The 288,358-nt window shown below is 42.2% G+C and overlaps 2 protein-coding genes across 11 annotated transcripts; one reads left to right on the forward strand and one right to left on the reverse strand.

Moving 5' to 3' along the window:
• Nucleotides 1–749: 749 nt before the first annotated feature.
• On the reverse strand, nt 750–223,015 carry rnf145a (ring finger protein 145a). Of its 10 annotated transcripts, none has more exons than XM_060927566.1 (13): nt 222,852–222,943; nt 156,998–157,056; nt 156,846–156,861; nt 152,835–153,037; nt 129,041–129,149; nt 123,631–123,722; nt 122,907–123,142; nt 117,378–117,553; nt 117,125–117,265; nt 86,895–87,077; nt 29,070–29,217; nt 20,704–21,060; nt 750–3,263 (listed from the first exon to the last, which is right to left on the reverse strand). In XM_060927566.1, exons 4-13 carry the CDS (start codon nt 153,016–153,018, stop codon nt 2,967–2,969), a joined length of 1,923 nt encoding a protein of 640 aa, XP_060783549.1. In that variant the 5' UTR covers nt 153,019–153,037; nt 156,846–156,861; nt 156,998–157,056; nt 222,852–222,943; the 3' UTR covers nt 750–2,966. The 10 variants fall into 10 exon arrangements, 7 of the variants coding, with proteins under 7 accessions (XP_060783549.1, XP_060783550.1, XP_060783544.1 ...); XM_060927567.1 differs by lacking the exon at nt 222,852–222,943 and adding an exon at nt 206,125–206,173; XR_009655215.1 differs by lacking the exons at nt 156,846–156,861; nt 156,998–157,056 and adding exons at nt 14,194–14,757; nt 15,149–15,612 and having other exon boundaries at nt 3,177–3,263; nt 222,852–223,015.
• A 30,562-nt stretch (nt 223,016–253,577) lies between these two features.
• On the forward strand, nt 253,578–254,630 carry LOC132890088 (craniofacial development protein 2-like). Its single transcript, XM_060926881.1, has one exon. It carries the CDS (start codon nt 253,578–253,580, stop codon nt 254,628–254,630), a length of 1,053 nt encoding a protein of 350 aa, XP_060782864.1.
• Nucleotides 254,631–288,358: the final 33,728 nt, after the last annotated feature.

The raw sequence follows: 288,358 nt of genomic DNA on the forward strand, positions 1-288,358 counted from the left end.
TTGCAATTCCAGCACAGACACTGGAATGAAATATTTGCCTTACATAGAGATGCTGATTTAAGAAAAAATTGAAGTGGTCTCTTAATTTTTTTTTCCCCCCCCAGAGCTGTATTTGGTGCTATGTGGTGAGCAAAAGCTGACTGGTGGGGAGGTGGGTCTGAGTGTGTATACAAAAATTGATGAGACAATACGACTATTTCTGTGGATTAGTCAAATTCAGATTAATATAATTTCAATCAGAGTAATGCTGTTCAATGTACATCTGAAGTGTAAACAAAATTTCCCCTCATCATGTCCAGAATATTCCATCTTCTACAGATGAGCTCAAGCACCAAAACAGTTTTCTGCATGTGTTGGCTGTTTAAAAAAAAAAAAAAAAAAAAAACAGCTTGTGACAAAAAAAGGATTTAAAGTTCTGTTTTATAAACAAACAAACAAACAAACAAACAAACAAATAAACACCCCCCCCCCAATTTAAGCATTAACTCCATTTGATTTTGGCATCAGCTGCCAAATTTTTGTTACATTTTCACCAAGGATTTTTTAAAAGTTATAATAGAGTAGTTCACCATTCGAAGACAGAATGCACCTCCTTGTGTCTGCGCATATATATATATATATATATATATATATATATATATATATATATATAAATAATTTGCTCACACGTGGCTTATAGTATCCACAAGGTGTTGCTGCAATTTCAAAACGCTTAAGAGATGCATAATGATGGCTGACCAAGAAAAAGGTTTCAGATGATAGGTTTTGATTTATTCTCACATTCATTGTCAAACCTCAGGCATATTTTATGAAGCTCAGTTGCAATCCAAACAGCAGTCAGCTTGCTCAGAACATCATTTCACATATTCATGTAGTGACATAGCAACAAAGAGAACAATCAGAATGATGCAAGGACCAGGCTCTTCATTCTCAGTTAAAGTGGCAAAATATGTCCGAAACATTCTTTTAAAAAATCCCCCCGTTTAAAAAAAAAATTCAATTCCTTTCCTTCCAAGTCATGTCCTTTTGAAGAAAGTCAAATTGCAAACTAATAAATAAAAGTGGCATTGCTTAGTTTGCTCATACATTGTTAAATGTATTCATGCTCACAAATGCAATAAATGCCAAATAATACTGATGAAAGGGAGTTTGTCATCACTGTCACCAGTTCACATCCATGGCCTTTAGCTTTTCCCACTTTGACCACACACTGAAGTCATTAAAGTGCTCATGAAAGCCTCAGCCACTTCACACAGCCTGGTGCTGTTTAATACTGTACTTTTGCATATCAAAACAGACAAAAAGTGTTTTACAAAGACATTTACATCATCATGTACGAACATATCTAGAACTTGTTTCAATGCACATACACACCAAAATATTTGGTACCTGACAAGACAACTTTGGAGCATTGCTTTTGTGTTACATTAGTGCAAATGCAGTGGCATACAAATACATACACACTTGTTATAGAGAGGATATTACACGGTGATGCAAAGATATGAAGCTTGTCTTTGGGTGGTGAACATGTTCGCTGCACTCACTCATGAAACATGTTCACCACTCGAAGATAAACTTTATATCTTCACACCACTGTGTAATATTCTTTTTATTATATGGACACATCCACAAAAAAAAATACATAAGTTAATCAAAAGAATTTTAATTTTTAACTGGTTCGCCATTTTGACAACGTGTCTCAAGTCAGTGGGAAAACATTAGAAGTGACATCGATATCCTAACGAGTGAAGATATTGGAAAATATGTTACTCAGGTCGGGGATGTAGTTCGCATGAAAAATACAAGTGGCGCATTTCCCAGTAAAATGCTCATGTCATTCTCATATATATATATATATATATATATATATATATATATATATATATATATAAAAAATGTGTGTGTGTGTGTATATTATATATACACACTTTAATTTCCTATCCACATTCACTGGATATGAGCAACTGCGTGCTCTGATTGGCTACCCTACTACTAGGCTATCCGCTTATATACCATGAGTAGAGAAACAAAATGGCAGAGTGTGTTGCTGAACCACCCAAGGACGAAATAACTTCTCAAAAATAACAGCCCCCCCCCCAAAAAAAGCAACAAAATATGGAATAAAAGTACTTGATGGTAAGAATGCAGCTTATTTTTCAAGAATTCTTATAGCATTTTTCACAAATTGGTACTGTCATTTCGCCGGTTTGTTTACATTGTAAGCGGAAATTATTTTGTCAGACATTTTGTATAAAAGTTTTAATTTATCGAATTTGCAAAAACTAAAAATGCTCCGTTTCATAAAATTCAGTGAATGTGGATATAATAAAACACTTATTCCACCCAATCTCGTCGTACATGGCTCATCAGCTCATGTACAACTTGATTTCATGGAATAACTGTTTTAAAAAATAATAATAAAAATTATATATATATATATATATATATATATATATATATATATATATATATACACACACACACACACACACAAAGAATACCATATGGCTACTGCTATTTATGGATGCTAAAAACGTGCTAGTGAATATGTATTGGGTGCACCAATGCACTGTCTAAGGGACACATGGTCACATTCAGGTTGGTAAGGTCTAGAAACTGTAGTCCTTGGATTGACAGTAGTTGTTCAGGTTTATAAGCTGATGTTTTTAAGTATTTGGGGTTAGGTGTTCAAGCATTCCTATTAGCAAAATGCCACTGCAGTAAACAGAAATGAAAGTTATAAAAGCAGCAACAGGCTTACAGATAAGTACAAAGGACATAATATGGAGCATTTGATTGTAAGAATGTCTGTTGGGCACAGGTCCTAAAGCTACCACATTACTAAATGCTGCTACCCACCAAATTCCATATTCAGAAATATCCCCCTCCTTTGGCCAGCATTTACACAATATGACATCAGAGGGGTGTGGCTCATTTTTGGTTGGAGAGCCTGGCAAGAGCAGCCATTAACCTGTGAAAGAGGACAGAGGAAGCTCAGTCTCAGCAGGAGTGTTGGCCTCCACTTTCCCTTCCTCACCATTTTCCACTTCAGCTGAGGTCGAGGCAGGCATGGGTGCCTCTGGCTGGGCCTCCTGGATAGTGACATCAGGTTGTGGCAGCACATCCAAACCTGCCTCCCGCTGTGCTGAACTCTTTAGCTGGCTGTGGCACAGAGGGCAGGCCTCCTGAACATACAGCCACTTCTTCAAACAGCCAGCATGGAAGAAGTGATTACATGGTGTGATGACAGCTGAAGTCATGTCCTAAAGGAAAAAGAGAAAAGTCAAAGTCATGGATTATTATTCCTTCAGCAACTACTGAGCTTAGTAGGATAAACAATAACAGTCATGACAGAGCATTGCAGAGCAACAGTTACAGTGGATAGAAAGTCTACACACCCCATTAAAATTGCAGGATTTTGTGATGTAAACAATGAAACCAAGATGAATGTCAGATCTTTTTCCACTTTAATGTGATTTAGCAACCAACAGAAAATGAAGTAAAAACTAAAAAAAAAAGGCATCCCTTGGTCAGAAAAATTCTAACAATTCTTGTAAAATGGCACCCTGCTCATCGACTTGGGCCTCCAAGCATGTTTGAAAAAGATGGATGAATGAATAAATAAAACGAAAAACAAAACCCGAGGCACTGCTGCATTAAGTATAAAAAGCCTTCATCACATACTGACTACATACCTACATGTTCTAACTACAGTCTTCATCCTGTCAAACAGCCAGAGGTGCACAAATTTAACAGGTACAGTAAAGAGAAAGGTGAGAGCAGTCACATGACTAGGTCCCCACCACTCAAGAGGTACAAAATAAGAGTCTATGCTTTTAACTCCCACCCACACACACCTTTAAGCATTAGTTTCTTGTTTGTGGTGAGAAAGCATGGGCACATGAGTATTTTTTGAAAAATCATCAATTCTCTGTACAGTGTTTTGCAATTATTATCTGAGTATATATCATTAGGGTAACTTCTTATTGTACTCTTACCTATTGTTCTCTGTATAACTGATCATGTGATTTAAATCCTCCCCCCCCAAACAAAAACCCATGGACTCTTATTTTGTTCCTCTCAAGTACTCACAAGGTGAGTATATCCAGAGGACACTCAGATGGAACCATACACTGCATGTATCTTATATATGGCCTATGGATAGAACCCAATCTATTTTTGAAGTGCATCAGACCACCTGCACATACCAAAAAAGTATCAACCAGAAATAAAAAAACAAAAAACTTTAATATCATTGTATAGTCGTTTGTAGACCATCTACAGTGAACAATTAAGTTTAACAATCCAGTTAAGTTACTAAATTTAATTATAGTAATTATCAAGAGTAAAGCATAGTAGTTCTAGCATCTAAAGTTACATGCTCAACTCATCAGCCACAACTGTTCATTTCTGCAGTTATCTAAACAGCCAATCATACAGTATAAAAACTCGTTGAGACAGCTCAAACGCTTCAGTTAATGTTCACATCGTACATTAAAATAGAGAAAGATGTGATCTCAGTGACTTTGACCATGGTGGTTGGTGCCAGACAGGCTGGTTTCAGAACACACACACACACACACACACATATATGAAATAATCCTGACTATGTTTGAGTAACAGTGAAATGAGCAGGCATGGGGAACACATTTACTTACTTATTTAGTTTATTATTTGCTCATTCTTTCATGTGAACGTTTATTCATTTAATTTAATTAATTATTATTTTTTTTAAACAAAAAGCTTGGAATTATTAAAAAAAAAACAACAAAAAAAACACCCCTGCCCAAAAATGTAAAATAAATTAATTTATTAATTACCACATTATATATGTAATGCTTAAATGACAATATAATATTTTAACATTTTAAACACTATTTCATTGTTTTTTGGTAAAAAATGAATGCCATGTGACCTCATCAGCTGGATTTAGCAGCTACTAATGCCTATATCGGGGACACGCATTGCAAAGAAGCTCTTTGTCCTCTTGCTCTTTAGACCCTTTCTGACGAGGGAGTTTGGGAAAACCATGTACAGAGACAACGTTCGTTACTGAAGAGAGTGTCTCAACTCTCTCTTTAGCCTTCAAGGGCAACGTTATTGGGAAACCTACCCCAGAACAGCAGGCAAAATCGTAAAACAGCGAAACGGGCAATAGGTCGAGCAAGGCACAAACAAGCTATCGTCGACTAGGCAGAATCAAAGACGAGAAACAGGAAATCAGGGATCAGGAAACCAAAGAAGGAAATAAGGCTTGGTAATGTGTCAATAATGCAACTCAATACTTCGCAAAATAAGTGTTTTCACAGTTTTTATATAGTGGCACTGATTGCACCTTAATCCTGTGCAGGTGCGAGTCACTGACGGCGCATGTGTGAGAGTCCGCTTGGCACGCGCGTGCTGTCTGGAGCGTGCCTGAGAGTGTATCTGATGCACACGCCAAGGTGCACAGATGTGACATTCTTGCACTAAATTAGTACAAGATATAATATTAATGTAGATATAAATTAGGGCTGTCGAAGTTAACGCGATAATGCGTTAACGCGATCCCAATTTATCGCGATTAAAAAAAATAGTGCCGTTAACGCAAATTTTAATTTGGCCCTGCGAGTCACCCGTAGTTCCTGTTGAGGCTTGTCGCGCGCTGCTTCAATAAGAGTAAGTGTGAGTGATGGAGAAAGGTCTGTTAAACGGGAAGTTTCATTTCAAAAGTAGAGTGTAATTGAGCATAGACATATAAACATAGACGCCGCCTTCTGCGTAGAATCATACGTCATCCTCGCCGCCATATTGGATGTGACAAAGTGGAGATTCTTCAACCGTCTCTGGTATAGCGTCTAGACAGTAGCCGAGAATAAAGATGCCTCATTCATGTGCTGCGTTTAACTGTACCAACAGGTTTACCGTCCAAACGAGATCACATGGGATTACCTTTCACAGGTGAGACTGGAAAAATACTTTTCATTGTATTTGGTCATTATAACGTAATTTTACGAACAGATTTTCCTGACTTTGTGGCTAATATGAAGTCTCGCGCATAATAGCCGCTCGGTGAAACCTGTCTCCAAACAACGAAGTATTTCCTTCGTAACTACGCTGATAACACTTTGTGTTTTTGTCAAACATTGGAGCTTTGTATTCATTCTGAAGGTTTATTGTTATTAATATTGAATAAAAAGTAACTGGGATACATCATTATTAATTATCATTCAAATTTTAGGTAAATTATTTTAATTTGCATCTTATACGGATTTTATAAGGGAAATACGGATTTTGGAGGTTGGTTATACAGGTTTGATTGACCAAAGGTTGACATGTATGTTTATAACCATCACATTAAAAGTTATATATGTTGTTTTGATACCTGTTTGTTTCACAAATATATACGTGTGTCTCTTAATGGGTGTCTTAAAAGGCATCGGGTTAAATATTATTGTAGAAAGGGGCTTTATGAAGTTCAGTCCATTTACTTGCATTGGTTTACGGGGAAGATTTGCCACATCCAATATGGCGGACACTCTGACGTATCCCAGCACTGGGGCCACCAGCTCAATGCGGCGTCTACGTTTATATGTCTATGGTGATTGAGTTGGTTTTGGTATGCACTTATACTTTTGCAAAGTGAGATTTCAGTATGCTGTAGCACTGTGATATGACACTAAATGTCTTTATTGAAGTCCAACTGCAATTTATTTTTGTTTGCACAGCACTGTGAAGTCCTATAGGCTGTGACTGAATACAACTCCAGCACAATTGAAGTTTTATTTCATTTTTATTTTCTTTTGTCACACGTCTGAACTGAGACACAGTAGTATGTGACTACATGTTTTATATTTGAGACTACAGCTCCCTAATCCATCACAAAATCCAATTTTGTGTTTTGTATGTTCAGTACTAATGTGAGTGAATAAACTCCCTTACCATTTTCTCTTGTCCCAGCAGTTTATAACAAGTACTTTTAGCATAAAATGTGTTCACCATTTTAATTGTAACATTTCACTTTAAAAGCCTTATTCATTTACATAGATTTTAAAAAATGCGATTAATCGCGATTAACTATATGAAATTCTGAGATTAATCGCGATTAATTTTTTTAATCGTTTGACAGCCCTAATATAAATATATCTTATGCCAAATTATTATGGCATGTTACGAAAAATAAAGAAAAAATCTGAGTCCTCGTCTCCAATTTACAAGTCCGAATGCAGTTAATGCACGAGTCCAAGTCATCAGTGCTCAAGTCGAGTCACGAGTCCTTAAAATCAGGGCACGAGTCAGACTCGAATCAGAGTCCTGGACTTGTGTACTACAAGCCTGATGTAATTCCACTGGAAGCCATACATGTCCACACCATAAGATGATGCGATATACTTCAAATCATCATCAATTCCTTCCTTTCTCCATATACTTCTCTTCCCACCCTTTTGGTACAAGCTGACTGTTGTCATCAGCCCTTGGGATGCTATTCCAGAACTGTTCAGGTTTTTTTTTTTTAATGTTTTTGGCAAGCTCTAATCTGGTTCTCTCATTTTAGAGGCTTACCAGTAGTTTATATCTTGCTATAAACCTTCTGTATTTACTTGAGTGAAGTCTCCACTGCTGACTGAGAAATGCCTATCTCCTGGAGGGTGTTCTTGATCTATCCAACAGTTTTGAAGGGTTTTTCCTCCATCAGGAAAAGAAGAATTCTTCTGTCACCTGCCACAATTGTTTTTCATAGTCTTTCATCCCTTTCGCGGTTTCTGATTTCACCAGTGCATACTTTAAATTTTAATAACTTACTAAATAAATTATTTGGCCACACCTCATGTCACATCATAATCTCTCCGATGGGTTTGTCTGGATTTTTTCAACCTAATGATGACTTGCTTCACTGGCAGTGACCACCCTTTGGACTTCCTATTGCCCAATTGCTTTCGGTGCCTTAAAAAAAAAGGGGGGGGGGAGGGGAACCACATATAGAAAAGTGCTAGAATTCCTACACCAACTGGCACAAAGTCACTTGGCACTCTCCATTGCATAAGGTGCATTCTCACTGCTCATTTTGCACTACCTGTTTGTCCTTTTGACTTGCACTGGTTTATGTTTGTCAGGGGTTGTCAGGGGTTCAGGGGTTGAAATAACTGCTGGCCCGAAGCCAGCAGCTTTTTGGAAGGGCCAGCAGAAATTTTAAGTTGCCAGTCTATCTGGCCAATTGTTTTTTTTTTTATTGTGCAGGTACATGAAGCACCTTGATATAAATTTTTTGTGTATATACAGTGTTCAGCGTAAATGAGTACACCCCCTTTGAAAAGTAACATTTTAAACAATATCTCAATGAACACAATTTCCAAAATGTTGACAAGACAAAGTTTAATATAACATCTGTTTAACTTATAACGTGAAAGTAAGGTTAATAATATAACTTGGATTACACATTTTTTCAGTTTTTCTCAAATTAGGGTGGTGAAAAATGAGTACATCCCACAACAAAAACTACTACATCTAGTACTTTGTATGGCCTCCATGATTTTTAATGACCGCACCAAGTCTTCTAGGCATGGAATGAACAAGTTGGCGACATTTTGCAATATCAATCTTTTTCCATTCTTCAACAATGACCTCTTTTAGTGACTGGATGCTGGATGGAGAGTGATGCTCAACTTGTCTTCAGAATTCCCTAAAGAAAATAATTTCTTTACACCACAAAGGTGAAGGCTACAAGAAGATCAGCAAAGCTTTACTTATCAGTCAGAATACTGTAGCAAAAGTGGTACAAAAATTTAAGAAAGATGGAACTGCAACCATCTCACAGAGACGTCCAGGTCGTCCACAGAAGTTAACACCTCGACAGGAGCGTCTTCTGATGAGAAGGGTTGAAGAAAATCGGCATGCAAGTTCACTGCAGTTATCTAAAGTAGAAGAAAGCCAAACTGGGGTGACTATTTCCCGTGACACAATACGGCGTACACTGCAGAGGAATGGCATGCATGGATGCCGTCCACGAAAGAAGCCTCTCCTAAAGCCCAGGCACAAAAAAGCCCACCTAGAGTTTGCCAGGGCCCATGCTGACAAAGATGAAGACTACTGGGACTCTATACTCTGGAGTGATGAGACCAAGATAAATGTTTTTGGAACTGATGGCTTCAAAACCGTATGGTGCATGGTGCCTACAGTGAAACATGGTGGTGGCAGCATCCTTATGTGGGGCTGCATGAGTGCTGCTGGTGTTGGGGAGTTGCATTTCATTGATGGCATCATGAATTCAGATGTATTGCTCTATACTGAAAGAGAAGATCCTACCATCACTCCGTGCCCTTGGTCGTTGTGCACTTTTCCAACATGACTAAACACACATCTAAGGCCACTGTTGGATTTCTGAAGAAGAACAGGGTGAAAGTGATTCAGTGGCCAAGTATGTCTCCTGATCTGAACCCAGTCAAACACCTATGGGGAATTCTGAAGAGACAAGTTGAGCATCACTCTCCATCCAGTCACTAAAAACTTCACATTGTTGAAGAATGGAAAAAGCTTGATGTTGCAAAATGTCGCCAACTTGTTCATTCCATGCCTAGAAGACTTGGTGCTGTCATTAAAAATCATGGAGGCCATACAAAGTACTAGATGTCGTAGCTTTTGTTGTGGGGTATACTCATTTTTACACCACCCTAATTTGAGTAAAACTGAAAAAATATGTAATCTAAGTTATATTATTAACCTTACTTTCATGTTATAAGTTAAATGTTATATTAAACTTTGTCTTGTCAACATTTTGGAAATTGTGTTCATTGAGATATTGTTTAAAATGTTACTTTTCAAAGGGGGTGTACTCATTTACACTGAGCACTGTAGATGACATTATAGATGTACATCAACTACATTTATGAATGAGATTGCAAGAGAGCCAATCATGTTGAACATATTTATTACCATGCTTGGTGCATTTCATTTCCCGTTTTTGTCATCTCACCCATGATTGGTAGCCATGTATACTGCAAAATCACTATGAAGCTGTTAGCGACCATTTATTTATTTAACCCCCCCCTTTCTGGAGGAAAGGTAGACACAGTGCTGGAGGAAGTTTCTGGAGAGAAGGTAGTGTTGCGTGAATGGGCGATGGACTGATATAAGTGTGGGAAGAGGTTATTTGAAAGCAAGCTGGCAAACAGTTCCAAAACGTGAAGCAAAGAGCATAGCCATGGACAGGGAAAGATCAGGCGAGGCACAAACAGGACACACGAGGCAAGGCAAAACATGTTCATGAAAGCAAAGTTGAAACCAGAGTAGCAAAACAGTAATCAACGATTGGTAATGTCAAATACAAGGAAGAGATCGTATACTTGGCAAAGTTTGTGTGTGAGGATAGTCCGTATATGTACGAGCTGTGATTATGCTCCGATTAGGTGCATGGCAATTAGTCCTAATGAGCCCGAGCGCAGAACTGCACACGAATTTCAGTCTGAAGAGCACTGCTGCATGCTCAGAGCACCAACGCGCATGGACGGGACAGGTAGACACACATCAGGAAGGGCATCCAGTGTTTAAAAAACAGAACATTACCAATGATTTCAGACAAGTTATCACAATTACGTGCAGTCTCTACATGATGTGGCTAAAATATGTTATAATATATTCTACTCAGCTAGTTCATTTAAACTCTATGATGTGATTTAAGTACTGTAAATCTACCGATTCTCTGGATCAGCAGAAATGGCTGAAGTGCACTTGGGCAAGGCACCTAACCCCCAACTGCTCCCCAGGTTGCTCTGGGTATGTTGTATGTCGCTCTGGATAGGAGCGTCTGCTAAATGCTGCTAATGTTATGTACTAATTCTAGTGTCCTTAAGTTTGAAGACTTTTGGAAAAGTTGCGAAACTTGCCTCATTAAAAAAAAAAAACCAACCCCCCACAGAATGGTGAAAAGCTGACGGGGGCCTTTCTGTGTCAAGTTTGCATGTTTTCCCCATGTCTGCATGGGTTTCCTCCCACTGTTCAAAAGCCATGCAGATCAGGAAAAATTACCCAGCCACTGGGGTTACACAAGCCAGGGCATACTTAGTGCCGGTCCCATGTCCAAATAGATTGGTGAGGGTTGCATCAGGAAGGGCATCTGGCGTTTAAATAAATAAATAAATAAATACTGTAGTTTATGTGATCTCCAAATTCTTTGCAAGTTTATATTTACAAAATGTTATTCTTAAATTGTTGCATGATTTGCCCACACAATCTGAGTGGTGAACCCCTCTCCGTCTTTACTTTTGAGAGACTCAGGACCTCTGGAATGCTGTATTTATACCCAATTATGTTACTGACCTGGTGTCAATTAATTTAATTAGTTGCAAGATGTTCCACCAGGTTAATTTATTTAAACACACACCATTACACTTTTCCACTCTTTTTTTTTTTTAAATATGTTGCTGGCATTAAATTCAAGGTAAGGCTTTATTTTTCAAAGAACAAAATTTCTCAGTTTCAACATGAGATATGTTGTCTTGATACTATTACAGGGATTAAAGCAAAAAAAAATCCTGAGCCTGAACTTTGTCAACACAGGCAAGAAACTAATATATATATATGTGTGTGTGTGTGTGTGTGTGTGTGTGTGCACGTGTTTTGGATTGTGTGTTTATTTTCAAGCCATACCAGGGGGTTTGTGGGGGCATGGGATCAGAGATTGCATGAATGGAAAATTAAATTTGACTTTTGAAAATCCAATACCAAAAACGGCCAGAAGATGGCAAAAGTGCATCTACTATATCTACCACCTGTATGTACCACATTTCTTTTGATATCCAGTTTTGGTGCTCAGCGTTGTCCTTAACAAGTAATAAATTAACCTACAGTCACAAGGTGAACTGTTACAAAGGTAGATGAAATTCAGTATGGCATTTAGAGAGCATTAAAAGTTTTAATAATTGAAATAATTTAACAATTTCACCATTTCAATAACTTTGAACATCAGTAGTAGAATGGCAAATTAAATACACAAATGTTATTTAAACCAATAGAACGTCGACCAGGGGTTGAGCAAGGGTGAATGACAGGTCGTGTTCTGCGAGGAAAGCACACACCCTTATTTTTAATTCGCACACTCGGTCAGTTATTGATGTTGGCACTGCAGCTGTTGCCGTAGCTCCCGGCAAGCGTGTGGTGTGTGGGACCGCACGGACAGCAGCTTGATGGCCAAGGTCTAATTCGTGTGTACGTAGCACCTTTTTGCCACTGGATCCGTAAATTATCTTCCTGGAACATAGCGTGCAGTAGCAAGCGCCTGGTATGCCCAACTTCTTGCACCAATTTCTAAATGGCTTGCCATCTCGCCCAGTCTCCTCCAGCCATGCCCAGCGCCATTTATTTTTAACACCTTTCTCTAGGGTCGTCACATCTGCCCCAGAGTTCACGAACTGCATTTTGCCCACGCCACCATGCAATTCCGTTTTCTCTCTCTCCCTCGCCCTTCTCTCCAACACAAAAGTTCATTTATTTTATTTTTTTTTTACTTTTTACCCTCTCTCCGTTGAATGGAGCCGTAACGGCGCGAGGTGACTTTCCGTGTCGATCTTCAGCACTGCACCGCATCGAAGCAAGGAAGAAATGAGAGGAGGGGGTAAAGGCTTTCCTTAGACCCGCCCCATTCTTCTTCTGATTGGCTAATACTGTCAGTTTCAGAGCGCTCCTTTACTACCATTGGCTGACAAACACAAGAGGGATTTCGACGGTCATTTTTTTTTTTTTTAATTGCCGTCAATATATTTTCGATTTATTATTTTTTTAAATCCACGGGCAATCACTACAAACCGGAAATCCGGCATGGTGCCGGAGAACTTTAATCCCTGCTATTATCAATTACACAGTGTTTCCATGATTTGCAAAATCACATTGTTTTTATTTACGTTTTACACAGCGTCCCAACTTTTTTTTGGAAACGGTTGTAATTTCAACTCCAAGATACTGTGGTAGATAGCGAAAATAATTTTGTTAATGTCCAAATATTTACAGACCTGATTGTATCAATTTCTGAGTTTGCACCATGTATATTGTAGCATGTTTTTTTTTAAATATAATGTAGCACGTTTTGTTCAAGGGATTCAGTTTCACCAGCCCCAGCAAATAAAGCACTACTTAACTGCTGAAGATTCATGTAGAGCTGATCCAGGTCAGATGTTTGTCCCCTTTGCACAATTCTCAGCCTAACATTTCTTAGTTTTGGTCACTAGATGGGGACATTTCATGTTTTTCTGTTTCTTTTTCCTCACAACTTTGTGTTCACCTGTTCTGCCTATTTAAACCTGTTTTGTTTCTCGTCCCTTGCTCAGTTTTGGGGTTCCTAGCCTTTTATGTTTAAAAGATTTGTTAAAATTACCTGCCTTTTTATGTGTTAACCTTTTCCTTGAATTTCTCTCTTGCTCTTTTTGTACTTGTCACTTGATTTTCTTGGATTTTGGTGGACGTTTGTTTTTCATTTGTTCTCTGAAAACGTATGTTCATGCCCACCTCAATTAATTAAGGATTTTTCCATTTTGTTCAATCACAAAACAAACCTGTTTTTGTTTATTGACTTTATCATCAAGTAAAATCCAAGTTTACTTGGCCTGATCTACAGGTCACTCAAATTTTTTTGTACAATATTATTTTTCGAATGAACTTTGTTTCCTGCATAAGAAACGCACGTTACATTTAACCACAATGACCCTGACCAAGACTGAGCATTTACCAAAGACGAACAAATAATAATGCCTTTCTGCTTACCCATCAACACCAATAAGATGCTAGACAAATGTTATGGAAATATAAAAAAAATGCATTCCTTGCTAAGCCAAAGCCTCCATTGTCAAATTCAGACCATGACAATTCCTCTTATTCCAACCTATAAAACTGTTTTTAAGAGTCACAAACCACAGACAAAGTCTATTTTTGTATGGTCACAAGACAATATAGAAACACTTAAGGGATCCTTTCTCTGTACATGTTGGGACATTGTACATGTTGGGACATTTTCCATGACCTGGGTATTGATGAGGCTGCTGAAACTATTACAGACTATATTAAATTCTGTGTGGACTGTGTAGTCACTAAAACTTAAATCACAGTATATCCCAATAATAAGCCTTAAATAACTAAGGAGATTAAACCTCTCGATTACGTTCATTATGTCTTATATTAGATATGGTTAGTTTTTTTTTTTATCAGACATCTAGTTTTAGGTTTATTTACCTGACATGTTTCGACGTACGTAACTGTCGTCTTCCTCAGAGTGTCACCGGATGTTGTTGGTGACGCATCTTGTCAGCTGATGTTTCCGAAGGCAACATCAACAGGTTTTCATATCACACGACGTCATATCTCTTTTCACCAGAACACCCACGGAAGCCACCATACAGGTAGTGCAAGACAGATTAAAAACAGACAGGACGCTCAGGAAACGCACAAACCTCACAGTACAAGACATCACTCAACTCCTTCAATTCATCGCCACATCCACATACTTTCAGTTTAGGAATACAATATGCAGACAAAAGGAAGGTTTTGCCATGGGAGACCCACTATCGGCCATCATGTGCGGCTTTTTCATGGAAGACCTGGAGCAGAAAGCACTCACTACAATACCGGCAGAATACAGACCAACACTCTGGAAACGTTACGTGGATGATATACTGGGAAAAAGTGAAGACGGAATACACTCAACAACTCACCAACCATCTCAACACCATAGACAATACTGGCAACATAAAATTCACACATGAAGAGGAAACGGAGCAGTCAATAGCATTTTTGGACCTAAAAATACAACACACAGAGAATGGGGACATCAAAATAAAAGTACACAGAAAACCCACACACACCGACCAATATTTAAACTGGACTTCCGAACACCCCATAATGTACAAATTATCAGTAGTCAGAACATTACATGAACGCGCAACAATAATCACAGATCCACAGGACAAAGAACAGGAGGAACAACACATACAACACACACTGAAGGCATGTCAATATCCACAGTGGGCAATATCCAAAGGGGAAGAACAGGTCAAGAACAACAAAACACAGAAGAAAGAGAAAAAACAAAGCAAAAAACAAGAACACAGGGGAGTAGTAACATTGTCATACATCAGAGGAATAACGGAACGCATCCAAAGAGTAATGAGGAAACACAACATCAACACACCTGTTAAACCACACACAACACTCCGTCAGATCCTGGTTCATCCCAAAGACAGAATACATCCGGAAAACAAATGCAACACCATATATGAGATTCCATGCCAATCATGCAATAAAACCTACATCGGAGAGACAGGGAGGAGCTTCACCACAAGGAAAAATGAACATAAGAAAGAGTGTGAAAAGGAGACAGCTACAAGACAAACCCGAACAATAAAAGGCACAACAGGAAAATTACAAGTCAGCCATAACAGACCACTGCAAAAGAGAAAATCACATTATGGACTGGGGGAATGCCAGAGTCATCTGCACAGAAGATAACAAACATCAGCGCTGGATCAGGGAGGCCATGGAGATCCGAAAGCGAAGCCCGAGGACCATCAACCGGGATGAGGGAACATACATGCTCTCCCATACCTGGAGTGCCATCTTGCAGGGGACGAACGGACAGCAGAAGACGTGACCAACCTGTCAAACCAGACAGGAAGGTCACACCTTCGGAAACATCAGCTGATAAGATGCGTCACCAACAACATCCGGTGACACTCTGAGGAAGACGACAGTTACGTACGTCGAAACATGTCAGGTAAACAAACCTAAAACTAGATGTCTGATCAAAAAGAAAAAAACTAACCATAAGGAGACTAAAGATCATATTAATCGTAAGAAATTGGCTTTTAGAGCTAACGATAGAGTGGGATTAAAAGTAGTACAGAAAGAGCTTAATCAAATGTTGACAGATGCACGTACAAAACAAAGATATTATTGAACAGAGTTTTACTTCTATGAATACTAAAAAGTTATGGGACTCTATGAACACTGCCACCAATATGACTACCTGTACCAAGCATCTCATAACTAGTAATGAGGTAGAAATGGCAAATGACCTTGATTTTTTTCTTAGGTTTGATAAGCAAGACTTTTCTCTAGAATGCAGTAATGCATTACAAACAATTAAAACTGTTGACCCTTGCTTAAGGCTGGTAGTCGGCCCCCTCAAAATTCAGTCATTGTTTAGTCTGGTGTGTAAAAGGAAATCTACAGGCCCTGATGGCATCTCAGCTAAAGACTTTTGCAGAAGAGCTTACTCTAGCCTGGTGCCCCATTTTTCAGCAGTCAGTAGATTTACATGTAGTCCCAGCCCTTTGGAAAAAATCTACTATTATTCCCATCCCAAAGAAACCCTGCCCTAAAGAAAACAATGATTATAGACCAGTGGCACTAACTTCAATTGTTATGAAATGTTTTGAAAAATATATGGTGTCACTGCTGCAAAAGGAGGTCACCTCTGTTCTAGACCTGCTTCAATTTGCCTATAGGCAAGGGAGAGGCACAGATGATGCTATTGCTGGCATTACTCATTTTGCTCTTAAACATCTACAGAATCCTGTGGCCTATGCACGTATCTTATTTATTGATTTTAGTTCTGCTTTTAATTCACTGCAACTCCACATACTGATGAACAAAATGAATCCTATGAATATAAGCCCTTTCATCATTAGATGGTTCCATTCTTTAACTAACAGACTTCAGAATGTAAGAATTAACACCACATTCTCAGACACCAAGTCTGTTAGCACAGGTGCACCTCAAGGTTGTGTCAGCTCACCAGTGCTTTTTACACTGTACACAAATCACTGCTCTCACAGCCATCCTGATAATTTTATCTTTAAATTTTCTGACACTGCAATCCTGAGCCTGCTGTACCAGGACATGGAGCATACTTTAAGGAGGTGCAATCTTTTGTTAAGTGGTGTGATGAAAATCACCTCACTATTAATGTTAGGAAAACAGAGGAAATGGTGTTGGATCCTAAGTTAATAGGGGACCATGCTCCACTTTGTATCCATGGTGTAAAAATCAGCCAAGTGAATTCATACAGGTATCTTGGTATCCACCTTGATAACCTTTTCAGTTGGCAAGTCCATGTTGACCACCTGTGTTCTCGCCTGCAGCAAAGATTGTACTTCTTGCACAGGCTCAGGGTGCTTGGTGTAACCCAAAAAGTAATGTTTTTATTTTATCAGTCTATCCTGGAAAGCATTCTTGGGTATGGTAACGTCTCAGTCCATTTGAAATCAAGAATTGCCCGTCTGTTACAGACAGCAATGAAAGTGATAGGGAGGTCTAAAAAGCTGCCTCTGCAGGCCATCTATGAGCAGTCTGTGCTTAGACATGCACAGAGAATTTTGTCTGATGAGTCCCATGTCCTCCACTCTGAATATGAACTTCTACCATCAGGCAAATGCTATAGAGTCCCCTACTACAGGCTTAACCGCTTCAAAAACTCATTTTTGCCAACTTCAGTCAGTGTTTTGAATGCTTCTAAGGCCAAAGGTGTTGTGCAATAGGGCTAAGGATGGTTCATCATGGTGGTTTTTGGTTGTGTATTTATACTCATGGTTCTGTGTGCGTGGGTGCATGTGTTGTATGTTTTTATGTTTACCTGCAGGTGTGTGTCTGTACATGTCTGTATGTGTATTGATATTTATTAGTGTGTATTTGTATATTGTCCTTAGTGTCTGTATGTATATTGTATTTATTAGTGTGTCTGTATATGTTATAGGACTGTGCGATGTCCCCTTAATTGGCATCGACGATGTTTACAGTGCCAACATCGTGATGGACGATCATATCGTGGGCGGGGGGAGGGGGATTTTAATACCACATTATTAAATAGCTATATTATTATTATTATTATTATTATTATTATTATTAAAATCATTAGATACTCATCCGAGGCTTTGGCACGTAAAGAAAAAAAAGCGCTAGGTGATGTGGAATATTTGGCCTTGATAACGGATATGTGGTCCAGCTGCAACATGATGCCCTACATGTCAGCTACCGTACATTATGTGGACCGAGAGTGGGCAATGCAGTCCAAATGCCTGCAGACGAGTTTCATGCCAGAGACACATTCAGTGGACAATTTAGAAGACGCACTGCGCGAGACACTTGCCGAATGGAAAATAGAGGAGAAAAAGATCGCCTGTATAACAACGGGGCGAATATTGTCACAGCCATCAGGCAATTGAGATGCCGTGGTTAAGTTGTTTTGGGCACAATTTGAACCTGGCCATAACCAATTCGCTTGCGCAACAGAGGGCCAGTACAGACCGAGTGTTTGGAGTTTGCCGAGCAGTCAATACTGCGTTTGCGCACAGCTGGCTTCGGAGAAATGAGCTGCGCAAAGCGCAGGTGGAAATGAACCTCCCCGAGCACTCACTGATCACGGTAAGATATTAATCTGCTCTAGCAATGAAAGACTAGTATTCAAACTATGAGAAGAAACTACACTTAAGCTATTACTCATTGTTTATTTACACCATATCAATTGAACATGCGTTTCGGCCTTTAGTGCGCACTTGAACGCGCTAATTTTTCCAATTTATTAGTGTTTGAATTATTGCACCAGCTTTTAAAATCATGATTTAATATTGTTTTTTGGGTTTTTTTTTTACTGTCTTTACATTTGTCAGAATCACCTTCATTCTTCCCTTTGGTTTGACATTATGGCTTAGAGTGGACCATTTTGTGTCTGAAAGTAGGCCTATTTACCAGATTAAAGTTATTTGACTTCTGCCGAAGTCTGCGCTTCACTGCCGTTTGGGGTGCAATATTTCCCGACTGAAGTCGTTAATAGTGGCTATTTGTTTGAACAACATGACAAATTTTACATTAAAAGTATAGTGTAGGCTAAAAAATGAAGTCAAAATTTATTATTAGTAGTATACTCTATTTGTGTAACCACATGTTATGTTCACTAGCACGTCCCTGCACCATAGCCTACGTGAACAAGCGGTAATAGGATATTACTTTATAATGATTTATATAATTATCTATTTATAATTATATGTTATATATTAAACAAAACTAACAAAAAACTAACTTTTTAGGTTAAATAGGCCCAGATGATACCGTATATGCATGATTATGACAGGAGGGGGCGTGGTATCACGATGGTGGCTCTCCATCGTGATGGACGACCACCATCGTCGATGGACGATGGCATCGTCTATCGGCACAGCCCTAATATGTTAGTATGTGTATTGTTCATTTATTTATTCTCCATGTAAGCAGCAATGAAGTCCAAGACGAATTTACCTTTGGGGACAATAAAGTGCATCTTATCTTATCCACACAAGCGTAAAAACATGCCCATGACTTTTTGTTTGGTTTTTGCAGGATCCCAGTTCTGATACACATCACTGTGCCGTACTGCTCATTAGAAAAATGTTTCTGGCCAGTGACATCAAGATGATTGTGTGAGGACTGTGCTTGATCAATGGTGTACAGCAGGGTTTCCCAAAGTGTGGTGCACGCACCCCTGGGGGTGCGCGAGCTGCCACTAGGGGGTGTGCAAGATAAAAAAATGTAATGGCGATTTTTAACTCTTCTTCTACGCCGTAACGGTTCTGCAGTAGTTTGTGGCTTCATTCATTCATTCATTCGCGATGCTCAACTGGTTGAAATCGGCAAAACTAAATGCGCCACCACAAATCAGGGATGAAGGAGGAGAAACCCCAACAGATAGGGAGGAATCGGGGGCAATTGGTGAGGAGGAGAGAAGAGAGGGAGACGGGATTGCAGTGGATGTGGGAGAAGAAATGCGGAGTGCAGGCAAAGAGACGGAGGAAAGGAGATTGCAGCAGGGTAAACGACGTGAAGATGAAAATCAGACAGGGAAAAAAAGAAGGAAATACGATGACAATTATCTGGGTCTGGGCTTCACTTGGATCGGCGACACACACTGTCCCAAACCACAGTGTGTAGTGTGCAGTGAAGTGCTAGCGAACAGCTGCCTGAAGCCCTCTTATCTGCGTCGCCACCTTCACACAAAGCATGCACACGCAAGTCAAAAACCACTTACATTTTTCAGAAATAAATTGGAGGAGTTACAAAACGGCCAAAAACAAATAGAGTTTCATTCATGTGGCTCTACAAAAGATGCATTAAGAGCGTCATATTTGGTCAGCTACAGAATAGCGAAGAAGGGGCTGCCTCACACACTTCCTGAAGACGTGTGTTTGGCAAACGATGTTTGTTATCATTTTAGCACGATTAAAGATGCTGCCTTTATAAGAAAGCGTGTGTTTTTTGAAACTGGGGAAGTGGGGGTGCGTCAACCTGGTTGGAGTATAGAAGGGGGTGCGCGGCCAAAAAAGTTTGGGAACCGCTGGTGTACAGTATTTCTAGCATCACCCAATATGACTGTTCAGCATGATGAGCAAGTTGGCAAGAGTAGTCAAATTCACCACAATATGTAGTTACAATACAGGTCACTTGTCAAATAAAGACCAACAAATTTGTGAGACTGCATTCTAGACTGTACTGCACTGCATGGTAAAATACACCATAAGACTGACAAAACATGGCATATTCAGGAGGAGGAAACAATGCTTTGGTCATGCCTTCACTAAACAAGTACCGTATTAAGTTTCTATTTTAATTGCATCTAGATCAATTCAGTTATCTTTCATAAGGCACCTAAAACATAATTTTTCCCAATACCATAATATTTCAGATATGAATTACTGACATAATTTCACACACTCTTACCTGATAGCAGATGGAGCAGATGTCATTGTGTTGCTGCAGCTGCTGTTCAGAGGCTGTAGGCAGGCTCTTGATCTTGTTGACGGCATCGCGGCGGAGTAAAAAGCTCTGCCAACCCAGCTGTGCTCGCAGCCACACGTTGTAGTAGGAGTGTACAAGGACGATGGTGGAGCCCATCACAGTCCATTCACCAAACACTGTCTCACAAACGCCGTATGCTACTACACACAGAGCCACCACAAACTCCAGCATCCGGTAGGTGCCATTCACGCAATAGATCACGTCATCCATGTTCTCCATTGGCACCTTGCGCAACTCCTCCACCATGAAGAGCACATAGATCAGCAATGTGCCCAACACCTTGGGAAACAAAAAGGAGAACAGATGGGAAGAGAGATTTAGAAACAAACTCCAAGTGTAATGTTGTGTACACTAAAGGAAATGCTGGCATTTATATCTGATCAATTGCACTTCCTCAAATTTAGGGCAGGATCATAGGGTGTTTATTAATCAAACATTAAATTGATTTAAAACTCCCTCATGACCAAGCTTAGATTTGAGATAGATAGTTGATTGTAAAAATGTGCATACACTGTATTACACTTACGCATGTAATCTGTCATGCCAAGTTCACAATACTGAACTGCAAGTTAAAATAAAGGTCATATTACAAACCCGATTCCAAAAAAAAAAAAAAACCCGTTAACTCAAGATTTTTTTTAGGTTCCTTAAACTACAACCCTGATTCCAAAAAAGTAGAGATGTGTAAAACAAATGAAATGAAAACAGAATGCAATGATTTGCAAATCCTTTCCAAACTATATCCAATTTAATGCAATAGAAAGACAAGATACTAAATGTTCAAACTGATAAACTTTGTTTTTTTGTAAATATACACTCATTCCTAATTTGATGCCTGCAACTTGTTCCAAAAAGGTTGGGACAGGGTCAATAAAAGACGGGGAGGGGGACACACACACCCACCCACACACACACCCCCGTTTGGAACATTCTACAAGTTAACTGGTAATTAGAAAGGCTCAGTCAGTCATTCACAAGAAAGGATGGCTTGAGGTTTACCACTTTGTGAAAAACTGCATGTACAAATAGTCCAACAGTTTAAGAACAATGTTTCTCAAAGTACAATTGCTAGGATTTAGGGATTTCACTAACGACAATCCATATCATCATCAAAAGATTCAGAGAATCCAGAGAAAACTTTGCATGAAGGGGCAAAGCTGAAAACAAACACTGAATGTCCGTGACCTTTGACCCTTCAGGTGATGATCATGGAGTCTCACGTCAAAGGCGACGCATGAGTACCCTGTGACATCTAGTGAAGAGTCCTCTTGTGGGAAAGCAATCCTTTCCTGGAATGGCAAACTTTGCTGCAAGTGCTGCAGGTATAGACCTTGTGCATGTGATGTCATGGTCACGTGATTATCTGTTTACACTGCCATATTGGGGATCACGCTTTCGCAAGTTTGTAAGTGATACCCGCTGTCGCGATGTCGTCTTCTGAAGTCTGCCTCTCGACTTATGCTGAATCCCTAGATGTCACAGCAAAAAAAAAAAATCGTTATAGAGATAAGATTGCTGTCTTAGGGGTCGACCCATATATCATTAGTAAGAGTGAAACCAAATCTGCACTTGATTGTTCAAGTAATGAGCTGCCAGACGTAAGTTACCCCGATGTATATCACTATCTAATCAACTTGTAAACTATTTCCTTTTGAGTATGGCACAGCTTTAGTGTTTCTAATATTAATTTTCAACTATTTAAATCAAATTTTGAGTAATTATATTTCATGTAATTGGATCATGAAATATAAAGCGAGTGTTTGTTTGGTTCCCAGTCAACACGTTTAACGGCAGCAATCCACTTCTTCCTCCGCTCTTGATCAGCAGGGAACCGGTAAAACGATAAACCCTTTGTGCTTTTTCTGTTAGAGCACCCTATTGCCACACAACAAGCCATTCTGACTGAAAATGTTAATCACTCTCCAAAAATGTCTGCGTGTGAAGTGAGCTGCGGCTTGATACCCAATATGGCGGATAAACAAACTTGACCTCTGACCTATGACGTAGGTGCACAAGGTCTATGTACAGCACTAGCATCTAGACAGGTGCTAGCACTGGCTTTCCTCCTGGCCCTTTTCTCATTAAGCCGCCTTGTCCTCTTTGTTTTGAATGCGTCAATACCCTTTTGGCATGTTTGCCGCCACTTCATACAATCGTAAGCGTTAGCATCCCAGGAGTCAGTATCGATGCTGCATGCCTTGAGATTATGTTTCAGTGTATCTTTATAACAGAGTCTTGGCCTTCCAATTGGTCTTGTTCTTTAATTGGGAATAAAACACAGCTTTGGGTATCCTGGTATCCTCCATTTTAACTAGGTGGCCTACCCAACACAACTGTGCCTTAATGATCTGACATTCCACGCTGGAGACACCACAGCGCTTGAGAACTTCAACATTAGAAACCTCGTCGTGCCATTTAATAGCACATATAGATCTCAGGCAGCACTGTTGAAATTGCTCCAGAAGCTGAATGTGGTGGCGGTAGGTTGTCCAGGTCTCACAGCCATATAGGAGCATAGTGAGAACTACTGTTTTCTACACATTGATCTTAGTTTGAAGCCGAGCACCATGTTCATCCCACAATCTGTCTCAGTGCACCAAATGAGCTACTACTTTTAGCCAGGCGCTGTGTGATTTCATCATCTAGAGTTGCTGAGCTTGATCTGATACTACCCAGATGGCAGAATTTCTTCGCTGACTTTAGATTGATTGTGACCACAGGGTTTACATGAGAGTCACCAGGAGCTGGCTGAAGCATGACCTTTGTCTTCTTAAGACTAATTGTCAGGCCAAATCTTTCTGATGCACGAGCAAACCTAGTTGTAATCAGCTAGATGTCCTCCAGGGTCTGGGCCACTAGAGCACAGTCATCTGCAAAAAGCAGGTCCCTAATCAGCATTGACGGTCTTTGTGCGACCCTGAAGATGTCTTAAGTTGAACAACCCACCATCATACCAAAACTGTATATAAACCCCTTTGTCTAAATCTCGGAATGCATCCAGTAGCATAAGAGAAAACACAATAGAGAACGGGGTTGGAGCCAGAACACAACCTTGTTTTGTTCCATTGGTGACAGGAAATGGGTCAGATGACTCTCCACATTCCTGAACTCTAGCCAGCATCCCCCTCATGAAAGGACTTTATAATCACCACAAACCTATCTGGGCAGCCAAGTTTCTGTAGGATTATCCAAAGGCCGTCATGGTTGATGGTATCGAATGCTTTAGTCAGATCAATGAACACCATGTAAGAGAGTCATGTTTTGTTCATGGCTTTTTTCCTGGATCTGCCTCATAGTAAATAGGTTTGCGGTCCCTCTGCCCTGCCTGAACCCACACTGGGATTCTGGATATATAGAGTCAACCAGGTGTTCAAATCAACCTATTAAGTAGAACCCGTGCCAGTATTTTCCCTGCGATGGAAAGAAGAGATATGCCTCTATGGTTGTCTCAGATGTTACGGCTGCCCTTTCGCTTGTATAAATGGCATCCATAGAGGCATCCTTGAAGTCTTGAGGAACTGCTCTCTTCTCCCATAACAGCGCAAATAGTTGGGTGAGTTTGCTCCACACAAGTACCACCATTTTTGTACATCTCAGCAAGAATACCATCCACACCAGGAGACTTCCCAGAAGAGGTCTGTTTGATGGCTCTCATTATTTCCTCCAGTGATGGAGGTACATCAAGCTCCTCTAGGATCTCCAGCTGGGGTATTGCGTCTAGTGCTTCTTTAGACATTGACAATGGATGGTTGAGAAGACTATTGAAATGCTCAGCCAAGTGGCTTAAAATTGCTAACTTTTCAGTGAGTAGTGTCATCCCATCTGATGAAAGGATAGGTGCACTACCACTGGATTTTGGGCCATAAACAGCCCTAAGGCCCTTGTTATGTTTGTCAGCAGCTTCCTGAAGCTCTCTAGCCTTGTTGTCCCACCTTTGACCCTTTATGACGCGTCTAGGAACACTTTGGAAAACTATTGTCTTTCATCTGGCGCAGTCTTTTTGGACAGCATGTTTTGTATTGAGGTATAGTGACCTCTTTTCAGCGGATGTTTTGTTGGAGATGTGGTCTTTGTGTGCGCTGTGTAATTTTTCTAGTAATTCCTAGATGTCCTGGTCACTTTCATTAAGTCAACCCTGATGCTTGCATTTAACAAAGCCCAGAGCGTCAGCACTAGCAGAGTAGGTGGCATCTCTAAATTGTTTCCACACTCCTTCTACATCCATTCCCTGGATGTCATTTGGTAGGCCTGTATTTTGGACATTTACCTTAAAGGACATACACAGAACCATGGCCTCATTTTTGTTTATAAATGCCTGGAGACCTCAAGAATGGCACAGGAATAGTTTTAAGCATTAGCAATAAATCTAATATAGTAATTTTTACGATTAAAGTGATTCATATAGGTGGCGGTCTGAGTGAATGATCTTGACGTCCGTAACCTCACAGCAGGAAGTCTATCAGTCTCCTCGCCATTTCCACTATACTAGAACAGAGCTGACTGCAACTCTGATCCTCATTTTGAGCTAATTTATTGCCATGCCATGTAGATGTGTTGCTGGTCAGTGCAGCAACACGAAAGAAGGTGGATTTACGTTGCATTCATGGCCCAAGAGTGTTCAAACTGCAAAGATTTGGATGCGTTTTGAGAGTAGTTCACGGGCACATTGGGCACCTACGAAGTGGTTTCTCCTCTGCTCTGCACATTTTACTGAAGACTCGTACGAAACCTCTGATCTGTTGGAGTGTTGGCTATAAGCCTATATTGAAAGAGGGTGCAGTACCAATAATTAAATAAAACTACAAGAAAAGGAAAATATTTATTTTAAAAAAGGAAACCAAGTTCAGTTGCACCAGTTCTCCCAGAGTGTGAGCCGAGGGTTGCTGGTAAAACCCGGGACGGAATGGGATGTGACATATTATCGCTCGGCCAGTGACCTCCCCGCGGTTGTTGCTAAAACCGGTGACGTACTGTCCCGGGTTTTAGTAATTGCCTGAGCCGCGCAGTAATGGTGGAGTACTCAGTATGGAGAAAATGGAGAATGAGTGGACCAGCTGTCTGATTTCTAAACTGGATATTGCTGCCATCTCACCCTTACATGGAAGAAGGGAATGAACGGAGAACTGAACGAACAGCTGAAAGTCAGATCGTTTCAAAACAACTGGCCACAAGATCAGCCTTCAAGAAGTGAGAACACAGACGGGTAAGCTCCGACTCTCATTTGGATACAAAACAACAAAAACACCACATTGTTTACCTGCATTTAGATCAATACATGTAACTTGTATTGTGTGTTTAAGTTACCGGTATAAGATTATTTAATTTGCTTCAGAATGTGATTGAGTCCATCTGATTATTTAATTAGCCTTTTACATTTTATCAGTGAAAATGCATGCATGTACATGTATGTTGCTTAAGTTATAACACCTATCCTGTTTTAATGGGTGTCAACCCACAATCAATGAAGTCAAATCAATCTTAGTTGAGCAAGTCGGTAACAGTATTTCTGACTTTCACCATAAATGTTTATTTATATGACTTTGGTCTATAGCTGTCAAAAGCCTTGGCCTTAAAACTGGTTACCGCTGTGATGTCACACACTCGGCTGGCTGGCTCAGCAGGGCAGCTCAAATGCCAACTTTACAGTCGATTTTACCTCTCAAAAATCTATTAATTTTATTCCCATTTATGCAGCATACAAGAGTCAAGGATGGAGATACTATCCACTCAAATGTATTTAAAAATAAAGGTTCTGTGCATCTCCTTTAAGCTTTTCTTGAATGGATGCTTTGGAGATACAGTACTTGAGATGTTTATCCTGGATGGTGGTTTATTCCTCCTGGTCTACTTCTTTGGAATTATCTGAAGGGACATTCTGCTCCTGACCAACCTGTGGTCGGGCCAGCACTCAGCACCACACATGGCTCGTGTAAGCATGACATCGCAGACATCTCTTTACATGCCTGATGACATAATCCAGTACGTCACTGCTTAGAGCAAGGGTGCATCCAGGTCGTTTTGTACTTATTAGGCTGTTGGAAGAAAGGTGTTAGAGATAGCCAAGCTGTGTTCACTGCATTTTCCAAGAAGAAGCTGACCATTTGAATTAATCTTCCCTATTCCATATTTACCAATCACATTCTTCCAAACATCTGACATGCATCCAACCTGGGCATTGAAGTCACCAAGGATTATTAATTAGTCATTTCTAGGTGTTTCTCTTGTGGCCTTGTCCAGTTCCTCGTAAAAGGCTTCTTTCACCTCATCTGTGTGGTTCATGTTAGGAGCATAGGCACCAAGTTTGGCTGCATGACAACCTCTGGATAGGCATATGCACATACTGATTAGTCTGTTGTTGATGTTTTTTTGGTAGTTTGTAGAGGCTCCTGGTGATAGATGTACCAATGGCAAATCCAACACCTCCAATCCTGGGCACGCCCACAGGTATGCCTACCCAATAGAAAGTATAACCAGCACCAGCCTCTTCTAGATTTGACTCACCAGACAGTCTAGTTTCACTAAGGGCTGCTATATCAATATTATACTTTCCCAGTGTTCTTGCTATGAGAGCTGTGCAATGCTCTAGTGTTTCATCATTGTCCAGAAGAGTCCAGACATTTCATGATGCAAAGTACTTCAGGTAGCGCTGCATTAAAAACCCAACATGATTGTATAAAGGATATTACTACATGGTCTTAGGAACACATTAGAAAACTATTGTTGGTAAAAACAGTGCATCACTGCATCTCTAAATGCAAAGCAAAATTCATCTCTCAACATCTGGAAATGCTGCCAATTTCTCTGGGCCTAAGCTCATTGGCAATGAACCAAAGCAAAGTGGAAAAGTGTGCTGTGGTCTGATGAGTCTAGATTCGAATTTGTTTTTGGAAATCATGTACATCATGTCCTCCGAAGTAAAAAGGAAAAGGACCATCCAGATTGCTTTCAGCACAAAGTTCAAAAGCCAGCATCTGTGATGGTATGGGGGTGTGTTAGTGTCCATGGCATGGGTAACTTTCACATTTGTGAAGGCATCTTTCAGCATTAATGGTACATACAAGGTTTGGAGCAACATATGCTGCCAACCAGACAACATATTTTCCAGAGATGTCCCTGCTTCTTCCAGGAATATGATGCAAAGGCACACTGTGCACATATTACAACAGTGTGGCTTTGTAGTGAAAGAGTGCAGGTGCTAAACTGGCCTGCCTGCCTCCCACTGAAAATGTGTGGTGCATTATGAAGTTCAAAATACGACAAAGGAGACCCTGGATTGTTGAGCAACTGAAGTAGTCTATCAAGAAAGAATGGGAATTAATTTCACTCTCAAAACTTCTACAATTAGTATCCTCATTTCCCAAATGCTGTTAAAAGAATTAGTGATGTAACACAGTGGTAAACATGCCCTTGTCCCAACTTTCTTGGAATGTGTTGCAGGCATCAAATTCAAAATGAGCGTACATTTAGAATAAACAAAGTTGATCAGTTTGAACATTAAATATCTTGTCTTTGTATTCAATAGAATACATGTAAACAAGGATTTGCAAATCATTGCATTCTGTTTTTATTGACATTTTACACAGCGTCCCAGTGTTTCTGGAAATGGGGTTGTACAATGAAAATAAAATAAAAAAGCAAGTTGAATTTGACATCTCCATCGATGCCTTCACCAACAAATCTCGTCTTTGTATGCCAGAACTACTCTCAAAATATACTTCAAACATGAAGGAAGCTATTGTAGGAAAACTCTTTCAAACATTTGACCTTGCTGAGACCTTGATGGATCAATCTGGATCAGTTTCAAAATCTAATCAGTTCCTCTGTTGGCTCCATATAAATCCTAAAACAAAAACATTCAACCACTTGTTCTTGAGATATCATGCTACGAAGAATCTTAAATCTCTGACAGATGAACAAACACAGCAAAAATGGGCTATGAGCTCCTGAAAATGAATGCTCAATATGACAAACAGGAAGGAAGCTACTGAAGAAAAACCATTTCAGACATTTGATGTTACTGTGACTGATACTGTCTAATACATTTATCATCTGGTTTCAATGATGAGTCAATATAAAACTAACAAACATTCAGACACTTAACATATCACACTAATGGGAATCTCAGACAGATGGACAAACTGAAAAAAATATCGTCTCCCTCAGTCAGTGGCAGAAGCAGAAAAAGTCCAAGCTCGTAGGTTTTTCATTTGATGCTGCAGTAAACTTACTTTTACACACATCAAATACCTATTAGTATGCGTGCACATAAAAGTGTATCCACAATCTACCTGCAAAGATGTAAGGATGCTGGAGGAGATGATGATGAGAAGCCAGAAATCCATGTGGAAGAACTGGCAGATCATGTAGGACATGTAAGCTGGGAATACGAGGAGAAACAGGCACAGACTGACTGCACGGAAGTGTTTCCACAAGCTCCTGCAAAAAATTTTCAAGTTGATGTTAGAGAAGAAAAAAAGAAAGTATTACAAATAAAATGACAGACAGGGAAATAAAAATAGTTGACGAGAAAAGTTGGTGCATTAAACTTAAGTGGTCTGGGGATTGATAAATGTATGTATCTACTAGGCTGGAGAACTTAAAAAAATAAATAAAAAATAAATTAAAAAATAAATAAATAAATAAATAAATAAATAAATAATAATAATAATAAAAAAAATATATATATATATATATATATATATATATATATATATATATATATATATATATTAGTGCTAGCATGAACAATAGCCAAGTAGTTTCCAAAACTAAAGGACTAATCAGATGGTTCACAGCAGCTTAGACAGCCAGAAGAAATCAGGGGCCCCCCGAGTTTTGAATTATTCCAGGCCTGCCAGGGTGATGTTACCAACCACACGATCTGGCAGAGTGTTCCAGGCTTGGACTGCTTGGTGGATAAAGCTTCTGTCCAATGTGTGAGTCCTGGCATCTGGAATGGCAAGGGCATGGACTGGAAGGGATGTTGATGTTTAGGTGACATGTTGTTTATTTGGTTTACTTGGAAGCATGGAGTGCAGGTCTGCTGGGCAATATCCATTGTGCATTTTGAATATCATTGATACTGCAGCAACGCTGCACCCATGAGCTAGGCTAGAAATGGAATACTTGGTTCTGGCTGTGACTTTGTCAACTTCTATGATTTTTAATGCCTTTTTTTGGATGGCACCAAGTTGCTTCAGGATAGTTGGGGCAGCATTTATCCAATATAGACATGCATGTTCCATGATGCTGCGGACTTGTGCATTGTACACTGTGGCTCTTCCCTTGGCGTCAAGACGTTTTGCAACCTCTCTTAATGCACCTAGTTTTTTTCCTATTCTGGAGGCAATGGTTGTTATATACTTTGACCAGGTGAGTTTACTGTCAACCGTCACACCCAGAATATTGATATCATCCTTTATGGCTATCAGAGAGTCACCTAGGTGCAGAATCAACCTAGATGGTGCTTGCTTCCTTGATATCATCATTGCTTTGCACTTTGATGGTTCAAATGTGACTTTCCAGCTGTCAGCCCAGTACTGTATTCTTTCAAAATCTTTATTGAGGCTGAGTTCAACAGCAGATCTGTCCTTTTGTGATAATATTGGTGCGTAAAGAGTGACATCATCTGCATAAACAAACTTCGTTATTACACACATCAGTAAAGTCATCAATAAATATTGAGAAAAGAAGTGGCCCTAAGACTGATCCTTGGAGCACAGAAGCATTGATGGAGGAATCTCTTGAGGCCTGGCCTGATAAGACTACAGCAACTGATCAATCACTGAGAGTTCTTTAACCAGGTATATAGCTTTCTGGAAACACCCTTAGAACTGAATTTGTCCAGGAGCCCTTTGTGTCATAATTGTCAAATGCTCCTTTGATGTCTCGTGTAATGAGACACACTTCTCCTTTATCCAATGTGTTACACCATTTCTGGGAGCGGATGGTTAGTAGATCTGCTGTACCGTAGCCAGGTTGAAAGCCAAACTGTCTGCTGGAAATGAGTTTGTTCTGGAGCAAGTACTTCTGCAAGTGATTGCTCACTGTAGCTTCCATGACTTTGCTGATGATACTTAGTAACGATATTATAACGATATAGTGGTTTGCAGGCTTAGCTTTGGAGTCCCTCTTATGTACAGGTATAACTGTTGCTCATTTCCATTCATTGGGAAATACTCCTTGTGAGAGGCATAGATGGAAGAGACGACTGAGGGGACTTGCAAGTTCAGTGCTGCATTCTTTGAGTATACGTGCTGGAATTTGATCGGGGCCAGTTGCTTTGTCAGGGGAGAGTTCTTTTAGTAGCCCTTTAATAGTCTTGGGCTTGAAGATGATGTTAGCAGTGGAGGTAGTTGTGTACAGTTCAAGATTTGGAGCATCTGCTTCTGCATCTGGAAGGTTACATTTCTCAGATAAAGTTCTGCAGAAGACTCCAGCTTTTTCACTTGCAGTGATACGAGTCTTATTCTCATGGACGATGACTGGTATATCAAAATGAGCTGCTCTTCCTGTAAGCGTGTTGACGATCCGCCACCATTTCTTACTACTGAGATTATTGTTGGTTAGATCTTTTAGCTTGATGTAAGCTTTTTTGGCTTCCTTTTTTACTTTGTTGTATATGCTTCTAGTTTTGGTAAATTTCTCTTTGTCAGATGTGGTATTGTTCTTTTTAAGTTGTTTGAATAACCTGCACTTTTTCCTTGCAGCTGTTCTGCACTTGTCGTAAACCAGGCTTTGTCGCCTGTTTTCCAGATCACTGTTTTGCTTGGAATGTACTGGTCCATAGCATCACAAGCAAGTGTTGCCAGGCAAAACAAACCTCGCCCAGTAGCACTTATGATGAATATGAAGGAAGATATCAGGGGGGAAAAAAAATAGGTAACCTATGGGTGCATGTGGCTACTGCTTATAAATAAAATTGTTTTCTGATACCATGTCCATACAGTAAATATAGCACATATATTTACTCTATGAGGAAGTAGCCACAAAAATGAAGCGTAATCCAAAAATGAACAATTTAAAAAAATCACAGAAGTTAAATATACCAAGTGTCTGTACTTTATATTATTCTACTCTTACTGCTTAGTTTTCGAAACTGAAACCTCCGAACCGAGGCTGACATACACATACTGTCACCATGACCGAAATTCATACCAAAGTCGGGCTGGAGCCGCCGACAGAAATGAAACCTAAGCGGAGCAATGTTGCAAGATAGAAGAGCTGAAGAAGAAATGGTTGGAATTTATCTTTGGAACACCACCAGCGAAGTATAATGCAACATTAGTACTGTGTTCTGATCATTTCAACCACAGTGACTTTTCAAACTTCGGTGCCTTCAGTAGTGGTTTTGCTTCGAGGTTGTTTTTAATACTTGGATCTGTACCGTCAAGACGATCGACCACCAGCTCACAAGGTGTAAGTAAAACATGAACTTTTTGTTCGAAGGTTTTTGTTACAAAATAGCATGTTCATATTCTCCACGTTAGCATGGTCACAAGCTAGGCCGGGATGAGAGTTTTCCGCTTTTTGGCGGATTTCCGCTTTTTCTGAGTAAAAAACGACCTTTTTATATTATGCCAAATCCGTTGAGAATTTTTTTTATTAATTTCGGGGGGTTGGGGTATGTTCCTTCATGCTGTTCAAACTTTATTAACTCCAACGATGTTTACACATTATTTGTAAGTCACCATCTTTAATCTCGTTTAAATCTCATTGAATGTGATGTAAAATTCGTGTTATCTACATTGTTATTGGTCAAAACATCGATGTCGAGACCATAACACCCAATCAAAACAGTTTTTACAAAGACACCCACATCTGCTTGTTCTGACCCACTGGAGGTAGCGTCACAGTGCTGTTAGCCAATCAGAGGTAACACGTTTACATGTCATGAATATTAATGAGTAAGAGCTGAAATCCTGTCATTCTCCCGCCACCCACTCCTCCACCAAACTAGAACAGCCTGAAACAGGAGAACCACAGCATTTTTTTTTTTCACCAAAACCGGCTCACAGGGCATTCATTCATACTAGAGACCACCGCACAATTAATGAAAAAACGATGCAATGAGACCTTTAAGGAAGTTAAACAACTACTGAAAGGCCAAGCAGATGTCCGTTATGGAGTCACATACCCTGCTAAGTTTTGCATTACCTACAACGGGACTAAGAAGGACTTTCTGGATCCAAAACAAGCGATGTCCTATGTCAAATCGAACATCATCAAGGGAAAGAAACCCACTACTAGTGATGACTGATAATTTGCCACAGGCTAACGTTAACTCCTCATCCCTGTATGTGGATGTTTTGGTGAGTGAAAGTAGCCACTTAGAATGATCACTAAAAGCAGGCAATTCTGCCTTCATTTTCTGCTGTTTTTTCTCTCTTCTTTTTGAATAGGATATGTTGGCTACAAGCAAAATGAAATTGGCACCTGAATGGACAAATGTTATATGCAAGTTTAGTGATATAAAGAAGCACTTTTTTTTACAATTTAAAAAAAAAAAATATGTGTGTATATATATATACACACACACACACACACATATACATATATATATATACATACATACACACACACATACACACACGTATTTATACACACACAAATAAAATACACGTGTGTGTGTGTATATATATATATATATATATATATATATATATATGTATATAATATATAATTTTTTTTATTGTGTGTACACACATACATACATGTATATATGTGTGTACACACACATACATAAAATAAAATGTGTGTATATATAATAATTTTTAGTGTATACACACACACATATATATATGTGTATACACTAAAAAAATTATATATTATATATACACACATTTTATTTTATGTATATATGTGTGTGTACACACACATTATATATACACATGTATGTATGTACACACAATAAAAAAATTATATATTATATATACATATATACACATACATATTTTATATATATATATATATATATATATATATATATATATATACACACATATATACACACACACACACACGTGTGTGTGTGTATATATATATATATATATAAAATACACGTGTGTGTGTGTGTGTATACACATACACACAGTCCCCTCCAAAAGTATTGGAACACAAGGTCAATTCCTTTGTTTTTTTTTGTACACTAAGGACATTTGGGTTTCAGATCAAAAGATGAATATGAGACAAAAGTTCAGAATTCCAGCTTTTATTTCATGGTATTTACATCTAGATGTGTTAAACAACTCAGGACAGAGCACCTTTTCTTTGAACCCACCCACTTTTCAAGCGAGCAAAAGTATTGGAACATGTGACTGATGGGTGTTTCTAGTTGCTCAGGTGTTGCCTTTTAGATTGATTGCTGAAACTTTAAATAGTTCTTGTTTTTGGCTTTGGGTTTCACCTGTGAAAACTGTATTTGCTGCTAAGCAAACATGAAGACCAGAGAGCTGTCAATGGGAGAAAAGCAAACCATTTTGAAGCTGAGAGAAGAGGGAAAATCGATCAGAGCTATTGCACAAACATTGGGCATAGCTAGTACAACAATTTGGAATGTACTGAAAAAGAAAGAAACTACTGGTGTACTGAGCAAACAACATCGAACAGGTCGGTCAAGGGTAACAACAGCAGTTGATGACAAACATTCAGTGCGTTTACATGCACATAGAGAAAATCGAATTTCTGCTGTTGCTCGACTGAAATCGAAGCTCTAAATGGCATGTAAACACCTTAGCTAGGCTGAAATTGAACCGAACTTGATTTCTCGCAATCGAGCTACACGACCTAGATTATGCGATTGTAGCCGAGCTACTTAGTGCATGTATACCCTATCGAGCTACGGAGTCGAGCCGCTTACTTCAGCGCTGCCCCTTCCGGAAGTGACGAGTGACGAGACCAAAAGCGGGAAAAATAACAGCCTCGGTCGGCATGACAACGGCATGAATCTTTTCTTTTTGTGGCATTGTTTGCACTGTTACAATTTAGCTCACTTATGCCGCTTTTCCACTACAAACGCGGCTGAGCCGTGCCGTGCTGAGTCGGGCTGAGTCGAGCTGAGCCGGGCTGTTGGAGTTGCATTTCGACTACAACCGCGCTGAACCGTGCTGGCTGGAAGTGGGTGGAGTTAGCGAAAGTGGGTGGACGTCACGTGATGTCGTTAAGCAGCGCAAACAGTGACATCAGTGAGCTTTTAAGCGGTAGTCTCACGACCCGGATAGTAAACAATAAACATGGAGGACATGGAGTCGTTAGTGTTGCTGGTCTTGGTGCTGTGGCTTGTTGTCACCGACAACGCCAACAGATACTGGCAAGAGCATATAGATGAGGCGAGGCGCATAAGGCTTCAGAAATTCTCGTAATTCGTAATTATTCTTCTTCCGGGTTTACGGTGTTTACAGATCCCAGCGTGCTCGCGGGGCATGTGAGGATACTCCTCCTCACCAATCAGTGCACAGGGGAGTGTCTGCTCACGCCCCCAGCCTCACTCGGCTCGGTTTGGCTCGCTTCAGCCCCACTCCAAAACGGTGCGAGTTTTAGGGGCTAAGCAGGGCTGAAGCGAGCCGAGTCGTGCTGTTTTTTGGTAGTCGAAACGCGAGCCGTGTCGGGCTGAAGTGAGCTGAAGCGAGCTGAAGTGAGCTGAAAAAGGGTAGTGGAAAAGGGCCATTACTGTATCACCAAATACATCTGTACAGCTGTTGCATAGCTGTGAATTGTGTACATAAACAAGTCATTGTATTTGTGTGTGTGTGTGTGTGTGTGTATATATATATATATATATATATATATATATATATATATATATATATATATATGTATGTGTGTGTGTGTCCAACATCTGAAGAATGTCAATAAAAACAAAACAACTGAACTTTTTCTGTGTTTATTAAGACAAGTTAAATTGTAAGCAAAAAAAAAAATTTTTTTGTAAGCAAAAAATGGACTTTAGAAAAATATTATTGTGCAAAATAAGTTGTCTTACAAAACAGTGGTCTGCGCCGGACAGTTTGTAGCCATACAGTCTGTTAGAGCAAGCCTAACAGCTTGAACATGGAACTGCCAGTGTTGCCAGACTGGGGGGTTTTAAGTGCATTTTGGCGGATTTGAACATGTTTTGGGCTGGAATACGTCAGCAGTATCTGGCAACACTATAGCTCTTCTTCATGACGACAACCGGAAGTGTACCAACACGATGGGGCGTGTAGCGCCACGTGTGGCTCGGGTGCACAATGCACCTTGCACAATAGCCCGATTTCACTTGTGCATGTAGGATTGGATTTCTCTGGCACCCTTGCTGGGACCCTTTGCTCGATTACCGACAGTAGCTCGATTTGGATGTGCATGTAAACGTACTGACTGTGAGAGCTGTGAAGAAACACCCAAAAACAACAGTCAGTGACATCACTGCCAAACTCCACAGGGCAGGGGTGAAGGTATCACAATCCACTGTTTGAAGAAGACTTCAAGAGAAGAAATATAGAGGCCATACCACAAGATGCAAAACACTCATCAGCAAAAAGAATCAGAAGGCTAGACTGGATTTTGCAAAGAAGTACAGAGATCAGCCACAAAAGTTTTGGGACAAAGTTTTATGGACTGATGAGACCAAGATTAACCTCTACCAAAGTGATGGAAAGGCCAAATTATGGAGAAAGAAAGGATCTGCTTATGATCCAAAACATACAAGCTCATCTGTGAAGCATGGTGGAGGTAATGTCATGGCTTGGGCTTGCATGGCTGCTTCTGGAACGGGCTCACTAGTCTTTATTGATGATGTAACTCATGATGGTAGTAGCAGAATAAATTCTGAAGTCTACAAAACCATTTTGTCTGGCAATTTACACAAAAATGCATCCAAACTAATTGGGAGAAGCTTCATCATGCAACAAGACAATGACCCAAAACACACTGCCAACACAACAAAGGACTTCATCAGGGGGAAAAAGTGGAAGGTCTTGGACTGGCCAAGTCAATCACCGGACCTTAACCCAATAGAGCATGCATTTTACCTCCTGAAGAGGAGACTGAAGGGAGAAACCCCCAGAAACAAACAACTGAAAGAGGCTGCAGTAAAGGCCTGGAACAGCATTTCAAATGAGAATGCAACAGCCTGGTGAAGTCAATGGGTCGCAGGCTCAATGCAGTTATTGCAAGTAAGGGTTATGCCACCAAATATTAAATGTTATTCACTTTAAGTTAATTTAATAATGTCTGTTCCAATACTTTTGCTCACTTGAAAAGTGGGTGGGTTCAAAGAAAAGGTGCTCTGTCCTGAGTTGTTTAACACATCTAGATGTAAATACCATGAAATAAAAGCTGGAATTCTGAACTTTTGTCTCATATTCATCTTTTGATCTGAAACCCAAATGTCTTCAGTGTACAAAAAAAAAAAAGGAATTGACCCTGCCGTTCCAATACTTTTGGAGGGGACTGTGTGTGTGTGTGTATATATATATATATATATATATATATATATATATATATATATATGTGTGTGTGTGTATACACAAAAAAAATTATACATACACACATTATATATATATATATATATATATATATATATATATATATATATATATATATATACACAACCCCGATTCCAAAAAAGTTGGGACAAAGTACAAATTGTAAATAAAAATGGAATGCAATGATGTGGTAGTTTCAAAATTCCATATTTTATTCAGAATAGAACATAGATGACATATCAAATGTTTAAACTGAGAAAATGTATCATTTAAAGAGAAAAATTAGGTGATTTTAAATTTCATGACAACAACACATCTCAAAAAAGTTGGGACAAGGCCATGTTTACCACTGTGAGACATCCCCTTTTCTCTTTACAACAGTCTGTAAACGTCTGGGGACTGAGGAGACAAGTTGCTCAAGTTTAGGGATAGGAATGTTAACCCATTCTTGTCTAATGTAGGATTCTAGTTGCTCAACTGTCTTAGGTCTTTTTTGTCGTATCTTCCGTTTTATGATGCGCCAAATGTTTTCTATGGGTGAAAGATCTGGACTGCAGGCTGGTCAGCTCAGTACCCGGACCCTTCTTCTACGCAGCTATGATGCTGTAATTGATGCAGTATGTGGTTTGGCATTGTCATGTTGGAAAATGCAAGGTTTCCCTGAAAGAGACGTCGTCTGGATGGGAGCACATGTTGCTCTAGAACCTGGATATAACTTTCAGCATTGATGGTGTCTTTCCAGATGTGTAAGCTGCCCATGCCACATGCACTAATGCAACCCCATACCATCAGAGATGCAGGCTTCTGAACTGAGCGCTGATAACAACTTGGGTCGTCCTTCTCCTCTTTAGTCCGAATGACACGGCGTCCCTGATTTCCATAAAGAACTTCAAATTTTGATTCGTCTGACCACAGAACGGTTTTCCACTTTGCCACTGTCCATTTTAAATGAGCCTTGGCCCAGAAAAGATGTCTGCGCTTCTGGATCATGTTTAGATACGGCTTCTTCTTTGAACTATAGAGTTTTAGCTGGCAACGGCGGATGGCACGGTGAATTGTGTTCACAGATAACGTTCTCTGGAAATATTCCTGAGCCCATTTTGTGATTTCCAATACAGAAGCATGCCTGTATATGATGCAGTGCTGTCTAAGGGCCCGAAGATCACGGGCACCCAGTGTGGTTTTCCGGCCTTGACCCTTACGCACAGAGATTCTTCCAGATTCTCTGAATCTTTTGATGATATTATGCACTGTAGATGATGATATGTTCAAACTCTTTGCAATTTTACACTGTCAAACTCCTTTCTGATATTGCTCCACTATTTGTCGGCGCAGAATTAGGGGGATTGGTGATCCTCTTCCCATCTTTACTTCTGAGAGCCGCTGCCACTCCAAGATGCTCTTTTTATACCCAGTCATGTTAATGACCTATTGCCAGTTGACCTAATGAGTTGCAATTTAGTCCTCCAGCTGTTCCTTTTTTGTACCTTTAACTTTTCCAGCCTCTTATTGCCCCTGTCCCAACTTTTTTGAGATGTGTTGCTGTCATGAAATTTCAAATGAGCCAATATTTGGCATGAAATTTCAAAATGTCTCACTTTCGACATTTGATATGTTGTCTATGTTCTATTGTGAATACAATATCAGTTTTTGAGATTTGTAAATTATTGCATTCCGTTTTTATTTACAATTTCTACTTTGTCCCAACTTTTTTGGAATCGGGGTTGTATATATATATATATATATATATACACACACACACTTTTTTTTTCTCAATTTTTAGCAGAGCACCCTATTCGAGCTGCAGTTTCCCCCAATACAAGCACAAATGTGTGGATACCACTATAAGGGGTTTAACCTTGTTCTGCTAATAGGTAACATGGGGTGGGATGTAACTGCACCTGACATTTCTCTTAGAGCTTTTTGTTTTGTTTTTTGGAGGATGTGTTTTTGCTTTGCTGATAGGTCCATGAATGAATCTGCACAAACTGTAAAATGGTTAATACACCATTGAGAGAAGATACAGGATGCCCAGTAAGTTTTGGGAGTTGGAACGCTAAATCTTTAAAATCACCCTGTCAAACTGAAAAAAAAAAGTACCGTCACATCTCAACCAGGGCGGCACGGTGGTGTAGTGGTTAGCGCTGTTGCCTCACAGCAAGAAGGTCCGGGTTCGAGCCCCGTGGCCGGCGAGGGCCTTTCTGTGCGGAGTTTGCATGTTCTCCCCGTGTCTGCGTGGGTTTCCTCCGGGTGCTCCGGTTTCCCCCCCAGTCCAAAGACATGCAGGTTAGGTTAACTGGTGACTCTAAATTGACCGTAGGTGTGAATGTGAGTGTGAATGGTTGGCTGTGTCTATGTGTCAGCCCTGTGATGACCTGGCGACTTGCCTAGGGTGTACCCCGCCTTTCGCCCGTAGTCAGTTGGGATAGGCTCCAGCTTGCCTGCGACCCTGTAGAACAGGATAAAGCGGCTACAGATAATGAGATGAGATGAGACATCTCAACCAATTTAATGTAGCAATAGCGTTTCTTCAAAAAATGCATTTGCATACCATTCTAGAATGAGAGGAAGGTGGATAGGCCAATTATATCACTCCAGTTTTCACAGTAAATCAAGGGGTACAGCCATCTTAAAACTAGACGGCCTTTTGATTTCATAAAATCTGTGAAATTAAGTTCCCTTTGGAATTTGGTCATTGTGATATGTATATTTCTATAATATCTCACAAAATATCAGGCCATTTTGTGGCTGGGAAGTTATTTAATTTGAGGGGATTCCCTAGCAAATAATGTGCATGTGAAATCACCTGCTTCGCACAGTCAAGCAGACAGAGGAAGCCCATGTGCGCATGTGCAGGTTTACCTTTGACTGCGCATTGACCCAGTTACATCATCGCTTAAAGGGCATATTCTGGACCAATTTTGTTTTTGTTTTTTAATATGAAAGTATGTCCCTTTACACACTCATCCAGAAGGGCAATTTTGCACAAGGCCATCTGTCTACAGCAGGAAAAAATAAAATAACAAAATCTGGAAAAATCCCAAGGGAGTCTGGAGCCAGATTCGTGACGTTATCTGAGAAAGCGGGAGCAGGCTGCGCAAGCTTTGCACGGTTTAAGTGCACAACCTGTGTAGACCAAGCACTCCCATTTCTCTCTCATTGTCTGGTCTTTTGGAAAACGATGAGTACTAATCCCATCAAGATTGGTGTTGCTACACCCTCCTACGTTACATCTATTAACGATTTTAATAATTACGTGATAACGTTGAAGAAATTTGCAGAAAACCACCAGGTCGTTTTCTCAAACAAACCAGCGCTGACATAGGATTCAGAAGGAGGCGTCCCGCACGCGATGTCATGAAAATCAATGTTTGCCGGGAAATTCAAATGGCAAGTTTTTTCAGAGGCGGACCAATTCGCCTCAAATGGCTTGATTTCAACTGAATTTTTCTGGTATTGCACAAGGTAAAAAAAATTGCAGAGAATGCAGAATGTTACAGATATTTGACCAAAGTTTAATATAAAATAGGAGAATTACATTGATCTTGCTCCTGAATTTACCCGTGATATGCCCTTTAAGGAACAGCTGATCACATCAAGGCCCTCGCTGATGCTGATATTTATTAGTTTGGTCTTGCGTTTCCTTTCCTTTGCAACATATCTTTTCTTCTCACTTTCAGTTACTGTAGTTGGTCTTCCACGTTTCATTCACACACTCACGTCCTCCATTTTTCTCTCCTGTTTCAAATTTGTATCCCACAACGCCTTGCGCAAATGGAGAAAGCCCACCATTCTTTTTATGACCTACACTTGAAAAATCTGAAAAGCAGTCTTGAATTGGGTCATGCTGAAGCAGGCAAAAATAGCAGAGAATTTTGGGCCACGTGGCCCTAAATTCATTAATTGTTCTATGGGGGGGGCTTAATAAAACTAGAAGTCTGTGATTCGAATTCAGTAGCTTTCTGTCCACTCAACAAAAATAACTGGGCGTCAGGGAAAATTCTTTTTATGACCTACACTTGAAAAATCTGAAAAGCAGTCTACCTTTAATTCATAAGAATATTCCACTGCCAATGTCGAAGGTAGAAGCCGATCGATCCAGGAGATATATTATAGTTACAAGCAGACTGTATGAAACTCCAGTTATTTTAGTTAACATATATGCACCCACTTGGGATCAGCATACTTTCTTTTCAATTTTCTTTTCTCCAGTTTATCAGATATGGACACACATTGCCTCATCTTAGCAGGAAATCTGAATTGTACTTTTTCCAATCTAGGCCACAGTTTATCCAGAATCACACCTCCAACTAGGGTAGCCCAGATTATGGAGTTATTTCTTTATACATGTTTTGGATGTTTGGTGTTTCTAAAACTCCATTTCCAGGTGTAATTGTTTCTTTTTTCATGTTCACAAGACATATTCGTGAATAGACTACTTTTTCATTGATAACCATTTTCTTCCTATTGTCAGCAAATGTGACCATCACAAAATAGTGATCTCTGACCACACTCCATTGTTGAGACTACAGATGCTGGTTTCACAAGCTTAAATAGTTTATGGCTTGCTGATGAATGCTTTGTTCAATTTATTTCATCTGAAATATCAACATTTCTACAATATAATAAAACACCAGACATGTCATCCTCAACTATATGGGAATCCATGAAAGCATATCTAAGGGGACAGATCATGTCATATTGTGCCCAACAGAAAGAGTGAAACAGCACACCTCAAGAAATTAATGGATGATATATTACATGTAGACACGATGCTTGCTCAAACCCCATCACCTGACCTATATAAGCAAAGATTGATACTTCAGATGGAATCAACTAAACATATAACAAACCTTCTCAATAAAACATGCCACAGAACTTATGAACATGGAGAGAAGATAGGCAGAATCCTTGCGCACCAGCTACGCCAAAAATCTGCAGCTCAGTGTATATGGGTCTGTCTCAGAAACTGGGTACTGTGGGGGTACCCCACTAAATATAATCAGTCAATAAACTATATAGTTTTGAATGGGGATGTTGGTTTTAATTTGAAATAAGATGATGAAAGAAATACAGATAAAACTAAATCTTTGATGTGAATACTCTTCAGAATTTGGCGAAAATTCTGCAAATTTGTGGAAAAATGGCGGCTTGATCTGGGACATGATAAATGGTTGACTACATCGCATTCCCTTAAAAAGGTTGTAGTCCACTGAAAAGTCTACAGTTATCACCAATTGTATTTTAAAGTTGTAACTTTATACACCTAAGGATTGGTGTGCTCACAGAATAATCATAATAAAACATCATGCAAAATATTTGATCACCGTTTTCCGCATACCCAAAACCAATACGATTGTGTGTTTTGATCTAAACGGAAAGCCTCAGGGTCAAGGTCACTACCTCACCAAAAGTAATACCTTAAAATCACTACGTCATATAAAAATTTAGTTATAAATCTGTGATTTTGTTTTTTAAAACGAAATCTGAAAGTTAGGTATAGAATATGTTTCTTACAGAATATGTTACAATGGTAGCTGGTCTTGTATGAATTTCTGAGCTATAAAATGAGTTGTGGTCCATTTTTTTACCGTAGCGTGTTATTTGTACCGTAGCGTGTCATTCCATTCTTCTGGATAGACTAGAAAATGTTGTGGGAGTTAAGGGAATGGCCCTCTCCTGGCTCAGGTCTTATCTAACTGATCGTTATCAGTATGTTGAAATAAATGGTGATATTTCTAGACGTACCGAGGTAAAGTTTGGTGTTCCACAAGGTTCTGTCTTGGGTCCACTGCTTTTTTCTCTATATATGTTACCTCTGGGCGATATTATTCGTAAACATTGTATTAGTTTCCACTGTTATGCTGATGACACACAGTTGTATGTCTCTGCAAAACCTGATGAGAGACACCAGCTTAATAAAATTGAGGAATGTGTTAAGGACATTAGACACTGGATGCTTATAAATTTCCTTCTGCTTAACTCTGACAAGACTGAAGTACTTGTGCTAGGACCACATACAGCTAGAAGTAAGTTTTCTGATTACACAGTAACTCTGGATGGCCTTTCTGTTTCTTCACATGCAGCAGTAAAAGACCTCGGAGTGATTATTGACCCCAGTCTTTCATTCGAAACTCACATTGATAACATCACCCGGATAGCTTTCTTTCATCTCAGAAATATTGCAAAGATAAGAAATTTAATGTCATTGCATGATGCAGAAAAACTAGTCCATGCTTTCGTTACCTCCAGGTTGGATTATTGTAATGCCTTACTGTCTGGATGTTCCAATAAGTGCATAAACAAGCTCCAGTTAGTTCAAAATGCAGCAGCAAGAGTCCTTACTAGAACTAGAAAATATGACCACATCACGCCTGTCTTATCCACACTGCATTGGCTCCCAATCAAATTTCATATTGATTATAAAATACTACTATTGACCTTTAAAGCACTAAATGGTCTCGCACCACAGTACCTGAATGAACTTCTGCTCCTCTATGACCCGCCACGCCTACTTAGATCAAAAGGTGCAGGCTATCTGCTGGTACCTCGTATAGTGAAGGCTACATCAGGGGGCAGAGCCTTTTCTTACAAAGCCCCACTGTTATGGAACAGCCTTCCAAGTAATGTTCGGGAATCAGACACAGTCTCAGCATTTAAGTCTAGGCTGAAAACATATCTGTTTAGTCAAGCCTTTTGTTAATGGTGTTTATGAGGTAAAGGAGTAGATCTGGAGGGTCCTCAGACATAGAGTGTTTTGGTAAACTGGGATGTATGGATGCTGTCAGTCCCCACTCGCTTGCTCACTCGAGTTTGTTGACGGTGTAGTGGCTGGCTGCTTTATGTCCCGGGGCTCCCTCATGCCTGTGTTACCTTCTGGCTCTCTCCTTTTAGTTATGCTGTCATAGTTAGTTGCCGGAGTCCCTGCTTGTACTCGGTGCAATATGTATACTGTTCCTACTTATTCAGGTGACATTGGGCATACCTAACCACCTGTGTTTTCTTTCTCTCCCCCCCACCCCAAATCTGTCCCTCTGAGTTACATGGAGTCGACAGGAAATCTTTTGGTGGAGACGGTGGGGACCTCGACTGGCTATCGTAGCCTGCAGGGAATCGGCCGTCAGACATTCTGTCGCATGTCCCAGACCCGGTGAAATGTAACTGAATTGTCTTGGCCAGGCCTAAGGGTCCCATCTGCATCTCATCATTGCTGAGCAGTGTGCTCCCATCACCCAATCAAGCATCCAGCCAGAGCAGGTCATGATATATTTTTTACCATATTAACATGCCATTGTGTGTTATGCCTGATGTAAAGACTCTCGTCTCTGCGAGCCTACCACACAGATTTAATACTTGTCATTTTTAGGGCATACCTAACAACGTGTTTTCTTTCTCTCTCTCTCTTCCCCCCCATCTGTCCCTCTGAGTTACATGTTGATCCTGGGATTGAGATGCTGGCCTCTTCTGCCCCTCGGACCTGCTTGATCCATCCTGGTGCCCTGTGTCTGGTCGGAGTTTTATCGCCCCACTCCTGTGAAGGACGGCCCCATGAGGACAGTTGAGGGTTATACCTGTTAAAACTGTTAATATTATAGTCAGGCTGTCTGTTGTTGCCCAAATGAGGATGGGTTCCCTTTTGAGTCTGGTTCCTCTCGAGGTTTCTTCCTCATGTCGTCTGAGGGAGTTTTTCCTTGCCACCGTCGCCACAGGCTTGCTAATTGGGGATAGATTAGGGATAAAATTAGCTCATGTTTTAAGTCGTTCAAATTCTGTAAAGCTGCTTTGCGACAATGTTTATTGTTAAAAGCGCTGTACAAATAAACTTGATTTGATTTGTGTGCGGGGAAGGACACACATTAACAATTTGCATGTGTAGAATGGAATTTTCCACTCCAACAGTTAGAAGTTGATCGTGCTTCCATTTGCGGTCTTTCTGTTCCATGAGTGATCTGTTCGGACGTTATCACTGAAAAGGTGAGTTTTGAAAGTTTTATTTTGTTTTAGTCTTGCAGTATAAGGCAATAGAATGTTTCTTTTTCATCTTACTTTCATACTTCGTAGTGTTTGCGTATTTTTGGCCAATATTTTGCAACCATGGTCAATTTAGATCAAACTTTTGATAGAATCTACGGCCAGTCATTTTGCCCCGCCCCCGCTTCATGCTCCGTCCAGTAATGATGTCCCATTGCTTGCGCACTGCAGCAGAGACCCGCGCAACCTTCAGCTGGTACAGTCGCTGTTCTTTTACCACCGCCGTTATTCTCATTCTTCCGGTGTGTTCTTGATTTTTCCATTGTGTCCTACTGTCCTATTTTGCCATATCAAATACCCAAAATGTATCATATTATTCATATTTAAGTGAATAATCAATTCAGTCATCATAACTTGGCATTTTTAACCCAAGCAATCAAAAAGAGGAATTTTATTCAATATTTTCACTCATTTGTGAAGGACGGGCTTTAATTCTTCATGATGTAGTTATTTTATATATAAATCAATTTTGCAAAAGCATTTGAATTGTAATCAAAAAAAATTTCCACAGTGGAGGCCAGATAAAGCAAGATACTGTCTTTATTCTTGTTAAACATGACAAAAGAAACATTGAGTGTTAGGTAAATGCAAAAAAAAAAGTAAAATTAGAAAATTTATTTTTTGACCATAATGTCCCAAATGCTCCCTTGGAAAATTTTGAAATTAGAGACTTCAAATGGTGCATTCTGGTGGCATCTAGGCTGATTTAGGCACAATTCAACATTATTAAATTTGTTGTTTATCATCTTGTCAAATATGCAAGGAGCAAAATTTAAAAGACAAAATTAGATTTGAAATTGTAGCATGCCTATTCATTTTCCAATTCCAGGATGCCAGGAACAGAATCAAGGTCAAACTCACGCAGCAGCGCCATCTAGCAAACATCACCGAGAACATGGTTTTATGTATGGTTGCGAATGGCAGTCAGTGCATGCAGCAAAAGCCTTTATTTTCACTTCTGGGTAATCTACCAGGATAATCTAGACCTACATGTTACAATATCTTCCTATTTCTATAGTTATTACTCATTTTCAGAGGGGAATAGGAGACAGAAAGTACTCTGCATTGTTCAATTTGTGTTGTTTTTTTTTTGGTATGCAAGTGACAACGCGGTGCTGATGTTGCACAGCATGGCAGAGCGTTGTTATATGCTGAGGATATGCTGATATATGACTGACCCCAGGACAAGTCTGCCAAAGATGCTTGATCTGTTGAACCTTTTTAGCAAGATATCAGGATATAAAATTAATATGCAGAAAAGTGAGCTTATGCCTATTGATCCCACTTGTCAGTTAACTACAATCCAGCCCCTACCGGTTAAAATATGCATGCATAAATTTAAATATTTAGGCATTTGGATAACCCGTAGGTTTAAAGATTTTTATGAAGCCAATTTCCTCCACTTTTAAATTGCTTAAAGAAATATTTAGATCGTTTGGAATCCCCTTTTTCTGTTACCGGGGGGGGGGAGAATAAATGTTGTCAAAATGAATGTTACACCTCGGTTCTTGTTTCTTTTTCAATGCATCCGCATCAAGTCTTTTCTCATAAATGTAGATAAACTTTTGTCTAGTTTTATTTGAAATGGGAAATTATCTGTGTATACATAAAGAAATTCTGCAATGACATCAACTACATGGTGGGCTTTCCCTACCCAATTTTCAATATTATTACTGGTCCGCAAACATTAAAAATACAAAATGTATTGGATTCATACTCCTGGGGATGAAGACCGTCCCAAGTGGCTACAGCTTGAGAGAGCATCCTGCAAACAAGTATCCTTGTGTGCACTAGCCTGTTCTAAAATACCTCTTTCAGAATCTATAACATACTGTTGTGAGGCAATCCTCAAAGATATGGATACAGTTTAGATTAGCCTTTTCTCTAATTGAGATGTCCAGAAATGCTTCTTTGGTGAGAAATGTTTGTACATGACTGATTATGCTTTTAGAATTTGGACTGAAAAGGGACTAAAGACAGTCAAAGATTTATATGTGGGTGGCACCTTTGTGTCTTTTGCACACTCAAACAGATTCCTCACTCGCTTTAAAAAAAAATAAAAAATATTTACAACTTCGCTGTTTTGTTTCTACCCACTCACTCTCTTTTCCATCACTACCGCCAGACTCCCTCATAGATAAATTACTAAAAATCCCCCCTTATCTCAGGGAGGCTGTTGGTACAGTGTACTCTCTCCTCAGTATGGATAATCTGAAACCATTAACAGTATTAAAACACAAGTGGGAGGAAAACGTGGATGCCGAAGTATCAGATGTACTATGGCAGGCCGCTCTCAATAACATACACTCATCTTTAATCCATCTATGACATACTATCACCCAACTTAAAGTTATTTACTAGGTCACACTGGCCAAAAACAAAGTTGGTTATGATTACACTTGATATTGACCCAGTATGTGACCGATGCAATACAGAGCCAGGTACTCTGTCGCATACGTTTTGGAGCTGCCCCAAGTTGTCAGTTTTTGGGATTAGTTTTTGCTCTTCTCTCTAAAGCTTTAGATATCGATGTTGATCAATCACCGGCTATTGCCATTTTTGGAGTAATACCACAAGAACTTTGTATAGGCAACAGAGGTAAAACAGTGATAGCATTTACAACTCTCCTAGCCAGATGTATTATCCTAATGAAATGGAAAGACAAGTCTCCACCTACATTTAAACATTAAGCCAAATGATGTTATGTACTAACACTTGAAGAAATTCTGTATTATATTACAGGGTAATAATCTTAAATTCTACTCTAATCTGACAACCTGTTCTTACATTAGTTGAAAAGATTGACTCCAATGACAATGATGCGAGTCTTACTGTTGTCCTCCTCAGTTTGTTTGTCTTCAGTTACTTGTCTAGCTATTTTCTATTATCTGTACAATGTAAATGGAGCCAATTCATCTGCTGGGAATCTTCATTTTATGAAATGTGATTTCATTTATAACAATTGTGCGATGTGTGTGGGTGGGACATGGGTTATGATGTGTTTGTTCCATGTGAAAATCCAGAGTGTTTCAAAAAAATTTGATATAATTTCACAATCTAATAACTTTGCCAATTCTCATTCAATTGACCTCAAATTTTAACAGCATGCATGGAAACAGGTCAAAATTTTGTTTAATGTTTTCATCTTTTTAGGCATAGAAATGCCATTCACTGGAAAAGAAAAGGCGTTTTGTGTGTTAGAGTATGCTCAAATATAGTCGAACAAGACTGTGCAGTGTGCATTTATGAGAGAATTCTCTAAAAATGCACCAACTGCAATGCAGATTTGGACATGGCACAAAAAGTTCAAAGAGAAAGGCTGTGTGTGTGTGCCTGTGTCTCAGGCAGTGCGCGTATTGAAAATCTGTGAAATCATTCATGGAATCCACATACCTTTGAATTTCTCATTCAAATTTTGAGGAATAAATCTTATATTGCTCAACATTAAAGTGTACCTGTAGTGAATTAATTACTAGCTATTTCAAAAGATCATGTATGATACCAGTGGTTCCATCATGTAACGTTCGTCACAAGCTCTTGTCAAGTACGCGCGAGTTTTAAGTCACTGCTCCGCCAGTCAGGCATAGTCAGCGACATGTTGCCTCCTTCATGGGCTGTTCCGGCACTGGTAGTGATGCACAGTTGTTCGTTTGTCCGATTGGCTGGGCTGCAGTGGACTGGTCACTGACCCCATGTTGAAAACACATTATCAACCGATCTGCTCATAAGAAATAGTTACACTTACTTGAGCTGATTTTTGGCTGGATCAAGTCGAAGTTCTAAAATAAAATAAAATAAAATAAAATAAAATAAATAGGCGCCATTCATCATCAGTGTCATAGTTCTCAAGATTGAACCGAATCGCTGTCCTGAATCATAAAATGGATCATGAATTGAATCGCTGTCCTGAATCATCTGAAGTGCATAAAATCCATATGCCATCATCTCGCAACAAGTTTTACTTCCAAATAGCCCAAACTATGTCAGACAGATTTTATCCTGTTTACGGTGGGCGCTCCCACTGCAAAAGAGAAACCCATCGAAACTGAAAGAGTGAAAGAAATTATCATACCGTTACCATCCCTGTGTCCGAAATCGCTCACTCATCCCCTACTCACTACACAGGGAATTACTATATAGGAGGACTATCTGGTGAGCTCATTGGTAAAATGAAAAACCGCTTTCGGACACGAGTCTTTGTGCTGGTATTTACGTCATTACTGTCGCACAATTAAAACGTGCCATATCAGCCGGCTGGTGGGTTTTCAAAAAAATACATGCATGTATTTTTTTGATAAATACATATATTATACTGAGCGTATTTCCCACAATCAATACAAAGTACCTGCATCTTTCAGTTTTTTAAAATCAAGGCTGAATACTTTCTTCTTTGCTGCTGCTTTTTATTAAATCAAATTTGAGACTTTTAATTTGGTGGCACGGTGGTGTAGTGGTTAGCACAGTCGCCTCACAGCAAGAAGGTTCCGGGTTCGAACCCAGCGGCCAGCGAGGGCCTTTCTGTGTGGAGTTTGCATGTTCTCCCCGTGTCTGTGTGGGTTTCCTCCAGGTGCTCCAGCTTCCCCCACAATCCAAAGACATGCAGTTAGGTTGATGTGGGGCAGCCCTTGAGGTGCCCTTGAGCAAGGTACCTTACCCCTGATTGCTCCCCGGACGCTGTGTGGCTGCCCACTGCTCTGGGTGTGTGCGCGCGTGCATGCGTATTCACTGCTTCAGATGGATTAAATGCAGAGGATGAATTTCACTGTGCTTGAAGTGTGCATGTGACAAAGGTTTCTTCTTCTTTCAGCGCAACCATAATGCATGATGGAATAATTGCTTGGTTAGTGACCATCAGTTGTACACTACTTTCCGTGATGTATTGCGGGATAGTTTGAGTGCGCTATATAGGGTGTAATAATCCTCACTATCCTTTTGGACAGCACTATAAAATGGCGTCCTCACTATATAGTGCCCTATATAGTGAGTAGGGAGCGATTTCAGACACGGGGCATGTAAACAGTCTTTTATGAATGCGGAAGTGGGCGCTCAACCATCCAACTCTGGAGTGACTGAGTAAGGTGACAAGTTTTATACATTTCTAATTTAGGTAATTTAAAAACTATATTATTATTTGGCAGTGGGCACATAGGGAAGTGTAAAGTTTGTCAATATGTTTATCATGCTTGTATGATAAACTCAAAGATATTTCTCTCAATACATGACCTACTCAATCTAAACCCGCCAAGCTTCGCCACCGAAGCTCTCGACCACAAAGTACAACCAAATCTACTTGCACATAATGCCATGAAATAGATATGTGCCATAAAATAGATCTATTACAAGTATTAGATATATATTTATTCAGCATGTTCTGAAGTTACTTGACTGGGAACCCCGACCCACAGAACATTGTTTGTTTACTTGCACCTGATAACCTGGAATCAACGACTGTACGCCACTTCCGGCTGGCAATGGCTGCTCCCCGTGGTTCTGCCTCCGCAGGTAATTCATAGAATAAAATTGTCCACAAAAGTGCTTTTACGGTGTTTTTTTTTTTTGACCGAATATGTGCATCTTTTGTCTATAAGTAATACATAAAGCACGATTAATGTTTGTAAGCATGACCAGAACTGGTACACTAAGCCTGTTCAGTTTCATTTGCCTAGACTATGCAGTTTCTGGGATATTTACAACTCAAATATCATCAAATTTTTTTGAAAATACCCTGTACAATAAAAAGACTTGAGATAAAAAAAAAAAACCTGATAAACTTTTTTTTTGTAACTGTAAATTCATTATGAATTTGATCCCTGCAACATCCTCTTGGAACACGTACAGAATGTGGCTTGACATCGTTTTGCAGGAATAAGCAGGGACGTCCCTGAAAAAGACATTGCCTGGACGGCAGCATATGTTGCTTCAAAGCCTGTATGCACCTTATAGCATTAAATGGTGCCTTCACAAATGTACAAGTTACCCATGTCAGGGTATTAAGAAAAAAGGAAGTAGGAGGGTTGAAAGAAGGAAGTAGAACAATGTGTGTGATACCCGGGCCCAGCACAGCAGGGGAGAGTGCAGGAGGTGGTATTCCCCTCCTGCTGTGTGTGGGTGGGTGAGGGGACCTCCCCCGGAAAATTTTCAATTTTAAATGCTCTCTGGTGCATTCTAGGCCACATTTTCACTGCTGATGATGACCATTTTTATTGCTATTTTATGGGTGTTTATCATCAGTTTGTGCATGAAACCGAGTGCATGGCATAACATCTCATCTCATTATCTCTAGCCGCTTTATCCTGTTCTACAGGGTCGCAGGCAAGCTGGAGCCTATCCCAGCTGACTACGGGCGAAAGGCGGGGTACACCCTGGACAAGTCACCAGGTCATCACAGGGCTGACACAGACACCCATTCACACACTCATTCACACCTACGGTCAATTTAGTCACCAGTTAACCTAACCTGCATGTCTTTGGACTGTGGGGGAAACTGGAGCACCCGGAGGAAACCCACGCGGACACGGGGAGAACATGCAAACTCCGCACAGAAAGGCCCTCGCAGGCCATGGGGCTCGAACCCGGACCTTCTTGCTGTGAGGCGACAGCGCTAACCACTACACCACCATGCCGCCCCAGAGTTAAAAGTATTTTCCTCAAAAATAGTTAATTTTGGGAGTCACGTGACCAGCTGGACAAGATGGCAGCCTAGGCTCTCAGCTCCCGGCCCAGCCTCGCCAAATTGTTGTTTTTTGTGACTTACCGGTTTTTACACTGGCGGGTTTTTTGGTTGTTTAGAGTTAGCGGATAATGATGTCTACGAAAACCAAAAGCAACCGGCAGGATATTGATGCCATTGCTGACTCCGTGCTGCAGAAGCAGCGGGCCTACTTTGAGCCGCGCCTCGCCCAGATTCAACAGGTGGGGAAAGACAACGATGAAAAGCTAAGTGCTATCCAGGCAGAACTTGCAACACTGACGGCGGGTCTCGGCGCCATCAAATCCGACGTAAATGCACTGAAAACCACAGTCGTAAGCAACACCAGTACACTGGACAGCCACGGTCAAGTGCTACATGCTATGGAGCGGAAGTTAGCCGACATGGAAGATAGGAGCAGACGGTGCAATGTTCGCGTCACTGGTCTAGAAGAGGGGCTCGAAGGCTCCAGCGCTGCTCAGTTTCTTGCGCATTCTCTGCCCAAATGGTTCCCTGCTCTTGGTGGTCTCCAGATTGAGATTATGAGAGCCCACCGGATATATAACGACAACACCCGCAACCGAGAAGATAGCCGCACCCTGATCTTCAGTGTGCTCTGTTACCCGACCCGCCAGGCCATTTTACAGGCTGCAAGGAAGGATCCTCTTACTATTAAGGGTCGGAGGATCCATTTTTCCCCGGATTACACCGGTTTCATGGTCAAACGCCGCCAAGCCTTTCGTCAGGTCATGGATTCAGCTCGAGCTAAAGGTCTGGACTTTTTCTTACTGTATCCCGCCACTTTGAAAATCAAGGACGGCGCTCAATACAAAGCCTTCACCTCCCCCAAAGAAGCGGAGGATTTCCTGAGGTCTGTTCCGACCCCGGGCCCAGAGTCCGCCGCGGGAGGTGATAACACCCCCCCGCCTTGACTGTTAATCCATTTCGGACGCTGCTGCTGGAGTCGGCGTTGGTATGGCACTTATTCTGTTACGGGTTCTTTGAACTGGAGAGACTGTTGGTAGGACTCATTGTTTATCTTGCTGTTTTTCGACATGAAGGACTAACCTTGAAATTGAGACTTTTCAGTCGGTAAGCTGTGGAATAGCCTGTTCTCGACAAATATACTTGGTTAATTATTATCACCAAGTTTTAAGTATAACTATCCCTAAGCCAGTTATGTTTTATGGGCACTGTGGTGTTTGTCCGCCAGGTTGTAAAAAATCGTACAGTTGGACATATGTTTGTTATTAATCCAGTTAATATTGAACTAATTTACTCCATCTAAAATTGTTACTGTTACAGTGCTGGGCTGGCCCTTTTCCCATGGCTGCCCCATATCCATCATGGTCACAGACCTAATTTACTATTTACGATCTGTTTATTTATTTATTTATTTTCCTTTTTCACCTGTTTTGTATGTTGCGTCTATGTTTTGTGTGTGTTGTGTAATGAGGGACTTTACTTGGGATGCACTTGTACCAGAGTTTATCCAGACAGAGTTATGGTGGTATTTTTTATGCAGCTGTACCTAGGACAGATTACGGGTGAACTTAAAATTTTAATTTTAAAAATTTAATGCTCAATTCCGATTTTTTTGTGAAATCCGATTTTTTTGTGAGGTCATTCACATTAACAAATATATGCGACTTGTATGTGATCCTCAGTATGAACGAAAAGCGACCTAAAAGTGTTCCGCATGCGCATTGCAGGATACGACGACGTCACACGCAGTGAGCATGGCTAGTGTTTACGGAAATAAAACCGCCCGGTTGCGGTATGACCCATCCAATCTAGCTTGAATAGCTGCATCCCCCCAAATGGAAATCAGCTCCCTAACCTCTGCGTCCTTCCATTGAGAAGATTCAGAACCTTCACAGCCCGAAGCGTCCCTCGCATTGATGTCATGCGCAGGGGCGCAGATACGTTTTTTGAACTGGGAGGGACAAAAAACTGGGGGGGGGGGGACAAAGCTGCCAGCAAACCAACCCCAACCCCGATATGCCTGTCAAACTTGTTGTTAGCAACCAAGCTCGAGCTCGCAACCTGTGCAGTCTGCGCAGCTCAACCAGCCGAATATCAGTCTTTGTTTTATGTGAGTTGTTGCAACTATGTATACACTGCCGTGCACCTCAATAAACCGAATGGTAATTAGTCTTTTGATTTTTCCGTGAGGTTTGCCTTATACAAAGAAAGACAGCATAGACGTTTTTTCCTCCCTATAAGTGGGGGGGACCGAACGAGGTGAATTTAAATCTGGGTGGGACGAGTCCCACCCTCTATCTGCGCCCGTGATTATGCGCCATGTTGTTGTAACTTTTTTTGAGAGACCCGCCGCCTACTTCAGCGCAGAATAGTGACGTTTGTGGCTTGTTGATGACGTGCAAGTCGGATGAATGCGACCTGGCGGTTCAGACTGAAGTCGCATATGAAAAGAGCGGATAGGGATCGGAATTAGGACCACATATCCAAACGGCCTGGGTCGGATTTGAAAAAATCGGATCTGTGTCGTTCATATTGTCAACAAAAGATCGGATACAGGTCACATATGGGCGAAAAGATCGGATTTGAGTCACTTCAGCCTGCAGTGTGAACGTAGCCTAACAGACTATTCCTTTATTGTGGGTGCCGATTTCAATGCGGTGTGGGACCCAGCTTTTGATAGATTGAATGCAACATCCTCGGGGGAGCAGGGTCTGGCCACGGATGCTCTGAAATCCTGGGCCGACAATTTGGGACTTATAGATATATGGAGATTGATCAACCCTTCTGTTAAAGATTTCACTTTTTTCTCCGGTAGACATAAGTCTTTCTCTAGAATAGATTTTCTTTTTGCTTCCCCTCAACTTTTTCAATTTATTAACACAGCAGAGTTGCTTCCGATAGCTCTATCAGACCATAAAGGGGTTTTTTGCTCTGCAACTCTGGGCCAACTAACTAAGCGTGCAGCCAGGTGGCGCTTCAATACTTCGCTGTTAAAAAATGAAGCATTTATTCGTCAATTCATTGTAGGATTTGAGGAATTTGTCAATTTTAATGCTGGTTCTGTAGAGGACCCTAGGGTCCTTTGGGATGCAATAAAGGGCTTCATTAGGAGCAATACAATATTGTTTAGTTCTAATTTACGTAAAACCAGATCCCTTCAGTTGCAAAATCTTGAAGCAGAGTTTACTAGGTTGGATTCAATTTTACAACGTGATTTTACAGAGCAAGTGGCATTACAGCGTACACTAGTCAAGAAGGAAATCAACAATATTACGAAGCAGCAGTCCGAATTTCAAATTCATAGGACCCGACAATGGTACTATTTTCACGGTGCCAGACCGACCCATCTCTTGGCTATGAGGATTAGGAGCAGTGAGAATTTTTCAGACATCCCAGCTATTAAATCTGCAAATGGCAATACGAGTACTGACCCCAAACAGATAAATGTAATATTCCAAACGTTTTATGGTAATTTATATAAGTCAGAGGTACCCCCAGATAAAAGCCAGTGTGACAGATTTTTAAGTCAATTACAATTGCCCCGACTTTCAAGCACAGATTCTGCCGATTTAGATAAACCAATCTCGCTTGACGAGGTGAGCGATGCAGCGCAGGTCATGCAGAAAGGCAAATTGCCAGGTATTGATGGGATCCCTCCTGAATTTTATACCTGCTTTTGGGAGCAGTTGGGCCCATTTCTTCTGGATATGATTAACTTTTTGATTGAAAAAGGCAGTTTCTCTAGGGATGTTAACACAGCTCTTATTTCACTGCTGCTGAAAAGGGATAAGGACCCAACTGACTGCTCTAGCTACCGCCCCCTTAACCTCCTTAATTCTGATCTGAAAATTTTTGCAAAACTTCTTGCTCACCGCCTTGAACGTTACATGCCATTATTAGTCAATCCCGACCAGACAGGCTTTATAAAAGCACGACTGGCAGCGGACAATATTAGACGTCTTCTTCATGTCATTGACGCTGCAACAGACAACAATACACCCATGTCTGTGCTTTCACTTGATGCCTTCGACCGGTTAGAATGGTCGTATTTGTGGTCTGTATTGGAGGCGATGGGCTTTGGTAGCACTTTTATTGGGTTAATTCAAACATTGTATTCGAACCCCTCAGCACAGGTGCTAACTGGTTGAACTCTCTCCGCTCTCTTCCCGGTTTCCAGGTCCTCGCGCCAGGGCTGCCCATTGAGTCCTGCACTGTTTGTGCTCTCCTTGGAGCTGTTAGCACAATCGATTCGTCAGTCCAGTCTGGTCTCACCTATCACTGTCCGTAACACACAACACCAACTATCTTTGTATGCGGACGATGTATTAATATATCTAGAAAATCCTGCTCAGTCTATATCACACCTCTTGTCCGTCTGTGAGGAGTTTGGAAGTATGTCGGGTTTTAAAATTAACTGGTCTAAGTCTGCTCTCCTATATCTGAATGATTCTGCCAAGACATCAGTCCTTCCTGTAAATATTCCCATAGTGCAGCAGTTTACGTATCTGGGAATCAAAATTTTTTCTTCTCTAAATCAGATTGTTAAATATAATTATTCTCTCGCTCTGAATGAGGTTCTAAAGGACATGGACCAGTGGATTGTTCTACCCATCTCTATTCGGGCCCGCATCTCTATTATAAAAATGAATTTCCTGCCCAGGATTAATTTTGTCAGCGCTATGGTCCCCCTCCCCCCTCCGTCTGGCTACTGGAGCAAACTCCAATCTGCAACTTCCAAATTCATCTGGAACCGAAAGCGGCCGCGTTTGAAAATGTCTACTCTGCAGAGGAGGAGGGAGAATGGCGGACTGGCCGTTCCTAATTTTGAACTTTATTCTTGGTCGTTTGTGCTCAGACCCTTGCTCTCCTGGTCTGGTCCACACACCACTGTCTCTTGGCTCACACTGGAAAACAACTTATGCCGCTTTTCCACTACAAACGCGACTGAGTCGGGCTGAGCCGTGCCGTGCTGAGTCGGGCTGAGCGGGGCTGTTGGAGTTGCATTTCGACTACAACCGCGCTGAACCGTGCTGGCTGGAAGTGGGTGGACACATTGGGTGGAGTTAGCGAAAGTGGGTGGACGTCACGTGATGTCGTTAAGCAGCGCAAACAGTGACATCATTGAGCTTTTAAGCGGTAGTCTCACGACCCGAATAGTAAACAATAAACATGGAGGACATGGAGTCGTTAGTGTTGCTGGTCTTGGTGCTGTGGCTTGTTGTCACCAACAACGCCAACAGATACTGGCAAGAGCGTATAGATGAGGCGAGGCGCATAAGGCTTCAGAAATTCTCGTAATTCGTAATTATTCTCCTTCCGGGTTTGCGGTGTTTACAGATCCCAGCGCGCTCGCGGGGCATGTGAGGACACTCCTCCTCACCAATCAATGCACAGGGGAGTGTCTGCTCACGCCCCCAGCCTCAGTCGGCTCGCTTTGGCTCGCTTCAGCCCCACTCCAAAACGGTGCGAGTTTTAGGGGCTAAGCAGGGCTGAAGCGAGCTGAGTCGTGCTGGTTTTTGGTAGTCGAAACGCGAGCCGTGTCGGGCTGAAGTGAGCTGAAAAAGGGTAGTGGAAAAGAGCCATTAGTAAACCCATGGACGCTCAAAGATGTCCTTTTTGTCAACATGTCTAAAAGACAACGTCAGCTGCGTTTTGGTCCCATTATTGCCCATCTTGTATTAACATGGAGATCAGCTGAAACACATTGTCATCTTTCCTGCAAGTGGCACACGCTTTCTCCAATTTTCAATAACAAAGCCCTTCTGATTGGTGGTAGACCTATCTCAGCTCCTCAGTGGGAGGAGAGAGGTGTCCACTATTTGAAAGACATTTATAACAACTTTGGACTGCTTTCTTTTACTGATCTTAAGGATGCATTTGATCTGCCTGGTTCCTCCTTTTTCTTTTATTTGCAGCTGAGGTCAGCCCTTAAAGCATATGGCGTCCCGTGGCAGTGCTTTTTACCCATTCATCCACTCCGAGATATATTTACTAAACATGCTAAAACGACGGGTATGGTATCCAAATTATATAATTTTTTACTGGTAACGGACACCCCACACTTCCAATAGAGAGGGTCTGGAGAAGAGATTGTCCAGGTCTGACTCAAGATTTTGATTGGGATGACGTGTGGTCTGGCATTCGTGATGTGTCACGTAATCCAGACCACCAGCAAATTCATTTCAATTTTTTACATAGAATATACCTTACCCCCATCAAACTTCATCATATGAAAATTATTAATGATCCTTTTTGCATTCTGTGCTCTCTGAAAGCTCAGGGCACGTTTAGTCACATGTTTTGGGAATGCCCTCCTGTTGGACAACTGTGGTGCAACGTTGCATCTAAGTTATCTGATTTGATACAAGAAACGGTACCTGTTAATGTGTGTTGCTTCTGAATGACCTGTCTACTCTTAATATTTCCAAACTCAAGAAGCGTATAATTTTTGCCGGACTGACAGCGGCCAAGAAAATGGTTGCCACTCGCTGGAAGCCACCTCATTCTCTCACTATCAAATCTTGGACTCTTTCTTTTCTGGATGTCGTATATTTGGAACTTTCAACAGCCCGAATTAATGGTGCTAATGAGAGCACACTAAATGCCTGGCGTAGTACTGCTGAGACTCTGAAAGATATGCTGTGAGCTTGTTTTTAGTTTTTCACCACTGACTGTCATTCATTCCTGTGTCCCCGCATGTCAAGTTCCTCTCTGTTTTGTTTGTCTTAGTGTGTGTCCTGTGTCGGTGTGTCTGTGTGCATTTTTTATATTTCCCTTTTTTTTTGCTTGTGATTAATAATGTTACTTCTTCCGTGTTCTGTGGTGTCGCGACACGTTCCTTTGTCTTGGGCCTACTGTATGCCTAATGTGTAAACTGAGATTGCGTTGTGATGTTGAATCCCTAAAAGTCTTGGCATGCTTCTTTTTTACTTTTTCTCAAACTTCAATAAAAATTTGATCGCAAAAAAAAAAAATAGTTAATTTTGCTTTATTTTGAGTTTAGATACTAACATTTGGAGTTGGAGCAAAATTACAGAGTAATTATGTAACAGAGTTGGTTGTGGTTCTGAACTCAGTAAAATAGTACAAGAGTTAATTTCAAGACACACTGAATAGAGTCAAGTACCACCACAACGAGTAAAATATTAAACACTGAATTGAGGAGAATTGATTCTGGAAAAACAGCTCTATCAAAAGAGTAACTTATTCTTTTTAGAGAGGGACCAAATGTTATCTGGTGTAGAGTAAATTTCTCTCCAATTTGAGTACATTTTACTCAGGTAAATTTCCTGTGTAATCTTTGCGTGCTTAAGGAAACAAAACGTGCACTGGAGCTTGTTTGCTCTCTTTTCATCTTTTTCTGGCACTCATGATTTTGGCGTGCTCTGATGTCAATTTCAACAAATCTAAGCACTATTTTCAGTCATATGACTGTATTCAGCACAATTTCAGCTACAATAATATCCATGTAGTTTGTATGTCATGATTGTACTAAAAAGAGATAAATGTTGTAAAAAGCAATCTGTGGTTGGTAGAAGAGAGCAACTGGACTTGCTTGAAGATTCTTGAAAACGTTTCACCTCTCATCTGAAAGGCTTCCTCAGTTCTGTCTGACTAATAGGGAGTATCAGGTATTTATCCTCTCATGGATCATCATAGAATCAGAATTCTGATGGCTGCATTGTAGGTGGCTGATAAAAGATGTCTTAGACACCCACCTCTGTTCAGTGATGGCCGTTTCAGGTTGACAAAAATGAACGATCCTCTCTGGCTAAGATGTCTGCCAGTTTTCTGGAAGTCCTCTCATACTCCCGCACCAGTCGAATGGATCTCATCCCAAAGTGCGTAGAAACATGTCTGTGAAGATTCTCAGTCATCCAGGTACATAGTAATCTGTGGTTGGTAGAAGAGAGTCCAGTTGCTCTCTTCTACCAACCACAGATTACTATGTACCTGGATGACTGAGAATCTTCACAGACATATTGGAAAAAGCAATTTTAGAACTGTGTTAGAATGTGTGAAAACACATTACCGTATGCTTTGTGACAAACTGCTTTGATCGCTTAACCTGACGGGATTAAGAGTTGGCAGTGGGAGGGGTATTCACTCTTTTCACTGAATACCCCTCCCACTGCCAACCCTTTATCCCAAAACAATAGGACAAATTTTTTTGATGGCCAGTTAATTGTCCAAATCAAATCAATGGAGCAGATTTAAGTTTGAGTCAAGCTTGCTTGATACATTCCTAAGACTGAACAGAATCACCACAATTGATCAAAACGGTTCGTCACAATGGGTAATGTTTTTTTCACACATTCCAACACAGTTCTAAAACTGCTTTTTACAACATCTTCATTTGTTTTTTTTTAAAGTACAGTCATGACATACATACTACATAGATATTATTGTAGCTGAACAAATATATAAAAAAGGTCACATGACTTTGAAAATACTGCTTAGATTTGTTGAAATAGACAAAAATCAGAGCATGCCAAAATCCTTAAAAGTGCCAGAAACATCCTCAGACCCCAGAGGGTTAAACTAACCTGCAGAGAGAAAAAGGCTTATTTATTTATATTTATTAATAATAAATATAATGCCACATCACTAAAACAGAGTCCATATGTTAAAAAAAATTAACAGGGAAAAACAAATAGATGTCCATTCCCACCACCAGCAGATTTGGAATCCAGTCCTGAACTACAAGTACAATTTTCATTCACCTTAAGCTGGCAACACTACCAACAGTACTGTAGTGAACATCATCCGGCACTGTCTGTCTCCAAAATTATACTGGAAAAAATGAAATCTCTTCACAGTTGCTCATTTTAAAATTAACCTAGGTCTATTAGATATCTTATTTAATCTTATCCAAATGTCTTGTTTGTGTGCTACCACCGACATCATTTCAAAGGAGGCCATTGGCCCTAGTTTTTAGTTCACCGTCTCACACACAGACCATCATGGCGTGAGGCAGTTATGGAAAGACTCAATAACTACACAGAAGTTAGCATTTTGCATTGGAAAACCAATTAGAAATTCAACATGCTCAAGATCTATGGTCGTTACTCTTTCATAAGAATAGTTATTTGTTTACTGATCTCTCCTTGTTTGGGCACATTTACCTCCAAACTTGGAAAGAATCTGGACAAGGCTCACTGGTCCGGTCACCTTTTCATTTGTACTTCTGGAGCCAAGGTGACATTCAATCCATGATTAGGTAAAATATTAAAAGTTTCACGTTCTACTGTATATGTAATTTAGAGCAGCAAGACAAAGCAATAAACAAGATAAAAGAAGTGATACATTGCCATTGCCACAGGCTCCTGCTACTTGGAGTAAACAATATTCATAAGTAGGCCTGTCGCAATATTCGATATACCGACTTATCGTACGGTAAATGAAAATGAGCTCTAATTTTTTTTAACCGCGATTTTGTCATTTACGCACTGTACATCTACACAGGGAAGTCGCCAGAGTATTAGCTTGACCCATTGCCTGAATAAAATACTGCGCTGATTTCTGTCGTCTCATGCAGCTCTCTGTCAGAGGCGGGGCCTCCCAGCATGCAACAGTTATCCAGCCAGGGGATCCACTGAATTGGGAAAAGACAACACGTTGCTCCGTTCTACAGACCATAGGTGTAGAATTGGGTATGTACGTGCCGAAACACCACGCAAAATTCGCTCTGGGGGCGTGGTCGCGAAAACAGCAACCATGTTCGGCTACCATGTCAATTAGCAAGTGCAGTTGCAGTGCAGTGACTGGCTGCTAGCTAGCAAACGGTCCTTGAGGAATGTAACGTTAGATTAGCTTGTAAAATGAATAAGTTAAAAGTTTGTATTCAGTGTGTAAAAACGACAACATACGAATATGACTGTTTTCCAAGTTTGAGTGGCATGTAAATAACAATCCGACTTGATACTGACAACAACTGGTGTTCATTAAGGTCACAAAAGACGTTATTAAATTATATCAAATTGTGCTAATGTTTGCTAATATTGCACCTAGTCTTGTTTGTGAAGTGCCTGCAAACTTTAGCAGCCCGCTAACCCTCAATTTCAGTGCTTCAGTTAAGACCTGCAGAGAGCCCTGTGGACATGGTTCGTGGCCCAGACACCTTTTAATCAAATAAAACATTTTCACGTAATAAGCATAACATGTTATGCATATTTTTTTTGTCATTGAGACACACAGGTTTGTGTGTCTCAATGACTGATGTGACGCATAAATGGCTAGCAGTGTTCTGTGAACCAGGGAGCAGAGTGTGTAAGCCTTTCTGTGCCAGTATATAGCCTCTCCATTAGTAAGCCTTATGCAGTGCCTCCTCGTGGCGACACATGGTAACTGGGCACCCTGCGGCCCCAGGCTAAACTGCAAAGGACTCGGGGGAGATCTGGCCCCCAGACATGTGGTGAGCAGGCCCACCAGTGTGTGGACATGTCCTGATGCACACACAGCTATGGGTTAAATAGCCCCATTGCCTAGCGGGTCACTCAGTGAGAGAACCAGACTAAGGGAGAAAACCCCAACAGAAAATCCGGAGTGGAGCCCCGCAGACAGTTGATGTCAACAGAGACAACTCCTGGCAACTCCTGCAGCCAACCTGGTGCCAATCTGTACTGGTCTACTCCTTTCCATTGGGTATCATCAGGAAGGCCGAGAGGGAAGTCCTGGAAACTGGGCAGGCCAGAGCTTCCTCATCACTACCCAGGCTCGTCACCTGGAGAGGACACTCCAGCTTCAAACCACACTTGGGACGAAGAAACAACACGAGAAGCAGCAGTTACCGGTTCTAAGCTCTAGTCTAATTGGCGTAGGACAAGAGCGCCAGGGGTTGTTTCTGACGGTGGGAGGGGTTATCGCATTCCACTGGACAGCTACCGCCCGCCTCAAGCTGGGCAGCCCCCAGTCAGTTAGGTGCTGTCTCGCCACGGCTAGCCTGCTTCAATGGGTGATTGGAGCTCAGAAGAACCTGTTCTTTGACAAGCTGGCCGTAAAACCCAGTCACCAGACAAAGAAAAGAAAGAAGACATCTGTTCTTCGGTTTGCAACCTGGAACGTTAGGACTATGCAACCTGGACAAACAACCAACTTGCGTGAAGTCGACGGTCTTAGGAAAATTGCCATCATTGACAAGGAGCTTTCAAGGCTGCAAGTGGACATAGCTGCACTTCTGGAAACCAGGCTGGCAGACAGCAGCTCAGTCAAAGAGGAAAACTTCACCTTTTACTGGAAGGGTAAACCCGAGGAGGAAACAAGAGAATATGGAGTGGGATTTGCAGTGAGAAACTCCCTCCTGAAGATGACAGAACCCCCAGCAAATGGTACTGAACGTCTACTCCAGATTCGCCTGACCACAACACAAGGCCCTGCCACCATCATGAGCATCTATGCTCCAACACTCTCAGCCACTCCAGAAACCAAAGACAAATTCTATGATGACTTGGACACAGCTATCAAAAATGTACCAGCAAATGAGTTCCTCCTCCTCCTTGGTGATTTTAATGCAAGAGTAGGAAGTGATCAAGCTGCTTGGCCAACTTGTCTAGGTCACCATGGTATTGGCAGAATGAATGAAAACAGTCAACGGCTCCTGGAGCTCTGCTGTTTCCACAACCTGTGTGTAACAAACTCCTTCCAGAGCAAGGATTGTCATAAAGTGTCATGGAGACACCTCAGATCAGGTCACTGGCATCAATTAGATCTCATTATCACCAGACGCCAGACACTCAACAGTGTTCTTAGAACCCGAACCTATCACAGTGCAGACTGTGACACAGACCATTCCTTAGTGTGCACCAAGATAAGATTACAGCGAAGATGCATCACTCTAAGAGAGATGCAATCCCTAGTATCAACACATGCAGCTGCAGAGATACTGCTAAAGCAGAAGAATTCTTAGACACCTTGAGGCATGCCTTCTCAGCAGAAGACCTACATCATGACCTTGCATCAGACAAATGGGATTCTATCAAGACCATCACTCATGAGTCTGCAGTCAAGGTGTTTGGAAAAAGAAATAAGAATGCTGACTGGTTTGAAGCCTCCTGGCCCAAGATGTCCAAAGTCACAGAAGCCAAACGAACTGCCCTGCTAAATTTCAAGCAGCATCCAACAAGGCAAAATTGGGAAAAAGACTGAGGACAGCCAAGGGTACAGCTCAACGCACTGCCCGTGAATGTGCCAACCTATACTGGACAAAGCTCAGCTTGGAGATACAGACATGTGCTGATACAGGCAACATCCGAGGGATGTATGATGGCATGAAGAAAGCTTTTGGACCAGTCCACACCAAAACAGCCCCCCTGAAATCCAGGACTGGAGAGCTGATCATGGACATATCCAAGCAGATGGATAGATGGGTGGAACACTACCTGGAAGTATATGGGACTAAGAACACTGTATTGGAAGCAGCACTCAGCTCGCCTCCCAGTTTTGACGTCATTGAAGAGCTGGATGCTGAACCAACAGTAGATGAACTCACAAAAGCCATAAACAGCCTCACCAGTGGAAAAGCTGCAGTAAGTGATGGTATCCCTGGCGAAGTGATCAAGTCTGGAGGACCAGTTCTTATCCAACATCTACACAACTTATTAAAATTTTGCTCGTCTGAATGTGCTGTGCCTCAAGAAATGCGGGACTCGAACACAATAAACCTGTATAAAAGCAAAGGCGACTGAATGGACTGCAATAACTACCGAGGTATACCCTTGCTGGTAATAGTTGGCAAAGTGTTCGCACGTGTAGCCTTGGGAAAACTACAGATCATTGCTGCTCGTATATACCCAGAGTCACAGTGTGGTTTTAGAGCCCAAAGGTCGACCATAGACATGGTATTCTCCCTCAGGCAACTCCAGGAGAAATGCCAGGAACAGCAGAAACCACTGTATATAGCTTTCATTGACCTTACAAAAGCGTTCAATCTAGTCAGCAGAGATGGTCTGTTCAAGATATTGGAAAAGTTTGGCTGCCCACCCACCCTTCTCAGCATAATCAAATCCTTCTACGAAAACACTCACTGTCTGATTATCAACAATGGCATCTCATCTGAACCCTTCAAGACCAGCAGTGGCATTAAACAAGGCTGTGTTCTGGCTCAAACCCTGTTTGGGATTTTCTTCTCAGCCATGCTATCCTATGCCTTCCAGGAGTCAATAGATGGTGTCTATCTACATAGCAGGTCCAGTGGGAAATTATACAACCTGGCAAGACTCAGGGCCAAGACTAAAGTTAGACATTTATTAATTCGCGAGCTGCTCTTTGCAGACAATGCAGCACTGGTGGCTCACACAGCAGAGGAACTGCAGAACATGCTGGACAGATTCTCTCCATGCCTGTAAGGAATTTGGTCTGACCATAAGCACCAAAAAGACCAAGGTCACGGGACAGGATCCAACAGAACCGCCAGTACTGATGATTGATGACACACCTCTCGAAGTGGTAAATGCCTTCACCTACCTGGGATCCACAATGACAGACAATCTATCTCTGGATGTGGAAATCAATAACAGAATAGCCAAGGCTGCTGCAACAATGTCCAGACTTAAAAGCAGAGTGTGGGACAACCAAATGCTCACCATAAACACCAAGGTGCAGGTATATCAAGCATGCATCCTAAGCACACTTCCATACAGCAGTGAGTGCTGGACAACTTATGCTCACCAGGAGTCACGGCTGAACAGTTTCCACCTTCGGTGTTTGCGGCGAATCCTGGGAATCACCTGGAAGGACAAGGTGACAAATACAGAAGTCCTCCAAAGAGCCAAGGTCCCCAGCTTGTTTGCAACACTGTCCCTGTGTCGTCTCTGATGGCTTGGCCATGTTAGAAGACTTGACGACAGCAAAATTCCCAAGGACATACTGTATGGCGAACTAGCTGAAGGAACAAGACCCAGGGGCTGCCCACATCTGAGATACAAGGATGTGTGCAAGAGGGACATGAAGGCCTGTAACATCTCAGTAAATGAATGGGAAGATTTGGCAGAGGACAGGGTAGCCTGGAGAAGCAGTGTAAGGAAAGGTGTCCTGGAATCTGAGACAGCTAGAGCTGAGAAAGCAGCAGAGAAGCGGAGATTGAGGAAACTGGCTATAACAGCCCAGGAATGCTCCACCTTCACTTGTCAGAAGTGCGGGAAGGACTGCCACTTGCACATTGGTTTGTTCAGCCACAGCAGACGTTGCAACCCTACAAGTCCACAACAGGCGAGACGACCCATTGTCTAGTAGATGGACGGATGCCGATGATATTATGCATATTACATGAAAATATGCTTATGCATCATTTCATGTGGCGCTGTGGGAGACAGTTGCCTCTCCAGTAGCTCTGTAGTTTTTAGCTCTTTAAACCTCTTTTTCCCCACTTTTTTACTTTTCTGCTCTTCTTACAAAGACACAGGTGTGTTTTTCTTCATATCACATGGATATTAACTTTAACACGCAACTAGGAGCCAGTTTTCTCGCTTATTCGAGAGAGGAGCTGCTGGCCCTGAAAACAATGGGACAAGCCGGGATACAACACCCCATCCCGGCGGAGCTGAGGAGGAGACCTAGGGGCTGCAAAGCTGGGGCTAAGCTAAAGGCTAGGCTAGCAGACAACCGGCAGCACTGCAAACCAGAGGTGGGGACTTGAGACTTGGGGACTTGGACTCGAGTCGACTCGAGTCACTGTTTTCATGACTTGTGACTTGACTTGACAAAACATGAAAATACTTGAGACTTGACTTGGACTTGGAAGTTTAAGACTCGGGACTTGACTTGACACACGATGACTTGAGTGTTATTTCCATCGTATTTTTATTGTGAAAATAAAATGTAATATGCACATACTTCAGTAATTTTGATTGCACTGCCGTTGCGTTGTCACCGCCCTGTCCATCAGGCACGCTCTCTGCGTGGGCTATATACCATGCCCCATGCCACGATGTGTTCACAGATTTTACATCATATCATCATGTCAGCCATCCCAAGAGTAATCACTTTCGGCTTCAAGGGCTACTGTCTAGAAGGTAAACGATGAACGGCGCAGTGCAAGATTTGCAGCGTGACTATTTCTGATAGCCAGACCACGACCTCCAATTTCGTCTGGCATTTGAAGATCCATTCTGCCCAGTAAGTTTATTAATGTGTTGTTATTTGGTGATAGCAGCTAAACTCCTCGTTAGCCAATGTTAGCCACGAGAGTGAGCGGTAGGAGGATTTTAGCCATTGCGGATGTAGCTAGGGATTCAGTTTATTATTGTGAAATTCTTATGTGAATGCTGGTAAGCAATGCAGTTACGTCAAGTTTAATGATATTGTACATCAGTAGTAGTAAGTTGATTGTGCACTTTGCAGTCGTGATGCTGAATAACATAAGCAGCTTCCTACCCTGTTGTTCTGTTTCAGGGTTAAGCTAATGGTCAGCTTGTGAACATGTACACGTTCATGAGCAGTACAAATTCGTGTAAGTGTGTTCGTGTACATTAGCCAGACTGTCCATAGGACATGGAGGCAGGGGAGTTTATCATAGCCGTTTGAAATAGCAGTGCAGCAACCTGCACATTTTTTTCGTCACACTACCCGATCAAAAAAGAAAAGAAAACTCCGTCCCACTGCCTATCATGCACTATTGAAAAAAGCGCCACGATTTGGATTCACCGGCATGCCACTAGCTGTTTGAATACAGGCTAGCAGCAATACTAAACTCTGCAAAATAGGCTGACTGTGCGCGGGAGTCTCGGTTCCCGCTGTAACACAGTGTTACGAAAATAAATTGTGCAGTCATCCAAACCATGAATTTACATTTAGTATCAGGCTACCAGGCCGCCAAAACAATGGTTTGAATGACTACAATTTAGAGAGCACAACTCTGTAACTGAACAGGTGCACTCGATATTTCCCAGTGAGGTAATTTAAAAAGTCTCTGGGTAATTGTTCAAGGAAAGATGAATCCCACGCACTGTCCTTTCCGTATTGTTCCCGAAACGTTGTGAGCAAAGTTCCTGTGGAAAGGAATGCACGGGATGCATATTTCATTTAACATTTATTTTCGTAACAATCTATTATAGCGGGAACCAAGACTCCCGCGCCAAAGTCGTTCTATATGTCCCCGCTCCGCACAGGCTGAGGCAGCCTCGGAGAGGGAGAGAGCGCTTCTGCACACACCTCTGTAGCTTGTCATATGGGGTAAGATGATGTCACTTTTGCACGGGCGAACAGGTCTTCTTTTTGAGACCTAAATTATGTCTGACACATTTCTCTATCCTTTGTTTTTTTTTTTACTGGCGCAAACATGCATCGAAGTCACTTCAGGTTTCTCCACGTGTATCTTATTAATAATAATCATCTCATCTGACGTGATTAGAGATTGGAGGAGCTCATGCCCCTGTTAACCCAAGGTGTCATCCTACCCTCTTTTAACTTCGCACATAACAGAATGCCAATTCTCTGTTTATTTTTCTTGTTGGCTGATGACAATGTGAGAAACTTAGTTGGCTTTCAATCTTGCAATCAATTTTGCCATCAATAAATAAATTTGTGACATTATTACTGTTTTGTTTTATGTATTTTACAGAACATGAGTATTTAAAATGCAAATATTTAACAGGTTGGGCACATGTGCCAGGGATGTTTACTGACATTTACTTATGTATTGCCTTTTCAATGTATTAAATTCATATTCTGCTGCTAAAATTATGCCAATACGCCTAAGGTGACTTGACTTGGACTTGACTTGACTTATTATAGGACTTGACTTGACATAGCCTGTGACTTGACTTGCCCAAGACAAAAAAGACTTGGGACTTACTTGGGACTTGAAGGTTAAGACTTGAGACTTACTTGAGACTTGCACATGTGTGACTTGGTCCCATCTCTGCTGCAAACCATCCCATTCCCTCCATTATTATGGGGAATGTGAACTTGCTGCTGAACGAGGTCGACGAGCTGTCCGCACTGAACAACCAGCAGATTTACTGTGAGAGCAGCTTGTTCATCTTTACGGAGACATGGCTAACATACCTCGTACCAGATGCTAACGTGGACCTGCGGGGATTCACTGCTGTGAGAGCCGACAGAGACACTAAGGCATGCGGGAAAGGCAAAAGTGGGAGACTCCTCGTCTATGTGAACAACCGCTGGTGTAACCCGGGACATATCTCTGTAAAGACAGTCTTATGTTGCCCAGACTTGGAGCTGCTAGCCGTTAGCCTGCGGCCATATTATCTGCCGAGGGAGTTCAGTCACGTGATCACCATCTTTGTTTACATCCCTCCGAGGGCAGACGCAGCCGCTGCACGTGAGAGGATTCACTCTGTCACAGCAAGGCTGCAGACAGCACCCTGAGGCATTTATGATCATTTCTGGGGAGTTTAATCACGCTACTTTGGACTCTACTTTGGCTGCTTTTTACCAGGTTGTGGATTGTCCAACTAGGAACAGGACAATTGACTTGCTGTATGCTAATGTGAGGGATGCATACAGAGTCACACCCCTCCCCCTAGGGAAGTCTGACCACAACCTGGTTTGTCTACAGCCGAAGTACACCCCCCTGGTCCAAAGGCAGCCTGCAACAACAAGCTCCATCAGGAGGTGGTCCCCTGAAATGGAAGATGCCCTCAGAGACTGTTATGACACCATGGACTGGGATGTGCTGCTTAGCCCACACTGTGAGGATATAGAGGAGCTGACACACTGTCTGACGGATTACCTCAACTTCTGTGCAGATGTGGTCTCCCCCGCTAAGACTGTACGGTGTTACCCTAATAACAAGCCATGGGTAACACAGGAAGTCGAAGCTGTCCTCAACAGGAAGAAGGCCACCTTCAGGAGTAGGGACAGGGAGGCGATGAAAGCAGCACAGCAGGAGGTGAAATGCTGCGTGAGGGAAGCTAAGGACAGCTACAGGAGAAAGGTGGAGCAGAAGCTGAAGGAGAACAGCATGAGGGAGGTCTGGGAAGGTGTGAAAACCATCATAGGCCACAACACAAAGACCAGAGTCATTGAGGGGACAATGGAGAGGGCGAACGAGCGGAATGACTTCTTCAACCAGTTCAACCAGCCCACGTCCCCCCGACCCTCCTCCTCACTGCAGCCATCTCTCCTTCCCTCAACACACCTCCCTCCAGTCATTGCAGCAGCCCCCTCCTCCTCCTCCTCAACACAGACTCCTCCATGCATTACTGCAGACCAGGTCAGAGGTCAACTGAGAAAGCTTCACCCCAGGAAAGCAGCAGGCCCAGATAAGGTGTGTCCCCGACTACTGAAGACCTGCACTGCTGAACTGGGTGAACCACTCCAACACATCTTCAACCTCAGCCTGCAGCTGGGGAGAGTGCCCACCCTCTGGAAGACATTATGTATCGTTCCAGTTCCCAAGAAGAACTGGCCCAGTGAGCTGAACGACTTCTGACCGGTGGCACTCACTTCACATCTGATGAAGACATTGGAGCGGCTCTTCCTCAGCCTCCTCAGACCCCAGGTGCAACATGCCCAGGACTGTCTGCAGTTTGCGTACTGGGCAGATGTTGGTGTGGAAGACTCCATCCTCTACCTGCTACACCAAGCCCACTTGCATCTGGAAAAGGGAAATGGCACAGTGAGGATTCTCTTCTTGGACTTTGAGTGCCTTCAACACCATCCAGCCCCTTATGCTTCAGGACAAACTGAACAGGATGTGAGTGGACCCCTGCCTGGTCACCTGGATCTACAGCTACCTCACCGACAGGCCGCAGTATGTCAGGCTGAAGGACATCACGTCTGACACTGATTAGAAGCACTGGAGCACCCCAGGGCACGGTGCTGGCCCCCCTTCTCGTCACCCTGTACACTGCAGACTTCTGCTACAACTCGGAGCTGTGTCACATTCAGAAGTTCGCCAATGACACAGCCATCGTGGGGTGTATCAGGGATGACAGAGAGGAGGAGTATAGGAGCCTGGTGAGGGACTTTGCCGTTTGGTGCAACAGGAACCATCTGCAGCTCAATATTTCGAAGACCAAGGAGCTGGTCATTGACTTTGGGAGGTCCAGATCAAGGTCACGACCAGTTCTGATCGAGGGAGTCAAGTTGGAGGCTGTAGATTCCTACAAGTACCTCGGGCTGTGGCTGGACAGCAAGCTGGACTGGACTTGCAACACCAACCACTTGTACAGGAAGGGACAGAGCAGGCTGCGGTCCTTTAACATCTGCAGGAAACTCCTGTGGATGTTCTATCAGTCCATGGTCGCCAGTGTCCTGTTTTACACCGTGGTGTGCTGGCGGGGGGCAGCACATCCAAGAAGGACACATCCAGGCTGGACAAACTGATCAGGTGGGCCGGCTCTGTGGTCAGCATGAAGCTGGAGACTCTGGTGACGGTGGCAGAGAAGAGGACTATGGACAAACTACTGAGCATCATGGACAATGCCAGTCACCCTCTGCACACCGTCATCAGCAACCAGAGGAGCCTGTTTAGTGACAGAATGCTCCTTCCCAAGTGCAGGACTAACAGACTTAAAAACTCCTTTGTCCCTCATGCCATCAGACTGTACAACTCCTCTCTGGGGGGGAGGAGGGGTAACAGGAGGACAGAGGACGGGAAGGAGCAGTAGCCTAGCCTGACAAAAAGCAATACTGGACAATGTGCAATATAATGTGCAATACCTCTCCTGCTGGACTTTTTTTTATTTTTATATTTGTATATGTAAAATACTTAATTTAATTTATCTAGAAGTTCTCCATTTTCTACTCTCTGTTTATCCTGTAATGATGCTGCTGGAATTTTAATTTCCCTGAGGGAACCCTCCCAAAGGGATCAATAAATTTCTATCTAATCTAATCTAATCTAATCTAATCTAATCTAACAGCCTCTGCCTTCTTGATCAGAAATTTTTGGTTACTCCCACCTCTCTTTTGAAAACGTCACATACCGAGTACACACGTACGCTGAACTGATTGTTTTTTGAGGCGGTTCATTTGAAAGCTGTAGGCTAAAAACTTCTCTGTAGAACCCTGTCACTCCCTCCACTCTGGGCTCAAGAAGACAACAAAAGGGCAATAATATAACAACCAATCAGAATTCAGATATATTGTTGCCAAGTAAAATTGTAACCTTTCAACGTGTCAAAAAAGTTGTAGACACCTCGTCCTGTTTTACCATTCGATCAATCACATATCAGTTTAAGCTAGCATTCTAAAACTAGTTAAAGATCACACAGAAGATAGCCTACTCCCCCTGCCAGCCTCATGGAATGCAGTGTTTAAGGCTCCATATGTGTTTTACTTCCATTTATGAGGGAAAGGAACATACACCCTCCCGACAGTCAATGAGTTATTCGCTTGTAAAACACATTTGCAAATTGGTAGAATGAGTTAATCACCACATGCAAGATTTGCAATTAATCAAATCAATTGCATATTATTATTAATGAATTACTACAGTTCTGAACTTCAAATTTTAAAAGTCTGGACTTTGGAGAGATGATGGATACTCTTTTGGTGGAACACAACAGAGCAAAATATTGTGACCCTCTAATGTTGACCTGAAGTTGGCGCCACTGGGGATTGGCATTGGGTTTTTGTCCCCACCAACGTTAATACCAAACCTACGCCCTTGCCTACATGTTATCTTGTTCTAATTGTTGTTACTTTTATCCAAATGACAGCTGGCAATGTGTTGTTACTTTGCACTTTTTGTTTATCTGGGTACTAACCTTTGAGAAACTGGATTGGCAGAATGTTGCCTGTGAAGAAAAGAATGTCTTTTTATTACCCTGTGCCAAGTTAATATTTACTTAAGTGCAATTTTTAAGAACCACAGATTGTATTTTATTTATTGTTTTTGTTGCGAGTGGTTTTGTTTGATTGATTTATTTCTTTAGGTTATTTATTTATTTATTTTTACGTTCCACTGCTGAATAAGTTGACTAAATTAAAATGTTTACTGTTCTTTGAAAGGGTGTATTTGCATCATCATTTTACTAGTAGCTTAAAATTGTCTTGAAAAGACGTCAACAATGATATCGTTTATCACAATTTCTGAGATATATCGTCCAACAAAATTTATCGTGACAGGCCTATTCATAAGTGCGTTTTAAAGTGCACTGTTGAGTGAAAACCACACTGTATGATAATACTATAATCTGTTTATCTGGCACAAAGTGGGTGGGTGTCCTCACTGCTTTGTGTAGCATTAGCACAGTTAGTTCAGTACGGCACACACCTGCGTCGCTCTGGGTTTCTCATAACACACCAGTTCGTTCCGGTAATCACTAATAAACTGATTTTTTATGTTCCGGAGAATATATTTAAACCCCAGCCAAGTAAGTCACTTTATTTTCTGTCTCTTTTCTGTCCGCCAAAATCCAGCGCTGCCTCATGCGTGCGTGCTCATCAGCAAAACTTCATTTTGAACTGTTGCAAATCAGAAGCGAGCTTTCTGGTGCCCCAATGTTGCTACGATGAGTAGCCAACTCAGCTTTCATACAGTGTAGTTGACGTGATTGAAGGTCAAAGACAAAGCTGCCACGAGTACACAAACACAGTAAAAAGTGTAAAAGAACGCGAAAATAACCACTGATAACTTGGATAATAAATCTACCAGCATTGCTGGTTGAGGAACTTTGAAAAGTAACCAGTGCCAGGCTGATTGTGATATTGCGCCAGGTGCCTGCCCTTAAAGCACATACGCAGAGCCATGGCCTCACTTTCGTTTATAAATGCCTTGAGACCTCAAGAATGGCACAGGAATAGTTTTAAGCCCCAACAGTAAATCTAATATAGTAATTTTTATGATTAAAGCGATTTATATAGGTAGTGGTCCGAGTGAATGACCTTGACATCCGTAACGTCACAGCAGGAAGTCTATCGGTCTCATCGCCATTTCCGCTATACGAAAACACAGCTGGCTGCAACTCCGATCCTCCATTTTGAGCTAATTTATTGCCATGCCACGTAGATGTGTTGCTGGTCAGTTCAGCAACACAACAGAAGGTGGATTTACGTTGCATTCATGGCCCAAGAATGTTCAAACTCCAAAGATTTGGACATCTTTTGCAAGTTGTTCACGGGCACATTGGGCGCCTATGAAGTGGTCTCGCCTCTGCTCTGCACATTTTACTGAAGACTCATACGAAACCTCTGATCTGTTGAGGAGCGTTGACTATAAGCCTGCATTGAAAGAGGGTGCAGTACCAATAATTAAAGGAAAACAAGAAAAAATATTTATTTTATTGATTTATTTTTTTAACAAGGAAAAGTTCAGTTGCACCAGTCCTCCTGGAGTGAGCCGAAGGTTGTTGCTAAAACCCAGGATGAAACGGGATGTGACCTATTGCTCGGGCAGTGACCTCTCCACGGTTGTTGCCAAAACCGGTGACGTCCCGTTCCGTCCTGGGTTTTAGTAATTGCCTGAGTCGAGCAGTAATGTTGGAGTAATCCGTATGGAGAAAATGGAGAATGAGTGGCCCAGCCATCTTATTTCTAAACTGGATATTGCTGCCATCTCGCCCTTACATGGAAGAAGTGAATGAACGGAGAACTGAATGAACAATTGAAAGTCAGATTGTTTCAAAACAAATCGGCCACAAGCTCAGCCTTCAAGAAGTGAGAACACAGACAGGTAAGCTCCGACTCTCATTTGGATAACAACAAAAACAAAATGTTGTTTACCTGCATCTAGATTAATACATATAACTTGTATTGTGTATTTAAGTTACCGGTATAAGATTATTTAATTTGCTTCAGAATGTGATGGTCTCAGTTCATCTGATTATTTAGCCTTTTACGTTTCATCAGTGAAAATGAATGCATGTACATGTACAGTGCCTTGAAAAAGTATTCATACCCCTTGAACTTTTTCACATTTTTTCCACCTTACAACCACAATCTTAAGTTTTTTATTGAGATTTTATGTGATAGACCAACACAGAGTAGCACATAATTGTGAAGTGAAATGAAAATGATAAATGGTCTTCAAAATTTTAAACAAAAATCTGAAAAATGTGATGTGCATTAGTATTCAGCCCCCCTGCGTCAATACTTTGTAGAGCCACCTTTTGCTGCAATTACAGCTGCAAGTCTTTTGTGGTATGTCTCTACCAGCTTTGCACATCTAGACACTGAAATTTTTGCCCATTCTTCTTTGCAAAATAGCTCAAGCTCAGCCAGATTGGATGGAGAGCGTCTGTGAACAGCAATTTTCAAGTCTTGCCACAGATGCTCAATGGGATTTAGGTCTGGACTTTGACTGGGCCATTCTAACACATGAATATTCTTTGATCTAAACCATTCCATTGTAGCTCTGGCTGTATGTTTAGGGTCATTGTCTTGCTGGAAGGTGAATCTCCTTCCCAGTCTCAAGTCTTTTGCAGACTCCAACAGGTTTTCTTCCAGGATTGCCCTGTATTTAGCTCCATCCATCTTCCCATCAACTCTGACCAGCTTCCCTGTCCCTGCTGAAGAAAAGCATCCCCATAGCATGATGCTGCCACCACCATGTTTCACAGTGGGGATGGTGTGTGCAGGGTGATGAGCAGTGTTAGTTTTCCGCTACACATAGCGCTTTGCATTTAGGCCAAAAAGTTCAACTTTGGCCTCATATGACCAAAGCACCTTCTTCCACATGTTTGCTGTGTCCCCTACATGGCTTCTTATGCCTGTCTTTCAACAATGGCTTTCTTCTTGCCACTCTTCCAAAAAGGCCAGATTTGTGGAGTGTACAACTTATAGTTGTCCTGTGCACAGTTTCTCCCACCTGAGCTGTGGATTTCTGCAGCTCCTCCAGAGTGATCATGGGCCTCTTGGCTGCTTTTCTGACCAGTGCTCTCCTTGCTCGCTCTGTCAGTTTAGGTGGATGGCCATGTCTTGGTAGGTTTGCAGTTGTCTTGAGATGTTCAGAGCTTGGGATATTTTTTTTATAACCTAACCCTGCTTTAAACTTCTCCAGAACTTTATCCCTGACCTGTCTGGTGAGTTCTTTGGTCTTCATGATGCTGTTTGTTCTTCAGTGTTCTCTAACAAACCACTGAGGCCTTCACAGAACAAGTGTATTTATGCTGAGAGTAAATTACACACAGTAGGACTCTATTAACTAGTTAGATGACTTCTGAAGGCAATTGATTGCACTGGATTGTATTTAGAGGTATCAGAGGACAGGGGGCTGAATACTAATGCACACCACATTTTTCAGATTTTCATTTGTTTAAAATTTTGAAGATCATTTATCATTTTCGTTTCACTTCACAATTATGTGCTACTCTGTGTTGGTCTATAACAAAATCTCAATAAAAAACTTAAGTTCATGGTTGTAAGGTGGAAAAATGTGAAAAAGTTCAAGGGGTATGAATATTTTTGCAAGGCACTGTATGCTGTATAAGTTATAACACCTATCCTGTTTTAATGAGAGTCAACCCACAATCATTAAAGTCAAATCAGTCAAGTTGGGCAAGTCGGTAACGGTATTTCTTACTTTCACCATAAATTTTTTATTTATATGACTGTAGAAGTTCGGACGGGTGGGTGGAGCACAAAAGGACAGCAGGCCAGAACAGAGTTAAAAAAAACCCCTCTTTATTAGCACTTTGTGACTTTTTAAACTCTCCCAGCCACACACACGCACACACAGGTCGTCTGGTTGGGGAGAGAGCTCTCTTCCTTTGCTCTCTCTCTCCTTATATAGGGCGCGGTCACTGGGGGAGACACACAAACACATTAACTAACATCAGGTGCAGTGATTCTGCCACTTACCTTCCCTGACTCCACCCTCTGGTCACAGACAGACGCTTGACCACGCCCCCGCTGCCACATACCCCCACCACCCGACTCAGGCCGGGCAGCCGTCCAGCCTGCAGCCGACTACACCCCCCTTGACTGGAGAGGAAGTCCGCTACGACCATCTGTGCCCCCGGCCTGTGGATCACCTTGAAGTTAAAGGGCTGGAGTGCCAGATACCAACGGGTGATCTGTGCGTTGGCATCCTTCATGTGGTGGAGCCACTGGAGGGGTGCGTGGTCCAAACAGAGGGTGAAAGGGCGTCCCAGCAGATAGTAGCGGAGGGCGAGGACCACCCACTTGATGGCCAAGCACACTCTCTCTATTGTGCTGTAGCGCCCCTTCCGCACCGACAGCTTTCTGCTGATATACAGCATGGGGTGATCCTCCCCCTCCACCTCCTTGGACAGAACAGCCCCCAGCCCTCTGTCCGACATGTCCGGCTGCAACATAAAGGGGAGAGAAAAGTCAGGGGAGTGTAACAGTGGCCCCCCACACAGTGCAGCCTTCACCTCAGAGAAAGCCTGCTGGCATTGCTCCGTCCACTGGACCAGATCTGGTGCCCCCTTTTTAGTGAGATCAGTCAGCAGGCTGGTGACGTCCGAATAATTAGGTATAAGCCTACGATAGTAGCCAGCCAGCCCCAGGAACTGTCTCACCCCCTTTTTTGGTCTTGGGCCTCAGGCAGGCCGCAATTGCTGCTGTCTTATTAATTTGGGGACGCACCTGCCCATTGCCCAAGTGGAAGCCCAGATACCGTACTTCCACCCGCCCAATCGCACACTTCTTCGGGTTGGCCGTGAGACCCACTCGCCTCAACGACCTAAGGACGGCCCTCAGGTGTTGCCGCGGCCAGTTGTTACTATAGATTATAATATCGTCTAAGTATGTGGCCGCATAGGTGGCGTGGGGGCGGAGGACCCTGTCCATAAGCCGCTGGAATGTAGCGGGCGCCCCAAACAGCCCAAAAGGAAGTGTGACAAATTGGTGTAAGCCAAACAGTGTGGAAAAGGCCGTTTTTTCTCGGGATAGTGGAGTCAAGGGGATCTGCCAATAACCCTTTGTTAAAACCAGTGTCGAATAAAAGCGAGCCGTGCCTAGTAGGTCCAGCAACTCGTCAATACGAGGCATTGGGTATGCATTAAATTTAGACACCGCGTTGACTTTTCTATAGTCCATACAGAACCGGACCAACCCGTCGGCCTTGGGAACCAAGACCACGAGGCTGCTCCAGTCACTGTGGGACTCCTCGACGATGCCCATGTCAAGCATGGCCTCGAGTTCTTCCCGAACCACTTTTTTCTGCGTACTACCACCCCTGGGGCGTCTTAATGTGGTGTTCTATGAGGCGGGTGCGGCCGGGCAGGGGCGAGAACATGTCCAAAAATTCGGTCTGCAACTGGGCAACCTCCGTGAGTTGGGTCGGGGAGAGGTGGTCTCCACAGGGGACCAGAGAGGTAAGCGATGTCAATGTTCCTTTTTGAACCTCCGGCCCCAGCTCCGCCTTCTCCAGAACCACCGACACCAACGCCACGGGGACCTCCTCATTCCAGAGTTTGAGCAGACTGAGGTGGTAAATCTGTAGCGCCCCACCCCTGTCCGTTCGCCTCACCTCATAGTCGACGTCCCCGACTCGCCATGTGACCTCAAAGGGTCCTTGCCACTTGGCGATCAATTTGGAGCTCGATGTGGGCAACAGTACGAGTACTTTATCTCCCGGTGTAAACTCCCTAAGGCACGTACCCGTCGTACAGGCGGGTTTTCCGTTCTTGGGCCTGCCGCAAATTCTCTTGGGTTAGGTGTGTGAGTGTGTGGAGTTTTGCACGCAGGTCAATAATGTATTGAATTTCATTTTTGCTCGGGGAAGGTCCCTCCTCCCAATTATCCCGCAGTACATCTAGGATGCCACGCGGCTTACGTCCATATAATAATTAGAACGGGGAGAACCCTGTGGAGGCTTGTGGGACCTCTCGCACTGCAAATAACAGGGGTTCGAGCCATTTATCCCAATTGCATGCATCCTTGTGAGCAAACTTTTTAATTATATTCTTGAGTGTGTGATTGAACCGTTCGACTAAACCGTCCGTTTGTGGGTGACAAACACTGGTGCGGATCAACTTAATTCCCAATAACCCATACAGTTCGCTCAGTGTGCGTGATATAAACGAGGTGCCTTGATCAGTCAGAATCTCCTTAGGGATTCTGACTCGGGAGATGACGTGGAAGAGCGCTTCCCCAATACTGCGTGCTGAGATATTGCGAAGAGGCACTGCTTCCGGATATCGCGTTGCATAGTCCACCAGAACTAAAATAAAGCGATACCCTCGTGTTGACCGATCTAATGGCCCGACGAGATCCATCCCAATTCTTTCGAACGGGGTCTCGATTAATGGTAGAGGGCGCAAAGGCGCTTTTGGAATGGCCGCTGGATTTACTAACTGGCATTCACAGCACGCCGTACACCACCTACAGACATTGCCGCGAATCCCTAGCCAATAGAACCGGGCCATTATTCGGGCTAGTGTCTTATCCTGCCCCAAGTGTCCAGCCATGGGATTAAAGTGAGCCGCCTGGAATACCAATTCCCGGTGGCTCTTTGGAATCAAAAGTTGTGTAATCGGCTCCCAAGTCTCCTTAGTCCTGCATCACTCGGTATAATCTATCCCTCATAATGGAGAAATAGGGAAGGACAGGGTGGCGTTTGGCTGGAGCGTTTAACCATCGATTATGCTCACTTGATCAAAGGCATGCTGCAGAGTCTCGTCTTGTGACTGCTCTAACGGGAAATCCGCGAGGGATTCCCCGAGAGAGGGAGGAGGAGCCAGCGGCTCCTCGCTCTAACGCGGTGATGACGTAGACAGCTCTGTGACAGCTGCTCCTGCCAATGCCACACCGGGACCTCCCCCCGCTGAACTACGGCAGGACCCACTCTTCACTAAATGAGTCATTAATTCCCGAAATCCCGGCCAATCAGTCCCCAAAATTATCGAGTGGGTAAGGCGAGGATTAACCGCTACCTTTACACTAAATTTTTCCCCTCGAAATAGAATGTGGACCGACACTAAAGAGTAGTTGTGAACATCCCTGTGCACACACACAACACCTTCACCAATTGTGCTCCCCCCAATGCCTCATCTTGCACCAGGCCTTGGTGGATTGAGGTCTGATTACAGCCGGAGTCCACCAAAGCCTGATACGTATCCCCTTGGACACTCACCAGTATGCGATACGCTCTGGCCCGATCGAGGGCGGTTCCTGGCGCGTCGGGGATCCGGACCACCGTGCCCACCTCCATTGCCGAGCACTGCTGTTAGAGGTGCCCCGGCTCCCCGCAGCGCCAGCAAATGGCCCGGGCTCTCTCTCTGCACCGGCACTCTGGGGCTCATGCTCGTGGGATGGGGGAAGAGACAGACACGCAAGTGGGAAACGGTAGGGCACTGCGGGTGCGGCAGGCTGGCTGGGGTGGAACCGGCCCCCGCCTCCGCGGTGGGGGAACGGGGCGAGGACGAGACACAGAAGGGGAGGAAGGAGAGAGAGAGAGAGAGAGAGAGAGAGAGAGAGAGAGAGAGAGAGAGAGGGGGGAGGAGGTCTGCTGTCCTGCCGTCGGAACAGCCGCCAAATGGTCCTCTGCCAGCTCGATGGCCTGATTCAGCGACGCTGGGTGATGGCACTGGACCCACTCCGGGGTCCCTTCGGGTAGTCGGGCGATGAACTGTTCCAGTACCACCAGATCGATGATTCCCTCGGCGTCGCGGTCGTCAGCCCTCAGTCACCACCGGCAGGCGTCCCGGAGTTGCTGGCCAAACGCGAACGGCCGGCCGACCTCCTCCAGGTGCAGAGCGCGGAAGCGCTGTTGATGTTGTTCTGGGGTACGCCCCACACGCTGGAGGACAGCCCGGCGGAGGTCTGCGTAGACCAGCCGGCTGTCGGCGGGGAGCTGTAGCGCAGCCAGCTGTGCCTCGCCCGTTAGCAGGGGGAGGAGGCACGTCGCGCTCTGTTCCACCAGCCAGCCCAAGGCCTCTGCTGCTTGTTCAAAGAGCCCGAGGAAGGCCTCGGGGTCATTGTGCGGGCCCATCTTCGTTAGGGTGAGGTGGGGAGAGCCCACGGCGGTGGAGGTGGTGGACTCCACCGATACGAGGAGGTGCCGGAATGCCTGACGATCTTCCTGCTGCGCCAGCACCAGGGCCTCGAACCTTTGCCCCTGCTCCTTCCGGAGGGCGACCAGCGCCTGGTGCTGGCTCTGCTGGGCCGTGGCGAGGGCGTGGACCAGGTCCGCTAAGGGGGAGGACTCCATGGGGCTTGTCTTCTCTGTGCTCCGAATCCCGGGTTTCAGCACCACTGTAGAAGTTCGGACGGGTGGGTGGAGCACAGGAGGACAGCAGGCCAGAACTCAGTTAAAAAAAAAAAAAAAAAAAAACCTCTTTATTAGCGCTTTTCAGTGACTTAGTAAACTCTCCCAGCCACACACGCACGTACACACACACACACACACACACACACACAGGTCATCTGGTTGGGGAGAGAGCTCTCTTCCTTTGCTCTCTCTCTCTCCTTATATAGGGCGCGGTCACTGGGGGAGACACACAAACACACGTTAACTGACATCAGGTGCAGTGATTCTGCCACTTACCTTCCCTGACTCCGCCCTCCGGTCACAGACCGACGCTTGACCACACCCCTGCTGCCACAATGACTTTGGTCTATAGCTGTAAAAGGCCACAGCCTTAAAACCGGTTACCGCAGTGACATGTACTCAGGTATGGTTGGCTCAGCAGGGCAGCTCAAATGACAACTTTGCGGTCGATTTTAACTCCCAAAAATATATTTTTTTATTCCCATTTATGCAGCATACAAGAGTCAAGGATGGAGATACTATCCACTCAAATGTATTTAAAAATAAAGGTTCTGCGTATCTGCTTTAATGAAACCCCTGCATGCCATGGGCACTAACATGCCCCCATACTATCACAGATGCTGGCTTTTGAACTTTGTGCTGGTAACAATCTGGATGGTGCATAATGTCCATGATTTCCAAAAACAATTTGAAACATGGAGTCGTCAGACCACAGCACACTTTTCTCCTTTGCTTCAGTCCATCTCAGATGAACTTGGGCCCAGAGAATTCAGTGGCATTTCTGGATGCTGTTGATGTATGGCTTTTGCATTGCATTTATAGTTGCAGCGATGAACTGTGTTTACTTACAACAGTTTTCTCAAGTGTTCCCAAGCCCATGTACTATCTTTTATACAGTACAATCCTGTCAGATTTTACTGTAGTGCTGCCTGAGGGCTCGAAGATCCCAGGTACTCTGTGTTGATTTTCCACATTGCCCCTTAGGTGCAGATTTCTCTGGATTCTCTGAATCTTTTGAGATTATGGATTGTTGATGGTGAAATCCCTAAATTTGTTGCAATTGTACACTGAAAAACCTTGTTCTTAAACTGTTGGAATATTTGCCCACAGTTTTTTACAAAATGGTGAACTTTGACCCATCCTTGTTGGTGAATGACTGAGCTTTTTGAGGATGCACCTTTTACCTGTTACCAATTAACTTGTTTACCTGTAGAATGTTCCAAACACGTTTTTGAGCATTCCACAACTTTCCCAGTTTTTTGTTGCAACTGAATGGCAGATTCTACCATAACAGAGGCCAGTTAAGTCCCAACTCCTTAAATTGCTGAATTGATTATTTTGATCATTCTATTAAGTTTTTTTAGTAGCATTTGGGGTCTTGGACATTCACAGTAAATTTTAGGACAGTAGTCCTGGTAACTAATTAATAAAAGCCTGACATGACAGACATGCTAAATGACAATAGAAACACATCGGTTTCTATCATCAAAATCTGACAGACAAACTAACGTCTACCATCATATTCTGGCAGACACTCTAGATGACAATAGCAACAAAACTGTTTCTTACATTAATCTGACAAATTTAGTAATATTAAATACCTCGTCACTAGAACCAAATAATAAAATAAAATATTGAAATAAAAAAGATAAAAATTTTTTTCAAAATTGAAATATCAACAATAATTGTCAGAACAGTGACGATAGACACGACTGTGTCACTTTCGCGGGGAAATAACACATTGAAATGGCCTGTCGGCTGAAAGGGTCGCAAGTGGCTCTGATTTATCTCAACTTACGATAGTTTTCCTCCAGAAAAATTTAAATATGAATGCACAAATATATTCTCAATGTTTCTATCGTCCAAAATTTCTATCGTCAGGATAGCTGACAAAATCTTACCTTGATTTATTTGATGAAATCTAGCTGTCAGAACTCCAAGTCTTGCCCAGAAGTAAATGTCTGCTGTCACAAAAATCATGCGCAGTAGAATTTCCTCTTTGCGTCAGTCAACATGTGTGTGGTGAGGGCTTGAATTTTGCTATCGTCAGGTGCATTTGACTGACAGACTGACGATAGCATTTTTTAAAAATAACTGTGGGCTTCTCTTGTGAATGAAATAGTTTTTTCGCTGTTAATCTATTGCAACTCTATCTGTTGACACCCAAAAATTATAAAGCCTGCTTCCAAACGATAACTACCAAAGATCCATAATGGCTGAGTCTATCGTCAGGTCATCTGACAGAAATTCACTGACGATAGCAACAGGGATAATGAAAGTGATTTTTAAAATGGGAGTTATGTCTGTCAGATATGTCAAAGAAATAGAACTTTATTCTTTAAAAATCTTTTATTGATATACTCAGTGTATTTTTAAATGACGTGCTGTTTTAGAAGACCAAATACCATATTTTCAATCTTGAAAATATTACCTTACTGAAAAAAGGACAAGAAAAATTTCTTATTTTGTGGGCAAGTGGTTAATGGATCCAGTTACGGTAGAATCTGCCCAATTTGATGTACTGCAGGCATCAAATTCAGAATGAGTCCCAACTTTTTGACACTCAAACTCCAATGACGTCTTATTAAACCCTTCAGAGAATATTAGCTTTCATCCACCCTATATGTGTAACGATATACAAGATTCAAATATGGTATGATGCAATTAATAGTTATTCCACAAAATCAAGTCTTACATGAGCTGAGAGCTGACGAGTCGCGTAGCGCTGAGCTGGCTATAAGCCACATACGACGAGATTGAGTATAATTTTTATTGTATCCACATTTCACTGGATTTTGAGAAACAGCATTTATATCTTTTCCAAGTTCAATAAATAAAAACTTTGTAGAAAACGTCTGACAAAAATAATTTCCATTTACAATGTAAACAAACCGGCAAAATGACAGTCGCAATGTGTGAAAAATGCAATAATAATTCTTGAAAAATGTTCTTACCATGAAATACTTTTATTCCATATTTTGTTGCTTTTTTGGTATCTTTTGGGGTTTTGTTTTCAAGTATAGTTTTTATTTTGTATTCTGTTTCAGCAACACGCTCCACCATTTTGTTTTTCTCTACTCACGGTATATGAACTGACACCATAGTAGTACAGTAGCCAAACAGAGTGTGCATTTGCTCATATCCAGTGAATGTGGATAAAATATGGTTAAGGCTTTCCCCAGAATAAAAAAAAAAAAATATCAGAGTGGTGTGACTGATGTGTAGCACAGCCTGGAAGGGCTGGCCCAGCCCTGAGGGCCCCGAAGGCTGCGAGGGGGGTCTGGAGGCATGCTCCCCTGGAAAATTTTGAAATTAGAGACTTCAAATGATGCATTCTGGTGGCATCTAGGGCTGACTTAGGCACAATTCAGCATTATTAAATTTGTTGTTTTCTTACCTTGTCAAATATGCAAGGGACAAAATTTAAAAAGACAAAATTAGGTTCAAAATGAAAACACTTCATAGCACGCCTATTCATTTTCCAATTCCAGGATGCCAGGAACAGAATCGAGATCAAATCACACAACAGCGCTATCTAGTGACCAGTGCCAAGAACGTGGTTTTATGTATGGTTGCGAATGGCAGTCACTGCATGCAGTGAAACCCTTTATTTTCACTTCTGGGTTGAGTACCAGAATAATCTAGACCTATATATTACAATATCTTCCTATTTCTATAGTTATTACTCATTTTCAGAGGGGATGAGGAGATATTTAGGTGCAGAAAGTACTCTGCATTGTTCAATTTATGGTATTGATTTTTTTTTTGGTGTGCAAGTGACAGCGCGGCACTGACGTCGCACAGCGTGGCGGAGTGCCATGTATCTGTGCTTTGGGGAAAGCCTTGATGGTGATGTCTCAATATGATACATTTTTGGTGCAGCAAAAATAAGTATTGCCTGAATGTGTCATGTTTTCATTGTCAATTGACTGAAATAGTCAACATTATAATAAGCACCGTAATTAAAACTTAATGACACTGATCCATTAAAAACCCTGGCAAACTTGCTGATGTGAGTCAAGGGGGCTAAATTCAAGCAACTCTGTTATGAGAGAGAGAGAGAGAGAGAGAATATACCACCGATATAACTTAATATACACTACCATTTCTAGCAATGTGAAGTGTTATTCTCATCCCCAGGTGTATGACAATCTTTGCAATACAATGGCACTCCAACAACTTGTAATATACTTTAGAGCTGCCACATTTATTATTTACACAGAACATGTGTGTTACTTCATGTTATTACTTTAGTTTTACACAGACAACAATTGCACACTCAATAAGCCTACACCAGCATGGAAATGATTTGTTGCAACCTTTTGGCCTTACAGTGAAAAACCTTAAAGCATATATGCAGAACCATGGCCTCACTTTCGTTTATAAATGCCTTGAGACCTCAAGAATGGCACAGGAACAGTTTTAAGCGTTAACAATAAATCTAATATAGTAATTTTTACGATTAAAGTGATTTTATATAGGTAGCGATCCGAGTGAATGACCTTGACGGCCGTAACGTCACAGCAGGAAGTCCATCGGTCTCATCGCCATTTCCGCTATACTAAAACACAGCTGACTGCAACTCCGAGCCTCCATTTTGAGCTAATTTATCGCCATGCCACGTAGATGTGTTGCTGGCGGGTGCAGCAACACAACAGAAGGTGGATTTACATTGCATTCATGGCCCAAGAATGTTCAAACTGCAAAGATTTGGACGCGTTTTGTGAGAAGTTCATGGGCACATTGGGCACCTATGCTCTGCACATTTTACTGAGAACTCGTACGAGACCTCTGACCTGTTGAGGAGTGTTGGCTATGAGCCTGTACTGAAAGAGGGTGCAGTACCAATAATTAAAGAAAAAGAAAACTACAAGTATTTATTTTATTAATTTTTTTAAAAGGAAAGTGAGTTCAGTTGCACCAGTCCTCCCGGAGTGAGCCGAGGGTTGTTGCTAAAACCCGGGATGGAACATATCGCTCGGGCAGTGACCTCCCTGCAGTTGTTACTAAAACCGGTGACATCCCGTTCCGTCCTGGGTTTTAGTAATTGCCTGAGCCCAGCAGTAATGGCAGACTACACAGTATGAAGAAAAGTGAATGAGCGGAGCAGCCATCTTATTTCTAAACTGGATATTGCTGCCATCTCTCCCTTACGTGGAAGAAGTGAATGAACGGAGAACTGAACGAACAACAAAGTCAGATCGTTTCAAAAACAAATCGGCCACAAGGTCAGCCTTCAAGAAGCGAGAACACAGACGGGTAAGCTCCGACTCTCATTTGGATATAAAACAACAAGTTGTTTACCTGCATTTAGATTAATGCATGTAACTTGTATTGTGTGTTTAAGTTACCGGTATAAGATTATATAATTTGCTTCAGAATGTGATTGTCTCAGTTTATCTGATTATTTAAATCAGCCTTTTACGTTTTAATCAGTGAAAATGAATGCATGTACGTTGCATAAGTTATAACACCCATCCTGTTTTAATGAGAGTCAACCCACAATCAATGAAGTCAAATCAGTCTTAGTTGAGCAAGTTGGTAACGGTATTTCTTACTTTCACTGTAAATTTTTATTTATATAATTTTGGTCTATAGCTATCAAAGGCCTCAGCCTTAAAACCGGTTCCTGCAGTGACGTCAAGCACTCAGGGCTGGCTAGCTCAGTGGGGCAGCTCGAATGCCAACTTTGTGGTTGATTTTAACTCTCAAAAATATATATTTTTTTTTATTCCCATTCATGCAGCATACAAGAGTCAAGGATGGAGACACTATCCACTCAAATTTATTTAAAAATAAAGGCTCTGCGTATCTCCTTTAAGCATACCACTTCTGTTTGTGCGTTTTATGAGAAATCACTTACTTATCTCTGGATGCCCCTAGTGCCAGCACTATGGGGTCAGCAATCTCCAGCATGGACTGCAAAATGGAAGCAACCACAATGAAGAGAATGATACTGAGAAGGAAGGCTCGGTGGATGACCTGAAGCTCAATTAGACCAGTCTGTACTGCCAGAATTAACAGCGTGATGCCCTCAGTCATTCCCCTAAGAGAGAAAGAAAGGAAAAAAAATTGAGAGAAGCCAGAGGACAATAAAGAGAATGAAGTTAAAATTATTTAAGGATGGTAGAATGAGATAAACTTTAAAAGAGAATATTTAAAAAAAACAAAAACAAAGGCACAGACACTGTCGAGGTGTAAATTTTCATACGGCCCATCAATTACTCTTGATATCCAATTGTAGTTGCATTAAAAACGGGCTGAATATACTTTGGCTCAGCCTATGTGTGGGTAAGCCTGAGGTTATAGTTAGGGACAACTATTAGGTTAAAGCAACAGGATGTAAGATTTTGAAATTTATTTTTTGGTGGTGGGAGGGGAAGAGATTTATATACATTAGTTAAACAAGACTTATCTGCAAGTTGAAGTTTGACTTGAATTCTCTCTCAAAGAGTAGTAAACGAGGACTGACATGAACAAAGCCCACCGGGAGATGACATCAATCATTTCTTCAAATCCTACTCATAGTAGACAAACACAGCAACAGGCATATTTGATAAAGGTATAGCAACATTAGTAACCGAGGACCACACATGGAGGGGGAGGGTGGGCATGTCAGTCCTCGGTTACTACTCTTTATGAGATCGAATTCAAGTCAAACTTCAACTTGCAGGTAAGTCTCATTTAACTAAACAATTCTCTCATATAAACCATAACCTTCATACTGACATGAAGTCTTCAAAGCATGTGAGGACACCGAGTATCCCAAACAATCAACAAATGAGCGAAAAAAGAAAAAAAAAAAAAAAAAAACTTGATGCTTCACAATTACAATTTTATTCATGGCTCCAAACTATTCCACTTAACTTTTAAACTACATAATTAACTGGACGAGAGTTTGTCTTGTATAAATAACTCCGGAATTGGTAATTACTTAAATACAAAAGTTCAACATCCATATATTTAAAAAATAAATAAATAAAAAAACCCTGCCTACTAAAACGAATTCATCACGTTTGTAATAGAATCATTTAAAAGCCATTACCATTACTCCAACCTGCCCTTTGAAGAATTTAATCTAAAGGAAAAGAAGCTTGATAAGCAGCAGTTGATGCTGCATGCCTTGTAGAGTGGGGCTTAGGCCAAGTTTACATTAGACCGTATCTGTCTCGTTTTCTTCGCGGATGCACTGTCCGTTTACATTAAAACGCCTGGAAACGCCGGGAAACGGGAATCCGCCAGGGTCCACGTATTCAATCCAGATCGTGTCAGGTCCGGTGCTGTGTAAACATTGAGAATACGCGGATACGCTGTGCTGAGCTCTAGCTGACGTCGTCATTGGACAACGTCACTGTGACATCCACCTTCCTGATTCGCTGGCGTTGGTCATGTGACGCGACTGCTGAAAAACGGCGTGGACTTCCGCCTTGTATCACCTTTCATTAAAGAGTATAAAAGTATGAAAATACTGATGCAAATACTGCCCATTGTGTAGTTATGATTGTCTTTAGGCTTGCCATCCTTCCACTTGCAAGTGGTAAGTGATATGCGCTGGGATCTCACACACAGCGGCTCAGTCCCAAATCATTGCTTGTGCACTTCACTCGCGCGCTCTGTGAGCTGCGCAGGGCCGGAGTGCGCACCCTCCAGAGGGCACTCGCTGTTCAGGGCGGAGTGATTTGGAGCGCAGGATGCCTGCAGAGCCGAGCGTATCCGTGTACTGGTGTTGCTGTGTGCACGCAAATCGTGTATTGGTGTTGCTGTGTGCACACTAATCGTTTTAAAAACGTTAATCTGATTATCTGCTGATACGGTCTAATGTAAACCCCACCTTAAAGAGCTCAACGTCCACACCAGCCAACTGCAGGACAGTTCTGATCCATCAAGCTAATGTTTGGGGCCTGACTGCCTTATGAGGCTTTATGGTAGAGATCAAAAGCCCATCATCATGCCATAAAGACTTTGTTCGCTCTATATAGTCCTCTAAACAAACACAAGGACATATGTCAGTATCCAAAGTGTACCTAGTAATAATCACAGGAGTTATTGGATAACTAGGTCTGCTTTGTTTTACATGTTTACTGAAGATAAACACAAATTCATCACCAGAATTCTTCAAATATTCCTTGTTAATATTCAGCTGTAGCAAAGTTTGTTTCCTTTGCATACTGATAAAAGCCAATAGTATAGATAGTTTTAAGGCAAGTTCTTTAAGAGACAATGATCTGTTTGGACTCACGGTCTTAAAAAAATAAAAATAAATAAATAAAATCAAGGACCTGCTGCACGTCCCAAATATCAGAGTGCTTCCTGGACGGTGTCTTTCTCTCATAAGGTACCTTTCACAAAATGACAAACTAATGGATGCTGCCTCACTGGGACATTGTCTACTGAAAGAACACATAACACAGATCTGGTAGTGTTTAGAGCCGAATATGATAAATGCATCTGCGTATATAAGAATTCTAACATTTGTCAAATTAGGGGAATAGGTCACAATTTGCCTTTCACAACAGAATAGAACCCATTTTTTGAGATGGACTGCATACTGCTTTTGAGTAGCTGGTCTCCACGAGTCGAGCAGTGCACCTGTAATGTGCACCAAAAGGCCGCGCTCTTCATAGTGTCCCCTGATAAAGGACATGACATCAATCTTGATTTCCCCTTCATGCTGCAAGTCTTGTGGTCTGATGGATGGACCACAAGCTCCATTTCTGCAGTCCACATCATGAATTTGGGCTCTTGCGCTAACATCTGTAAGACTCAAAAGGTACCACGTCTGCATAGCCCAGGCTGGCACCACCAAAAGCCCCTCTGCTTGCTCAGCCTCTATTTTGTTCAAGCATCTGTGAATAAAGCTAAAAGAAAGGAAGGCATAGAAATATTCACCCTTCCATGACACACTAAATGCATCAATAAAAGCAGCATGGGGGTCTGGTCTCCATGATGCATACCTTCACAACTGCACATTGAGCATGGTCGCAAAAAGACAAATGCTAAACGCAGGATAGACATCACTTAGTTTCTGAAACAACACTGGATTCAGTTGCCACTCATGATCAGAATAGCAACTTCGACAACAAGTCAGCCACCACATTGGTGCAGCCTGGTATATAAGCCGCGCTTAGCCATATATTTCTGGGTATACACCAGTTCCAAATCTTTCTGGCCACCGTGTCACATGCTGTAGACTTACTACCCCCCCCCATCTGGTTGATGTAAGCTACAGCTGTCATATTATCCAATTCAAATTTAAGATGACAAACAGCTTAGAGCAAAAAAAAACAAACAAACAAAAAAAAAAAGTCAGACAAAAACACTACATACAGTTCTCTTACATTAATATGCAGAGCACCTTGCTCTCAAGTCCATAGACCCTGAGACATCAATGAGCCATCGGTTGTACATGTGATGCCCCAGCCATTGTCACTGGCATCAGTCTGAAAAACATAAGTAATTGGGGCATGATTAATTCTCCGATAGGCCCGTTGAACATTGCCAACCCACCAATGCAGCTCATTTTTAGCTGAAACAGACAGACATACCTGTCCATCATAATCATCCTTATTTGTAGCCAATGCCCTAATCTTGTCGCGTTCTAGATTCCGATAAGGCAGCTTGCCAAATTCAACTCCAGGCAGAGAAGATATGATTTTCCCAGTAACCTGAGCTATGAAACAAATTGAGAAAATATCCTCATCTAAAGCCTGCATGCAAAGCGACTTCAACTTTTCTTTCTTCTTATCAGATAATTTCACGGTCATCGACTTTGTGTTTAAAATAAAGCCTAAAAATGCAATCTCCTGTGTAGGCATGAACACATTTGTCTGGGTGGATAGTAAACCCTAACTTTAGAAATAACTCTACCGTCTCCCTTACATTGCTGCAGGCTTCAAGAAAATCAGCCCCTTGCAAATAGAAATAGTCTATATAGCCAGCATTCATGTATCCCTTCTGTCTAAGCATAACCAAGACTGGTTTCATGACCTTAGTAAAAATTCTAGGTGAACTGGACAAACCCATAGGTAAGGCTTTAAACTCACAGTTGTCCTCCCCCGCCCCCAGTTTTTTTTTTTAAAACTTTCTATGCTCTACAGCAACGGGAATGGTGTAATAAACATGCTTAAGATCTAGGGAGGCCAGATATGCACACAGTCTGATCAAACTAATAACTGTACTTTGAGCATCCATTTTAAAAGTGTCTGAAAAGGACAGCTTCATTACAATTATTGAAATTGAAAATTAGCCTGCGAGAACCATCTGGTTTGGGAACCACAAAAATAGAAGATAAACATTCCTCGACTTCGTGCACTGACTGACCTATGGCACTGAGCTGCAATAAATTTTCCAGCTTCAGTATCTAATGACTTCTCGTTGCTGGCGATTGAAATTTCTCTGCCCATAATTGCTATATTTACAGGGATTATCTATAAATTCTATGTGACAATGTTATACATAATCTAAAATTTCAGGATCTGACGAGATCTTTCGCCATTTAGAAATACAAGTCCTGGTGTTTCCAGCCTTGAAAAAAGGCTGGTTACTAATTATTCTGATCTGTTCAGATTTATTTACATACCAATTGAGGGTAGACTTTGAGCCTGACTTCTTGTCTGGCTGGGGCACATTCTGAAAAAAACTACTGCTGTTGATAACCAGAGGGACCAGAGCCCCATGGGATGCCACGGCCACGAAAGCCTCTGCCCCTTAAGGAACTACCTCGGAATGCTCTCAGTGAATATAGGGAGAATCTTTGTCCTCTTCTTCGGGACCCTAATGACTGATTTTTGCACACTTTATTCTTATTCAGCTCTGTTATTTCCCTTATCCATTTGGAAGGATCTCCTCCAAACCGAAATTCATCTGCAGGATTTGTGGAGTGGCACAGGCCTTTTGCAAACTCACTCAAACTGAGGCCTCATCGCATCCCTTCGTCTTTGGTTCAACTCATAGTTAGTTGCCATGGCCAAGGTTATACCATCTACATATCTAGTGATCACGTCTTTCCCCGCTTTGGGCTTTAGCAGTGCCTCAGCCACCTCTAGTTGACGGTTCACAGATGAGCTTGAATTGACTGGAACTTGATGTCATTTATCCGGGTTTTACCTGGAATCTCATTCCAAATACTTTGTTTACACTTAGGCAGGCACAGATTGACATCCTCTGGTGTGTTATGACGTTTCATTGTGACTTTACTTTGTTCTTAACGGATTCTTTGTAAACAATTTATTAAACCACACCAGCCACATTTTCATTGATCTTAGGTCCCTTAATATCAATATTAAGGTCAAGCTAACTATCATAATTCACAACATCACATTCATTGTCCTTACGCCTGTCCTGAGGTGTTTTGGTTGAGTCATTATTAACAGGATTGACAATATCATCAAAATCTTGTTGAATATCTATCAAAGAAGTCTCTCCATCACTTTCTCTGAAGTAATCGACTTGCTGATGTGGATCATCATATTCTAGTTGCTGATGTCCACTGAAGCTAGCAAAACTCTGGTTTAGCCGTTCAAGACCTTCTGAAAATCGCTCAATTCACCGAACTCTGCTCGAGTAATGTCGACTGTGTAAGGCCGCTCTCCGGCTGACCTTTTGGCTCAGATGTGCTCTCACTGGAGTCACCGGCCTTTGACATGACCTACCAAAGAGACGAAGGTCTAATTAACACACAACCGTCCATCCAAAAATAGTCTTTCAAAGTGGCAGTCGCATTCAAGTGACTAGTTCCAGGTGAATAAAATGAAATGTGACTCATACAGAGCTCACTTCACCACTGATGTATATTCTTGTGAAATCATACTTACCTAAACAAGCGCACAAACGTAAAGGTTATTCCAAAAATCGGCCAAATCGCAGTTCCAATCACACAGCACTCCAAAAGACATCATCTCCCTTCGATTGGCCTTGGTTCAATGATGATTGTGAGGTCATCTCCCTTGGGCTTTGTTCATTCTTCATGCACGTTTTTAATAAGAAATGTACAATAAGCTGGTTGCATAAGTGAGCACACCCTTAAACTAATACTTTGTTGAAGCACCTTTTGATTTAATTAAAGCATTCAGTCTTTTTGGGTAGGAGTCTATCAGCCTGCCACATCTTAACTTGGCAATATTTGCCCACTCTTCCTTGCAAAAGCACTCCAAATCTATCAGATTGCAAGAGCATCTCTTGTGCACAGCCCTCTTCCGGTCACCCCACAGATTTTCAACTGGATTTAGGTCTGGGCTCTGGCTGGACCATTCCAAAACTTTTTTGGGGTCACTGTCATGCTGAAAGATGAAATTCCTCTTCATCTTTCTAGCAGACACCTGAAGGTTTTGGGCCAAAATTGACTGGTACTTAGAACTGTTCATAATTCCCTCCACCTTGACTAAAGCCCCTGTCCCAGCTGAAGCAAAACAACCCCAAAACATGATGCTGCCACCACCATGCTTCACCATGGGTATGGTGTTCTTCTGGTGATGTGCAGTGTTGTTTTTGCACCAAACATACCTTTTGGAATTCAAGTCAAGTTTACTTGTATAGTGCTTTTAACAAACAACATTGTCGCATAGCAGCTTTACAGAATTTCAATGACTTAAAACATGAGCTAATTTTATCCCTAATCTATCCCCAATGAGCAAGCCTGTGGTGACAGTGGCAAGGAAAAACTCCCTCTGATGACATGAAGAAACCTCAAGAGGAACCAGACTCAAAAGGGAACCCATCCTCATTTGGGCTGTGGCCAAAAAGTTCAACCTTGGTTTCATCAGATCATAACACATTTTCCCACATGCTTTTAGGAGAGAGTTGATTTTTTTTTTTGCAAAATTTAGCCAGGCTTGGATGTTTTTCTTTGACCCTACCTTATAGTCCAGACATACGGAGAATACAGGAGATTGTCGTCACATGTAGTACGCAACCAGTACTTGCCAGAAATTCCTGAAGCTCCTTCAGTGTTGCTGTAGGCCTCTTGGCAGCCTCCCTGACCAGTTTTTGTTTGGTCTTTTCATCAATTTTGGAGGGATGTCCAGTTCTCAATAATGTCACGGTTGTCCCATATTTTCTCCACTTCTTGATGACTGTCTTCACTATGCTCCATGGTATATCTAATGCCATGGAAATTATGTTGTACCCTTCTCCTGACTGATACCTTTCAACAATGAGATCCCTTTGATGCTTTCTAAGCTCCCTGCAAACCATGGCTTTTGCTGGAGAATGGAACTGAGTAAATGTCTGAAATTATTTGGGGTTAATCAGAGTCACTTTAATCAATGGCAGGTGTGTACCCAAAAAGACTGAATGCTGTAATTAAATCAAAAGGTGTTTCAACAAAGTATTTAAGGGTGTGCACACTTATGCAACCAGCTTATTGTACATTTTTTTTGTTTTCCCCCCAACAGATTTGTTTGTTTTTCAATTGAATTGTACAGGTTATAGGACACATTAAAGGTGGAAAAAGTTTTGAAATAATTTATCGTGGTCTCGTTTTTTTTTTTACATCAGAAAAACCTATCATTTTAACAGGGTGTGTAGACTTTTTATCCACTGTATGTTTGAGGCTATGAGGTTATATGAATTTCTTCTATCCACATTCACTGGATATGAGCAATCGTGTGCTCTGATTGGCTACTCTACTATTAGGATATCAGCTCACACACCGTGAGTAGAGAAAAACAAAATGGCTGAACCAACCGAGGACAAAATAAAAACTACTCAGAAACAACCCCCCCCCCAAAAAAAATACACACAAAAAAAGCAACAAAATATGGAACAAAAGTATTTGATAAGAACATTTTCTTTTTTCCCCCAAGAATTATTATAGCATTTTTCACAAATTGCTACCGTCATTTCGTCGATTTGTTTACATTCTAAGTGGAAATGACTTCGTTGGACGTTTTATATTAAGTTTTTATTTACCGAATTTGCAAAAAATAAAAATGCTCCGTTTCTCAAAATCCAGTGACTGTGAACATAACCGTTATTTCGCTCAATCTAGTCATATATGGCTTATAGCCAACTCAGCACTATGCGCCCCATTGGCCATCAGTTCATGTACGATGTGATTTCGTGGAACTTAAATATACGTAGGGTGTCTGAAAAGTCAGAAACCAATGAGAATAAAACTACATACACCTAATTTTGTATTTCTACTTACAACATATGCTCAAAGTTCACGCTTATGCCCTGCACATTTTTCAGCCACTGTATCATGTTGGAGATATTTTGCTCAGCATATACAGATCAGCTTATTTGCTCAATATATTCACACTGGTTTTTGACTTTTTGGACACCTTGTACATTTGTGTGTGCACCATCTATGGGAGAGGCTCACTTTTTTTTCCATTAAACTAATGAGGTTTAAGAAATGTTTAAGTTTCTTCAAAGATTGTTGAGTTTTTGATTGAAGCAGATAATTTTTCCATTGATGCATATTCTTTCAGTTGGTTTGCCCATTGTGTGAGGATAGTTTAATTGGTAAATGGTCAGCGCAACCTACAATGATTTCAGATTGTGCTTTGAAAGATTAACTGCTGAAAGATCTCCAAGTGTACAGAGGGATGGAGATGCATGGTTGTGGAAGTTCAGATAGTGTGACATTAGTTCAGTGATATTTTCCCCCCAGCAGGCCTCAACATTAACTTTTGACACCTTTTACCCTGCAGGGCAAATAGCCTCAAATTTTTTGCCCCCCCTTGAATTTCCTTTTGCCCAAATATTTTGCTGTATTTCGGCAAGTTTTCAAGTACACGGTTCAAGGCAATAAAGATATGTTTTCTAGGGATATAATTTAGTTATTTAGACAAAAGTACTTTTTTTTTAATTATTTAAAAAAAAAAATTTATTTCTGCAACAGAAGAACAAGACAAGCCCTGAAAACATGAAACAAATCAATATTATTGTGGCAGCGGGGGCATGGCCAAGCAGCAGTCTGTGAATGGAGGGCGGAGTTGGGGAAGGTAAGTGGCTAAGTCATTCCACCTGCTGTCAATTAATACGTGCGTGTGTCTGTTTGTTACAGGGGCGGAGCATAAAAGGAGAGAGAGAGCAGAGAAAGAGAGCTCTCTCCCCAACCACAATGCATGTGTGTGTGTGTGTGTGTGTGTGTGTGAGAGAGAGTAAGGATGGATGGATGGATGGAAGCAAGCAAGCTGAAAAGCCGAATAAAAAGATATTCGTACAAATATCAACTCTTGCCTGCAGTGCTTCCGTGCTCCACCCACATCAGGAAGTTTTACAGTGGTGCCGAAACCCGGGAGCACAGAAGAGAACCACCCCATGGAGTCCTCCCCATTCGAAGAGCTCATCCTTGCCCTCGCTACCGCCCAGCAGAACCAGCATCAAGCGCTGATCACCCTCCGAAAGGAGCAGGAGCAACGCTTCGAAGCCTTGATGCTGGCCCAGCAGGAAGATCGCCAGGCGTTCCGGCACCAGCTCGCATCAGCAGGGGCGTCGACCACCGCTGCCGCCAACCTCACAAAGATGGGACCGCAGGACGATCCGGAAGCGTTCCTCACTCTCTTCGAGCAAGCAGCCGAGGAGTGGGGGTGGCCACAGGAGCAGCGCGCGGCGCGCCTTCTCCCACTCCTGACTGGCGAGGCACAGTTTGCAGCACAGCAGCTCCCTGCTGACAGCCGGCTGGTCTACGCTGACCTAACAAAAGCCGCAGCAGGATGGCTCGGCCGCTCCCCGGAGCAACATCGCCAGCACTTCCGGACGCTGGCATTGGAGGAAGTCGGCCGGCCGTTTGCATTTGGCCAGCAACTCCGGGATGCCTGCCGGTGGTGGCTGAGGGCGGAAAACCGCAACGCCGACGAGATCAAGCTGGTGGCACTGGAGCAGTTTGTCTTTCAACTTCTGGAAGGAACGGCGGAATGGGTCCAGTGTCATCCCCCGGCGTCGCTGGAGCAAGCCATGGAGCTGGCGGAGGACCATCTGGAGGTGGCTCCGACAGCAAGCAGATGAGGCGTCTCCCCTCGCTTCTCTTCTTTCTCTCTTTTCTCCCCGTCTCTTGCCCCCTTCCCCATTCCCCTGCCACGGAGGCAGCAGCTGGCCCCTCCCCAGCCAGCCCATTGCACCCGTGGTGTCCTCCCCCTCTCCTGTCTCTGTGTTGTCTCCCCCTCAGGTGAGTGACACCCATAACACCAGTGCAGAGGGACGGCGGGAATCTGAGCATCTCCAAGGTCAGAGCTCTGCAAGGGAGGTAGGTGCTGTAATCCGGATCCCCGACGCGCCAGAAACCGCCCCCGATCGGGCCGGAACGTATCGCATATCAGCGAGTATTCAAGGGGCTGCATATCACGCTTTGGTGGATTCCAGTTATAATCAGACCTCAATTCACCAACGCCTGGTGCAAGGTGAGGCATTGGGGGGAGCACAAGCAGTGAAAATGTGTTGTGTGTGCACAGGGATGTTCACCATTACCCTCGAGTGTCTGTCCAAATTCTATTCCAGGGCCAAATGCATAGAATAAAAGTGGCGGTTAGTCCCCGTCTCACCCACTCGTTGATTTTGGGGACTGATTGGCCGGGATTTAAAAACCTAATGGAATAACACGCAGTGGGTCCTGCACTAGTAGGTCACGGGAAGGTCCCGGTGTGGCGTTAACTGGAGAAGCTGCTGCAGAGCCGTCTACATCAACACCGCGATAGAGTGAGGGGCAGCCCGCTCCTCCTCCCTCTCTCTGGGATTCCCTTGGGGATTTCCCATTAGAGCAGTCGCGAGACGAGACTCTGTGGCATGCGTTTGACCAAGTGAGAGTAATTGATGGTCAAACTCTTCAGCCAAGCACAGCACCGATCTTCCCCTATTTTGCCATTATTAAAGATAAACTGTACCGAGTGACACAGGACACTCAAACCAAGGAACAAATAACCCAGTTGTTAATCCCAAAGAGCCGAAGGGAACTCGTGTTCCATGCAGCTCACTTTAATCCCATGGCTGGACACTTGGGGCAAGATAAAACACTAGCCCGAATAGTGGCCCGGTTCTATTGGCCATGGATTCGCGGGGATGTCCGTTGGTGGTGTGCAGCATGCCGTGAATGCCAATTAGTAAATCCCACGGCCACTCCAAAAGCGCCTTTGCACCCTCTTCCTCTAATCGAGACCCCGTTTGAGCGAATTGGGATGGATCTCGTCGGGCCATTAGATCGGTCAGCACAGGGATATCGCTTTATTTTAGTTCTAGTGGACTACGCAACGCGATATCCAGAAGCAGTGCCTCTCCGCAATATCTCAGCACGCAGTATTGCGGAAGCACTCTTCCGCTTTATCTCCCGGGTCAGGATTCCAAAAGAAATCCTGACAGACCAAGGCACTTCGTTTGTGTCACGCACACTGCGCGAGCTGTATGGGTTACTGGGGATTAAGTCTATCCGCACCAGTGTTTATCACCCACAAACGGATGGCTTAGTAGAGCGATTTAACCAGACACTCAAAAACAATCCGTAAATTTGTAAGTGAAGATGCGCGTAATTGGGATAAGTGGCTCGAGCCCCTGTTGTTCGCAGTACGAGAGGTCCCGCAAGTCTCCACGGGGTTTTCTCCCTTCAAATTATTATATAGGTGTAAGCCGCGTGGCATTCTGGACGTGCTACAGGAAAGTTGGGAGGAGGGACCTTCACCAAGTAAAAATGAAATCCAGTATGTTCTTGACCTGCGTGCAAAACTCCATACCCTCATGCACCTAACCCAGGAGAATTTACAGCAGGCACAAGAACGTCAAAGCCGGCTGTTAGAGAGTTCACGCCGGGAGACAAAGTGCTCATATTATTGCCCACATTGAGTTCTAAATTAGTCACCAAGTGGCAAGGGCCCTTTGAGGTCAAATGGCGAGTCAGGGACATCGACTATGAGGTGAAGTGAACGGATAGGGGTGGGGCACTGCAAATCTACCACCTCAACCTTTTAAAATGCTGGAATGAGGGGGGTCCCTGTGGAGTTGGCGTCGGTCGTCCCAGAGAAGGCGGAGCTGGGACCGGAGGTAAAAAAGATAACATCTTGGACCACTCTGGTCTCTTGTGGAGACCACCTCTCACTGGCCCAACTCACGGAAGTAGCCAAGTTGCAGAAGGAATTTTCCGACGTGTTCTCGCCCCTTCCTGGTCATACCCACCTTATAGAACACCACATCGAAATGACCCTGGGGGTGGTAGTGCGTAGCTGCCCTTACTGCTTGCCCGAACACAAGAAAAAGGTGGTTCGGGATGAACTCAAGGCCGTGCTCAAAATGGGCATAGTCGAGGAATTCCACAGTGACTGGAGCAGCCCAGTGGTCCTGGTTCCCAAGACCGATGGGTCGGTCTGGTTCTGTGTGGACTATAGAAAGGTCAACGCGGTGTCTAAATTTGGCGCATACCCAATGCTTCAATGCATACCCAAAGTTGCTTGATCGGTTAGGCGCTGCTCGCTTTTATTCGACACTGGATCTAACAAAGGGATATTGGCAGATCCCCTTGACTCCTCTATCCTGAGAAAAAACAGCCTTTTCCACACCGTTTGGATTACACCAATTTGTCACGCTCCCTTTTGGGTTGTTTGGGGCGCCCACTACGTTCCAGCGGCTTATGGACAGGGTCCTCCACCCTCACGCTGCCTACGCGGCCGCCTATCTAGACGACATCGTAATCTACAGTAATGATTGGCCGTGGCACTTGGAACGCCTGAGGGCTGTCCTAAAGTCGCTGAGGTGAGCAGGCCTCACAGCTAACCCCCCCCCCCCCCCAAAAAAAAGTGTGCGATTGGGCGGGTGGAAGTATGGTATCTGGGGTTCCACTTGGGCCATGGGCAGGTGTGTCCCCAAATTAACAAGACCGCAGCAATTGCAGCCTGCCTGAGGCCCAAGACCAAAAAAGGGGTGAGACGGTTCTTGGGGCTGGCTGGCTATTACCATAGGTTTCTACCTAATTATTCGGACGTCACCAGCCCGCTAACCGATCTCACTAAAAAGGGGGCTCCAGATCCAGTCCAGTGGACGGAGCAGTGCCAACAGGCCTTCTCGGAGGTAAAAGCTGCACTGTGTGTGGGGCCACTTTTAAACTCCCCTGACTTCTCTCTCCCGTTTATTTTGCAGACTGATGCAGCGGACAGCGAGAGAGTAGAGAAAGAGAGTTCTCTCCCCAACCACAATGCATGTGTGAGTGAGTGAGTGAGTGATGGATGGATGAAAGGAAGCAAGCAAGCAAGCTGAAAAGCCGAATAAAAAGATATTCATACAAATATCAACTGTCGTCTGCCGTGCTTCTGTGCTCCACCCACATCAGGAAGTTTTACAATCATAAATGTAAGACTTGCATATGGTACGAGTACATAAGGCGTCTTTTTATGTACAGTTTAGGACACAAAACACACTTTGTTTTGCCTATAACAATGACTAGCAATATTGCAAAGACGAATTATAAAACTAAACATTATAAAACAGGAGTCTGTACTGCAGTACTGTCTTATCATTCAGTTTGCCATTGCATTTAGGAGGAAATTAAACAACCTGTCTTCCTCATCTACATGAGCTTCCTGTGCAGCCTCTGAAAATTGTGGGTGCTGTTCACACTGTCCCTCCATCCACCACAGGTGGACTGCCCTCTCAGTATTATATGCCTCAAGATCCGGGCCCTGTAGAGCAGGGGTTCGCAACCTTTTCTGCTTTAAGGCCCACCTATTCATACTTGTACCAAGTCGGGGCCCATTAAAAAAAGATCCCCAATTATTTTGGCTCATCTATTCTATTAGAATCTAATAATCTATTGTAAAGTGTATTAAACGGGATGCAACATCACTCCGTTACAGATGGGAATTTAAATAAATGCAATAAAAAATTGATTGTAGGTATTGTATTTAAAACTGTATGAATGTGCCAGAAGCCAAACCATGCATGCCAGGCATTCTTAGTCAAAAGGGATTAATGATCCAAAAGTGGAGTCTGATCGATAAACACAGGAACTTATTGCCATGTTTGTGTACAGCAAACAAGCAGGTTATTAAAACCAAGAACTACACTCAAAAGAAGTGGATATAGAAACCACTCAATGGGATAGATCCTTACACACTAACAAAGAAGGATTTTTCCACTGAAAGAAAAATTTACCACCCAAGTTTGACGAGCAGAGTAAAATTTGATCATATTGTAGCCGTAACTAAATACAAAGACAATACTTATGCATACTATTAATTAACTTAATGTGAAGATAATTAACAGATAATCAGATTTTAAGGTTGCTGTTTTTTTTTTTCAAAAAAGATTGCGTACATTTTAGTCTTTTGTATTTGTAATTATTTGTATCTGTACATGCACGACCCCACCAGCTCTGCTGATCAACTTATTGTGTTTAAATAAAGCCATTCATTCATTAGGAGTTGGAAAATTATCCATCCGCTGAGTTCCCTGACATCTCAGACTACCTGGTGCTGCAGACATCGTTCTACACAGACGAAAACCTGAAAGACTATGGAGGAGTACAACTTTTCATATGAGGCTGGGTGAAAGATCTGGGGATAAGGACACTACAAGACAAACCCTGTATAGTTTTTGCCCAGGTAAATAAAGCGTTTCTGGGCTTTTTGTCCATATCTTTGCAATGGTTGCTAGGATGCTACAAGTTTTGGTATTGGGTGTAAACAAACGACTGCCACTTGATTCCCAATCCTCCCTGCTCTTCTCTTCCAGCAGGCATCACAGATCCATATAATTACCCACAAATGTATATCTCTCTCTCTGTCTGTGTGTGTTGAGACTCCCTGGTCACAGGCGCTACTTGATAGGGGGATGCTGTATGCGCCACTTTAAGAACACGCACACAAATGCGCACTTGCGCCTGAAGCAAGCCAATCAGAATCACCGTTACAAATTGGGAAGAAAAAAACAAAACGATCACAGAGGAGGCGAGGATGCCGGTTAATACATCTGGTTGTTTGTAATGTACTCGCTCGAAAATCATTTTTGTGCTTAAAAGAAGCCAACCATAGGTGTGCCCGAACGGGCCTAACTCACTAAAATATTTCTGCCCGAACATCTTGGTCAGGCAAATCAGGCATTTGGGCAATGCTTGGTGTTGAGGCTAGTCCAGAAGGACGGTGTGGTTGGGTATACAGGTTTAGATGTATTCTCTGTAGTGCATGAAGTATTTGTGTCTGTTAACCCCATTTTGTGATTTTTTTTTTTTTTTTGCTTTCAGTAAACTGATTTACCTTACACTGAATTAATAGTAAATTGGAGTTTTTCGACACTGAAAAGGTATCTGTGCAGATTTGTTTCCAGAAATTGTTATTCTGAGGAACTGCCAAATTCTTTTCCCATTTTTCTATTAGTAGTGCTAGGTCATATTGAGATCTTCAATTTATAAGGCTTTGAAAGTAATTTTGTTGTAGATGGTTAGATTTTTTTCCCATTACAGTCCCTGGCAAAAATTACAGAATTACTTGGAGGATGTTCACTCATCGTTCCTACTTTGTAAAAAATAAACAAATCATAGATTTAACCCTTCCACCTAAAGGTTTGATGTTTTGTGCATGTCGAGATGCTTTTCTGCTCACCACCGTTGTAAAGGGTGATTGTATGAATTACTATAACCTTCTTGACAGCTCAAACCAATCTGGCCATTTTCCTCTGAGCTCTCTCATCAACATGGTGTTTCCACCCACAGAACTGTTGCTCATTCTTTTTTTGTTGTTGCTGTTTTTTGCACAATTCTGTGTAAACCCTAGATACTGTTGTGTGAAAATACCAGGAAGTCAGCAGTTTCTGAAATATTCAAACCAACTTGTCTAGTACCAACAACCACACCATGGTTAAAATCACAGAAATTAGCCATGGGGCATCTTTGAGCCATTAGTCACAGATGTAACAATGTATCGCAGTTGTTGCGAAATTGACAGGGCATTTCTGCTGTATTAAATCTTCCTGAACACAATAAATCCTATTGTTGCTATGCTTGGACTGCCCCAAACAAAGCAATTGCTTTGTGGGCAATATACAGTGCAACCCCACTATAACAAACTCCTTGGAGAACATCCAAATAGTTAGTTATACCAAAAAGTTCGCAACACTGAAATGGACCCATCACACCAAACACTCACGTTATATGCAAAATTTTAGGTACACTCTCATCACAAATTTCTCCTTCTGAGTCACTATTACAGTTCATTGACTGAGTTAAAGGATCATGAACAAAGACGATTTCTTTGTCCGTTATGGAAACGATGGAGGTTACCGGCGCATTGTTGTTGATATCCATCCCTGACTCGCTGTTTTCTAAATTTACTATTCAGTTCATTCATGTGTTGCAAATCACCGATGTCATTTATGTCACGCCATGGGGCTGGGCGGGAATTATAAAAACACCACCAGTGCGCTTTAACTAGGTGTTGAGATTAGCGGTATTAGCAGTCATTTCATCCTTTTATCGATCCTTTGATCACGGTTCTTGATAATTGTTAGTGAGCGACACCTAAGCTAGGCTAGTTGAGCCTAGCTTAGGTGTTTTATGGCATTAACACATCCACTCAAATTATTTTTTACACTGCATTGATTGGCTGAGTGAACTGCAAATAACTGCCTACAAATACGGCGGAAAGCAATTTTGCTGCCAATAATGGTCTGCTCATGCGCAGTTACTTCGCACTTTTGTCAACATGGATCAATTTCTTTGTCATCGTTTGACTCATTGCACAAACTTTATCATCAGTATTTAAAAAAATAATTTGAATGATAAAACAATTCTTGAACTCCGTTCACAAAAGATTGTGATTTGTTCGTGTCTTCCAAGCAATTATTTGCCTCTGCATCAGCAAATAATTAACTGCTTGCTGCTAACAAATTACACCATTTTGTTCAACCTTGTCCAAAAATTGCTTTTTAGTATAAATACAGAGGTGATTATAGGAAATGCCTTCTAGCTATAGGAAGGTATATAGCTATATGCCTTCGCCACTGCCTTCTAGCTATAGGAAATATGACCAAACATCTCGTCTTGGACCAGAAAGTCATAGAGGAACTTCAAGGCCTGTGTCTTCTTCACTGGATTACTACATCAATGGACTCGCCTGCTGTGTCTCACCCAGAGAGGAGGCGCCGGAAGCGGTGCGAGAGAAAACAGAAGCATAGCATGCGTGGAGTAATTCGGGCTAGGCTAACCGCTAGCCCACGATACCATCCCTCATTCTGGCCAGTGTATGCTCACTAGACAACAAAATAGATAACATAGAACTCATGAGATCTGCGCTACGTGATGTGAGGGACTGCTGTGTTTTCATCTTTACGGAATCCTGGCTGAATAACAACATCCTGGACTCCGCTATCCAGCTAGCTGGGCTAACATGCTATTGCGCTGACCGAGCCTTTATGGAAGGAGGCAAGACTCGTAGCAGGGGAGTGGTTTTTTTTTTTACATCAGCGATGCTTGGTGCCAGAATGCTACTGTTGTGCACACACACTGTTCTCCGCTAGCGGAGTTTATCATCAAGTGCCGACCCTTCTACCTACCGAGGGAGTTTACATTGATTCTGCTTGTCGCCGTTTACATCCCTCCCACCGCTAACACCAACGTTAGGAGAGAGGCACTCAATGAACTCTACCAGGCCATCAGTGAACAACAGACCGCGCACCCAGATAGAGTCCTCATCACAGCAGGAGACGTCAGTCGTGCAGATTTAAAGGTTTTACTGCCCAAAGTACAACATGTGGACTTTCCAGCAAGAGGTGACAACTTACTGGACTTTGTGTACACAACCCACAAAGGAGCTTACAAGGTCTCCTCACTCCCCCACCTGGGTCTCTCTGATCACATCATCATGCTCAGACCTGCATATAGACCCAGATTGAGAGCCATCAGACCAACACAAAAGGAGGTACGTGTGTGGCCAGAGGGGGCCTCCTATGCTTTGAAAGACTACTTTAGCACTACACGCTGGGACATTTTCAAAGAAGCAGCCACTTACAATGACCACATAGACTTGGAGGAATACACTGAGGCCGTCACAGCATACATCGCTAAATACACTGATGTCACTCACTGCAAAACAATCTCTGTTCATGCTAACCAGAAGCCTTGGCTGACAGGAGAGGTTCACAGGCTCCTGCAGGCTCGGGACGCAGCCTTTAGGGCCGGTGACACCACAGGACTAGCAACAGCCAACCTGTCCCGCTGCATCAGGGAGGCAAAACGTCAGTACAAGAAAAAATCTGGACACTTCAGCAACACCAGAGATGCACAGTCTCTCTGGCGTGGCATTCAAACCCTCACAAACTACAAACCCCCACCATGGACCTGTGAGAGTGACATCACATTGCTAAACTGCCTAAATGACTTCTTTGGACACTCTGAATCACAAAACACCACACCAGCAAAGAAGACCATTCCTCCCCCAGACGAGCAGGCTGTATGTCCTCACTGACATCTTTAACATCTCCCTGAACCAAGCTGTTGTCCCCACATGTTTCAAAGCTACAACCATAATACCAGTGCCAGAGAAGCCCCTCCTATCCAGCTATAACAACTGACTTCCATCATCATGAAGTGCTTTGAGCGACTAGTCATGCAGAACATCAAGTCCATCCTCCCTCCCTCCCTCCCTCTCATGGCCCATTCCAGTTTGCACATAGGTCAAACAGGTCCATAGAGGACGCCATCTCCGCTGCTCTACACCCAGCCCTCACTCATCTGGATTCAAAGAACACCTATGTGCGAATGCTATTCTTGGATTACAGTTCAGCATTCAACACAATCATTCCCCAGCAGCTAACACAAAAACTCAGACATTTGGGACTCAACACCTCTCCTTGTAACTGGGTGCTGGACTTTCTTACAGGGAGGCCACAGAATGTTCAAGCCGGCAGTAACACCTCCAGGACCATCATGCTGAGCACGGGGCCTCACAAGGGTGTGTGCTCAGCCCACTGCTCTTCACCCTGCTGACCCATGACTGTGTACCAATCTACAACACCAACCACATCAAGTTTGCGGATGACACGACTGTGGTGGGCCTCATCACTAACAATGATAAAGCCAACTACAGGAATGAGGTGAGCCAACTGGTCCAGTGGAATAAAGACAACAATCTCTTCCTGAAAGTAGGGAAGACCAAAGAGATTGTGGTCGACTTCAGAAGAGGTCACTCACAGCATCCTCCTCTGACCATCAATGGTGCTGTAGTGGACAGGGTGAGCAGCACCAAATTCCTTGGGGTGCACATCACTGAGGACCTCTCCTGGTCCAACACCACATTGCTGGCCAAGAAGGCTCAAACTCGCCTCTACTTCCTCCACAAACTGGAAGAGTGCACGAGTCCCACCCTCCATCATGTGCTCTTTCTACAGGGGCACCATTGAGAGTGTCCTCACTGACTGCATCACTGCGTGGTACGGAGGCTGCAATACCTCCTGCCAGAAGACTCTGCAACACAAAGTGAACACAGCCAGCAAGATCATTGGTACCCCTCAGCCCTCCCTTCATCTAGCACTCCCGTCTCACCCGCAGAGCCATCAGCATCTCTGGAGACACCTCCCACCCTTCACACTCACTCTTCAGCCTCCTGCCCTCAGGGAAAAGGTACCGGAGCCTCCGGGCCTGCTCCACAAGACTGCTGAACAGCTTCATCCACCAGGCTGTCAGGATGCTGAACTCTGTCCACTACCTACCCCCTACCCCTGGTCTGTAACACATTCATTCACACAAGAAACTCTCTCTCATCCGTTTGCACATCACACTACAAATCATCTGCATTACAGTTGTATCTGCTGCTATTGGTCATTTGCACTACTGTTCATATACACCTCATAAGCTACTCTTCTAAGCAACTTCTCTGTTACAGATATTGCACTGTATTTACACTACTGCCATTATATACACTGTTTGATTTTAGAGTGCATGTTTACCTGTATCATCATCATCATCATCTATCTATAAAAAGAAAAGAGCTGGGCGATAAATCGATTTTATCGAATAATTCGAATTTACAGTTAAGGACAATGTGTTTTTATGAAAATCGGTTTTCTCTCAGTTTGAACTTCCGCCACCGACACGCCCCTCTGCGTATGTGCAGAACAGATCGGGCACCGACACTATAGCCCTCCTCCAGCGCGCTTGCCGTAGACACACACAAACAACATGGCAGCGACTGGGGGGAAAGCCGCAACTTGTACCCAAGAAAGGAGTAACTTCCTCCGTGATCTGGAATTGGTGCGGCGTCGGACACAGACCAAACAAGTCCTCATTGTAAGGCGTGTTTGAAAAATGCTTCCAAAGGAAGCAGCACAACGAATTTATTCCAACCCCTTAAACAGAAGCATGCAGTGGAGTGGGAGAAGTGCTGCTACCAGTGGAATGAACACAGCCACAGCACGAGCACACCATCCAAAGTAAAGCAAGCAACCATCTCGGACACATTTTTTTAACTGTGTGCCTGATGAGAATGGGGCGCAGTGGAAGGCAATCACAGATGCTATCGCGATGTTTATTGCAAAAGACATGGTGCCCATACACATGGTGGAAAAATCAGGATTTTTTTCCCCTATTATGTCAGTTTTATCGAAAAGGACACAATTTTATTTATTATTTTTTCGCGGTCCAAATCCTGCGCTCTGATTGGCTAGCGAGCGGGTCCGTATCCTATGGTACGGACCCCGGTTACAGACCTCTGGCGACTCGCTCGTTCACAACAACAACAACAACAAACACAGTAGCATTTTTTGTCAACATTTATCTTTTTTTTTATATAATTTATTTATAATATCAAAAATCTTGTAAATTTTTGCCAGCATTTCTCAGGAGAATAGCATTAATTTTGCAGCATGGATAGCGATAAGGACAGTGTTCACAGCGAAAGCGAGTTTTACTACCCTGAGGAAGAAGAAATAAAATAAAACATTTCAGAGAAAGTTAAAAAAAAAAAACTAATTTGCTAACACCGAGCAAAAACATGGCTGAATCCTGAATGACTCCTATTTGTATAAATAGGGGACTACATAGGCAGCCAAATGTAGTTTTTTCCTGCCATGGAAGTGCACTTGTATACCGAGGAGGAAGCAATTTGCATTACAGCCGTGAATGAGGATTCAAAATGGCGGCTCACCTTGGCTCTCCCTTTCGGGCGCTCTCGTTTTCTGTTAGAATTTGGTAAAGAAAAAAAATATATATTATTTACCAGCTTAAGGTCGGTCCGTATTGTGAAATACCATGACCTCGGCCTTGAATGAGGGCCTCGGTCAGTACTTTCAAGACCTCTGTCACGGTATTTCACGATATGAACCTCCCAGCTGGTAAATAACACATACATACACATACACACACACAATATATAGTAGTGAACCCTTTAGAATTTTCTATATTTCTGCATAAATATGACCAAAAACATCAGATTTTCACACAAGTCCTAAAAGTAGATAAAGAGAACCCAGATAAACAAATGAAACAAAAATAATATGCTTGGTCATTTATGTATTGAGGAAAATGATCCAATATTACATATCTGTGAATGGCAAAAGTATGTGAACCTCTAGGATTAGCAATTAATTTGAAGGTGAAATTAGTCAGGTGTTTTCAAATCAATGGGATGACAATAAGGTGTGAGTGGGAACCCTGTTTTATTTAAAAAACAGGGATCTATCAAAGTCTGATCTTCACAACACGTTTGTGGAAGTGTATCACGGCACGAACAAAGGAGATTTCTGAGGACCTCAGAAAAAGCCTTGTCGATGCTCATCAGGCTGGAAAAGGTTACAAAACCATCGCTAAAACTAAAAAGAGTTTGGACTCCACCAATCCACAGTCAGACAAATTGTGTACAAATGGAGGAAATTCAAGACCACTGTTACTCTCCCCAGGAGTGGTCGACCAACAAAGATCACTCCAAGAGCAAGGCGTGTAATAGTCAGCAAGGTCACAAAGGACCCCAGGATAACTTCAAAGCAACTGAAGGCCTCTCTCACAGTGGCTAATGTTAATGTTCATGAGTCCACCATCAGGAGAACACTGAACAACAATGGTGTGCATGGCAGGATTGCAAGGAGAAAGCAACTGCTCTCCAAAAAGAACATTGCTGCTCGTCTGCAGCTTGCTAAAGATCACGTGGACAAGCCAGAAGGCTATTGGAAAAATGTTTTGTGGACGGATGAGACCAAAATAGAACGTTTTGGTTTAAATGAGAAGTGTTATGTTTGGAGAAAGGAAAACACTGCATTCCAGCATAAGAACCTTATCCCATCTGTGAAACATGGTGGTGCTAGTATCATGGTTTGGGCCTGTTTTGCTGCATCTGGGCCAGGACAGCTTGCCATGATTGATGGAACAATGAATTCTGAATTATACCAGCGAATTTTAAAGTAAAATGTCAGGACATCTGTCCATGAACTGAATCTCAAGAGAAAGTGGGTCATGCAGCAAGACAACGACCCTCAGCACACAAGTCATTCTACCAAAGAATGGTTAAAGAAGAACAAAAGTTCATGTTTTGGAATGGCCAAGTCAAAGTTCTGACCTGAATCCAATCAAAACGTTGTGGAAGGACCTGAAGTGAGCAGTTCATGTGTGGAAACCCACCAACATCCCAGAGTTCAAGCTGTTCTGTACGGAGGAATGGGCTAAAATTCCTCCAGGCCGGTGTGCAGGACTGATCAACAATTACTGGAAATGTTTAGTTGCAGTTATTGCTGCATAAGGGGGTCACACCAGATACAGAAAGCAAAGTGTAACGGTTTGTACTGGTGGGTGGAGCACAGAGGACGGCAGGACAGAGATCAGGTTCAGGAACAGGGCTTTTATTGCCACACTTTTCAGTCTAACAACTTTACACAAAATAGACACACACGACCGGCGTCTGGTTCGGGAATGAGCTCCTCTGCTCTCGCTCTCCCTCCCTAAATAGGGCGCGGTCACTGGGAAGACACACACAAACACGTTAATTGCAGTCAGGTGTAGTGATTCTGCCACTTACCTTCCCTGACTCCGCTCTCCTGTCACAGACCGACGCTTGACCACGCCCCCGCTGCCACATACCCCCACCGCCCGACTCAGGCCGGGCGGCTGTCCGGCCTGCAGCCGACTCCCCCCCCCCCCGACGGGAGAGGAAGTCCGCCACAACCATCTGCGCCCCCAGCCTGAAGGGTTGGAGTGCCAGATACCAACGGGTGATCTGCGCGTTGGCATCTTTCATGCGGTGGAGCCACTGGAGGGGCGCGTGGTCCGAACAGAGGGTGAAAGGGCGCCCCAGCAGGTAGTAACGGATGGCGAGGACCGCCCACTTGATTGCCAGACACTCTTTCTCGATCGTGCTGTAGCACCCCTCACGTACTGACAGCTTCCTGCTGATGTACAGGACGGGGCGGTCCTCCCCCTCCACCACCTGGGACAAAACTGCCCCCAGCCCTCTGTCCGACGCATCGGTCTGCAACACAAAAGGGAGAGAAAAGTCAGGGGAGTGTAGAAGTGGCCCCCCACACAGTGCAGCCTTTACCTCAGAAAAAGCCCGCTGGCATTGCTCTGTCCACTGGACCGGATCTGGTGCCCCCTTTTTAGTGAGATCAGTCAGCGGGCTGGTTACGTCCAAATAATTAGGTATAAACCTACGGTAATAGCCAGCCACCCCCAGGAACTGTCTCACCCCCTTTTTGGTCTTGGGCCTCGGGCAGGCCGCAATCGCTGCCGTCTTATTAATTTGGGGACGCACCTGCCCGTTGCCCAAGTGGAAGCTCAGATACCGTACTTCCACCCGCCCAATCGCACACTTCTTTGGGTTGGCTGTGAGCCCTGCTTGTCTCAGCAACCAAAGGACGTCCCTAAGATGTTTGAGGTGCCTCTGCCAGTCGTTACTATAGATGATTATATCATCTAGATACACGGCCGCGTAAGTGGCGTGCGGGCAGAGGACTCTGTCCATCAGCCGCTGAAACGTCGCGGGCGCCCCAAACAGCCCAAACGGAAGGGTGACGAATTGGTGTAAACCAAACGGTGTGAAAAAGGCAGTTTTTTCTCGGGATAGTGGAGTCAAGGGGATGTGCCAATATCCCTTCGTCAAATCCAGCGTCGAATAAAAGCGAGCAGTGCTGCGTCGATCGAGCAACTCATCAATACGAGGCATCGGGTACGCATCGAATTTAGACACCGTGTTGACTTTTCTATAGTCCACACAGAACCGGACCGACCCGTCGGCCTTGGGTACCAAGACCACCGGGCTGCTCCAGTCACTGTGGGACTCCTCGACGATGCCCATTTCGAGCATGGTCTCAAGTTCTTCCCGAACCACCTTTTTTTTGTGTTCGGGTAGCCTGTAAGGGCGGCTACGCACTACCACCCCCGGGGGCATCTCTATGTGGTGCTCTATGAGGTTAGTGCGACCGGGCAGGGGCGAGAACACATTTGAAAACTCGGTCTGCAACTGGGCGACCTCCGTGAGTTGGGTCGGGGAGAGGTGGTCTCCACAGGGGACCGGAGAGGTACGTGATGCCAAAGTCCCTTTGTGAGCCTCCGGCCCCAGCACCGCCTTCTCCAGAACCACCGACACCAACGCCACCGGGACCTCCTCATTCCAGAGTTTAAGCAGATTGAGGTGGTAAATTTGTAGTGCCCCACCCCTGTCCGTTCGCCTCACCTCATAGTCGACGTCCCCGACTCGCCATGTGACCTCAAAGGGTCCTTGCCACTTGGCGATCAATTTGGAGCTCGATGTGGGCAACAGTACGAGTACTTTATCTCCTGGTGTAAACTCCCTAAGGCGCGTACCCTTGTTGTACAGGCGGGCTTGCCGTTCTTGGGCCTGCCGCAAATTCTCCTGGGTTAGGTGGGTGAGCGTGTGGAGTTTTGCGCGCAGGTCCATAACGTATTGAATTTCGTTCTTACTTTGTGAAGGTCCCTCCTCCCAATTTTCCCGCAGCACGTCTAGGATGCCATGCGGCTTAAGGCCAATTTATGCTGGGCAACCCAGTCCTCGCAGATAGCGTCGCAGACAGTGTCTGCGTAGCCCCCCCACCTTCGCAGACGCTCTGCGTGCACCTCCCAAAAATTGTGACCACCGCAGAAGCCTCGCAGACAGCGCCGCAGACAAGAGGGCTCTGATTGGTCCACTCTACCCGCTGTACACGCACTTCCGCTTCCCTACTTTCCCGGTTTGTTTTGTTTTCACGACCGGCATTTTTAAAAACACGAGCGAAGATGGAGCAGCATGAAGAGTGGTTGATTGAGGAAGTACGTACATCTATAAGACTCCAGTTCTAGTCATTATAAAAAAAAAAGTTCTAGTCATTATAAGTACCCGGAGGATAAACACTCCACTAACCACACCCACCAACTACTCCTAGCGACTTCGCCCCCCCGCGTTGTGCCGGTGAATAACATCGCGCACGCCTATTCCCCCGCTCAACAATAAATTACAACTGTCTGCGAAAAGCTATCTGAGAAAGCCTTGTCGCAAGAGCATGCAGAGGCCTTTACGCCCATATAGTAATTCGAACGGGGAGAACCCCGTGAAGGCTTGGGGGACCTCTCACACTGAAAACAACAAGGGCTCGAGCCACTTATCCCAGTTACGTGCGTCCTCACTTACGAATTTTTTAATAATATTTTTGAGGGTGCGATTGAACCGTTCCAGTAAACCGTCCGTTTGTGGGTGATACACACTGGTGCGGATCAGCTTAATCCCCAATAACCCATACAGTTCGCGCAGTGTCCGTGACATAAACGTGGTGCCTTGATCAATCAGAATCTCTTTCGGGATTCCGACTCGGGAGATAACGCGGAAGAGTGCCTCCGCAATACTGCGTGCTGAGACACTGCTTCCGGGTATCGCGTTGCATAGTCCACCAGAACTAATATAAAGCGGTACCCCCATGCTGACCGATCTAATGGCCCGACGAGATCCATTCCAATTCTCTCAAACAGGGTCTCGATCAATGGAAGACGGCGCAAAGGCGCTTTTGGAATGGCCGCTGGATTTACTAACTGGCATTCGCGGCACGCCGTACACCACCTACGAACATCGCCGCAAATCCCCGGCCAATAGAATCGGGCCATTATTCAGGCTAGTGTCTTATCCTGCCCTAAGTGTCCAGCCATGGGATTAAAGTGAGCCGCCTGGAATACCAATTTCCGGCGGCTCTTCGGAATTAAAAGCTGCGTGACTCGCTCTTTAGTTTGAGTGTCCTGCGTCACTCGGTATAACCTATCCTTCATAATCGCGAAGTAGGGGAAGGACGGGGTGGCGTTCGGCTGGAGCGTTTGACCATCGATTACTCTCACTTGATCAAACGCATGTCGCAGAGTCTCGTCTCGCGACTGCTCTAATGGGAAATCTGCGAGGGATTCCCCAAGAGAGAGAGGAGGAGCCGGCGGCTCCTCACTCTGACGCGGAGATGACGTAGACGGCTCTGTGACAGCTGCTCCCGCCAAAGCGACACCGGGACCTCCCCCCGCTAAATGGCAGGACCCACTCTTGACTAAGTGCCTCATTAAATCCCGAAATCCCGACCAATCAGTCCCCAAAATTAAAGAGTGGGTAAGGCGAGGATTAACCACCGCCTTCACTATAACTTTTTCCCTTCTAAAAACAATGTGGACCGACACCAAAGGGTAGCTATGAATGTCCCCGTGCGTACACAACACCTTCACCCCCTGTGCTCCCCCCAATGCCTCGTTTTGAACCAGGCTTTGGTGAATTGAGGTCTGATTACAGCCAGAATCCACCAACGCCTGATATGTATCCCCTTGGATACTCACCGGTATGCGATACGCTCCGGCCCGATCGAGGGCGGCCTCTGGCGTGTCGGGGATCCGAACCACCGCGCCCACTTCCATCGCCGTGCACTGCTGTTGCAGGTGGCCCGGCTCCCCGCAGCGCCAGCAAACCGGCCCGGGCTTTCCCTCTGCACCGGTGTTCTGGGGCTCACTCACCTGAGGGGGGGGGGAGACAGACACAGAAGGGAGAAACGGGAGGGCACCGCGGGTGCGGTGGGCCAGCTGGGGTGGTGCCGGCCCCCGCCTCCGCGGTGGGGGAATGGGGCGAGGACGGGACACAGGAGGAGGGGGAGAGAGAGAGAGAGAGAAGATGCCGTCTGCTGTCCTGCCGCCGGAACAGCCGCTAAATGGCCCTCTGCCAGCTCGACTGCCTGATCCAGCGACGCCGGGTGGTGGCACTGGACCCACTCCACGGTTCCTGCTGGCAAGTGAGCGATGAATTGTTCCAGCGCCACCTGGTCGATGATCCCCTCGGCATCGCGGTTGTCGGCCCTCAACCACCGCCAGCAGATGTCCCAGAGCTGCTGGCCAAACGCGAATGGCTGGCCGACTTCCTCCAAGCGCAACGCACGGAAGCGCTGGCGCTGCTGTTCTGGGGTGCGCCCCACGCGCTGGAGGACGGCCCGGTGGAGGTCCGCGTAGGCCAGCCGGCGGTCGGCGGGGAGCTGTAGCGCGGCCAGCTGTGCCTCTCCCGTTAGCAGGGGGAGGAGGCGCACCGCGCACTGCTCCATCGGCCACCCTGAGGCTTCTGCGACTTGCTCAAAGAGCATGATGAACGCCTCAGGGTCGTCCTGCGGGCCCATCTTGGTGACGGTGAGGGGAGACGGGCCCGCGGTAGGAGCGCTGGTGGACCCCGCCGACGCGAGGAGGTGCCGGAATGCCTCTCTGTCTTCTTGCTGGCCGTGGCGAGGGCGTGGACCAGGTCGGCGAACGGGGAGGACTCCATGGGGCTGATCAGCTGATGCTCCACGTCCCGGGTTTCAGCACCACTGTAACGGTTTGTAATGGTGGGTGGAGCACAGATGACGGCAGGACAGAGATCAGGTTCAGAAATAGGGCTTTTATTGCCACACTTTTCAGTCTAACAACTTTACACAAAATAGACACACACACGACCGGCGTCTGGTTCGGGAATGAGCTCCTCTGCTCTCGCTCTCCCTCCCTAAATAGGGCACGGTCACTGGGAAGACACACACAAACACAGGTTAATTGCAGTCAGGTGTAGTGATTCTGCCACTTACCTTCCCTGACTCCGCCCTCCTGTCACAGACCGGCGCTTGACCATGCCCCCGCTGCCACACAAAGGTTCACATACGTTTGCCACTCACAGATATGTAATATTGGATCATTTTCCTCAATAAATAAATGACCATTTTTGTCTCATTTGTTTAACTAGGTTCTCTATCTACTTTTAGGACTTGTGTGAAAATCTGATGTTTTAGGTCATATTTATGCAGAAATATAGAAAATTCCAAAGGGTTCACAAACTTTCAAGCACCAGTGTGTGTGCGCATTTTTTATAAGGTGAGAGAGAAACGACATTTTGATTCTCCTATGTGTCCTGGATATATAGTGAATTGACAAAAAAAAAATTTGAATCTTGAAATCTTGCTGATTGGTCAAGAAATTGACTTTCTCGATAATCACCTCCAGCGACTCGTCAAAATGGCAGCCAATCGCTTAGTCACCGTACAGTAAGTGAGGAACAATTACAAATTCTGAAAGCAATGCTGTTCCTAAAAGCACTAAAGATGCTAAAGAAGTTTGGTTTAAAACTATTCAAAGGTAAGGTGGAATGGTGATTTATTTCATCTATTTCAAAACACAAAGTATCTTATGTGACTTGGCAGAGATAAGTGACAAGCCTGCACCGCACTGTTATTACATCTGCAGGCCACTTTTGGAGTTTGAAATAAATTAATTTTTTAACACAAATTATTTAAAATAAAATCACCTGTGTATTTAGACAAAATAAATTATCCACCTCAGGCTCAGTGAAGATTGGTGAATAATAACCTCAACTTTGTCTCGGTTATTATTTTAATAATATTGGCTGGCTTTGAGTGGTATATCAGATATATTCCATTCAGCTAGCATGATACAAGTCGAAGACGAGATAGACAGTTCAAGTTCAAAGTTACTTTTGGTAGTAATTAATTGTTATATTGCAGTTGTTCAAAACAAAAGGTTTTTGCTGAGTGAAGTCCTCTTGTAAAAGACTTTTCCTCACCTCCAAGTCGAACTTTGACAATATTTCTGCTATTGCCCTCTTTTCCAGTTTTTGATGCCCATTGGTACGTTTTTCTCTTGTAAATATGCGTGAAGAATATCCAGTCAAGTTTTGAAAGCCTTTCGGGTGTTCAGCGCATTTTTCTCTTTCAAAATTCTGTCTAAAATCTTCCGCTTTTAATGAAGCAAACCTTGCAGCCATGTTTGTGTACAAACTGTCACAGTCACTTGCTAGCGTGGAAGTTTTACGTCCCCGATGTGTGTCTTTTCTAGTTTTTCAGTGTCTGTTGGTATGTTTTTCTCTTGTAAATACGTGTGAAGAATATCCAGTGAAGTTTTGGTAGCCTTTTGGGTGTTCAGCACATCTTTAGTTTCAGTTTATTTATTTAGTGCTTAAACCTAGCACTGGATCAGCCTCATCTTCTCCCTTTCCTAGCCGACAAAGAAATGATTCTGTGCATATGCAGCAGAAAAATTGTCATTGGATCTTTGTATGAGCTCCAAATGTGTGACGTTGTGCTGTCTTGACAACATGCAATATTAGAACAATATTGCACGCTCATTCTCCATTAGGGAGAGTGGCATAATACATGGAGGATAAGCGATATAATATTGCATGCCATCAATAAACCCACTAGAAGGGAATAGAATGCATGCTTTTATTCCATGGAAAAAGTGTGTATAATAATGACCAATATTCACTTTGCCTTCGGTGAATAATTGTTAACTTGATTGCAGACTTGATTACTTATCGTTTGTCTCTGGTGAGAAGAGGAGCGCATGGCTCAGTATTTTTTTTTTTTGAAGACTCCGTCTCAGTCACTAAAGGCGAGGTACACGAACTTACTTTGTCACATGTGAAAGTTCATAGTAAGAGAGCTCATTATAGCAGAGCTGTAGTGTACTAGTGGACTTAAGGTGATTTTCATGATCAACAGCCAAAAATCCATAAAATGCACCCAAAAAGTGTTCAGGAAGCAAAATCTTCATTGTCCAGTGAGGCTTAATTATCTGACAATGCAGGATTAGGTAAAGATGGGTCTGGGATAAGAATAAAAATTGACTGGAAAAACTAAAAAATAAACATGAGGTTTAAAAGTGTGTGTGTGTGGGGGGGGACAAACAAAAAAAATGCAAAAAATCAAATAAGAGCATGGCACCTGTGCATCGTGTTGTCATTCATGAAGGCCCTGTAGCCCTGCAGGTAGAACTTGCAGAGTGTGAGCACACCCAGAGCTACAAATGACACAGTGAACACCAGTCCAAGCAGAGAGTATGGAGTACTACAGCACTCCGCAATACTGCAAAACAAAGACAAAAACATGTCTGAAACAGAAATGGTTTCTTTTATAATTTTGAAATCTTTTGAATTAAAAAAAAAAAAATCATCATCACTGGATGACCACCATTTACCTGGTGAGAAAAAGGAAAAGCAACCTCTCTCTCGAAGTGGGCTGGTCTCGAGTGCTGAAATAGGTGTAAATCTGCAGAGCAAACAGAACTAGCCAGAAGCACATGAATAGCACTGGCAGAACAAGCTGATTCCACAGGGACATGCCAAGGGCCAGGAGCCCATACACCTCCACCACCTGGAACATAGTAAAAAACCCTCCATATTATGGCTGTCACTATTTATTATGATAACTGATTAGTTGACAATTTCATTTGATTTATAATCAAGAGTGACAGCTCCTGGCCCTTGGCGTGTCCCTGCGGAATCATATGGCATCTTAAGGGCCTGGTCCCACAACACTGATGACTATAAATAAAATCAGTCCCCTGTGGTTTGTGTGGTTGGTGGACACACCAGACCAATAACGATATCTATAGACCCTTTTCACGTGACGTCACGACAAACGCGGCCGCCATTTTAGACATGTACTACCAGTAGTTTACCACAGCCAACATTGAGGAACGGCAGCAAAGAAAGTTTTTACTTTCAGCAAGACTTCCATCATGCCACTATATTATTGTGCACCTGGATGTAGTAACCATCAACAAACAAGGCAAGGTTTATCATTTTATTGGATCCCGACAGAGAAGATGGATAGCGGCCATTAACAGGAAAGATTGGCAGCCCTCGGCATACCAACGCTTGTGTAGTGACCACTTTGTTGGAGGTAAGACGAATAAAATTAGCCAGAAAAGGCATTACATTGCTGTTAACATTCTGTGGTGGCGAGTGTGTAACCAAATAGGTTAAAATAACCCATTGTAACCCCTTTGTTCTTCTGTAGTAGCTATTGTTGACTAGCTAATGTCAACAACATAGTAGCTAGTATGTTACTGTAGCAATGTTTACGTTCAGTCATTTGGATGACTGTTAAAACCTTTCAGTCTCAAGTTTTTCCTTTACTGTATTTACTAGTTTACTGTAATTATGATCCAGCAGCTATTTACACCGGATCCAGTGTAAATAGCTGCCGGAGCCAACGTCCGAGGTTCCGGAGCGCGCTCCGGAACCTCGGACGTTGGCTCCGGCAGCTATTTACCTGTACAGGGCTTAATTTGAGGGGGAGCAAACCGGAGCGTGCTCCGGAACCTCGGACGTTGGCTCCGGCAGCTATTTACACTGGATCCGGTGTAAATAGCTGCCGGATCATAATTACAGTAAACTAGTAAATGCAGTAAAGGAAAAACTTGAGACTGAAAGGTTTTAACAGTCATCCAAATGACTGCACGTAAACATTGCTACAGTAACATACTAGCTACTATGTTGTTGACATTAGCTAGTGCTAACAGCTAGCTGCTAGTACACTGCTACAACTACACCGACCCTAATAATACAGTTCTTGGTCACTGCCTGGTAACAGCAAATTTATAACGGGCCATGTCTCAACAGACTAAGAAGTTATTTCAATGACATTTAATAACATTTTGTTTATCCTGAGGACCGAAAGTAAATGAAAATGTGAACAAACCTTAGCTGTAATAAGATGGCGACCACCGGCTCCAGGGACGACCCGCTGATGTAGGCATGTTACCCAGCCTGACACAAAATATTTGGAGGTATCCAAACTCTTATACGCTTTCAGATCAATACCTGTGTATGGCGATGGGTTTTTAACGACATAGGTATACAGATCATGTGGGCCGAAGTCAGGTAAAGACGAGGGCTTCGTGTACTTCCGTACGTCAGTGAACAATCCTGGTGGAAGCAGGTAAACGTCGTTCTCTAAGCCTGCTAACCTCAATTTTTGCAAATACCTCTCCCTCTGCCCGCCCTGTAAATGCCCTACGTCGCTGGATAGTGAAGGTGTTTTCTGCATCTCGCTCCTTTTTCTTTTATGTTTTTCGTTTGTCGCCTTCCTCGCATTCAAACTGATTCGAACCGAAGTCCACTACATGTCCAAAATGGCGGTCGCGTTTACGAAGGTCACGTGACTGAAAATGGTCTATAGCTCAGGCCTGGGTTTATCAGTATTGGTGAGATTGCTTCTGGACCAGTTTTTCCAGACCTGAACCTGAGCCGATAAAACATTTGACCAATCAGGTGATTGTTTACATGTGACATTGTCTTGAGCATGTGACATTTTTCCCAGGCATCTTTGTACATCCTTGTTGCATCAATGGAGGAGAAGCTGATTATAGAAGTGTCAAAGAATCCCATGCTTTATGACAAAAAGCACAAGCTGTACAAAGACACAGCCAAAAAGGAAGATGTATGGAAGATCATAGGCAGTAGAGTGGGTATGACTGGTAAGTGTATGTGGCAAAGTGTGTGCAGTGAGTGTGTGGGGCTGTGTGCTCTAAAATCTCTGTTTTGAACCATGCCACATACACTCTGTTACCCAGCACCAGCTGTAGATCATGTCAAAAAAAAAAAAAGATGAGAGCAAAGTGTCATGTTGCGCTGCAAATTGAGCCATTTTAAACCGAGATTTTAGAGCACGCTGCCATACACACACTTTGCCACAAATACTATATGTGGATCATGTAAACATGTAAAGATTTTGCAGCACGAGGTCTCATGTCTGATACACTTTCTTATGTGCCCACTGCCAAATATTATATTTTTTAAATTACCCAAGTTAGATGAAACATAAAACTTGTCACCTTATGGCCCTTTTCCACTACCCTTTTTCAGCTCACTTCAGCTCGCTTCAGCTCACTTCAGCCCGACACGGCTCGCGTTTCGACTACCAAAAACCAGCACGACTCAGCTCGTTTCAGCCCCGCTTAGCCCCTAAAACTCGCACCGTTTTGGAGTGGGGCTGAAGCGAGCCAAACCGTGCCAACTGAGGTTGGGGGCGTGAGCAGACACTCCCCTGTGCACTGATTGGTGAGGAGGAGTGTCCTCACATGCCCACACACGCCCCGCGAGCGCGCTGGGATCTGTAAACACCGCAAACCCGGAAGAAGAATAATTATGAATTACGAGAATTTCTGAAGCCTTATGCGCCTCGCCTCATCTATACGCTCTTGCCAGTATCTGTCCGCGTTGTCGGTGACAACAAGCCACAGCACCGAGACCAGCAACACTAACGACTCCATGTCCTCCATGTTTATTGTTTACTATTCGGGTCGTGAGACTACCGCTTAAAAGCTCACTGAATCAGTGACATACAGAGCATCGTGCACGAGTTCGCGGAGCGCAAGGCTCGTCGTATGCCCTTCAAATAATGCGCGCAGTAGGCTATTGATGTTTTATTATGAGCCATGTACAGTATGTCGCCTAATGTTTTTTTTTGTTTCTGAGTTACATGTTCGTTTGAAGGACTTAATGTACAAAATAACATAGTTGCACCCCGGAGTGTTGAAATTGGTAAACACAGTGCATTCAGTGAGGTTTGCACCGCCCTCCTTTTATTTCTGACTCTTCCTGTCAGCGTTGCAACCTCTGAGCGCTCATTCGTATGCCCTTCAAATAATGTGCGCAGTATAGGCTATTGATGTTTTATTATGAGCCATGTACAGTATCCTAATGTTTTTTGTTTCTGAGTTACATGTTCGTTTGAAGGACTTGATGTACTAAATAACATAGTTGCACCCGGTAGTGTTGAAATTGGTAAACACCGCAGTTGCGGACATTTTGTAGCCTAAAATGATGTTATGATAAGCTTTAATAAAGGGTCCGGTCATTTGCCCCGCCCCCGGCCCGGCTCTGACTTGTTCCGCCACTGTCACTGATGTCACTGTTTGCGCTGCTTAACGGCATCACATGACGTCCACCCACTTTCGCTAACTCCACCCAATGTGTCCACCCACTTCCAGCCAGCACGGTTCAGCGCGGTTGTAGTTGAAATGCAACTCCAACAGCCCCGCTCAGCCCGACTCAGCTCGACTCGGCACGGCACGGCTCAGCCGCGTTTGTAGTGGAAAAGCGGCATAAGTCACACCTAAGTCAGAGTGGTGTCCACTTATGCAATCACAAAAGAATATTCACATGGTAATGGCATGATAATCACTTTCACTCTTTCGGTTTTGACTGGTTTCTCTTTTGCGGTAGGAATGCCCACTGGAAACAGAATAAAATAAGGTCAGCCAACAGTTTAGGCTACCTGTTTGTGTTAAAAGGTTAATTTGTTAGCACTCTCAAAGCAAAACACACAGGCATGTGTCTTATGTACACATGTACAGTGTATAGCGGTGTCGGGCATGCCACTGACTGTCCGAGTGGGTCTGTTACATGCAGGAGTGCCAGGAGTCTGAGATTAGCAGTCATCCATGTGCTGCAAGATTTCATGCACCCAGATTCTCCTTTTCTTTTTATTTAGGCTTTGCCTTCTGTGCAAAATGAGCATCAAAAGCAACTCTTCCTCGCTGTCACTGTCAGCCACTGTGTGCACTGGGTATGCACACAAACAGCATACAACCTACATTTTCCCACGAAAACCAACAACTGATAGTTGGGATTATAATTGTGGTGTGACTGCTCCAGACTGGAACTAAATTCAGGCATGGGTATAGTCAGTTATAGTTATTGGTGTTGTGGGACCGGGCCATAAAATCTACCTGTACAAAAACCGTTAAAGTTTCTCCCCCCCCCCCAGATAAATGCTACATGTAAGCATAAACTGCATATAAAATATACTACATTTTATCCTAAAATTCAGACTTGATGAAAAATTATAAACATTTACTGTATTTTTACAACATTATTTTATTTATAATGCATGGCTCTCCTGAATAAAAATGCTACAGTGTCTGAAGAATTAGTGTTCCTTTCTGTAAGGGAAACAAGGGCCACGTGGCCCTAAATTTATTAATTATTCTAATTTAAAAAAAAAAAAAACTAATAAAATTGGAAGTCTACGATTCGAATTCAGTCGCTTTCGGTCCACTCAACAAAAAATAACTGGGTGTCATATTTTTATGACCTACACTTGAAAAATGTGAAAGGCAGTCTGCCTTTAAGATTTCTTTCGCTTGTTTCAATTTCTGTGAGAAAAACAATCATTTATAACAAATAAATGATTTATTTGAATCATTTATATTACAGACATGATGCTTACATAACTTTGATCTGAAAGTAACAAGGTGAATGGGTTTAGTCAAGAGGTTTTTTTTTTTTTTGTAACCATGAAACAAAATGATTTTAATTCCTGTCACACTATGTCTCTCTCACTTGCATTAAAATGACCCCCAAGCAGGAGAGGGGCTGATTTCCATAAATATTAAAAACTCAAATTGAAGCAGTATTAAAATAGAAAAGAACATGGGATTTACTACTACACAGCCAGCCTGAATGACAGTTTCTAGTGAGTCTGAAGCTTGTGCACATCATGCTCATCCAAAGTATTCTGTACTGTTCTAAATATTTATTATACAAGTAAGATAAATTACTACTTTAGATACATTTAGGCCACAGATAAACACTATATGGGTTCATTCAATGTTCTTAGTTTCAATTTAATACTAGGGATTTATTGTTCAGTGATTGAAGCTTGCCTGATGGCACAGTAGGTTACATTTTAAGTGAGTGCACTTGTGCTTCCTGACCTGTGCCAGCTCCCTGTATGCAGTTTTGGCAAGGTTGAAGGGCACTAGTAGGTTTGAGGCTAGGAAGTAGATGACCTCTAATCCAGTGAAAATCATGGCGAAGCGATTTACAAACACAATGGTCTCCAGAGGCACAAGACACAATCTGGCCACCAGGGGTAGCAAGTGGGCTGAAAAGAGCCAGATCCGTTTGGTCTGCATCACACATGAACACAGAGTACACACCACCAGCTGGCCTGCACAAATGAAACAGTTGCAATAATACAAAGGAATGAGAAAAGCATCAAATTGTCATTAAATTACCAATAATTATCATATGGCTGTTGGCCTACTGGACTGTATAAAATGTAGGCTTACTAAAATACATTTGAGGTTTCCCCAACACACTGCACAGTGACACTAGAGAAAAGTATTTGAATGGAGCGAGTTAAATATACATTAAAATCCTTAAGATGACTGCTGAAGTGCTTGACAGCACAATAGACAGCCAAAGAGAGGTCAATGTGAAAAAGTGTTTAAAGCTTGGAATACAAATTAAAACAAGAAAGAGGGAAGTTTTCTTAAGAAGGAACAGAAAATGATCTCAGCTGACACCAGCTAAATCTTCTGCTCAACTTCAGTCAAAAAACAAATATTCAGGTTTGGGGGAAAAAAAAACATCAGGATGGAATGTCACACTGAGGATACTAGATGTGGGAGTGCAAAGATATTTAAAGCTTCTTACAGATTAGGGCCGTGGCGAAACGGTTCATAGACAGAGGCTCCAAGTAGAGAGGGCCCTCATACCCAGACTCCAGCTCACCACGTACATAGTCCCTGAAACCAAAAAACACGCAGCATAGGACACACTAAATACCTGAAACTTTATAAAAAAAAAAAAAAAAACACCAACACTGAACATGTGCAGTTCAGGAACTGAAAACATACACCTCAGCCAGTGAAAATATCATCAATATCAAACATCATTTCTTTTGTAGTCATATGACTACCCATGGACATTTTTGCTGTCTGCAGTTCAAGGACCGCACAAGCTTCTCTTATAAAAGCTCACTTCAGCTTTTAGTCAGACTCTGACTGACAGCAATATTGCTCCAGTCATAAGACACACTCACACAAAGCTAGAGGTTTAGCTCTGTATGGAGTAACAGGGAACTCAAGTACCAGAGGCAGAGGGCCAAGTTACAATTTGCCTATAATGGCTTTACCACATTTGGGTTAGCTTAAATGTTAAAATTTCTCTTCATCAAACACTAAAACACCTGTCTGAAGTGAAATAGCACATAAAACAATCCCCCCCATGTACTATCTATTCTTCTCACATCAATACCCTTAAAGGATATGGGACATGAAACATAAAAGCACGCTATATCAGTTTCTTTCCATTAAAAATATGAATTAATTGCATCAACAAATACAAAATCATTATTAAATTCAGCAAAATTGTTATATTCGTGATGATTATATGGCATTTCTGCTCGACTTCTGATATACATTTTTTTGCAACCGGAAGAGCCGCTGTCACGTGATCATACGTCACAAAAACTTTCGGGCACAGCACAAGCGGGTAGATGAATGAAGAAGTGGATGACAAGAAAATTGTTTTTATAGTCTTTAAAGTACATTGGACATCATGGTGTATTGTGCTGCTTATGGTTGCAATAATTCCAATGGGAAATGCCCTGGAGTAAGTTTTTTTGCATTCCCCAAGGACCCGAAGCTGAGGAAAGTCTGGGCTCACCTGCGCATGCGCAGTAGGCTTCACGCATGCACAGTAGGCTTGGTAGGACAACTTTACAGAACACCTGTTGAAAAAAACTTTGCACCTACTGTTTCCCACAAACTGTGTTCGGACCATTTCACTGAGGATTCTTTCAACATTAATACTCAGGTACTGAGCGATATTAATTCATGAAACATGAAACAGGAAGCATAAGGATGAGAAAAAAAAAAAAAAGTTCAAATCGGGAAGCCGCGCACACCTGCGCCAGGCTGCACAAATGCGCGCAGCTTCCCGACCCAAACCGCCTCTCTCTCATCCTTACACTTCATGCCTCATGCTCCATGAACCAACATCGCTATTTTTTAAAAAAAAATCGGATCTGCGCGATTCAGCCGTGAAAAAGGTGGCATCCGCCGAAAGGCGCGCTGTTTGCGTCCCTGCGGCCAGGGCAGGAATATTTTTGTTGATATGAGTGATCCGGTGCGATTTCGCGACCCCCCTGTTGAAGACCTCTGCACTAAGCGACTGAAAGCCGAGGTAAGGATTAGTATTATAATTTGGGGTGTATCAATTATTGATTATCATAATTCTGACTCGTTTCGCCATTTTGAATGTTTTCATCTCGGACTCTGGAAGCATTGTATCTCAATCAATCTCGAAAAATACCAGCAAAAAAAAAAAAAACTAGCTTGCAACGGACTTTAGCTAGATCTATGATGAACTTTCAATGTATGATACAAAAATAATACTTCTTTCAACAGATCATTAGCCTTTGAGCAGAATTGTTTTTAACTTACCAGGAAGTGTTATCGAGCCGACCGCTTTCAGTTTCATGGGGATTGAATGAACTCTCACTCTCAGAATCATCTGACCCGTCAGAGTAAAGACAAGATCTATGTTCATGTGAATTTCCAGCTATCGGTTCGAATTGATGGGGTCTAACTTCACATCTCTGTGAAACATTGGGAATATCACTGTCGATAGTGTCCATTTTGGTAACCTGTTTACATTAGATACCCAAGCGCTGGCTCCTTGGAAAGTTTTTGTGACGTCACGGGTCACGTGACCACCTAGCTCATTAACGAATCCTTGTTTTACGCTGATGTATAGAAAAACTTGAATAATGTGATGATTTTCACATTTTTGACACCCTGCAGTGATTTAGATGGCATTTCTTATGTCCTTTATACATAATTATGCCCAGGTAAAAATCCATGTCCCATATCCTTTAAACATTCTCTATAAAATCAACCTTTCTATTAAACATTATTTGCTGGCTCTCTAAACATGTTTTGGGGATCCCACTGCATAATGTTTTATTGTTTAACACTTGGCTCAGCTCAGAAAAGCCTTTAATCATTCATCTTCAGTAACTACTTCATTCAGGTCAGGGTTGTTGTGGATCTGGCACCCATCCAGCCACACTAGGCAGAAATACACCATGGGTGAATTGCCAGACCATCACAGGGCACCAGTATTCCATGCAGATTTATAATTATTAGATGGAGTTGTGGTAGAGCAACAAAAATTTTAAGAGCTCCAGGATATTATCCCCAGGGTTAGACCTGATCTTTGAAATCCACTGCAGTTATTTCTTGTACAATGCCTTGCATAAGTAAATAAACACACATATCCACATGCAAGCATACACTTAAATATTATGGGCTATTTTTATGTGGCTTCATGACATCTTAAATCTATTGTAGTTCAGACTGTAACCAAAAAAAAAAAAAGTTCAAGGAGGTGAATACTTATGCAAGGTACCATTACAGTATATACTGAGCTTCACTATACTTCGCTCTAGTTCTGTGCATTTCCAGTGCTTTTGTTCAGTGGCCCAATAAACTATTCAGTACAATCCATGGTAGCAACAACTCTTCATTTACATGCCACATGTGGCCAAAATTTGCATTTTGCAAATCCAGGTTTGCATGGTCACAACCTTGGGGTAAACTATTAAGACTGCAAGGATTTATGAGGCTCCTGAGTAGGGCAATGGTCTTAACCAGTGTTTTTCAAATCCTCCTCCTCCTGCATATCTTCCATCTATTCTTGCTCTAAACCAAACATACCTGGTTGATGTTCATGTGATTAACCAGATTAAAATCACATGACTTAATTAGCACAGCTTATCAATAGTGCTATTGAAGAGTTGTCAGTCAGTCATGTAGGCAGAGCAGGGAAAGACAGAAAACATGCAGAGCAGGATTGAGAACCAGTGGTCTAAGAAGTCAAATCTTAGTCAAGTTCTATTCAAATCCCAATGATGCCATAGCCATCTGTGGCAAAGAGTCAAGGGAGCATAATCGGGGCCTTATTTGTGGGTGGGGGTGGGCACATCTCTTCACTGTTGATCAGAGTGATGCTAGTCAATTGTACCAAGTTGTGCAGTTTGTGTTTATCCAGAAGTGTATGAGCTGCAGTTTGAAATGATAGGGCTGCTGGCTTCACACACCTCTGAGGAAGCACAAGTTAGTCCTCACCATGGGGTAGCTGTCCTGAGATGGGGAGAACTAGCTAATAGGAGTGAATTATTACAACCCCGATTCAAAAAAAAAAAGTTGGGACACTGTGAAACTAGCAAAAACAGAATGTAATGATTTGCAAATACTTTTTGATCTACATTCAATTGAATACAAAGACAAGATATTTAATGCTCAAACTGATTAATTGTATTGTTTTTTGTAAAAACAACTTTATTCATCACACATACACTTGTGAAATTCCTCTCTGCATTTAACCCATCTGAAGCAGTGAACACGCACACGCACGCACACACCCACCCACCCAGTGGGCAGCCACGCTACAGTTGGAAGTTAGGTGCCTCGCTCAAGGGCACCTCAGCCTAAGGCCACCCCATGTTAACCTAACTGCATGTCTTTGAACTGTGGGGGAAACCGGAGCACCCGGAGAAAACCCATGCAGACACAGGGAGAACATGCAAACTCCATACAGAAAGGCCCTTTCAGCTGCTGGGCTCGAACCCAGAACCTTCTTGCTGTGAGGCGACAGTGCCAACCACTACACCACCGTGCCACCCAATATACATGCATTCTGATTTTGATGCCTGCAACATGTTCCAAAAAGTTGGGACAGGGGCAACAAAAGACTGGGAAAGTTGTGGAATACTCAAAACACCCGTTTAGAACATTCTAGAGGTAAACAGGTTAATTGGTAATTGGAGAGGTTCAGTTGTTCACAAGCAAGGATGGGGCGTGTGTAGTCCAACAGCTGAAGAATGTTTCTCAAAATACAATTGCAAGGAATTTCACTGTTGACAATCCATAATATCAAAAGATTCAGAGAACCCAGAGAAATCTCTGTACGTAAGAGGCAAGGCTGAAAACCAACACTGAAAGCACATGGCCTACAATCCCTCAGGTAGCACTGCATTAAAAACTGATATGAATGTATAAAGGCTATTATTACTTCAGCCCAGAAAACTGCTGTTGGTAAGCCCAGTTTATCCCTGCATCTACAGTACAATGCAAAGTGAAAGCCTTGGATCAACATCCAGAAATGCTGCCCAATTCTCTGGGCCTAAGCTCATCTGAAATGAACTGATGCAAAGTGGAAAAAAGTGCGCTGAGGTGACAAGTTCACATTTCAAATTGTTTTGGGAAATCATGGATGTTGTCTCGTCTGGGCTAAATTAGGAAAAGGACCATCCAGATTGTTGCCAGCACAGAGTTCAAAAGCCAGCATCTGTGATGTGATGGGGGTGTGTTTGTGCCCATGGCATGGGTAACTTGCTCATCTGTGAAGGCACCATTTAATGCAGAGAGGAATATACAGGATTTGGAGCAACATATGCCGCCATCCAGAGGACAGCTTTTTCAGGGATGTCCCTGCTTATTCCAGCAAAACGATGCTAAACCACATTGTACATGTGTAACAGCATGGCTTCGCAGTAAAATAGTGCGGGTGATAAACTGGCCTGCCTGCCTCCCATTTAAAATATGTGGCATATTATGAAGTACAAAATACAAACAACTGAGACCCTGGAATGTTGATCAACTGAACATCTTGTGTCAAGCAAGCATGGGAATGAATTTCATGCTCAAAATTTCAGAAATTTGTGTTTTTAGTTCCCAAATGGTTAGTGTTGTTAAAATAAAAAGGTGAAGTAACAGTGGTAAACATGTCCCTGTTGCAACTTTTTTGGAGCAAGTTGCAGGCATCAAATTCCCAGTGACAGTATATTTACCAAAAACAAGTTTCAGTTTGAACATTAAATATATTGTCTTTGTATCCTATTCAATTGAATATATATTAAAAAGGATTTGCAAATCACTGCATTCTGTTTTTATTTACGTTTTACACAGCGTCGTAATTTTTTTTTTTTTTTTGAATCAGGGTTGTAGATGATTTAGGATTGTCATTATATTCAGTAATGCATGTCCTGGAAGCTTACCTTGAAATCTGGTGTCCAGCAAAAAGCAGTAGAGCAGTGAGGACGTACAGGTAAAGCTGAACAAGACGCTGACGAGGCAGGGTCAGCAAAACCAGACTCAGAATATAGCCTGAGAGAGAGCTATGTTAGAAAACTGTGTAAGCATACAATCCCTATATACAAGCTCACAAAGGAGCTTTCTTCCAGTGGAGAGGTAGCAAAGCAACAGTGGCTGGAGAGGGCAACCTATACAAAATAACTGGAAGCAAAAGATTACAGTGGTCATGACAGCAGACAAGGGAATGGAAAAAGACAGATTAAGATAATCAAATCCAGATGAACAGGGACCAATGAAAGCACATGTTACACACATCCAAAGGAGTTACCAATTATTCAAATTTAGACATGGCAAACAGGCAATCAAAAGCTTAAAGTGAGACTGCCTTTCAATTTCATAAAAATCCGTGAAAATTTAGTGCCCTCTGAAACTTGGTCATTGTGATATGTTTATTTCTGTAATATCTCACAAAATATCAGGCCATTCTGCAGCTGGGAAGTTATTTGAGGGGATTCTCTAACAAATAATGTGCACAAAATTGCCTGCTTCGCACAATCAAGCAGTCAGAGGAAGTCCGTATGTGCATGCGCAGGTTGGCCTTTGACCGTGCACTGACCGTTAAATAATTTTGTCACTAAGGGTATATTCAGAACAGGATAGTTCGATAGTTCACTTGCTTTAGTCCGAACCAAATGTTTTTTTTATTTTTTCATTTTGGTGCGGTTCGCTTTCACACTGTACATTTTAGTAAGCGGACCAAAATCGGTCAACAAAGCCACACGCCCTGAGGTCGTTCAGCTATTGGTCAGAGATGACACGCGCACAAAGCGCTGTTCTGGGGAGCGCGTGAACCCCTTCTCCTTCATTTTCTCACTGAATACAGCAAAAACGTCGGCATTTTTGTGTGTTCTCCCCAAAAGCTCAGATATGTGGACATCTGCCCATATATCCACAAGGGTACGCGTTTCTTCCTCGGCCCACGTTTGCCCCCTACTCATTTTTTGTACTCTGTAGTCTAGCCTACCACTGGTCTGAATGACTGAACGGCTGTTGTAAGGTTCCCTTGACAACCGAAACAGTGTTTGCACTTTGCGGTGGAGTGTCAAGACTCTGTTTCCCATAATGCTCGACAAACGACGGAAGCTCCCGAGGTACAAAAAAAGCAAAACTGTCGGATTAGGTCCGGTCTGCTTTCACACCTCCAAAAGGTCCGCACCAGGGTTCTTTTGGTCCGGACCGAGTCCGACCTTGCAGCTCGGTCTCGGTCCGCTTGTTTGGTCCGGACCAGAGTTCGGTGGTTTGTATTCAGACCAACCCAAAAGGTCCGGACCAAGGGAAATTTGGTTCATTTGGTCCGGACCAAACAACGTAGGTGTGAATACTCCCTAAATGAACAACTAATCACACCAAGGTGCTCGCTGACTGCCAATATTTATTAGTTTGGTCCTGCATTTCCTTTCCTTTGCAACAGAACGTCTTTTCTTCTCACTTTCCGTTACTGTAGTTGGTCTTCCAAGTTTCATTTGCACACTCCTGTCCTCCATTTTTCTCTCCCATTTCAAATTTGTATCCCACAATGCCTTGCACGAATGTGGAAAGTCCACCACGTGATGCATGATGTAGTATCTTGAATTGGATCATGATGAAGCAAGAAAAAAAATAGCGGAGAATTTAGGGCCACGTGGCCCTAAATTTATTAATTGTTCTATTAAGAAAAAAAAAACAAAACTGGAAGCCTGTGATTTGAATTAAGTAGCTTTCAATCTACTTGACAAAAATAATTGGGTGTCAGGGAAAGTTCTTTTTATGACCTACACTTAAAATCTGAAAGGCAGTCTACCTTTAATATTAAATCACTTTCTTTCACCCTTTGATGGTTACGCAACTAGTATTCATGTACTGTATGTTTTAGGATACACACAGAACATCTTGTCCTACTTGTCATGAGGTTAATATAGACATATTCAAAAACTTTTCATGAGTCCCATTTCCCAGTTTTTGACAACCCATTATACGTGAGCAAAAATAACTTGAAAATGACTTCTGTAGGAATTTATCAGTCTCACACACTGTTTTGGAGGAATATGATCCACTCTTCTATATAATATTGCTTCAGTTCAATGATGTTTGAGAACATTCATTTCAGCACAGCTCTCTTAAGACCCCACCACAGCATCTTAATGGGCTTGAGGTCTGGACTTTGACTTGGCCATTCCAGTGCCTTGTTTTTTCCTTCTTTAGCCATTGAGATAATTGTGTGCTTGGGATCAACTTGTGTGCCTGACCCAACTTCAGTTCAGCTTAAGCTGTTGGACAGATAGCATCACATTTGTCAATATTAGTCTGGTATAAAATGGAGTTCTCAATGACAAGTTTCCCAGGTCTTGTGGGGGCAAAACAAGTGCAAAATCACCACCCCCTCCACCACAATGCTTGACAGTTGATATGGGGTGTGTGGCAACATGCTGTGTTCGGTTTTCACCAAGCATTGCACTGTGCATGATGACCACAGTTCTCCACCTTGGTCTCATTTGTCCAAAGGATATTGTTCCAGAACTTTTGTACCTTGTTCACATGCAATTTTACAAACCTAAGTGGTGCTGCCATATTCTTTTCAGTGAAAGGGGCTTTTTTTTCCCCCCCAATCACCCTTCCATGAAATCCATATATATATATATATTTTTTTTTTTTTTAATTGTAGGCTGTTATGAACAAACATTTAAATCTTAGAGTTGTGTAGGTCACGTGATGTAGCTCGTGTGTACACCTTTTTTTCTTTTTTCTTTTTAGTATGTCTGAGCATTAAACAGTCTGGCCTTTGACTGAATTAGCTGGGACACCCCCACCCCCAAGAAGATTGCAACAGCTTTAAAGGCTTTACATTCATAAACAATCCTCAGTATAGAATGGTGAATTTCAAATTGTTTGGAGATGGCCTTATAACTTTCCACACTGATGAGCGACAGTAGTTGCATCTCTGAAGTCGTGGCTGGTGTCCTTTCTTCTTGGCATGATGTTGACACATACCCAGAACATCAAACTGCCAAACATTCTGCTTTTACACAGGTAGTCACACCTCTTCATGATTATTCTTCTGCATTTCATTAGTAACACCTGATTGTGGGAGTAGGAAGTACTTTTCCACACTCTGGTTTCTGAAGGTTTGTTTACTTTCTGGGAAAACTGACTACATATTGTAATCTGCTGTGGGTTTGTAGTCACCTGAGATTATTTGTTTGTTTATAGAAGTTGGTGACAACCACATAACTGTTATTCAGGTCTTCATTAATAACATTTAATAATAAATAGAAGAACAGTGCACTTTTTCTCATGACTATGTTTATTAGATGTTGCATAGATTAGTTAGCCAATACACTCCCTAGCTGCTGCTGTCAAGTGGTGGGGGAAAAAGAGAAAAAGAACCAGGCAGACAGTAAAGAAAGCTAGCTGAATGTACTACTTACTTTGACATTTCTTCAAACTAGATAAAGCAAATTCTACACTCAACAGCACAAGACTGTGCTAAGAAAAGCTCATTTTCTTTTTGCTTTCATGAACCATTAACACTTTCATGATGCCATGGGCTGTATCACTGTCCAATACTCCCAGATGCTGCTGTACACACTGCATCCTCCATCAAATATTATGGTAAAAGGAAGTGCCATGCCGCACTGTGTACTCACTCAATTTCAGATGAGCCAGTCGTGTCTATGTGCATTAGCAATATGCTACACAGATTGATTTTGCACATTTATTAAAATAAATTAATTTACTTTCATCTTTAATAAATGTACCCCAAAGCATTGATGCTGGAAATTTAATTTGTAGCCTGTGCAAGACCACTGATTTAAGTGCATTGGGTTGCATTTTTTGCTACACACAGAAAAGAGCCTACAAATAGTAATGTCCTGAATATGAGAGGGTGATCTGATTATCCTGGATCATGAATGATTAAAATGTCTCCACAATTTGTTTTTACAGATCGTATGTATCATCATGTACATTGTCAGTTGCACTGAATACTCAGACATGGTATCCCATGATAAACCAGACTTTAATCTGGCAAAGATCCATAAAGGTCCAGAAAAAAAAAAAAAAAAGACAAATTTAAATCAGCTAGAAAGCAAACTTAGAAGTATGCTGAAATCCAGAGAACATGGTGAGCACATGCATGTGCAACAATACCACTACAAGAAACAGGGCTGAAGTAATAAATAAATAAATAAATAAATAAATAAATAAATGTGCACCCCAACCCACAACATTCCTTATGAAACAAGTAGGCGATGGGAAGATGTTTCTAGTGGCATGACATTTTACCTAGTTAAGAACAGCAATTTACCATGCAAATATTTTCAAACACCACCATTCCTCAGCTGTACACAGAATGCTCAGTGAAGTGCAAAAACCAACAGTACAATGAACAAGGAGCTATCAAAACAATCTTGGCACAAAGTTCAAGAAAAGAATTTTGAACGATCTGCAAAGCAACATTAAATTCATTATTAAAATATAGAAAGAACAAGACACACGATGACTCTGCCTCAATGATGCTGCCACCAATTCACTGACTGGGTAAAGAGGGTGTTTAATCAAACAATCCAGGATAGCTATGCAATGACAACTTAGTTTTTACAACTTGTATGCATGTGTGTGTCAAAATGTGTAGATACAGGACAGCCCCAATTCAGTCCATTTCCCAGGTTGCAGAAAAGGTCAAAGGGTGATTACTTATACAAAGCACTGTATACAAAGCGGACATGCGTAAATAAGTACGTGTGCTTGTGTCAGCGAGTATGAAACCATTTGTCACTGTATGTGTGCATGAATAAGTGCAAATATGAATGACTGCATGTGAGAGTGCTGTAAGGCAAGTAAAAAAAGTTGTATGAAAATTTTATACATCACAATTATAATGGCTATGCTACAAGTATTATCGCAGTATTGATAAAAATGTGCTAAAAATGTTCAAAAATTATGGATATGCAAACAAATATTTTCACCAAATTGATTGAAAACTGCAAATAAAATTAGCAGCACTAGGCACTTTGTTTGCATACACATTAAAATAACATAAGGGCCGCCACTAATGACTAATTTTTCTATCGATTAATCCATCAACAATTAGTCAATTAATCCAAATTATTTTTCCTCCAAACCCACCCCCCCACTACACACAAACTGACCATTTCATTTAAACTCGTTTTAGGGCTATTTTATTTTGACTAAGAGCAGGAAAGAAAGGAGGAAAAAAGTATTATTTAACATGCAATAATGAAAACTTGCGTTCCTTTAACATGCACTTCATTATTCATACATGTTACCTGTTGTATTTATGGCATTCCCTACACTGCCTCAATGGAAATTCTAAGGTAGCAGGCAGACGACTGTATGGCTTTAATGAGTATTTAGCAGCTACAAGGGCAAAAGATGTACTTAAAAAAAAAAAAGCTGTCCATACTACTGATAATTTAAGAAGCACATCTATTTTTGATGGGCTTGTGCATCCCACTAGTTATTGCTATAATTTGAAATACTCCCATACTTTCGAAGTCTTGGGTCTTTGGAAACTTTTACACTGAACCTCTTTCGCAGGTTGAACTCCAGCCACCATGATTTGTTAAAAACCGTAGTGATGACTGGAGCCGACCAGCAACTGGAGCCAAAAATACAGCCTTCAAAACTCGTGCATGGACATGATGCGAGCACACACAAACAGGTGTGAGGATGGTTTTCCGCTCGTGGATCACGTCCATGCACGTGTGAAGGTTTGGATAATGGTCACTAAACAGCATAAATGACTGACATCTTGCATGCATCTCCCAATATCGCTTATGTAGTGATATTGGGAGACTGCTGGTAACCTTGGTTGATGCTGGACAGTATTTAACTTGGGCTTTTCAAACTGCAGGAAATCAACCGCGGTTTTAACAAGAATTCAAATCTGTAACAGCAATGTGTCAGGTATTTTACTGTGGTTTACCACAAAACTAGTAACCATTTCATCCCTGAAGGCAAGAGATTAGAATTCCATTAGTCCACTACCATGCTTGCCATATTGGTCATGTTATACAACATTGAACATGTTATACAACATCGCTACCATCTGTCTAGCACTGCTGAACTGCTCACCCTCTTATTTAACCCCACCTTCTGTTATTCATAATCTCACCATGTACACTTGTGCATGAGCACTCATATCTTGTTGTCAGTCAGAAGGAAAACATAACAGAAACCAGATGTAATATATGTCCCTGATGTGGGTGGAGTACAGAAGTACAGCAGGTGAGAGATGACGTTCACACATTCACTTTTATTTTGGACTGCGCTCGTGTTGCTTTTCAACTTTAACCGTCCGTTTTAGTCTCTCTCTCTCACACACACACACACAGAGTTATGTTCTGGTCTGGGGAGATCCTTTCTCTCTGCTCTGCCCCCCACACAGTGCAGCTTTTACCTTAGTGAAAGCCTATTGGGCATTGCTCCATCCACTGGACCAGATCTGGTGCTCCCTTTTTAGCGAGATCAGTCAGCAGGCTGGTGACGTCCGAATAATTAGGACAGGCTTCAACCTACGATAGTAGCCAGCCAGCCCCAGGAACTGTCTCACCCCCTTTTTGGTCTTGGGCAGGCTGCAATCGCCACTGTCTTGTCAATTTGGGGATGCACCTGCCCATGACCCAAGTGGAAACCCAAATACTGTAATTCCACCCACCCAACTGCACACTTTTTTGGGTGGATTATTAATATTTGCAGGGCCCCGCCCCTATCCGTTCGCCTCCTCATAGTTGACGTCCCCGATTCGCTGTGTGACCTCGAAGGGCCTTTGCCACTTGGCGACTAATTTAGAGCTCGATGTGGGCAATAACACAAGTACTTTGTCTCCTGGGGTGAACTCTCTAAGGCACACACCCCTGTCGTACAGCCGGGCTTGACGTTCTTGTGCCGGCCATAAATTCTCCTGGGTTAAGTGCATGAGGGTTTGGAGCTTTGCGCGCAGATCGAGAACGTATTGAATTTTATTCTTACTAGGTGAAGGTCTGTCCTCCCAATTTTCCTGCAGCACATTTAAAATGCTGTGAGGCTTATGCCGATATAATAATTCAAATGGTGAAAATCCTGTGGAGGCTTACAGGACCTCTCATACTCGAGCCATTTATCCCGACCCTTACAGAAAAAACGCATGAATTTCCCATGTATTTCACATGTGATCACGTTACCACATGTGGAATACATGGTATCAGATTTTGTAACATGTGTTACCATGTAGAGCACATGTGGAAAACATGTTACCACATGTGTAAAACATTCTCACATGTGATTCACATAAAATTGGGCCAAAACCACGTTTCCCATGTGCAAAACATATTTTCCACATATTTCACATGTGAAGTTCATGTGGTTTTTCTGTAAGGGAATTACATGCATCTTCACTTACAAATTTCTGAATTAAATTTTTAAGCGCATGATTAAATCGCTCCACTAAGACATCCGTTTGTGGGTGATAGACACTGGTGCAGATAGATTTAATTCCCAATAACTCGTACAGTTCATGCAGTGTGCATGTCCTAAACGTAGTGCCTTGGTCAGTCAGGATTTCTTTTGGAATCCTGAACCGGGAGATAACACAGAAGAGTGCTTCCGCAATACCACGTGTGGAAATATTACTGAGGCACTGCTTCCAGATATCGCATTGCATAGTCTACCAGAATTAAAATTAAGCAATATCGTCATGCTGACCGATCTAATGGCCCAACGAGATCCATACCAATTCTCTTGAAGGTGGTCTCGATTAGAGGGAGAGGGCGCAAAGGCACTTTTGGCGTGGCTGCGAGATTTACTAATTGGCATTCACGGCACACGGCACACCACCAACGGACATTCCTGTGAATCCCTGGCCAATAGAACCGGGCCATTAGTGTTTTTATTCTGTCCTAAGTGTCCAGCCATGGGATTAAAGTGGGCCACATGGACCAAGTTCCCTACAGCTCTTAGGGATTAACAACTGGGTTAAGTGCTCACTGATTTGAGTGTCCTGCGTCACTCGATACAGCCTATCCTTAATAATAACGAAATACAGGAAGGCGGATGCTGCATTTGGCTGGAGAGTTTGACCCTCAATTACTCTCACTTGGTCAAACACATGATGCAGAGTCTTGTCTTGCAACTGCTCCAATAGGAAATCCTCAAGAGAATCCCCAAGAGAGGAAGGAGGGGCGAGCTGCTCCTCACTCCTTGCATCGCCCTGACGCGGTGCTGACGTAGACGGCTCTGTGACAACTTCCCCAGTCAATGCCACACATCATCGCAGGACCAACCCCCTACTATGTGTTCCATTAAGTTCCTGAACCTCGGCCAATCAGTCTCCAAAATCAGCGGGTGGGTGTGACGAGTATTAACCGCCGCCTTTATGCTTTTGTCCTGGAAACAGAATATGGACAGATACTAGAGGATAATTGTGAACATCCCCGTGCACACAGAACCTTCACCACTTGTGCTCTCTCCAATGCCTCACCTTGCACCAGGATTTGGTGGCTTGAGGTCTGATTACAGCCAGACTCCACCAACGCATGATCCTTACCTTGGACACTTACCGGTATACGATACGCTCTAGCCCAATCAGGGGCAGTCTCTGGCACGTCGGGGATCCGGACCACAGCTCCCACCTCCATCGCGGAGTACAGACTCTGGAGATGCTCCGGCTCCCCGCAGCGCCAGCATACCAGCCTAGGCATCCCCTCTGCACTGACGTCAGTGGTGTCACTCACCTGAGGGAGAGAAGACACAGACATGGAAGAGGGAGACGGGAGGACACCACAGGTGCAATGGGCCAGCTGGGGGGAGCCAGCCCCCAACTCCATGGTGGAGGAACGAGGCGGGGAAGGGAAGAGGAGGGGGAGAAAGAGCTGGCTCGAATCCGTACGGTTCGATACCTCCCTCTTCACTATCGCTGGCCACTTCTTCCTCTGTCAGTACATGGTCATCAACTTGAACTGACAAAAAACTACTAAAACTTAAAGTTTCTCCCTCTGCTCGCTTTGGTCGCTCATCATGATGTTCATGGCAGACACACACCCGTGACCTCACGCGGCTCCCGTCTGCTACTTCCAGGCAATTCTAAAAGGGCTAAATTTATTCTGCTTTTGTCTGCGAATATATCCGCTACCATGAGGTTTAGAGAATAGTTGTCTCTGTCCGGGGACTCAATAAAACTCACTGTACTTAACTGCTATTCTGTTTTAGCGCAAAAAAATGCATTTCTCTAGGTCTTTAAATGGGGAGGACTCCATATGATGGTTCCCCTTCTATACTCCCGGGTTTCGGCACCACCGTAACACATCCCTGAAGTGGGTGGAGTACAGAAGCACGGCAGGCGAGAGTGAACATCATGTTCACATCCACTTTTATTCTGGACTGCGCTCATGTTGCTTTTCAGCTCTAACCGTCTGTCTTAGTCACACACACAGTTGTGTTCTGGTCGGGGGGCTTTCTCTCTGCTCTCTCCCTCCTTTTCTATCCTCCACAGTCACTGCAACACACACACACACACCATTAATCAACAACAGGTGCACTGATTTTGCCACTCACCTTCCCTGGCCCCACCCTCCATTCGCAAACTAATGCTAGGCCACGTCCCCACTGCCACACCAGACTAAAAGGGAATAAATAAATAAATAAATAAATAAATGCTCTATTCAAAACAATGTATTAGGACAAAATGGATGCGACAGACTGAGAAACCTGCTAGATGACAAAATTACAATAACAAAAAAAAAAAAAAGACAATTAGTTATGCATCCTATTAATTAACTTAATGTGAAGATAATTAACAACTTTTAAGGTTGTTGGTTTGTTTGTTTTTTTCCAAAAGATCATATACATTTTAGTCTTTTGTATTTGTACTTATTTATATCTGTACATGCACGACCCCACCAGCTGTGCTGATCAACTTATTGTGTTTAAATAAAGCCATTCATTCATTAGAAGTTGGAAAATTATCCATCCGCTGAGTTCCCGGACATCTCAGACTACCTGGTACTGCAGACATCATTCTACATGGACACACAGATAAAAACCTGAAAGAAGCATGGAGGAGTGCAACTTTTTATATGGGGCTGGGTGAAAGATCTGGGTATCAGGACACAAGATAAATCCTATATCATTTTGGCCTGGGTAAATAAAGAGTTCCTGGGCTTTTTGTCCGCATCTTTGTGATGGTTGCTAGGACACTACAAGTTTTGGTATCGGGTGTAAACAAACAACTGCAGTTCAATTCCCAATCCTCCCTGCTCTTCTCTTCCAGCAAGCATCACAAATGCATATCATTACCCGCAAACGCATCTCCCTCGCTCTCTGCGTGCACGTGTACACACACGTGCATGCACATGTGCTCTCTGTGTGTAAGATAAAGATAGAACTTTGTCACCATTTTAGAAACACCAAAACACAGTTTAGCAGTTCTCAGTACTGGCAGTGCAAAACGCAAGGAACAGGGAATTTATTAAAAAAAAAAAAAGACACATGAACAAAACACCACAGAAAGTAAAAGCAATAATTCGGCATTTTCCTTGGGGAAGGGCGTTTGTTGCCCCTCCCTGGTGGAGTTGAGGCAGGGGAGGGGGAATTGGGCATCTGACAGCTTAAGGGTAGAAACTGTTTTTTAGTCTGGTTTGATGCAGCTCTGATGAGTCTGTATCTCTTTCCAGAAGGGAGTAGGGAGAACAGATGTCCAGGGTGGGTATGGTCCTTTAAAATACAGCTGGCCTCCTTTTGTAGTCAGTCAGTGTAAATGTCTTTGAAGGGAGGTAGTGATGCATCAATTATGCACTCTGCCGCCCTCACCACCCATTGCAGGTCCTTCCTGTCCTCCATGGTGCAGCTGGAAAACCACACCATACAACAGTAGGTCAGGAGGCTCTCTATTACAGATCGATAAAAATTGATCAGCAGGTGGCGAGGGAGGCAAGCTTGCTTTAACTTCCTCAGAAAGTAAAGCCTCTGTTGGGCTTTCCCCACCGGGTGAGAAATGTTTGTGGTCCAGGTGAGCTCAGCAGAGATGTGGACGCCGATGAACTTTATGGTCTCCACCCTCTTCACCTCCTCACAGTGTATGCAGAGGGCATTGTGTTCGGTGCACCTCAATCTCCTAAAGTTCACTATCATTTCCTTAGTTTCTGAAGCGTTTAAGTCCAGGTTATTGTCTGAACACCATTTTGTCAAGTGTTGAACTTCCTCCCTGTAGGCCGTCTCGTTGTTGTTCGCTATCCTGCACCTTACTGTTGAGCCACTATGGTGGTATCATCAGCAAATTTGACAAATGGTGTTAGTGGTGTGGATGGGGGAAACAGTCATGGGTGAAAAGGAAGAAGAGGAGGGGGCTGAGGACACACCCCTGTGGTGTGCCTGTGTTCAAGATGAGCGTGGATGTGTAAAGTCCAATCCTGACATTCTGTAGTCTGTTACTTAGGAAATCCAATATCCAAGTGCACAGTGAACTGCCTAAGCCCAGGTCACTCAGTTTTTGAACTAGTCTGTGGGGAATAACTGTATTAAGGGTGAAGCCAAAATCCATGAACAGCATTCTCACGTTGGTGTTTTTCTGATCCAAGTGTGTGAGAGCTGTGTGGAGAGCTGTGATTATTGCATCCTCTGTCAAACTGTTCGCTCTATAAGCGTACTGATGTTGGTTGAGGTCAGCAGGGATGGCAGTTTTAATGCGAGACAGGATGAGTCTCTCAAAACATTTAGTGATGGGGGTTAGGGCAACAGGGCAATAGTCATTGAGGCAGTTCACTGTACTTTTCTTCGGTATTGGGATGATGGTAGCTGATTTCAAGCAAGTGGGGACTGTGGACTGTTGTAGTGATAGGTTGAAGATAGTTGTACAACCCCGATTCCAAAAAAGTTGGGACAAAGTACAAATTGTAAATAAAAACGGAATGCAATGATGTGGAAGTTTCAAAATTCCATATTTTATTCAGAATAGAACATAGATGCAGGGGTGATAGCGTTCCGGCGCCGCGCCAGATTTCCGGCGTACCGTGGCTGGGGAAAAAAAAAAAAAATCTAGTTCGCCCATTGTCCTGCATCATTCTGAGATGCGCAGATAGACAGTAAAGGGAATTCGCATGATATGGAACTAGTGGGAAAAAAGTGCCGTCACGGCACGAATTAGACCCGCATCTCAGAATGACACAGGACAATGGGCGAACTAGATTTTTTTTTTTTCCCCAGCCACGGTACGCCGGAAATCCGGCGCGGCACCGGAACGCTATCACCCCTGTAGATGACATATCAAATGTTTAAACTGAGAAAATGTATCATTTAAAGAGAAAAATTAGGTGATTTTAAATTTCATGACAACAACACATCTCAAAAAACTTGGGACAAGGCCATGTTTACCACTGTGAGACATCCCCTTTTCTCTTTGACAAGAATGTTAACCCATTCTTGTCTAATGTAGGATTCTAGTTGCTCAACTGTCTTGGGTCTTTTTTGTCGTATCTTCCGTTTTATGATGCGCCAAATGTTTTCTATGGGTGAAAGATCTGGACTGCAGGCTGGCCAGTTCAGTACCTGGACCCTTCTACGCAGCCATGATGCTGTAATTGATGCAGTATGTGGTTTGGCATTGTCATGCTGGAAAATGCAAGGTCTTCCCTGAAAGAGACATTGTCTGGATGGGAGCATATGTTGCTCTAGAACCTGGATATACCTTTCAGCATTGATGGTGTCTTTCCAGATGTGTAAGCTGCCCATGCCACACGCACTAATGCAACCCCATACCATCAGAGATGCAGGCTTCTGAACTGAGCGCTGATAACAACTTGGGTCGTCCTTCTCCTATTTAGTCCGAATGACATGGCGTCCCTGATTTCCATAAAGAACTTCAAATTTTGATTCGTCTGACCACAGAACAGTTTTCCACTTTGCCACAGTCCATTTTAAATGAGCCTTGGCCCAGAGAAGACGTCTGCGCTTCTGGATCATGTTTAGATACGGCTTCTTCTTTGAACTATAGAGTTTTAGCTGGCAACGGCGGATGGCACGGTGAATTGTGTTCACAGATAATGTTCTCTGAAAATATTCCTGAGCCCATTTTGTGATTTCCAATACAGAAGCATGCCTGTACGTGATGCAGTGCCGTCTAAGGGCCCGAAGATCACAGGCACCCAGTATGGTTTTCCGGCCTTGACCCTTACGCACAGAGATTCTTCCAGATTCTCTGAATCTTTTGATGATATTATGCACTGTAGATGATATGTTCAAACTCTTTGCAATTTTACTGTTGAACTCCTTTCTGATATTGCTCCACTATTTGTCGGCGCAGAATTAGGGGAATTGGTGATCCTCTTCCCATCTTTACTTCTGAGAGCCGCTGCCACTCCAAGATGCTCTTTTTATACCCAGTCATGTTAATGACCTATTACCAATTGACCTAATGAGTTGCAATTTGGTCCTCCAGCTATTCCTTTTTTGTACCTTTAACTTTTCCAGCCCCTTATTGCCCCTGTCCCAACTTTGAGATGTGTTGCTGTCATGAAATTTCAAATGAGCCAATATTTGGCATGAAATTTCAAAATGTCTCACTTTCGGCATTTGATAATGTTGTCTATGTTCTATTGTGAATACAATATCAGTTTGAGAGATTTGTAAATTATTGCATTCCGTTTTTATTTACAATTTGTACTTTGTCCCAACTTTTTTGGAATCGGGGTTATAAATACCTCTGCTAGCTGGTCTGCACAGTCTTGAAGGATCCTGCCAGTGACTCCATCTGGACCAGCTGCTTTTCTTGCATTGAGCCTCCACAGGCTGGATCTGACCTGGTGTTGATGCAGCTGTATGCGGTCATCCTTCCCTGTTAGTGCTGGGTGGATGTTGGCCTCCTAGTTTTGTCGATTGAAGCGAGAAAAGAAGCAGTTCAGTGTGTCCAGCAGAGTGCGGTCCACAGGGTTTGTATGTTACCGTCCTTGTAGCCAGTCAGTTTTTAATCCCCTGCTATATACCTTTGGAGTTATTGCTGTTAAAAAGTGTTCCTCTGTGCACTGCTTGTACCTGCACTTGGCCTCTGATACCTCTCTTCAGGTTTCTCCATGCTGTTTTGTAGGCCTGCAGATCCCCAGATTTAAAACACAATCATGTGTTTTGAGCAGGGACTGCACCTTACTGTTGAGCCACGGTTTATGATTGGGGAACACTAACAGTTTTTCGTCTCAGTCACACCCTCAGCACAGAAGTTAATGTACTGGAAATCAGTTCTGCCCAAATTGACAGCTGTTGTGTCTCTCTCCAGGTCTGCCTCCTCAACAAAAACTCCCCAGTCTGTATCTTTAAAGCAATCCTGCAGGGCTGAGGTGGCTTCCTTAGTCCATACTTTGTTTTTGTGGATGGTTTCTGTCTGCAGCTGAGTGGTTTGTATGATGGAATCAGAGACAGGGAGAGATGATCTGAGATCCCCAGGTGTGGCAGAGGGCTGGCTTTAAAAGCTTCCGATATGTTGCAGTAGACTTGAGCCAAGATATTCTTCTCTTGTTGGGAAGTTTATATACTTGTGGAATTTGAGCAGAACGGACCTCAAGTTGGCATTATTAAAGTCTCCTGCCACTATAACAATACTATCTGGTTGTACGGACAGATGCTGGCTAATGGAGTGGTAGAACTTCTCCATAGCTAGCCTAGCGTTAGCTTGAGGTAGCACGTACACAGCTGTTATGACGGCCGATGCAAACTCCCTCGGCAAGTAGAAAAGGTCTACACAGCAGCATTAGATACTCTATGTCCGGCGAGCAGTAGGTGTCTTTAACTGCAGCATTTGTGCACCAGCTGTTAATTAAATAAATACAAAGTCCTCCTCCTCTACTCAAGTAGCATCTGTGACCACATACAAAGTCCTCCTCCTCTGTCAAGTAGCATCTGTGACCAGGGATTCTCAGCACATGTGTGACCTGAGAATCCCTGGTCACAGATGCTACTTGACAGGAGGATGGTAAACACTGTATGCACCACTTTAAGAACACACAAACTGGCTCGCTTCAGGTGCACATCAGAAATGCCATTACAAATCCGGAAGAAAAAAAACAAAATGATCACGGGGAGGCAAGGATGCTGGTTAATATGCCTTGGTTTTTTTTGTAACGTACTCACTCGAAAAGCATTTTTGTGCTTAAAGACAACAACTATAGGTGTGCCCAAATGGGCCTAACTCTCCAAAATATTTCTGCCCGAACGTCTTGGTCGGGCAAATTGGGCATTCAGGCAATGCCTGGTGTTGAGGCTAGCCGCTGTCTGAGAAGACCATTTCTACTGGTTGCATTTTGATGATTTTGGCTCCTTGGTCTTTGTGGTATTTGTGAAAGGACCACTTTTGCTACTTCTAGTATAAGCTAAGGGTATGATTAATAGCCCATTGGTTTGCTCTCATAACTGAAAGGCAGATAATGCACAAATATTAGAGGTTGGGAAGCTATAGCTGAATGGTTAGAAAAGCAGCTTTGGGACCAAAAGATCACCGATTCAATTGCCTAGACTAGCAAAAATAGCTGAAGTGCCCTTGAGCAAGGCACCTAAACCTCAACTGCTCCCTAGGCTGCTCTGGGTATGTTGTACGTTGCTCTGGATAAGAGCATCTGCAAAATGCCTATAAGACAATGGGGATAGATTAGGGACAAAATTAGCTCACGTTTTAAGTCATTCAAATTCTGTAAAGCTGCTTTGCAGCAATTTTTATTGTTAAAAGCACTATACAAATAAACTTGACTTGACTATTCATATGATGACTGAATGCATCAGGATTGCTTGTACTCTGTGAAGTCAGCTTACTGAAAACTTGACTTAAATTTTAGTTTTGTATTGCAGATGGTCACTGAAGGCCAACACTTGAATGTAATGTGTGCCTGTTAACCCACATAGGTCTTTGAAGGGTATTGCTGCCAAATGCATGCTACCAGAAATTTGTAAACCTACAAGCATACTACTGCATCTCAAATAATTAGAATACATCATGAAAAAATTCAATATTTTCCATCAGTTATTTAAGAAAGTTAAAATTTAATATATTCTGGACTCCTTACATGTAAAATGTTAAGCATTTTTCTATTAATTTTGATAATTACGGCCTATAGTGTAAAAACAACTCAAAATAGAGTATTTCATTTCAAGTTTGAGTAAAACAATATAAAAGTACTGTGCATATATCTCGGTCTAGTTCAGTACACACAACCACAATCATGGGGAAAACTGCTGACTTGACGGTTGTCCAGAAGACGATCATTGACACCCTCCACAAGGAGGATAAACCACAGGTGGTCATTGCTAAAAAGGCTGGCTGGAAAAGGTGCACAAGCAACAGGGATGACCGCAGCCTTGAGAGGACTGTCAAGAAAAGTCAATTCAAGAACTTAGGACAGCTTCACAAGGAGTGAACCGAGGTTGATGTCAGTGCATCAAGAGCCACCATGTACAGACGTCTTTAGGGAAGGGGCTACAACTGTTGCATTCCTATCAAGCCACTCCTGAACCAGAGACAACATCAGAAGCATCTTACCTGGGTGAAAGAAAGAAAGAACTGGACTATTGCTCAAAGTCCTCTTTTCAGATGAAAGTAAATTTTGCATTTCATTTGGCAATCAAGGTCCTAGAGCAGGGGGGAGGGGTAATTATTTTTTCCATGGGGCCACATGAGAAACAAAAAATTTTGTGGAGGGCCGGACCAAAAGGCTGAACTAAATTCTGCATAATATTAATTGTATTTCTTTATATAAAGCAGTACATAACATTGTTTTTACAAGCTGCTAAGACTGGTAAGAGTATGGAAAAAATGAGGTTGCCTTACAAAAAAATGTCATTTATTCAATCAAATTTCCCAAAACAATGGTTAACAAAATGTGAACGTTTGTACCATTTTTTTTCAGTCACATTCACCCCAAAACACAATAAAGATATCACAATATTGTCTTTCTACTCCAAATATCAAGCACCAAGTCCACCAAGCACTCTTTCACAAATTCCCCCTCCGAGAATGGCTTACTGTTTTTAGCGATTTTGTGGGAAAGCACAAAGCTGGTCTTGGTTGCTGCATCCCTGGATGTGTGACGTTTGGTAAAAAAGCCTTGCTGCTTTTCTAGCTTAGCCAGCAAAGCTTCCGATGTCCGTGCTATTTCAGCACCAGTCAAGTTTCGGTATTTCTCAGCGTGCTTCGTCTGGTAATGCCGACTCAAATTGTAGTCTTTGAACACGGCGATCTGCTCTCCGCAAACTAAACACACGGCTTTATCTCTGACTTCAGTAAATAAATACTTAGCAGTCCATGTTTTGTTGAAAGCCCTGCATTTGGCATCTACCTTTCTTCTTTTTGCGGACATTTTGGGGGCTAAAGTCTTCTTGTGATCTGCTCCCAACCACGTCGATTCGGTGTAGGTATCAGATCTACAGATCGGCTTGGGCTCCGGTGCCTGCTGGTGACATCACACTATGTGACTGGCTGGACCGTTTGAAGGATGACGTACAAGTTTGTGGTTGGTCTGGACAAATTACGGAAGTAGTTATCGCGGGATTAGGTTTTGTGGGATTTCATGTCATGCTCATGTCGCGCACATTGCGTTTTTGTTGAACACAACTTCAAAATAAAAGCAATGCACATTCAGTCCATGCATGGGGTAAAATTAGAAAATACGTTTATTTTGTAATTTCTAATTAACCTTACGCGGGCCGGTCAGAATGAACCAAAGGGCCGGATGCGGCCCGCAAAATGCCCAGGTCTGTCCTAGGAGTCTGCAGGAAGAGCGGAGAGGCACAGAATCCAAGGTGTTTGAAGTCCAGTGTGACGTTTCTGGATTCTGTGATGATTTGGAGTGCCATGTCATCTGCTGGTACCGGTCCACTGTTTTTTTATCAAGTCCAAAGTCAGTGCGGCCGTCTACCAGGAGATTTTGGAGCACTTCATGCTTCCATCTGCTGACAAAGCTTTATGGAGATGCAGATTTCCTTTTTCAGCAGGACTTAGCACCTGTCCACAGTGCCAAAACTACATCCAAATGGTTTGCAGACCATATTACTACTGTGCTTGACTGGCCAGCCAACTCGCCTGACCTGAACCCCAGAGAGAATCTATGGGGTATTGTCAAGAGAAAAAAAACAAAAACAAAAGCCACCCAACCCAAAAATACAGACAAGCCGAAGACCACCATCAAAGGAACCTGAACTTCAGTAATACCTCAGAGTGTCACAGGCTGATCACTTCCATGCCTCGCCATGGATGCAGTAATTCATGGTAAAGGAGCCCCAACCAAGTATAAATGAACATACTTTTCAGAAGCTGGACATTTCTGTGTTGTAAATTATTTTTTTTATTAATCTTAGGAAATGTTCTAATAATTTAAAGATACTGGATTTCTGATTTTCCAGAGCTGTAAGCCATAATCATCAAAATAAAAAAATAAAAAAAAGTCTTGAAATATTTCTCTTTACGTGTAACAAATATAGAATATATGAAAGTTTAGTTTTTAAATTAAATTACAAAAAAATATATATATACATATACATACACACACCTTTCATGACAGTCTAATTGTCTGAGATGTACCAATATAGAACATATACTGAAATAAAACTGCCCATCCTGGACATCACTGACGTATTCTGTCTACTTCTTGCAGAAACTGCTTACAGTAAGGTTTGCTGTTGCTTGGTGAATTAAGTGTGGAGAAAAAGTGGTGAGTGAATGAAGCTGATAAAATTACTTCATAACTGACAAATGTAGAAAGGCAGGGAAAACCATTCATTCACAAAGTTCACAGTCACCAACTTTTCCCCCTCAGTTTACTGGTTGGGGGGGGGGGGGGGGGGGGGGGGTTAGGATAGTCACCCCTCCCTGCAGCTCCTATTACAAAGCATTTGGACCTGAACAAACAGCTAAAAGGAGTCATATTCAAGTCTTCACATTTATTTTAAAACAATAATTAGAACAATTTTTGCAATATAACTACAATATATATTGTAACAATATAACTTATTTTTTATCTTAACGATTGTATGCACATACACAATGGGCCACAATTTACACAAGAAATGTGATATTCATGAAAATCCATTTAGTTCTACAAAATATTTGTATCCCGCAAGAGCTCAAGACTTTGTGTAACTTTACTCATAAGGTGACCGACGAAATGTTAAACTCCATTAGACTACAAATTATATAACTGGCATTTGTTTCTGCAGTTCTATAAATGTATGTATGTATGTATGTATGTATGTATGTATGTATGTGAGAGAGAGAGAGAGAGAGAGAGAGAGAGAGAGAGAGAGAGAGAGAGAGAGAGAGAGAGAGAGAGAGCATGCTTGTTTATTTAAATCACACATTCTAATTTGAATAACATTTAAAAAAAAAAATTTAAAAATAATGAATTACTACATTATCTGTGACTGTTAATGTGAACATGTGGGTGTATAGATATTTCAATGATATGCTCCAGTACAGATTTTTAAATGTCAGGATGAGAGACCAGGAGAGCTAACTTTATCACATTCAGCACAAACTCTGCATTAAAAAAATTTTAAATAAATAAATAAATAAAAAACACACCACCAAATACACAGGGAGCAAGGGAGACGCATGCTGAGAAAGAGACAGACAAGGAATGAGACAGCGAGAAAAAAAAAAGATAGACAGGTTGTGAGGGGAAGAAAAAGGTAGCAAGCCAGAAATGGATCATGTCACATCAAAAATACCATGACCTGATTTGAAGTATTACCCCCTTACATAAAGTTGGAATCCTGCAATTCTATTCATGATCCCCCCTCCCCCCCATTTCCTGTTCAGTTGTCCCTGGCTGCATCTTGCCTCCATTACCCACACACCCTGAGCAAGATCAGCCACCTTGACGAGAAAGAGTAGTAATGAGACTCGGCCTGTTTATCTTAATCATTTAGAACACTAGCTTTTGTTTGCTTGAAAAAAAAAAATGAAAGTGCTCAGATATTCTTGGACATTTCTGGATAAACTTGAGACTGCTGGATTTTATAACTGTCACTCCACTGAAAATGGACAGAGAAATGGAAGCATAGCTCAAGCAACAGGACACAAGTGATCACAAAACTTTATTTAGAAGGGAATTCCTGAGTCCCTGGTGCCAATCACATCTAAATAACTGACAGTCTCCGAGACAGGCTCCGGCCGTTCTATTTTAACCCTCTGGGGTCTGAGGGTATTTTCCGGCGCTAATGATTTTGGCATGCTCTGATCTTGTTGTCAATTTCAACAAATCGAAGCAGTATTTTCAAAGTCATATGCCTTTTTTGTATTGAGCATAAGTTCAGCTACAAATATAGCAGCAAGCGACGATGAGGCGCCCTTGCACCTCCAGTTCCACAACCTGTCACACGTTTTCAAATCATACAACGCATCTGATATGCAAGACAAAAGACTGGGTATCTGATGTGTGCACCACCAGTGAGGAGTTTAGGCAATAGTCATTACTGTCCAGGTCCAAATGGTGGCGCTCTACCAGAGGGTCACTTTGGACACTTTGTACATCAGAACCATCGCATCCTATAAACTGAAGTTTGAGCCATATGAGGCAATACATGTGTTTTTCCACACATTCCAACACCATTCTAAAACTGCTTTTTACAACATCTGCATTTATTTTATTTTTAAAGTTTTACTCTATTCAGTGTCTTGAAATTAACTTGTACTATTTTACTCAGTTCAGAGCCGCAACCAACTCCATTACACAACTACTCTAATTTTGCTCCCACTCCAAACTCAAAATAGAGCAAAATTAACTATTTTTGAGGAAAATACTTTTAACTCTGGAAAAATTGTTCAGTTATTTTTCCTGTGTATGCACGCATATCAACCGCTATGCTCATAAGAAATACTACAAATTTACACTTACTTGAATTGATCTTCGGCTGGATCAAGTCGAAGTTCAAAATGACACCGCTCATCAGTGTCACAGTTCTCAAGATCCGATGAACTGTTGAAATTGAATCGCTGTCCTGAATCATCTGAAACGCCATCTCGCAACAAGTTTTACCTCCAAACAGGTAGCCTAAACTATGGCAAACAGATTTTATCATGTTTACGGTGGGCTTTCCCACCACAAAAGAGAAACCAATCGAAACCCAAAGAGTGAAAGTGATCATGCCGTTGCCATATGAATACGTCTAAAGCAGGGATGCCAGGGTGAAATTGGTTAGGGGGCCAGATTTTTTTTAAGTGTGACCTCGGGGGCCGAATTACACCTTAGGTAACTCAACACATAGATATACTGTTTTTAAAATGATGCCAACGACACATCAAAAAGGAATTGTATTGGCACCACAATAGCCTCACAATGAGACATATAATTACATAGCAGATATTTACCCTTTGAAAATGTGACACGGACATATCCATGCAAGTAGTCCACATTTATAAATTAGAATGCAACAAAATAGACTAGGTGCCAATGCCAACACATTTTCTACAAATAACACAAGAGTAAACTGTAAATTATTTTGATCATATTTATTGAAGGCTTACACATAAAAGCATTGTTAGGCCAAAATTAGGCCAATTAAAAAAGTCAAAGCCAAACACTCCTAAACAAGTCACAGAAATAAGTGCCAGAACAAAGCAATCCAAAAAATAAGCAAAGTGACTTAATATTCAGTAGAAAAACGTAAGGTTCTTGAAAAAAGCCAGATATGACCTCACATTACATTGGCTCAACAACAGATGGCACGTTTCCTTTGCCAGTCATACAACTCCAACCCACATTTTCACAAACCCATGCCTATGGCATTAGCCTACTGTACAGCATACATCAGTAAAATCCAACCCATTTTATTCCCTCCCAACCATATCACACAGGAATATGATGAATGGGAAGACAAACCTACTTCAGCTACATTTTACTTGTCGAAGCTAGACACCTTTTAACTTTCACTAGCTTGTCGACATTGGGGGACAGGTTCTGGGCCATGGCTATTTTCATAACGTCATTGAGATGTTCGTGTGTCAGGCGATTACGCAGTTTCGATTTATTAATATTCATCACAGAAAAGGCCTGCTCACATAAATATGTTGTCCCGAACATACACAATATTTTGCCTGCAAATGCCGTCATAACTGGGTACTCTGGCGGCAAGTATTTGTAGAATGATTCGATTGCAACAGATGTGTACTTATCCTTCAACGGCGCACAACACTGCAGTTCAATCAGTTCCATTTGCATCAGGATGTTAGTCCATAGGCTAACATCCTGGTCAGCGCACGCGCTGCAGCAGCTGAGGCGGGTAGCAGCAAAAGACAAACTGAAATAATTCCACGAAAACTGAATAAAAATAAAACGTCACATTGAATTTTTTAAAGGAAAAACCATTAGATGAAAGTTTATTTTATTACATTTTTTAATTAAAAAATGGCTCTCCCATATCAACCACGGGCCGGATGTGATGTCCAATCGGGCCACTTCCGGCCCGCGGGCCGTAACCATGGCATCCCTGGTCTAAAGGTTCTCAGTCATCCAGGTCATCGTAAACCATAGGTGCTAAAGAAGGCAAGTGGACTTGCTTGACATTTTTGAAGACGTTTCACCCCTCATCTGAAAGCCTTCTTCAGTTCTGTCCGACTAATGGGAAGTTCCAGGCTGACCCTCTAGGCTGCCAACACTGTTCACACCCTGCCTCCAGTGACCCTAATACCTAAAGGATGACCAAGAGGGTCAATGACCCATGTGACCTCAACGACTCTCCTCAGGGTTGCTTTTGGTCCACAAGAGGATAAATACCTGGAACTCCCCACTAATCAGACAGAACTGAAGAAGCCTTTCGGATGAGAAGTGAACGGTCTTCAAGAATTTCAAGCAAGTCCAATTGCCTTCTTTAGCACTTACAGTTCACCATGTGAATAGTCTTATGAATGTGCAAGTGGGTGCTCAGCGCTCCAACTCCGGTGTGACTAAGTGACAGTTTTATGTTTCATCTAATTTAGGTCATTTAAAAAAAAAAAAAAAAAACATATATATGGCAGTGGGCACATAGAAAAGTGTAAAGTCAAAAGTTTGTTAATATTCTTATGCTTGTATGATAAAAATTTGAAGATATTAATCTCAAACACATGACCTACTCATTCTAAACCTGCCAAGCTTCACTGGCGAAGCTCTCGACCCCAGAGGGTTAATACACAACTAGCAGTTATTGCCTGTGAACCTGATTTCCTCTGAATGGTACCTTTGTACAAAACCAGTCTAGAAGACCCAGTGGAGATTTGAGTGGACACATGTGATACACTGTTCTGTCAAAATGATGTAAAATCGCTCCCCGCGTCTCCTCAGTGATGCAGACTCAGCCCTAGCGGAAGTCTCTGGTGAGGAGCGCCGATTGCAAGGTCCCATACAATCAAAACTCTCAGGTGAGTCGGGGAGGGGATTCCCTGCTGAGGCTATGCGCAGCGTGTTAGCGTGAGCATGTAGCCTATGGGAAATGAATAGTGTGTTGGATTAGCACTAATCCCATGTTTTGGAAAATCAAAAATGTGTCGGGCCTGGGGTGTCACCAACCCATGTGCAAAGTATGGAGTATATGCCTCCAGCCGTGTCGATTTGCATAGGTGAACAGACAGCCTTCCTTTAGTATAGACTGGATACAATTTATACAAATGCAAACATTAAAAGCATTTAATCTGCTTTTAAATTGATCGACAATTCTGTACATCATAATAATAATCTTCCAAATAACATAATAGAAATACATGAAAAAGGACTCACTCACCTACATAGTGCAGGTAGAGGGCTAGGTACTTGTACTGGAAGAGGGGGTTATTGTTCATACTGCTTCTCTGGATCTTCTGGAAGAAGGAGCTCACGTCCCAGCGGTACAGCACCTCCAGCAGCATGATGCTGGGAACCCGCAAGCCCACATTCAGCACAGCCTCTACACGCTCCTTCACCGCCATTGCAGACCTGGGTGTCCCACTAAACACAAACAGCACATGTGTGAAGTGAGGTAGGGACAAGGTTAGATTATCCAGAAGTTTCATAAACACCTAACATGTAACAGTTAATAAAAATAGAAATAAGCTCTGGGGGGAGGGGGGGACCCTGCAGATGCAAGGAAAAATAACAGTGGAGAGCAATGCATTTTCAGGTCTGGAGTTCCCGGACCTAGTGAGGAGAATTTTTATAGAGACAATATGAGCAGGCTTCCTTTCAGGCAATTCACTCGTTATAAAAACAAAGACCATTTGAGATACCACATTTTCACGAACCTGGCTAAAGATATTCACACCTGTAAGGCACAGGGCATATTGATGTAGATGTGACTGACAAGACCTGCTATCCATCCATCCCTCCACACACACACACACACACACACACACACACAGGGTTAGTCAAAATCATGTTAACACTAATGGATTATTTTTCGCCTGCAGATAGACGTACGCCATGGGTGATAGATTAAATGGTACCGTTGCTTGCTGGTTTTTGTGTGTTGAACATGTTGGCGAACAGGTTGAGACCAACCTGTAAATCATCTTGCACATATGATGTAGGTTTTGTGAATAAATGGTTCCTACCATTTAAGCGTTAACAATTTTGACTAACCCTGTATTGTGATTTTATTCATCAGGACAAAAATATTGCAACTGTATGGTCCTCGCCAACTTCTATAAACAAACAAATAACCTGTGGTGATAAAAATACACAACAGATTTTAATGTTCAGAAACTACGTGAGGGGAAAAAAAGAAATTAATAATAATAATAATAATAATAATAATAATAATAATAACACCCTATTTTCCCCAGTCATTCAAGGTAGACTGCCTTTCAGATTTTTCAAGTTTAGGTCATAAAAAGAATTTTCTCTGACAATTATTTGTTTATTGTCCCCAATTATTTTTGTGTATTGGACTGAAAGCTGCTAAATTCAAATCACAAACTTCCAATTTTATTACTACTACTACTACTACTTTATTTATTTATAAATAGAACAATTAATGATCTCCACTATTTTTTTCTTGCTACACCAGGACCCAATTCAAGATATGTCATGCATCACGTGGTGGGCTTTCTCCATTCACGCAAGGTATTGTGGGATACAAATTTGAAACAGGAGAGAAAAATGGAGGATGCGAATAAAACGTGAAAGACCGATTACAGTAAAGGAAAGGAAACGCAGAACCAAACTAATAAATATTGGTGGTCAGCGAGCACCTTGGTGTGATCAGCTGTTCGTTTAGCAACATAATGATGTAACAGTCAGTGCATGGTCAAGGTAAACACCACTGGATGCCAGCTGCCGTAAAACCCAAAAGGAGGAGAAAAAGAAGCAGGTGGTAAACCTGCGCATGCACACTGTCTGCTTGACTGTGTGAAGTGAGCAATTTCATGCACATTATTTGCTAGGGAATCCCTTCAAATTAAATAACTTCCCAGCCACAGAATGGCCTGTGGTTTTTTTTTGTTATAATATATTATACATTACAAAAATAAACATGGATCACAATGACCAAATTTCAGAGGGAACTAAATTTCACCAATTTTATGAAAGTGAAAGGTCATCTAGCTCGAACCCTCTGGGGTCTGAGGGTATTTTCTGACACACTAATGATTTTGGCATGCTGTGTCAATTTCAACAAATCTAAGCAGTATTTTCAAACTCAAATGACTTTTTTTTTGTATTCAGCACAAGTTCAGCTACAATAATCTCTGTAGTATGTCGGTACTGTAGTATTGTACTTCCAAAAAAAAAAAAAAAAAAGAATCCACCATAACAGGTAAATGATGTTGTGAAAAGCAGTTTTAGAACAGTGTTGGAATGTGTGAAAAAACATTACCTTACCCATTGTGACAAACAGTTTTGATCACTTGAGTTGATTCTCTTCAGTCTTAGGAATATATCAAGTACAAGAACTTAAATCTGCTCCACTGATTTGGACAATTCTGCTCAACTCTGACAAGACTGAAGTACTTGTACTAGGACCACATGCAGCTAGAAATAAGTTTTCTGATTACACAGCAACTCTGGATGGCCTTTCTGTTTCTTCACGTGCAGCAGTAAAAGACCTCTGAGTGATTATGGACCCCAGTCTTTCATTCGAAACTCACACTGATAACATTAACATTAGCTTTCTTTCATCTCAGAAATACTGCTAAGATAAGAAATTTAATGTCACGACATGACTCGGAAAAACTAGTTCATGCTTTCGTTACCTCCAGGTTGGATTATTGTAATGCCTTACTGTCTGGATGTTCCAATAAGTGCATAAACAAGCTTCAGTTAGTTCAAAATGCAGCAGCAAGAGTCCTTACTAGAACTAGAAAATATGACCACATCACCCCTGTCTTATCCACACTGCATTGGCTCCCAATCAAATTTCATATTGATTATAAAATCAATGGAGTTGTTAATAGAGTTTATGAGGTAAAGGTGTAGATCTGGAGGGTCCTCAGACAGAGTGTTTTGGTAAACTGGGATGTATGGATGCTGTCAGTCCCCACTCACTTGCTCACTCGAGTTTGTTGACGGTGTAGTGGCTGGCTGCTTCATGTCCCGGGGCTCCCTCATGCCCGTGTTACCTTCTGGCTCTCCCCTTTTAGTTATGCTGTCATAGTTAGTTGCCAGAGTCCCTGCTTGTACTCTGTGCAATATATATACTGTTCCTACTTATTCAGGTGACATTGGGCATACCTAACAACCTGTGTTTTCTCTCTCCCCCCCAAAAAAAATCTGTCCCTCTGAGTTACATGTCGGTCCTGGGATCGAGATGCTGACCTCTTCTGCTCCTCAGACCTGCCTGATCCATCCTGGTGCCCTGTGTCTGGTTGGAGTCTCATTGCACAGCTCCTGTGGAGAACGGCCCCATGTGGACAGTTGAAAGTCACACCTGGAGGACGCTCTGGACTCTTACAGTAATGCTTTTATGGCTGAGGACTACAGTTGACTTGCTAACTTTAGGACTGCAGTTGTCATGAACAGTTTTGCACTCAAGTTTCCATCAATGGAAAGTTTATAACATCAACGAAACTGACTTCATGTTAAAACTGTTATAGTCATGTTGTCTGTTGTTGCCCAAACGAGAAGGGTTCCCTTTTGAGTCTGGTTCCACTCGATGTTTCTTCCTCATGTTGTCTGAGGGAGTTTTTCCTTGCCACCGTCACCACAGGCTTGCTCATTGGGGATAGATTAGGGATAAAATTAGCTCATGTTTTAAGTCGTTCAAATTCTGTAAAGCTGCTTTGCGACAATGCTTATTGTTAAAAGCGCTATACAAATAAACTTGATAATTAACTGGCCATCAAAATATTTGTGTCCTATTGTTTTGGGTTGGCAGTATTCAATGAGAAGGGTAAAAATTTCCATTCCATTCAATGAGAAGAGTGAATACTCCTCCCACTGCCAACTCTTAATCCCATCAGGTTAAGTCACAATGGGTAAGGCAATTTTTTTTCGCCCCACACACATTCCAACATAGTTCGAAAACTGCTATTTAAAACAGCTTCATTTATGTGGTATTTGACTCTATTCAGTGAGTCTTGAAATTAACTATGGTGCCATTTTACTCAGTTCAGAGACATAACCAACTCTGTTACACAATTACTCTAATTTTGCTCCCACTCCAAATTTTACACTCTAAACTCAAGAGAACAAAATTAACTATTTTTGAGAAAAATACTTTTAACTCTGGGAAAACCGCTCAGTCATATTTCCTTTGTATGCACTACAGTGCACACAATCAAGCAATATGTTCATAATAAATAGGAGAAATATTTATACTTACTCGAGTTGATCTTCGGCTGGATCAAGTCGAAGGGGGGGGAAAAAAAAAGGCACCACTCATCATCAGTGTTGCAGTTCTCAAGATTGAATTGAATTGCTGTCCTGAATCATCCGAAATGCATAAAATCCACGTGCCATCTCAACAAGTTTTACCTCCAAATAGCCTAAACGATGTCCGACAGATTTTATCCTGTTTATGGTGGGCGTTCCCACTGCAAAAGAGAAACCAACAGAAACCAAAAAGGTGAAAGTGATTATAATGCCATGACCATGTGAATAGTCTTATGAACAAGTGGGAGCTCAGCGCGCCGACTCTGGTGTGACTGAGTAAGGTGATAAGTTTTATGTTTCATCTAATTTAAGCAGTTTAAAAAAAAATACATTTGACAGTGGGCACACAGGAAAGTGTAAAGTTTGTAAATATGTTTATCATGATAAACTCATAGATATTTATCTAAATACATGACCCAGAGGTCTCAAAAGTAGCCAGTAGTAAGATTTGTAGCTGCCCATTTTTCACCAAAATAACATTTTTGTTTATATATCTGTACAAAACTGAGCAGTGTACAATGTGAAACTAAGTTTTATTCAACTAAATAATGGCTAAATACTAACACACCTGTAGGAAATAGAGGCAGCCATTATACTGCCATGTGCTGTAACTAAGATGTAATCAGATTGGCTGATTGTTGACAATGTTTTGTGTACTGTGATTAAGCAGCGCTACCACATGACCAGAAATGGCGACTAAGAAGCAGAGCGGCACGTTAGATACCTGGTTTTCAAAAAGGCTTCGAACCATGGGTAAGTCTAATTTTAGCCATCACTATGATTACCAACTGAAATACCTGGCATGGATTTAAGGGGGTGTGCACCTGGCGCCCCCCATCCAAAGTATTGCAGATGCCAAGATATGCCTGCTGTTTTTAATTTAATTAATAAAAAGGTTTTTCCAAAAAACAACATAAATTATGTGGGATTGAGCTGAAAAGTTTATGGTATAAATTTATATTTAATAGTAGGTCCTTCTAGATAGGTTCCTGACACCAATCCCAACCGTAAAAGGCTCAATCTCACATCTATAACCTAATTTATCTTTTACGTCCAGATTCTTTAAATTCCATTAAGATGTTATGAGAGAACGATTTGGGGGAGGTGATATCAGAGGAAACGTGGGCTGAGATTTTAAAACGAGTTCATAAATCTATTTGTGCAAGGCATGGCCTTATTCAATGTAAATTTGGTCATCGCACCTATTATACTCGTGCCACGCCAAGACCAGCAAAACGGGCAATTCACAGTTCATTTCTTCTCTCTCTTCCGGCGGGCTTCCCTTTGCTTGTGGTACGTTGCAATTCTATCGCAGTACGACTTGCAGATGGCCTTTGTAACCGCTCTCCATTTCTCTCTATTGAGTGTAGAGTGATTCCACGTACCCAACACACTTCCACTTTTCAGATCTTTTTTCCAAATGTCCTTAAACCTTAGTTTGGGACGGCCGACAGGTCGCGATCCACTTGATAGTTCAGAGAATAATAGTTGTTTTGGGACTCTGTTATCATCCATGTGGCAGAGGTGTCCCAGCCAGCGGAGACGACTCCTAACTAACTTGATTTCGATGTCTTCGACATTTGCGCGTCGGAGGACTTCCTCATTGCTTATAAAATCATCCCACTTGATCTTGAGAATGAGACGTAGATGGCGTTGTTGCAGAGAACGAAGCTCCCTAACTTCATGCTGATAGATAGTCCATGCCTCGCAACCGTACAATAAGAGTGGCATTAGGCATTGATTGTAAACAGCGATCTTGGTTGGTACAGTGAGATCTCGTGAGTCGAAGACTCTTTTCCGGAGCCAACCATAAGCACATGATACCACTTGGATGCGAGATGTGAGCTCCGCTCTCATTGAACAGTCACTTGGCAGGTAACTACCAAGGTACTCGAAGCGAGTGACATTGGCCAGCTTTTTGCCATCAACAAATGGTCTCGGTCTTTGTCGTGTTAATGCGCATCCCCATTCTTTTAGCAAGTTGATTATAGGATGCAAGTAGTGACTGCAGGCCTTCTGGGGTATCGCTGAATATGGCGAATTCACCTATTATACTAATGCACATTTATCCAAGTTTTATGATGGGGTGTCCTCTGCATGCAACAGATGTCAGCATTCACCTGCAGATCTTCTACATATGCTCTGGCTTTGCCCATCTTTGTACAAATATTGGACAGAAGTTTTTAGTATAATTTCTGCAATAAGCGGAGAAAAAGTTGAGCCTGATGCTTTTGGCACATTGTTTGAAGTCTTTCCTTTGTTATCTCTTTCAGCAGTTAAAAAAAAAAAAGACTTGCTGGCTTTTACCACTTTTTTGGCCAGAAGGCTCACAGTAATAAAATGGAAGTCACAGGCATCACCCTCTCATTCATTAGGTTCGAGACGTTCGACTTTCTTAAATTAGAAAAAGTTCAACTTTGAGTGGTTCTGCTGGCAAATTCCAGAAAATATGGGGTCAATTTTTTCAATTTATTAAGCAAATAAACTTCCCATTTATCCCAGACTAATGCACTTTATGGCTTATACTGGAATTAATATTTGGCTCTGTGCAATTCAACTGCTACTGTATTAACTTATTGTCTACTAGTGACACTGTTTGCTGACATTTTAAGTTTATTTTCTTAGATAGTAATGCTGTTTTGATCTATAAACACTTGTCACTCTTCTACAGTGTTCTGATAAAAAGAAAGTTTATATGTACATATACATATTTATACTTATTCTGTTATACTTTTTGTAAGGTACTGGTGATGCAATTGTATTTTCTTGTGAAACTTAAAGTTGGGGGGGGAGGGGAAAAAAAAAAGTAGGTCCTATAGGGTTTTTTTCGCTCATGACACGAATGCAGTGAAAAGCGAGCTGGGCGAGTTCTGACGGATTTTAACAGAGCACAGGAACTTTGTGCATCGACATAACAGCCTGGGAAATAAAGCCGGACTGGCGGACATTGACTGGTAAATTTTCGCATTTGTCCGTCTGCATTTCAAAAGCATCAAACTGAATGGTCCATGAAAAATGGTAAAAATATGGGTCTAATCTAGGTCTAATCTTCTTCCAAAATGTTACACTGGGTGAACACATTGTTGTAACACGGCCTGTGATTGGCTGACCGTGGACGCTCTCAATGACAAGGTCACCTCTCATCAGAGAGGAGGAGTGCATTCTGGCATGACGCCACGCAAACGCTGTTATCAGCCGAGTAGGTTACCACTAACGCTAAAAGAAAATAAACTAATTACAGGTTTTGGACCCTGACAAAGTGCTGCTGTTGTTTTGTTCCCCCCCATCGTATTTTAACCCTCTGGAGTTGAGTGCTTCTCCAGTGAAGCTCGGCAGGTTTAGAATGAGCAGGTCATGTATTTAGATAAAAGTTTTTAAAATCATACAAGCATGATAAACATAGACAGAAATTTATACTTTCCTATGTGCCCACTGCCAAATAATATAATATTTTTAAATTACCTACATTAGATGAAACATAAAACTTGTCCCCTTATGCAGTCATACTGGAGTGGGAGCCACTTCCGCATTCATAAAAGACTGTTCCCATGGTAACAGCATGATCATTTTCACTCTTTCGGTTGGTTTCCCTTTCGCTGTGTTTTCTTCTATTTTCTAAGTTCTAGTCCAGCAGATTTTAGTCTGAATGCCAAATGATATTACCATGTCTAGTTTTGTCATTTTAAAAGTTTTGTCCCAAAGTTACTTGGAATCTCGTACTCAATTTTAACCCTAGTACATAAGAATAGTTGTGTTAATTCCTAAATTTCTTCCAGACTTATTATAAACATAGTATAGTCATTGTTGACAAAATGTTTCATAAGTGTTATTATAGTACCTATATATCAGTACCAGCAAGTTGTAACCAACCGGAACATCCGTGTTCCCCCCAATACTTTTTTCTAGACATGGAACTGACCTATTTTTTCTTGAAACTTCTGACATTTTCTTGTAAATATTCAATTTGTAGTGTAATTAGCAACTAACGTCTAGTATAATTTGGCCTCTGAAGATCACAATAATATGCCTGGAAATAGCTGAGAAGCAATCTCCAGGTATCTAAAGCCCTTCGGTTTCCGGGGCCCTAAGGCGGGCCCTGGACCCCCAGCCACATTGTTTCGGGCCTTTGGCCCATAATTCAGGCAGGCTGAAATTTGGATGGACAAACAACATTTCAGACTTTTCTGTCCTGTGACCGTCTGCTTAAAATTCCCCAGTGAGCTCAGATTGCAGTTACTAAAACAATTTATTGATGAGGTATTTTGTGGTCAGTGTTACTGTAGTGTGTCATGTGGTAATGCATTATAGGACAATGCAACTTTCATAAATACAACCATATATCAGTTGTAATTATGTTCTATGCATATACCGGCAACTCTGACGTTTTCAGTGACTAATAAAATAGTTTTGAAAGTTCCTAGTTTTAAAAGATTTTGATACGGTAATTTTCTTTCAGTGATTTCATTTACACGTCTCCGACAGCTCGAAATGCATCTCTGGACATTTAAAAAAACAGGAGTTTCCAGGGGACTCTGGTGGCCCTCCAGACACCTGGCCTTACGGGGTTAACACCCCCCCTCCCATTTTCCTGGATTTACAATACGTCTATCTATCTATTTAATATATAAATCGATCTCTATCCTATTGTTGTATACGGCCTATTTTGGGTCAAACCCGCGCACTCCGCATGCTTGGCACATTGACATTGTTTACATTTTGACTTGCGATGGAATGCAATGTATCCTTGTAGGGGAGTCACATATCGAGACTTAACATTGTCATGCAGTTAATGTCAACAGTAATCGTTAAAATTATAATTGAGTTTATATGCATGTTTTTGTACAGTTGCTGCTGCAAGAACTGTCACTCACTGTCAGATGAATATAGATTTGCTTATAACTTCTATAATGCAATGCCAAATGAAAATACTGTGATAAATTAATTCATATTTTCAAAATACCTGAAAAAAATCTTTTGAATGCTGAACCTCCTTAATATAAAGGGGATATCACATGCTCATATATATGTATGTATATGGGTCTGTCTCAGAAACTGGGTACTGTGGGGGTACTCCACTAAATATACTCAAACTATACAGTTTTGAACGGTGATGTTGGTTTTAATTTGAAATGATACAGATAAAACTAAATCTTTGATGTGAATATTCAGAATTTGGCAAAAATTCTGCAAATTTGTGGAAAAATGGCGGCTTGATCTGGGACATGATAAATGGTTGACTACATCGCATTCCCTTAAAAAAGGTTGTAGTCCACCGAAAAGTCTACAGTTATCACTAATTGTATTTTAAGTTGTAACTTTATACACCTAAGGATTGGTGCACTCACAGAATAATCACAACCGTAATAAAACATCATGCAAAATATTTGATCACCATTGCAACTCCATTTTCCACATACCCAAAACCAATATGATTGTGTGTTTTGATCTAAACGGAAAGCCTCAGGGTCAAGGTCACTACCTCACCCAAAGTAGTAACTTAAAATCACTACGCCATATAAAAATGTAGTTATAAATCTGCGATTTTGTTTTTTTAAAATGAAAGCTGAAAGTTAGGTATAGAATATGTTTCTTACAGAATATGTTACAATGGTAGCTGGTCTTGTATGAATTTCTGAGCTATAAAATGAGTTGTGGTCTATTTTTTATTGTAGCATGTTATATGTGTGCGGGGAAGGACACACATTAACAATTTGCATGTGTAGAATGGAATTTTCCACTCCAACAGTTAGAAGTTGATGGTGCTTCCATTTGCGGTCTTTTTGTTCCACAAGTGATCTGTTCGGACGTTATCACTGAAAAGGTGAGTTCTGACAGTTTTATTTTGTTTTAGGCTACGTTTACATTACGTCGAATCAGCGGATCATCAGATTAACGTTCTTAAAACGATTCGCGTTGACACTAAAACCGTTAGCCGTGCACACAGCAACACCAATACGCGGATACGCTCGGCTCCGCAGGCATCCTGCGCTCCAAATCACTCCGCCCTGAACAGCGAGTGCCCTCTGGAGGGTGCGCACTCCGGCCCTGCGCAGCTCACAGAGCGCGCGAGTGAAGTGAACAAGCCACGATTCGGGACTGAGCCGCTGTGTGTGAGATCCCAGCGCATATCACTTATTACTTACAAGTGGAAGGATGGCAAGCCTAAAGACAATCATAACTACACAATGGGCAGTATTTGCATCAGTATTTGCAGTATTTTCATACTTTTATACTCTTTAATGAAAGGTGATACAAGGCGGAAGTCTGCGCCGTTTTTCAGCAGTCGCGTCACATGACCAACGCCAGCGAATCAGGAAGGTGGATGTCACAGTGACGTTGTCCAATGAGACGCCAGCTAGAGCTCAGCACAGCGTATTCGCGTATTCTCAATGTTTACACAGCACCGGAGCTGATACGATCTAGATTGAATACGTGGACGCTGGCGGATTCCCGTTTCCCCGCTTTTTCAGGGGGGTTAATGTAAACGGACAGTGCGTCCGCGAAGAAAACGAGACAGATACGGTCTAGTGTAAACGTAGCCTTAGTCTTGCAGTATAAGGCAATAGAATGTTTCTTTTTCATCTTGCTTTCATATTTTGTAGTTTGCATATTTTTGGCCAATATTTTGCAACCATGGTCAATTTAGATCGAACTTTTGATAGAATCTACGGTCAGTCATTTTGCCCCGCCCGTCTGATGCGGTAGTGATGTCCCGTTGCTCGCGCACCGCAGCAGAGACCCGTGCGACCTTCAGCCGGTACAGTCGCTATTCTTTTACCAGTGCCGTTATTCTCATCTTTCCAGTGTGTTCTTGATTTTTCCATTGCGTCCCATTTCGCCATATCAAATACCCAAAATGTGTCGTCATATTCGTATTTAAATGAATAATCAATGCAGTCATCATAACTTGGCATTTTTAACCCAAGCAATCAAAAAAAGAGGAAATTTATTCAATATTTTCACTCATCTGTGAAGGAGGGGCTTTAATTCATGATGTAGTTATTTTATATGTAAATCAACTTTACAAAAAGCATTTGAATTGTAATCAAAAAAAAATTTTCCACAGTGGAGGCCAGATAAAGCAATCTACTATCTTCATTCTTATTAAACATGACAAAAGAAACATTGAGTATGCATTTTTTGGTAAATGCAAAAAAAAAAAAAAAAAAAAAAAAAAACACACACCCACACAACACTTTTTGACCATTCTTCTGAAGTAAACAGACTTGGACAAAGATATGGGGGGGATCTCCCGGCCTTACCTGCCCAATGGACTAAGTACCCAAAACATACTTGCCCGAAAAACAATTCCACTTGCCCAGAGCTTTATTTTATTTTGGAGAGGACAGAATGCAGTTGATTTTTTTTAAACAGGTGAAGCAGCATAATTATCATAAATCCACAAAACCATAAACACCAATACAGTGCTCAGCGTAAATAAGTACACCCCCTCTGAAAAGTAACATTTTAAACAATCTCTCAATGAACATAATTTCCAAAATGTTGACAAGACAAAGTTTAATATAACATCTGTTTAACTTATAACATGAAAGTAAGGTTAATAATATAAATTTAGATTACACATTTTTTTCAGTTTTACTCAAATTAGGGTGGTGTAAAAATGAGTACACCCCACAACAAAAACTACTACATCTAGTACTTTGTATGGCCTCCATGATTTTTAATGACAGCACCAAGTCTTCTCGGCATGGAATGAACAAGTTGGCGACATTTTGCAACATCAATCTTTTTCCATTCTTCAACAATGACCTCTTTTAGTGACTGGAAGCTGGATGGAGAGTGATGCTCATCTTGTCTCTTCAGAATTCCCCAAAGAAAATTTCTTTACACCACAAAAGTGAAGGCTACAAGATGATCAGCAAAGCTTTACTTATCAGTCAGAATACTGTAGCAAAAGTGGTACAAAAATTTAAGAAAGATAGAACTGTAACCATCTCACAGAGACATCCAGGTCGTCCACAGAAGTTAACACCTCGACAGGAGCGTCTTCTGATGAGAAGGGTTGAAGAAAATCGGCATGCAAGTTCACTGCAGTTATCTAAAACAGAGACTCAGATTGTTGGCGTGCCCGCGTCTAAGACGCACTATTTCAAATAACGAACGCATTGTCGAGAGGGGCAGGGGCCAATATGGACGCGAGCATTTTATACCCCATTTGGAACATTTAGTGGCGTATTACAGACCCTCCAGGATTTCGTGATGTTGCGATTTGCAACTTCAACCAATCACCACAACTTTCCCGCAAATTTGACCAATCGTTGGCGTTAGGGGTCGACCGATAATCGGCCTGGCCGATATATCGGGCCGATATTCTGCATTTTTAGGGTTATCGGTATCGGCCATAATTTCCACCGATATGCCGATAACATGCCTTTTTGCAGCCATTTCGTTCCTAACGCGACTGTCACTGCACGTCCTTTCCTGCACTCGCCTCTGAGTTCAAGAACACGGTCCCGCCCACCACAACATCTGATTTGTTTGGCACAAGAGATATAGCCAATCAACACGTGTAGCTAAACGCTGTGAACTGTTTCAAGGCGGCCGTACGGGCACTCGGGCAGAAGCGGCACAAGAGATACAGCCAATCAACACGCGTAGCTAAACACTGAACTGTTTCAAGGCGGCCGTATGGGCACTCGGGCAGAAGCAGATCCCACTTCAAGGTAAGGACACGCTGCTTTTGCCACAATAAGTCACAAACACACAAGTTGCAAAAGCACAACATTATATGTTTACATTCTTCATCTGCTACTCGTTAAAATTGTCCATTTGCATCTGTGTAGCCAGGCAAACTTAGCTTACGGAAGGAAGCACTTGAATTAGCCCACAACCAACTAGTCTCGCTGAAACCACATGTAATGTTGTCCATGGTAAGCAGTCCCCAGCATAACGTAGGCTGCAGTCATTTTTAAATCCCCGTCTGGAAACATTGTGAATGTGTCAGTAGTTCTACTTGAACAGTAGAATGACAGCCATACAGAGAGGTGGTCAAGGGAAGACGAAATAAAAACATAGTGTTTGTGTTCTGTAGGCTAGCGCAAGCCTACTGGCTATTTGTTATGGTGATGAGTAAACTTCATGACGTGACTCGTGCTCAAAAAGCGCATTGCACTTGTATACGTTAGGTAACTTTATAAAGCGTTATTTGAACATTTAAACAAGCCAGGCTCAGTAGTTGTGGGCTCAGTAATTGTGTCGTGGATGCACACTTGCTTGGATAAACGGTAATGAACAAAATACACCAATTAAACTCTTGACTTAAATGTTCTTATGCTACTTCACATTGCGCTGTAATGTACTCCACTAGTATTTATAATTCTTGCGCCTCACTCCAACTTCCGTTCTCTGAACAGACTCCTAAAGGAGCAGCCGCTCCTTTAGGAGCGGCTAAAACCAGAGCTTTTAACACTCCGTTCTCACTTTCTCCATCCTGGCCGTTCTCATCTACATTAGAATGTAGATGGTTACTTGTTAAGTTGTTACATAATAGGGAGTGATAGCCTACTTTGTTCGATTTTACTTTTTAAAAAATGCTGCAGGCAGCTCCCTACACTTGATTTGTTATTTAAAAACTACTTGAAGTTGGTACGTCTTACTTAGTTCTTAGTGTAAAAGAATCCAGAGTGCATTTTCATTTATTTTCCACTGAAAATGGTGAGCTGTAATATAGTAGGGAGTGATTTATTTTTTTATTGGTGACTATTTTATTATTTTATTTCTCATTTTATTCTAACTAATGTTTGACTTTATTGTACAAATGCTGCTGGCATCTCCCTGCACAAAATTTCATGTTCAATTTTACAATTAAACATACATTTCATGGATATGAAGGTCTGTGTCAGTGTGTGCTATGTTTAATTTCATGTGAATTATAATGTTTACATTTATCGGTTATCGGCATCCCAATTCCATAATAATCGGTATCGGCCCTGAAAAAAAAAAAAAAAAAAAAAAAAACACAACATATCGGTCGATCCCTAGTTGGTGTCGTCTTGAAGTGACATCGACAAACTACCTTCCGCCTTACTTCCAGTGTTGCCAGATTGGGCGGTTTCCCGACCAGTCGGGGGGTTTCAAGTGCATTTTGGCGGGTTTTGAACATATTTTGGGCTGGAAAACGTCAGCAGTATCTGGCAACACTGTTGACTTGTGTATATGTTCAAGAGAAGCAGCATGTGCGAGTCAGTGTTTATATAGGCTTAAATTCTGTTACTGAAGGTGTGTTTTACTTAATACCAGAAATTAATGGATGCCAACATTTTTGCCAAAATGGTATTTTATTTTCCATTGTTTAGGCAGCTTCAGCATCATACTGTGAGATTCTGTTCAAATTGTTTTTTTCTTCTATAAAGCCTGAGCCATTTATTTTATTAGTTTATAATTGTTTAATTTAGTCTTCAGGAGAGACTGCCTGCACACAGTACTAGTATTAATAGATTTTTTTTTCTTACATGAAAGCTGAGGAATTTATATTTTAAGGTAACTTCATGTTGTGCTGTGAGGTTCTCTGCACTTTAACTTTTGAACCAACAGGTGCATTTGGATAAGTATAGCCTATTTTTCTGCATTTTTGTAGTCCTGGTAATCTTTTATATTGGTAAAGTTGTTTATAGGACCATTTCTCAGTGTCTGTTTTTTTAATCAATAGTTTTTCAGTGATAACTTAATATTTAACATATCACTCAATTTTAATCACAAAAAGAGAAAATCGCAACAATTTCTCGCAACTTTCACTCTCTCCCGCAATGTAATCGCAACAAAAAACACTGCAACTTTCATTGCAATTTTTTGGAAACCCCCCGCAACGTCAGACATTTTAGCCCGCAACAATCACAAAAAAGGCCCGCAGAATCCTGGGGGGACTGATATTACTTGACTTCATGGTCTCAATATCGAAAATCTTGCACAAATACGCAACTTCCAACATAATTATCTGGATATTCAACAGATTTTAGCATCGGATGAATTTGTTTTGACCGCCGCCATATTGAATATACGTCGGACCTGTTCGTGTATTTACGCCACCCCGTTTGTAGCGTCCCAAGTGAGTAAAACCTGATCCAAGTCTTTCGCTAGGTGGCATCTTACGGTCCATGTACGAATATTCGAAAGAGACAAGAAAACATGGATAATAAAAAAAAAAAAAAGAAAAATACATCTATTTTGTCGTTCTTCGGCAGAAAGAGTTCATTCACCTGAAAAAAACTGATACCCCCGATACCCAAGGTAGTCAGTCATACTAGATTTACAACAACAGCAACCACTACTACCACCACTGGTGACTACTACTACTACTACTACTATAGACCTACACCAAACTGAAAACAAGTTAATAAAATAAATTATAATTTACAAGGAGGAGATAATATAGATGTGATGTATAGTGGCCTGTGGTTGAATTCCAAAATATTGCCACTGATTAAACAATCACAATATATTTGGTTGAAGCATTGATTTTTGTCATCTACGTTGCTTCATATGGCTTCTAATACCAAAAAAAAAAAATTGAGAAGAAAAAAACCAAAACAAAAAAACAGCCCCTGGGCTGCCCCAGCTGTTCATTGGGCTCGCTTCGCTCACTAGGTTCAGTTCAACTGAAGGATAATCACTGGGCCCCCCATTGTAGAAATGGGCCCCTGTTTTTTCCCAGGAGGGGCCCTGTGGGCCCCTTGACCTGCAAAACAATCCGAGTCTCTGCTAAAGAAGTAGAAAGCCAAACTGGGGTGACTATTTCCCGTGACACAATACGGCGTACACTGCAGAGGAATGGCATGCATGGATGCCGTCCACAAAAGAAGCCCCTCCTAAAGCCCAGGCACAAAAAAGCCCGCCTAGAGTTTGCCAGGGCCCATGCTGACAAAGATGAAGACTACTGGGACTCTATACTCTGGAGTGATGAGACCAAGATAAAGGTTTTTGGAACTGATGGCTTCAAAACCGTATGGCGTCGCAAAGGTGAGGAATACAAAGAAAAAAAAAAAATGCATGGTGCCTACAGTGAAACATGGTGGTGGCAGTGTCCTTATGTGGGGCTGCATGAGTGCTGCTGGTGTCAGGGAGCAGCATTTCATTGATGGCATCATGAATTCACAGATGTATTGCCCTATACTGAAAGAGAAGATGCTACAATCACGCCGTGCCCTTGGTCGTTGTGCACTTTTCCAACATGACTAAACACACATCCAAGGCCACTGTTGGATTTCTGAAGAACAGGGTGAAAGTGATTCAGTGGCCAAGTACGTCTCCTGATCTGAACCCAATCGAACACCTATGGTACAACTGCCCGCAAGCAACCTAGAATGTGCAGGGGTAAAAATAACATTATCCCCTCAAATGTCTTTTGTTGTGTTTGTTGTTTACCGACCCCCAACCGCTACAAATGACTTTAATTACATATCTGATGTCCTTAAACAGTATGCAGGGGGTGAAATGATACTCATGGGAGATTTTAATTTAAATTGGCTCGATAAAGTGCGTAGGAAAAAGCTCAAGGATGTAATGGAAATGTTTCAGATGACTCAAATAAGTAAACCCACAAGATTAACAAAGTCCTCTCAAACTCCTATAGACCTTATATTTACAAATAAACCGGACAGGATTACTAAAACCTATAACTTGATCACCGGTTTATCAGATCATAATTTGACATTGGTAGCCAGGAAGCTAACTAAGTCACGTTTTCAGAATCAACATATCACAAAAAATAATCCTAGTACATCTTTCATATCAAAGAAAGATTTGGCGTATATGGGTAAAGAGATAAAGGAAACAAGATGGTCTGGTATAGTGGATAACAAATCCTGTGAACAGGCTGGTTCTGATTTAATGATGGCCTTTAAGGCTATTGTTCTAAGATATACAAAAACAAGATCTAAGAAACAGAACAATAAACACAACCTTCCCTGGTTCAATAACCATTTATGGGACATAATGAAAAAGAGGGATGCCGCTCTAAAAAAGTTTTTAAAATCTCGACTTAATACTGATTATCTGATTTTTAAAAGTTTAAGAAACAAAGTTACACAGCAACTTAGAGTGGCTAGAGCAACGTTTTATTTGGATCTCATTAGGGATGCCAAAGGTAACAGCAAAAAACTATGGAATTGCATTGATAAATTACTTGGGAAGGAAAAAAAAAAGATACGAGAGCATTCAGCTGAAGGTAAATGGCTCAATAGTAAATGATAGCCAAGCTGTTGCTACTCATTTTAATGACTATTTTTTAAATTCTGTGCAACAACTTAGCCTGATGTATCCAGTAATAGACCTTCCACATCCAGTTACCTATGAAGGGCCTGTATTTGACCTGCACATAATAACTGAGGCAAAAGTTGATAAAATCCTATCGAACCTGTCAAATAGTAAGGCCAAGGATATACATTGCTTGGACACTGCTTTTTTAAAGCTGTACAAAGATACTGTCATTCCACCACTAACTACAATAATTAATCAATCTATAAAGGAAGGCATTTTCCCCAGCACCTTTAAAACAGCTATAGTGACTCCAGTTCATAAATCTGGCAATGTTCAGGAGGCCTGTAACTACCGCCCCATCAGTATCCTTCCAGCAGCGTCGAAAGTCATAGAAAAGGTAGTGGCAGAACAACTTACTGCCCATCTTGAATCCAACGCACTATTACATCCTCTGCAGTTTGGATTCAAGAAAAAACAAACATTCTACCGACACAGCCTGTTGCTACCTCCTTGAGGACATAAAAAACAACTTGGATCAAGGAGGAGTGGTTGGCGCGGTCTTTTTAGATCTGCGTAAGGCTTTCGATACTGTAAATCATAATAAACTGCTTGACAAACTTGGTAATTACAATCTCTCATTACACACCCAAAATTGGATCAAATCATATCTTAGTAATCGTCACCAGTGTGTACGTGTAAATAATATAGTTTCCCCACTAAAAGCATGCACACTGGGAGTCCCACAAGGGTCCATTTTGGGACCATTACTCTTTAGTATATATTTAAATGATCTGCCCACCATGTGTGGTGATGTCAGCATAATAATGTATGCTGATGATACTGTCTTATATACCCATGGGAAAAGTGCCACTGAAGTTGCTCAGAAATTATCAAAATCAATGCAACAAGTCACTTTATGGTTACGTGATTCTTGCCTTACTTTAAATTTAGAAAAAACTGTCACCATGTTTTTTACAAACAGAAATGTGTTCAAGGTGTGTCCCAACGTCACGGTAAATGGGCAAAAAAATTGAGAATGTAAATAAATTCAAATATCTAGGGGTTACTCTTGATCCAACCCTCACGTTTAAACATCACGTGAAAAAGTTGGCGAACACACTGAAATTCAGCTTAGCCAATTTTAGATTTATAAGAAATTCTCTTTCCATTGAGGCCTCCAGCATGTATTTAAATGCCATGATTATACCACATTTTCTGTATTGTATTACAAGTTGGTCCCAGTCAAATAAAACTATTCTAAAACCACTTAAATCATTATATAACAGTGCCTTCAAAATTCATGATAAAAAGCCACGTCATTACCATCATTGTCAGATACTTAAATATGGTATTTTAAATTTTGATAACTTAATCAAGCATTCAAATGTTTATTTGCTTTTTAAAATCATTCATAATGCTGTAGCTCCCCCTTTGAAAAAATTTGTTACTCTTCGTTCTGAGCGATCAACAAGAAATACAAGATCTGTAACAAGGGGTGAGTGTAGTGTACCCCAACGTAAAACGGCATTTGGAAAGTCAGCTTTCTCCTGTATAGCCATGACTGAGTGGAATACTCTGCCATCAGAAATTATTTCTTGTAGAAGCCCACACACTTTTTCACATCTTGTTAAGCGCTGGCTAGTGCCAAGTCAGGAGTGTACACATCCATGAAATGTGTGTGTGTGTGTGTGTGTGTGGGGGGGGGGGGGGGGGGGGTGTATCTGAGGGCGGGGGGATGTTGGGTGAGTGTGTGTATGTTAATGTTTGTGTGTTGTGGTTGATTGTGTATTGGGTGAGTGTGTGTTTGTACAGCATGTGTGTGTTAACGTCTGTGTGTTATGGTTGGTGGAGATAGTAGTTTAGTTTTTACAATCTGTGTTCTGTAATTTTATTTGTTTTTATTATTAATGTGTTTTTTTTTGTATTCATTATTCCATCAACCTGCCCAGGGACTGCAGGCGGAAAGTAGCAATCTGCTATAACCTGGCACAAAGCATATTATCTTGTTGTACAAGATTAATGTTTTTTTTTGTGCACTGTCCCTGATATGAAATAAATTACAATTACAATGGGGAATTCTGAAGAGACAAGTTGAGTATCACTCTCCATCCAGCATCCAGTCACTAAAAGAGGTCGTTGAAGAATGGAAAAAGGTTGATGTTGCAAAATGTCGCCAACTTGTTCATTCCATGCCTAGAAGACTTGGTGCTGCCATTAAAAATCATGGAGACCATACAAAGTACTAGATGTAGTAGTTTTTGTTGTGGGGTGTACTCATTTTTGCACCACCCTAATTTGAGTAAAACTGAAAAAAATGTGTAATCCAAGTTATATTATTAACCTTACTTTCATGTTATAAGTTAAACAGATGTTATATTAAACTTTGTCTTGTCAACATTTTGGAAATTGTGTTCATTAAGATATTGTTTAAAATGTTACTTTTCAAAGGGAGTGTACTCATTTACGCTGAGCACTGTATATGCAGACACATTCAGAAAGAAAGGAGTTCTAGTAGCAGAGGAATTAATAATTTAGGGTATATTAAACTGTGGAGAGTTTTGAATGAGTATAATAATGCTGGAGCTTTGTTTCGGTTATCAAAAGAACATAGTCCTGTGCAAAATGTCACCATGGTACCAGTGTCGAAATGAACCTACAGTTCAAGAGAATCTCTCTCTCTCACACACACACACACACACACACTGCATGCATGTGAAATGGAAATAAAATCGACAAAGGCAGGAAAAACTATTTCAGATAAAACTGTTATTGTCTGTGACACACTGATCAACCTGTATGACTCAGCTGTGCCTTTGAATCAAGAATGAATGAAAAGGGAACTCAAGATTAACCATTGATTGAAATTATTATTAGAAGGGTGTTTATAGCTACAACTGAAATGTGCCGATTCTGTTAGTGTTTAATTATTGTACCATCCACTATTAGATACAATTTAAATAAAATATTACAATATTGTTTGAAAGTCTAGAGCAAAGGTATTTTACTATTTTACAAAAAAACTTCAGATATGGCGGCACGGTGGTGTAGTGGTTAGCGCTGTCGCCTCACAGCAAGAAGGTCCTGGGTTCGAGCCCCGGGGCCGGCGAGGGCCTTTCTGTGTGGAGTTTGCATGTTCTCCCCGTGTCCGCGTGGGTTTCCTCCGGGTGCTCCGGTTTCCCCCACAGTCCAAACACATGCAGGTTAGGTTAACTGGTGACTCTAAATTGACTGTAGGTGTGAATGTGAATGGTTGTCTGTGTCCATGTGTTAGCCCTGTGATGACCTGGCGACTTGTCCAGGGTGTACCCCGCCTTTCGCCCGTAGTCAGCTGGGATAGGCTCCAGCTTGCCTGCGACCCTGTAGAAGGATAAAGCGGCTAGAGATAATGAGATGAGAACTTCAGATATTGTTTTAAACAATAATAAGCATCACTGTATAAATAACAGAGTGCAGATAGCTGTGTAACTACATGTCCTTGGGGCTGATGAGACATGGAGGGGTGGGGATACTATCTAGCCCACAGTTTAGGTCAGAGCCCTTTGAGAGCAAATGCTTTGGTTTTCGCAACATTCTGTTCCCAAAAGCTGATATCGGGGGGGGGGGGGGGGGGGGGGGGGGTGTTCGTCATTACACAAAGAAGGTTTTCTTGCTTCTGTAGTTTTTTTTTTTTAAACCTGTTCTTCCATGTCGGGACTTTTCAGGAAAAAGAATATATATTCCAACATGTAGTTAACGCTAAGCCACAAATCTGCACAGTCACTCCAGTCATTTCAAGGAATTTTGTACGGGTCAGAACCACTAAAAAACTCTAATTTCTGTGTATATCTATCCTTCGCTTCTTTCTGACCAAGACTGTCCGAGTATTCCGGTAGTAGAGCTTTTTTAGCTGTAGTTTTCTTCGGACAACAGCCACAGACCCTGGACATATCCATTTGGCTTCAGTATATGAACAGCCAATCAGCGGGTCCCGTATGCGTTTACAATTTTTATGTCACAATTTTCAACCAATGGAAGATACCCTTTGTCAGCTGTCCACCATTCACAGTATGTTGATAAATATTTAGAAAATAAAAATGATACCATTCCAAAATATATGAAACCATCCAAAAAAAAAAAAAAAAAAACAGATACATCTCTCATATACACACACACGTTAGAGGTCTCATCTCATCTCAAGCCGCTTTATCCTTCTACAGGGTCGCAGGCAAGCTGGAGCCTATCCCAGCTGACTACGGGCGAAAGGCGGGGTACACCCTGGACAAGTCGCCAGGTCATCACAGGGCTGACACATAGACACAGACAACCATTCACACTCACATTCACACCTACGGTCAATTTAGAGTCACCGGTTAACCTAACCTGCATGTCTTTGGACTGTGGGGGAAACCGGAGCACCCGGAGGAAACCCACGCGGACACGGGGACAACATGCAAACTCCACACAGAAAGGCCCTCGCCGGCCCTGGGGCTCGAACCCAGGACCTTCTTGCTGTGAGGCGACAGCGCTAACCACTACACCACCGTGCCGCCCAAGTTAGAGGTAAGGAACATTATTCAGTGATATTTATTAACTCCAATTGTGATATAAAAGTTCCAAGTTTGACACCTGCCCGCTTCAACTGTGGTGCTGGCACACAGTGTCCTTGACCGTCATCGCCCTTAGCCAATTGGTATAATTACGTCATTACGTGGACCCCTCTGAGCCGAGCTTTTCCAGTACACTTGAACAAATGCATACTTCGACGAATTATAACCAAAAGACAAGGAAATTTGAATGATTACCTCAAAATATTTTTTGTACTTTTATATATTGTGTTGATGAATAAAACAATGCATTTCCCGTGAAATGAGATGAGCTACTTTAGACTGGTTCCCTGCTCTCTTAGCGCCTCTGTTGCTTAGGTTGCCAGCACTAACTTTTGTCATCTGATCGGACGATTACCATTCAAGTTTTACTCATCCTTGCACAGACTTTAGTAGTCACAGATGATCGGACATGAGGTTTTTCGAACACTGCCTGATAACACTACAGACACTGTTCTAGAAGCTTTAATATTAGATCAATACTCAGATTGTTCAGAAATTGAATAAGGAATCAGAAAGAAATTTGACGATAAAAAAACATTTTTGAGGTTTACAAAATCAAGTTATTGTAACTGTTACTTGATTTTGTAAACATAAAAAATATAAAGCTTTGTATTATACTTTCTTTTTGAATCATTACTATATGGCAGTTCTATTAAAATTTTAGTATTGATTACCATTAGTTCAGACACCATTTTGCTGTTGACTAATCGTAAATTCCTCCCCAAACGCCTTGAAACTAGGCCAGTCATGATAAATTTCATTGGACGATATACCGTCTCAGAAATTACTGCGATAAACGATATTTTTTTATATATATAAAAATAATTGTGAAGTGAAACGAAAATGATAAATGGTCTTCAAAATTTTAAACAAATGAAAATCTGAAAAATGTGGTGTGCATTAGTATTCAGCCCCCTGTACTCTGATACCTCTAAATACAATCCAGTGCAATCAATTGCCTTCAGAAATCATCCAACTAGTTAATAGAGTCCTACTGTGTGTAATTTACTCTCAGCATAAATACACTTGTTCCGTGAAGGCCTCAGTGGTTTGTTAGAGAACACTGAAGAACAAACAGCATCATGAAGACCAAAGAACTCACCAGACAGGTCAGGGATAAAGTTCTGGAGAAGTTTAAAGCAGGGTTAGGTTATAAAAAAATATCCCAAGCTCTGAACATCTCAAGAAGCACCGTTCAATCCATCATTCAAAAATGGAAAAAGTATGGCACAACTGCAAACCTACCAAGACATGGCCGTCCGCCTAAACTGACCGAGCGAGCAAGGAGAGCACTGGTCAGAGAAGCAGCCAAGAGGCCCATGATCACTCTGGAGGAGCTGCAGAAATCCACAGCTCAGGTGGGAGAATCTGTGCACAGGACAACTATAAGTCATACACTCCACAAATCTGGCCTTTTTGGAAGAATGGCAAGAAGAAAGCCATTGTTGAAAGACAGGCATAAGTCGTCCCGTTTGCCAGAAGCCATGTAGGGGACACAGCAAACATGTGGAAGAAGGTGCTTTGGTCATATGAGGCCAAAGTTGAACTTTTTGGCCTAAATGCAAAGCGCTATGTGTGGTGGAAAACTAACACTGCTCATCACCCTGCACACACCATCCCCACTGTGAAACATGGTGGTGGCAGCATCATGCTATGGGGATGCGTTTCTTCAGCAGGGACAGGGAAGCTGGTCAAAGTTGATGGGAAGATGGATGGAGCTAAATACAGGGCAATCCTGGAAGAAAACCTGTTGGAGGCTGCAAAAGACTTGAGACTGGGAAGGAGATTCATCTTCCAGCAAGACAATGACCCTAAACATACAGCCAGAGCTACAATGGAATGGTTTAGATCAAAGAATATTCATGTGTTAGAATGGCCCAGTCAAAGTCCAGACCTAAATCCCATTGAGCATCTGTGGCAAGACTTGAAAATTGCTGTTCACAGACACTCTCCATCCAATCTGGCTGAGCTCGAGCTATTTTGCAAAGAAGAATGGGCAAAAATTTCAGTGTCTATATGTGCAAAGCTGGTAGAGACATACCACAAAAGACTTGCAGCTGTAATTGCAGCAAAAGGTGGCTCTACAAAGTATTGACGCAGGGGGGCTGAATACTAATGCACATCACATTTTTCAGATTTTTATTTGTTTAAAATTTTGAAGACCATTTATCATTTTCGCTTCACAATTATGTGCTACTCTGTGTTGATCTAGCACATAAAATCTCAAAAAAAAAAAACTAAGTTCGTGGTTGTAAGGTGGAAAAACGTGAATTTCAAGGGGTATGAATACTTTTTCAAGGCACTGTACGTGATTGATCTAACGGTAAAAAACAGGACGAGGCCTCTAGAAATTTTGACAAGTTGAAAGGTTACAATTTTACTTGGCAGCAGAATGTATCTGAATTCTGATTGGTTGTTATATTATTGCCCTTTTGTTGTTTTCTTGAGCCCAGAGCAGAGGGAGAGGGAGGGAGGGACAGGGTTCTACAGAGAAGTTTTTAGCCTGCCGCTTTCAAATGAACCCCCTCGAAAACCAATCAGTTCAGCGCATGTGTGTACTCAGTATGTGACGTTTTCAAAAGAGAGGCGGGAGTAACCAAAAATTAATGATCAAGAAGGCAGAGGCTGTTATGCTTATTATATGAAAGTGTTTTTTTTTATTAAAAGGTGTCTGGGCCACAAACAATGTCCACATCACCATCAGGTTGTTGTTTACATGAGTCATGTTACACAAACTTGGTCAGGGCTCTCTGCAGGTCTTAACTGAAACACTTCAAATTAAGGGTTAGCGCGCTGCTAAAGTTTGCAGGCACTTCACAAGCAAGACTAGGTGCAATATTGGCCAACATTAGCACAATTTGATATGATTTAATAATGTCTGTGACCTTAATGAACACCAGTTGTTGTCAGTATCAAGTCGGATTGTTATTTCCATGCCACACAAACTTCATCTCATCTCATCATAGACTTTAGCTCAGCATTCAACACAATCATTCCTCAGCAGCTCATTCATAAACTGGACCAGCTGGGACTCAACACCTCCCTCACCATCCAGCACCATCACGCTGAACACGGGGGCCCCCCAAGGATGTGTGCTAAGCCCCCTCCTCTTCACTCTGCTGACCCACGACTGCACACCAACATCCAGCTCAAATCTCATTAAGTTTGCGGATGACACGACTGTGGTGGGTCTCATCAACAATGGCGATGAGACAATCTACAGGAGTGAGGTGAGCCGCTTGGCCATGTGGTGCAAGGACAACAATCTCCGTCTGAACGTAGAGAAGACGAAGGAGATTGTTGTGGATTTCAGGAGAGAGAACACCCAGCATGCTCCACTATCTATCGACGGTGCTGCGGTGGAGAGGGTGAGCAGCACCAAGTTTCTGGGTGTGCACATCTCTGAAGACCTGTCCTGGAGCAACACCACCACATCACTGGCCAAAAAAGCCCAACAGCGTCTGTACTTCCTACGCAAACTGAGGAGAGCAAGAGCCCCGGCCCTCATCATGCACACTTTCTACAGAGGCACCATCGAGAACATTCTGACCAGCTACATCACCATGTGGTACAGCACCTGCACTGTGCCCTGCTGCAAGTCTCTGCAGCGCATCGTGAGAGCAGCTGAGAGGATCATTGGTGTCTCTCTCCCTTCTCTAATGGATATTTATAACTCCCGCCTCACCCGCAAAGCCATCACGATTGCAGGTGACCCCACCCACCCATCTCACAGCCTCTTCAGCCTGCTGCCGTCGGGGAGGAGACTGCAGAGTCTCCGGGCCAAAACCAGCAGGCTCAAGAACAGTTTCTTTCACCATGCAGTCAGGAGGCTCAACTCCCTCCCTGTTCTGCCCCTCCTCCCCCCTCTGCCACAGATTCTGCTCGCACAGCCCCCTTCAGCATCTGACATGTCATCCTCACAGTTCCCCCCCAACACACACATCGTTCATTAACACACCGAACTCAGGGACCACACATCGCACTTTACCTCGCTCATTTGCACTATTCCGCACTACCTCATCTTAACAGCTGCTAGTTTGTTTATACTGCTTATTTCATGTTTACCTGCTATACCTCAAGTGCCCTTGACTGTTTGGCTATTTGAGCCAATTTTTATTTTTATATATATATATATATATATATATATATATATATATATATATATATATATATATATATAAATAAAAGGGGTGTGCAAAAATATCGATACGGCGATATATCGCGATACTTTGTCTTCCGATTCAATATCGATACTCAATTTGAATATCGATATTTTTTCAAATAATAAATCATGTTTCAGAAGGGTTGTAAATCCAGTACGACTTCCGCACCTCTGCTCCGCAAGGTGTCGCTGTGCTGTTCCCTCACTGCAAGGCACTCTTCATCTTCTCTTTTTTCCCTGGCGGTTGCAGTGAGGAAAAAAAACAAGCAAGCATGGCTGTTAACATAAACCTAGAGACGCCGCCGAACTTTAAGGCAGATGTTTGGAGGCACTTTGGATTCCAAAGGAAAGGGGAAAAAAAAAAAAAAAGTGAGCCGGACAAAGAGTATGCACTCTGCAAAACCTGTTTCGCTCCAATTAGATATTCAGGTAACACAACAAACTTGCGAACTTACTTAGCACGACACCACCCCGACATATTAGCTCAGCCGGAGCCGCTGAAACCCGACCCGAAGCAAACTACACTGGACAGCGCCAAAGTCCTCCCATCTACTTCAGTGATGTGTGACTTACTGTAACTGTGAACTTAATTTTGTCATTTAAGGCCAAAGGCAAGAAGCTGCACTTTATCTTGCATTTTCAATTTTAGTGTGTGAGACACTGCATTTTATTTTGAGTATTTACTCTAAGTTCAGAAGAAACATGATTCACTGAGGTTTCAGTTCAGTTTCAGTGTGTGGACACTGACCCACACTGCACTTTGTTTCATAATTGTGCTCAGGGAGATGAAGATGCCCACTGCACTTTTCAATGTGTTTCAGACAGTGTGTTGTTCCTACAAAATAAGCACAAGTTAAATGTTCTCAGGTACATGTTCTCAAGTTTACAAAGAACAAATTGATATTAGTGTTAGCACTGAAATGTATGTGCAGTCTGCAGTGCAAGTTTTAAGTTTTCGTAAAACAATTTGATTCTGCTTGTTAAGCAGCACTGATGTGTCCATGCTTACAGAAAAGTTGATAATACTAGCACAGAAATGGGAATTTTCTGTATGTTGTAGTGAAGCAACTCTTGGTTTTGCCAGCAGTGGAATAGAGACAAATGCATGTCTGGCAAGAGTGTGTAGTTATGTGAAATGTAATTTTACAGTGGTCAATAAATTCTGATTTTCTTCAGTGACACATATCGTGATGTGGTTGAAATTTCTTGCAATATATCGATTATCGCAGAATCGCTGTACCGTGATATTATCGTGGGCAAAATATCGCCATAGTATCGTATCGTGAGGTATCTGGTGATACCCAGCCCTAATATATATATATATATATATATATATATATATATATATATATATATATATATATATATATAGTGTTTAGTCTACGTCTAGTTCATATCTAGAGTGTTTATACTGTTTATATTGTCTGAGTGTTTAGTCTGTGTGTAGTTCTTATCTAGTGTTTACACTGTTTATATTGTCTGTGTAGGGACAGCCACAGTCCCCGTCTAGAACTACAAATCCCATCAACTAAGTACCGCGATGACCTACGTCACGTCCTCCATGATCACCTACATCACTTCCCCCCCCCCGACTCTATAAGTGACGCGGTCACCCTCAAAACTCTCTCTCTCTCTCTCTCTGTGTGTGTGTGTGGATCTTCGCGTCATACAGACATATAGAGATACCCCCGTTCATCGGACCATCCGAAATCACGACGTCTGCCTTGTAAGAAAGAAGACTCAACGCGCTTTCGTATATACCACTGGCCACGGTAAAGAGTACCTAAGTTGCGTCGTCTCACTCAATTGAGTTACAACCGGTTTATTTGTTTATTATAAGTAACGTTACGACTGCAGCCCAAGCAGTTAATTAAAAGTTAGAAGCAACTGGATTCCTTCTGACTTAATCGCTGTGCACATTATTGATCAGAGACTTTTCCTCACGAACGAAGCAGCTTCGGATCAAGGACTTCTCTGCGCCTCCACAGAAGCGACCCACGAGCTTTCTGTGAACCTCCGCGAGCACCCGAAACTCCGCGAAACTTCGGGACATCTCTGCATTCCTGCATAGGAGCAAGATACTGGAAGTAAGGCTGGCATTTGGGCAAACTAGTCTTAGGAATTAGCTTTATGAAGTAGTGTGAATTTAAACTCAAACTGTTTAATTGTGCACACTGTAGACACAGTGTCGAGTTCATCATTGTGGTTCTATATTGTTCTCTCCGTTGTTTTAATAGATAGGTTGTTGCATGCTCTTCCCTATCCTCTCCAACACCCCTTAATTTCATTATTACACACACTTTGACCTCATCAAGATTTCAGTGGATTTGGTAATGTTATAAGGTAGTGGAATTAGCAACCACGACGAATTCCTTTGTCTCAAGAAAACCACGAGGTGATTTTCCCTTCCCCCCCAACACCTTAGATAACATTCCAATCTCTGATTTATTTACCTTGCGCTTCCTCACGCATACACACATTGTCCGCGCACCTCCCGCGTGCATACTCAAACTCTCTCTCCCCTCCTCTCTGCCTCGCACTCCTCCCTTCTCACACTGCGCAGCCATGCATGGGACACGCCCCAAGAGCTCAATCGCTCGCTTGGCAGCAAGGAGACAACATTCTCTCTCTCTCTCCCCCTCTCACACACACACACACTCAAGTGTACTACCTCACTGTTTGTGCCTTGTCTATATATTGCTGCTGACCATATTGAATGTATTCAACTGCTATTACCCATTTAGTATCGTTATAATAAATTCAATTATTCTGTTAAACTGTGCTTGTCCGTTTTTGCTGCTGTATCCTTGAAGTCACACAATCTCAAAGAACTCCAAATTGCCTTCACCCAAGTCTATATGAATGCTATTGGCTGTAGTGTCTATGTAATACGGTAAGTAATACATTATTGCTGCATCAGTAGTGATCATAATAATTTAGAATATACCATAATTTAGCTGATTGGTAATTTATTATTAAACACCAAAATTAATGGTATTATTAATGAGACTGATTTAATGAGACTGATCACTTAAGACCAATTGCACCCACATCTGAGTGTTTAGTCTGTCTTGTTCTTATGTAGTGTTTATACTGTTTATATTGTTTGAGTGTTTAGTCTATGTCTAGTTCCTATCTAGAGAGTGTTTATACTGTTTATATTGTTGTTTGGTTTTTTTTCCAATTATTATTCTATTTTTATTTATTGCATTGCCTGTTTGCACCGTTGGTCAGAGAGGACTGAAATTTCATCTGTGCTGTATGTCAAGCATGTATAGCATATTTGACAATAAAGTTGACTTGACTTGATTATCTCTAGCCGCTTTATCCTGTTCTACAGGGTCACAGGCAAGCTGGAGCCTATCCCAGCTGACTACGGGCAAAAGGCGGGGTACACCCTGGACAAGTCGCCAGGTCATCACAGGACTGACACAGACACTCATTTCACACTCACATTCACACCTACGGTCAATTTAGAGTCATCAGTTAACCTAACCTGCATGTCTTTGGACTGTGGGGGAAACTGAAGCACCCGGAGGAAACCCACGCAGACATGGGGAGAACATGCAAACTCCGCACAGAAAGGCCCTCGCCGGCCACGGGGCTCGAACCTGGACCTTCTTGCTGTGAGGCGACAGCACTAACCACTACACCACCGTGCCGCCCCCACACAAACTTACAAAGGTCATATTCGTATGTTGTCGTTTTTACACATTGAATACGAACTGCTGTTAACTGATTCATTTTACAAGCTTATCTAATGTTACATTCCTCAAGGACCGTTTGCTAGCTAGCAGCAGGTCACTGCACTGCAACTGCACTTGCTAATTGACACGGTAGCCAGACTTGCTTGCCGTTTTCGCGACCACGCCCCCAGAGAAGATATTCATGAGCAAATTTTGCGTGGTGTTTTGCCCAGCGGAAACCTACAGTAACCATTTGTGTACCGTGCACAGAGTATGATTTTTTTTTTCTTCAATCAGAAATATTGGTAGGGACATATCCATACCTAATTCTATGCCTATGGTCTGTCCAACAGAACAACGTGTTGTCTTTTGACCATTCAATGGATACTCTGGCTAGATAACTGTTGCATGCTGGGAGGCTCTGCCTCTGACAGAGAGCCACACGAGACGACAGAAAACAGTGTGGCGTTTTATTCAGTCAATGGGTCAAGCTAATACTCTGGCGACTTCCCTATGTAGATGTACAGCACGTAAATGCCAAAAATCGCGCAAAAAAATATTAGAGTTAATTTTCATTTACTGTACGATAAGTCGGTATATCGACTATCGTGACAGGCCTACTTGAAACTGTCACAGATAACCCCAGTTTTCCATTTTTTTCACCTATGGTTCACGGTGAAGGGCTTCAGCCTTTTTAATTGTACCCTACTATTCTCTGCCTTGTACCCCTTTATTCCCCTAAACTTTGAGACCACTGATGACAGACTCATTCTAAACCTGTCGAGCTTCGCTGGCGAAGCTCTCGACCCCAAAGGGTTGAGAGTAATTGACTTGCTAACTTTAGGACTGCAGTTGTCATGAACAGTTTTGCACTCAAGTTTCCATCAATTAACAGTTTATAACATCAACAAAACAGAATTCATCTTAAAACTATAATTTTCCTGGTTTAGTTTTTTTTTTAATTTAAAAAAATATATATTATACACACAGTTTAATACTTTTATTTGGATCATCACACAGGGAAGGATTGCAGATCCAAACATTATTGGAAATACTCTGTAGATTGGCAAGTGTGATCATTAAAAAAAAAAAAAGTCTAACAATGTCTATGGATAAATAGGACATCTCCGTCTCCAGATGGACAAACTACCCATTATGGCAGAAATTGAGCAATATTTAACCAGCCTCTTAGCGCTTATTTTGCATAGTCCACACAGTTGCAACCCACGAAGGACAAGTTTATGTACATGCCCAAGGCTCCCAAATACAAGAACAATTAATTTGCAATTATAACCAAAGCACATAATTGACTCCACAAGTGTCTGATACTTTAGCATCTTGGTGTTAAAACAAGTAATCATGTATAAATCAAACGAGCAGCCTATTTCGATAATCATTATTCTATTGCTTTCATTTATGATGGTGATATCTGGAGTATTTGGGAAGTCATTCAGTTGAACATAATCATGATTTTCAGTATTAAACCAATCCATTTGCACTGCACTGTGTTTATGCATGTCTGTTCCTTCATCTACAATTTCTTTAATACTGTCAAAGACCAGGTCAACTAATCGGTCGTGCCTAGCGATGTAAAGTCCTTTGTAAAAACTACAGCCATTAAAGATATGTGCTATTGTTTCAATTTGACCAGTGGAACAGTGAAAGATACAGTACAGGTTATGATCTGAAGGATACCAGGTAGCCAGATTATATTTTGTTGGGAGGACCTGGAGGCGAGCCTTGATTGTAAAAGTTAAAATGTCCTCACCAACAGAGCAGTTGCTAAGCACAGAGTGAGACAGTGCATGATCTGCAAAGGTCAAACCGGTCAATTTTCCCTGCAGATTCAGGCTGGCCCAGTGCTGTGCGCTCTGGGACCGTTTCATATGAAGAATTAAAGCCCGCGCATGTTTTGCGGGCAGCTCCTGTTCTCCTTCGCCTTGCACGCAAGTTGCGCGTGCATATATAAATGGATCCGTTATGATGTTATCAAAAGATGTTACTTTTGCACCATCTAGTTTGGCCCACCGCAGATGTATTTTGGTGCGGTTACAAAGATCGTTCAAATCGAGCCAGTCCGACCTCACACCAAAGCCTGTTGCTCTACTGTCCAATTTACCGTTCCCTTTCACCTGGAATCCGAGAAATTGTGCATCACTATCTAGTGCAAACGGAATTTTCCTTCACTGCAGATGTTGAAATAGCGACGCCCGGGCCATCTTTCTAATTTGCAGGTCATCGTTGTTCAGCATATTGAGTAGATGGCTCGTTCTGGAAGCAGTATAAATCCATTCGAAGTTTGGGACACCCAACCCCCCCCCGGACTGAAAAATTATGTCCCTTGTTGAGTGGGTATTTAGCCCAAACCACTGTCTTACAGTACAGACAGTTATGTTGTTAAGTTCAGTGAGGGCTTTTTGTGGAAGGTGGAGGTTTGCAAAAAGGTTAAGAAGAGACAGATCAACCTGTGCACTGCCTGGATTGACTACAAGAAAGCCTACGACTCAATGCCACACACATGGATACTGGAATGTCTGGAACTGTATAAGATCAACAGGAGCCTAAGGACCTTCATACAGAACTCAATGGAAATGTGGAAGACAACCCTAGAGGCCAACTCAAAACCCATTGCCCAAGTCAACATCAAGTGTGGCATATACCAAGGAGATGCGCCATCACCACTGCTGTTCTGCATAGGCCTGAACCCCCTCAGTCAGATCATCACGAAGAGCGGCTACGGGTACCGATTCCGTAGTGGGGCAACAATCAGCCACCTGTTCTACATGGATGACATCAAGCTGTATGCCAGGAATGAGCGAGAAATAGACTCGCTGATCCACACCACCCGGATCTACAGCGATGACATAGGGATGTCATTCGGATTGGACAAGTGTGGCCGGATGGTCTCAAAGAGAGGCAAGATGATCCGGACTGAGGGGATTGACCTACCAGAGGGCAACATAGGTGATATCCAAGACAGCTACAAGTACCTTGGCATCCCACAGGCTAATGGAAACCATGAAGAGGCCACAAGGAAGTCAACCACAGCCAAATACCTCCAGAGAGTAAGGCAGGTCCTGAAAAGTCAGCTGAATAGTAAGAACAAGGTCCGAGCCATCAACATGTACGCACTACCAGTCATCAGATACCCCGCTGGTATCATAAACTGGCCAAAGGAGGAGATAGAAGCCACAGATATCAAGACTAGAAAGCTCCTCACCATGCATGGAGGGTTCCACCCCAAGTCCAGCACCCTGAGACTATACACTAAGCGGAAAGAGGGAGGCCGAGGGCTAGTGAGCGTCAAGACCATGGTCCAGGATGAAACATCGAAAATCCGAGAATACATCAGAAAGATGGCCCCAAAGGATGAACTGCTAAGTGAATGTCTCAGGCAGCAGAACCCTGATGAGAGTGCAGAGGAGGAGGAACAGACAACCTGGAGAGACAAACCCCTACATGGCATGTACCACCGTCAGATAGAGGAAGTGGCTGATATCAAGAAATCCTACCAGTGGCTGGATAATGCAGGACCGACAGACAGCACAGAGGCACTAATCATGGCAGCACAAGAACAGGCCATAAGCACAAGAGCCATAGAGGCCAGGATCTACCAGAGTAGATCAGACCCAAGATGCAGACTGTGCAAAGAAGCCCCTGAAACAGTCCAGCACATAGTAGCAGGGTGTAAGATGCTAGCTGGATCAGCGTACATGGAGAGGCACAACCAAGTGGCTGGGATAGTATACAGGAACATCTGCAACCAGTATGGAATAGAAATACCCAAGTCCCAATGGGCCATACCACAGAAGGTGGCTGAGAGCAACAGGGCCAAGATTCTGTGGGACTTCAGCTTCCAGACTGACAAACAGATCCTGGCTAACCAACCGGACATAGTGGTGGTGGACAAAGAGCAGAAGAGGGTGGTGGTGATAGATGTGGCAATCCCAGCTGACGCCAACATCAGGAAGAAGGAACATGAGAAACTTGAGAAGTATCAAGGGTTGAAAGAGCAGCTGGAACGAATGTGGAAGGTCAAGGGTTGCGTGGTCCCCGTGGTAGTGGGGGCACTTGGGGCAGTAACCCCCAAACTGGGAGAGTGGCTCCAGCAAATCCCAGGAACAACATCTGAAGCCTCAGTCCAGAAGAGCGCAGTCCTAGGAACATCGAAGATACTGCGCAGAACCCTCAAACTCCCAGGCCTCTGGTAGAAGACCCGAGCTTGAGGATGACATGGATACCACCCCCCCCGCCAGGGGTGAGAAGGAGATATATATATATATTTTTTTTTTTAATGGTTGACATTTTGTTGGTACTTGCACTTAATTATAATTTGTTGGAAAATACTTTGGCCTCAATAGTCTCTCTTTTTCTTTGAGGTTTCCTTGTAGAGCCAGAAGTTCTGCTTTTATGGAGTTACTCAAGCTTCTTGATTGATTTAATCTTGCGCATTTCATTAGTAACACCTCTCATTAGTCAAGTCAAATTTATTTGTGTAGCACTTAACAGACATTGTCGCAAAGCAGCTTTACAGAAAATTAAAGACTTTAAACGAGCTAATTTATCAGCGATGGTGGCAAGGAAAACTTCCTCAGATGACAGGAGGAAAGAATAGTTATGCATACTATTAACTTAATGTGAAGATAAATCAACAGATTTAAAAAAAAAAATTCCCAAAAGATTGTGTATATTTTAATCTTTTGTATTTGTAATTATTTGCATCTGTACATGTACGACCCCACCAGCTCTGCTGATCAACTTAGTGTTTAAATAAAAAGTTATTCATTCATTAGGAGTTGGAAAATTATCCATCCGCTGAGTTCCCTGATGTCTCCGACTACCTGGTGCTGCAGACATTATTCTACATGGACAGATGAAAACCTGAAAGAGCATGGGAGAAGTACAACTTTTTATACATAGTTGAGTTAAAGATCTGGGGATCAAGACACGACAAAACAAATCTTGTATTGTTTTTGCCTGGGTAAATAAAGAATTTCTGGGCTTTTTGTCCACGTCTTTGTGATGGTTGCTCGGACGCTACAACTTTTGGTTTCAGGTGTAAACAAACGACAGCCGCTCGATTCCCAATTCTCCCTGCTCTTCTCTTCCAGCAGGCATCACAGATCCATATAATTACCCACAAATGAATCTCTGCACACAATCTCGAACACATTCAGAAAGAAAGAAGTTCTAGTAGCAGAGGAATTAATAATTTAGGTTATATTAAGCTGTGGAGAGTTTTGAAAAAGAGTATAATAATAATGCTGGAGCTTTGTTTCTGTTATCAAAGGAACACAGTCCTGTGCAAAATGTCATCGTGGTACTAGAGTGTAGAAATGAACCTACAGTTCAGAGTTCTACACAAACACTGAACTTTACAACAGCTGCACACATGTGAAATGGAAATTAAAAAAATAAATAAAAAACCCGACGAAGGCAGGAAAAGCCATTTTGGATAAAATTGTTACTGTCCGTGACACACTGATCAATCTGTGACCCAGTTGTGCCTTTGAATCGAGAATTAATGAAAAGGGAACTGAACATTAATCCTTTATTGAATATTACAACAAGGGTGATTATAGTTACTATAGGACTACACCTACAACTGGGATGTGCTGATTGTTAGTGTTTGGAATTATTGTACCATATGCTCTTAGATAAAATAAAAAAAAAAAAATCTTACAATATTGTTTGAAAGTCTAGAGCAAGATATTATTTTACAGATAAACACTTCAGATATCGTTTCAACGATAATAAGTATTACTGCATAAATGACAGTGCAGATAGCTGTGTCCTTGGGGCTGATGAGACATGAAGGGGTGGGGATACCAGCTAGCCCACAGTTTAGGTCAGAGCCCTTTGAGAGTAAATGCTTTGGCTTTCGCAACATTCTGTTCCCAAAAGCTGATGTCGGGAAAGTCATTACACAAAGAAAGTTCTAGCTTCAGTAGTTTTTTTTTTTTTTTTTTTTTTTTTTTAAACTGTTCTTCCATGTCAGGACTTTTCAGGAAAAAGAATGTATATTCCAACATGTAGCTAATGCTAGGCCACAAATCTGCACCATCACTCCAGCTGTTTTAAGGAATTTGTACAGATCATAACTGCTAATAAACTAATTTCCTAAGGTTTTCATTAGTAACCGACTGCCAATCGAAATCGGTTGTAATGACATCTGAATTGGTTGTTTTTTGGCCAAATGCAATTTCCCGTAATTGTTCGAACTTTCTCGTCGAGTTTGATAAGGAACGCTCTTACGGTACTTGCGCACCCGTTTGGTTGCTGAGGCTGTGTACATGTGACTAGATAAAAAGGTGGGAACCAATTGACTAATCCTTCTTACATCGTCCAATCATTTAGTGCGTATTAAATTATAGCATATCACATGGTTCCCACATTATAAGACGACGACCCCATCCTGTATGGTATAGCCTGATTGTGATCGCGAAAAAACGAAAGTGAACGCTGTTCGATTTTGGCTTCGCAGAAAAAACTGGCAAGTCTCGCAGAAAATGACCAGTAGTGTTCTCCACAGGCACTTTTAAAGCGGCGCACCGCCACGTTATAATTCTGGCCTGCCACCCCCCAAAAAAAGCCACCATCAGTATACACCAAATAAATCGTTAAGTATTCGCTTTATTATAATTTTGTAAACTATTTAACACGCAGAAGATCATTAAATGAATGCATACGGAGCTACCTGAAGTAGCCAAAATAACTAGTCAGCAGCTAAATAACCAGGGGTGTTTGTAGCGCTATTGTGCAACGGTTACACTTATCTATAGTCTTTTCTGACCATACACAGTTACAGTAATTATAAAAAACAGCATGCACGCACACCCAAGTTAAGTTCAGGTCTTTTATTTTACGTATCTGTGATTGTGTAGGTGAGAGCTGCATTTTTCCATTGCTTCAGTGTTTGTTTACTGCAGGACTTCCGGGTTCCTGGGTCAAAGGACCCAAGCTACGGAGGCCAGGGTGGCTTTGTAGTGTCATTCTGGGGACCGCGCACCAGCTCGTGGATTGATTGGAGTGGTTTCACCCAATTAACATTATGTGTATTGTTTTTAAAAAAAAAAAAAAAAAAAAAAAAAGGGTGTATTTATTGTAATTGGGTATTTTGTTTACGCATGGAAGTTCATTTATTTTTCACACACTGAAAAAAACAAATTCAGGGATGTGCAACAGGCGCATCAGTCTCAACTGAAATATCAAATGAGTCTCACATTGACAAAGATGATATGTACAGTAAGAATGTGTTAATTTTTTGTAAAATGATTTTAACAATGATTTAGCATTTCCTATCCATTTATTGGCCAGTTTCACTGTCAAAAAAAGCCCGAAGTCTGTCAGCTTCAGGGGGACTTTGTCCCACTGGGGCCCCACCCCCTCTGCCACCTTTTATTTTTGAAAAGTAGAGAACCCTGCTTAGTTTACACTTTAAAAGTTATTGCTATTTCGCATGTTTGTCGTCATACATTCGATTTCTTCGTTCTGCAAGTGTTCGTGTTATGTTCTGATTTCCCAAATCTTGATTGGGCTTTGCGGCATAAGAACTGTAATTGCCATGAGACCCAGGAATGACTGTTGAATTTCTATTTCGGATGGCCCATGGAGAGCTAACGATTGGCTGTTAAACTGCAAAATTCGTTTTTGGCCAGGGGGCTTTGCCCCCCGGTCCCCCCACACACATGGGGGCCTAGGCAGCCCCCATGACCCCCAGCCGAATTTGTTACTTTTTACATTTCATCTGTTGTTTCCCATACTAATGAAAACCCTGATTTCTGTGTATATCTATTAGGAGCTGGGCGGTATGGCCTAAAATAAATAAATAAATAAATAAATAAATTCCCCCCCCACAAAAAAAATCCGATTTTCATCGATTTTTCCCCCTACTAAAAATCAAAACTACAGATGACAAATAAATGGTTCAAAACAAGTTTTACCTTTATTTTGTTTTTACTTAAATTTCCCTTTTTGGGGTTAAAGTGCAACCAGAAACCAAAAAGAAGCCAAAAAAAAAAGCAAGCTTGTAGATGAGATGGCAGACCATGCCATTGTAAAACAGTGAGAACGTACAGTAACTTTCGAAAGCTTTCTCCAACATAGCTTAGTTTCAAACTGGCACGGACACAATGCACCCTCAAACTCATCTCATCTCATTATCTCTAGCCGCTTTATCCTTCTACAGGGTCGCAGGCAAGCTGGAGCCTATCCCAGCTGACTACGGGCGAAAGGCGGGGTACACCCTGGACAAGTCGCCAGGTCATCACAGGGCTGACACATAGACACAGACAACCATTCACACTCACATTCACACCTACGGTCAAATTTAGAGTCACCAGTTAACCTAACCTGCATGTCTTTGGACTGTGGGGGAAACCGGAGCACCCGGAGGAAACCCACGCGGACACGGGGACAACATGCAAACTCCACACAGAAAGGCCCTCGCCAGCCCCAGGGCTTGAACCCAGGACCTTCTTGCTGTGAGGCGACAGCGCTAACCACTACACCACCGTGCCGCCCACCCTCAAACTTAAAAAAAAAATAAAAAATAAAAAATAGCCCCCTCAAAAAGAAAAACAAAAATAATAATAATAATAATAATAATAACAACTATTTACCAGCTTAAGGTCGGTCCATATCATGAAATACCGTGACCGAGGTCTTGAAAGTACTGACCGAGGCCCTCTGGGCCGAGGTCAGTATTTAAGGCCAAGGTCACGGTATTTCACCATACAGCCAGACCTTAAGCTGGTAAATAATATATTTATTCTTTTCTTTACCAAATTCTAACAGAAAACGAGAGCACCCGAAGGGGAAAACCGAGCTAAGCCGCCATTTTGAATCCTCATTCCCGGCTGTAATGCAAATTGCTTCCTCTTCGGTATACAAGTGCACTTCTATGGCAGGGAAGAAAAAAAAAAAACACTACATTTTGCCACCTATGTAGTCCCCTATTTATACAAATAGGAGTCATTCAGGATTCAGCCGTGTTTTTGCTCTGCGTTAGCAAGTTACAGGTTTTTAGCTTTCTCCTGAAATGTTTTATTTTATTTCTTCTTCCTCAGGGTAGTAAAACTCGCTTTCGCTGTGAAGATTGTCGTTATCGCCATCCATGCTGTAAAATTAATGCTATTCTCCTGAGAAGTGCTGGCAAAAAATGTATAAGATTTTTGATATTATAAATAAATCTTATTAAAAAAAAGGTTGACAAAAAAAAAAAAAAAAATTCTACTATATTTGTTGTTGTGAACAAGCGAGTCGCCAGAGGTCCATAACCGGGGTCCGTACCGTAAGATACAGACCCCCCCTCCCCCCCTCTTTTTTTCCGCACCGGAGCCGCTCATCCTCTGCGATCCGGGACCTCCCACTTTACAAATTAAGCACTGCCTACAAATAAGTGTTCAAAACAAGAGTTTTCAGATCAATACCTGTGTATGGCGATGGGTTTTTAACGACATGGGTATAAAGATCATGTGGGCCGAAGTCAGGTAAAGACGAGGGCTTCGTGTACTTCCGTACGTCTGTAAACAATCCAGGCAGAAGCAGATAAACGTCGCTCTCCAAGCCTGCCAACCTCAATTTTTGAAAATACCTCTCCCTCTGCTCGCCCTGTAAATGCCCTACGTCGCTGGATAGCGAAGGTGTTTTCTGCATCTCGCTCCTTTTTCTTGTATGTTCTCCGTTTGTCGCCTTCCTCGCATTCAAACCAATTCGAGCCGAAGTCCACTACATGTTCAAAATGGTGGTCGCGTTTACGAAGGTCACATGACTGAAAAGGGTCTATAGTGTCAGTGCTCGATCCGTCCCTGCTGCCTGATCCGTTCTGCACATGCGCAGAGGGGAGCGTCGGTGGCGGAAGTTAAAACTGAGAGAAAACTGATTTTTCATTTAAAAAAAAAAAAAAACCCACACACATCGTCCTTAACTGTAAATTCGAATTAATCGATAAAATCGATTTATCGCCCAACTCTAATATCTATCCTGCACTTCCTTCTGACTAAGACTGTCCAAGTAATCTGGTAGTAGAGCTTTTGTAGCTGTAGTTTTCTTCGTACAACAACAGACGCCAGACATCTCCACTTGGCTTCAGTCTGTGAACTGCCAATAAGCGGGTCTCGTATGTGTTTACGATTTTTATGCCACAATTTACAACCAATGGGAGACACCCTTTGTCAGCGGTCCACCAATCACAGGCTCCTGTGCCACAATGGTGGCATGTTGCATAGACCGCGGAACCGCCCGGGCCAGGGGGGCCGTGGCCCGGGGAACTTTTTGAAAATTATTAAAAAAATAAAATAAAAATGGGGGCGGCACGGTGGTGTAGTGGTTAGCGCTGTCGCCTCACAGCAAGAAGGTCCTGGGTTCGAGCCCTGTGGCCGGCGAGGGCCTTTCTGTGCGGAGTTTGCATGTTCTCCCCGTGTCTGCGTGGGTTTCCTCCGGGTGCTCTGGTTTCCCCCACAGTCCAAAGACATACAGGTTAGGTTAACTGGTGACTCTAAATTGACCATAGGTGTGAATGGTTGTCTGTGTCTATGTGTCAGCCCTGTGATGACCTGGCGACTTGTCCAGGGTGTACCCCGCCTTTCGCCCATAGTCAGCTGGGATAGGCTCCAGCTTGCCTGCAACCCTGTAGAAGGATAAAGTGGCTAGAGATAATGAGATGAGATGAAAATAAAAATGTTGTCCTACGAGTGTTTTTCAACTCAAAAAACATGTCGACAAAATCGAGCTTAAACCCAACCCATGCTGTAATTTAATCAAACATTTGCTTAAACATTTCCTAAACCAATATTTGACGTTGAGCAACGTGTATACGTCATGCGTGAAATGTTGCAAAATGTACACAGCACAGTTTCTGCGCTGGCATATTGTGGAAAAACACACACACACACACACACGTGGACACACGCGCAGCTCTGACAAAACCGCAGGCATATTCCCATACTTTCCTCTGACCGAGCACCGCCGAGTGCACTTCTCTGTGTTCAGTGTTTCTCTCTATAGTGCTTTAGTACTGGTACAAGCAAGCAGTTTAAGTTGAGTTACCACCGAGGTGCTTTTCTTGTGCATTTTAATCTGCGCGGTTCTGTGCTGGCTGTCATGACTGATAGCATTACGTGCGTGTCCGTGTATAACGTATCCTACATGCATCATGTCCGACCTAACATTTCGGTGACACCCTCTTGCGATTGTGGCCCCCCCATGTTCAAATGCATTCCGAGATCTATGGTATGTTGATAAATATTTAGAAAATAAAGACATTACAAAATGTATGAAACAAAGGCAGTAAAATTAAAAAAAAATAAAAACCCACCTCAAATCACTCACACACACGTAAACTTCTGACCACATACAGTGACATGAATGTCATGGCAATATTTGGGCTTTCAGTAATCTCTTTGAACTGTTCTTTTTCTGTTGCAGAATGATTGTACAGCATATCTTTAATTAAAAAAAAAAAACACGAACTTGGTGCACAAGTTAATAGTCTTTGGGTTTTCTGAAATCAGAGGGTCAAAAACTTACGCTCACTTAGATTATTAATTCAGAGGTGCTGAAACTTCCAAAACGACTTATCTAGACAAGGCCGAGGTCTCTTAACTTCCTGTTAGTGATCATGATTGACTACAGCTGGTAGCTTCTCTGTGCCTTCATAAAAAGGGTTTGTTTACAGCACTCATTGGATTGACCAACACACAATACAATGGCAAAGTCCAAGGAGCTCAGTGCAGATCTGAGAAAGAGGATCGCACATGTACACAACTCCGGAATGTCTCTAGGAGCCATTTCTAAAACAACTGCAAATTCCAAGATCAGTTCAAACAACTGTATCCAAGTTATTGTGAGGTGTAATCACTTTGCCAAACCACTTCGCTTCAAGAAAACCTGAACTGTTACCCTCAGCTGAAAGGAAATTGGTTTGGATAGTCAGGAACAACCTGGGAACCACCACAGCATAACTGATGGACTGGAAGCTGATGGATCACTATTTACTGTACAGTTCAGATCACCATGGACTAAGAGGCTGCTATCCAAGAAATAAACCCCTGCTCCAAAACTGACACCTTCAAGCTTAACTAAAGCTTGAAGCTGACCACACAGACAAAGAAAAAGCATTCTGGAGAAAAGCTGTATAGTCAGATGAGACAAAGATTGAGTTGTTTGGCCACAACGACCACCATGTACAGAGGAGCACTGTACCAGCTGGCGGTGGTAGTAGGATCATCATGCTCTGGGCCTGTTTTGCTGCCAGTGAAACTGGTTCATTGCACAAAGTGGATAGAATAATGAAGGAGGACTACCTCAGAATTCTTCAGCATAAATCATCAGAAACTTGAACATGACCTGGGAGTTACAACAGGACAATGAACCCAAACACGCATCAGAGCTGGTTGTGGAGGATAAAGCAGGCTAATATTAAGCTTAAAACAAGCCCTGACTAACTCTATTGAAAATATATGGACCGTGCTTAAGTCAAGTCCATGCCAAGAAAAAAAAGCTAATTTAATTGAACTCTACCAATTCTACCATGAAGAGTTGTGAAATAGCCAACCAGAATTCTGCCAGAAGATTGTTTGTGGTAAACAAAAATAATATACACACACACACACGTATGTATGTATGTATGTATGTATGTATGTATGTAAGTGTGTGTATGTGTATAGACCCCTTTCACTGACGTCACCCGAAACCGGAAGTACACAGACCCTGCGCCATTTTGGAAGACCAACAAACTCGTGATTAGGGGAAAATAATGGCAGCGGTATGTGAACCCACGAGAATAAAGTGGAGTGGCAAACAACTTAAACAAACAAATCTGAGCTGTTTTATTTATGATTTATTGGCCCAACAGTAGACTTGAAAGAAACCTGTGTGAGACTTGGCAAAAAACTGTGAATATAATGGATAAGTCTGTGCATGATCGGCGGACACTGAGGTAAGCAAACGCAAGAAATTCAGATTTAAAACATGCTAAATTGGCCTCAAGTTGATAACTGTATGAGGAGCAAGCCTCCCAGACTTCTACAATTTAATAATAATAATTTAGGATGGTTTGGGGCTTGCTCTCCCTCCTATTATATAAATAAAACATATAGTTGTTGTGTAGGCATATATCATAAATACATATGTATAATTTGGATAAATTAACCTAAATTATGGATACCTTAATAGTAACAAAAAGTATTAATTTTTCAACTGAAAAGATATATTATTAAAAGATAAATATCAACAAGATTACCTTGGCCATAACTATGTGTAGGTTATTCTTAATAACAGCTGTAATATCATGAACCAAGCCACTAACAACATAATTGTAAGCCTGTAACCCTTTGTAGGCTTTCAAGTCATCAGCAGTGTAGGCACTGGGTGTAAACAACAAATAGTTTACAATGTCTGGGTAGCAAACAGATGGCAGAATTGGTGTCCGGTCCTCCTTATGTATCCGACACGGAGAAATAATATAAAATCGTGCTGCCTACCAGATTACAGTCGTCTGTTTTATTGTATCAGTACTAGTATCACTTACTATACTCAGTCATAGATTAGTCCAGTACAACATGACCAGCTTGCTTTTTTCCATTTGACTGTCGCAAGTTTTTTCAGGTTGGTACAGTCAAAAATTGAAGAAAAAAAAAAAAAGTTTTGGCCTACTAAACTAGTCATCGATTCTACTAGTGTATTAATTGGAGTCGACATGAAAATGTTAGGTAAAAACTTTAAACCAGTACAATATCTTCTTCAAAGTTTCACCAAATGGTTTTATTTATGCAATTTAAAGCTCATAATACTGTATAACTTTGGTCGAGTAAAAACACAGAGCAAAAACATGGCTGAATCCTGAATGACTCCTATTTGTTTAAATAGGGGACTACATAGGTGGCAAAATGTAGTTTCTTTTTCCCTGCCATGGAAGCGCACTTGTATACCAAGGAGGAAAGCAATTTGCATTACAGCCGTGAGGCGGCTCGGCTCGGTTTTCCCTTTCGGGCGCTCTCGCTTTCTGTTAGAATTTGGTAAAGAAAAAAATAAATATTATTTACCAGCTTACCGGGTCCATTAACATAAATCTGACAACTGACAAGGTCGGGATATAAATGAACTTTTGCATTAAACTGTGTGCTTGGATTCACATAATTTTTTCTGAGTCTTATCATATGGGTCAAACCCATCAATCACAGCCAGTTTCTCCACATACCGTGCCCTTTCTGCAACTGGTAATGTACTCACATAACCAGAATTATCATCCGTCGTGTCACTATACTCTCGCTCGTACTTTGTTTTATATTGCGAGTGCATGTACTTGGTCTTCCAATATGGCGCCTAACAAAATCTCGCGGCACGGTGACGTCATGTGAAAGGGAGATTATATATATATATATATATATATATATATATATATATATATATTATATATATATGCACACACACAACCCCGAGTCCAAAAAAGTTGGGACAAAGTACAAATTGTAAATAAAAACGGAATGGAATGATGTGGAGGTTTCAAAATTCCATATTTTATTCAGAATAGAACATAGATGACATATCAAATGTTTAAACTGAGAAAATTTATATCTTTTAAAGAGAAAAATTAGGTGATTTTAAATTTCCTGACAACGCATCTCAAAAAAGTTGGGACAAGGCCATGTTTACCACTGTGAGACATCCCCTTTTCTCTTTACAACAGTCTGTAAACGTCTGGGGACCGAGGAGACAAGCTGCTCAAGTGTAGGGATAGGAATGTTAACCCATTCTTGTCTAATGTAGGATTCTAGTTGCTCAACTGTCATAGGTCTTTTTTGTCGTATCTTCCGTTTTATGATGCGCCAAATGTTTTCTATGGGTGAAAAGATCTGGACTGCAGGCTGGCCAGTTCAGTACCCGGACCCTTCTACGCAGCCATGATGCTGTAATTGATGCAGTATGTGGTTTGGCATTGCCATGTTGGAAAATGCAAGGTCTTCCCTGAAAGAGACGTCGTCTGGATGGGAGCATATGTTGCTCTAGAACCTGGATATACCTTTCAGCATTGATGGTGTCTTTCCAGATGTGTAAGCTGCCCATGCCACACACACTAATGCAACCCCATACCATCAGAGATGCAGGCTTCTGAACTGAGCGCTGATAACAACTTGGGTCATCCTTCTCCTCTTTAGTCCGAATGACATGGCGTCCCTGATTTCCATAAAGAACTTCAAATTTTGATTCGTCTGACCACAGAACAGTTTTCCACTTTGCCACAGTCCATTTTAAATGAGCCTTGGCCCAGAGAAGACGTCTGCGCTTCTGGATCATGTTTAGATACGGCTTCTTCTTTGAACTATAGAGAGTTTTAGCTGGCAACGGCGGATGGCACGGTGAATTGTGTTCACAGATAATGTTCTCTGGAAATATTCCTGAGCCCATTTTGAGATTTCCAATACAGAAGCATGCCTGTATGTGATGCAGTGCCGTCTAAGGGCCCGAAGATCACGGGCACCCAGTATGGTTTTCCAGCCTTGACCCTTACGCACAGAGATTTTTCCAGATTCTCTGAATCTTTTGATATTATGCACTGTAGATGATGATATGTTCAAACGCTTTGCAATTTTACTCTGTCGAACTCCTTTCTGATATTGCTCCACTATTTGTTGGTGCAGAATTAGGGGGATTGGTGATCCTCTTCCCATCTTTACTTCTGAGAGCCGCTGCCACTCCAAGAAGCTCTTTTTATACCCAGTCATGTTAATGACCTATTGCCAATTGACCTAATGAGTTGCAATTTGGTCCTCCAGCTGTTCCCTTTTTGTACCTTTACCAGCCTCTTATGCCGCTTTTCCACTACAAACGCGGCTGAGCCGTGCCGTGCCAAGTCGAGCTGAGCGGGGCTGTTGGAGTTGCATTTCGACTACAACCGCGCTGAACCGTGCTGGCTGGAAGTGGGTGGACACATTGGGTGGAGTTAGCGAAAGTGGGTGGACGTCATGTGATGCCGTTAAGCAGCGCAAACAGTGACATCAGTGACAGTGGCGGAACAAGTCAGAGCCGGGCCGGGGGCGGGGCAAATGACCGGGCCCTTTATTAAAGCTTATCATAACATCATTTTAGGCTACAAAATGTCCGCAACTGCGGTGTTTACCAATTTCAACACTACCGGGTGCAACTATGTTATTTAGTACATCAAGTCCTTCAAACGAACATGTAACTCAGAAACAAAAAACATTAGGATACTGTACATGGCTCATAATAAAACATCAATAGCCTATACTGCGCACATTATTTGAAGGGCATACGAATGAGCGCTCAGAGGTTGCAACGGTGACAGGAAGAGTCAGAAATAAAAGGAGGGCGGTGCAAACCTCACTGAATGCACTGTGTTTACCAATTTCAACACTACGGGGTGCAACTATGTTATTTTGTACATTAAGTCCTTCAAACGAACATGTAACTCAGAAACAAAAAAACATTAGGCGACATACTGTACATGGCTCATAATAAAACATCAACAGCCTACTGCGCGCATTATTTGAAGGGCATACGACAAGCCTTGTGCTCCGCGAACTCGTCCACGATGCTCTGTACGTCACTGATTCAGTGAGCTTTTCAGCGGTAGTCTCACGACCCGAATAGTAAACAATAAACATGGAGGACATGGAGTCGTTAGTGTTGCTGGTCTTGGTGCTGTGGCTTGCTGTCACCAACAACGCCAACAGATACTGGCAAGAGCGTATAGATGAGGCGAGGCGCATAAGGCTTCAGAAATTCTCGTAATTCGTAATTATTCTTCTTCCGGGTTTACGGTGTTTACAGATCCCAGCGCGCTCGCGGGGCGTGTGTGGGCATGTGAGGACACTCCTCCTCACCAATCAGTGCACAGGGGAGTGTCTGCTCATGCCCCCAACCTCACTCGGCACGGTTTGGCTCGCTTCAGCCCCACTCCAAAACCGTGCGAGTTTTAGGGGCTAAGCAGGGCTGAAACGAGCTGAGTCGTGCTGGTTTTTGGTAGTCGAAACGCGAGCCGTGTCGGGCTGAAGTGAGCTGAAGTGAGCTGAAAAAGGGTAGTGGAAAAGGGCCATTATTATTTTTTTTTTTAAAGCCTAATCAAAGTTTGATTTTCTTTTGAACACATACCTAGTTGCCTAAAGAGTACTATAACAGGAGCAATAACAAAGAAAATTTGAAAGGTCTGGTGTGCTTTAATGTGGAGATATGGGGCATCAAAGTTGCTCCAAAGCACGATAGAAGATTATGATTTTCAGCAAGCCATAACTTGGCAAATATTGAACTGTGAACTTTCTATTTTAGTATTTAAAGGCATCTGGCACTGAAGAACAATCCTTGAAAATTATGTATTTTGCATGAATAGTTTAAAAAGTAATGACTTATGGAAGTTAGGTCCGTTTTCTGTAGCACGCGTTTCAACAGTGAAATTGGGGCCACGCCCCTTTTTTAAAGCCCCTATCTCTCAGAAACTAATGAAGGTACAAGCCTAAAATTTTGTAAACTATTTATTGGGCACACTGACAATATTTCCAGAAAGTATGAAGCAAATCTGAGATGCTCAGTGGCAAACATTTTTCTAAATCTGGCGATTTGGGGCGGAATTACCCTATAGCCAACATTCCAACAGATCAGAGGTCTTATATGAGTCTTCAGTAAAATGTGCAGAGCAGAGACCACTTCATAGGCGCCCAATGTGCCCGTGAACTTCTCGTAAATCCACCTTCTGTTGTGTTGCTGCACCAGCCAAAAACACATCTACATGGCATGGCGATAAATTAGCTCAAGATAGAGGATCGGAGTTGCAGTCAGCTCTGTGTTTTAATATAGCGGAAATGGCGAGGAGACCGATAGATTTCCTGTTGTGACGTTATGGACGTCAAGGTCATTCACTCAGACCGCTACCTACAGTGGGGCAAAAAAGTATTTAGTCAGCCACCAATTGTGCAAGTTCTCTCATCTTTTTAAGTGGGAGAGGCCTGTAATTTTCATCATAGGTACACTTCAACTCAGACAGAATGGGGGGAAAGAATCCAGGAAAATCACATTGTAGGATTTTTAATGAATTAATTGGTAAATTCCTCGGTAAAATAAGTATTTGGTCACCTACAAACAAGCAAGATTTCTGGCTCTCACAGACCTGTAACAACTTCTTTAAGCGGGTCCTCTGTCCTCCACTCGTTACCTGTATTAATGGCACCTGTTTGAACTCGTTATCAGTATAAAAGACACCTGTCCACAACCTCAAAACAGTCACACTCCAAACTCCACTATGGCCAAGACCAAAGAGCTGTCAAAGGACACCAGAAACAAAACTGTAGACCTGCACCAGGCTGGGAAGACTGAATCTACAATAGGTAAGCAGCTTGGTGTGAAGAAACCAACTGTGGGAGCAATTATTAGAAAATGGAAGACATACAAGACCAGAGACTCAGATTGTTGGCGCGCCCGCGTCTAAGATGCACTATTTCGAATAATGAACGCATTGTCGAGAGGGGCAGGGGCCAATATGGACGCGAACATTTTATACCCTATTTGGAATGTTTCATGGCGTATTACAGACCCTCCAGGATTTCACGATGTTGCGATTTGCAACTTCAAAGCAAATTCAACCAATCCCCGCGAATTCAGGGCGGTGTTGCAATTATATCCAATCACTGCAACTTTCCCGCAAATTTGACCAATCGTTGGCGTCGTCTTGAGGTGGCGTCGACAAACTACCTTCCACCTTACTTCCGTGTTTTCATTCAAGCGAAGCAGCATGTGAGCAGTGTTGCCAGATTGGGCGGTTTCACGCACACTTGGGCGGTTTTAAGTGCATTTTGGCGGGTTTTGAACATGTTTTGGGCTGGAAAACATCAGCAGTATCTGGCAACATTGCATGATGTGCGAGTCAGTGTTTATATAGGCTTAAATTCTGTTACTGAAAGCATGTTATGTTTATATGGAGCACTTGCATGTGACGTCACAGCCGATCCAGATTGTGACAGACGCCATCTTGTCGGTCAAACGCCATATTCCACCTTCTACTTCTGGTTCTACTTCTGCTTTGACTTCTACCTTTTCTTCTGGAAAACCCTACTATATACAATTCTACTACAACGGCTGCGGCTACAAGCTCTCCCTACCTGTGCACGTTTATGTTTTTTGTGTGTATTTTTGCGTGTTGTTCGTCTGTACCGGACTTCAATATCCACTACAACCGTATGGACTTACTGGACATTGGTTTCCAGCAGAAAATGACGGTTTGTAGCGATTTCCATCGCATGCACAACATTCCGGACGAAGGAAAAAAAAAAAACTCCGGACGAGATAGCGAGACCAGCGGGGTCTCCATGGATTGTTATCGGAAGCAAAGCAAAGGAGGCGGTGCCGGGAGCGGAAGCAAAAGCGAGGCTGCAGACAGGGCTCAAAATTAACTTTTTTTCTGTGTGTCCCCCAGTGGTCCCGAATTCTGTGTTGTATTGTCCCGAATGGAAGCAATAGTGTCCCCATTTTTTTCCTCTCTGAAATAACCAGTGGTTAATATTATCATATGAAGTTACTATTATATTTGTAACTATGCGATTTTGAACCCTTTATATCATTTTTACAATAAGTCACAAGACACAAGCGACATGTCCTATACATCATCTACTTCAAAATTACAGTTATTGCATTTTCAGTTTATTAAACTTTGGCGATCTCACTGTATGAATAGATACTCGTTTATTTAAAAGGGGCCAACTAGCTCATTCAGAAAATGTTTCAACTCCCTACATCTGCAGTACACTTTAGTTGAAAATAAGACCCCTTTTATGTTCATTTCATCTACTTATACCTTGAATATCTGTTGGCACTTATAAGGCCAACTTATAATTTTCACCATTACCGTTATCCATTTTTATGAACTTTCCGTTATCCATTACCGTTATCCATTTTTATGGACTTTCCGTTATCCATTTTTATGAACTTTCCGTTATCCATTTTATGAACTTTCGCTGCCGGGTGCAAATGTTAGCAACATCAGCATAGTGGCAGGTCCGAGCCTAGTTGTGCTGCTGACTGACTAAACTTTCTGAACTAGAAAGACACCAAGAAAACTCACTTATTCTGTTGAACAGTATCTTCCGTCAATATCATTCCTGTTGTATTTTATAACGTGTCTAACAGTGTTCATTAAGTTCATTCAGTTGCTAGCGTTCCCTGCAGACCAGGCGATGACACTTTGGATCCTGAAGGTCCCGGAAACGTTACAGTATGTCTGGGCTTTCAGTTTCTTCCCCGCGGTCGGTCCGCTTCAACCACTTCAGCATTTTTGTTCTGGCAGGAGTCGGCGCAGCGTGTGCGGTAGCAATTCCATTCCAAGTCCATATAATGCGGACTCCGGCCGAAGATTCTAGAACAGAATGCGCTGCTCTGTAGCCTACGGATGCAGGTGCATCGAAAGTGTAGCTACTATGTATTTTTCGCTGTTAACGTTTTAAAATTAAAATTGACAAATTAGGTGAATGTCTACGTATGTGTGACGGCTTTGTAAATAATATTAATGTAGAACTTTTTTTCTAGATCTATTTTTTCCATCGTCCCGGGATTGTCCCAGATATGATAATTTTGTGTCCCGATGACATTTTTTATGGTCCCCGGGACGTCGGGACACCGTTAGTTTCGAGCGCTGGCTGCAGAGCCGGCCTGTTGACTAAGCTCAGAAAACAGCTACTCAAATCTCCACTGCCAAGCCTCTACCTCTCCAACGCCAGATCCATGTAAATAAGACGGACGATTTGGAATTACCTTATTCTATTCTATAATCGGCTGGTCAGTGCTATACTCAATACTTAAGTGACTTACCCGTCCAATGAGGATCCTTGTTTACAAGATGCCACATCTGAGTCGCTGACAAATCCTGAATTTCTGTAGAGATAACTGTCCAGAGATTTATAAGCACACAGTGCTTCACCACTGAACAGCGAGGGAAAGTTAATGAGGTAATTATACACGTCCGGGTATTCCGCTGGCAGTTCAAAATCCGGTCGTGAAAACGCCGTCCGGTAAGCCATAAGGGTCACAAATCTGTAGATCGTTTATTTTAGACACATATATATATATATATATATATAGTTATCTGTTCATTAGAAAAATGAGCCATGTAGTCCGTCGGTTGAAACTGATCCATTCTGTACACGAGTGCAGCAGTATTCAGCGGTGTTTTTGATCGACAAGATGGCGGTTGTGTACTTTCCGGTCACGTGACTGCAAGATCTCTATAGTGAAGGACTGTGCACACAATTTTTTTTTTTTTACTTAATACAAGAAATTAATGGATGCCAACATTTTTGCCAAAATGATATTTTATTTTCCAATGTTTAGGCAGCTTCAGCATCATACTGTGAGATTCTGTTCAAATTGTTTTTTCCTTCTATGAAGCCTGAGCCACTTATTTTATTAGTTTATAATTGTTTAATTTAGTCTTCAGGAGAGACTGCCTACACACAGTACTAGTCTCATATCATCTCTAGCCGCTTTATCCTGTTCTACAGGGTCGCAGGCAAGCTGGAGCCTATCCCAGCTGACTACAGGCGAGAGGCGGGGTACACCCTGGACAAGTCGCCAGGTCATCACAGGGCTGACACATAAACACAGACAACCATTCACACTCATTCACGCCTCCGGTCAATTTATAGTCACCAGTTAACCTAACCTGCATGTCTTTGGACTGTGGGGGAAACCGGAGCACCCGGAGGAAACCCACGCGGACACGGGGAGAACATGCAAACTCCGCACAGAAAGGCCCTCGCCGGCCACGGGGCTCGAACCCAGACCTTCTTGCTGTGAGGCGACAGCGCTAACCACTACACCACCGTGCCGCCACAGTACTAGTATTAATAGTTTTTTTTCTTACATGAAAGCTGAGGCATTTATATTATATTTTAAGGTAACTTCATGTTGTGCTGTGAGGTTCTCTGCACTTTAACTTTTGAACCAACAGGTGCATTTGGATAAGTAAAGCCTATTTTTCTGCATTTTTGTAGTCCTGGTAATCTTTTATATCGGTAAAGATGTTTATAGGACCATTTCTCAGTGTCTGTTTTTTTAATCAATAGTTATTAAGTTATTACTGAAAATTTAACATACTCAATTTTAATCACAAAAAGAGAAAATCGCAACAATTTCTCGCAACTTTCACTTTCTCCCGCAATGTAATCGCAACAAAAACCTAAAAAACACCGCAATTTTTTGGAAAACCCCTGCAGCAGACATTTTAGCCCACAACAATCACAAAAAAGGCCCACGAAATCCTGGGGGGACTGGTATTACTTGACTTCATGGTCTCAATATCGAAAATGTTGCACAAATACACAACTTCCAACATAATTATCTGGATATTCAACAGATTTCAGCATCGGATGAATTTGTTTTGACCGCCGCCATATTGAATATACTTCGGACCCATTCGTGTATTTACGCCGCCCCGTTTGTAGCGTCCCAAGCGAGTAAAACCTGATCCAAGTCTTTCACTAGGTGGCGTCTTACGGTCTATGTACGAGTATTCGAAAGAGACAAGAAAACATGGATAAGAAAAAAAAAAAAAGAAAAATACATTTATTTTGTCATTCTTCGGCAGAGAGTACATTCACCTGAAAAAACTGATACCCAAGGTAGTCATACTAGATTTACAACAACTACTACTGCAACAATCAACTACTACAACAGCTACTACCCATACATGTCAACCTATACGGAATGTCCGTATTTTATACGGATTTGATTCAATAAACGTAGTATACGAGCGTACAAATAAAGTTATACGGATTCTTTAAAAAAATTTCAATATTTAGAGCTATAATCAATTCCCACGATGATAAACGTACTGTACACCACAGACAGCCAGTAAAGAGTCTTATGAAATCGCGCGTTGTGGTAGCGAGACTTCGTTCCACTTTTGATCATGCGCACACCGCATTGCGAGAATCCCGCCAACCGTGAAGTCATAGACATATAAATATAGACGCCGCCTTCTGCGTAGAATCATAAGTCATCCTCGCCGCCATATTGGATGGGGCAAAGTGGAGATTCTTCAGCCGTCTCTGGTATAGCGTCTAGACCAGGGGTGGCCAACCAGTTGGAGACCAAGAGCCACATTTTTTACTGTATTACCGCAAAGAGCCACATCATACACATGGGCACACGAACATCACCCATCCCTTCCTCTCTCTCTCTCACACACACACACACACACACACACACACCCCTCTGCTCAGCCAGATTAATAGTAAATGTCACACACCAACATATTTACTCCTACAGTACTAAGACCACAGGCTGAGGCCAGTCATTTTTAACAATGAACATTGTGTGCACTTACTATGCATGCTGCTTAGTTGGACTCATGGCATTACCAAAAAAAAGCCACACCATACACATGACCACACATGAACATCGCCCTCCCCCCCCTCACTCACTCTCTCTCTCTCTCTCTCTCACACAGACGCACACGCACCTCTGCTCAGCCAGATTAATAGTAAATGTCACATGCCAACATGAGAGAAATTTACTCCTTCAGTCAGTACTAATACCACAGGCCAGTCATTTACAGCAATCAATATTGTGTGCACTTACTATGCATGTTGCTTAGTGGGACTTCTGATATTCCTTGCTTTGAACAATCCTCTTCAAATCTGCCTTGTATTCCATCGTTGCCATTCGAAGCAGTTCTTTCACATGGGTTTCAGTCAGAACAGAACGATGCTTTAACTTCACGTTTCATGGTAGAGAACAGAGACTTGCAGACGTATGTTGACCCAAACATTGACAGTATCTTAAGCGCAGCCCGTTTCACATTCGGGTATTTTTCCAATGGCACACTTTTCCAAAACTCAATGGTGCCTGCCCTCAAAACAGGTTTCAGTTGGTCTTCCTCACGAAGATCGATCATCTCCAACTCAGCCGCAGCCTCATCCGTGACAAGCGGGGCTTTCAAACAGTCCATCTCCGCGTTGAATGGGTCGACGAGGAATGTAACCTGTGGCCTTTTCAGTTGTATATCACGGAACCGGGTTACAAAGCTTTCGTGCAGGTTTTCAATTAGTGTTGCATATCTGGCTCCTTGCTTATTCAGGGAGGCGGGAAGCTTTGAAATGAGCTAATGACAACTGAAACTGACATATAAGGCAGAATGGCTTGCCATTACGTTCAACAAAAAAAAAGTATAAACTCTCCCACTCTGTTAAAAATGTCCTATGTTCGTCTTCATATTTTCGTTTTGCTGTGCATTTTTTCATTGCCATTTTGAGAGGCTACTTGACACAAGATACACCTTGCCCAAAAACTTAGCGATTATCTCATGCACATGCGCATTTGACATGACCTGAAAATACCATAATATACCCAAGCAAAGCGAAGATGTATTTGACGAAAATACCATACTGAACTCAAGCAAAGCGCGCACGCACAAAAAAATAAAAAAATAAAATTCGATATGAACGTAAGAGCCGCATGACACCGGGCAAAGAGCCGCATGCGGCTCGCGAGCCGCGGGTTGGCCACCCAAGGTCTAGACAGTAGCCGAGAATAAAGATGCCTCATTCATGTGCTGCGTTTAACTGTACCCACAGGTTTACCGTCCAAACGAGATCACATGGGATTACCTTTCACAGGTGAGACTGGAAAAATACTTTGTATTCATTCTGAAGGTTTATTGTTATTAATATTGAATAAAAAGTAACTGGGATACATCATTGCTAATTATCATTCAAATTTCAGGTAAATTATTTTAATTTGGATTTTATAAGGGAAATACGGATTTTGGAGGTTGGTTATACAGGTTTGATTGACCAAAGGTTGACATGTATAACTACCACCACTGGTGACTACTACTAAAGACCTACACCAAACTGAAAACAAGTTAAAATAAAATTATAATTTACAAGGAGGAGATAATATAGATGTGATATATAGTGGCCTGTGGTTGAATTCCAAAATACTGCCACTGATTAAACAATATCTCAATATATTTGGTTGAAGCATTGATTTGTCATCTACATTGCTTCATATGGCTTCTTATACCAAAAAAAAAAAAAGCCCCTGGGCTGCCCCAGCTGTTCATTGGGCTCGCTTCACTCACTAGGTTCGCTTCAACTGAAGGATAATCACTGGGCCCCCCATTGTAGAAATGGGCCCGTTTTTTCCCCCAGGAGGGGCCCTGTGGGCCCCTTGACCTGCAAAACAATCTGAGTCTCTGCAAGACCACTGATAATCTCCCTCGATCTGGGGCTCCACGCAAGATCTCACCCCGTGGGGTCAAAATGATCACAAGAACAGTGAGCAAAAATCCCAGAACCACACGGGGGGACCTAGTGAACGACCTGCAGAGAGCTGGGACCAAAATAACAAAGGCTACCATCAGTAACACACTACGCCGCCAGAGACTCAAATCCTGCAGTGCCAGACGTGTCCCCCTGCTTAAGTCCAGGCCCGTCTGAAGTTTGCTAGAGAGCATTTGGATGATCCAGAAGAGGATTGAGAGAATGTCATATGGTCAGATGAAACCAAAATAGAACTTTTTGGTAAAAACTCAACTTGTGTTTGGAGGAGAAAGAATGCCGAGTTGCATCCAAAGAACACCATACCTACTGTGAAGCATGGGGGTGAAAACATCATGCTTTGGGGCTGTTTTTCTGCAAAGGGACCAGGATGACTGATCCGTGTAAAGGAAAGAATGAATGGGGCCATGTATCATGAGACTTTGAGTGAAAACCTCCTTCCATCAGCAAGGGCATTGAAGATGAAACGTGGCTGGGTCTTTCAGCATGACAATGATCCCAAACACACCACCGGGGGCAATGAAGGAGTGGCTTCGTAAGAAGCATTTCAAGGTCCTGGAGTGGCCTAGCCAGTCTCCAGATCTCAACCCCATAGAAAATCTTTGGGGGGAGTTGAAAGTCCGTGTTGCCCAGCGACAGTCCCAAAACATCACTGCTTTAGAGGAGATCTACATGGAGGAATGGGCCAAAATACCAGCAACAGTGTGTGAAAACCTTGTGAAGACTTACAGAAAACATTTGGCCTCTCTCATTGCTAACAAAGGGTATATAACAAAGTATTGAGATAAACTTTTGTTATTGACCAAATACTTATTTTCCACCATAATTTGCAAATAAATTCTTTAAAAAAAAAAAAAAAAAGATTTTCTGGATTTTTTTTTTCCCTCATTTTGTCTCTCATAGTTGAGGTATACCTATGATGAAAATTACAGGCCTTTCTCATCTTAAGTGGGAGAATTTGCACAATTGGTGACTGACTAAATACTTTTTTGCCCCACTGTATATGAAATCACTTTAATCGTAAAAATTACTATATTAGATTTATTGTTAGGGCTTAAAACTATTCCTGTGCCATTCTTGAGGTCTCAAGGCATTTATAAACGAAAGTGAGGCCATGGCTCTGCGTATATGGGTCCATCTCAGAAACTGGGCTCTCATTTGGGACATTATGGTCAAAAAATAATTTTCTAATTTTACTTTTTTTGTTGCATTTACCTAACACTCAATGTTTCTTTTGTCATGTTTAATAAGAATATAGTATCTTGCTTTATCTGGCCTCCACTGCAGAAATTTTTTGATTACAATTCAAATGCTTTTGTAAAATTGATTTACATATAAAATAACTACATGAATTAAAGCCCCTCCTTCACAGACGAGTGAAAATATTGAATAAAAATTCTCTTTTTGATTGCTTGGGTTAAAAATGCCAAGTTATGATGACTGAATTGATTATTCACTTTAATATAAATAATATGATACATTTTGGGTATTTGATATGGCGAAATAGGACACAATGGAAAAAAAAAAAAATCAAGAACACACCGGAAAGATGAGAATAACTGCGCTGGTAAAAGAACAGCGACTGTACTGGCTGAAGGTCGCGCGGGTCTCTGCTGCAGCGCACGAGCAACGGGACATCACTACCGCACCGGACGGAGCGGGGGCGGGGCAAAATGACTGACCGTAGATTCTATCAAAAGTTCAAGCTAAATTGACCATGGTTGCAAAATATTAGCCAAAAATACTTTCATATTTTGTAGTGTTTGCGTAAGATGAAAAAGAAACAAGCATTCTATTGCCTTGTACTGCAAGACTAAAAATAAAACTGTCAAAATTCACCTTTTCAGTGATAACGTCCGAACAGATCACTCGTGTAAAAGAAAGACCGCAAATGGAAGCACGATCAACTAACTGTTGGAGTGGAAAATTCCATTCTACACATGTAAATTGTTAATGTGTCCCCTTCCCCACACACAAAACATGCTACGGTTAAAAAAAATAAATTAAAAACTCATTTTATAGCTCAGAAATTCATACAAGACCATCGTAACATTCTGCAAGAAACGTATTCTATACCTAACTTTCAGCTTTCATTTTAAAAAGAAAACCTCAGATTTATAACTAAATCATTATATGGCGCAGTGATTTTAAGTTACTACTTTTGGTGAGGTAGTGACCTTGACCCTGAGGCTTTCCATTTAGATCAAAACACACAATCGTATTGGTTTTGGGTATGCGGAAAATGGAGTTACAACGGTGATCAAATATTTTGCATGATGTTTTATTATGATTATTCTGTGAGCGCACCAATCCTTAGGTGTATAAAAGTTACAACTTAAAATACAATTAGTGGTAACTGTAGACTTTTCAGTGGACTACAACCTTTTTGAGGGAATGCGATGTAGTCAACCATTTATGATGTCCCAGATCAAGCTGCCATTTTTCCACAAATTTGCCAAATTCTGAATAGAGTATTCACATCAAAGATTTAGTTTTATCTGTATTTCTTTTAGGGATCGACCGATATGTTTTTTTTTCAGGGCCGATACCGATTATTATGGAATTGGGATGCTGATAACTGATATGTGCAACCAATAAATGTAAACATTATAATTCACATGAAATTAATCATAGCACACACTGACAGACCTTCATATCCATGAAATGTATGTTTAATTGTAAAATTGAACATGAAATTTTGTGCAGGGAGATGCCAGCAGCATTTGTACAATAAAGTCAAACATTAGTTAGAATAAAATGAGAAAATAAAAAATATTCACCAATAAAAAAATAAAATCACTCCCTACTATATTACAGCTCACCATTTTCAGTGGAAAATAAATGAAAATACACTCTGGATTCTGGATAGAGAAAGTGAGAACGGAGTGTTAAAAGCTCTGGTTAAAAGGAACGGCTGCTCCTTTAAGAGTATATCACTTTCTGAATCAGAAGTACTAGCGAGGAGAATCACTAGCGAGGAGAATCACTTGCGCAAGAATTATAAATACTAGTGGAGTACATTACAGCGCAATGTGAAGTAGCATAAGAACATTTAAATCAAGAGTTTAATTGATGTATTTCGTTCATTACCGTTTATCCAAGCAAGTGCGCATCCACGACACAATTAATTACTGAGCCCACAACAAGCGTCCTGACAAACTCCCTACAGTATTACATAGCCTACTAGCACCATATCACACCTGGCTTGTTTAAATGTTCAAATAGCGCTTTATAAAGTTACCTAACATATACAAGTGCAATGCGCTTTTTGAGCACGAGTCATGAAGTTTACTCATCACCATAACAAATAGCCAGTAGGCTTGCGCTAACCTACAGAGCACAAACACTACGTTTTATTTCGTCTTCCCTTGACCACCTCTCTGTATGGCTGTCATTCTACTGTTCGAGTAGAACTACTGACACATTCACAACGTTTCCAGACGGGGATTTAAAAATGACTGCAGCCTACATTATGCTGGGGATTGCTTACTATGGACAACATTACATATAGTTTCAGCGAGACTAGTTGGTTGTAGGCTAATTCAAGTGCTTCCTTCCATGAGCTAAGTTTGCCTGGCTACACAGATGCAAATGGACAATTTTAACGAGTAGTAGATGAAGAATGTAAACATATAATGATGTTGTGCTTTTGCAACTTGTGTGTTTGTGACTCACTGCGGCAAAAGCAGCGTGTCCTTACCTTGAAGTGGGATCTGCTTCTGCCCGAGTGCCCATACGGCCGCCTTGAAACAGTTCACAGTGTTTAGCTAGACGTGTTGATTGGCTGTATCCCTTGTGCCGCTTCTGCCCGAGTGCCCGTACGGCCACCTTGAAACAGTTCACAGCGTTTAGCTACACGTGTCAATTGGCTATATCTCTTGTGCCAAACAAATCAGATGTTGTGGTGGGCGGGACCGTGTTCTTGAACTCCGAGAGGCGAGTGCAGGAAAGGACGTGCAGTGACCGTCGCGTTAGGAACGAAATGGCTGCAAAAAGGCATGTTATCGGCATATCGGTGGAAATTATGGCCGATACCGATAACCCTAAAAATGCAGAATATCGGCCAGGCCAATTATCGGTCGACCCTTAATTTCGTTCATCATTTTATTTCAAATTAAAACCAACACCATTCAAAACCGTATAGTTTATTGACTGTATATTTAGTGGGGTACCCCCACAGTACCCAGTTTCTGAGACAGACCCATATTCTTTAAGAAAACACATTTGGAGTTTGCCCAACAGCATGTGGCAGACTCCCCAAACACACTGAAGACTCTCAGATCAAAGGAGACCAAAACTGATCTTTTTGCCCATCATGGGAAATGCCATGTGTGGTGCAAACCCAACACCCTGAGAACACCATTCCTACAGTAAAGCATGGTGGTGGCAGCATTATGCTGTGGGGATGTTTTTCATCTGCAGGGACAGGAAAGCTGGCCAGGACTGAAGGAATGATGGATGGCACTAAATACAGGGCAATTCTGGAGGAAAACCTGTTTGAGTCGGCCAGAGGTTTGAGACTGGGATGAAGGTTCACATGAAGGTCCAGCAGGACAAGGACCCTAAACATACTGCTAAAGCTACACTGGAATGGTTTAAAAGGGAAACATTTAAATGTCTTCGAATGGCCTAGTCAAAGCCCAGACCTCAAACCAACTGAGAATCTGTGGCATAACTTGAAGATTGCTGGACACCAACGCAACCCATCTAACTTGGGAGTTGGAGCAGTTTTGCCTTGAGGAATGGGCAAAAATCCCAGTGGCTAGATGTGCTCAGGTAATAGAGACATATCCCAAGAGACTTGCAGCTGTAATTGCAACAAAAGGTGGCTCTACAAAGTATTGACACTTTCCCCCCTTCCTTTTCTCTCCTGGGATACCTGTGCACACTCCCCCCAATTTTAATTATTGTTTGTCACAATAAAAACAATTTTCACCTTCAAAAGTTGTAGGCGTGTTGTGTAAATCAAATGGTGCCAAACCCCCCCCCCAAAAAAAATCCATTTTAATTCCAGCTTGTAATGCGACAAAAACACATACTTTTGCAAGACATTGTACACACACACACACACACAGAGCAGACTCATACCCTGCCTTGGGAAGGCTTTTGTTGCCTCTAAATGTTACATCCAGGTTGGCAACTGGGTATTTTTTTTTTAAGAATTAGAAGGCTTTATTTGGTGGCTGTGTATAACGAAGGTAAATGGTGTACTTGTGAGCCGATTGAGTCACAGGCAGATATCCGGTTTCAGTGCAAATTGTTGCATCCAGTTAAGCCTATTTTAGCAATATCATAACTTTTAAAATGAATAAATTGTTGTTAGGAACTCGTATTTTTAATTTAAATGTGCAGACACAACATCAGGGCATTTGCCGTGATTGGCAAACGACGTTTACTTTTAGGGTTTTGTTTTCCTTTAAAGAAAATGGTGTACTTCTGTCATTTTTACTTCTTACCGAGAATAAGATAAAGTTGTGTGTTGGGAGGTGCAGGGGTCATTGTTTTTCCATGATATAAACTGCCTCAGTGTATTCATGAAATATTCTAAGCTTTGTCACAAATAAAAATTGTAGCACATCACTTTCTTGCTGGTTAAATTTCATCTATAAAACAATAAAACTGATTTTACAAAAAGTAATTCTGAAATTGCTTCAGTTCCAATAGCAGTTTTAAGTCCAATTAGAATTGACCAAAACAGCTTCTGGGACTGTTGCATTGAACTACATTACAATGTATTAATCTGGAAGGTCCTTTTTTCTGGCCATTGATTCCTGTATGTTCCTAATATTAGTGATATATCTACATTCAGTGAGCATATATTTGCTTCAAAGGTTGCCAAAGTATCGCTTTCATGTTGTGGTTTGGAACAAATATAATTTGGAAGTGAAAACATGATATGTAACCGTAAATCTAACTGTTGACAAATCTGACTTTTCTACGTCAGGCTCGGCAGAAACTGACATGCACGAAGAACTCCAGGAGAAACCACTAAAAATCTGTGTGCGCCATGAGTCCCATGCCATCGGTATCAAACACTGACAGACTACCCATGGTGAAAGCTTTGGACAGTCTGGAAAAAGCATGCTCCCTTCTGCTCTGGCTAATTTATGCTTTCAATCGGAAGCATCCTCCAATACTTCTGAGGTATTTCAGCAGCCGTTTGTTGGCCTGGACCCCCTGTGACCTAAACCCTCAGCAAAATACTCTAACTGCTTTTACTGTGCTGTTGTGAGCCTCAACGGTATTGTTGACATTTAAACTGTACTTGAGAATTGTGCATTTTAAAATGTGCCAACCAGCAGCAGTAGGTTACTCCCAGTAGGTTATTTTTTCCAACAAGGAAAATATAAAATTGTCATTCATGGTTTGAATATTTGTGTTGTTACAAAACTGATTAACTTCTGTGCCAGTAACATTTAATTTTGTTCACTTGCAAGGTTAAGAAAGCCTACATAGGACTGCTTGCAACACGAAATTTATGCTTCCAACAGATACAGACTGTTTTTTGGTTGTTTTTTTTTCCTGGTGGTTCTTATGCCATCCATAAAGATCATAGCTAGTACCAAAAAAAAAAAAAAAAGTCTCCATTCCCTCATCTTCAAAGTTCTCACATCAAAATGATGAAGCCAAAAAAAAAAAAAAGTTTAGAAACTGTATAGGGTTGTTGTAAACATTGTATTAACATTCAAGTTAATGTAGATTCTGAATTGAAACTTTAGTCATTTCTTTTTTTTGGGAGTAAATGTACATGTTCAAGTTAAGTGGAACTTATGTAAAATAAAAACTGTTTAGCCCTTTGATTTTTGTATTTAACTCTTCTCCGACCCGTTCAATATCATGCTTGCTGAACGGAATATCTGATAGACCACTCAACATCAGCCAATATCATTTAAAATACGTCACTCAGATCCATAATACATTTTGCATGAAAAATGCAAGTTTTTCAACAGAAGATAAACTTCATATCTTTGCGCCAACGTGTGATTCTTATTATATAGACACATTCACAAACATTTATATAAAAAGTATCCAGATTTATCAAAACAGTATCAATTTCCTCACGAGTGACATGGACATGTAGAAAAAAAGCCAGCCAATATCTCATATCATCTCTAGCCGCTTTATCCTGTTCTACAGGGTCGCAGGCAAGCTGGAGCCCATCCCAGCTGACTACGGGCAAAAAGCGGGGTACACCCTGGACAAGTCGCCAGGTCATCACAGGGCTGACACAGACAACCATTCACACTCACATTCACACCTACGGTCAATTTCGAGTCACCAGTTAACCTAACCTGCATGTCTTTGGACTGTGGGGGAAACCGGAGCACCCGGAGGAAACCCACGCGGACACGGGGAGAACATGCAAACTCCGCACAGAAAGGCCCTCGCCGGCCACGGGACTCAAACCCGGACCTTCTTGCTGTGAGGCAACAGCACTAACCACTACACCACCGTGCCGCCCCTAGCCAGCCAATATAATAATAATAATAATAATAATAATAATAATATACACACACTCCCAGTTTTTTAATGTCCGTTGGCATGTTTTTCCTCTTGTAAATGTGCATGAAGAATATCCAATGAAGTTTTGGTAGCCTTTTGGGTGTTCAACGTGTCTCTTTCCCAGCGAACAAAGAAATGCCCCTGAATATTCACATCAGCTCCGACACGTGACGTCATGCTGTCTTGAAAACCATGCAATATCAAACCATATTCAATGCTCATTCTCCATTTGGGAGAGTGACATAATACACATAGGATAAGTAATATGCTAACAATATTGCACGCTATCAAACCAAATGAATGAAACCCAGTAGAAGGGAATAGAATACAATGTTTTTATTCCATCAAAAAATGTGTCCCATATGTATAACGATTTCCGATTTCACTCCAGTGACATCACTCCCAGCGTTTTCCCGTTATTATCCCTGTCCCAAAATAGGCAGTGGTCAGGACCCTGAACAATGATCACCCTGACCCCCATTGTCATGAAGTGCTTTGAGCAGCTGGTCCAAGCACACATCAAAAACATCATTCCCCTCCCAGACCAACACCAATTTGCCTACAGGTCAAACAGGTTAACGGAGGATGCCATTTCACTGGCCTGTCACACTGCCCTGCAACACCTGGAGCTGTGGGACAGTTGTGCGCAAATACTGTTCAGTGATTACAGCTCTGCCTTTAACACCAATTAAACTGGCCATCAAACTGAATAACCTTGGACTGAACACACACCTATGCAACTGGATTCTGGACTATCTTACCAACAGACCACAGATTGTGTACATGGGTAAACACACCTCCACCTCCCTGAACACTGGAGTACCATAGGGTTGTGTGCTCAGCCCCCTCCTCTACTCCCGCTTCACACACAACTGCAAACCCATACGTGATTCCAACATCATTATGAAGTTTGCAGACGATACAACTGATAGGTCTGATCTCTGATAACAACGAGTCAACCTACAGGGAAGAGGTCGAGAAACTAGAGTGCTGGAATCGAGACGACAACCTCGTCTTGAACTTCAAAAAGACAAAAGAACTCATCATGGACTTCAGGAGACCGAAGCATAGAGGCCACCATTCCATCAGTGGCAAGAATGTGGAGGGAGTCAATATTTCCAATTTCTTGGCATACACATCAGCCAGGACCTGTCATGGACTACAAACACTTCAGCACTGGCTAAAGGTCTTCAGAGGCTCCATTTCCTGAGGACCCTGAGGAAAGCACAACTGCCTCAACAGCTGCTGATGAACTTCTACAGGTGCACCATAGAGTCAGTGATCACGTACTGCATCACTGTGTGGTACTTGGGCTGTACCTTGGAAGATAAGACGACCCTGCAGTGCATCATAAAAACAGCTCAGCGGATCACAGGCACTCCACTTCCATCACTGGAAGAAATCCATCACAGCCGGTGCACCCACAGAGCCAAAAACATCAAGGACCCAACCCATCCTGGACACACTCTTTGCCCCTCTGCCATCTGGAAAGCACTACAGAACTCTCCACACCCATACAACCCACCTGAAGAACAGTTTTTACCCCACAGCTATCACTACTGAACTCACAACACTCACTGCCCCCCTCCAACTAATCCACAGGTCTGAACAGCACACCTCCACTCACTCACTGCTGCTTCTATACTACTGTGCAAAACAGCCCATGGCATTTGACTGGTTCTGTAAATTCATGTATATTACTATATAATCTACACTAGTGCAATAACATACTCGTACAATATTCCTCTATATGCAATACTCATGCACTTTTTTTTTTTAAATACATAATCTTATGCCTTCATTTATACATATTACCTCAATTAGGGATGTTAACCGATGACTGATGGTTGACCGAATCAACGTCAACCGGTTAATTTTTTGGGGGTTGTAGGTTAAAAAAAAAAAAAAAATCAATCGTTTTGAAGCTGCCGATTTTGGAGCAGAGAACCTGGAATTCTGTGTTGTAAACGCTTGGGGCATGCCATGCGGTGTAAGGACGACAGCTGACAAATCAGAAAAACCCATTCAGTCATGTCCCGCCCTCCCGCCCCAGTTGTGTTTATGAATAAAAAAATAGTGATTTTCGGAGTGGGGTATTTGTAGACCACAGTGTTTTCTATTTCAACTTGTTTAAACCTGTTAACTTGTTAGCCTATGTATTTCCAAGAACAACTGTTTTTTGTGTGACCCTTGACAGAAGTTGACTGTATTTGTGAAAAATAAAAAGTATCAGGCTAGAGTTTTTAGCTTACAAATTACTATTCCGTTTTTTTTTTTTTATTATTATTATTAGAAGGCACATCGAGTTTAGTCCTGCCTTGGCCAGTGCATTCTGAAAGTATGTTTCGGTCTGTAGCCAACAATGCATTTTATTGCAGATCATATCTCTCCACACAAACTAAAGGCGCAGATGCCGACTTTTGGAGGGAAGGGGAGAGAATGAAATGACAGCGGTGTCTGGAGGGGGAGTGACAAACGCAGCTTTCATGTCTGTGAGCCAAGTCGGTGACGGCTTCAGAGCAACTTCAATACCATGCAGTAATGGCGTGTTGATATTGGTAACGGCGTTATAACGATTGTAGCTAATTTATTAGATTACCCGGCATTATAACAGCCTTTATTTTAACGCCGTTATTCCCATCACTGAATGTTATGTACAGTGGTGCTTGAAAGTTTGTGAACCCTTTAGAATTTTCTACATTTCTGCATAAATATGACCTAAAACATCATCAGATTTTCACACAAGTTCTAAAAGTAGATAAAGAGAACCCAGTTAAACAAATGGAGACAAAAACATTATACTTGGTCATTTATTTATTGAGGAAAATGATCCAAATGTTCCATATCTGTGAGTGGCAAAAGTATAGGATTAGCAGTTAATTTGAAGGTGAAATTAGAGTCAGGTGTTTTCAATCAGTGGGATGACAATCAGGTGTGAGTGGGCACCCTGTTTTATTTAAAGAACAGGGATCTATCAAAGTCTGATCTTCACAACACGTGTTTGTGGAAGTGTATCATGGCACGAACAAAGGAGATTTCTGAGGACCTCAGAAAAAGCGTTGTTGATGCTCATTAGGCTGGAAAAGGTTACAAAACCATCTCTAAAGAGTTTGGACTCCACCAATCCACAGTCAGACAGATTGTCTACAAATGGAGGAAATTCAAGACCATTGTTACCCTCCCCAGGAGTGGTCGACCAACAAAGATCACTCCAAGAGCAAGGCGTGTAATAGTTGGTGAGGTCACAAAGAACCCCAGGATAACTTCTAAACAACTGAAGGCCTCTCTCGCATTGGCTAATGTTAATGTTCATGAGTCCACCATCAGCAGAACACTGAACAATGGTGTGCATGACAGGGTTGCAAGGAGAAAGCCACCGCTCTCCAAAAAAAAAAAAAAAAAAACCATTGCTGCTTGTCTGAAGTTTGCTAAAAGATCACATGGACAAGCCAGAAGGCTATTGGAAAAATGTTTTCTGGATGGATGAGACCAAAATAGAACTTTTTGGTTTAAATGAGAAGCGTTATGTTTGGAGAAAGGAAAACACTGCATTCCAGCATAAAAACCTTATCCCATCTGTGAAACATGGTGGTGGTAGTTTCATGGTTTGGGCCTGTTTTGCTGCATCTGGGCCAGGACGGCTTGCCATCATTGATGGAACAATGAATTCTGAATTATACCAGCGAATTCTAAAGGAAAATGTCAGGACATCTGTCCATGAACTGAATCTCAAGAGAAGGTGGGTCATGCAGCAAGACAATGACCCTAAGCACACAAGTCGTTGTACCAAAGAATGGTTAAAGAAGAATAAAGTTAATGTTTTGGAATGGCCAAGTCAAAGTCCTGACCTTAATCCAATCGAAATGTTGTGGAAGGACCTGAAGCGAGCAGTTCATGTGAGGAAACCCACCAACATCCCAGAGTTGAAGCTGTTTTGTAAAGAGAAATGGGCTAAAATTCCTCCAAGCCGGTGTGCAGGACTGATCAACAGTTACCGGAAACGTTTAGTTGCAGTTATTGCTGCACAAGGGGGTCACACCAGATACTGAAAGCAAAGGTTCACATACTTTTGCCCCTCACAGATATGTAATATTAGATCATTTTCCTCAATAAATAAATGACCAAGTATAATATTTTTGTCTCATTTGTTTAACCAGGTTCTCTTTATCTACTTTTAAGACTTGTGTGAAAATCTGATGATGTTTTAGGTCATATTTATGCAGAAATGTAGAAAATTCTAAAGGGTTCACAAACTTTCAAGCACCACTGTACTTCTTCTAGCACTTGACTTTATTTTCAATGCCATCATGGCCAACTGAAACTGTCTCTAAGCTGGAGCCATTTGTCCTCTGCTCCAATACAAACCCCTCGACATCGGTGCCACGTTTGACTAAATGTTTCGCGCTGTAGAAAAGGTAATGTGAGTGGAGGGCAGCAGCTGGGACTGAATGTGCAGATGCTCGCGGTTAGATTTAGAATAGATTCTAATAATTCCAATTCTAGAATTTTAAACTCATAGGTTAACCGACTTTAACCGGCTAATGAGGCTCGGTGGTCGGTCAAGATTTTTAGTTTTCGCCATCCCTAACCTCAATAACTCAATTTTACTGTGTATATTTGTGTTTGTATTACTTTTTATTGAAGTACTTTTATATTTTTTTAAATACTTTTATGCTTTAGTAAATTTAACTGAGCATCTGCTGGCTTGTTCCAAACATCATCTCACTGTACTTGTACAGTTAGAGGCATCTTGTATCTTGAAAAGACGCACGCTGTCAAAACGGCAAACCTGTTCAAAATTAATTCTTTTGATTAACTTGCATTTTTTTGTGGAGGTGTCCATATAAAAGAATATTACATGGTTGTGCAAAGATATTAAGTTTATCTTCTCCTGTTGAAAATATTTTCACTCGTTTTCTTTGCTCACTCGTGAATATATTCATCACTAAAAGAAACTTCATATCTTTAAGCAACCATGTAACAAATACATAAAATGTAATTTTAGAAAAGTATCTAATCATTTTTAATAGGTAGCATGTACGCATATTGATTTGAGAATTAAATACGTCCATTTTAACTCCCCCCCCCCCCCCCCCCCAAAAAAAAAAAAGCCAATATTTAAGTACAACATACCTGATTAAGAGATACTTTCAGGTCCTGAAACTGACAAAGTTGGTTGAACTCAAAGCCCAATGCCTAACACTCTCACTGTGTTACATAAAGGAAATTATTTTTACAGTGTTTCAGGTGAGTAATGAGGTAAAATAATTAAATAATGGTGTGACTTGAAACAGGTGATCATAATCATGGGTTTGGTACAAAAGCAGTATCCAGGAAAGGCCTAGTCTTTGAGGAGTCCCGGATGTAAGGAGTAATTTTTTTTTTTTTTTAATAAAAAGACATGAATTTCAAGAGACAGAAAGTTGTGAATTCATACCAAATATTTAAAAATTTCCAGTTAATGTCTACACACAATAAAGAGAAGGTACTCTAGAGCTTAGGAAGGGCCTGGGCTCAGGGTGGCAGAACAAAACCCACAGAGGGTTAAAGACCCTGCTCAAGGGTCCAACAGTGAAGATTTGAAGTCACAACCACCCCATCAGTAGTACAGCATTACAGCTATGAGTGATCCCTTCCATGGTTCACATAACAGGGTTTTACACCAATCAGCCACAACATTATGGTTTATTACAATGGCAACTGCCAGTCAGTTCTCAAATTCAATATGTTGGAAGCAGAAAAAAAAAAAATGGGCAAGTGTATGGATCTGAGTAACTTTGACAAGGGCCAAACTGTGATGGCTAGATAAAGGAGTCAGAGCATCTCCAAAACAGCAGGTCTTGTGGGGTGTTTTCAGTATCTAGTCCTTAGTGGCGAGTACCTACCAAAGCACACCCGGTGAACCGGTGATAAGGACACAGACACCCAAGGCTCACTGACGCATGTGAGGAATGAAGGCTAGCCCATTTGGTCCGATCCCACAAACTGCTGAAAAAGTTAAATACTGGTTATGATAGAAAGATGTCAGAACACAGTGCATCACAGCTTTCGGCATATGGGGCTGCGTAGCAGTAGATGGATTACAGTGGCCATGCTGACCCCTGTCCAAAGCCGAAAGTGCCTACACTGGCCACATGAGCATCAGGAGTGGACCGTGGCTCAATGGAGGAAGTCAGCTTGATCTGATCAATCATGTTTTCTTTTATATCCTGTGGATAACCAGGTGTGTGCGTACATCACTTACCTGGGGAAGAGACAGCACAGGATGCACTGTGGGAAGAAGGCAAGTGGGTAGAGGCAGGGTGAAACACTGGGCAATGTTCTGCTGGGAAACACTGGGTCCTGGTATTAATGTGGATGTTACTTTGACACATAGAACCTACCTAAACACTGGTGCAGACCAAGTACACCCCTTCATGGTAACAGTAATAGCAGTGGCCTCTTTCACAGGGCTAACACACCCTGCCACACTGCAAACATTGTCAGGAATGGTTTGAGGAACATGACAAAGTTAATGGTGTGTGAACAGGCCTCCAAATTCCCCAGATCTCAATCCAATCAAGTATCTGGGGATGTTCTGAACAAACAAGCCTGAGCCACAGAGGTTCCACCTTGCAACTTAGAGGACTTAAAGGATCTGCTGCTAATGTCTTGGTGCCAGATACCACAGCACACCTTCAGAGGTCTTGTGGAGTCCATGCCTTGACAAATCAGAGCTGTTCTGGCAGCACAAAGGGGACACGATATCAGGCAGCTATGTTATGGCTAGTTGTTGTATAGCCTACTTAATACACCAACACTGTAAACATAACCGACAATGCGGTGTTGCTAAGTGTGATGAGTCTTGTTTAACACTGAAAGTGAAAGATCACCTTCAGTGATCATGTGTATCCAGCCAGGATCAGAGAAACTCTGTAGATGTTAAATCTACACACTGTAGAGCTTTATTACTGAGGATTTCGTGGAATATTATTGCCCTGTACCTGCTGCCTTGGGCTCCATAACCAGAAAATGCCAATGAACCCCAATTACCTCGCGCTCATTAAAAATTCATGAGGGGTGACCATCCATTTGTACGGGAATCTGAAGCAGGATACGCCTGTTGCAGTATTTTAAATAAACAGCGCGTGTATACAGGCAATCCCTGCAAAATAAAATAGTCATGACGCCATGGGCTAAACGCATTTTGTGCTAAACGCAGACAGACGAACCAGTTGTGCTCTCTGTCGTGACGTTTAGCGCGGAGACCTAGGGTGAGCAACGAAGACCTAAATGAGCGTACTACTCTATGAGCACGTCCCAAATCATATTTAGCACGAGAAAAAAAAAATACTTAAATATAATGGTCTAATAAGGTTCAGGTTATATTGCTCTGAGAACGTGATCATGCGTTTTCTATGACGATGCTCAGATGAACTCTAGTAACCCATTCGAATAACAAAGCCAAACATGGGAGGATTGCTAGTGCCTGCTGAATCAACCGTTTTCGCAGAACAAAAAAAAAAAAAATAGCCCACTTACAGAACAAAAACCACCGCAACTCCTCCAGGCAACGATTCGCGACGTTTCTCCGGTCGAATGTCAGCTATTCTTGAAGGGCAATATAGCGTGTAGCTGACTCAAAAAAGCGGCATCCATAACGAGAAGAGAAACGAAAACCTCGACTCTACTCACTTCATCCCGCAGCCATTAGAGAGAAGAAGAATTGGAGGCGCTACTAAGCATGCGCATTACCGCCAAAGAGGATTACAAGGGGGAGGGGAAGAAATGGCAGTTAGAAGATACTGGACCTTATAAGAGCTGACTTGTGGATATGAGTAATAATTGATAAAGGTTATATCTTTTGTATATTTTTTATTCGTAAAGATACTGTGATCCCGATAGCTATAAAATCGATTTTGTAGGAAAATATAAATTGTGAAGCAACGTTTCCAACTTCCAAACGCTGGTCCATTGCTGAAGTGATGCCGGAGGCGAAAGGAGAGGGTATTGCGTTTTAAATTCAAAACATTTGCCTAGCTCCTAATTAGTCCAATTGTATTTTTCGTCCTGCTGGGAGTGTCCCCAGAATTTTTGTTTGTTTGTTTTAGTGGTCTTGAAATATTAAATTTCCAATTTATGACATTTATATTGGTATCAGAACTTGCAAGTGGATCATGTATTTGCTGATAGTTAATAACAGTACTTATTTTTTTCGCTGTACGGTTTCCTGCGCTCTGATTGGCTGGTGAGCGGGTCCGTATCCTACGGTACAGACCCCGGTTACGGACCTCTGGCGACTCGCTCGTTCACAGCAACAACAAACATGGTAGCAATTTTTGTCAACATTTATCTTTTCTTTTAATAAGATTTATTTATGATTATCAAAAATCTTAATTTTTGCTAGCATTTCTCAGGAAAATAGCATTAATTTTACAGCATGGATAGCAATAACGAGTCTTCACAGCGAAAGTGAGTTTTACTACCCTGAGGAGGAAGAAATAAAATAAAACATTTCAGGAGAAAGCTAAAAACCTCTAACTTGCTAACGCCAAGCAAAAACATGGCTGAATCCTGAATGACTCCTATTTGTATCAATGGGGGACTACATAGGTGGCAAAATGTAGTTTTTTTCCTGCCATGGAAGTGCACTTGTATACTGAGGAGGAAGCCATTTGCATTACAGCCGTGAATGAGGATTCAAAATAGCATTAATTTTACAGCATGGATAATGATAACGGGCAGCACGGTGGTGTAGTGGTTAGCGCTGTCGCCTCACAGCAAGAAAGTCCGGGTTTGAGCCCCGTGGCCGGCGAGGGCCTTTCTGTGCGGAGTTTGCATGTTCTCCCCCGTCGGCGTGGATTTCCTCCGGGTGCTCCGGTTTCCCCCACAGTCCAAAGACATGCAGGTTAGGTTAACTGGTGACTCTAAATTGACTGTAGGTGTGAATGGTTGTCTGTGTCTATGTGTCAGCCCTGTGATGACCTGGCGACTTGTCCAGGGTGTACCCCACCTTTCGCCCATAGTCAGCTGGGATAGGCTCCAGCTTGCCTGCGACCCTGTAGAACAGGATAAAGCGGCTAGAGATAATGAGATGAGATAATGATAACGAAGTGTTCACAGCAAAAGCGAGTTTTACTACCCTGAGGAAGACAAAATAAAACATTTCAGGAGAAAGCTAAAAACCTCTAACTTGCTAACCAGCCCTCTCAATATATTTCTGAGAAAGGGGCAAGTAAGAGAGTAGTAGGTAGAGGTTAAGCCAGGGATCCCAGCAGTAATTGAAAAAAATAGAGGAATGTAAGAAACTATCAGCATGGGTCAAGGGGGCTGCAAGCCCTTTGCGGGGTGCAGGGGCAGTGCCCCTGCTGGGGGTACAGGGGGCAAAGCCCCCTGAAGCTGCCGAGATTTTAACATTTAGAGATGCTATAGAACACATTTTTCACATAGATTTAACATAGAAAAGCAGTAGAATTTAACAATAATGTGTATCTATTTGATGCCATATTTTGTAATCTGACATAAGTAGCAAAAAAATTATAAAAATTAGATGAAAATGTAGCTTTGAAGAATATACTTGCCTAAATATTCCACTGATTTTATAATATAACAGTAGTATCCATAGTTCATCTCATTTGTTTATTTTTTTTGTCTCGAGTTAATGTCAATACTCATCTAATATAAGCCACATTCATTTTTCAAAATTCATGAATATGAGCAGAAATCAATGATTCAGTAATATTAGATATATACATATGTACAGCAAATATTGGAGATATTTGATTTAAACCTTTCTCTTTTTGAAAGGTTTCACTGCAGAGGAATTTAATGCTCTTTTCTGGGGTGCATTCTGTGATCTTTCCTCCAGTTTTCTCTGCTTTTGTTTCTCTGATCTTTCCTTCTGCTTTTTCTGATGTTCCTGCAGTGCTGTTTTGGATAGTGTCTTGGCTACTCTGTTCGCATGAGCTTTTTGTTTCAAGTTCTGTATTCACCACATTCATTAATCTCTTCTTGGATTCAACTTCCTCTCTGGCTAAGCGCAACTATGCTTTCCATGACACATTGAATTAAGTTCAGCGCATTAGAAACAAAAGCACGAACTGAGTTAAAACACGTTTTCTAGCAAATGGGCGCAGCCATATTGTTTTCTCGTTCTGTCGCGTACAGTCTTGTGGTATTTACATCGATTTAACTTCTGAGTGTTCCCGAATGTCAACGAAAACAAACAAAGCCGACAAAAACATTGCTAAACAGGCAAACCAAATCAGAACGTATTCTGCTGGTCATTTTACTTAAACATATTTTTAACGGATATACAAGAGATTTAAAAAAAAAACACTTTGGCTAGGAAAAATAGCCGAATTCCGCTAAATAGCAGACGTCTGGGATCCATGTTAAGCGTAAGCTGAGTGGAGGCTGCATTAGCCGCTGCCGCGATGTATAAAAAAGAGGGGGGTCCGGGGGTCCTCCCCCGGAAAATTTTGAAAATGCAGATGTTAAATAGTGAATTCTGAGTGATCCTGAATGCAGTTTTTTTTTTTGAAGTCTAAATTATGAAGTAAAAACTTATGAATTTCAATTCTTTGAAAAAAACACTGTGAGTAGCCGGCAATGGAGCGTTTGTAGGCGGCAAAATTGCCGGTTGCCGGCAGTTATTGAGAGGACTGGCTAACGCCAAGCAAAAACATGGCTGAATCCTGAATGACTCAATTCTGTTTAAATAGGAGACTACATGGGCAGCAAAATGTAGGTTTTTGGGTTTTTTTTCCCCCCCCTGCCATGGAAGTGCACTTGTATAGCGAGGAGGAAGCAATTTGCATTACAGCTGTGAATGAGGATTTAAAGTGGCAGCTCGGCTCAGTTTTCCCTTTCGGGCGCTTTCGTTTTCTATTAGAATTTGGTAAAGAAAAAAATAAATATTATTTACCAGCTTAAGGTCGGTCTGTATGGTGAAATACCGTGACCTCGGCCTTGAATACTGACCTCGGCCCAGAGGGCCTCGATCAGTACTTTCAAAACCTCGGTCCCGGTATTTCACGATACTGACCTCCCAGCTGGTAAATAACGTATATGTTTAGTGTCTGACAGCACCGAGCAGTGATTTATTTTGGCAGGACAATGACCTTGATATTTGATAAATCACACATTAGTCTTTGATCATTACAGTATTATAGGCCTACACTACCGTCAGTCAACTGCAGATCGAGATTTTGGATATATTAAAACACTGGGGTATTTCCAACTAGGGATGGCGAAAAACCAAAAAAAAATCTTGACCGACCACCGAGCCTCATTAACCGGTTAAAGTCGGTTAACCTATGAGTTTAAACAGGGATGCAAACGGCGCGCCTTTTGGCGGATGCCGCCTTTTTCACGGCTGAATCGTGCAGATCCGATATTTTTTTTGGGGGGGGGGCGTTGGAGTGTCTGAATAATTTCGTCAGAGTAAATTCTGTATTAAAATTACTAAATAAGCAAATGCCGTTACAGTCCATGAAACATAGGAAGTATGAGAAGAAAACAGTAAATCAGAAAGCTGCGCACATTTGCGTGGAAGCTGTGCAAATGTGCACAGCTTTCTGATTTACTGTTTTCTTCTCATACTTCCTATGTTTCATGGACTGTAACGGCATTTGCTTATTTAGTAATTTTAATGCAGAATTTACTCTGATGAAATTATTCAGACACTCCAACGCCCCTCCTAAAAAAAAAAAAAATCGGATCTGCACAATTCAGCCGTGAAAAAGGCTGAAACATACTTTCAGAATGCACTGGCCAAGGCAGGACTAAACTCGATGTGCCTTCTAATCTCATCTCATCTCATTATCTCTAGCCACGTTATCCTGTTCTACAGGGTCGCAGGCAAGCTGGAGCCTATCCCAGCTGACTACGGGCGAAAGGTGGGGTACACCCTGGACAAGTCGCCAGGTCATCACAGGGCTGACACATAGACACAGACAACCATTCACACTCACATTCACACCTACGGTCAATTTAGAGTCGCCAGTTAACCTAACCTTTGGACTGTGGGGGAAACCGGAGCACCCGGAGGAAACCCACGCGGACACAGGGAGAACATGCAAACTCCGCACAGAAAGGCCCTCGCCAGCCATGGGGCTCGAACCCAGGACCTTCTTGCTGTGAGGCAACAGCGCTAACCACTACACCACCGTGCCGCCCCTGCCTTCTAATAATAATTAAAAAAAAAACAGAATAGTAATTTGTAAGCTAAAAAGCCTGTGTCTACACTTTTTTTTTTTTTCTTTCGCCGAGTGGCAGCTGTCTTCAACTGGGGCGGGAGGGCGGGACATGACTGAATGGGTGTTTCTGAGTTGTCAGCTGTCGTCCTTACACCGCATGGCATGCCCCAAGCGTTTACAACACAGAATTCCAGGTTCTCCGCTCCAAAATCGGCAGCTTCAAAACGATTGACTTTTTTTTTTTTTTTTTTTTTTAACTGACAACCCAAAAAAAAATTAACCGGTTGACGTTGATTCGGTCAAACAGTCATCGGTTAACATCCCTATTTCCAACATATGGTTCTCTTTGGCATATCACTGCAGTGACATGGCTGCTCTGACAGCTCCAGCCATCAAAGTTTTTAGGGAAGAATTACAGTAGTGGTTTCCTGTTGCCTTCTACTGGATTATTATAGAAGTTTTCTTCTCTCAACCATTCACACCTATGGGCAATTTAGAGTAGCCAGTTAACCTAACCGCATGTCTTTGGACAGTGGGTGAAACTGGAACACCTGGAGGAAGCCCACACAGACACGGAGAACATGCAAACTCCACACAGGAAGGCCCCCATTGGCCACTGGGCTTGAATCCAGAACCTTCTTGCTGTGAGGTAACAGTGATAACCACTATACCACTGTGCTGCCCCATGGAACTGTTTGCAAGCCAGTAATATAAAGGGAAATTTAAGCATTGGGCCAAGATCTTGTAAAGAAGTGATTAAAAATAATATATCCTCACTGTGCAGAAAGCTTTGTCTGGCTGATCTTTCACAGGTTGTATACACGGAAATGTAAGACCACTCTTTATTGAACTTCGTTTTAGAATGCACATGCTTTATGTTCTTTGGTATACTTGGAATTGGTCCATCATAATCATCTGACATGATTACACAAATCGACCGATTGTGTGTCTCATCTCATTATCTCTAGCCGCTTTATCCTTCTACAGGGTCGCAGGCAAGCTGGAGCCTATCCCAGCTGACTATGGGCGAAAGGCGGGGTACACCCTGGACAAGTCGCCAGGTCATCACAGGGCTGACACATAGACACAGACAACCATTCACACTCACACCTACGGTCAATTTAGAGTCACCAGTTAACCTAACCTGCATGTCTTTGGACTGTGGGGGAAACCGGAGCACCCAGAGGAAATCCACGCGGACACGGGGAGAACATGCAAACTCCACACAGAAAGGCCCTCGCCGGCCCCGGGGCTCGAACCCAGGACCTTCTTGCTGTGAGGCGACAGCGCTAACCACTACACCACCGTGCCGCCCCCGATTGTGTGTGCGAGATATAATTTATTTATGGTCAAGCTCAGTAATTAGAAAGATTAACTTACACATGTACATGCACGCAATGACAGCAGCTGTCCTATGTCTGTAGGCTGATAAACTCACAGGCTCTGTCAAAGCAATCAGAAAATCTCAACATGTGAAATGCCAAAAAGCAGGTTCAGAAATGGTCGAGTAGTCAGACTGTTGAATGAAAAGAGCAGATTTAATTTGTCACTTGTCAGTATGACTGGCAGTGGTGTCCAATCAGCTGATCCCATGCATGCCAGAAGATGTACAGGATGTACTTGTTTAATAAGCTGTTAATCGATCCAAACACTCTTTAGGCACTGCCTAAAATTGGAGCTCCTGATGAGTGTAAATGTGTTATTAAATAATCCCATGTTATTTTTTTTAAAAGTAAATTAAAAATAAGTGCTGGATAAAAACCCATCTATCTTGTGTAAATAAATATACAAATTTTGTTGTCTGGTGGTCAGTGTTTTTGCGATACGTTGCCTTACAATGTAAACAGGAATTGTGTAAACAGGAAATTATGATTCCAGGATGCTGAATAAATCAGGATGTTCTCAATAAATAGAATTTAAAAAATGTCCCAGCATGTCTCTGAGTACATCATTTACCAGGCACTGAAAGACAGGGGGCATGCAAGAGAGCCAGTATGGCATTACTTGTAGTGGCCAGAGGTGGTGCTAAAACTCATCCCCTTCTCTGAGGTTGTATGCACTGTGTAGGTCCAATTTGGTGAATATTTGGGCTTCTCTGGGCTGTTACAAGGCAGAAGGTAACAATATCGAAGATTGATCTTATTTAGCCTTCAATAATCTGTGCAGGTGGTCTGAGACTTCCTCCTTTTTAGCTACAAAGAAAAATATCGCTGATGCAGGTGATGTAGAGGGTGAATACAGCCCTGCGCAAGGGCTTTGTGCCATGCGTTGCTTGGCTTTCTGTGGTGGAAAAATGCAGTTTTCAGGGGGTGTGGTTTCAGGTATGATGTCATGGCAGAATCTTATGGATGATGGGGAGGCAGACCACTGGTTTTGCTAAACACCTCAAGGTACTCTTGATAATCAGGTGGAATTACCACTTTGCATGAGGGTTCAGGGTTCTCAACAGATGTCAAGGTGGTCATAATTGCAGGCATGTGGTGACAGGTGTCATGTGTCTCGGCATTGTGGAGCCATTCATCATGGCTATCTGCTGTTGTTGCTCCCCAAATAGACCCCTTGTGTGTGACGTCAGGCATCACGTGATAATTCCTCCTGGGGGACAACCAGACACTGTCTTTTTGCTGTAAGCAAGGCTTAATCTATCTTAAATATGGTTCATTTTTGCACTGTTTTTGGTTGTTCCAATTTTTCAAATAGAGAAAAAGATAAAAGGTATTACCATCTCTCTGGAACTTGGTCCTGAACAACTGATTGTGGCTTAGAAACTTGACTTGGGCATTTCTTTAGAAAGGAAATATCTCTGATCTGGGAGTAGGAGATTGTTTTCACAGCAGTAGGAAGCCAAGCCAAGAAGCCTTTCTTTGTCACACGTACACTCAAGCACACAGTGAAATTTAATTTGCTCAAGGGCACTTCACCCCAACCTCAGGCCATGGCTACCCCATGTTAACCTAACCCTATGTCTTTTTGAAGTGTGGGGGAAAACGGAGCAACCGGAGGAAACCCACGAAGACATGGGGAGAACATGCAAACTCCACACAGAAAGGCCCCGTTGGCCACTAGGCTCAAACCCAGAGCCTTCTTGCTGTGAGGTGACAATGCTACACTTCCATGCTGCCCAGGAGAAGAATGCCTTTTTTTCTGTAACTGTCAGTGAATCCCTTTGTTTCACTCCAGCTTCGACAGACCACAATAACAATGCTATGTGAGAACAGTGCTCTTCAAGGCCTGCCATACAGTTATGGTCTGCAGCCACAATCTTGCCATTTTTTTTTCCACTGACAATCCACGGAGTTAAAGGTTTTTTGATCATTCTTTGCGAGTGGTTAATCTGGAACAGAATATAGGTTGTATTCAGTCACGTGACTTGTTTGCTAGTTTACTTCTGGTGAATGAAGTGGTGGTCAGACAAACCAATTTGGCCATCACTTTGCAAAGAGCTAATGAAACAGTCTCTGACTATTTTTGCAGTTTAGAGGCCAATGCACAGTCAAGATACCTTCAGAAAGTTTCTCTTTGCAATGGGGCTCCTTACATGCTAACAAAGAAGGCTTTTTCCTATAAGTTGGAAAATTATCCATCCATTGAGTTATATCCCAAACTACTTGGTGTTGCAGACATCACTCTACATGGACAAACAGATGAAAACCTGGAAGAGCATGGAAGCGTACAACTTTGTATACGTGGCTGGATAAAAGATCTGGGGAACAAGATAAATCCTGTATTGTTTTTGCCCGGGTAAGTAGGGATTTTTGGGGTTTTTTTGTATGTGTCTTTGCGGTGGTTACTAGGACACTACAAGTTTTAGTGTCAAGTGTAAACAAACCACAGCTGCTCGATTCTCAATCCTCCCTGCTCTTCTCTTCCAGCAAATAAGGTGTTTTTTTTTTTTTTTTATAAAACAAAATGCAGTGAGAAGGTACATTCCAACATCTGTGTAGATAACGCTCGGCCACAAATCTACATTGTCACTTCAATCGTTTCGAGGAATTTTGTACAGATCATAACCATTAATAAGCTCTAATTTCCACATATATCTGTCCTTTGCTTCTTTCTTACTTTGATTATCCAAGTAATCTGATAGTAAAGCTTTTTAGCTGTAGTTTTCTTCGAACTACAGACGTCTGACATCTTCAATATCACTTGTCTTCAGTATGTAAAGGAAGTTCACTTGTCCCTCAGGACAAGGTTAGCAACGGTTGCTAACGTGATATCATTGCAAGGGGTCTATGGGCAGCCTTGCACTGCTATAACTTGTCAATCAAGCATTCCCACTGCCTCCATGTTACAGGCAAAGTATGCTGTCAGGCAGCAAAGACAGCTGCAGTTGTGTATAATGCTTTTATTGAAGTTGGCAAACAACAAAGTCACTTGGTCTAAACATGGTCAAAGATAGGCAGTGGGTGAAGTGATTCACAAATAGGATATACAAGGCAAAAATCACAAAACCAGGAAAACAGCTCAAATAAAACACCATGAAAAAGAACACTGATACAAGGCTTTGCATAGAGTGAGTGTGCGTATATATGGTGTGTGCCTATATATGTGAGTGGTGATTGAGTCCAGATGTGCGTGATTAGTAATCTGGCGACTGTGAACGTGACATTAAATGAGACAGTTGGTGCTGCACTCCAAGGAGGCCATCTGTAGGCCATGGTGTGTTCGAGGAGCTGGAGTTGAGCACTGATTCTTGCATTGACATGAAGCTGAAATAAATAGGAATTTAGGTTTATTTTTGCTATCTTTTATCAAAGATGGAGAGATATGCTGTTCTGTAGTTAAGAATGATTTCCTTTCAGACAGTTTTGGGGGGGGGGACTTAAAAGAATGTTTGGTGTTCCATTTTAATATTCTGCTAAGAGTACAGTTGTTAAGGGTGGCGAGATTTGGTGAGTTAGGATCCAATAGCAGAACACAAACCAGAAAATCCAGTGAATAAAAAATGATTTAAAGTCCAAAAAGAGTCAACGAACAAAAATAGCAAAAATAACCCAGACAGCAACGAGGTAGACAAAGACTAAGTGCTAATATGAAAAAACATGAAAAGTAGTTCAGACAAAAACTGGAGACAAAAAAACGTAGTGCAGAAAACATGAAAAACTGACAAAACTTGAGTGCAAAAAACTGTGGCTAAGACGAGGCAAAACCGAGAGCAAAAATCCAGGAAGCAAAAAATGTCACAGAGACGACGTGAGAAACAGACAAGACATTCTGGCAAAGTCCCCTTCTGAGAACGGCCTATTTATAGAGGATGTGCAGTCACGTGACCCGCACGTGTGTACTCTGCCATATTGGACGGCATCAGGATTGTTTACCTTGCGCGAGCGTAATGGATCCAGGGAGTAATCCCCAAGAAAATTCGGAAAATACCCCATCTACTGTACATCGCGCGATTACTTGTCTAAGTTTGTTCAGCATCTTGAAGGTGACGTGAAGCAGCGTTACGTGGAAAAGTGTTCCAGGTTGGGGATTGCAGATCCGTACAACTTGCCGCAATCCTTGTTCAGGGAAATTCGGAGCTGCGGTGCCGGCGATTTGCCCGATCTGGCCTACCACGACATTTACAATTTTCTTGTTAATCATGTTACACTGGCAAAGCCCTCAAAGCTTACAAGAGCCTGGAAGCTTATAAATATTTTGTTGCGGGATGGGTATCCCAACTATACCTCTGGAAGGTTCCAAAGAAGGAAGTCTGCTTGATAACCTCACGGGTAAGTGGCATTAAGACGTTTATCATAAAGAGACTATGCAGGACGTTTTATCGTAGGAATGTTCGAAATCTAAACTCAGTTCCAGATAATGACAGGGTTGTAAATATGTATGTTTTTGTCTGGAAAAAAAAAAAATCACATCACCGCTATCTTTATCTGCGCAGAATTATTATTCAATATCAGTTATAAATGTATAGGGGTCACAGATATGTCCAGCTTCTATATTCAAACAAATTAAAAAAAATATTTTCTTGCACCTCTATGTGCCTAAAATAACATACATATTCTTTTTCAGTACTTTACACAATCTGATAGGAAGAATTTTATAAACAAGTTATGCATTTGTATACATTTTATTAAGAACATTAATATTACACGTCCATGTGAAAACCAGTTATATTTTTTTGATCACAACTTGGTGATAGGTGGTGCAGTATACTACAATTATACAGCAAGTTCTAACTAATATTTTGAAAAGACCTCAATGGTCCAATAAAGTGTGCAGTGACTAAAAATAACCAGTAGGCCTACAGAAAAATTCAAGTTCTCTTAACTTTTATCATGTTATGCATTTTTACTTCAGGTTGCCCATTCCCAGGCTTTGTCAGCTGCCCCACTCAGACCTTGGGTAGCTACAGACACAACTGGAGAGGTTCTGCAGCCCACTGCACATGTATGGCAGGCTTAGGGGCACATTGCACAGCCACATTGCAGCCACCCTCTTTTATGTTGAGGCAACTGTCAAGATTGCAAAGGAGACATCCTGCACATCCCTTCCCTGTGCCTGGTCTAACACACCTGGGGCCAAGATTGATTATGCAGAAGGCTGCAACATAGATTTTACCAGCCCCCAAAGGAAAAAAGTCAAATTACACAAGACAGTGTCTCCAGCAACAAGCACTTCCAGGGATATCCCTTTGCCAACATCTGATGATAAACAGCCCCTGTATGACAGCATTCATGCAACTGGAGTCAAATCTGCAGTCTTGTCACTGGTCCCCAAATATTCAAAGACATTCATACCAAAAGCAGTAGCTCTGGGATTACCAGCATCATTACCTGAATTATACCTGGAGACATTTGAGCAGCTCACCCGCCAAGAGCTACATGACAAGTGTGAAGAGGTCTTTACTACCCTTCAAGTTTCACAGGAACAGGTAACTGAACTTGAAATCAAATATTTTTAATATAAATAAACATCATTCTGCTCTCCCCACAGTATTACTTTAAAAGTTTCCCCTTGAATCAACTTAAATATGGGGCCAGATAACATGAAATTATATTCTCTCTGTAGTATAAATAAACGCAGCTATCTGATCTCAGTGTTACTTATTAAGCTCAACTGTTAAAAGTTTAAATTTATTGTATGACAATGGCTATGATCAACAAAGCGTCCTTCATTAACTAAAATTCTTATGTGGTAAACTTTTAATGCTACGGAAATGGTACCCTACACATTTTAAGTCTCTTGCTCGATTACAGGCAGCAGTGATCGAGGGAAAGACCCGAGAACAAACGAAGTGCAAGATTTGGTATCAACAGAGGGCAGGACGGATCACTGCATCACTGTTCAAAGCTGCCACATGCACAGATCCACACAACCCGTCTGTCTCACTGATCAAGCAGATCTGCTATCCAGGGGCTTTCTCACTCCAAACAACGGCAACACGGTAGGTTATAAGTTCTACATAAGACTCAAAATTATACCAGAAGTAACAAAAAACAAATTTGAGTAAAGTAACACACAAACATCAGACGTATGTATACACTTTGTCACATGCATTTAAAGATACCAAGCCAAAGAAACATGAAAAAACATATTTTCAGATGCACCTAAGGACACTGAAGATAATTTACAATCACCTCATTCTTATTTTGTAAATATTTGATAAGTGTATCACCAACTACCACTTAAGTTCCACTGCTGGGTGAGTGTGGTACAGGCTCTTAATCATAAAGAAAGAATAAGTTATAAAGATAAAACAGGGTGGAAACTCAATACTCTATCAGAGCATAGATACTGGAAATATTTTCTGGATAGAAACCACCCTCGTGTAAATTAAAGAAGAGTTCCGCTTTCTGTGTCAGTATGCACTATGTGAGAAACTTCATGCTAAATGTATATCTTTTATTCCTAAGTACTGCAAAACTGACCGCAATGCTTTAATGAAAAGAAATTATTATAACCCATGAACAGCTAAGCTACTTATTGTTATAAGAGTGCATTCAAACTAATCTAAACTCTATCTTGATATAGTCACATCTGTATCTGTTTTTCACACTACACTGCTATTCTCACTTTGCTAAAATAAAACACATAATATGCAAACAACACCAGGACTGTTTTGTTCTACAATTCTAGTAAATGCCTGTCACTAAATGCAGTTGTTCCTTCCCTCACAGATGGGGATGTGACCATGAGAAACAAGCCCGTGATATGTATCAGGAGCACATTGCCCTCAACCACCAAAATGTAGAGGTGACAACAGCCGGGTTACACCTACATCCTGAATACCCATTCCTTGGAGCATCCCCAGATGGTCTTGTGCAGTGTGACTGCTGTGGAAGAGGAGTGCTTAAGTGTCCATTCTGCTTGACCAAAAAAGGACATTTATGCAGCAGCAGAGGACAAACAGTTTTGTCTCAAGAACGACAATGGCACACTCCGGCTCGACCACCGCCATAAGTTTTACCACCAAGTCCAGCTACAGCTACTTCTTACTGGAGCCAAATACTTTGACTTCATGGTGTGGGCAGAAGTGGCTGGAAGTGATGACAACGAAATCTACCTGGAGAGGATAGAACCGGACAGGACATTTATATAGAACAAGCAGTTGGTAAAGCGAAACTCTTCTTTGTGCAGTGTATCTTACCAGAACTGGTTAGTAAGTGGTTCAGTAGGAAGCAACATCTCACACAGGATAAGAATATAGATGAACCAGACAGTACGCCTTGCTACTGCAAAGATGACACTGTGGCTAGCTCGCTCATAATATGCAAGTCTGGATTTTGTCAGATTAAGTACTTCCATCAAGTATGCCTAGGATTAAAAAATCCCCCAAAACATAAATGGCTCTGCCCAGACTGCAGAACCATAAGCCGACAGACCAAAAAGTGAGGTCGGTTGAATGGTACGACTGATTCAGACAGGTTAGTCAGGGCACAGCTAACACGTACGATTTTGTCCAATGTTGTTAGTCCATACTGGTCACTTTGTAAATAGGTAATAGGTATTTTTGATTCCAGTATTGTGTACTTCTGTCTGGTAAGTCCAATGACCCGTTCAACATGTATACGAAGCGAGGCCAGTGCTCTGGTGCTTTCAATGTCCAGTGGACTTAACTGCTGCTTCCCTTTTGTGAATGCTGGAATCTGAAGACGTGCATTGTAAAGACCTACTGAGTCTTCAATATCAAACCCTCTGTCAGCTAGAATCACATCTCCAGGAAGCAAGTTGTTCAAAAAGCCGCAGTTGTTGGTGATGTGCTTGTCACTTGTGCGACCACCCCAGCCTTTTGAAATGAAAGAGATCACTCCCTGGGGTGTTATTCCTATTAGATATTTAATGGTGTTGTGCGACTTGTAGCTCGAATACGTTTCAGCCCGAGCTTTCAGGTCGCTGGCTCTTTCAATAAAGATTTCAAAGCAGTCAATGATACAAGCACATTTTCCGTAGCTTTTTCTGAAAGAAGCAGGCATTGTTAATTTCAACTGGTCCCATTCAGGCCAAAAGACAAGAGCTGACACAAGCCGCCTGTCCATCACTGTTAGAACGTCATTAAACATTCTTGAAACTGTTGACCTTGATACTCCAAAGAGATATGCCAGTACGTGCATGTTTATGTTGCATTTCAGCCGCATACACATCAGAAGCAGCTGTTGAAATGGATTAAGTATAGTCTTATCACGTAGATGTTCCGCAATGTTTTCCAGTATAGCAATAAACAACGCAAATGTTGGTATACCAGTCAGGACCTTCACTTTGACATCATTTCCTTCTAGTGCCTGTCTGTCAAGTGAAATATCCAAAATCTTTTGTTGCAGTACCCTGTTTTCCTTGTGCAGATTTTGGCACTCTGCTTGAAGTGCCTGAACATCAGGCTCCTCCAAAGTTTTATCGTCCTTATCAGTATCCTGATCCCCAAGATCATCATCTCCATTCAAAATATCTTGGTCTGCAGCTGCAACTTGTCTGTTCTCAACTACTTGGGCAGCAGATTCTGAAGCAGCACAGTCTCCGTGAAGCGACAAGTCTAGAAGGGCACTTGCTGCTGTTGATCTCTTGCTTTGTTCAATTTTTCTCCTTTTTGTTGTCTGCCTTCTATGAAAGTCTTCCAGTTTCTTTTTTTTCTTTCGCTTCTCTGGTGAACTTGTGTGACAGAAGACAGAAGGAGTGTAGTCCGGGGACAATGGGTTGTCATTTTTCTTCCCTGAAAGATAAGGTAAATGAAACATTTAGTTGCCCCATATTGCTGAATTTAAAGCAAGGTTGTAATATAGACATCTGCTGTTATTCAGCATTTAAGTCTAGGCTGAAAACATATCTGTTTAGTCAAGCCTTTTGTTAATGGTGTTTATGAGGTAAAGAAGTAGATCTGGAGGGTCCTCAGACATAGTGTTTTGGTAAACTGGGATGTATGGATGCTGTCAGTCCCCACTCGCTTGCTCACTCGAGTTTGTTGACGGTGTAGTGGCTGGCTGCTTTATGTCCCGGGGCTCCCTCATGCCTGTGTTACCTTCTGGCTCTCTCCTTTTAGTTATGCTGTCATAGTTAGTTGCCAGAGTCCCTGCTTGTACTCGGTGCGATATGTATACTGTTCCTACTTATTCAGGTGACATTGGGCATACCTAACCACCTGTGTTTTCTTTCCCTCCCCCCCACCCCAAATCTGTCCCTCTGAGTTACATGGAGTCAACAGGAAATCTTTTGGTGGAGAGGGTGGAGACCTCGACTGGCTATCGTAGCCTGCAGGGAATCGGCCGTCAGACATTCTGTCACATGTCCCAGACCTGGTGAAATGTAACTGAATTGTCTTGGCCAACCCTAAGGGTCCCATCTGCATCTCATCATTGCTGAGGAGTGTTTTCCCATCACCCAATCAAGCATCCAGCCAGAGCAGGTCATGATATATTTTACCATATTAACTAGGGGTGGCACGGTTCACAAAAGTCGCGGTTCGGTACGTATTGCGGTTTGAGGTCTGCGGTTCGGTACGTATTGCGTTTTTTTTTTTTTTTTTTTAAATCTTAAGTACTCTGTATTTGGGCATATAGCCTACTATTTACCTTAAGTAAACATAGTTTAGGATACAGCATTTAAGAGAGGTTAAAATTATAGTTACAATGAAATAATCATGCACAAACTGAGTTTGAGTTGACATAAGCACATTTTATGAACAATCTCTGATGAAAAGCCAGGTAGTATTTTGAAACAGCAAGAGGGAAGACATGGATGATTTCAACAGCTTTTTTATTTACGACAGTATTTATACAAAGTGTCAGGAGTGTTTGCTGCCATGTTGTGGCATCTAGAGGAACCAGGTGTCTTTTGTCACATACAGAGTTTTCATAATTGGAAGAAATAAAAATGAGTTCTTAAAGCTTACTTTTGAACAGATGTGTGTGTTAAAACTTAAACTTTTATGTGGCGACCAACCAACCACCTATATACAAAAACCGAATCAAAAACTCTTCTAATCCCTGAGAGTGAGGATGTATTTTTTCACTTGAAATTAAAGTGCAGTGTTTTGAAACGTATGGCTGGATTTCTTATCTAATCTTAAAGTGCCACTGTATTCTTAGAACGATTTATAACAAAATACACACACAGCCAATATAAAATATTGCAATAAAACCAATCACTGCACTGTTTAAAACAAACCTCCCCTCGCCGGAAAAAAAAAAATCTAGTTCGCCCATTATCCTGTGTCATTCTGAGATGCGCAGATAGACAGTAAAGGGAATTCCGAATTCCCTTTACTGTCTATCTGCGCATCTCAGAATGACACAGGATAATGGGCGAACTAGATTTTTTTTTTTTCCGGCGCCGCGGTACACCGGAAATCCGGCGCGGCGCCGGAACGCTATCACCCCTGTTCGCGCGAAAGAGAACCACGTGGTTTCATACGGGCATTCGGCTTTTTTTTTTTTGGCGAACGTCTTAAATAGGGGTACCGCGGTTTATACGCGTATTGCACCGCAACAGGCGTATCGTACGGTTCGTTTTTTTTTCCCATAACCGTGCCAAGCCTAATATTAACATGCCATTGTTGTGTGTTATGCCTGATGTAAAGACTCTCATCTCTGCGAGCCTACCACACAGATTTAATACTTGACATTTTTAGGGCATACCTAACAACGTGTTTTCTTTCTCTCTCTCTCTCTCCCCCCCCCCATCCTGTCCCTCTGAGTTACATGTTGATCCTGGGATTGAGATGCTGGCCTCTTCTGCCCCTCGGACCTGCTTGATCCATCCTGGTGCCCTGTGTCTGGTCGGAGTTTTATCGCACCGCTCCTGTGAAGGACGGCCCCATGAGGACAGTTAAGGGTTATACCTGTTAAAACTGTTAATATTATAGTCAGGCTGTCTGTTGTTGCCCAAATGAGGATGGGTTCCCTTTTGAGTCTGGTTCCTCTCGAGGTTTCTTCCTCATGTCGTCTGAGGGAGTTTTTCCTTGCCACCGTTGCCACAGGCTTGCTCATTGGGGATAGATTAGGGATAAAATTAGCTCATGTTTTAAGTCGTTCAAATTCTGTAAAGCTGCTTTGCGACAATGTTTATTGTTAAAAGCGCTATACAAATAAACTTGATTTGATTTGATTCAGCCACAACAGTGATAAGATATTCAGGCTGAAATAGCTCCTCTACATAACTTTTGCCTGAAAACACATATCAGCATACTGCATATCAGTAGCTGATTTGTGATATGTAAGATAAGATGCACGCATGGCCCAGTTTAGCCTTCACTGTGCACAAAAAGGGCCTAAAATACCAATCATCCACTCATTTTTGTACATATGGTGGTATACAACAATGTTCAGCTATCATTTTCAGGTACAACACAAAAAATATTTTCTGACACCCCTGTGTCAGTGTGTGTCAGGCTGTGAGCCAAATAGGTCTGGATCACTCTCTCCAAGGGGGACATGAAACATAGGAAGTATGAGAAGAAAACAGTAAATCAGAAAGCTGTGCACATTTGCGCAGCTTCCGCGAAAACGTGCGCAGCTTTCTGATTTACTGTTTTCTTCTCATACTTCCTACAGTGGTGCTTGAAAGTTTGTGAACCCTTTAGAATTTTCTATATTTCTGCATAAATATGACCCAAAATATCATCAGATTTTCACACAAGTCCTAAAAGTAGATAAAGAGAACCCAGTTAAACAAATGAGACAAAACATATTATACTTAGTCATTTATTTATTGAGGAAAATAATCCAACATTACATATCTGTAAGTAGCAAAAGTATGTGAACCTTTGCTTTCAGTATCTGGTGTGACCCCCTTGTGCAGCAATAACTGCAACTAAACATTTCCGGTAACTGTTGATCAGTCCTGCACACCGGCTTGGAGGAATTTTAGCCCGTTCCTCTGTACAGAACAGCTTCAATTCTGGGATGTTGGTGGGTTTCCTCACATGAACTGCTCGCTTCAGGACCTTCCACAACATTTTGATTGGATTAAGGTCAGGACTTTGACTTGGCCTGTCCAAAACATTAACTTTATTCTTCTTTAACCATTCTTTGGTAGAACGACTTGTGTGCTTAGGGTCATTGTCTTGCTGCATGACCCATCTTCTCTTGAGATTCAGTTCATAGACAGATGTCCTGACATTTTCCTTTAGAATTCGCTGGTATAATTCAGAATTCATTGTTCCATCAATGATGGCAAGCCGTCCTGGCCCAGATGCAGCAAAACAGGCCCAAACCATGATACTACCACCACCATGTTTCACAGATGGGATAAGGTTCTTATGCTGGAATGCAGTGTTTTCTCCAAACATAACGCTTCTCATTTAAACCAAAAAGCTCTATTTTGGTCGCATCCATCCACAAAATATTTTTCCAATAGCTTTCTGGCTTGTCCATGTGGTCTTTAGCAAACTGCAAATGAGCAGCAATGTTCTTTTTGGAGAGCAGTGGCTTTCTCCTAGCAACCCTGCCATGCACACCATTGTTGTTCAGTGTTCTCCTGATGGTGGACTCATGAACATTAACATTAGCCAATGTGAGAGAGGCCTTCAGTTGCTTAGAAGTTACCCTGGGGTCCTTTGTGACCTCGCCGACTATTACACGCCTTGCTCTTGGAGTGATCTTTGTTGGTCGACCACTCCTGGGGAGAGGAACAATGGTCTTGAATTTCCTCCATTTGTAGACAATCTGTCTGACTGTGGATTGGTGGAGTCCAAACTCTTTAGAGATGGTTTTGTAACCTTTTCCAGCCTAATGAGCATCAACAACGCTTTTTCTGAGGTCCTCAGAAATCTCCTTTGTTCGTGCCATGATACACTTCCACAAACGTGTTGTGAAGCTCAGACTTTGATAGATCCCTGTTCTTTAAATAAAACAGGGTGCCCACTCACACCTGATTGTCATCCCATTGATTGAAAACACCTGACTCTAATTTCACCTTCAAATTAACTGCTAATTCTAGAGGTTCACATACTTTTGCCACTCACAGATATGTAATATTGGATCATTTTCCTCAATGAATAAATGACCAAGTATAATATTTTTGTCTCATTTGTTTAACTGGGTTCTCTTTATCTACTTTTAGGACTTGTGTGAAAATCTGATGATGTTTTAGGTCATATTTATGCAGAAATATATAAAATTCTAAAGGGTTCACAAACTTTCAAGCACCACTGTATGTTTCATGGACTGTAACGGCATTTGCTTATTTAGTAATTTTAATACAGAATTTACTCTGATGAAATTATTCACACTCCAACGCCCCCCCCAAAAAAAACGGATCTGCACGATTCAGCCGTGAAAAAGGCGGCATCCGCCGTTTGCATCCCTGTTTAAACTCCTAGGTTAACCGGCTAATGAGGCTCGGTGGTCGGTCAAGATTTTTTTTAGTTTTCGCCATCCCTACTATGGATTGGCCTTTCAAAGGCATATATGAGCCAAAAAGATAAAACATTGTCATAGACTAGGCCAGGGTAGTAGGGTTAGGCATAGCCATTTTAAACATTAGAGATCAAGCGGACTAACGGCCACAAACACTGTACTGTCTAGTTTCTAAGTATGCAGTTATCATTCAATCCGAAAATCAACTTAACAGATGTACTAGGAGTATTGAATTAGAAGACTACACCTACCTGATATGAAGTGTTCACTACAAATTCAGCTGGTAGAACTGGGGTTCCAGTTTTCTCTTCGCACAGCGGACACCCATTTTGCACGTCTCTCCTCGTCTGCGGGGAATCTATAAAATGACAGGCCCTCCTTTTGGCCCTGTCTATTGGTACAACCAAATGCTGAACAAGATATAACCATTCTCGAAAGATCTACTCCCACACACTTGATAATTAGAACGGGTTCGTCTAAGTTCTATGCGCGGCCTTGCCGTCCAAGATGGCAGATAACCAAATATCACGTGACCTCGTGACATCACGTGCACGCTCTCTATACACAGCAGAGCAGACCAGGAAGTGAATGCCGGCAAGATGGAAGTCCCGTCCCGGATCCGGATTGCGCTGAACTGGGAGATAGTAAATCTCTGGAGTGGGAGTCCGGGGCGGATCATGACAACAATAAGTTTTCAGATAGAGATTTCCAGAATTGGGGCCTTTAATTTTTAGTCCCAGAATTCATTCAATTTAATCAACAAAACCTGTAGCAATAATAAGATTCCATCTCTCTAATCAGTAAGTAGCTCACATCTGTAGTAGTTTTTGTTCCATAAAACAACTTTGTCTTCGGCTTCTTTTTTACATTGCCTTCTGACTTGATTTACATGTATACATAAGTGCATTCAGTATTTTTGACAAATACTATTACTCAGTTCTTCTGTGTATAGACTACTTTAAGATCCATATTGGTTCCAGTTCACAGTTGTGTGTTAGAGGTCATAGACGGATATGTGTTGAATGAACTATACTGTAGCATAGTAAATGCTCAATACAATGGATAGTTTGTTTGTCATAACCCTAAACAGCCCATCTTTATTAATAAGCATGTTTCTTTTTGTCAAAGCTTAGAGTTCTGTAGCATGACCCCATCCATTTCTCCATGTTACAGCCAGATCTGTGGCAATAATCCTGTATGTCTTGAACTGTCTTGTGTGGTCTGCATTACAATAAAAGATAACTTAGGCCCACTTTACACGGGGACGGTCTGAAACAAAAACGCAAAAGTCCGTTTTCGTTCTCACTTTTTTCCGCGTCTACACGACCGTTTTCAAGGAGGAACTCTGCATCTATACGGTGACGCATAAATGTGTGGAATTCAATTGGATGTGCATGCCAGGCGGCTAGGTGGTGCTGTGAAAGACCTCCGCTATGTCTGCACGCATGCGCAACGTCTTCCGTCTTGTCTGATCTGCACATCTGCACCGCGAAAACTTTGACTACTCTGGCTATGGTAAGTAAAAAAGTAAGAGCATACTATACCCGCCTCTGTTCATTAACAGTATATGTGCAGATTCGGTATAGATGTTCGAAGGACTCCTGGACGTTTATTAAAGCTGCCAGAGCAGCTTGAAGGTCCGTTGGATCAATGTAATCAGACATGCTCTTACTTTTTTACTTACTTTCTTACTTCCCGGGCTGGCATGTACAGTATATGACATATGTATGACGTAAACGCGTACCCGACGTAATCCGAGCAGAGTTTCGCGTATTGGGTAGTTTAGATGGATATGCAACAGGGGCTGTTTTTAACTTATCCACTCTGGAAGGCGTTTTCAATTTTTTCCGTTTTTCAGCCTCGGAAACGCCGTCCCCGTGTAGACGAAAGGCACTTCCGATAAAATATTTAGTCGTTTTTACCCAACAGCGTCCTCGTGTAAACGGGCCCTCAACAACAGGAAATGCATGGATTTAAAGCCATAATAAAACCCTAAAAATAAATGCCATTTGCCAATCACAGCAAGTGCCCTGATATGTCCCCCCACACGTTTAAATTAAACATTAACCTTTATAACAAGAATTTATTCATTTGAAAAGTTATGATCTTGCTAAAAATAGGCTTACCTGGGTGCAGCCATTTGCACTGAAATCAGATTTCCACTTGTAACATAACCAGCTCATTAGTACGCCATTTTCTTTAGTAAGACACATCCATCAAGTAAAGGCCTCTAAGGCCACACCAATTTAATTAGTTGTTTTTTGGAATCGCCGCTTGAAAAAAATGCAAAATGAAAAAAAAAATCGAAATCAAACTCCCGCCAACAGAAAAGGTCACGTGACGTGAGGTCACGTGATGCCGAAAACCAATCAAATCACCCCTTTCACTTTAGATAAAGACTTGTGGAAGAAACATGCCTGTGGAGGGGAATCCTACAAAGCCTGTGTTTGTGATTTGTTAGGATATTCAGCGAACAGAAGCGTAAAATCTTTGACCGGTATGTTGAAATTCTGTTTACTGGTTTGCCTGTATTGTTTGGTCTATTTCCACCGCTAATTTTACCAGCCAAGCATTTAAAAAATTTTTTTTTTTTTATTTCGCCCGCTGGCTTCATATTTTTCCTGAAAAAATCCAAGAACCAACTAATTAAATTGGTGTGGCCTAAGTCTTTAAAAAAAAAAGCCCCGGGTGCTGGAGTGCAGCTCTTCACTGCCTTCGCGCTCGCTCTGTGTGTGTGTGTGTGTGTGTGTGTGTGTGTGTGTTCATTGCTTCAGATAAGTTGAATGCAAAGAAAGAACTTCACTGTGCTGTAATGTACACTGATCAGCTATAACGTTATGACCACTGACAGATGAAGTGAATAGCGTTGATTATCTCATTACAATGGCACCTGTCAAGGAGTGGGATATAGTAGGCAGCAAAAGAACAGTCAGTTCTTGAAGTTGATGTGTTGGAAGCAGGAAAAATGGGCAAGCATAAGGATCTGAGCAACTTTGACAAGGGTCAAATTGTGATGGCTAAATGACTGGGTCTGAACATCTCCAAAATGGCACATCTTGTGGGGTGTTCCCAGTATGCAGTTGTTAGTACCTACCAAACATAGTCCAAGGACAACCAGTGAACCAGTGATAGGGTCATGCGTGTTCAAGGCTCATTTGTTTTGCATGGGGCATGAATGCTAGCCCATATGGTCCAATCCTACAGAAGAGATACTGTAGCACAAACTGCTGAAAAAAGTGAATGCTGACACCTTTCTATTTTAGCCAGCATTAAGTTTCAACTTCCACTGTCATAGCAGTGTGATTTATTTATGTCTAAAAAGATCACTTTTCTCAGTAGATAAAAACAAACAAAAGCATGTTGCATAAAAATACAAGGAAATTTTTAATAAAAACAAAAACACCACTGCTCGTGTGTGTGTGTGTGTGTGTGTGTGTGTGTTTCACTGCTTCAATGATTGGGCTTATTTTTACACCCAAACACTTCACACTCTGGCATCTTTAGGGTTGTTTACAACAATTTAGAAGTGATACATCCACTAGATCTCAGCCTCGGTAAGTCATGTGGTGAGTCAGTTACGTGACAATCTCAGATTCTCTCATGTAATTTGTACTCGGAGCGCGATATTTGAACCTTGGAGAGAGTAAGATGTCGGCACCCAAAGACATTTTATTTTAAAAGGAAAACAATCTGTACACAGCGTACAGGTACAAATATGAACAAATTAATAATCAAACATGTCTGGTATAGATATTATCTGTCAGTATAAAGGAGTTCATTTTTTGGGTTTTGTTTGCCTTTAATTATACAACATATACACACAATTTAATGTTCCAACATAAAAAATACTATAAAGAGCAGTAACTAGAGACAGTTCCCCTGGGGGAAATTGTGAGAGTGATGCAGTGCGCGCAGCAGTCACAGTTGCAGGAGCTGAGCTGTACTGTGTGAATGTGTGACTTGCCATGAAGCTACAAGCCTGTGTCTCTCTGAGAGGGAGCAGCCCCTCCCTCCTGTGCGTGTGTGAGAGCGAGCATCCCCTCCCCCACCCGCGCGCTGAGAGCAGAGACAGATGGTGCGTTCATGTGCTATGGGAATTATGGTAAATACCAAACGCCGACATGGAAAGCACACATGAACGCCCCCTCTTGTGGTATTTTCCACTGGGCAACTCGTAGAAAATTTTGATACACGAGTTGCCGAGATGAGATGAACTTTAACCTTTTCAACATGGCGGCGAGCGGTACAGGACTAGCTTATGAACCAAGAAAGAAGTGGTTTTCACCTACGGAAAGCTGACTCTCATCTTTTAAACGAGTCATGTTATGTATATTATATTATTATAATATGTATATTATAGCCTAATACAAAATATTCTGTGGCTGTCCAAAGAACGCCAACAATGATCTAGATAGTAGCTACACTCATTGTGGCTACAGCCAAATTTCCAAAAACTGCATGGCATTCAATGTGTTAAGAAAATCTCTACTTGTCATGATCAGGAAATATTCAGCATTATTTACCTTTTGACTTTTGATAACTCATATTCCTGCTGCAGCTGATGAACAAGGCAATCTATAATTGTTTTAGCCAAATAACAGGCCTGATTCTGAATCTGGTCCACCGTCTTTGTCAACAACAACAAAAGCATGTGAACACAACACACTGGTAAATACCACTTCCCAACTGGAAAATATCATCTTCCCATAGCACATGAACGCAGCAAGAGTGTCACACAGAAAGTGCAGTTTTTCCTCAGAGTGCACCCTCCAAACAATGGGGATTTACACGAAAATGGAAGGAGATATTCACAAAATTTTCACATTGAGTGCCACAAGGCTCTCCTGAACACATTGATGTAATTTTTTTGTCTGTAGTGTAAAAAATGAGGACGCTAGAGCGAGTTAAAAATGAGTGACTTTTCTGATTTTGCAGTACAAGCGCTGCCACGGTTATAATGGGAGTCTATGGGGAAACGTGCCTGTCCTCTCCTTACTTTCAGGCTTCTCATTCAAAAACTGTAAATCCTATCGTGTAGGTAGACACATTGTGTGAATCAGGACAAGTGTGGCTACTACTTTTGAGAAAATTGTGTGTAGAGTGAAAATTATGGCTGAAATCACAGTTTAAATGAGAAAGTTTGAGCTTTTTTTTCAGGCTGCCTACACTCTAAATTCCTTAGCCCCACTGGTGTGTAACACAGTAGACACCCATTATAAAGCCTGATTTTCTCCAGGTACCCACATGGGGTTTGTTTGAGCTGGTACTGAGCCAAAAGTATAGACCCTAGCAAAAAAGTTGACTGGCAGATCCACACAGGAGAAGTTTCTCTACGTTTTAAAGTTTGAATCATGTCTCTAGGTGAAAGCATGCCAGAGCAGCGGAGGTTTGAAAAACGTTGAAAATGTGCGTTGTTTTTCAATTAATTCCATAGAAAATGAATGGGAAATTTTGGACGATTTTTTTTGCGACGTAGTCGCGAAAAAATCGTAGAATAACGAACAAAGTAATAGCATAGTGAGTCCGATCGAGCCGCACATTTTGATGTATTGTTTGTCTGTGTGCGATGTACGGTTATTGGGTTATTCGAAATCGAAATTTCTAGGTACTCCTTCTCTCCTTCTATAATAATAAAAAGAAACACACAGAAGAACAATAGTTATGCGTGCCTAGGCACTGCATCACTAATAAATGAAGTCATTATTGGGTGTGATGACCCTTTGCTTAAAAAGAGTATAATTTGTGTAGTTTTATAAGAAAATTAGCTGGTTAGTTTTACTGAGCATCTTGCAGAACCAGCCACAGTTCTTTTGGAGACTTTGACTGTTGCACTTGCTTTTTATTTTGCCTGCAAAACCCAGCAGCTTTCATTATGTTTTTGTCTGAAAAGTGGTTTTGTTATGCTGCGTTTTGTTTGTTTGTTTGTTTGTTTGTTTGTTTACTGACATACAAACATTTTTGGTAACATTTAAAGTGCTGATGACATGAACATGACTCTATGCAATTTCTTAAATAAACTACACAACATGGCAAACGTTAGATTTCTGTTATAATTACATGAAAAGAAGCTGTTATGCGAATATCCAACTTTTAATTGCACAGCGCAAGAAAACTGGGTCCGTGGCTCGTGGCCATGTTGTGACGTCAGCGGAAGAACATGCTGCGGTTCACTTGCTGTTCTACTCAATGGAAATGGTGCATGAAAACGCCGGTGAACTCTCTAGTGCTAGCTCTTCAACAACCAAATACTGGTACTTTAAGCAGTGATCATGATGGCATGATTTTATCTGATTTTAAATAAATGAGATTGATAATAATGTGAATGTTCACAACTAGTACATACAAACTCTGCAGCTTCTGATTCAGCAGCTGCGTCATACTCTGCAAAAACATCAGCAAGAACCTACAATATAAATGGAAATGCAATACACTAAGCTCAAATGACTTTTGGAAAGTATAATTTCTAAATTTTTTCTACATATTCTTGAAGTCGGTCATCGGGATACTTGCTACCGTTCCCTAACAAGTGTCACGATAATCACAAAACAGATGCAAATTGTTAAAATACCTAATTTTTAAGCAATCATGTATTGATCTCTTCCGAATAGAATCTATGATAGCCTACCCTCTTTATAGGCCGTAAGGTGAACCCCGTTTTCGTTTCATCTCGCTCCGACGTCTCCAAACTACGAAATATTTATTTTAAAACTAAGAATGAGTACGAGAAAGTGTGGCGAAAAAAGTTCTCACCTTATAATCCTGTCAATTCCTCGCACCGAGCGATCGCGTGGCGAACTATTTTCCTCTAAAAATGACGTGTCGGGACATCTCGTGACCGGTCTGGACCAATCGCGTTGCCGATTTTTGACCACAGATCAGCTGACAGCTTGCGTAATTACAGTCACATTAGTAGAAAAAGTCTCCAAAACACCCTCCAAAGTGGGTGAAATGTCTTCTAAGTCCTAAATAGTGCTTTAAATACATCACTAAGACAATATTGCATATATGTGGTATATTGAAGTGTTTATATTATTATTAGAATAAAAATAATTTTTATTATCACCATTATTATAGTACAAAATGTGGTGTAATGGTCTATGACTAGGACCATTCATGTATTCATTCTCTTAGGTTATTAACTATAAAGTACTGATCAACCATAAAACAATTTGCTTGAAAAACAGACCTACAATGTTACACAGGCAGTAATGGAATAGAGTATTGACTCATCATTGTGGGCTATACACACCATGGATTAGCCATAAAATGGCATATATAATATATAGGCAATGTGTGTGATTTCAGATCAAGATTTAAGAAATTGTGCAGGAAGGAGAAGAGTCCATAGGAATAATAATACACAATAATAATAATACAACCTATATATAATATTGCAGTTCTATTGCTCAGTTCAGAGGCACAATGGCAGGGATTCAAGTATTCACTACCTATGCAGCAGCACAGTAGAGGTAGGTAAACGCACTAGGCAGCACTATGTACCTGCAGCAGCGGCAACAAAGAAGATGCAAGACTGAGTCATCATACAACAGAACTATGTGGCAAATTGCAAACTTTAATAGAAAATGTAAACAACAAAACAGTGATATATACACATTACAAATGCAAATTTATATATACACACAAAAAAATGTGTGTGTATATATATATATATATATATATATATATATATATATAAATAAAAGTCCTGTGGCACGGTGCAAAAAGGCAGGGGTCAGCATCCAGGCAATGACCTAGGTGTCAGTGACAGAGAAAGAGAGGGGGGAGGAAGACAGACACACACACACACACACAGTGCTGTGACTAATTGTCTTCACATTGAACAGTAGCAAGTAGCATTCTATGGTCATGTATGAGAAGTTAGTACATGGTTTACTTGTCCTTCTCTTGTCTAGCAGGCTCATTCAGAAATCTGGTGTACTGCTGGTAGCAGCTCTTGTGGTACTGCACCTCCAGAGCCACACAGTCTTTGTCCTTAATGTGTACCAGAATACTGTGGTCATCTTTAGTCTCAGCAGCAGTCTGCATTTGCCTTGCCAGACAGAAAGACATGCTTATTACCACATAGGAATTTAAGTTTGCCAGTAGCATATTCACATTAAAGGCACACATATGTTACATGCATACAAACATTGAAACATAACATCCATGCATGTAAACACACTTGCAGAGGGAGATAGCACTGTAGATAGTCATCAGTGATAGTGACCTTTTGTGTGGGGGGGGCAGGGGGTTGATCAGTGATTGTGACCCTTTGTGTGTGTGTGTAGGGGGGGGATGGGTGGGTTTGCTTACCTGCTGTTAAGGTCTCAGCTTTTGAAAGAGCTTCCCTTTGTTGTTTGCCTCCCTTTAAGACGAATTTGAGGGTTTTTTTACATATAATGCACAGGGCAGGAAGGACGGGACCTGAGCTGGACATAGGCAGTGCTGACCTGGATCTAAGACTCTTAGTGCTGCCCGATGTTGAGGGGCCAGCTTCGGAGGGGGGGGGGGGGGGCAGCTTCGGGGGGGGGCAGCTTCGGGGGGGTCTTGCGGCGTCTTGAGTTTCATCTTCCCCTTCTTTCTCGCGCACCATACGCTTTCCCGCTCGTTCAATAGCAAGTTTGTCCGTAAACCTGCGGTAACATGCAGGGTGGAAGGCAGCATCCTCGGGTATCTTGTCAAACTCTAAATCTAAACAGTGTTTGTAGTTTTCGGCTACTCTCCTGTTCTCACCGCTCAACTGCAGCCACTGTTGGATACTGTCCCGGTATGTATTCCACCGTTTGAAGGTAAATTCCTGGGTCACTCCGTGCTTCACAGAAGCTATATGCATATAGCACTGTTTACGTGCAAGAAGTTTTCTCCTTTTTGCCGTTATTTCCAAACTTTCCTCTCCTCCACTGCTGCTAGACGAGGCTGTGGCGGCTGCCATGTTGGTCCCTTGTTTACGAAATGGGGCTACGTCAGCAACCGTGGAACCTGTTCTGTAGCGAAATCTTATTCCGCGGTGCCAAAATATCATTCCGCGCCGATGACATTAGTTCGCTTTTTCAAGCCTTCGTGCGAAAAATTGACAGCATTACAAGGTGAGAACTTTTTGATGACATTTCATAATACGTCCATTTTTAAGAATTGGATATTATGTAGTTCGGAGACATCGGAGCGGAATCTTGTTTCTGAAAGACTTTTCGGGGTTCACCTTACGGCCTATTACCCTTTGCCTCTCGTTGCTAGGTGGCAGTTACATGAAAGCCGCAAGCTTTCACAAGCAAATACATGACTGATATCACGCCAACTTTATGATTACATTTATGATTATCATGAATGTGTACTCTATGATGTGTACTCTATGAGCACTCTGGAGCGAGTCACTTCCAAGATGGCCGCACAGACCGCATGGTTACTATTTTTAGCATCATGTCAGAGCACTCTATAGCTCTACGTACCTTTATCTTATGTCGTTTCTCAACACATGTTCTGACAGGAGGACTGTCTTTGGAGGAGTCGCCTTGTCCCAGGCAACTGCTGGATCCGGCATAGCTACTAGTAGACCCCCTCCGGAATACTGTAGGCACTGCTGATGGCAGCAACACACGTTTGTGCTGAACTGAACACCCAAGAGATTCCTTTAAGCTGGGAAGGGTGTCAAAACAATCCAAATCGAAGTGTTCAGAGCACAGGATGGATGTTGGTGAGGGCTCCTACTTGTCACGAGTGCGCCTGACTTGCCTCACCCACTTCGCATGCAGCTTGGGATCTCTGGGAAACTTGAATAAACTTACCCCATCCTTGTGGGTTTTGGAGCAAAAGCCGGCAACACAACGCAAAGGCATAATAACTAATATATATATATATATATGTATGTATGTGTCTAATAAAAATACTAATAATGATAAACTGAACACCTGCCGCATCAACAACAAACTGGTAAGTTAGGAGGAAGGTTCTTTCGCTGACGTCATATAGCTCCTCCTCCTCTTTCGTCTCCTGGGTGCTGCAGCCCCGTCAAATTTGCCCAAATAGCCGCGTTTTTTATCATAACTTGTAAAATAGGCACCTTCGTGAATTAATATATGGATCATCGGGAATTACTTTTTGTTATAAAACATTGCCAAAGATGTCAAAAACATGTCATCAGCACTTTAATTTTGTGCTGGAAAACTAATGGTTTGAAATCTAACATTTTTGTACTGTCACAGTAATGTAGAAGTCATATAATAAAAATCTGTAACAATTTTTTTTTTCAAGAAAAAAAAGGGTGCCTAAGGCACAGTACTATATATACAGTCAGGTCCATAAGTATTTGTGTATATAGTAACAGTCAAAAGTTTGGACACACCTTTTTATAAAACACTTCATGTAATGATGGATGTTGTTTCTCCTTACTTAGCTGAATGGTTCTTGACATAATGTGGAATAGGGCTATTTATTGTATTTTACTATTGACTGTTTGATCTAAAACGCATTAATAAGGGAAGAAATTCCACTAATTAGCTTTTGACAAGGCGCACCTGTTTAATTGAAAAGCTTTCCAGGTGACTACCTCATGAAGCTGGTTAAGATAATACCAATAGTGTGCAAAGTATCATCAAGGTAAACAGTGGCTACTCTGAAGAATCTAAAATGTGAAACATATTTTTAACATTTTTTTTTGTTTACCACATTATTCCATATATGTTTCATATGTCATTTCATAGATTTGATGTCTTCAGTTGTGATGGTGGTTCAAAGAATCCCCTGCCTGAACATCATGTTGCTCCTCGCTCTACCACCCCGACAGTGCTGAAAAGACAATGTTTTGGACCACAAAAGACAGTATGGCCATGGTGCCAATTACACACAGCTGCAGCAGCTTAACTGCTACGGTTCTGGGGGCCTGCATCCCACCAGAACAAGGAACTGTGTAACTTTGTCGAGGTATAGCAGCTTGTCCCGACCTGGTGTCATTGTTAGCCTGGGTCTGGTGCATGGGAGACCTGTAACCTTCAGGAGGCTTATGACACCAGGGAGGTACTAATTAGCAGTTCCGCCCTCTCCACAAACATCGGAGTTAGGCGTTGGGTCAGCACCCCAACCCTGTAAAACCTAAACCTGCTCCAGAAACAGCAAGTGGAAATCAAAACAAGCGGCGTGAGGAAGATGGTAATGGACAAGATCCTGCAATGACGGACCCTAGTGAAAGCTGTACGGAAGCTGGGGCCCCGAGATGCCGGATTCTGAGTGCCAAGAGTGAAACAAAGATTGGAACCTGGAATGTACGAACATTATACCAGAGTGGCAAGATGGCTCAGTTACTGAGGGAGTTTGATGAGTACCAACTTAACATCCTGGGAATCAGTGAAATGAGATGGACCGGGAGCGGCAAGTTGTGTAGTGAGGGAAAGACAGTTCTCTACTCTGGACATGAAGACCAGCATCGTCGTGGAGTTGGCTTGATCTTGGACAAGGAAGCCTCCAGAGCACTTACTGGGTGGAAGCCAGTTAACGATCGCATCATCATAGCACGTTTCCAGTCAAGACATGGAAAAACAACCATCGTTCAGGTGTATGCACCAACTGATGATGCAGAGGACAGTGTTAAGGACCAGTTCTACGAACTGCTTCAAGACACCTTTGATAGTATCCCCAACCATGATGTAAAAATACTAATGGGTGACTTCAATGCTCAAATTGATAGCAGTAGACAAGGTTTTGAGGGTGTAATTGGACCGTTTGGGTTGGCACTAAAGACTAGTGACAATGGAGAGTGTCTTCTGTTCTTCTGTGACTTGAATAGCCTTAGTATTAGTAACACCTTCTTCCAACACAAGTTGATACATAAGAAAACTTGGAGATCACCAGATGGGACAATTAACAATGAAATTGACTACATCTGCATCAGTCAACGTTGGAAGTCTGCACTTCTCGATGTTAGAGTGTACAGGGGCGCAGATGTGAGTTCAGACCACCATCTTATGGGAGCAAAGCTGCGGCTACGACTGAAGAAACTAACAGTAAAGAAGAAACAAAAGCCTTTCGCAACGGATAAACTTAAAGACCCCACTACCAGTGAAAAATACCGGTTAAAGCTACAGAACAGATTCCAGCTGTTGCAAGAGATGGTGCAAGAGATGGGGCCAGACCTGGAAGATCAGTGGTCATTCTTCAGGGAAACCCTCACACAAAGTGCAGAAGAAACCATAGGGAGGAGACGTGGCTCACGAAAAGAACAGTGGATTAAGGAACATACCTGGAAGCTGATTGATGAAAGGAAGAAGATGAAGGGAGAAAGAGACAGAGCTAGGTCTGAAGAAAAGAAGGAAGAAACAAAGCACCTGTACCGTGACCTTGACTGACAGGTAAAGAAGAGTTGTCGTGTAGACAAGAGAGAGTGGCTAGAAAAGAAAAGCTCTGAGGCTGAGGAAGCAGCCAAGAAAAATGACGCAAGGACCCTGTATCGCATTGTTAGAGAACTCACTGGAACTTGGAACAGTTCAAGTGTACCTGTAAAGGACAAAAGTGGGAAAACTCTGCTAACTACAGAAGAACAGGACTTGCGATGGATGGAGCACTTTCAGGAAACCTTAAACCAGCCAAATCCCGACACCCTGTTTGACTTTGCACCAGAAGAACCAGCAGAGATCCTAGAGGTCTGTGAGGAACCAATCAGGAGAGAGGAAACTGCAGAAGCCATAAAAGCGCTGAAAAATAAGGCGGAAGGACTGGATGAGATCTCGGCAGAGCTGCTCAAGTATGGTGGTGAGAGCACAGTGGAGATGCTAACCAGGCTGATGAACCGCTGCTGGCAGGAGGGGCAGGTCCCCAGGGACTGGCAAGACGGTGTGATTGTGAAGCTCTCAAAGAAAGGAGACCTCTCAGACTGCAACAACTGGTGGGGCATCACCCTACTCTCAATCCCTGGGAAAGTGTTCTGCGCAGTGCTTCTCAGAAGACTGAAGAAAGCTGTTGACGGCAAGCTGAGAGAGGAACAAGCTGGGTTCCGCAGTAACCGCTCCTGTATAGAACAAATCTTCACTCTCCGTAACATCATTGACCAATGTCTTGAGCACCAAACACCACTAGTATTAAATTTCATCGATTTCAAAAAAGCCTTTGATAGTATTCACAGGGCGTCCCTCTGGAATATTGCTGCCTCTTATGGGATACCAGAACAGTTTAACACCTTCAAGAGTAGGGCTGGGCACCGAAATTCGGTTCCTTCATGGCACCGACCGAAATGTTACGGTTCTTCTGGGTATTGAAACATGCCTCGCCTTTCGGTTCCACGTTTCGGTTCCCAGAGGTTAATCACGTGTAAAGTGGATGGGCTCTGATCCGTGCTGGCGTGCTTAATGACCTGCCACCTGTGATTGGCTGAAATGTTCGCGTGCATGAAAAAGCATGTTTCCCCTGTTGTAGGGGGCACTACTTTGTTGCGGATGTGATAACGGATTCTCAGTCAGCCGGGCTGCACAACTCAGTCAGCGTTTGCACACAGGTCAATTCTATAGCACAGAGAAAGGGAGAGAGAAAGAGAGAGAGAGAAAGAGACTAGATAGGGACACAAAAAGCGTTAATAGCAACTGATTATTGTAACACAACTTTATTATGGAGCCTTCTTCAGTCGGGTGGCATGAATCCACTGTGGAAAAAGGTCAGTTAAAACAGCAGTACGAGTAATGGCAACTATTTCTGCAGGCTCACTATATCGAGGTTTTCCCAATTGTCCAAATCGTTTAAAAAATTGCACCAGCACCTTATCTCCCACTTGGAAGGGGTGTGTGTTTGCCGATGGTGGAAGTGATATTGTACTATTGACCTTAGTACAAATTTCATGCAATTTATCAATAAGGGCTGCAGAATACTCATCCATATGTGTCTTCAAATCAGAGGTACCCAGAGCCGGAGTCCCTTTTCTCCAGGGGACAGGGAACGGTCGCCCAAAAATGATCTCGTAGGGGGAATAGCCGCCGAGACTAGGCTTCGATGTCATGCGAATTTCAGCCAGTGTGGCTGGCAATAGGTCTACCCAATTTCTGGAACCCGTGGTCTGCATAGCCTTAGTTAGTTTGTCTTTCAATGTTCGATTAGTACGCTCTACGATACCAGAAGATTGAGGATGGTATGGAATGTGAAAGCGCCAGTTTAGTGAAAGATACTTACACAGATCTTGTGTGACCTTTGAGGCGAAAGGGGTACCTTTGTCTGAGTCTATGGCATCTGGAACCCCATAACGAGGTATTATTTCTTTTGCCAACGTACGAGTCACTACCTTTGCATTCTCTCTAGAACACGGAAAGGCTTCTACCCATTTAGAAAATTTGTCCACAATCACCAGGAGATATTTAAACGGCCCACAGGGAGGCATGTGTGTGAAGTCAATTTGCCATTCTAAGAATGGAGATGTCGGTATGGGTAAACACTCGTGTTTCGCGACTGCTTTGGAGTGATTGTTCTGTGCGCAGATGAGGCATCTCTCGAGAATTGAATCCACCAAACTGTTTAGATTAGCTATACAGAAAAGTTTGTTCATGTCCCCCTTTACCCCCCTTCGTGCACGGTGTGTTACGCCATGAAATTCACGCACAAGAAAAGGAAGGCAATGTGATGGAAGGCAAAGACGGCCATCTTGGCTGTACCATAGGCCATCAGAGGCGACATAAGCATCTTGTAGCTGCCAAAAGGCAGAATCATTTGGAGAAGCTGAAGCCTGTAAAGAGATAAGGTCTAAATCTGGGATCAAACTACTAGCAAGACAAGATGTATTACATGATGAAGAGTCTAGACCAGGAGACATGACACCAGAAGCAGCAGCAAATTTTGCCATACGATCAGCAAGAGAGTTACCCATGCGTTCAGGGGTGTTTCCCGAGGCATGCGCTTTAGTCTTGACTATAGCGAGTGACCTAGGGAGATGACAAGAATCAATAAGATTTTGTACTAAGGTTGAGTGTGAAATGGGCTTCCCATCTGCGGCGTGGAAGCCCCGTGACTGCCAAATCTTCCCAAAATCATGAGCCACCCCAAAGGCATAACGAGAGTCTGTGTAGATGGTGACGTCCTTGCCCTGAAACAAAATACAGGCACACATTAGTGCATACAATTCGGCTGCCTGAGCAGAAGAGAACGGGAGAGCATAGGCCTCGTGTACAATGTCAGGCAGGGAACACACAGAATAGCCACAGAGGAAAACATTATCTGAAGGTTTAGAACAAGAGCCATCAACAAAGATTACTTCCCCAGTCTCCAGAGGGCTGGAGGAAAGATCAGGCCTGATACTGGTAGTATGCAAGATTTCAGATAGACAATCATGATCAGTGTCCTCTAAGGTGTCGTCCTGAGAGTTAAGAAGGCGTGCGAGAGCGTGACCTACAGTATTAGAGGATGCGGCTCGAATTTCGAGATTATCAGTAGAAAGGAGAATGGTTTCATATCCGGAGCGTCGCTGTGCAGTCATATGTTGAGTCTGCAAATTTTGCAATACCTGTTTAACTTGATGTGACGAGTGCAAGATCAGTGGGTGAGACAAAACCAATTTCTCTGCATCTGAAACCATCATAGCACAGGCGGCGACAGCCCTTAGACACGCAGGCAAGCCTTGAGCAACAGTGTCTAATGTTTTAGATAAGAACGCACACGGACGAATCCCCCCTCCATGCTCCTGAGCCAAAACACCAGACGCCGTACCTTGTTGTTCACAGGCGTAGAGATGAAAGGGCTTGGAGTAGTCATGTAAACCCAGAGCTGGGGCGGAGCAGAGAGCGCTTTTGAGGGAGTGATAAGCGTTAATCATAGTGTCAGTCCAGGTCAAAGGATGTCGCTGTGGGTCTTGAGGAGAGATTGCAGCACGGAGAATCTTGTCATATGAGGAGCAGTCAGGGATCCATTGTCTGCAGTAATTGATAAGACCCAGAAAAGACATGAGGGCATGCTTAGTGGCAGGGCGTTTCGTGTCTAGAATCGCCTGCACCCGATCAGCTGACAGCTTACGACAACCTTGTGAAAGTTCAAAGCCCAGATACTTAACAGTGTCCTTGCAGAACTGGAGCTTGATTCTGGAAACCTTGAAACCCTTTTTCGCCAGATGTTGGAGCAGGCGCAATGATGCGGCTTGGCAGATTTCTGGGGACTCGGCGGATATCAGAAGATCATCGGCGTAGGTCAGGATCACAGAGCCCTGGGGGAGGGAGAGGTCACAAAGTGCGTTACGAATTACAGCTGAAAACATAGCTGGAGAATCAATAAAACCTTGTGGTAGGCGTGTCCAAGTATACTGCTTCCGTCTGTGCGTGAACGCAAACAAAGGCTGTGTGTTTTCTCCAACCGGAACGCTGAAAAAAGCAGAGCAGAGATCAATGACGGAGAAACAGCAATGATCAGCAGGAACTTGTGATATTACAGAGGAAACGTCAGGTACAATAGGTGCTACAGGAACAATCAGTTCATTAATCTTACGCAAGTCCTGCGTAAAACGCCAGGTACCGTCTGGCTTGGGCACGGGGTTGACAGGTGTATTATACGGGCTGATACACTCTCTCACCACGCCTTGTTCAAGGAGAGACCGTAGGATGACATCAATCCCTTTGACTTTATCCTCAGAGAGAGGATACTGGTTAACATAAACAGGGAGCAGATGTTTCAGCTTAGCTTCATAAGGAACACAGTTAACCAGGCCTACCTCATCCTTCTGTTCAGCCCAAAGAGAGGAGGGAATTTCAGCCAAAGCCGTAGAAGGGTCAGCAGAGGGAATAACAGAGTTTACAGAAGTCATGCAAACAGCAGAGATATTTGGTACAGTCACATGTGAAGAAAGATAAGATAAAGCAGGAGGCAGCGAGTCAGGAGTGCAAATAGTCATCTTGGATCCCTGAAACGAAATGGATAAATGTAACAGGCTCATTAGATCCCGTCCCATTAAGTTAAAAGGACACTGTGACATCAACACAAAAGAGTGATGTTTACGAAGTGCTGGGTCAGCGGGACAGGTTACCAGTAACGGAGGAGTGCAAGGGGAAGAAAAAGGGACCCCATCAATTCCCACAGAGCGAACGGTTTTGTTAGACATCAAACCCTCGTATGACTTTCCCACCGAGGACATTGTAGCACCAGTGTCAATTAAGAAAGGGAGCACCTTTCCATCCACAACCAATTCTACAACAGGCAAATCACTAGCTAGATAAGAGTCGAAAGAACAATGTAACATCATGGGGTCACAGCTCTGTAGGCAGCTCTATGCTCGATATGGGCCTACGCTTGCCGTAGGCAAAGCAGGAGAAGGAGGGGGAGGAGAAGGAAGAGACACACCACGCTGAAGATTAGAAGAAGAAGCAGAAGCAGCTCTTTGACGTGCCCTATCCTCATCTATCCGTTTCTTTCTACACTCGCGCTTCCAATGTCCTTCTTTACCACAATAATAGCACAATCTATCACTGGGGAATCCCTTATTCCCCGCCCGACCTTGTGGATCACCCCAATTCTGTTGTGAGTAACCACTAGCAACGGAAAGACAAGCCACCTGCTTAGTATCCAAAAGATCATCTCCCTCTAAAATTCTAATCTTCTCCCCTAGAGCTCTCACTATCATATTACTCCGGTCACTCAAATGATGTTTCAACACCTTCTGCACATCAGGACGACAATTATTCAGAAATGTCGAGATAAAGAGAGGATTGCTTTGCTGCTGGTTCAGTGGCATATTTCCCAAACAAGTCCATGTCTCGCTAAAGCGTGTCAAAAACTTGGAAGTGAGTTCAGCCTTCTCCTGTTTAGAATTAGTAACCTGTGAAAGATCACGGCTAGCCTGTCTTCTTGAGAGCAGATAACGCGTCAATTGTTCCCTTAATTCTCTCATAGCTCTATCAATATCTTTCCAGTAAAACTTCATTACTTGTTTGGTCGTAGTCTGCCCAATTTCCTCCTCCTTAACCTCCGTCACGGCATAGTCGTCATTCTCCGGCTTCAAACAAGGGACGGCGGCTAGTAATGCATCTTCATCATATTTATCACCGAGAACAGCATGCATGAGAAGACGATAATCTGCACCAACCATTTGTTTGTGCCTGCACATTCTTACGAGCATGTCTACGAAATTGACTGGGTTGTTTATCGAAGGCAATAACTTGATAATGTCTTTTAATTCTGATGCTGAAGGCGGATAGATCTTAAATCCTTTTCCTCTTCGCGCCCACACACAAGCTGTGTTTATTTCATCGTCAGAATCCGTATGAGATTCGTTTGTCTCGTTTCTTCTGCTCATTACAGTTTTCCTTCTAGCGCCTGTGTTATGAGATACGCTAGGAACGTTATCAGCGGGACATGAAGCGTTCGCCGGTGTATCTACAGGAATGTTTCTTGTTTCCTCGATCAGCGGAGGAGCAGAGGCTAGGGATCGAAATAAAGCAGGTTTCACCTCTGCATTGCGCTTGGGATGTGGTATTGAATTCTTTTGTTCTTTCGTCTCTTTAATTTTATGAAAATGATCCCAAATTGGCTTCATTCTAATCCACTCTAAATAACCTTTGGTCATGTAATCATAATCCCATTCTGGGTTGCCAAATCCTTCATATATCTGTTTGTGTGCCGAAATGAGATACTCTGGTCTAAAAGTCCCTGCACGAGGATAAATTAACCGAGACTGAAATTGTTTCGTAGACCAATCGGCTAGAAGGTCCAGCCAAGGAGCAGTATAGAATCCCAAATCACATCGATTCATCCAATCCCGTGGAGTGTCTTCAGAATCGGGTCTGAGTACCTCTTTACTACCACAACTACCCCCCATGGCCGATTACACCGTGAGACGTTGTGAACAAAGGGGGGGAAGAGATCTTGCGCCCAGTCTGGAATCTGAACCGTTTGGAACCGTGGAACCGAACCACCTCACTACAATCCATGATGGTCCACATGACATCACTGCTCGGGGCAGGGCTACCCGCCCGAGCCTTCAGGATCACTTCCTTGCTCGGGGCAGGGTTACCCGCCCGAGCCTTCGTGGCTGCTGCATCTCTGCTCGGGGCAGGGTTACCCGCCCGAGCCTTCGTGACCATTCTCCTATTGCTCGGAGCAGGGTTACCCGCTGGAGCTGGACCTCGAGACAACATCTTCTGGCAATTTGCTAACTGGACTGCACGGGCTCACACAAATGAAAGTTGTTATGTATGTCATTTGATGCCATCCTCCACTATTATTACACGCCCACCTTTGCCGTTATGCTCTGAAGCTTTATATTATGCTTGGGGGCCAAAAGGCCAACCTTCTAAATTTTGGGGCCCTTTCTGTAATTACTCTCCTCACCCTTCTGTGGTAGCAAAGTTAAACCAGACTTCTTCAGTACATGGCACAAATACCCCCGACATTATATTACAAGATTCTATTCTCACTACTCTAAAAGTAGATATGCCTTCTAATTTCACTTTCCCTCATTGTTTCAGAAGGAATTACTCTCAAAAAAGTAACATTTATTTAGGACACATTCCTAAGTCTCAATGTAAGCAGATATATGATCAGAACTCCGTCACCTCTCCATGTCCTCACTGGATCCCGAATTCATGTCAATGTAACCCTCCGCTAACTGATTGTACACTCAACAGTATCGGATATATCAAAAATACATGTAGGGCTCATCCTAATTGCGTTCCACCACATCCTAATAATTATCCTGGTGTTAAATTGGCATTAAACTGGTACTGGTACTGCGGTAATAGTAATCTCCTTGTTTCGTTTCCCACCAACTGGTCAGGCATTTGCGCTCCCATACAACTCAAAAACGCTATCACTGCTATCCATCCTTTCTCTGCTCATCGCCCAAAACGAGATGTTATTCATAATTTTCCACCCCTGGAACATCATCTTACTACTAGGTGGCACAGGTTTTGGACATCAATGTTTCCTCATTTTGGTGTAGCTGATCTATGGAAGAATGTAGAATTAACACATTATCGCTTGGCCAGCTTTGTTAATGAAACCATTAAAGCTGTCGATGGTATTAGAACAGAATTAACCTCCCTGCGTCTAATGACTACTCAAAATCGTATGGCCCTTGATATTTTGTTAGCAGAAAAGGGGGGTGTTTGTGCTATGATCGGAGACAGCTGTTGCACTTTTATTCCTACTCATGATAACCCGGATGGTGAAATAGGTGCAGCCGTACATCAAATGAGACAGATTGCTCAACAATTAGAACATGATGAACATGGGGATACGGCAGGGTGGGTGTGGTTTTCTGGACTGTTTGGTAATTGGTCTAGTTGGTCTGCTATTTTTTCTATGTGCATCCCTGTAGTGGTGATTGTTCTTTTGTTTATTTTTCTGGGACCTTGCATTTTGAGATGCTTGATGGACAGAATGCATAAGATGATTTATAGTCTTACCCGCAAACCTCTGCATAGAGAGAATAATGTATATTATCGTCCTGCTAGGGTGTAACACTAATCTTAATCATAATCTTACTTACTTACATGTTTACTTAAAATCTAAAGTTAATACTGTGATTAGTATTAAAGGGGGGGATTGTTGGGTCAAAATTTATTATATGTAGATTATGATCAGAATATGAATCAGAATCAGTAGGTTAAATCAGGATATATGTAGGTATATGTAAGTTTAGTGAAATAGTGATTCTTAGCTTATTCTGTGTTAAAATTTAGTTTGAAATGACCTTAGGTCCGGCTGGACATTGTTTGGGAACATTTTGTTTATGAATGTGTATTTTGAACAGAGAAGTGTCTGAAGGTCTGTTTTAGTGTCAGATCGACTCATACCACACTCAGAAATAGTAGAATTAAAGTTCATGATTATGCTTATTCATTCAGTTGAATCTTAGGTCATGGCTTCATAAAGGCTATGAAATACACTGAAATATATTGAAATATACTATGGTAATGATTAATGTTAGTTTTATAGATCCCGTAATTAATGAATACCTTCCGTGATTAATGTTAGTTTCATAGTTCTAGATTAGTTTCATAATGACATTATAATTATAATTAAGATCTTATGATTCTAAGGATTTTTAGTTTAAGAGCATTAACCTAATTTAGTTATAAGTTTAATCCTGTTAGTGGTTTAATTGTTCTCTCTCTTTCAGACATATTCTCATTGTTCTTGTGGTTAAGTTGTTCTTATTTTTTATGTTTATTCTCTTATAACATTCCTTATTAAGAACTGATTGTTATTTGTTATTTTACTTATGTTGATGGAATCAAGATAATCAAGATGTAATTTACTGACTGACCACACATTCATGTATTAAGAATTATTCATGTTAATTATTAAGAATTATTCAGATGATCCTTTCTGTGCAAACTTTGTGTGCCTTTGACCTTCTACAGTATCTATGTTTAACATTCCACACTATTCCAAGAATCAGACATAATATTAATTATAAGCCAAAACTCTGATATCTATCTGTACCTTACTGTCAGCAAAAATATGTTATTATATTATTATGATTGATTCAAGATCATTACACACTTCTACATAGACACACACACATAGACAGACACACACACACGAAGACAAAACAAACACAGCAACACTATAAGACATTCCCACAAATGTTTTCATTCGGACGAAGCGAGCGAATAAACTGGCATGTGAACAACCCACACGTGTTCTCCTGTCCGTTTCTGAGCGATTCGTCTCCTTGTCTACTTCGGGCCCGAAGGGAAGGCATTCACGAAGGAATCCAGGGTCTCTTTCTGGGTGAACCCAACAGTCGTCAATGCCTACAAAATGCCGAAGTCGAAAGCTTGGTTATATTTTAGCAAGAGCGATAACAATACTGCGCGGTGCAATATATGCAACAAGAGCATCACCTGCAAGTCAGGCAACACTTCAAATTTACTAAAGCATTTGATGGTGCATGGAATAAATCTGAGAGCGGAGAGTTGCACCGTCTTCTCTCACACACCAACTTATGCACCTTCGACACCCTCGACTTCGACTGCACTTTCGCCACCCCTGACTTCTCTGCAGGACGTTTTACCACCAGACTCGGATTCATCTGAAAGTACCGAGCACAGCATCATGTCTGATATTTCATCTGGTAAGTTGTTCTGTGAATTCTGTTGAACTGCTTTGTTTGTCACGGTAAGAGCTAGGTTGTTGTAAGTTTATGTATAGCTAACGGTACAGTAAGATTAGCACCTAATTTTGTTTAATGGCTATGTAACTAGCCAAGTGAAAAGTTATCTAAATGCTAGCTTTTAAAATGTGCTCCATCATTGGGTAGGTTGCCTACGTGTGTGCGCGCGTGCATGAGTGTTATTTTAAAAAAATATTCACCTCCCCCATAGTCTCAAAAACTTAACGTATAAAACCCTCACAGCCTCTGCCCAGGTCCCTGATGTGAGGAGGAAAAGGCAGGCAGCTACCGTAAATCCATTCACACTAGCAGAAAAGGCCAAAATGACCAAAGAAAAACAAGCTGAGTGCCACAGGGCAGTGACACAGTTTGTGGTGAAAGGTTTGCTGCCTTTTTCTACAATGGAGACTCCGTGGTTTAGGTAAGTTGGCTGTACAGGATATTGTTGAATAAATCCTTCATTTATATTTATCTGTAATCCTTTATCTTTATCTAAATTAAGCCTAGATGTATTTTAAGTGATGTGTTTTTAAGCAATGAGAACATAACTATGTTATTTTTGATGTTTTGTCTAATGTTTGTCAATTAGGGAGATAAGAACCCTTAACCCCAGGTATCGGCCCCCCAGCAGAGACACGCTGGCAAACACATTTATACCTGCCTGGTATGCAGCCGAGAAGGAAAGGGTCAAGACAGAATTGAAAGACGTCAGGGATGTGGCTGTAACCACGGATGAGTGGACCAGTGTGGCACAGGACCACTACTTGACTGTCTCTGTCCACTATGTGAGAGAAGGGGAAATGAAGGAGAAAATCCTGCATACCAGGGCAGTGTATACTTCTCAGACAGGGCAGGTGATAGCTGAGGAGATAGGTGATATTCTTGAGGAGTTTGATGTGAAGGAAAAGGTTGTAGCCATCACTGTTGATAACGCAGCTAATATGGATGTTGCCATTAAAAAGATGAGCATCAGAAAGATTAGCTGCTTTGCCCACACGCTGAATATAGCAGCTCAAAAGCTTTACACTGTACCTGCCATTGCAAGGTGGGCAGGAAGAATCCGGGCCATGGTGGTGTGGATGAAGCGAAGCAGCTTGGCTAAGCCTGTCCTTAAAGAGAAGCAGCGTCTTCTTGGTAAGAAGTCAGAATTGACTGAACTTAGTCCAAAAGTGAGAAAAGTGAATGAGATGGATATTGAACTGTTACTACTAATACTATAAATAGACAACCACATATACTGTACATTGTCTTTCCATAGGTCTTCCAGAACATGCCGTCATTCTGGATGTAAGGAACTGGTGGAACAGCCTGTTCTTGATGGTGGAGCGATTTCTGGAACAGTTTCCTGCCCTTCAAGCAGCCTCCATGGATCCTCAGTTAAAAAAATCAATGGAGAAGGACAGGTATAGATAAGGGGGGGGGCACTGATCTAACATCATTATTTCATCAGTGTGAACCAACTGGAATGCTGGGCTGTCGTCAAAACTGTGTATATTTTTGCATGCTGGAAAGGCTTATTGATGATGACTACAGAAAGGCGGAAGAGTTTGTCAGAGTTATGAAGATACTCTACACTTCAACCCTCTGCATCTCCGCTGAAAGGAGTCCAACTTTGGGCCAGATTCTGCCCATCCTGGGTAAACTGCAGCACCACTTTACAGTTACCGATGAAGACTCCTCATTTACACAGGCCATCAAGGAGAAGATCTGGGGTGACCTCTCTCAACGATACCAAGTAGTACAATCATACAGGATTGCGGTTTATTTAGAAACATGTATACCCAAATATGATATGACCAACTTACATGGCAATGACTAACATGACATACTATTCTCTGTTTCTGTCTTGCAGGATGAGAGCATCAGGCAGTTCTTGGAGGAGGGCACAGCCTTGGACTTGAGATTCAAGACTAAAGTGACAGACGAAGTGTGGTCCAGACTGGAGAAGGAGCTGATAAATAGGATCTCACAACAGGTGTTTGTTATTAGTAATATTTTATTCCTCTTCCATTTTAAGTCCATTTTAAGTTTTACATAGGCTAACTCCCATGATCCATTGAATGCAGAATAAAGGTGTAGCGACCCAGGCCCAGCAGATGGAGCAGGAGCTTGAAGGGACAGCTGGTGACCGTGGCGAAGATTCATCTGATGAAGACTCTACAGTAGCAACAAAGGTAAAATAAAAACATGCAATGTTATTGTTTTCCCTCTTATTTCATTATGAGAACAAAGTTAATTTGGCATCTACTCTGATGCCTTCTTGTTGTTGTCGTTTTCAGAGGAAACCAGGGCTCTCTGCCCTTGGGGAGCTGTTTGCTGATGAGGACATGGCAGTGGAAACCAGGCAGGAGACACCAAAGACCATCACAGAGAAGGCCCAGGAGGAGATCCAGTGATACAGAGAACTGCCATCCACACTGACCTCTGTTAACCCAGCAACCTGGTGGTGGACTGTGAGACACTTTGCCATTGTTGTCCGACTTGGCAGGCAGGTACCTCTGTGTGCAGGCATCGTCCACTCCTGCTGAGCACACATTTTCGACTGCTGGGGACACCATCAGCCAGGAAAGGGCTTGCCTGTCCCCTGAGAAGGCTGATATGTTAATTTTCTTGAAGAAAAACTGTTGATTACATTGGCGTGTGTGTATGGTGTGAATATGATAGTGTGTGTTGGTGTTCTCTTTGCACTGGAAATAACTTGAATAAATATACTCCAATATGTGCAACAGAATGTGTAATGAAATTTTCATTTTTTCCAGGATTAATATTATAAATTAGGAATCGAAAAAGGTACCGTTCAGGAACCGGTATCGAAATGAAGGTATCGGAACCGGAATCGAAAAATTTTGATCAATACCCAGCCCTATTCAAGAGTCTTTATGCAAACTCAAGATGCTGCGTCAGGACAGAGGGAGGAACAACAGATTTCTTTGACATTGTCACGGGTGTCAGACAAGGATGCATCCTTTCCCCTTTCCTTTTCCTTTTGACCATAGACTTTGTCCTGAAAAAGACTACAGAGGATGGTAGAGAAGGAGTGAGGTGGAAGGAGGGAGAGAAACTGGCAGACCTTGACTTTGTGGATGATCTAGCTCTGCTGTCTGAGAACAACCAGGATCTACAGCACCTTACAACGAAGCTAGAACGGTTTGCTGGGAAAGTTGGGCTGAGGATCAGCATAGAGAAGACCAAGGCAATGGAAGTGGGAGACAATGCCGATCAACCACTGCTGAGTATCAGTGTGTATAACAACCAAGTCGAAACAGTGGACCAGTTCACCTACCTTGGCAGCGTGGTTAGCAACAGTGGTGAGGTGGAACCTGACATCAACTGTAGACTAGGAAAAGCAGCTGCAGTGTTTTGAAGGATGCGCACCATCTGGGCAACCAATGCCATTGATCTGGACACCAAACTATGCCTGTACAACAGCATAGTCCTACCTACAGCAATATATGCAAGTGAAACATGGAAGTGCACAGCTAAACTAACCAAGAAGCTGGATGTGTTTCACCAGAGGAACCTGAGAAGAATCTTGAAAGTAAGGTGGCAAGATCACATTACAAATGACGAGATTCTCAGAAGGGCGAAGACCAAACCACTGAGGGACATTATAACAGGCAAGAGGATGCAACTGGCAGGTCATATCCTACGCCTACCAAGTCAGCGCCACTCAAAGACTGCCATGACCTGGGTGCCACCAGGTGGCAGAAGGAAGAGAGGTCGGCCAAAAAACACCTGGAGAAGAACTTTTCAAGAAGACCTGAAAAGAGCAAATATAACCTGGGAAGAGGCTGAGGAAGCAGCAGCCGCGAGACCCAGATGGAAGCTTGCTGCCCAATGTGCCTGTAGGCACAGGAGGACCTAAGGTAAGGTAAGGCAGCAGCTTAAGTGGCGCCTCTTTTCACCCTCCACAAGCAGCTAGGAGAGTATAAGAAGGTGCTGCCACACAAATAAATTAGTTAAGCTCTGTATGCGCAATGGGGCTGATGGAGGGAAAATGGGACTGATGTCTCCTATCCCTGTCCCTACTGGCTATCTTGCTGCCGTCAAGGAAAATATCCTCTGACCTGCAAGAGCTTTCCTGGTCCAGATCCCCAGCTCCAGCCCTGGAAGTCTTCTGAGAGCTGACCCACTCACCTCACTGCTCGCCTGTGACCTACAGCCTGGTTGGCTCCTCCTCTTCACCCCTGCATGAGTGAGCACCAGATTCCTGCAGCCCTCCCAGTACAAACATACTTGATTCTCTCTCACACTCCCTTATACCCTGCAACCCTATATACTGAAAATAAAAGAGCACTTTTATTCCTCTACTTCTGGGTCTGTGTCCAAGTTCACCTGCTATAGTTTGCTACACAGTATTGTTCTAAAATATAGAAAATGGTCAAAATACAGAAAAATCTATGAATGAGTAGGCAGGTCCAACCATTTTACAGATACTGTGTGTGTGTGTGTGTGTGTGTGTGTGTGTGCGTGCTCTATCCATCCTTTCCTCCCACCTTCCAAAGACATACCACTAGGTGAACTACCAACTCTAAATTGCCCGTAGGTGTGAATGAGAGTGCAGATATGTATGCACAGAGCCACCTTGGACACACTGGTACACTGGTGTCTGACTCTGTGTTCCCAGGATAAACTGCAGATCCACTACAGCCCTGACAAGGATAAAGCCATTACTGAAGGTGAATGAATGAATAAAAGCATTACTTCAAATAATGGCAGTTAATCCAAGTAAATACTAAAATTATTTTTTAGTGTGTGATTTTCCAAGTGGAGAGAAAAGTACACTAGAATTTATACCGTATATATGGGTGGAATTGTAGGTTGTATTGAATGTTTAATATACTTTAATTTTGCATACATATGCTTAAGTGAAATGGATGGTATGTACCATCCATTTTACTTTTCTTACTTTCTACTTTTTACTCAGGCATCTTTTCTTGTTTTTGATCTTGTGTTTCTCTTTTCTGCATCTAAAAAAGATGAGGGTTCCATTCCACAATCCATAGCAAAGCAAAAATACACAAAACTAGCTCGACATATTAATGAAGCTTAGTAACAAAAAATTACATTACTTTGATGATCTCCGGTTAGAGCATTCACAAATCCTCTTCCTCCTGCAGCGACTCTCTTTCACCTGAAACTTAAAGGGAAAGTAGGAGAAGGGTGTGCTCCAGGTGTCCGGGTACTGAAGCTCCAGAATATTGTTCATCTTCTTGATACAAACCATGTCTGGCCTCACTACAGACAAAGACACACATGACTAATGACCACATGACACGTGACCAAAATGCTGTCCTACAAATAACTTTCAGCAGATGATTTGGGCAGTGGTGGCTCAACAGGTTAAGGCTCTGGGGAAAGGGTCGGGGGGGTTCAAGCCCCCACCAAGCTATCATTGTTGGGCCCTTGGACAAGGCCCTTAACCATATCAGCTTAAAGGAATACTCCGGAGTGAAATGCTTTCTAGGTCTATTTTCGCATTATTGGGAGTGCATACGTTGAGTTGCTACCACAATCACGTCAATCGGATGTGTTTTGAAAAAATTTGTTTTTTGCAATTTCAACCGGAGAGCGCTAGCACAGCAGTGCGCGGGGCATGTCTTTTTGCCGATACAAAACACTAGTTTTAAAACCATTGCAAAGCTCAAAACAACATGACAGTTCTGTGGAAGTGAGTAGAGGGTTCCTACAAACAAAACGAAGTGTCCCTAGCTCTGCAAGTGCACGGACAGAGTGTGTAGAAGAGTAAATACAAAGCCAGTGACCGTTACTGAAATCACAAAAAAAACGAATTTTCTCAAAACACATCCGATTGACGTGATTGTGGTAGCAACTCGACGTATGCACTCCCAATAATGCGAAAATAGACCTAGAAAGCATTTCACTCCGGAGTATTCATTTCATTTCATTTATAGTTTATTTGGCAGGGACAATGCAGTGCACATTATTACAAACATGACGTGGCAAAGCCATGACAAAACTTGTAGATGTGAATACATAGGAGGTTTGTAGCCAAATGGCTAGTTTGCAACCCCTGTCCCTGATCAGGCTACCTATTATAATAAAATATCACATTAAACAAAAATTATACAGATATATGCTATTTTAAAACATGCTTGCTATAGCATAAAAACCTTATACCAAAAAATAAACAACACAGATAAACAAAAAGATAAACAACACCACTTGTGTATACAGACAGTATATGGTGTGTGTGTGTGTGTGTATATGTGTGTATATTATCTATTGCCTGTCCTGATGGCTGCATTTTTGGTTTGCCTTAAGAAATTGTTTTACTTTTTTGTTAAATATTTTAGGCTCAGTCTGTGTTTTTATTTCCGATGGTAAGTTGTTCCAGAAATTTGTCCCAAGTATTGAAAAACTTGATTGGCCAAAACTGGTTTTATGCCCCTCTGCTATACAGTTGCCATTCACTGCTCCCCTGGTGGCTACCCTTCTTGTACTTATTTTTATTACAAAAGGGCATAGTACAGCAGGAGCAAGGTTATTTACACATTTAAAAATTAGTTTAAGAAAAGAAAACTTCATAAAATTCTCAAAACTTAAGAAGTTATATTTCTTCACTATTAAGCAATGATGCCACATTATTGGTTTGTGATCCAATATTTTTAGTGCCTGTTTGTATAATGATAGAATAGGTTTCATTGTTGTCTGGGAGGCTTGGCTCCATACAGTAATGCAGTAAGACAGATGAGAAAGTATCATGGCATGAAAGAACAATAAGGCTGCTTTAGTGGGTATGTGATGCCTTATCATTCTAAAACAGTTCAGGTTTGTTCGGAGTGTCGAAGTGAGTTTCTTAATATGTTTATTAAATTTAAGCTGAGAATCTAAAATGATACCTAAAAATTTAAATTCGTTAACTTCATCTATAGTGTCCTGGTCTATTCTGATAGAACAGGTGGCTTTCCCTCTTATAGAAAAGCACATAGATACAGTCTTTTTAATGTTGAGAGTGAGATGATTGTCTTTAAGCCAGCAGGATACATCTTCCATCTCCTTAGTTAAAATTTCAGCTGCTATACTTGGTGTTCTGGCTGACACATAAATAACTGTGTCGTCAGCATACATTTGGCAATTAGCTGACTGACAACAGGTAGGTAGGTCATTTATATATAAACTGAAAAGCAGAGGCCTCAAAACTGAGCCCTGCGGAATGCCCATAGTTGATGTTAACGGCAGTGAAAGTTCAGTATTTACCTTGACCCTTTGTTCTCTGTGCTCCAGATATGATGCAAACCAGTCTATAGCATGTTTAGAGAGATTAAAATTGATGAGTTTGTTCAGGAGTATGTTGTGGTTGACCGTATCAAAAGCTTTTTTGAGGTCTATAAATACAGCCCCCACAACATTACCCCTGTCCAAACTCCTCTTAATATTCTCTGTAAGATAACAGTTAGCCATTTCTGTTGAGTATCCTGATCTAAAACCAAACTGTTTGTTATTAATAAGTCCATTACTCTCAAGATGGTCTATTAGCTGCTCTGTAACAATTTTCTCTAGAATTTTAGAAAGAGCAGGCAATATAGAGATTGGTCTGTAGTTACATGCCTGATCTTTAGCACCAGATTTAAAAATTGGTGTTATGATGGCTTGTTTCCAGCTCTGTGGAAATTTGCCTACTCTGATGGATAGGTTTATCAAATGTGTTAAGGGTTTTGCCAGGACAGAACAGTGAGCTTTAATAAAGGCAGTATCAAGCCCAAATGCGTCCTTTGCTTTTGACACATTTAGTCTATTAATAACCTTAAGTATATCTTCCTGACTCACCTCCTTAATTTGGAAGAGCACTGAGGGCTCTGATATTGTAGACAGCGAAAGAATTGCTGGTTCAAAATTCTCTGCTAATTCCTCTACTGACCTTATAAAGAAATTATTAAATTCATTTGCAATAGCAGAATAATCTGTGCTACTAACACCATTCACTTCTAGTTCTGTAATTATTTTTTGTTCACTAAATTTAAGTTTAGTGAGACTGTTTAAATGTTTCCATAGTGCAGTGCTGTTCCCTTCAGATTCAGCTATCAGTTGCATAAAATAGGCTGTTTTTGCTTTGCGCAGTTCTCTAACTACTGCATTTCTCAGCCCTTTAAAGATAAGATGATCAGTGTTGGTTTTAGAAAGTAGTGATTTTTTCAATGCATAATCCTTTTTTTCATTAACTGACGGATATCATTTCCAACCCATGGTAAAGAAACTTTTCGTTTTGCCTGTTTGAATGTCCTGGTGTATTTCTCAGTTATATTTGTTAAGATTTTCATCAGGCAATTACAACAATTTTCTAAATTACTTGATTGTGTTACACTGTTCCAGTCTGTATTTTTGAGATCATTGTTTACTTCAGCGATTTTGTTTTTAGGGATAACCTGGTTCCCTAGTTTGCTTTTATTTACAAGTTGTTGAAAGCGCTGTTTGGTAAGCTTTCTGGCTACCATTATCATGTTGTGGTCAGAGAGCCCTGTTAAAAGATTATATATTCTTGTAATTCGCTCAGGTCTGTTAGTGACAATCAAGTCTATCATAGTTTTACTTGTTCGAGTCACCCTTGTTGGGCCCTTTATCATTTGCTGTAGACCGTGTTTTAGTAATAGTCTTTTTAATTTATTCCTGTGACTTTTATCTAGCCAGTTAATATTAAAATCACCAAGAAAAATAGATTCAGTGTGGCTTTTAAGATGTTTAAAAACTTTGTTCAAATCATCATAAAATGAAACCCCATGAGATGGTGGATTATACAAAACTACAATATTAAAATTCATCTTCACTGATAGAACAACATTTACAGCTGTACATTCTAAAGATGTATCAAGTTTCACTTCATTACATTTCCAATTATCTCTCACATAAATTAATACCCCCCCTCCACCCCTATCAACTCTGTCCTTCCTATAACATGTGTAGCCGGGTACATCAATCATGCTGGTCGGAATGTTTCTGTGCAACCAAGTCTCGGTTAGGGCTAAAAAATCCAGGTTGGAATCTATTAAAAGATGTTGAATTTGATCATATTTCGGCAGTACACTCCGAATGTTCAAATGTGCGCCTAAAATGCCCTTTGGTTTAGATGACGGTTCCCAGATTACCCTTGCATGGTTTACCGTCTGAAAGAATCCGAGTTCTCGCTGTTTTTTCTCTGATTGGGCGATGTTCCCGCTGTCATGTGGAACACCCGCTGGCCCGATGAGTGCTTCCATCACCGACCCAGAGCACGGTTTCCACCTGAACGGTCCATCCGCTACTCCCTCCTGGGAAAGGCTCGCAGATGGGCCAGGATTTAATTGCACGTCCCCAGCCAGAAGAATCAAAATCAAAAGTACATTGAGATTGTACCGGAGGTCTGTTCTCCGGCCATTTAATTTCCCCAACATGCGGTGACGACTACTACAACAACCAAATTGCGTAATGCACAGGTGCGTAGCAGGGTTTGTTTGTTTGTTTGTTTAACTTTCCGCGATGGGGACGACGATCAAGTTGATTTGTAATGAGGTAGATAGTAAATTGTCCATAACCAAAGAAGTTCAATGGCTGTGTTTCATTAGTGTTTACCTGCTGTATGTCGGCTTGGTCCTTTTGTTTAATTTTATTATAGGGTAGGCCAGGCGGTGGTAGTGTCCACAGCAAAAGCCAACAGCAGAGCAGTAGTGCGCAAACATTTCTTTCCTCTTTATGATTACGGAATATCTGTTGTCTATTCTTTTTTATCGAACCAAAGTATCCTAGACAAAATGCAAAGGCTATGCTGCCAATTAAAAGAAAAATAATTAAATAAAAAAGGGTTTGAGTGGAGCCTGACAAACCACTCAACCCTTCGGCAGCCATCTTGAATTTAGACCACACCCCTCACACCTTACTTTAACGTACGTACATTGACCCCCATATAGAAGTGGGGAAAAAAGATGTAAGATGAAGATGATTTGTGAAAGATCAGTGGTTATGTTGCTGCTCTGTTGACGATGCACTGGCAAAAGCAGTGTATCACAGAGGTGGACAAAGTACCCAACTTCTTTATTTAAAGTACAGATCCCACTGGTCAAATGTTACTCCGATACAAGTGAAGGTTGTCTAGTCAATTTTTTACTTAAGTTAAAGTACTAAAGTACTTGCTTTTAAAAATACTTAAGTATTAAAAGTAAATTTTCTGTCAACGCACTGTTGTATTATTGCCACAACACTCATGCCTCTGAAGCAACCGACTGGATTATTTTGTGAATTCACAAAATGAACACATGCTCTGCCATCATGGTGGTTTAATGTTAAGCTAGCTAGTCAGCGAAGCTCCACCTGACATGCTAGCAAATTCTTTTCAAACTGAAAATCATATTGGGTAGCTAACGTTACTAAAAAAGAAAGATTTCTACATTTTGTTTATTTGGAAAGATTATGCTAAAACATATTTCTGAAAGGATTTCAGAGAAGTTAACGATATTCATGTTAGTGTAACTCTGTTTTTACATGCTAACTAACTAACAGTGTCCAAGTTAACTAGCTATGTGTTAACATTAGCTGTGGACATGGCTATGGCAACTTGGCAGGCAAATCCACAGAAAGTCATTTGACTAACCAGGCTGCATAGCTATTGCAATGTTATCGCTAGCTCTAAAGCACAGACAACTTCATTGCAAGCTTTCTCTTGGAATAAAACATTTACATACCTCAATGTGCTTCCGCAGGTTGGACGGCAAGTTTTTGTAGGCCGTGATGTGTTTAGTTTTTGGCAAATAAAACAAACGTTTAAAACGAAACAAATCTTTAATCCTTTCAGAAAACTGAAACATGAATTCTAGGTAGGGCCATGGGTGCATGCATTCCCCAGAAGAGCCGCCTCCTTCCATATGCCATCAACTGATCGTGTTCAAATAATGCTGCTGAGAAATCATTGATCTTGATTTTATACAGTCTATGGATGTGACGTGACCCTAGTGATTACTGATAGGCTGTCTCAGTGTCACCTGTGAAAAAAATCAATCGCGATTTAGAAAAGAAAAGAAAGAACATCCACTTTCAAAGCTGCTTCATAGTAACAAGGACCTTGACAGAAATGTAGTGGAGTAAAAAGTATGATATTTGTCTTTCAAATGTAGTGAAGTTAAAGTCATGAGTTTCCAAAAAAAAAAAATACTCAAGTAAAGTACAGATACTCAAAAAGTGTACTTAAGTACCACGGGCGATTGCTCTAAGACAACGAGGGAGGCTCAGCCTCCTCTAAAAATGCCCTTATAACTTTAATGTGTGCGTGAGTTTTTCCCCCTCGTGACAGCGCGATGCAGCGCAGCCTCAGTGGGCTTCAATGGCATTTGGGAGCTCTGCGCTTTTCAATCTCAAAATGCAAGACGATTATTGGACAAATACTGCGAAAATGCCCGCCTACGGACTCCCACGGACTCCCAGCCTCAGTGGACTTCAACGGCATTTGGGAGCTCTGCGCTTTTCAATCTCAAAATGCAAGACGGTTATTGGACAAATACTGCGAAAACGCCCACCCACGGACTCCGAGCCTCACATGGAAGGGACATGGCAGTTTCCATGAGGAGACTGGTGATTGGTGAAAGCGGCCGGATATTTTCTTTGATTGACAGCTCGTTTCAACTATAGACAGGCAGCGGTGAATTTCAGTTCAGTCCCATGCGGATTCGCAAGTGCTGTGGTGTATTGTAAGAGATCAGCTTACATTTCGATTTCATTCATTACATATGGTTTCTACCAGCTTTTTTAGTTTGTATATATTTTCATTGTAAATAAAGTGTAAATATAGTGTTGTCAAGTTTGCTATCTTAGTTCCAGAAATTTCGTTTATTTGAGTGACTGAAATTGAACTTGAGGGGGCTAGTCAGCTAGCAAGAAAGCTGCGCACGGATGCCAAGCATTGCTGATTTAATTTTGGCGAAGCCATTTGCCAGTCTTCCTTTCGAGGAAAAAATTAAAATTAAAGAGGAGGGTAGACCAACACCTCAAATTGACTTGGTGAAAAAGGTGGGGAATAATACTCGTTCCTTTCAGCTCTCCTGGTACGAGAAAGTGAATTGGCTAACAGCAAGTGACCCACATCAACAACAGTAAATAGGCTACTTTAGTAATGGATGGACCAAAAATATAGAATCTATTTAAAATGTTTATGCTGAGTATATTATATTGGAATATATATTTTTCTGGATATGAATTAAACACAGCTACAATTTGGAAAACATTTTTAAACAAAAACACAGCTGAGAACATTTCACACTACAGACCTGGATTAAAAGTGAAGGGTTATCAAAATTGTCAATAAAACATTTCTCAGTCAAAATAAGTCAAATATAGGGAAAGTGTCATTGAATGAAATGTGTGGCACCCAGCTCTACTCCTGAGGTTCCTGACAAAGAGCTGCTTTCAATAATGATCAATTTTTAAACAACATGCCACAATTTTAAAATATAAAATGTTAAAATATACCCCCCCCCCAACACCACCATCATGTATATTGGACAGTAGGCTAATGGGCCAAAAGAACCTGTTATTTCACAGTTTGTGACGCTGCCAACAATCAGCCAGATCAGAGGCAAGAGTATGGGCAAAATTGATGTTTTTTCTTTTAAAATCTGGAAATATCGTAATCGACCAGCCTCCCCTGTTTGAAAGACTACCAGCCGCCACTGTTAAGTACAGTACTCAAGTAAATGTACTTCATTACTGTCCACCTTTGGTGTACCATGCATATTCTTACATCCAAATTCACTGGATATGAGCAATCGCATGCCTTGATTGGCTACTCTATTACTATGCTTTCAGCTCATACCATGAGTAGAGCAAAACAAAATGGTAAAGTGTTTTGCTGAACCAACCAAGAACAAAATAAAAACTCTACTCGAAAATAAAACTAAAAAAAAATACAAAACAAGCAACAAAATATGGAATGAAAGTGTCTGACGGTAAAAATGTATCTTTTATTTTTCAAAAATCATTATAGCTTTTTTCACAAATTGCTACTTTCATTTCACCAGTTTGTTTACATAATAAGCAGAAATTTTGTCAGATGTTTTGTATAAAAATTTATTTATTGAATTTGCTAAAAACAAAAATGCTCTGTTTCTCAAAATCCAGTGAATGTGGATATAATAAAACAGTTATTCCACTCAGTCTCGTCGTACGTGGCTTATAGCTGACTCAGCATGGAATAACTGTTAACTGCATTTGTATAATAACAAAATTCAGTTGTGGTTGTTTTAGAACTTTGCATTATACAGGACAATTGGCCTAGCACTTGACTTACTACTGAACACTTGTTCGAAAAGCAAATTTTAAATCATTACCTATATCTGATATTCAAAACTGCAGATAATAGGTCTCAATGATATAGCTGCTTTGGAAATAAATGGTCAAATTGATGTGATCCATCTCCTGAGCATATAGACAGTATGCATGATCTTGGCATGTAATGCTGCTTGCACTAGAGTCCAGACTGCAGCTAATGTTTCCTGCAGTGTGAGCGCTGTAATGCAAATAAATGAATGGGGCACATTGTTAAATTTTAGGAACAGTATACAGTGTCTTGCAAAAGTATTGATCGCCTTTGTTTTTTGTCCTGTTTTATTGCATTACAAGCTGGAATTTAAATGGATTTTAGGGGGAATAGCACCATTTGATTTACACAGCATGCCTACCACTTTAAAGGTGCCTTTTTTATTATTATTATTTTATTGTGACACAAACAATAATTAGGATGAAAAAACAGAAATCTGGAGTGTGTATAAGTATTCACTCCCTTTCGTATGAAACCGCTAAATAAGAGCTGGTCCAACCAATTAACTTCATAAGTCACATAATTAGTTGATTAAGATCTACCTGTGTGCAATCAAAGTGTCACAGGATCTGTCACATGATGTTTATATAAATCAACCTGTTCTGGAAGGACCCTGACTCTGCAGCACTACTAAACAAGCAACATGAAAACCAAGGAGCACTCCAAACAGATCAGAGACGAAGTTGTGGAGAAGTATGGATCAGGGTTGGGTTATAAAAAAATATCCCAAACTTTGAATATCCCACAGAGAACCATTAAATCCATTATAGCAAAATGGAAAGAATATGGTACCACTACAAACCTGCCAAGAGAAGACTGCCCACCAAAACTTACAGACCAGACCGGGCAAGTAGGGCATTAATCAGGGATGCAACAAAGACACCAAAGATAACACTGAAGGAGCTGCAAAGATCCACAGCGGAGATGGGAGTATCTGTCCATAGGCCCGCTTTAAGCCATATGCTCCACAGAGTGGGGCTTTATGGAAGAGTGGCCAGAAAAAAACACCATTGCTTAAGAAAATACATTTGTAGTTTGCCCAACAGCATGTGGCAGACTCCCCAAACACATGGAAGAATATTCTCTGGTCAGATGAGACTAAAATTGAACTTTTTGGCCATCATGGGAAATGCTATATGTGGCACAAACTCAACACTTCCCATCATCCTGAAAACACCATTCCTACAGTGAAGCATAGTGGTGGCAGCATCTTGCTGTGGAGATGTTTTTCATCTACAGAGACAGGAAAGCTGGTCAGGATTGAAGGAAAGATGGATGACACTAAATACAGGGCAATTCTGGAGGAAAACCTGTTGAGTTGGCCAGAGGTTTAAGACTGGTATGAAGGTCCATCAGGACAATGACTGTAAACATACTGCTAAAGCTACACTGGAGTGGTTTAAAGGGAAACGTTTAAATATCTTCAGACTTCAATCCAATTGAGAATCTGTGGCAAAACTTGAAGATTGCTGTACACCAAGCAGTTGGAGCAGTTTTGCCTTGAGGAATGGGCAAAAATCCCAGTGGCTAGATGTGCTTAGCTAATAGAGACATACCCCAAGAGACTTGCAGCTGTAATTGCAGCAAAAGGTGGCTCTACAAAGTATTGACTTTGGGGGGTGAATACCAATGCACATTCCAGATTTCTGTTTTTTCATATTAATTATTGTTTGTGTCACAATAAAAAAAAAATTTGCACCTTTAAAGTGGTAGGCATGCTGTGTAAATCCAATGGTGCTAACCCCCCAAAAATGTATTTTAATTCCAGCTTGTAATGTGACAAAACAGGACAAACACCAAAGGGGATGAATATTATTGCAAGACACTGTAAGTCACTTCAGCTTTAAAACGTTATCACAAGTAGTTAAATTATGGATATTTTCTAAAGCTACAGTTGATGGCCCAGGAGCAAATATCAGCAGCATGTTTGCAATTAGCGTTCTGTGGATGTTCTTGTGAGACCAGTTGTTGCGCAAATCGACGATGCACTTGTGTTCGTTTATCCCTTTGTTGCTCCAAGGCTTGTAAGTGTGGAGACATATGTAGAAACACTTTAGTGGAGGAAGATGAAGTTTGACTCCTTGCATGTCACAATCACAATCATGGTTGTACGGTATGCAAATGATCTGAGTATTTCAACACTGATAAAGAAGTAGTCAAAGTATGGAAACAAATGAATTGTACATGTCTACAGTATAGTTCTTCAGATATGCTTATGCTGGGAAATAAATATAATTATTGTATTGTTAGCTAATGGCCAAACAGAAACATTACCCAAGAGCTTCAAATTTGGCAGTATCAGTAACAATGCCGAAAGCCATAGTTCAGCGCGACATCCAAACATGGCCGCTCCGGACAGCATCTCCCAAAAGCCACCGTGCCCCATCTCTCCCGAATATTAGATGCACACCTGTGTCTCATTATTTGCTGAATTACTGCTCTACTTAAGCCCTGCAAACACACACCTCAGTGCGAAGTATTGTTCTGTGTCCCCGTGCCTGATCATACTAAACCTTTTCATATTAGTGTCTGACTTCTAGTGGTTTTGACTTTATGTTTATCCCAACCTCGACTTCTTGCCTGCTCTTTGACATTCCTTCTGCACACCGATCGACCCTTGCCCAACCCTAACTACATATTCAGACTCCCGATTTGGATTTAGTTTACAGTTTGCAACGTACCTGCTCTCCCCTGCATCAGTAAGTGCCTGCACCCTGACAGGCACCTTCGCTGCCTCAATGGATGCAGTAGAGGAGGTGAAGCAAACTGCTCCCAATGCACAGGGAAGTTTGTTAGGAGAATATCAACAGATGTCAAGTGAATTAAGCACCAGAATGTCTCAACTAACAGCTGTTGTCTCGTAGGCCCTCCTGATACACCCTGCATCTTCCATGAACATAGACGCAATGGTGCCCCAATCGGAGAAATATTCCAGGGAAGTTTCTGAGTGCAAGGGCTTCCTTCTTCAAGTTTGTATTTCTCAACCCTCCCCAATGCTATTGAGGAAGAGAAGGTGGCACAGTTCATCAACCTCACTGGGAAGGCCATGAAATGGGCGAGCGCCATTTGGGAATGTGGTGGTGAGCTCACTTCCTCCTATGATCGCTTTGTTGAGATGTTTAAATGAGTTTTTGATCATCAGCCTGAGGGTGTTGAGGTTGGGGAGAAGTTGCTGACTATTCAGCAGGGAGAAAGAAGAGTTGCAGAGTATGCTCTGCTCTGGAATTCTGCACGCTAGCAACAGGAAGTGGATGGCCCATGACAGTCAAAGAATTACAGTGTTTCCTAGGCTTTGCCAATTTCTACTGTGGTTTCATCAAGCATTTCAGCACCATAGCATCACCCCTCACATCTCTAGTAAAGAAAGGTCCCAAGCGTCTATAGTGAAACCAGCCCGTCAAGGAGGTCTTTAATCTACTCAAGACCACCTTCACTTCAGCCCCATTCTCCAACATCCAGACCCAAGTAGAAGTTGAAGCATCTGAAACAGGAGTAGGGGGAGTATTATCTCAACACTCTGAGGGAAAACCCAGACTACACCCCATAGCTTTCTTTTCAAGGAAACTGAGCTCTGTGGAACAAAATTATGGCAACCAGGAACTCCTCACCATTAAACTGGCAGTGGAAGAATGGAGGCACTGGCTAGAAGGGGCTACACATCCATTCACCATCTTAACAGACCATAAAAACCTAGAATACCTGAAGACAGCTAAAAGACTTAATCCTCGTCAGGCTAGATGGGCTCTATTCTTTACCCACTTCCGTTTTACTGTCTCATACCCTCCTGGCTCCAAGAACACCAAGGCCGATGCCCTTTCCTGTATCCATACTGCCTCCCATCCTTGTCCAGAATCCACTCCTATCCTGCCACCAGAGTACTTCATCCAAGCCATCACATGGGAAGTGTACAGGGAGATAACCCAAGCCCAGCCACGTAACCCTCCTGCAGCTTGTCCTCCTGGTCTCACATATGTTCCAGCCCAACTGTGAGGCAAACTCATCACCTGGGTGCATGCTTCCCCGGCCAGCAGTCAATGTACCTACCAGCTTCTCAAAAACAAATACTGGTGGGAATACATGGTTTCAGAAATCAACGACTTTGTGTCCTCCTGCTCCACTTGCACTCAAGCCAAGGTGTCTCCCCCCCCCCAAGTCAGCAAACTTTGTCCACTACCCACATCACAAAGACCCTGGTCCCATTTGGCCATTGGCTTCATTATGGATCGACTCAAATCACAAGGAAAGACTGTCATCTTAGTGCTCATCAACAGATTCTCGAAAGCACTAAGCACTCGATTCATTCCCCTGCCAGGCCCACTTACAGCTATCGAGCTCCTATTCACACACATTTCCAGTACTATGGCCTTCCAGAGGATATTGTTAGTGACCGGAACCCGCAATTCATCTCCAGAGTTTGGGCCAAGTTCATGGACAAACTGGGGGTATCAGTCAGCCTAACATTGGGGTACCCCCCTCCATCCTATGCCAATCCTAGGCCACGTAGAATGTGCCAACCAAGAGATCAGGTGTTTCCTCAGAGTGTATTGCATGGAAAATCCAAAGGATTGGGTGCAATACCTCCCCTGGGCTGAATATGCCCAGAACGCCCTCAAGCACTTAGTCACTCAGTTAACCCCTTTCCAGTGTATCCTTGGTTACCAGCCACCCCTATTTCCCTGGGATGACACACCCTCTCAGCTTCCAGCAGTAGATGCATGGTTAAAGAGAAGCAAACAAGTATGGGAGGGCATACACCAGGACTAGAACAGGTAGCCCTCAAGTACAAACATTATGCAGATAGACACAGAGGGGAAACAACCATCTACTCTCCCGGTGACCAAGTATTGGTATACTCCAGAGACCTACGAGATCCCAGCATATGTCTTCAGTTCTATGCCAGATACATAGGCCCATTCAAGGTCCTCTGTAGAGTCAATGAAGTAACCTACAAGCTAGGTCTCTCACCTCATTCCTGTATGTCTTCCACATTTCATGTCTCCTGCCTGAAGCTTGCAATTAAAGGACCCTTGGCAGATAATGCTCTCACCAGTGAACCTCCCTCTTATCTAGAAATAGAAGGGAACCCTATATATCAAGTCCACAAAATCCTTATCTCCCGCCACAGGCAAGGTTACTTGGAATATCTGGTGGACTGGGAGGGATATGGCCTGGAGGAGCGCAGTTAGGTCAATGCCAAAGACATACAAGACCCACTACTGACTCAGGAATTCCATGCCACACATCCAGTCAAGCCAGGGCCCAGGGATAGAGGGCACCCCTGAAAGGAGTCTGCTCCCAGAGTGAGCACCTCGGGGGGTGGGGGGAGGGGATTGTTTCTGTCAGAAACAAGGCCAAAAGTCATAGTTTTGAGTAGCACCCAAACATAGCCACTCCAAGCTACATCTCCCAAACACCACCATGCCCCGCCTCTCCTGAATATTAGAAACACACCTGTGCCTCATTATTTGCCTAAACACTGCTTTACTTAAGCCCTGCAAACACACACCTCAGTGTGAAGTATCATTCTGTGTCCCCGTGCCTGATCATACTGAGCCTTTTCATATTAGTGTCTGACTTCTAGTGTTTCTGACTTTGTTTACATTTATCCTGACCTTGACTTCTCGCCTGCTCTTTGACATTCCTCTTGCACACCAACCGACCCTTGTCCGACCCTGACTACATATTCAGCTTCCCAATTTGGATTTGGTTTACAGTTTGTGACACACCCGCTCTCCCCTGCACCTGCATCAGTAAGTGTCTGCACCCTGACAGGCAGCTGTTGCTTAATTTTGGCATTTTTGATAGAGCTTCGTTTCCATGTTTTTTCAAAGATTGGAAAAAAAAGAACGTCAAAACATATGCAACTTTTCTTGTTTTGAAGTTGAAAGGCTTAGTATATTTAATTTTGAATGTGAAATCAGGTTCTCAACCTTAACAAAACATCTTTCACATGCTATTGTCATCTAGAATGCTAATATTTCCACACTATTTTACATGCATATAAGGGTTAAAAAGGTCGAGTAGATGAAACTTAAGTCCCCTTAATTAAATGACTTTATGTGTGTGAAAAACTCAAAACAGTTTGGAAATATTAGCATTCTAGATGACAATAGCAAGATTAAAAATTCAAGGTGTATTTATCTACTGTAATAGGTCTAATTCTTTTGGGTATCTTTCCCAAGTAACTCACATGACAAGTGTACAAGGTCAAGTGACCCATCTAAAGATTATGAACATTAATGTCAATAAAGTGCCAATTGCTCAAAAGCAATAATCTAACTAATTTCCTGCAGTTTGGTGGTCTATTTCCTTGCTTTTATTCTTTTTTTTTTTTTCAAAATTCCAACGTCCATGTTGCAGTAGCAAGAGCCTGGAATAAACTCCCTGCTAGCAGCCAAAGACTTTAGATTTCGAGGTGGAAACAGCAATATTTTTAATCAGCACTGCAAGACGAAGATTTTAAGCTATGTTTCATGCTTCTACCCAAAATGTTGAGCGAAAATCAGTTTTTTGGAATCTGTTTCCTGACTATATCTTCAAGGCCCCCATCTCTGCCTCATGTCAGCTATAATTGAAAGCCCCAAAACCTTGGACCAAGTTAGGATACACAAGGAGTACCACAAACTCATGGAAGGGTTCAGTAAAAAGAAAGCCAGTGGCCTTCCTACACCTTTCCTATGATTGTGCTCTTGACCTGCTTCCAGGCACCACTCCACCTCGCAGCCGCATCTACCCTTTCTCTCACAGAACAGTGATTCGCTATTGAGGAGTACAGGTGTATCTAAAAATTTAAATATCGTGAAAAGTTCATTTTTTGTAATTTAATTCAAAACGGTAAACTTTCATATATTCTGTATTAATCAGAGTTCTAACTAGGCCCTTTCAGCGTATCGGGCTGCTACACAGTGTTTCCTTACCGCTATGCCCACGATATTGCCGACACACCTGTAAAAGTTGCTGCTACACTAATCAAAAGACTTGTCAATCTTGAAAATGTGGTCTTTTGCTTAATTTTCCCTATGTGGCAGTGACAGAGCGCCACCATGCGAATGTTCTACATTCGGACATACTCCACTCCTTGTCCACAACTGCCCGAGTTCCGTGTGGAGATTGTCACTGATCATGCTAGTCCGGTTTACCTCCTTCCTTATGCTGTGTTCACAGTAAAGTGCCATCTGTGTTAAGAGGCGCTTACACACCATGCATGTAATATGTACCGGTCCCCAAGTTAGATCTGGATAGTCATGTATTGTAAATTGAATGGCTAAAGCTGAAAATAAAGCTGACACATGAACATCAACTGGTTGTTTTATTGTCATTCCTTAAATATGTCACCAATATAGTTGAATATTAATTATAATAAGTCTTCAATCAAAAACAATCACAGCAAGTTTTGGGGAAAAAATCTCATTAATAATAGGCATATCAGATGCTCGCTGGCTGTGCTGTGAAAATTGTGCATGCAGACAATCATCTAAGTTTCCAAATCTGTCATTACTTAACTCTTGAATATTTTCTATCATGAATATGATCATTAAAAAGCTTATAATTTCTGCTTTTCAAAGAAATTTATCTTGTTAAGATCTGTTCAGTACTTTGGGAGTAATGGCAGGTTGAATTTGGTACAACGTAGTACACTCTACGTTCGCGTGACATCAGGAAACTGCTGGTGCTTTTTGAGTCACGGGAAAGTGGTCAGGATTTCTTATGATGGTTTTCCGACTGGACTACTCATGGATATTAGTCAGATAACCCCTATTGGGATGTTCTCTCTCTGTTTCTGATGAAGTATTCAACAAAATTTTCCATCTGCTTGTTTTGACATTATGATTCACAGGAGACATTGAGGTGAGTTTTCATAGCTTTACCTACTTTTTTTCAAATCAAACTGATTCATGTCAATAAATAAGTATTGTAGAATAAAACTGTATGTGGCAGCGGGGCCGTGGTCAAGCGCTGGTCTGTGATCGGAGGGCGGAGTCAGGGAAGGTAAGTGGCAAAATCACTACACCTGATGTCAATTAACCTGTGTTTGTGTGTCTTCCCAGTGACCACGCCCTAGATAAGGAGAGAGAGAGCAGAGAAAGTGAGCTCTCTCCTGAACCAGACGACTTGTTTGTGTGTGTGTGTGTGTGTGTGTGTGTGTGTGTGTGTGTGTGTATGGCTGGGAGAGTAAATTTGCATCTGAAAAGAGCAAAAATAAACAATTTATGGAACTTTATTCTGGCCTGCTCTCTTTCTGTGCTCCTCCCCCTCCTACGAACTGCAACAGTGGTGCTGAAACCCGGGACCGAGCACAGGAAAAGAACAGCCCCATGGAGTCCTCCCCCTTCGTAGACCTGGTCCACGCCCTCGCCACAGCCCAGCAGAGCCAGCACCAGGCGCTAGTCACCCTCCGGAAGGAGCAAGAGCATCGGTTCGAGGCCCTGGTACTGGCGCAGCGGGAAGATCGACAGGCATTCCGGCACCTCCTCGCGTCGGTGGAGTCCACCATCTCCACCGCCGCGGGCCCTTCTTCCCTCACCCTAACTAAGATGGGCCTGCATGACAACCCCAAGGCCTTCCTCACGCTCTTTGAGCAGGCAGCAGAGGCCTTGGGCTGGCCGGTGGAACAGCGCGCCGCGCGCCTCCTCCCCCTGCTAACGGGCGAGGCGCAGCTGGCCGCGCTACAGCTCCCCACCGACCGCCGGCTGGCCTATGCGGACCTTCGCCGGGCCGTCCTCCAGCGGGTGGGGTGCACCCCTGAACAAAAGCGACAGCGCTTCCGCGCTCTGCGTCTGGAGGAAGTCGGCCGGCCGTTCACGTTTGGCCAGCAGCTCCGGGACGCCTGCTGGCGGTGGTTGAGGGGCGACAACTGCGATGCCGAGGGAATCATTGATCAGGTGGTACTGGAGCAGTTCATCGCCCGCCTACCAAAGGGAACCGCAGAGTGGGTCCAGTACCACCGCCCGGCGTCGCTGGATCAGGCCACTGAGTTGGCGGAGGACCATTTGGAGGCTGTTCCGATGGCAGGACAGCGGACATCCTCTTCTCTTCTCTCCTCTCCCCTCTCTCTCTCCCCCTCTCTCCTCTTGTGTCTCGTCCTCGCCCCGTTCCCCCACCGCGGAGGCGGGGGCCGGCCCCACCCCAGCTGGCCCGTCGCACCCGCGGTGCCCTCCCATTTTTCCCTTCTGTGTCTGTCTCTTCCCCCCCTCAGGTGAGTGAGCCCCAGATCGCCAGTGCAGAGAGGAAGCCCGGGCCGGTTTGCTGGCGCTGCGGGGAGCCGGGCCACCTCCAACAGCAGTGCTCGGCAATGGAAGTGGGCGCGGTGGTTCGGATCCCTGACGCGCCAGGAGCCACCCTCGATCGGGCCGGAGCGTATTGCATACCGGTGAGTATCCAAGGGGATACATATCAGGTATTGGTGGACTCTGGCTGTAATCAGACCTCAATTCACTAAAGCCTGGTGCAAGACGAGGCATTGGGGGGAGCACAGGGGGTGAAGGTGTTGCGTGCACGGGGATGTTCACAGCTACCCTTTAGTGTCAGTCCACATTTTTTTCCGAGGGGAAAAATTTAGAGGAAAGGCAGCAGTTAATCCTCGCCTCACCCACTCGATAATTTTGGGGACTGATTGGCCGGGATTCGGGGAGTTAATGAGTCATGTCGTGAAGAGTGGGTCCTGCCATAGTTCAGCAGGGGGAGGTCCCGGTGTCGCATTGGCAGGAGCAGCTGTCACAGAGCCATCTACGTCATCTCCGCATCAGAGTGAGGAGCCGCCGGCTCCTCCTCCCTCTCTCGGGGAATCCCTTGCGGATTTCCCATTAGAGCAGTCGCGAGACGAGACTCTGCGGCATGTGTTTGACCAAGTGAGAATAATCGATGGTCAAACGCTCCAGCCAAACACCACCCCGTCCTTCCCCTATTTTTCTATTATGAAGGATAGATTATATCGAGTGACACAGGACACTCAGACTAAAGAGCGAGTCACACAGCTTTTGATTCCAAAGAGCCGCCGGGAATTGGTATTCCAGGCAGCTCACTTTAATCCCATGGCTGGACACTTAGGGCAGGATAAAACACTAGCCCAAATAATGGCTCGGTTCTATTGGCCAGGGATTCGCGGCGATGTCCATAGGTGGTGTACGGCGTGGCGCGAATGCCAGTTAGTAAATCCAGTGGCCATTCCAAAAGCGCCTTTGCGCCCTCTCCCATTAATCGAGACCCCATTTGAAAGAATTGGGATGGATCTCGTTGGGCCATTAGATCGGTCAACACGAGGGTACCGCTTTATTTTAGTTCTGGCGGACTATGCAATACGATACCCGGAAGCAGTGCCTCTTCGCAATATCTCAGCACGCAGTATTGCGGAAGCGCTCTTCCGCGTCATCTCCCGAGTTGGAATCCCGAAAGAGATTCTGACTGACCAAGGCACCTCGTTTATGTCACGTACACTGAACGAACTGTATGGGTTATTAGGTATTAAGCCGATCCGCACCAGTGTTTATCACCCACAAACGGACGGTTTAGTTGAACGGTTCAATCGCACCCTCAAGAATATAATTAAAAAATTCGTAAGTGAGGATGCACGTAATTGGGATAAATGGCTCGAACCCTTGTTATTTGCAGTGCGAGAGGTCCCCCAAGCCTCCACGGGGTTCTCCCCATTCGAATTATTATATGGGCGTAAGCCGCACGGCATTTTAAATGTGCTGCGAGAAAATTGG

This window comes from Neoarius graeffei, chromosome 8, assembly GCF_027579695.1.
Source record: "Neoarius graeffei isolate fNeoGra1 chromosome 8, fNeoGra1.pri, whole genome shotgun sequence".
NCBI classification, from domain to species: domain Eukaryota; kingdom Metazoa; phylum Chordata; class Actinopteri; order Siluriformes; family Ariidae; genus Neoarius; species Neoarius graeffei.

Excerpts from the sequence above, each read along its gene's own strand:
- rnf145a (XM_060927561.1), bottom strand. The coding sequence starts at position 153,018 with ATGGCGGTGAAGGAGCGTGTAGAGGCTGTGCTGAATGTGGGCTTGCGG. Across the intron at positions 129,150-152,834 it reads CCTCTACCTGCACTATGTAG|GCTATATTCTGAGTCTGGTT; the intron begins GTGAGTGAGTCC and ends GCTCTCTCTCAG. Across the intron at positions 123,723-129,040 it reads GCTGGACACCAGATTTCAAG|GGACTATGTACGTGGTGAGC; the intron begins GTAAGCTTCCAG and ends TTTTGGTTTCAG.
- LOC132890088 (XM_060926881.1), top strand. The coding sequence starts at position 253,578 with ATGGCTCAGTTACTGAGGGAGTTTGATGAGTACCAACTTAACATCCTG.